Source organism: Limanda limanda, chromosome 7 (genome assembly GCF_963576545.1).
Source record: "Limanda limanda chromosome 7, fLimLim1.1, whole genome shotgun sequence".
NCBI lineage: Eukaryota > Metazoa > Chordata > Actinopteri > Pleuronectiformes > Pleuronectidae > Limanda > Limanda limanda.
The window spans coordinates 11,409,629-11,697,986 of record NC_083642.1 but is presented as its reverse complement, the minus strand read 5'-3'; the positions used below and the strand labels follow the sequence as shown (position 1 = coordinate 11,697,986).

General features: G+C 42.9%; 10 protein-coding genes, 1 non-coding gene and 1 pseudogene across 18 annotated transcripts in view; 9 read left to right on the top strand and 3 right to left on the bottom strand.

Annotated features, from left to right (window-relative positions):
* The window catches only part of LOC133005000 (deoxynucleoside triphosphate triphosphohydrolase SAMHD1-like), a 13,176-nt gene extending 11,852 nt beyond the window's left edge, over window positions 1-1,324 (top strand). The window contains exon 15 of the mRNA XM_061074592.1: window positions 1,214-1,324. Coding sequence (XP_060930575.1) covers window positions 1,214-1,324 — 111 coding nt within the window. The remainder of the gene's footprint in view (window positions 1-1,213) is intronic.
* Window positions 1,325-5,896: 4,572 nt separating this feature from the next.
* LOC133004999 (deoxynucleoside triphosphate triphosphohydrolase SAMHD1-like) lies at window positions 5,897-15,131 on the top strand (annotated as a pseudogene).
* A 16,667-nt stretch (window positions 15,132-31,798) lies between these two features.
* On the bottom strand, window positions 31,799-33,925 carry snai1b (snail family zinc finger 1b). The gene is made up of 3 exons (XM_061075355.1): window positions 33,734-33,925; window positions 32,849-33,397; window positions 31,799-32,505 (listed from the first exon to the last, which is right to left on the bottom strand). Exons 1-3 carry the CDS (start codon window positions 33,813-33,815, stop codon window positions 32,324-32,326), a joined length of 813 nt encoding a protein of 270 aa, XP_060931338.1. The 5' UTR covers window positions 33,816-33,925; the 3' UTR covers window positions 31,799-32,323.
* A 9,234-nt stretch (window positions 33,926-43,159) lies between these two features.
* On the bottom strand, window positions 43,160-43,231 carry trnaa-ugc (transfer RNA alanine (anticodon UGC)). Its single transcript has one exon. It is a non-coding gene; the product is annotated as a tRNA-Ala (tRNA).
* Window positions 43,232-48,712: 5,481 nt separating this feature from the next.
* LOC133004793 (tumor protein p53-inducible nuclear protein 2) lies at window positions 48,713-57,813 on the top strand. 3 transcript variants are annotated; one of them, XM_061074312.1, is made up of 4 exons: window positions 48,713-48,985; window positions 53,012-53,373; window positions 54,489-54,639; window positions 54,729-57,813. In XM_061074312.1, exons 2-4 carry the CDS (start codon window positions 53,250-53,252, stop codon window positions 54,994-54,996), a joined length of 543 nt encoding a protein of 180 aa, XP_060930295.1. In that variant the 5' UTR covers window positions 48,713-48,985; window positions 53,012-53,249; the 3' UTR covers window positions 54,997-57,813. The 3 variants fall into 3 exon arrangements, with proteins under 3 accessions (XP_060930295.1, XP_060930294.1, XP_060930293.1); XM_061074311.1 differs by having other exon boundaries at window positions 54,078-54,639; window positions 54,732-57,813; XM_061074310.1 differs by having other exon boundaries at window positions 54,078-54,639.
* A 2,354-nt stretch (window positions 57,814-60,167) lies between these two features.
* On the top strand, window positions 60,168-69,671 carry LOC133004943 (glutathione hydrolase 7). 2 transcript variants are annotated; one of them, XM_061074508.1, is made up of 17 exons: window positions 60,168-60,366; window positions 60,479-60,679; window positions 61,017-61,609; window positions 62,052-62,275; window positions 62,376-62,527; window positions 62,647-62,764; window positions 62,885-62,952; window positions 63,421-63,494; window positions 63,673-63,866; window positions 64,738-64,825; window positions 65,956-66,083; window positions 66,181-66,269; window positions 66,368-66,520; window positions 66,636-66,750; window positions 66,855-66,992; window positions 67,302-67,401; window positions 68,089-69,671. In XM_061074508.1, exons 3-17 carry the CDS (start codon window positions 61,390-61,392, stop codon window positions 68,259-68,261), a joined length of 2,034 nt encoding a protein of 677 aa, XP_060930491.1. In that variant the 5' UTR covers window positions 60,168-60,366; window positions 60,479-60,679; window positions 61,017-61,389; the 3' UTR covers window positions 68,262-69,671. The 2 variants fall into 2 exon arrangements, with proteins under 2 accessions (XP_060930491.1, XP_060930492.1); XM_061074509.1 differs by lacking the exon at window positions 60,479-60,679.
* A 1,300-nt stretch (window positions 69,672-70,971) lies between these two features.
* Window positions 70,972-83,405, top strand: ncoa6 (nuclear receptor coactivator 6). Of its 4 annotated transcripts, none has more exons than XM_061075610.1 (17): window positions 70,972-71,059; window positions 72,527-72,855; window positions 73,260-73,415; window positions 73,570-73,692; window positions 73,930-74,052; window positions 74,160-74,990; window positions 75,080-75,211; window positions 75,796-77,110; window positions 77,209-77,327; window positions 77,502-77,932; window positions 78,025-78,264; window positions 78,358-81,436; window positions 81,795-81,851; window positions 81,990-82,020; window positions 82,492-82,533; window positions 82,775-82,908; window positions 83,012-83,405. In XM_061075610.1, the coding sequence occupies exons 2-17, from the start codon at window positions 72,567-72,569 to the stop codon at window positions 83,056-83,058; spliced, it is 7,149 nt and encodes a 2,382-aa protein (XP_060931593.1). In that variant the 5' UTR covers window positions 70,972-71,059; window positions 72,527-72,566; the 3' UTR covers window positions 83,059-83,405. The 4 variants fall into 4 exon arrangements, with proteins under 4 accessions (XP_060931593.1, XP_060931592.1, XP_060931594.1 ...); XM_061075609.1 differs by having other exon boundaries at window positions 70,972-71,072; XM_061075611.1 differs by lacking the exon at window positions 82,492-82,533 and having other exon boundaries at window positions 70,972-71,072.
* Window positions 83,406-84,724: 1,319 nt separating this feature from the next.
* top1b (DNA topoisomerase Ib) lies at window positions 84,725-98,432 on the top strand. The gene is made up of 21 exons (XM_061075354.1): window positions 84,725-84,757; window positions 85,055-85,079; window positions 87,948-88,044; window positions 89,041-89,173; window positions 89,494-89,549; window positions 89,632-89,736; window positions 89,843-89,933; window positions 90,049-90,134; window positions 90,233-90,348; window positions 90,437-90,558; window positions 90,664-90,786; window positions 90,868-91,055; window positions 92,179-92,323; window positions 92,439-92,582; window positions 93,289-93,474; window positions 93,992-94,060; window positions 94,189-94,303; window positions 94,996-95,123; window positions 95,276-95,370; window positions 96,088-96,237; window positions 98,330-98,432. Exons 1-21 carry the CDS (start codon window positions 84,725-84,727, stop codon window positions 98,430-98,432), a joined length of 2,310 nt encoding a protein of 769 aa, XP_060931337.1.
* A 2,409-nt stretch (window positions 98,433-100,841) lies between these two features.
* plcg1 (phospholipase C, gamma 1) lies at window positions 100,842-124,280 on the top strand. The gene is made up of 33 exons (XM_061074216.1): window positions 100,842-100,997; window positions 102,258-102,535; window positions 108,872-109,024; window positions 109,405-109,498; window positions 109,609-109,656; window positions 110,176-110,260; window positions 110,411-110,494; window positions 110,892-110,914; window positions 111,005-111,074; window positions 111,164-111,265; window positions 112,442-112,560; window positions 113,091-113,176; window positions 113,570-113,690; window positions 113,898-114,066; window positions 114,220-114,342; window positions 114,957-115,058; window positions 115,292-115,479; window positions 116,115-116,315; window positions 116,433-116,552; window positions 116,691-116,871; window positions 117,008-117,085; window positions 117,186-117,289; window positions 117,854-117,947; window positions 118,154-118,223; window positions 119,208-119,371; window positions 120,577-120,673; window positions 120,768-120,992; window positions 121,093-121,241; window positions 121,651-121,765; window positions 122,590-122,751; window positions 122,841-122,929; window positions 123,577-123,845; window positions 123,944-124,280. The coding sequence occupies exons 2-33, from the start codon at window positions 102,319-102,321 to the stop codon at window positions 123,984-123,986; spliced, it is 3,945 nt and encodes a 1,314-aa protein (XP_060930199.1). The 5' UTR covers window positions 100,842-100,997; window positions 102,258-102,318; the 3' UTR covers window positions 123,987-124,280.
* Window positions 124,281-127,027: 2,747 nt separating this feature from the next.
* On the bottom strand, window positions 127,028-142,711 carry zhx3b (zinc fingers and homeoboxes 3b). 2 transcript variants are annotated; one of them, XR_009678340.1, is made up of 7 exons: window positions 135,242-136,066; window positions 135,025-135,120; window positions 133,347-134,918; window positions 132,020-132,751; window positions 129,891-130,194; window positions 128,793-128,966; window positions 127,028-127,094 (listed from the first exon to the last, which is right to left on the bottom strand). XR_009678340.1 is itself a non-coding variant. In XM_061074215.1 (7 exons), exons 2-7 carry the CDS (start codon window positions 135,983-135,985, stop codon window positions 128,956-128,958), a joined length of 3,459 nt encoding a protein of 1,152 aa, XP_060930198.1. In that variant the 5' UTR covers window positions 135,986-136,151; window positions 142,387-142,711; the 3' UTR covers window positions 127,738-128,955. The 2 variants fall into 2 exon arrangements, 1 of the variants encoding a protein (XP_060930198.1); XM_061074215.1 differs by lacking the exon at window positions 127,028-127,094 and adding an exon at window positions 142,387-142,711 and having other exon boundaries at window positions 127,738-128,966; window positions 135,242-136,151.
* A 5,939-nt stretch (window positions 142,712-148,650) lies between these two features.
* On the top strand, window positions 148,651-152,686 carry rab5if (RAB5 interacting factor). The gene is made up of 4 exons (XM_061074233.1): window positions 148,651-148,948; window positions 150,341-150,444; window positions 150,530-150,659; window positions 150,878-152,686. The coding sequence occupies exons 1-4, from the start codon at window positions 148,838-148,840 to the stop codon at window positions 150,917-150,919; spliced, it is 387 nt and encodes a 128-aa protein (XP_060930216.1). The 5' UTR covers window positions 148,651-148,837; the 3' UTR covers window positions 150,920-152,686.
* A 3,094-nt stretch (window positions 152,687-155,780) lies between these two features.
* On the top strand, window positions 155,781-164,504 carry dhx35 (DEAH-box helicase 35). Its single transcript, XM_061074552.1, has 21 exons — window positions 155,781-155,837; window positions 156,208-156,335; window positions 157,322-157,414; window positions 157,679-157,756; window positions 157,879-157,983; window positions 158,065-158,126; window positions 158,693-158,762; window positions 158,911-158,970; window positions 159,377-159,489; window positions 159,590-159,686; window positions 159,814-159,972; window positions 160,421-160,631; window positions 160,822-160,946; window positions 161,186-161,240; window positions 161,379-161,569; window positions 161,665-161,742; window positions 161,839-161,968; window positions 162,116-162,197; window positions 162,283-162,354; window positions 162,495-162,606; window positions 162,775-164,504. The coding sequence occupies exons 1-21, from the start codon at window positions 155,798-155,800 to the stop codon at window positions 162,811-162,813; spliced, it is 2,100 nt and encodes a 699-aa protein (XP_060930535.1). The 5' UTR covers window positions 155,781-155,797; the 3' UTR covers window positions 162,814-164,504.
* Window positions 164,505-288,358: the final 123,854 nt, after the last annotated feature.

The window sequence follows — 288,358 nt, the reverse complement described above, 5'->3', positions numbered from 1 at the left end:
AGCAGAAATGGCTCTGTGGAGGAGTGTAGTGAGCAGGACCCTGTATTGTTAGTGTAACATGTCACTCAAAAATTGAGGCCACCTTCCTCTATTGCTCGATGGTCCAGCTCATTGTCGGCAGTCAAAGCAGCAGGACAGAGGTCGAACACGGGAACTTTCACTGGTCTGCTGCCACACAGCCCCGGTGGGTTCTGACAGCTTTCTGTCATAGTCAGCATTAAATGTTTCCACATTTAATGGTGTTCAACCTCATGGGCCAGCCTTGAGAACCCATCACTGGTTCACCATCACGATCCTACCCTCGTCAAAGTAGCTCAGACTGTGACCTGGTCTCATTCCAGCACATTCACAAATCCAGCGCCCAAACCAACAATTAGGACAGAGAGGACATTATAAGTGGGGCTGGCAGTGTGTCGTTTTTGATTTGAAGTTTATTTTACGTAAGATATTAAAGCTATTTACATAAATTTACAACTTCTTTGAATGTTTGCTAACATTGGCCTTCAAATTAACGGCCTCCTCTTCATGAGGTAGCAGACAGTAGGTGCCCTGCGATTCTGTATCTCTCTTGTCGTGGCCTGAGGACGTCACCTCAGCAGTGGGCAGAATTGGGCTCAGACCTGAAGTAACAGAGTCGGGTTCATAGCTTGTTCCCACTGCCCCCTACTGGCCAAACAACTCAGGTATGGAAATCTGCTTTGTAGACAGGCAGGGCACCTTTTAAATTACAATTAGTGTTCAGTAATAAAGAGTTCTATGTAGATATTTTTCATCAAATTAACATCAGTATTGATTATCACCACAAGATTACCACTCCTCAGTTTACAGAGCGGAATTAGTTTTAACACAAAAGTATCTCACTAAAAAAAGAACGCTGCAGTTTTACAGCCTTTATACCAAAGGACAGCGGGGAGCCGAAATATGTCCTAATGAGGCAGTGTGGCTCTACACAACCAATAACAATACAGTCAGGGAAACTGAAATTAACGGAATGAGTAGTGGAGGAACTGAAAGAAAAAAAACTAAGGCAAGAAATGTTTTATTTAAAATTAGTGTGTATCCTACGTGGTCCAGAGATCACCTTCCTCTAGTCTAACTTCATTATCTGGCTGGTAAAGAAGAGTTCTGTCACAGACCCCTGTGTCAGTCAGGACAGTGTACACACTAAACTGTCAATATTAATATCAAGGTCTGATATTTTATTTACACACAGGACGCAGCCATCACAGCGCCGGAGCTGACCCCTGTGAAACCCGACGATGGAGGCTCCAGTGGCAACGCTGTTAGTGAGAGTGAGCTGGCAAAAGTCAAAAGAAAGCTTTAAAATAAGAGGAGGAGAGCGAATACCCCTCTTACACTTTCAGTAGATGAGAAGTGTTGAGTGAACATTATATTTCTCTACGAGGTGAGTGTGCTGATTGAAGCTGGAAACTAAGCAGTTTGTTACAAGCAAAAGAAATGTAGAAAAAAAAGCTCAGGGACTATCTTCAGGTTTGTTTTTTTAAATTGACCCTTCCTCGATATTATATGCACAGCTTAGTTTTTTTTTTCTCGTCGGATTCAGGGATTTATTGTGGAATAACCTCAGGCTACAAGTGTTGAGTTTTTAAGTTGATTTGTTTTTATATCTGACTATACCTAGAATAAAAATAACAACAATTTAGTAACACTTAAATGGTACTTACTTATAGCACTTTGTAGTTTTGCTTTATTTTTGAAAACATTGTGCTTTCTTGATTCTTGTTGTTCTGGGTTTGTACCCTCGGGGTTGAATGCACTTATTGTAAGTCGCTTTGGATAAAAGCCTCAGCTAAATGAAATGTAATGTAATACCCTGTGCTAAGCAGCAGCCTATCGTGTCTTTGAATCCTGGGCAATTAATCATGGGCTGCGGAAATGTTTTACTCTTAAACAGGAGATGAACAACACAGTGTGTTTCATGTCAATGTGTTTTTACAGCATATACAGCCAGTGTGTTATTCAACTTTCACATACGCTTGTTTTTTTAATGTCAAGCTTCAAAAGTCACAATATACCAAAAAAACCTGTTTCTGAGCTTTACAGAAAGGTTTGAAAATTAAACTCTGTTTTCACTTTCTTTCACTTGTGTAACGTTGTTTGTTTTGCCGGTGGTCAAAGGACCAAGATGAACTCCACTGTGGCATCATTAAGTTCTGCAAAAACACTTTTCTGCACATTAGTGACCATATACAACCACCAGGTGGCGGTTGTAGTTGTTTTCTAAGATATCAATATTGCGAATTAGGTTCAGGGCTTTATAACTATATGAAAACATGAATATTAAACTTCCAAAGTCTGAATGTACATGATGGATCCTCCCTCCATGTTTGTGAAATATTATAGCTTAAAAATCCAAACAAACATACTTTGGAATATAACAAATCATATTATAATAAATAGATTAAATCTACAAGTACAGAAGTCCATTTTTTTTTTTAAATGTATGAAAGATGAACAGAGTTTTCTTGCTGGAATCACAATGGCCTTTAAAAGATCTTTTCATGAAGCAGTGTCCCTCTCAGTGGCTATGGACAAAATTAACGCTTCTATCTTAAGAGTCAGTCACAGAAAGTAATTTATCCATCCATCCTCCCGTTCATTACAATTTTAACATTTAAGTTAAAGCCTGATAATGAGATGGAAGAACAGATGCGTGTTCATGTTACAAGAACGCTTGAGCGCTAGGGGGCGCTGTGCACTCATTTGTGCCAATATGCTACTTCATCTGTTTCATTATTGCGTGGGTCCAGGTCCTGAGGCACCTACTGAGCTGTCTTCACAATCAAGTCACATCATCAAGTCAGATTTTATTGGTAAAGCCTAATGATGAACTACTGCACAATATAACAAATTATGTCCCTTACAATGAGAATACAGGATGGAGGATGTGTGTGTGTCATGTTGTTCATTTGGTGGATGAAGTCCAGAGCGGAGGTCCAATGAAACAGTCAGGAACTTTGGAGTGATCTAGGAGTGATCTTCGATCTTGTCCTTTAATTCACACTTAAAACCAATTTCTAGGACCGCCTTTTTTCACTTTCCGCAATATCTCAAATATCAGAGGTGTCATCTTCGAAGTGGAAGCGCACAGACACACAGATAAACACATGCATACTTGCATACCTATCTTTGTTTAGCAATTACAGCGTTAGTAATTTGTGTTTTTATACGTTATTATTTAATAATAAATGTTTTTCTTTCACAAATGTTTTTTCATTAATGTTGCATAAGTGAATTTTGAGAACCTCTACACTGTCAAGAACTCCATATCCTTCAACTTAGCTAATTATCTAGATGGTAATTTTGGTGACAGTTGTTAATCAGAGTTCCAAATTTGTAGTTAGTACTTTTATGAGACATAAACAATAAATTGGCTATCTTTTCCCTTCCTTTGAAGGGTGGTGCCCCGACGTAACTTTAAAGTTATTATTTAATATTTATATTTTTTAATATTAATATTCAATATTTTATTTTGATAACCAAATGTATTGAATGCCGAAAGGCACTCCATTTATGGCATCACGTTTAATGCATTATTGCACAACACTTGCTTACTGGGGCTCAGGCCGTAAGAGAACAGTAGCATTAAAATGATAAAATCCTTAATTTCCCACATGCTGTGGCTGTGAATCACTGAATTTAAAGTTGTCAAATACAATAAGAGAAACAATGTAAAAACAAATATTTGCAAAACAGATTGTTAAAAAATATTTTTTTTTACTGCTTTAACCACTGAACCATTTCCATACTTGTCTAACAAATCCATTGACTCGCTAGTTTAGCTCTTGCAAATCAGTTTGGATTCTTTGGCGACAACACTAAAGTTAAAAGTAATAATAGTAATAATTATAAACCTTATATAGCAACTTTCAAAACAGAGTTATGAGGCGGTTTGCAAGTTAAAAATTGAAGGCAAACAATAGGAAACAGTTGCAAAACCATTTGAAGACCTCACAGCAATAGAGCACAGATACAGAAATAAAACTATTTACAATTGAGAAATATTAAAAAATAGATCATATAAAACATTGTCAAATGAGTATGACCCGGCACATATGGAGACAAAAGATCCAAAATGTATTTGGTGGTAGTCTAGAGTGAAAAAAAATATCTTAAAATGAATACAAAAAATAAATGGAAGCGAATGATGAGAAGTTAAAATCAGATATTCAATGTTCTCTTTTACCAGATTTGATTTGATGAGTCTGCCCGCCATGTTTTGGACGAGTTGCAATTTATGTGGACTCTGTCGGCTCAGGCAGGTGAAGAGAGAATTTAATATTGTACAGTTCTGTGTTTGTTGATCTTGGAATTTGGAATTTCAACTTTTAGCATGAAAAGATAAATCAGTACTTGTTTGAGGACATGGTGCAACACAGCACCTGCTTCAAAAAGTCACTTACTGCAGAGGCAACCAAACCATAAAGAATTGAGAAATAGTGTCCCCTTGTGGCCATTTTATATAGGTGGCCAGAAGTCCCGTAAGTAGCTGAAGTAGCTTTAAGAGTTAGTGTTTTTAAACCTTTAAGAATATATAAAAAAGAATAATGTTCGTAACTACACAGCCAATTACAAAATACCTTGTTTAGAAGAATGGGTGAATTTTTCTCTCAGCACATAAACACAGTGTGGTAATCAGTATTTGAAAATCAATGCTTTTGAAGGGAGAAGCCACATAAGCTTGGAAAGATGGCGCCCTGTCAGTCGCTCGACATTTCATCTTAATTCACCAAACACAAAAATATTATTTTTCTCTGATTTAGTTTGACTTCCCCATGTCCACATTGTGATTTTAATCACAATATTTCAAATGTATTCTTTGCATTTTGACTTAATTTATGATTTAGTTCTACTTAACTCTCAACATTCTGACTTCATTCTCAACATCTCATCTTCGTTTTTGACTTTTTTATTTTATCCTAAATTTTCCGCCTTTATTCTTAAGATTTCGACTATATTAACAACATACCAAAATATTTTCTTCTAATTTAGTTTGACTTTATTCTCAACATTAATATTTTATTCTCAATATCCACATTTTTTTCCTGACATTGTGATTAAATTCCCCCAAAGAAACCACAAAACACTCTTGCTCCAGTTTAGTTTGACTTTATTGTTGACATTTCCTTCACTTAATTCGTAAAAAAAATGGAATTTACTCATCCGCTCTCTTTTTTTTCCTTATGCCTGACAATGCTCTTATTTCATACAAAGTTCCATGCGTCACAGTACAGACAGTGTGTACAGAAGACACGATTGATAATTGGTGGTTATAGAGTTAGATATAAGAGCATGGTCATAGAGCTCATAAAGCAACAATTTAGACCTGCCCTTCAGGATTATAAAGCACAAAGCAAGGACGTGTGACAGACGTCATGGTCAGTGAATGATCCTAAGCACATCATCATTATGACTTTGTCCTCATTATAAATGTATGAAAACTTGACTAACCTGAAGTATTTTGAGTCATGGTGTCCAATTGTTGTTTTAGCAGGAGGGCGGGGCAGGAGCTGACCACAAGTCTGTGAGTATAAATGGAGGGTGCTTCATTGTATCTCAAACTTTCAGCTGATGGACAGACGCAGACTCTGGTTTCATTCAGTCGCAGGGTTTCGGGAACGAGGTTTCAGTGGACTTTCATTTTGAAATGCTGGACGGGAAGTGCTGGTGGTGTTTCGGTCACCTTGACGCAGCCTGTCAAATAACTAAACCAAAGTCTTCTGTGCGCGATCAGCTGTGTCAGGCGGCGTGAGGTTCAACATCACCGGCTGTAAAACTGCAGCTTCCCGTTCCCGTATCAACCCGAACGAGCTTCTTCTGCATGGCGAACCGGAAACGACTGTCGGAGGAGGAGGAGGACTACAAGGGATGGAGTATGGAGGAATCGTGTCGGTACCTGCGGGGAGAGGGTCTGCTGGAGTGGGAGAAAGTGTTCAGAGGTCGGTGCTGGTGTCGGTGATGTGTGTTTGCATGTTGTTGAGCCGCTTGTTTATCACATGTGACTTGAATCCGACAGCTCATCATGTGTCTGCTTCATCTTCCAGAGCAAAAACTAACTGGTGTGGGGCTGAAGTTACTCGATGATGCGGGGATTGGAGTAAAGTAAGTGTGTGTTGGATTCTCAAAATAGGTGGGATACGTGTTCCAGTTTTCGTGGGTCACTCGGGTGTTTCACTTACAACCTCCTCATCCTCTCCTCATCCTCTCCTCATCCTCTCCTCTTCTGTTCGACCCTGCCCCGTTTCCTCGGTGACCGTCTGCGGATCCTGTACAGTACTCTCTCTCTCTCTCTCTCTCCCCTCTTCTTTTTTAGTTTTCGTTTTGCCCACAGCTCAAAACTCTGTTTAAAGTCAGAAAAGAAAGGGACAGTTGATCACAGATATGATTGTGGTGTGATAAGACGTTAAGACAGCTTTTCCACAGTTGAGAGCATGAAGACAGCTCGGTGAGGCGCAGTCTAGAGTTCTGTGGATTCAGTTACATCACATGTTATTGCGGTATTAATGAGGTTGTGAAAACAACAACATTGCAGTGATCACTCCTTGTGCTCCTTGCCCTGCACATCCTGTATTTCACCTACCTCATTAAATTATGCATGTTACCGTGCAAGAGATTTGTTTGTCATGTTTATTATTGTTATTATCTTTATCACACATTTCCACTCTTGTATTGTGGTAGAACGATTTCAAAGAGAGCCTGACTGATTCGTTTTTCTATAATTGAGATTAGACATTTTACAGTTTAGCCCTTAACTTTATTACAGATAGTTTAAATTGGGCACACTATTGCTGCGAGTAGGAGTGATGGAGTAAATCTTTCTTTTGTTGTCTTGTCACCTGCCAGGTCTTTAATGATCCCATCCACGGGCATGTGGAGTTGCACCCATTTCTCATCAGAATCATTGACACACCTCAATTCCAGAGACTGCGAAACATCAAGCAGCTCGGAAGAACCTACTTTGTCTTCCCAGGAGCGTCCCACAACCGCTTTGAACACAGCATCGGGTGTGTGTCCTCAGTTAGAGACAGTGTCAAATGATCAATGTGTCTGTTTTTTTTCATTAAATTAAGATTCATTAATTATTCCCAAAAAATGTTAAACGTATAAAAAAAATCCGCCTCTTTGTCCCATGTATTGTCCTTCCTACGAGTTTCGTAGAAATCCAATCAATTGTTTTTACGAAATAATGCTGAAAATCTAACAAAACAAACAACAAACAAACAGAGTAAAGTCAACCTCTTCGGTGAAGATCCTTTAACATGTCTCATAAACACATGGCAATGTATTCCACAATGTTTGTGGTATTTTCCCAGTGTTGTCTTGTTTTGTATGAAATGTTTTGTTGTGTGTGGGAACAGGGTTGGTCACTTGGCAGGACAACTTGTAAAGGCTCTGCATGACAGGCAGCCAGAACTCGACATCTCTCCCAGAGACATCCTATGCGTGCAGATCGCTGGGCTCTGCCATGACCTGGGTGAGTAAGCGCATCATGGATGTGTGCACGAGTAAGAATGGAAGCAAAAGTATGTTTACTATCCTGTATTATCCAGATGGGAGTAGAACCCACGTATCTTAGTGCAAAGATCCCATGCAGCCTAATCATCTTTTTCATGTTTTTATTATTCCTGTCAGGACATGGGCCATTTTCCCATTTGTTTCAGACCTTCATCCAAAAAGCACGTCCAACTCTAACCTGGAAGGTAAGAACATTTTACTTATCCTGTTCTCATCCTTTCTCATTTTGCCTTTCACATATGAACCATCCAGTGGGAGAGTATTTGCTCAGACACGTTCACACCAACAACCAATCCTTAGGAGCCAGGCGCAGAAACTCTGGAAGCTTTCTCTCTGACATTTGCGTTTACACGCCTCCAGAGTTCAGTGAATGTCTGAAAGCCGCTAATGACAACAGACACATCTGTGTAGTTGGAACCGGCTCTAAACATCATCATTTGGTCTTTGTGAACACAAATGGTGTATGTGTTTATTTGCATATGGATCAGGAAATGAGATTTGCTCACAGGTGCTCACTGGAGAAGGAATTCCAGACGTATTTTAATACCAGATGTGAACAGATTAACTGAATCATGTCCACTTGTGATTGGATCGCTCAGAGCAGTTCTCATTGGAAGGTCTGGACAGGGCCTACCAGTTTGTGAGGTGTTTATCTGTCATTTTGCTGGAAAGATCAGAGACACATCCTCTCCTCATATAGGGGTAAACCCTGGAATAGGTGATGTCATGTTTAAAACAGCTGCATAGTAACCTGTACAAGTTATTGTTTTCTTTACCTGTGAATGAGCCCTTTTATATGTAAATACTTTATATTTACATCTGACGTGGGTCCTCTCTACGGAGGCCGCCATGTTTTTTACATTAGTCCAAACTAGACAAACTAAATATTTTTTAGGTTTTTATGAAAACTCAGGCCTGCTACAAGTTCTCTGTCACGTCTGGAAGGGGACGTTGAGGTGAGGGGTATTCAGCTGCAACATGCAACCTCACCACTAGATGTAACTAAATATACATACACACTTAACCTTTAACAGAAAGTTTGATATTTGTATAAAACCTGCTGTACCAGATGGGATCATGTTACAGCAATAAACAACATCGGGATGCAAGGGAGCTTTTCTATTAAAGGTTAAAATAACTCAAAACGAAGCTGCTACACAAAGCAATCAGTGTCACCTGGCCTCTCAGCAGGACAGCTGAGGTCTAAGGTAGTGGTTGCCTATTCGTAAAGATAAGCATCACTAATAAGAGACACTAAGAGCTTATAAACACACAGTCATTATTTAAGTTATGACCACAGACCTGCCGTCGGGCAAACGTGATCGATAAGCATTCGTGTTTGCAGGAGTCATATTTTAAGATAAGCTCTTTCTGTTTGCTTTCATTTTCGAGTTGTGACTGTGTAAGTTTCCATAAATTACTATTACTATATAATATTAATAAATTATTCGGTGTGTGTTTCAGCACGAGCAAGCCTCTTTGAAAATGTTTGATTACCTGGTTGAGAACAACAAGTTGAAGGAGGAGATGGTGGAGCAGCACGGCCTGGTGCTGCCTGAGGACCTGGTGTTTATCAAGGAGCTGATTGCTGGACCATTGGGCACTAATGGAGCTAAAGCTAAAGGGGTAACTTACAGTTCTGCCTATATGAGATCAGTTGATACTTGTATTAGTATTATAGTTGTATTGTTCTACTGCAGGAGCTTTACCAAAGGAACTTAATGCCGGCGCATGGTTCTTCAACTACGGCTGCAGCTTATCACGCAGTTGTGTCGATGGACTCGTTTTAATTTATGGTTCTCCAAGGGTTGCGCGTGTTGCAAAGCAATTCACCGCCAGAACACTAGGTGGTGTAACATTTTTTAGGTCGAAAACGACCTTAGAGACGCCTTGTTTGTGTGTAGCAGTCGTCATCGACTGTTTATTTACATCACCACTGCTGCTCTTCATAGCCTTTTTCGTCCCTGATCTTTCTCCACAGCTTCGTACACTTGTCAACCTGCAAACCGACGTTAGCCGAGATCTCCTTCCAGGATTTGCAGGCTATCTCTGCGTCCTTGTATTCCGCCAATGACGGCTTATACAAGTGGTCATACTTTCTGATCTCTTCTGCCAAACGCTCTTCTATTTTGTCCATATTCGTTCTTCTAAATCTTCCTTGATTTCTGCCGGTATTATGGGGCATAAAACCGGAAATGTGACTCCGGAAAGGATGTAGTCAGCAGACCAATCACAGCCTTGCGGGCTGTGTGAGGCTTGCGTAGCTCTGTCGTATAGTAACAAAAATTGGGCGACGCACACAAGCACGCAAGAAGGGGTACGCAAGCCGTAAGAGGCACGCAAGGGGCTCTTGCGTTTCCGTGCGTGTCTCTGAAAACGCAGAACCATGCGCCGGCCTTAAGAACCTTTTGAGGAACTCTGGCACTAAAACTTCATTTTGACTAGAGGAACTACGGATAAAATTTAGTTCCTGTAAAATGGGTCCAGGTAGCAGCTGAAGGGTAGAGCCCTGAATCTGTGCCTCTGCTGCTACTGAGCACTATTTCATTCAAAGCTTTTTCATTTTGAACATATCATACGTCCAAATTGCACCAAATTTGCAACTCGATGCGCTTAAACTGTTTTTGAGATCTGTAAATTACGTACATACGGACAGAAGCACAGACAGAGACTCCTCACATTATAATAAGATGAGGGTCAGACATTGCACTATCTCTGTTGTCAGCTTCCCAACTGCACATTTTTTAGTGTCTTCAATTCATTCTATGGGTCTGATTTGCCCTAAATTTCAGTTCCAATGTGGTGGAGGCGTGAGCAGAAATGTGCAGAATAAACCTTCCTCACACTCTTGCACTATTGTGTCCCTGCACATGCAGTTAACAGTAAGAATTGACCTGCATATGGACTAATCCATTGGCACATTCACAGTGCAAGCTACAGATAATTAGTGTGTATGCAGCAGATTCTATGAATACCATTAGTTCTCGGCACTGTGTAATGACTTTCCTCTGGAAACCAGGGTTAAAATTATTTGTAATCCTTAAAGATAATTGCCTAATATATCAGATCTCATGTCCCTGTTTTCTGACTTAGTGGCCTTACAAAGGCCGCCCAGACACCAAGTCCTTTCTCTATGATATTGTGGCCAACAAAAGAACTGGCATTGATGTGGATAAGTGGGACTACTTTGCGAGGTGAGTATTATTGACTTGTTAGTTTGTTTTAATAAGGGTTTCCAAAATCCTTGTGAGGATAATGGCCCATCTGTTCCTCTTAGGGATTGCTACCACCTGGGCATCAAGACCAACTTTGATTATCAGCGCTTCCTTATGTTCGCCAGGGTGTGTGAGGTGGATGGGCAGAAGCAAATCTGTACCAGAGACAAGGTAACAACTCTCTTACGTTTTCCTTCTGATCATCTTTTTAAAAAACGTCTAAGTTAAATGTTTGAACTGTTACTAAACACAAGTGATTCTTTAAACAGGAGGTGGGCAATCTGTATGACATGTTCCACACGAGGAACTGTCTCCACACAAGAGCCTACCAGCACAGTGTTTGCAACATCATAGAGATCATGTGAGTAGCTCATTGCTCGGACGTAGCTTGTTTGCTTTGCCCTGTAGTCGTTCTGAAAGGTGATAATGCGTCGGGTGTTTCTTTAGGATCACTGAGGCCTTTGTAAAAGCAGATCCACACATCAAGTTTAAAGGCTCAGAAGGGAAGGAGTTCACTCTCTCCAAGACCATAGACGACATGGAGGCCTACACCAAACTGACAGGTCCGTGGATACCTCTGTGGGCCATCTCTTTAACCTATTGTGTGTGTTATAACTGCATCTCATGGTAATTATTCTCCGTCCCACTGTTTGCTGGTTGGAAACCATGGTTTCTTTTGTGCAACTGATGTGGGCCCTCATCAGGCTGGAAGTTAAATAGCCAGAGCCCGACCGATTTATCAGTTTGACGATAATCTGCCGATATGAGCCTTTAACAGACATATGAGTATCCTTGTTTATGTTTGCCGATATGAAAACCTTTATTTTACAGAAGGAATTATACTGAAAACCATTGGTTCTTGAAAATGGTGGCGATATATAGTTTGTCATAGCAAATGGTTATTGTTATTATTATAATGCTTCTTATTATTATTATTGTTATTGATGTTTATAATGATCAATACATTTTGTTAATATATTTTTACAATGAAGGAAAGATGACAGATTGAAATAATAAAAAAATTTGAACGTTGATTTCATAGAATAACCAATGTTTACATTTTAAATTTACTTCAAGTTCTATGTATTTCATTGTACTTGTTTTCTTTTTTATTTAAAGTCATAAAGTTTATGTTTAATCTGTGAAATATCAAGTCACAATTACATTCATTTGTCATGAGGGTTTGATAACCTATATTTGGGAAATATTGCCACCTTTTCTTTCTAGTATATATATCGGCCGATACATCGGTATTGGAATGTTTTTTACTCCCAGTTTCACCATCAAACCTCAAAAATCCAAATCAGTCAGGCTGCACAAACAGCACAATGACGGATCATAGTGATGTTCACTATTAAAGAGACAAATGCTCACAGTCTGCACAAACCGCATTCAGTATAGCATAGAGTATAACAGCACCGGTTAACACATATTATTATTTGCATGTACTCCCCTGAGAGTGGTTTGTATCAGTCTTGAAATACTCATACTTCATATACTTCAAACCCTGTTTTAAACGCATTCAGATTAGTGTACATGAATGATTCAAATTCACGGATTTCCATTCTGTCCCTTAGATCATGTGTTTGGACAAATACTCTACTCGTCCTCCGAGGAGCTGGAGGAACCGCAGCAGATTCTCCAAGACATGGTCTATCAACGCCTCTACAAGTGTCTGGGCCAAACCAATCCACGAGAACATCTGGAAGTCACCCCGGTGTGTGTTTGTGTTCTTCTTGTGGAACTATTTTGGCTGTTGAATTTGAGTTTTTACAAATTAGAAGTAATATTGATAACTTTATCCATGTTGTTCAAGTAGTGTTCAACTGGCTGCTTCTGCAGTGATATGATATCCACCCACTTTGGCTTCACTTTTGGGGAACAGTCATGTCATCCATCTTTATATCCAGTTATGATTTGAATTGTTGATCAACAAAACTAAATGCAAAGACATTAAATTCCCAACAGAACAATTCAAAGAAAATATCAAAACCTTGTGTATGAGGAGCTTTATTAAGCAAATATTGGACGATTTAGCAATTGTCAAAAAAAGGTGCTGCTTTGATGTAGCCAATTAGCTTCCTTATAAATGAAATGAAACCAGTTTGTTCCTAAGATATTATTAATCAATTCATTTTTTATTGCATGTTGGAAAGTAGATTGTGATTTCAACTAAGAAATCTAACCATATGTGGTTTTACATGGATCCTCGTATATCATTCTGTGTTACAGTGTTATATGTCTTTCCATATTAATACTTGATCCACTTCACATCTGTCAGGCTGCGATTGAACGCATGGGAGAAGAATTGGCCAATTCCACCCCTCAGAGTGTCCAGGGTGTCCCGGATGTCCAGGATGTCCAGGATGTCCAGGATGTCAACCTGCAGCCAGACGACTTTGTAGTTGACGTGAGTTTCTAGTCCAACTACTTTTTATCTCATACATTTCATTTGCTCCAAAAGAAAGAATTACATTTTTTTTAAATGTGAATTTAAGTTTTGTTGATTCGTGGCCTACTGTACAAAACCTCTCCTTTAGGTCATTCTGGACTATGGGATGAGGGATGAGAACCCCATCGACAAAGTGCGATTCTATTGGAAAGATGACTCAACTAAAGCCTTCCAGATACGCGAGGACCAGGTCACACATCTTTATCTTTGTTTGCATGAGTTTCCTTCGCATTTACAGAGCTGAATATTTCTCATGTCACATATTTATAAACACAAAGACTGATTATATCACTTCCTCTATTTTGAATTTACAGCTCAACATAAACTTTTGTCATTCTTGTCAGGTGTCAAAAATGCTTCCAGCGGTGTTTGATGAGCAGGTGATCCGGGTCTACTGCAAGAAGAGGGATGGAAAGACTGTGGAGGCAGCAAAAAGGCATTTTGTTCAGTGGTGCAACCACAACAATTTCTCAATGCCTACGGTAAGATTTATCTTCTCCAGTGTAAAGAATTGTGTATTTATTAGCAATGTCAATGTTGGTTGATAAACATTGGATGGGTACACGTCTTGAAGGGCGTTTGCCTCAAACTGGAGAGACTTTTGAGAATGGAAAACAAAGGGAACTTGAATGGCACCAATAAAAGTGCACATACTTCTGTCCAGCACCAACAGTCCTCTAATGAAACCACATAAATAGACACATACATTCACGAGATCCAGATTTCTATTTGGTTCTGCACCAGATTACACACAATCATATATACAATCATAAATATCAGTCGCTTACATATGCCGGAATTTTTTTTCTGGAGCCGTTCTAATCTGAATCCACACTCAAATTCAGTAGACTCTTCCCTGGGTGATGCCCCACCCCTCCACAAAATATCCTGGAAAGCAGTTGTGCACTTTTTGCATTAACCCGCTGAATAATGTTAGTGTAACATGTCACTCAAAAATTTAGGCCACCTTCCTCTAATGCTCAATGGTCCAGCTCATAGTCGGCAGTCAAAGCAGCAGGACAGAGGTCGAACACAGGAACTCTCACTGGTCTGCTGCCACACGGCCCCGGTGGGTTCTGACAGCTTTCTGTCATAGTCGGCATGAATTGTTTGAGCATTTCATGGGGTTCGACCTCATGGGCCAGCCTTGAGTACCCATCAATGGTTCACCATCACGATCCTACCCTCATCAAAGTAGCTCAGACTGTGACCTGGTCTCATTCCGGCACATTCGCAACTGCAGCACCCAAACCAACAATTAGGACAGAGAGGACATTATAAGTGGGGCTGGCAGTGGGTCGTTTTGATTTGACGTTTATTTTACGCAAGATATTAAAGCTATTTACAGAAATTTACAACTTCTTTGAACGTTTGCCAACATTTTGCCTTCAAATTAACGGCCTCCTGCCCCATTGATGCTCCAAAGACTCAAAGTGGTACACAGTGATGCCCACTGCAGAGGAAAGGTTCTCATCTTCATGAGGTAGCAGACAGTAGGTGCCCTGCGATTCTGTCTCTCTATTTTCGGCCTGAGGACGTCACCTCAGCAGTGGGAAGAGTTGGGTTCAGACCTGAAGTAACAGAGTCGGGTTCACAGCTTGTCCCCACTGCCCCCTAGTGGCCAAACAACTCAGGTATGGAAATCTGCTTTGAAGACAGGCAGGGCACCTTTTAAATTCCAATTAGTGTTCGGTAATAACAAGTTCTATGTAGATAATTTACATCAAAATAACATCAATATGGATTATCACCACATGATTACCACTCCTTAGATCACAGAGCGGAATTGGTTCTGTCACAGACCCCTGTGTCAGTCAGGACAGTGTACACACTAAATTGTCAATGTTAATACCAATGTCTGATATTTTATTGACACACAGAATGCAGACATCACAGCGCCGGAACTGATCCCTGTGCATCCCCCATGATGGATGCTCCATTGACAACGCTGGTGAGGGCCTTTAGAAGACTCTAAAATAAGAGGAGGAGAGCAATACCCCTCTTATACTTTCAGTAGATGAGAAGTGTTGAGTCAACATTATATTTCTCTATGTGTTGTGTGTTGATTGTAGCTTGAAACAAAGCAGTTTGTTACAAGCAAAATAAATGGAGAAAAAAAAGCTCAGGGACTATCCTCAGGTTTGTTTTTTTAAATTGACCCTTCCTCGATATTAAATGCACAACTTAGCTTTTGTTTTCTCGTGGGATTCAGGGATTTATTTTGGACTAACCTCGGGCTACAAGTGTCGAGTTTTTAAGTTGATTTGTTTTTATATCCGACAATACCTAGAATAAAAAAAAAAAATGAGGAGCACTTAAATGCGACTTACTTATAGCACTTTGTAGTTTTGCTTTATTTAATGTAATGTAATGTAATACCCTGTGCTAAGTAGCAGCTTATCATGTCTTTGAATCATGGGCAATTAATCATGGGCAGCGGAAATATTTTACTCTTAAACAGGAGATGAACAACACAATGTATTTCATGTCAGTGTGTTTTTACAGCATATACAGCCAGTGTGTTATTCAACTTTCACATACGCTTGTTTTTTTAATGTCAAGCTTCAAAAGTCACAATATACAAAAAAAAAATGTTTCTGAGCTTTACACTGTGTGTTTGTTTTTACTTGAGGGATTATTTGCAGATTTGATTTGATCTTACTGCAAATATATTTATACTGGGGGGGGGGGCATGTTTTGCAATGCTTTTATTTATTGTTCTTACAGTAAGTTGCACAGGTTGTTGTCTCCATCTCACCTCAATGTGAAACATTTAAAATGGGATTTGTGCTAGATTGTTTGAAAACCTATATTTTGTGTGAGTGTGAGGGGAAATGTTTTAAAGGGTTTGTGGTGATTCTGTGAGAGGTAAAGAAAAGTTTGAAAATAAAACTCTGTTTTCACTTTCTTTCACTTGTGTAACGTTGTTTGTTTTGCCAGTAGTCAAAGGTCCAAGATGCACATTAGGTTCAGGGCTTTATTACTATATGAAAACATGAAGAGGAAACCTCCAAAGTCTGAATGTACATGATGGATCCTCCCTCCATGTTTGCAAAATCTTATATCTTAAAAATCCAAACAAACATACATTGGAATATAACAAATCATATTAAAATAAATAGATTAAATCTACAAGTACAGAAGTCCAAAAAGTGCTTAAATATATGAAAGATGAACACTGAAGCAGAGGTTTCCTGCTGGAATCACAATGGCCTTTAAGAGATCTCTTCATGAAGCAGTGTCACTCTCAGTGGTTATGGACAAAATAAACGCTTCTCTCTTAAAGGTCAGTCATGGAAAGTAATTTATTCATCCATCCTCCCGTTGATTACTATTTTAACATTTAAGTTAAAGCCTGATAATGGGACGGAGCGTTTGAGCGCTAGGGGGCGCTGTGCACTCATTTGTGCCAATATGCTACTTCATATGTTACATTATTGCTGTGGTCCAGGTCCTGAGGCAGCTGCTGAGCTGTCTCTACAATCAAGTCACATCATCAAGTCAGATTTGATTGGTAAAGCCTAATGATGAACTACTGCACCGGGGCTCTTAGGCCAACAGGGGCCCTGGGCATTATGATTTATTTTGAGGCTTTATCTTTAATGTGTTAAGAAGAATATTGGAGTAAATGGGATTTTCCAAAGTTTCATTGACGGAGTATGTGACGCTTCCTGTCCTGTTAACGTTGAATTCGAATTTGAAAGTAATATGTTACTGCACTAATGTGTCTATGATATAGCCCAATATAACAAATAAGAATTGATCGGTTTATGACAACATTTCCGTATGTCCCTTAAAATGAGGATACAGAATATGTTTGTTATAACATGAACTTTTACATGATAATAAACATTTCTGCATTAGTCTCATTATTGTACTGTCAAAACTCTAATTCATCACTAGTTATTATTTAAAATAAGGATTTATCTAAGATACTACATGGAAATAATCTGAACCCATGAGTTAAGTTTGATATTTAATAATGTGGGTCCCCGTTCTTATTCAACCAGGAAGGTTTGTCCAGCAGGATGTTCACAGAAACACACTGCCCTGATGCACTGTGGGCACACACCCACACACACACACACACACACACACACACACACACACACACACACACACACACACACACACTTCCACATCCTGTGGCAGTGAGGCAGGAGAGGAGTATCCACTACACACACTCACAAAGAGCCGAACCAAGGCCAACTGCCTGCTAGTATTTTTATAATCTTCATCCTCCCTGACCTGTTGCTCCCCTCCTGGCGCCAGTGGTCTCAGCACTCCCCCTGCGATGCCTCAACCTGACACAGGCACACACACACACACACACACACACACACACACACACACACACACACACACACACACACACACACATGCATGCAGGCTTCTGTACGCTCAGCAGCCCCTCCCCGGATAATTGAGACCAGCTGTTGCAAGGTGCCTCTCCCCTCGACCCTGCACCCCTCCCTCACCCCCCCCCCCCAGCCGCTGCTGCACTTGCCTTCCTGGCAGAAAGCTATTCCAAAGCTCCCTCCCTCCCTCCCTTCATTCTCTCTCTCCTGACTCACCCCCTCCCACATGCCTGTTGAGTGTTTGCTAATCTTCTCTGTAACGATTCCATTTTATCATATGCACTGCCTGTCCGGGCGGTGATGGTTGTTGCTGGGTCGAGACTGGATGGTTAGCATCCTAGCCTCAGTGGACAAAAAGATGTGATGGAAATAGGAGCAAAAGAGGAAATTGAAGGAATGACATTTGATTCTGGCCCCTCTTTGCTTCTGCTCGTGAACATTAACGTCGACCACGTAACGATATCAAGACTGACAGGTTTCACATTCAAATTTTAAGAACAATTTCAGGGAAAAATAACAGAGGCTTCCTCGTTCCAGATTCTCAGCTTTGAGGATTTGCAGTTTCTCTTAATGTTAAGTGACGGCAAATTTAGAATTCTTGCTTTGGTTGTTGGTCGGATGAGGAAACAAGCAAGTTGAAGACCAAGGCAGGAGGCCATTTTTTCATTAGTCTCTCATATTTCAGACCAGGCAGTTTCAGTTGATTGAGAAAAACAAATCATCACTCTCTCTCCCTCAGGTTCTCCCCGTTGCATTGAGGTAATTTTGCTGGGTGAGACATGAGCGAGTCGGTGGTGACTGCGAGCCGCTGCTTACAGGCCGGAATGTGTGGGGTTTTGGGAGAGGGAGGGGGGAAGAGGGGGGAGGAGAGTTGCTACAGGCATGTCAGACTCTCTTTGGGACCCTGAGGGGTCAAACTGTGTGTGGATGTGTGCATGTCGTGGCCTCTTATTAGGGGGTAAGACACTGCGGCTCCAGACCCCCATGGTAGGATTGCTGGGTGAGTCTGCAGTGATCCTGCCACTTTGATGCCCCTGACCCCCACCCCCACCACCAGGAGGTTAATGAGCCTCAGTGAGCTCTGTGGGCATGCTGTTACTGGTGTGTGTGTGTGTGTGTGTGTGTGTGTGTGTGTGTGTGTGTGTGTGTGTGTGTGTGTGTGTGTGTGTGTGTGTGTGTGTGTGTGTGTGTGTGTGTGTGTGTGTGTGTTCGTGTGTGTGGGTGTGTGTTTGTGAAGTGGGGGTGCTGGGGAAGAGGCAGAGGGATCCTCCAGACGTCTGATATTCTTCACCGTGGTTGTCAGATCAGATGACCAGGCTGTGTTTGTTGTGGGTGTGGAGAATAATGTTGGAATAACTCTGAAATAATGAAACCGGCATCTGTGGCTTCTCCCATTCCTGCACTTTAAATAAGAAAAATATTTCACCTTTAATGGCCCAGTGTGTACGATTCACATTGGCAGAAATTTAATAAAATATTCAGAATTATGTTTGCCATTCGCAGAACTGAAAATCATCGTGTTTGTACTTATCTTATCTGCAGCAGGTCCTCTTCAATGTGGTTTGTCATTTTGCACCGCCATGTTTCTACAGGAGTCCAGAACAGCCAAACCAAAACCAAGCTTTGAAAAAAAAGGTAATTTAATGTTATTATTACCTGACAGCCAACGTAGGTTCTTCTTCATGCTTAGAAAGGGAGCGATGAGGCATTGACTATTTAGCTTGTTGCAATATGCAACTCCACAGCCAGATACCACTAAATCCTACACACGCTTTAGAACTTAAAGAAGCCTGACTAATGTGATGGATTTTTTTAAACCTGCCTAATTTTCAAGGGTGATTTAAAAAATCATTTCTTTGTAAACTGCATGTCAGACCTGGTTCCTTAATCAACCTAGTTAGGTCAATATGATCAGATTTCTGCATAGCTGTATACATTTTTAGACCCGGACAAGTTTTCAAAATATTGGTTTAAAAAGTTCAAGTTCACTGTAAATACAATTCCCTTCATATCTATCACGATATTTAATTTGAATTTGTGTTTTAATATTCGAAAAATAAAAAAATTAATTGAGTTGACATTAAAAAAGTAAAGTTTGTTGTTTTTCTTATAAAATGCAGTATTTATTTTTTGAAAAGGCAAAAATGTTTCATATGGTAAAAATCCACAAACTTTGCACAACATCCAGTCACATAGAAAATTGGCTTTTAAGAGAAAAATAAAATGGTGACAATCAACATTAAAGTATGAACACAAAGGATTTGGCATCTCTCAGTCTTTACAGTCACTTTGAAATGTCAAACCGCTGATCGTCAAATATCTTCAGATCTGTCAAATCCTTATCTGAAGCCAGAGTAACATCTCTGTGGCAGTCGAGGTTTCCTGCTGCCTGTTTGCAGCATTCCCCCACGTACGCATTCGCTATTAAATCACCACCATATAACCATCAGTAATTACTGAAACATAATTACCGCTCCCTCTTGACCTTTTTCCCCCATTTCAGTTCATCTCCAGCCCTTGAAAATTGACCCCAGCGCCGCCTCACATAGCTGATCAGGCAGCGAGACATGAATGTGTTGTGCTGGGCAGCGCAGTGCAAGCCCTGGCCCGCCAGAGGAAGGCATTGGGAGTTCAAAACAGGTGCTCCGACTGCTTTATCTTTGCTTCTCCTCCTTCTCTTTTCATCATTCACTCCCTTTCCCTCTCTCTTCTCCCCACACCTGTTGAAGTGTGAGGACTCATGCTGGTTCAGACGGCCCAGCCTCAGCTACATGCCAAGACGGTGGGGGTCTGAGGTGAGGTGTGGGTAAATACTTAAAGCATATTTCATCTGCTTTGACTCCCCCCCCCCCCCACCACCACCACTTTCAATATCAGGTGTCACCTCTAGGATTATTAGTTTTGTCTTTTATCACTGCAGGTTGGGCCACAGGGGGAAGGAACGGAGAGACACGTTTATTTAGAGTGCAAATAACCTACTAATTCGTTTTTCGTAAGACAAATAGTGCAGATGATTAAAGGATAAATGGAGCCCAGCCTGGTACAACTGTGTCTTATATCACTGTGGAGAAATTCAACGTGGCAACAAAGACTGGGTGATTCAATTCTGGTTTGACCAATCACTCCGGGGGTGGCGGTTTGGTCTCTGCCCCCTGGTGGAGCGCCTCACCGGGCCCCTCAACCCCCTGTCTGTTGTCACCGGGACGGGGATCAAGATTTACCCAGCTGTCTGGAGTCTGTGTTTGTTTCCGGGGAAAGTTGATCCTTTAACTGGCCCAACAGAAGAGCTTCATCGCACATTTAAATCCACGTATCGCAGGAATTCTGAATCAGGCAACTGATGACATGTTCCTTTATTTATGTATCCCAATTGCATTTGAATTATCTGAAAAAACAATTGTGATAGAGCCAAAAATATTCCTTTTTTAGCACATTAAAACCAACTTTTGCTGAATGTCAGGTGAGCGACATCATGGCACAGAAACAGATTTAGGAACATCTGGAAAGACTTACTGGTAAGATTTTAGCTTCAAATACTGTGTTGTGTTTTGTGTGTGTGTGTGTGTGTGTGTGTGTGTGTGTGTGTGTGTGTGTGTGTGTGTGTAGTCATGTGGGAATCCTCTCAGTATTCTCCACAGGGGGGGGTGTTTTCTCTAGGTTTAAAAAAAAAAAACAAGCTCACAGGTAATGACTTCAGTGTGTTTCTGTGTTTTTGTTCCATTTGTGTGACACTACATTCAGCTTCAGTCGATGCAGACTCAGCAGGACAGACTGATGCCTTCCATTAATCCGCTGCAGCACACGGTGACAAAGTGTTTGAGTTTTCCGCGACATAGCGTGCATTTCTGCAAACCTGTTGTATGTCTGTGTGTGTGTGTGTGTCGTTTGTGCGTGTTTGGGCACATGTGCGTGCATGCATGCCACCCTGTCCTCCTCTCATCTGGTCAGGCCCTCTAGCTGGTAATCTGAGCATAGAGATTAGAAAGAAAAACAACAGACAAGAATGTCTTTGGTTGGGCCAGCGAGGAATTTACAATGGCCTTCAGGCTGCTTTGACCTCTCCCTCCCTTTCTCTCTGCCACTCTCTCTATCTCTTTCTCTCTCACACACACACACAGAAACACCTAAAGGAAAATGATTTTCTTCATAAGCAGGCTCTTATTTCATAGTTCTAGGTCCCCACTCTTATCTGTTATATTAACCTGTTAGTCACCCGCTTCAGTTCAGATCTGCGGACATGGTGACATCATTAGAACAGAGTCCATGAGGCCGAGCAACTCATTCCGTCGTATGATCACACAATTTGTAAACAAACTATTAGTTTACTTGGAAATTAATCAAACATTATAATAAGCGGGTATAATACTTTCAGGTGTTTTCTCTTGTGATACAGTAAGTGTGATTCCTCTCAGGATTATTCACAACAGGTGTGATTTGAACATATGTTTAATTATTTCATTTATTGTTATAGACAAAAGAAATACACAATTTTCAGTAATTTCAGCTTTAATGATTTCGCTTTCATGTCTCACATCTATGTTATTTTGATTTTCGCTGCTTTAAGTTCAAGTTTTAGTTTTATTCATGACTGTAGATTTTTCTAAAAGCTCCAATGTGTCCAACATGGCAACTTCATGGATACAAAAGTCCCTGAAAATCAAATTAATACGAGCACAAATACATCAAGAAGCAGACACAGACAAGAACATAACCTCTTTGTTTGAGATACAAAATTCATGACATTATTCAAACATAAACTCTTGAAACTTCTTTACTTGAGCACATAGCATTAGAGCCACGTTAAAACAAAGTTGTTCACAGTTGCAGGGTCATTTACTAATCGGGAGCAACAATATTATTGATATTTAACTGCGTATTTTGATATAGGCGCTGCAGCTGTTTTAAATCTCTCAGTCACATTGGATTAATTTTGTATAATCTGAACCTTGGTGTTGCTCGCTCTGCTGGACTGCTGTCATCTCACCGAACCCTCTCATCTTCATGATGAAACTGAGGTGTAAAATCCAGTTTAGAAAATAAGAAATGTTTTTGTTTTAGGTGGACATGCAAGGAGAAGATATATGTTGTGGTACGTTCCCATCTGTTGCCGCAGGGACGTGAAGGTCTGGAGCAGCAGCTCTCCAACAGCTTGCAGCGATGTCACCGTGCAGAGATGACACCGTGCCGCCAGACAGACAGGGAGCTTGAGCCAGACGCATCGATGGAGTTCCAGTTTCACAGGGACAGCTGTGTGGATACTCAAGACAAACTGGCCGCCGCACCGCCTGATTTGATCCTGCTCGCTCCGTCACAGTCCAGCAACCTGCCTTCCTGCAGGCCCCAGCCCCTGTGTGTGTGTGTGTGTGTGTGTGTGTGTGTGTGTGTGTGAGAGACAGAGTGGAGGGGTATACAGGTCTCTGCACAGACGATGGGGACAGGTGTTGAGGACAGGAGGTGCCGTGTGGCCTGGGGGTGGGGTCAGGTGGTGACACACCTGTCCCTACTTGCAAAAGAGGGTCTAGTTACACACACACACACACACAAGCATGCACATCAGCTTGAACATGTGCTCTGACTCGCAGCATTAGAACCAGCTATCCTCTCGTGCTATGTGAATCTGCCCACCGTGATAAAACCAGGGCCGATTCTCGCTTTGCCAAACCTAACATGGCGAACTGAACATTCGCACAGTGACGGGATCACGATGTGTGAGACGAGCAGGACACAGGGACCGAGCTGTGAACATGCAGCTCCAGGCTCCGGATGAGGGGATTTGCTTGTGACAGAGAGGGGAAGTCGAAGCGAGCAGAGAGTGTTTCTGGACGAGATAAACTATGTTTTTCCACACACAGTAGCTTAGAAAGTGCCTCCATGTTTTTCGGAGGATCTTTGTTCTATTGAGAAGTCAATTGAAAATACTGTATGACAAGTGTCTAGACGGAAATGTTCAAGGTTTAACTCTTGTTTAGGGAGACATGTCATAACATATGCTGCACAACATACATCAGCAAATATCTGTACTTTCAACTCCACTTTATTTTTCACAAAGCATTGAATTACACATTCGCCGTGTTTGTCTGATATATTCAAAGTAATCAATAACCAGAGCGGAATTGGTCCGTTGATCCAATCAGAGCGGGCAGGTTCCTTAAATCCCGCCTCCTGCAGCTTCAGCATCACTGAAGAAAAACGCTACTGTTACATTAGGTTATAGGCAAGACTTTGCAATTAATTCTGCTTCTAATACTTTAAGTATCTTTAAAAGCAAGTACTTACTTACTTTTACTCAAGTAGTAATGTTATAGTGGTACTTTTAGTCAGAGAAGCACATAGTTTTTCATATGAAAATTAAAGAAAGTTAAAGAGGGAGAAGTTCAATCCTTGTCTCACTTCTCACCTCCGCTCAGCAGCGTGAAGTCACACTTTTACAAACAGTTACAAAAAGAGTTGGACCCAGATCCACTTGTATCTGACGTCAGAACAGAGCTTTCCAAATCTTCCCATCAGACGAAGCAGTTCACCAGTGAAATTGGTCGATGTTCCTCTTTAAGCTCAATAAAAACCGTTTGGGGATTCAAGCTGCTCCACAGGGACACTGAGGATTCATGAACTCCTGCTGATTTTAAATTCAAATTTCCAATACGCAGAGTACGACATGACTGGCTGTTTGTCTGTACTCCCCTTTTAAAAAGTGTGCAAGTGGACACCAGTGTGTGTGTGGCACATGCAATGTTTCTATAAAACCGTGGAGATGGGGGAGATCGGCGTCTGGCCCTGGGGTGTGGATTTCAGGCAGGTGCTTTTGCCTGCCCCGCGGCTCCTCAAGGGACAGGACAGAACGGGACAAGGAGGGAGGAGGGAGGGAGGAGGAGAGGGGAGGCAATCTGTGCTTTCTTCAGTCACACCACACACACACACACACACACACAACCTCTAGCTCCCCAAATTCAAAGGTCCCCCCCTCCTCACCCACCTACTCAACACTCCTCCCTCGTCCCCCTCCGTATCCTTCATTGACTGGAATGCAACGGGACAATAGAACTGTCCCGGTCCCTCGGCTGGCGGCCCCCCGGGCCCACACAGGCCCTGACAGGAGGACAAAAGTGCACCTTGCACCTCTCAGCACCACCAGCAGCACCCTGGGGGCAAATACCTGAATACCTGTGTTAAATAAGAGGGAGAGACAGAATGACATAAACCTGAGGTGAGGGAGAAGACAGGGGATGAAAGAAAAGAGGAAAAATAAGTCAGCACAGGCGATTTTCAGCTTTCAGGTGCCAAGTGAAACACAGACGTGTCCAGTGGTCTAAGGAAAACACCACCGCGGTCTCCTTAGTTTATTCCCCTCTCCCCTGTTATTATTGTAATTCAGCATGTCACTCATTCTTTCACGTTTATTCTGACACCTTCTTTCTTGGTAACTTCCACCCCCCCCTGTATGTGCTCTCCACTGCTCCCTGTGAGCCCGCTCTCTTATTCGCTCATGTAATGACATGCTGGCCGAGCTCACTCTGCACATTTAATCCCAACACCACCACATTAAACCCTGGTTGGCTCGTTGCTCTAATGTATTGGCGGAATGAGAGTGAAGCATTAACCATGGAGTCTTGTGGTCTCTCTTTTTTTCTTGCACTGTTTTCACTTTTTTTTAATACCCTTACATCAGAATCAGAATCAGAAGGTATTTATTGCCAAGTTGGTTTACACCTACCTGGAATTTGCTGTGGTTATTGGTGCATACAATGGACAAAGAAACGTAAAAACTAGGGCTGGGCAAGTTAACTCGTTTAATCGAGTTAACTCAAGTGATGAGTTAACTCGATTAATTATTTTATCTCGCGTCAACTCAGGTTTGATTATTTATTGTTTTATTGTGAAAGTCAGGCTTTTATTTTGTGAAAGTCTGTTGCTGACTGCTGCAGAACAGGAAAAAATAAAATAATTGGCGGATAAACAATCGAGTTAACTCATCACTTGAGTTAACTCGATTAAAACGAGTTAACTTGCCCAGCCCTAATAAAAACACAATAAATACAACACACATAAGAAAAACAATAAAAAACAATATATAAAATAAAAAGATATAAAAGATAAAAGATATAAAAAGTAAAGTAAAAAGTGAAATGAAAAATGCAAAACAGTAGAACAGTGTCAAATCTGCTGTACCCTCATTTTACAGGCTTTGTTAGTGTGATGCACAACTTTCAATTTTTTCAGCTATTTGTCTTTAAATCTGTATTTATGTTTGGCCTCAAAAGTCAATTCTTCAATCCCTTTATACTTCAAATACTTGTATTGTCAATATCCTCATGAGCACATATTTCTTTACAGCTACAGCTTTGTAGTAGTTCTGGTGGCGACACTTTCATCTGAATTCAGTGAACTTCTACTTGACTCATTTTAAACTTTGAGGCCACGAAAGATGGTTCAACAAGTGAATTTGCAGGATAACGCTGATTAAGCTAATTTCTTATCAACCACCAGTCTCAGTAAATCAAAGCTCGACCTGTTTCTTTCCATGAATCCCCTGTATTCACATCCCTGCCTCTGAGTGAAGGTGTGGTAATCAGTCAAATGAAGTGTGTTAAGCCACGGTCACATTACCTCTGATGCAACCACAGTGACTTTGCCATGTGCAACACATGTGGGCGTAGTGAGGCTGTGAGGTCGTGCAACTGGAGCAAAAACACTGGAAAACTTCTGATAAAAGATGCTTCAACTTTGCACGTATTCCATCTGTGGCTATGTTCTCGAGTAAAGGTCGAAGATGGAGGATGTTTGTATTTTCTCGGCTGTCACACTACTGAAACAACACAGGAAACTAACAGCCGATACCTGTTAAAAACAATGTTTAACCCCTAACCCTAACAACTTTGTGGAGCATAAGGGAGCCGTCACCCTCGCTGCCCCACCACGCTGTCTCCCTTTTCATTTAGATTACCTCACATTACTCAGACAAAGTGTCATCGTACCAGATGGTGAGAGACTGCAAGAGTGGACTCGGACACGTGTGACACTCAACCCTGAGGTCACTGTGACATGTAGTCCCTCTATTGCCCAGCCTTGTGTATACTTAAGTTAATTCCCATTTTTATAGACTGGCCTTTCCCGGGTGTTGTGTATTTACTGTGTTTTTACCATTTTCTTTTTACCTATTATTTACCTTTTTTTCATATTCCTGCTTTTATGTGTTTTCATGGGACATAGCTCTATATTTATTCATTTAATTTGAACACTACCTTGTTTGCGACCCCTTCAAGGTGGTTGTCTGGCCTCCTTGTCACATTGCATCCTGCTGATTGTTATTTCTCTTATATTTACATTTCTCGCTTTGTAAACTCTGTGTGCATAAAGTGCTGTATAAATGTTTTATTATTTTTATCATTATTATTATTCAAACTTCAAAAATATGCATCGTAAGTTTTGTATGTTAATGGTTATAGAAATGTGACCTTAAAGGTTAAACTACAGTCAAGTAAACTGTGAGCACCTTAACTAAACTTGAATACAAAATGTACTTTGTTACTTTCCAGCGCTGGATAAGTGAATTCCCCTCCTAATTCATGAACCTAGATTTTCAAAATAAGAGAGATTATCAGTAGCATTGACGCATATGAAAAATAAAATAAAGACAAACAAATCCACCCTGAAGAGTAACCGATATAAAAGGGCCTGTGTTACTGTTACAGGCTGGATCTGCTTCTTTGTCTCACCGTCTGAAATAAGGATAAAGCTGGAGGCACTTTTGCTCTATGGGAAAAAAATAAGTTGCACAACTTTTGAATCAATGTGAATCAGTGCAAGTCAAAGTGTTTGTCAAACAGGATTAACCGAAAAAGAGACTTTCCCATCAGCTGATTTCATCACCATGAAGGTTATGTTTTCCCCTCTGTCTGTTTATTAGTTGGTTTGTTTGTTTATTTGCTTCTGTTTATAAGCTAGGTTACAATAAAGATACTGGACGGATAACCGCAAAGCTCTGTGAAAGGATCTGGTCTGGGTCAGGGAAAAAGTCATTACATTTCTGTGTTGATCCAGAATTTCTTATTACTTTCTTTAATAGGATAGAGCTTTGTTTTTGACATTTTTAGGGTTTGGCCACAAGTTTTCCTTCTAGTTGATAAAGTATATTTCAAACTCAATTTCTTTAAAATCATTAATTCATATCACGACACAATAGAAAATGTCATCAATATTGCCCTAGTTTCTCTTGGCCTCTGCATGTATATTACAGTGATAAGGCCAAACTGTACAGTTCAACTGACCCTCAACTCTTTAAGCTTGTCGAAAACCTGCATGCACTCTGCTCTGGATGGCACAAGGTTAGAAACCTCTGTTACACACAGTGTGTCTCATCTGTTTACTCTCCTGTCCCTTTATGGCTCATCCTCTACCCTCTGACCCTGTGGGACAGAGAGGCTCTGTGTTTAGGAGGAAACACGGTGCCAGCCACATAACAGACACACACACACACAGACACACACACACACACACACATACAGAAGGGGACAGCAGGAGTGCGGAGATGGGCAGGAAACGGTGTGTACCCCCTCCTACAGGCCATATCCTGTCCTTGGTGAAAACTTCTTTATTTGTGCAGAGACCTGAGCTCTTAGTGTGTTTGTGTGTGTGTGCGTGAGTGTGTGTGTGTGTGTGTGTGTGTGTGTGTGTGTGTGTGTGTGTGTGTGTGTGTGTGTGTGTGTGTGTGTGTGTGTGTGTGTGTGTGTGTGTGTGTGTGTGTGTGTGTGTGTGTGTGTGTGTGTTCGTGTGAACTGTAGACAATCCTCAGTGGAGAGTATCTCTCAGCCCTGACAGCACATGTCATTGATCAAGTCTACATTGCAACATATAGCATTCCTCTTCAAACTCTGTTCTTCAGTGATTAATTAACAAATAGAGACTCTTGTTCTCCACCAGACACTTACCACCCCCACCCTCAAAGTCCAATCTCTTCTCCTCAATCTCTTCTCCCTCGCTGCTTCTCTTCCCACTGTCATCTTCTCATCCCCAGTTCACATGTATTACAATCTCTGTCCACACCAGCGTTTTGGCTCAGTATTAGCTTTACCCCCCCTCGATACTAACACGCCTGAAAACACTTGCATACTGAACACTGGGCTTGTGGTGCAGGTGTACACAGGAAGCTTTTGGTTGTTGGTCGCAGAAAGAGCCAGGCTACAAACAAATCATTGCTCATCTCCTACGCAGTTGCATCCTTGCAAAATGCAGAATGTAACTGCACAACAGCTGTCAGTAAAGACAACAGGGTCAGCGACGCTTGGAAGTGATTATTCGTGCTGCGTTCTACACTGGGAAGCTAATGTCGGTTGTTGTCTTCCGGAAAAGGGTCATGTGATAGGAGCCTGACGAATCAGACGACATGGTGAGCAGTTGCGGGTTTCTGCCCATCCAGATTAAAACACAGCCCGGAGTTTTCAAGGTAAAACCGGAGCCACCAGTGTCCATAAAACTAAAACATGAGTTTCCTCCACACATCTTTTCTCTACAGGCAGGAGAGAAAAAATCTCCTCCTGTAAAAAGATTAAGTGAGGAGACCTTTTTAATGTCTTTTTAAGGACAAATGCAGATGAGAGAGAATTCTCTGTTGGGGCCGAGTGCCAACCTCCAGCAGAGTGGAGACTCTTTGGACAGTAACATTGTGCAAGAGCACTGTAGCTTGTAAGAGGGTTTGAAACTTTAACCCAGTGACTTAACCGTCTTGGCTCGAATCTGATCCTCCAGTGACTCAGCTCTGCAAACGCCGCCAGCTCTGATTTCAGAAATACATCCAACGCTCCCTCTTGCCCGATGTGGACGACTGTGAACCCCTGGCTTTCCACACACTTCACAGACGCCCACACTCGTGCATCCGTGTACACACAAACAGCTGTAGCCGCACCCAGATGCTTTATATCAGCACTTTTTTGAAGGGGGGGCTGTGTTTAAACAAGACTGACAGGCCACTTCCTGTGTCCCAAACATTACCACAAACACACAGCGCTGGATTTTAGCTTTCGAAAACATTCGTCCTACGTACTGGAAAAGGTTTGTTTCACTGTTGGCTTACACACTGCTGCCTCGCAATACTCAAATCAAGAGAGTTTATGCAGTCCTGTAATCTTTTCTGTTGCACTCACACAACAGCTCCACGTATCCCTCTACTCAGAACAGTTGTTTACATCAAGGCTTATACTCTCTGTTTCCAAGATGACGGCACAATGTGACAAAATCCTAAACGTCCAGCTGCACGTTGTCAAACATCAGCTTTTTTGTACGCAAAACGAAATTCTTGGTCCATGGAGCTTCATCCAGAGCAATACCAATTTTATTGTTTTTAATTTATTACAGTGAGGCAACAGTGATCAGACGATTGACAATCTTTCTTGGTATTAGGTCAGAATAACATTATTTCTTATTGCAGGACAATCAAATCCTTGGTTGACTCGAAAGCAGACTGCGAGGACGTCAGAGCGGCCCTCTCTCTTCTTCTCTCAGAAGACAGTATAGTGTGTCTGTCACTAATGGCTCAAGAATGTCACATTAGTCAGGGGGGGGGGGCGCATGCATGACACAGCGGACATTAAAACACTTTGAGGAGCCCAATATGATATTACACACACACAAACACACACACACTAGCATACATTGAAAAGAAAGGTGACAGCGCCAGTGATCTCATTGCCTCAAAGCTACAGGGTGATCGACTGCCTCCTACACACTGCAAACCAGAAAAATGTCCCCCCAGCCAGATGTGGGAGTTCAATTTCAATAAAAACGCCCGAAACACACAAGGAATGACAGCCTGTTTAGCGAATTGTTTTTGCACCAATTTGTGGGGGCAGAGTTTAGATATCCCATCATCCAAGGATTGTTTGACATGTTATGCGTCCTCTCCAGCTCGTAACCCATCCAACCCTGTCGCCCCCTTCTCCGGGGGGCCCGACACAGGGTCCAGGGGGAGCTGAGACCCCTGTGGCTGAGCTTCTTCCCTGTGACTCACTGCCTGCGTGGGCGTGCAGCAGCGAAGACGCTCACCTGTCGCTTCCAATCGTCCCAGAGAGAAATAGTAAGACAATTGAAAAATTCCCCCTTTGATCGAGTTGAGGATATTCAATGAATAGGTGCGTGTTTGCATGCGAGTGAGTGTGTGTGTGTGTGTGTGTGTGTGGAAGCTTTCAGGTGCTGTTTACATTGGGGCAACCCAAGTCATGCAATCTGATCCCAAGCTTTTTGAGAGCCTCTTTAACCCCCTCTCCCCACCCAGACACACACACACACATGCATCCACCTCTCAACACTGGGAGCTATTGGAGGAAATGCGTTGTTACCTCACTAAGACTCGCTGGCGTCGGTGTGTGTGGGTCAGGAGGGCAGTGGGGAGATTGTAGACACATTGCTGCCATATGTGCAGCCTGGATGTTCCCTCTCAGCTGGGCCCGTGAGCACAGACTTCCTCCAAAAGTTCCTACAAGGTAACCGGAGTCCCGGCAGCAAGGAGCAGATGGCCGCACAGACTGAGAGGACCCGTGACTCTCTGGTTTATTGTTTTTTGGTCTCGCCCGGCCGATTCTATGGTTTGGAGTGTGTCAGTTGGATTCCCACACTCAGCCAATATGACTCTGACCTTTCTTACCCTGCTTCATCCTCCTCTTTATGCTTTCAAATTAATTTACCTCCCTGTCTGCCACCTATAGTCACCGTGGAAAACCCCCATAAGTGTATATTCTCCTTGTGGGCCTGCATGTTGTGTGCCGACAGCCCGGCAGGTGTGTGCAGGTGTTCCCCTCATCACTCAGCATCCAACGCACACACACACTCAGCTCCATCATCCCATTCAGACACTGTCATGTCTGTCCTGATGAACTCATTAAGAGTTGTGAGTCAATACAATGACTGTTGAAATACTAATTCACATTCGAGCACAGAAGAAGTGGGTCAACAGCAGTTTAAAAAAAACAAAGCTTTTATTTACAGGCGGCTGAAAAATACACAACCTTAAAAAAGGCACAGAGTTCCCATATGAATTTCATGTTCACCAAATAGTTTATAAAAAAAAAAACGTAGGTCAACATCCTCCCCCCAAAAAAGTGTTAATAAAGGACAATATTGGTGAAGGCAGGTTGCAGGAGTTGTTTTTTTTTGGTCAAGCTTAAGTGGCCCTTTCATGTCCAATGACACGACGAGTCCATGTGGAAAGTGTTTGTGGCGGGCGGGGGGGGGGGGGGTCACCTGTCGTCGAGGTCACAGCTAACACGTCTCTCAGCGCCCTGCCTCCACAGTGCACCATACACAGACAGCTGTCCCAACACACACACTTGCTCATTTCCACACACATGCCATGTATGTATAGTATGGTGAGGAATGACATCCCCGCGTCCACCACAGACACACACACACAAACACGCCCAAGCAGCTGCACCATGGCCACAGTCCCGGACCGGCCGGCACCAATGGAGTTTCCTGGGAATTAACTGCATGTCCAGCTGCCCTCAAATCACACACACACACAAACAAAGTTGACAGGACGCGGCAGAAATGTGTTGCGGATCAACCAATATGAAAATCCTGGAAAAAGAGATATACCTACAGAGTCAAGACATTTTAAAAAGGCACTTAGTGGTATAAAAGCAACATTTTCTTGTCATGGCTTTGAAATGAGCTGGCATCAGCTTCCCGGCTGTGGGTGTATTGGCACTTATCGAGGCGGGGGGGGAGTCGAACAGCTTCGACTGGCTTAAGGGAGCAGTCCAGGGAATGTGAGTCTATGAGGCAGGGCAGCATCGAGAGAGATTGTGTTTGTGCAGCAGCGACATGCGGCTGAAGGTCCTGGAGCAGGAGCCGCACTGGTACTTCTTCACCTCAGAGTGGGTCTGCAGGTGGGCGCGCAGGTTGGAGCGATCTGCAAAAGCCCGGTTACAGTGCTGACAAGCGAAGGGACGTTCACCTGGTTGGAAGAAGAGGGTTGGGAAAAACAAACTGTGAGCTTCAGGAAGACACTTGATTAACAGACCAAAAGGATTGTCCCTCTGGTCATTGTCTTTCAAATGATCTACAGATAACCAACAAAAGAGCAGGATCACTGCCCTAATTTACTTAATGCAGATTGCCTCCTTTTTTCATGCAGAGCCACTGTGAGGCTGAGATTAGATTATGCTGTGCTGAGCAAAAACATTTGCTCACACATCAGGAGACATCAATAAATATCAATGAGCACAAGGTACATTACATTTCCAAGCCAATAGACCCTAAGAAATCAATGCTGTGGCCCAATATGAGAGGTTGCATACCTGTGTGTGTGCGGATGTGTCCTCTGAGGAGCCAGGGTCTGGAAAAGGCCTTGCCGCAGGTGGGGCACACGCACGGCAGAGTGTGTGAGCGGATGTGCATCTTCAGGGCTCCCAGGCTGTTGTACTCCTTGGGGCAGTGTTTGCAGTGGAAGGCCGGGCGTGTCGAATCCTCGGTGGGCAGAGCCGGCTTCTGGTGCAGTGGGGCGCAGTGGGACGGCTGTTTGTGGGACGTCTGATGGTGGGACAGTGCAGAGAGGCTGGAGTAGCTCTTGCTGCAGTGCAGGCAGTAGTAGATGGACTGGATGACATCCGGACTAGGGGGGTCTGAACTGCGCCCACCGTCCTCCTCTTCCTCACCACTGCTGCTGGAGGGCGAGCTGCTGAGGTCCAGAGGTCCCAGGGGTGACGAAGGCAGAGACACAAGGGTGACCGGGGAGACAGGTGCAGGCAGCAGGTCCATGTAGAACGGGTTGCTGGGATAGCAGGTCAGGGCTGAGCTGTTGTTCTGCGTTGGAAGTTCAGCCCGGGGAAAGCTCTCTGGGACAAAAGCTGCAGGCAACACACAGAGGAAAGGAAATCAGGTGGGGTTTTACTCAATTTGACAAGATAATCGAATTAAGCACAAACTTGTTTTCACTCTCAGTGTTTGGTTACAGCCTGCATTCAACACAGGCCTGAATGCCAACCTGGTTTTTCCCTCAGCAAATTCTCCAGGTGACTACAAACACTCTGCAGCTTTGCACCCAGGAAGCAGCATGCAAGTCAACAGTGTCTTATCAGCCACATGGTCTGTTTGGAGTCCTGACCTGAGCCCATGACTGATTTACTCTAAACTTCTAACCTAACAACAGATGCATCAAACTGAGTCCCTGAGGGAATTCTTACCGGTTTGACTCTCCAGCTGACTCTCCCTGTGGTAAGGCTTCTTGCTGGAAAAATACTTCTTCACAAGGAATGACCGAGGCATGTTGAGATATGGTTTCTCCGATTTATCTCTAAAACAAAAAGTGACAATTCCCACGCCGGAGTGCGCTCGGGTGCAGGGATGTGGATCTGTTCCTCTGGCTGCGGTCGGACGGGTTGGACGCTCGGAAGAGATCTGCGGGACCTCTGGCAAGCCTGGATGTGTCTCGATGAGGGAAAGGCGAAGTTGCCTCCTCATATAGTAGGAGAGAGGGGAGAAGCAGCGGGGTGGGTGGGCAGGTCTCCGCCCAAAGACACACCCCGTGCGTCATGGCGCCACCAGCACCATTCACCACAGGTGCCCGATGTGCCAAAAGCTGCAGCAAGGCGCAAATCTAATCGAGCGTTTCACGGTTCTATTGAACGTTTTTTCACCTGCAGGCAGACAAGTATCAGTATTAAATGTGAGCATTTCAATTTCAAACACCTGAACCTTGGGAAAATGGGAACGTTCGAGTTTTTCTTAGTGGAAAACAATCAGATCAACGAATATATAGTTTTCTTATTCCCCAGACTTTCTCCATTCATTAAAGTGAGCCATGGTCATAACTATCTGAGGCTACAGCGACCTCTGTCGGTTCATGCTGTAAATTTACTACGAGCTGCTAAATTGTTTCATCTGTACACGCGAATAAAACGAAAAGAAAATTATGGAATCTGTGGAATCTGTGAAAACCGAAGCTTTCATCAAAAATGCGCTTAAATTCAACCTCAGTTAAATTGCTCTATGTGGATTTTAAAGGACAGTGTCTGAACATGATCACACTTTTTCTCCACCTGTTTGCAGTTGTGACACTGAAACTCTTTCTCCTCCACACAGACACACAGACGTTTTATTGATGCCTGTGCCTCCTTGTGCGCCTGTTGCTCGGGGCTTTTACGCACCCCGGTGAGAGGGGGAGATGAGACATTTCTGAGAAGGTACAAGAGACAAACGCTCTGTTCTCGCTGCTCCTCTCAATTCCAACACAGTTCATCCAGACCCGCATCTCCCTCTGTCTCTCTGCGGGGAATGAGCCCGTTCGGATAAAAGAGGAGCTGTTGTCCTCCTGCTCGCTCACAGCACGATCCGGGGCCAAATTAACCGAGCTGTCAGGAGCCTTATGATGATGTAAAGCCAAACAGAGTTCCATTCAGTCCTGTGCCTTCTTTAACTGGCATGAAAACCACCGACAAGGGATAAATGCCCCTAGAGGAAACGTTTGTCACACCATCTATCATCCTTCTCTTGATAATTAAGTGCCTAATTCAATTTGCGTAATTTTACGCCGGCCAAAATGAAGCTCGTACCCCTGATATCTTCCAAAATAAGACGAGTAAGGGTTAATAGAATATAGGTCTAACGAGATTTAAAACTTTTCACATTCTTCAAGCTCTGTTCTGTAAATACAAAGAAAAGAAAATTCTTACTGTCGACACCATTCATCGCCATATTCTACTTATTTCACAGCGTATTTTATTGTAAATGTAACGATTGTTTGCATTTTAATCCCCAACTTTCATGTAAATAAAAAAAAAAGCATGGAATTCATGACTTGTGCACATATTTTACGCATGGCTTGTACACCCTGTGTTTATATTTTACGCACGGAATGCACGACCGACCTGTGGACATATTTTACGCACGGATTGCATGACTTGTGTATTTGATTTTATCACAACGCTATGATATGGATATGGGGTCTTCCTCCTTGATTTTTTTTTTGTTTTGTTTTTGCAGATGCACACAACCCGTGAGTGTGAACATCAGGTGGAGGCTATCTGACGGGAGTGTCACGGTCCTGTTTAGCATTGCAAAGAGTCTAGAATTGCATGGTGAGTGGTGGTGCTGGAGGTGCTGGGTGGGTGATGGGGGTGTATGCACCTGTCTAAAGGCGCCATTGTCGCGGCATGCCCAAAAGTTCACACGTCGTTAGGGCGATTGTTGACACCGACGCCACGTAGACTGGAGGTCAGGAGGGCAGCGCAGCAGTAAAAACAAGAAGCAGAGACACACGTGAAAGTCATCTGAGCTGCTGCTGCGGGCTCTGACTGTGCAAACGGGGTTTGGTGGTGGTTTGCACACCGAGGTATGATCTGGGTTTAAGTGTGTGTCTTTGTCACCTCCACCAATACTTAAAATGAAGACAAATTGAGCATCCACCATCCTTCAACATGTGCAGGAGGCCATGAGAGGGGAAACAGCTGATTTCAAACAGTTTCATCCTCTGTGGAGATCACCTCAGCTTGTCTGTGACTGCAGACAATTTGTGTTACAACAGGGAGTTGACCTTCTGACACACAGATGTTCTTTTCCTCTCCTGCCTCAGGGACCATGAACCAGCCGGTGTTCACACACTGCTGCTGAGACCTCTTCAAACTAAATTAAAAAGTATGAGAAACATTCAAGAAGGATTTACTGATCAAGTTCCAACAGTTGAAGTTGGATGCAAACTTTCCGGCCAAAAGGAATGTGTATATTGATAAATTACACCGTTTTTTGTATTGTAGTGTGTGTTTATAAATTGTGATATAGATATAGAGTTTATACAGTTTAATATGACAAATAGAGATATGAATTGGGATGCATTTATTCCATATTTTGTGTGGCATTTTAATGTACTGTATTCATTTATGTATATATATTTATTGAATACCATTCTTATTATCAGTTTGATTTACATAACTTAATGGCATCATATTGTAATTTTCCCCTCATAGATGCCAGGAGAACAGGAAAACAAACCAGACATATGTATTCTCACACTGTATATACTGTATTTTGATCTTGAATCTTGAATTTTGTTTAAACTGATTTAAAATTTCCTTGCATTTATAAGTATTACATCAAAAGGTGATTGAATCGTCCACAAAATACAACAATCCCAAAAGATCTTACATATGTCAATCACAATTAAGTGAAACTAACGAAAATATTTTATTTATTTCCAATTTACAATTGAAACCCAGCCTCAAGTGAATCCAACATTATGAACGAGCCGCTGGTGCATCGATCAAATCACCTTCTTTAAAACATATTATCTGTTTTCTTTTCTCCAGCAGCACGATTTGGATGCCACAAATGAAAATAAAGAGGAGAGTCAAGTCATTAATGTAACCCTCATGGAATTTATCATTTCCCTCATTACTTGAATATAAGAATGTATTTTTTCATATCTTATTCAGTCGATTGTATACATTTCATCACTTGGATTTATGTTGCATCCTGTCTGAGCTGATGGGTGGTGGCCGTGTTGCCCCCCAGTCACCGCGTGTTTGAAAAGAAGCCAACTCCCTGACTTACGCCTATTACCATTGTACAAGTGGTGGGTTTTTTGGCTCAAGCACAGAGCTGTGGTTTAAATTAACAATTTACATTTTAAAAGCCCATCACTGGTGCACTATGAACAATCAGGTGCATTGTTACCTTTTAGCTCATTCAGACGACAGGTAACGGCCACTTGAGCACATTTACATTAGAAGTGTATGCAGGTTGTTTTCCAGACTGATCCTAAGGCCCAAATCAGGTCAAGTTTTCTTTGTACTTGTGTTGATTCAGAGGATTCAGCAGATTTCCCAAGATGCTTTGAGTCGAATCTGAAAGGAAACGAACGAGTCTGTGATTCACAGCTTCTTTCACTGCCAGTGAGGCCAGTTCACTGTCCACTCAGGTTAGGGAGGTTCCTGTGCTCAGTGATCAACTCTCTGCCTTTGTTCATCTATCACACGTGTCTAGTGTTATGCCACATGATTTTGTCTTCACACACTAAACAAGCTTCTGAAGATATGAGTAACTATTGTTTATCATGTGCATACAATGCTGGATATTACTTATCCACTTCATGTTTGTGTGTGTGTGTGTGTGTGTGTGTGTGTGTGTGTGTGTGTGTGTGTGTGTGTGTGTGTGTGTGTGTGTGTGTGTGTGTGTGTGTGTGTGTGTGTGTGTGCGTGTGTGTGTGTGTTGCCCTGCAGTTCAGAGGTCCATAAGCCCAGCAGGAGGAAGATAAGATTACCCTTGAAGAATGCAGAGCATGGACACACACTCCCACACACACACACACACACACATATGGTCTGTACACACTCTCTGTTCAGTTTTCTCCATTAGACACAAAACAGTCACATGTTTAAGGGAAGATCCATCAAGGACACTCTGAGTCTCTCTCACTGATCCTGACGCTAACTTGTTGTGTCTCTGGAACGTACTCTTCGCCCTATGACGTCATCAACAGGGCAAATGGCAGATTGTTTACATTACACATGAAGCGGCCTGCAGCATCTCCTGCAGACTGGAGCTCTGTGTCTCACTGGCCCCAAAGCTGCTCAGCCCTTAGTTCTCCCATACTGGTGCTAATTTATAAACATTATAAAATCTATTTGACCCAGAGGTGAGTTTTAAGTACATCTAGTCAAGTACTGTGTTTGAGTACAATTTTGACTCTGGTAGGAGTAGTAGAGGAAATACACAGATCCTTTACTTCACATTTTAAAATGCACCACCAAACCTGTGGGACACTCAGGCCTTGGTAGCACAACCTTTGGTGATAAGTAAAATGAGCAACTTCACCCAGTTAAACTACTGAATGAAGTAAAATTTCTACAGGGAAAATATTATTTGAGGTAAAATACATAAGTATTATCAGCTATATAAGCAGGGAAAACTGACTGTGTTATATAATCCAGTAATGAATAAACAAACCTTGTATACTGGCCTACAGACATGGATATTAACCAAACATGGGTAATGTGTGTGTGTCTCTGCTCCAACCTTATCTGGACGGCAGACAGTCGCAGACCTTTCCTGTGATATGTGAGGCCATTAAAAGTCATCCAACAGTCAGCAGTTTACTTTCTGAGGGAAACTGATGATCTTGGAAGAACCAGATGAAGAGATTGAAACTTCCCAGAGTCAAGAGTTGCGAGTTCTCAGTTGCTTTCCAAAGGTTTGGAACAAACTCCCATCACACATCAGATGATCTACTTCTGTTCATAGTTTTAAGAAACAACTCAAGACATATTTCTATCATCTTTAATATATTTTATCTTTTTTTAAACACCAATTGTCTTTTTTTTATTATTACTAATTTGTATACATTATGCTAGATTTATGCTTTTGTCTTTGTTTTTTTTGCTAATACATTACATCAAAAAAGTTGACTCTTTCTTCTTTCTTATCTTTATTGAATGTCTGTATTTTTGGTTTGCACCGCTAAGTGTCAGTCTTGTCTTCACCGTCTCTGCATCTGATCTCTAGTGATGCGCTGGTGTCTGAAAGTTCTCTGGACATTACTAAATGCTCTGTTATACTGACCTCTAGTGGATACTTTCTGTAACTGCATGCTCAAATAATACAGGCAAATACAAGCCTCCTACTTTTCTATTAGCAAATCATACCACAATGATGTTAATGTAGTACATATATATATATAACACTAATAACTATTATTGTTGTTAATGATAAGTTCTCATGTGTTCTGATTGGATTCCTCAACAACACTTTTCAGGGATAAACAACAAACAAACAATTGGAAATTGAGATAGAGTAAGACCTCTTTTCTGACAAATCATACAGGATCTCTACTAATGTTTCTGTCCTTTTGAGTTCAGCCTATCCTCCATCAGTGAATCACCCTCCCAAACAAACCCACAGAAGATCACTGATGAGGAAGTCCAGTGAGATGCTGTGGCTGTGCTGGACTCACCTCCAGCACCAGGCCTCATGTCTTCATGTTCACAGCCTGAGATCCAGCGTTTGTCTGGAGACAGAGCTGCAGGTGCAGCTGCAGGAACAGATGCTCTGTGACACACTCCTCTGCAGAGGGAGTTCGCCATCATGAGCTTTACTCTCCATATTCAAAGGTAGAGAGGCAGGATCAGTTGTCTCACTGTGGCACAGAATTGCATTGTTTGTCTTAGTTTAAATGATCCTTTGACCTATCTGCAAAGGTCATTCCAGGTCAAGACATCCTCTGTTGATATACCGAAGGACTGTTCCAACACGGTCCACACGAGGGTGCTCAAAGAACAACAATGAGGTGTCTCCAGGTCAGCAGTTAATTCAGAGGTTAGATCCATTATTCACCAAACAACATGTTACTGCAGGTACAGAGTTCCGATTCAAGGAGAGGTTGTTAGCAACACTCCGCAGCTACATAGTTTTATAATGGATGATATGTGACTCAACCTGGTAATACAACACAAACAGGTGTTACCTCATAGAGACATCCTGAGCTCAATGATAGAGACTAGACACTGAGGAATGTGTGTGTGTGTGCGTGCGTGTATGTGTCTGCTATTAGTGTGTGTGTTTGTGTGTGTGTGTGTGGGTGTGTGTGTGTGTGTGTGTGTGTGTGTGTGTTTGTGAACCGACACAGGGTTGACACAGGCGTGTTTCCTGTTTTGTCTCATGACTAAGCAGCAAAACCCTCAGGTTGGACCAAACAGTATTTTCAGTAATGATGTGTGACAGCGAAGAATCTGAGTCAGCAACAGGCGAAACGTACCAGACCTGTTTTCATGATCTTTATTTGTTTTATGGACATTTTATTTCCTAACACGTGCCTCAACAAGCTGTTTTGACATATGTATCAGATTTGACATCTGATATTTACAATGTAGGACCTTTCAGTTCGGACTAAGATTGACCTCTCTCTCTCTCTGCTGTTGTTATTAATAACATCATCTCATCTATTAGTAGGCCTATTATTAACGTCCATTCAGAGTGCTTAAATACAACTCTAATTGTTCTCCCTTTCTCTTCTCCCCCTCTTCCTCTCTCTCTGCTCTTCTCTTTCCCTTTGCCACACTCACCTTCCCCCAGCTCACCCATTTCTCTTCTTGCACACCAACCTGTCACGGCAGGTGGCCGCCCACACTGGGTCGGGCTCTGTTGGAGGTTTTCTTTTCACAGTGCTTGCTCATTGTAGGAGCTGTTGGGTTTCTCTGTAATAATCAACCTTAATGTGGAAAGTCCCTTGAGATGTTATGTTTCGTGGTGATTTGGCGCCATACAAATCAAATTGAACCTTGGAACCTCGGCAGACATAAATGTGATTTTCTGAATATGCTCGTTTCTTGACTACTACTGTAAAAACAATAGTTGGGATAAGATAGGACTGGCTAATGTTTCTCATAATTTTCCACCTTCAGGAATGTTGACTACGGGATTGGATATGTGTCATGTCAGTAAAAGTGTTTCTTTCAGGTCACACTGTACAGTCGTGTATGTGGGTTAAGCAGTTATGGGCACCTGAATAGTCCATGTGAAGGTTAGACTCAGAGTGGTCTTGTTTCATGGCAGATAGTGTGTCCTCCCAGCTGGAGAGCTGTCCTAGACTAACTTGCTAAAAGAAGATGACATTAATACAGCCATATTTCTTTTTAGATTGGGGTCAACCTGAGTGTGTGTGGAGGCATAGGATCAGCACTTTGACTGTATACTGTGGCACTCGATGATGAACACAAAGCCACCACCAACCACTGATTTGTCATAATTTGTAAAGATATTTAGTTTAACTTAAATCCTCCAGTTTGTAGTACATGTCAAACATACACGCCACAATAAAACACATATCAAGTTGAAAATATACATACAATACATACATGTTTTACTATAAAATTAATAAATAGTGGCGATACAGTGTTGTTTCTTTGTCTCTGGAAATCTACACACACAAACACATACACTTTAAATCATACAAAGATATAAATAAATGCATGAAAATATTCCAGTAAGATTACATATTGTTTACCTATACATCATATACACACATACAGGAATTTGCTTATTTTTTCTCATTCCCATACCACTCACATATTTCTTTTAAAAAATCTACATATTTTATTATAATTGTATAGTACACAGGTAATGTATATTTCTCATAAATACATTTAGCTGCTGTCAGCAAAGCCAACTTCATTGGGCTAAATCAGGGTTCTCAAACTTTTGCAAGCTGGGCCCCCCCAAAGCTGGTTAGGGGTAGTTGGGGCCCCCCCGCTGCCGCCCGCCCGCCACCGCCGCCCTCAACTAAACCACCATATATAGATAGATAGCATATTGTTATTGATAGGCCCATACAGACAATTATTATTACAATTTTATCACTAGGCATTTCTGATATTCTGCTTGATACAGTGTCATTTGACATAGGTATTGCAAGTTTAGCAGCTGCACTCTCCTATCATTATTCTACACATGTCTTGCACGGCCAGCAAAATCAGTGTTTCAGCAATTGTATGGGGTTTGCCAAGCTTAGCAATTCTATGAGCAACTACATACAATGCCTCCAGACACAGCTTGGAGACAGTGCTATGCTTGGAGTTGGTGGCTTGTTGTTGCTGGAGGCCATCACGTTTACGTTTAAAGAAGTCCACAGGCTTCTCTTTCAAGTCCGGGTGTTTGGTGTCGAGGTGCCTTTTTAATTTGAACGGCTTCATGCTGTCATTGGCCAGCACCTTGGCACACAAAACACACTGAGGACGTTTCTCAGTTGTGCTAGTGACGGTGAAACCAAACTGCAAATGGCTCTCGTCATATTTGCGAAGCTTTGGCTTCTTCGCAACTGGTGCATCAGTTGCCTTACTTTTACGAATCTTGTCCATAGAACAGTGTGTGTGAAGTTAATAAAGTTTCAATTGCAACGTCGTGGTCTTCTGAGTGTGTTTGTATGTGCGGCTGTGAGCTACTTGCACATGAATAATGAATAAGGCTGTGCTAGGCAATGGTTCCTAACAAAACGAACAGTACACAATGTAGACAGGGACAGCACAGAATAGTATTCAAGAGCTGGTGTTTTATTTGTTGCAACACAGTGGATGATTGAAAATGTAAAGGTAGGTGTTAAGGAGAAAAGGGCTGGCTGCATTTGGAAGAAGTTAGCTAGCTAGAAGGCTAGCTCTTGGGGCAACGAGCTTTCTAAAAAGACTGTGGAGCAAATTACTCTTTAGATTAGGCTACGACTGGGCCTACTGCATGTGAAGAAAGGCATTACTAAGCAAGGAGTGAGTCTTTAAAAATACTGTTTATAAAGCAATGAATAAAAATATATATATATAATTTTTTTTTTCTCCGTCTGTGATATCGCGCCCCCCCCTGGAGAGTGTTCACGCCCCCCACTTGAGAACCTGGGCTTAATTAAACAAAGCAAAACACATTTAATCAGACTGTTACATAAAACAAATGTAGATGTAAAAACAAATGATGAATTGGTGAAACACTCGACAGATCACAAGCTGGTAGGACACTTATTCATTTGAAGATTTAACGTCACAGTTTATATTAATAAATATCTCCGTGAGACGCGTTTTTACGATAATGTCAGATTTCTCCCTGTAAAGAAAACAGCTCCCGGGAGCGGAAAAAGAAAGATTTGGAGATGCCGGGGATTGAACCCGGGGCCTCATACATGCAAAGCATGCGCTCTACCACTGAGCTACATCCCCTTCCGTGTCCAAAGAGCTGACGGGATCCTATTTAAAGACGCAGTGATCTTACGGGGACGTCACAACTGTAAAAGGAGACACGGTTGTTAGGCTGGATATGTTTGCTCTGCGGCCAAGTTCTGTACTTCGTGTCACAAACTTTAGACTGGTTTTCAACCTTGACCTGGCTCCACGCACCATGTTTCGATCAGTGCGAGTGTTTGGATTTTAAAAGCACGCTGAGCTGCTACAGATGTTTCTAAAGCCGGTTCCTCAACACAACAGCTGTGTGGAAACAGGTTGGAAAGACTGGAGAGGAAAGTTGCTGAGTTTCCTCTGGTGTGATCTTCGCTCTGTGTTATTTTTAGCCTCCAGGTCATGTTTGGGTTTCAGTCAGAGGAGACATCCGAGCAAGGGGCCTCCTCTTCCTGCCACGCTGGAGGGAAGGAGACAGCACATTATTGGGGATGAGGAGAAATGCATCACTGTGTTTCATCTGGGACCCTGAGAAGGAATAATACATGTCCTCACCAAAGACGCACATGCCTCAGAACACACACTGATCAACTCCGTCGGACACAAGCAGCTGCAACTCACTGCTTTCTCCATAATCCTTAGGGGAATTTAAAATAGCCCCCTTGTTAAGTTTCATAATATCCTCCAGGGGAGCGTGAACGAGGGCCTGTCGTGCCCCCTCTGGAGAGCACAGCCTGTCCCCACTCATATCTGTGTTTATCAGCACACGCTTGCCAAGGACACACTTACAGGCCCTGTTTGCTTTAGCCTTGTAGGGACAGAGCCATGGGATGGACATTTGACACAAAGCCTTCAGGAGGGCTGCAGGGGAGACAAGGAAAGGAAGGAAGGAAAGGAGTGACAGTGTCTGCTGGATGTAAACAAACGGGCCTGTAGAGTTATCTCACAGGACGATGGGGGGTGGGAGTGTTGTGTAAATTTGAATCAGTGACACCATGTTGCCTCTGTGTTGTGCTGAGTAATGACTAGTAACATGTGTGGTGGTGGATGGGTTATATAAGGACTGTATGGGGCTTTGGAAGGCAGCCAGTGTGGACTGTAAGCAACATGAGATGCAGAAGGTGATAAACGAAGGCCACAGGCCTCCAGACATTACAGTGGATAGGATCACAAGGGAATACCCACTGGGTAAATAAGATCTTAAATAACACCTTGCCCCAGATGGAGCCATAACTTTACAAGTAGTGGTTCAGGCTGCGTGCCATTCAATTCACCACAATAAGAACCAAAGGAAAGCAGCCAATCAATGAATTTGAAAATCTAAAGCAGATCAATTTGTGTCATTATTGCCCAAATATTGATTATCAAACCATTTAAGGAAATTATTTATTAGATTTATCAATGAATTAACTCCATTCTATTTATAAACTTAAATTGTCTTGTATGTAAAATCCATGAAATTCATTATTTGTAATTAAATGAGCTATACAAAATCAAATATTTATTCATTACAATGTAGTGAACTATAAAGTAACCGCAATTAGATACTCAAGTGAAATACAAATTGCTCACACTTGTACAGCACAAGTTCAGTTATGTACTTAGGTAATTGTAATTCATCAATCACTGTCACACACACACACAATGCACAGACACACACACAATGCACATAGACACTTTTGGCGCAGACATTAAAGGGTTGCAGCAGTTAAGAATTATATTTGGCAGCAGCAGCATAAGGCTTTCTACAAAGGCTTTTTCACCTACGATCTACATGAGTCTTTTTATTTCCTGTGTTCATGTCCTGCCGCTGTCTTGTACAACACAGCTGACATCAAAGGGTGGATTTCGACTTTGATGTGGATGCAGATGGAGATCCCTTCACCCGTGTTAGTTTGACATTTGGGGAAATACTATTATTCACATTATGGCTTGTAGATTAGATGAGAAGAGATTACCACAACTATTCAAGGGCTTACCACTACATTCTATCTTTGTCTAGTACTTTGGTTTAGGACCAAACACCTGCAAAAGCCCTTGACAGTATTTATCACGCTAGCAAGCAAGTGTTAGGATGGAACATGTTAGACTATGGACAACGTGGTAAACATTAGCTTCATTGGAAGTTAATGTTGTTTGAATTGCAAAAGTGGAATTAACACAAGGCCTGTAATTAAGTGACAATTGGACATTCTTGAACTGCAGAGTTTACATTTTTTAAAACTCAACACCTGTACCTCTTCATTTCTGAAATGTTTCACTTTCATATCAGGGCATTCATTTTTCTGCCAGTTATTTTACAACGCACACAAAATATATTTATAATATATTAAGCTTTTTTAGACGTAAACTCCCAACACTATATGCCAGCTAAAAGCACTGACAGAAAATGTATTGGTATCTATTTTGATAATAATTTCAATAATAATTCAAGGGGTTGTGATATCCTGCTTTGCTGTTTCCCCATTTTATTTCCCTGCTTAGTTTATCAGTACATGTATTTAATTTAGTGATATAAACGTGGTATCGATAGCACTCTGCAAAGTTATTCCTCTAAAATGTCAGTCGAATGCACAGAGATCTGCCACTTGAACAATTCCACTGCGTCATATTTCTGGCCTTCTGCACTGGTGCTGGCACTGTCATGTGATGCTGCTCTGTATCTTCTGTTGCTGCTGTCTTATCATTCGCCAGCACACTCAAGGAAGAGGATGAACTGTCAAGTGGCTATTTTTTCAATTTTTTTACAAGGAAGTTCATATACTGTTTCAAGTACCAACACATAAGAAGCCAGACCTCTGATTCAACCAGTCCATCGCCACACCTTGGTCTTCAACCGCAAAATAAATACCAGCATTTGAAGCCCAGGGATTGATTGGTTGGAGGCCGCACATGCCAGTGTTAGTGGTGTCAGCCGGAGCAAGGGCAGGCACGCTCTTAAACAAGAGCTTCATGACACATTCATGAACACAGGCAGGGAGGGGAGGGAAGGGGACCCACTGCCGTAACCTTTCACCCATTTCTCCCACCCGCTCTGCAAACTGTGGGAATCCAGGGAAGCCAGGCAACTTCAGCGAAATTTGCAGCTGGATAAAGCAGACGAAGAAGACTATGGAAAACCATAACCTCTTCTCTCTCTGTGTCCTTGAGCGGTGTATTCAAGCACCAATTATTTGTGCATGATGTGGTTTGTGATCAAATGCACAAAGGATAATGTCTTGAATTTCCTTTTCTGTGCATGATTAGTTGCTGACATGGCAAAACGAGCCCCAAAGACATGACATAACAAGTTCTGCCAGGTGTGTGACTTCTGCTGAATAGTTTGTAAGCACACACGCAAGATGCACAAACTGTTCTTGCTAAATGTCTGCAGTCACCGTGTTACCGGGGTTTGGATATCATCATCATCACTGCAGGGTAACTGCTTGTGTTTGTGTGTTTGTGTACAAGTGTCTGTACGAGTTGCCTAGCACCTGGTAACTGTATAGCCCGAAACCTTATCATCCTGCCTTTCAAACGCTCTCACTGTGCTGGATTCTTGCTGCAGTGTCTCGCTGGTGCAGCAATAACGTGACAAAGTCTGCCAGAAGAACAATGTGATTAAATATCTGGAGGCATAGCCCTGTTAGGTGTGGTCCATTTGTCTTCAACTCATGCAGTCTCTATGACAGGCATTCACGTGTGTTATGATACATAAGATAAACTGAACGAACAAAACATTTTAGGTTCACAGTCATGCGCTGTACATCAAAAGTCTCTGTCAATCCCCTTTAACTAAACTTTGGTAATTGTCCTAAGCAGTGTAAAGTAAACTTTAATAATGTAATCAGATTTAGATTTTCAATTATCTATATAACTACAGGATCTACTTGACCAGTGATAAGTAAAAAGGTGCAGAAAGTAAACAGGAACTTAAAAATATATTATTCTACACAGTGAAGTAAATGTGGAATTCCTTCTTACACATTGTATTTGGTTCTTTTCCAGTGGGTGCACTGTGTTTTTAATGGCAGTGACACACCGTAGGAATCCTGAACCCTTGCACGGTTCAGGGTTATATGCTCCAACGCTCTGGGTGACCTGTCCACTTTTGTGCAGATCAAAGATCTCGAAAAAGCAGTTTGCTCTGGTTGTCCTGGCCAGTGCACATTGTTCATGTCTAAAAAAAGTCATTTGAATTTTTCGTTTTTTTCTTATGATTATAGCCCACCATTTCTGAACCTGTCTAACTTTTACGAGTTCTCTTCTTTATTATTTGTTTTCCTTCCTTCCTTTTGCAAATCTTTTTTGGTTTCCTAAATTGTGAGGAGGTTCCAAGTGTAATAATCTGTTCATATTTGCTCAATTCTGTTCTTCAGTTTTGATGCTGTTGCATTATATGTTCGAATAAAATGAAAAATAAAAAACACACGCCACCTGTAATCATGAACTCCAGAGGTCTTGATGTTTATGTGTATTATCTTACAGACATCATAAAAGCACAGGACAGGTTGGATGATCTTTCACCTACAGAGACACACACATACACAAACAAACATATAGTCATCAGTTTGCACAATCTGCAATAATAAGAGGCGGTCGGTATTCTTCCTCAAGCTTTTACAGACTGCAGAGTGTAAGAGTGACCACCAGGGGGGCTTTTCAAACCTTCTCCAAAGCCCATTGGTTACTGAAATGCTGCATTCAGAAAGAAACGATCTGATTGGCTGGCCCTCGCCACCGAGGCGGACTGAGCAGAGGGATGTTGAGGGGGAGGGGAGAGAGGTCTATTTACAAATGAAACTTAAAGTAACATCACCAGCATCAATGGACAGGGACGCTTAATCTAATTTATAAACTGGGGCTATAAATACAATTTGAGGATGTAATGTTAGCGTCTTGTTCCTAGGGCAAGATTAATTATAGGGCTCTGTCACAAGAGAGGAATCTGCAAAAATAGCGTGTGCTGCTTCTTTCATGTCGGACAATAAAAATGAATATAAAACAAATGAATAAAATGATAGTTGTGCAGTGCAACATTACATAACGAAAACACAATCCACAAAAGATAATCTGGCGTCCAGAGGCTGTTCGGCGGGTGTTATAACAGTTTAACAGCAGAAGTTTCAGCTCTACCTCAATTTCTTTAATGAACCACCTAGTTGATAATTCTATGACTTCGCTGTCGACCGATCTTCATCCCTCCCTGCTGTAGAAGGCCTGCATGTGAAGCAGTTTGAGAGCAGACTCTGGATCAGTTTACCATCCCCCCCAGCCTGGTCTGCAAACAGCAGGGCCGGGGAAGGTGGAGGCCGATCAGGGATCAGTCTCCGGGTGAAGTCACCAGCAGTCCCATCTGGGCGCAGGTTGACAGCTCCTCTCTCGCCCTGCCCCCCATCCCCTGTTACCTAGAGGCCCTCCGCTTGTGGCTTGTGTAATATTCCCATTGGTGGATTTGTTTGGTGTGGGCGGGGCCTGTGGGCGGGGCCGGGAGTATTGTGATCTCACAATCAGCTGTTTTGTACGTTCTACATTCTGATCCGAGGATCAGCTGGAGGCAGCAATAAACAGAGGCCAAATCTGCAGCGGAAAAAAAGAGAGAAAACAAGAGCTGCAGATGTTATGATCTGAAACGTCAGTGTAAAAAAAAAGATTTTTACACGAAGCCCTTCTTCTGAGAAGAAAGCCTTTTATTTTTGTATAACGGTGTTTTTGATCTACCTCACTTTAAAGGCTATCTAAAGCTATGCTTTAAGAATTGTTGTCGTTTCTACTGTGTGTGAGATCTCGTTTACAACTTGAATAACATTGCACAGGCAGGTAAGCTCTTCTCAATTTCTTATTTCTTATTTACTCGTCATAATCGTTGTGTCTTTTGTGTGGAAGTGTGTGATCTCAGAGGCATCATATGTCTCTGCCACTGGAGCCGCTGCATTCCTCGCAGGCTTATCTACACCAGATATACCAGCTGTTATGAAATCGTATGTTATTCTTATGAAACGTTGTGTGTGACACAGGAGCTATCTCTGACTGCTGTGGCTTGTAGCCGCCGATGACCTATTATTAGGTCATGGGTAGATTTGAAAGCAGCAAACACCTACACGATTTATTGAGGTCGATTCGACGTCCAGCACTTGGGAACAGAACCCCAGGCTGCATACGTGGAGGTTACAGACTGCAGGACACACAGCAGCAGCTCGTTGTGTGTGCAAACTGCAGCAAATGAATGCTGATGTGGAGTCAGGTCTATATCAATGGTCAGGTCGATGGCGGATGTTGATGTTTTTTTTCTGGGAGGCGAACCCCTGCAGAGAGTCGATGTTTCATATTCCACACAGATGATAAAACAGTCGAACCACCGTCTTTACTGTGTCGTCCCGAGCTTTTTCCACTCGATGTGTTTCGTGCACAGTCGCAGAGACACAGCTGTCATTGCTCTGACCCTGCAGCCGGGAGCTTACACGGATAATTCATGTTTAACCTGGATCCGCTGCACTCGCACTCCCGGCTCTCTGTCGATGTCGGTTCATTGTTTTATTACACAGATACAGGGGTTTTCGTGTGTTTTCCCAAATGTAAACACTGTATTTTATTTTCATCATGTCACTGGATTCAGCTCGATGAGCGTCGACAGCAGCAGCCACTCGCTCATCGGTGGATTTGCTGATTTCAAACTGTAGATCGGACTCAAGGAGCCAAACTGATCGTTTATATGCTTTGATAAATATGATATTTTTTGATATGTTTGCTCCTTAGACTTTTTTCTCTCCTCCTTCCTCCCGTCGCCAAAAAAAGCCGGAGCCTCTTCGATTCGTGTCAGTGACGTAAGCGTGACGCCACATGCGTCTTGTTTTTATTTCGCGAGTCCCCTCCCAGCCCGCGCCTCGCCCCTCCCACCTTTCTTTTAAAGGACCATTGCCAAATAAGAGTTCATAAGTCAAGATCCTCTCCACATATCAGGATGTGCAGTTGTTCCAGTATAAATCTTTTTTTTATTCAGAGGCTTTTGACAGCAAGCATAAAATGAGCAGATGCACACATATGGATGTGGTAAAGCTGCTCTGACTGATCACTGGGAAACTACAATAACACCCACGAGATCCAGATATTTATGTAGATCTGCACCAAATTGCACACACTCGTAAATATCAGTCCTCGAGACATGTATACGTTTTTTCATCAAGGTCAACAAATTATTCTCAGAGAAATCAATGAAAATGCTAAAGAAAGCAAAAAAAAAAGTCTGGATCTGTCTCCTGATCCAGATCCGCAATGAAAGGTAAGGGCTGCTGCCTTGGCCAAACTCAGGAGAGGGATTATAGTGCTAAATTGAAACAGACAGGGGGGGGAAACAGAACCTCAATTGGCTGAGGTAAAAATTAGTCGGAGTTAGTCTCGGGTTAGACGCTAATGGGCATTCTAAGAATAGAATAAAACAGCATGTCTTATCAGATTAATATTGACATCATCATAAATATGCAGAGGGAGCAGTTCTAGTCTCACAAACCAATAATGAATGCAATACACACTAATAAAGGGGGAGAAAAACATGAGCATGATGGTCAGACTTTCTGGTATTATCAAGCTTAGAGGTTTTTTACTTCAAATGAGATTAATCAGCATTAACATGTGGTAGTTGTTAGATAAGGCCCCTTCACCCCCCATGCCATGTATGCAGGAACTCTCTCCTCCAGGGTAAAAGCCATTTCAGTGGCTGTTATTTGTCCTCTATTGACAGGATCACCAGCTTTATTTACACTACAGACAAATAGCCCTGAATTAGCCCGTGCAGACTACAGACCAAACTAATACAAAAATATTTATTGAGGTCCGTGTTGAGCGTGTGTGTTCTATGTACTGCACCCTATGCAAAGCAACCCCCAGGCCTTCTCACCAAAAATTTGTTTATCTGAATTTATTGGTCACAGTCTCATGACTCAAGTGCTTTTATTTCAGGAATGCATTAAAACCAGTGTTGAGGACAGACTGCAGTGCCTCAGTTCGCAGTAACTCTGCAAGATCCCCAAAAGTACGACAACCCTGGGCCCTTTTAATGAATTGGCTGGATAGGTTTTTGTAAACATGACCTGAGAGAAGAGGAAAAATGAAGTCAAACCACCCGGAGTATCACAAAATACGACCGTAAAAGCCCTTTTTTGATCCATTTTCTCCCCCCTTTCATTCCTCTCACTTTCTCTTCTTATTTCAAGCACAGACCAATTCAAACAGACTCATTGACCGTGACTTTGTTTGTAAAAATAATTGTATTTCCACTTGACATGTGAAATCTCAGGAGCACATACAGTACTGTCGCAATTAGGACGTCTCTTCAGAATTATCACCATGACGATTCTCCAAATAAGGACAGAAAGCGCCAGCTTCCCAACAAGCATCCATGCATGTCTCCTTCCATGTCTCTCTGCTCCATGCGTAATTAGTTTCTCATTTTAATCTGTGCTCCTTAAATTCCACTAACCTCTGTGACTGGTAGAATAGTTCAGTGTCAGCAGCACATCCTGTATTTACATGCAGGTATTTTCGGTGCAGATCAGGCTTTGGGGTCAAACAGTTTGAGGAATGAAAGAGGTTATAAACTGGAATTTAAACCTCTGCAACCTTGAATCAGCCACACAAATAAACTGATAATGGAGATAAAGCATATGAGTGGAAAGTCATTTAGCTTAAAGTTCATTACCTTAGTCAGCAGGTATTGACAGAGGTCGTGAACTCTCTGGTCGCTTCAGTCCTTGCCTCTTCTGGACTCACACAATTCAAGTAAATAGAACTCGGCCTTTGAACATATAGGGGCTTGCCTTGTCAGCTAGCTGTTCAAAACACCTGTTCAGCATTACATCATCGTGTTTACATGTAGGTCAGACACTTGTCCTTTGCCTCAATGACTTCTGTCCTCATTTATTTGCCCTTCTTTGTGTTTTAACATTGTGCAAAGAGCCAGACCTTACAAGAGTCTGGCTCTTTGTCTCACCTCCACCTCCTCCTCCTCTTCCTCTTCTTCAGCCTGTCCAGCTGTCCTGAGACTTAGTTATATAAATATCATGGGGGAAGGGACTGACGCCATTGTCCACCAGCTCCTTACTGGCTGGAAACCTTCCTTCACATTCTCAGTGATTACCACATACTCAGAGTTCCTCTGCCACTTTAACTCACTATTAAGCTGTAAGATGCAAGTTCAAATTGAGATTTTATGCTACTGCTATAACATATCTTCCATTGAGGAACCAGTACATACTCCTTTATGGGTTTGACCTGCAGTGCATGACCTTTTCAGTCTATTGAACAAACCCCAAATCTATAATCACTTAGCTTTAATCCCGCTGTGATCAATATTTGATACCAACAATGGATCAAATGACTTTGTGCGTGTGTGAAACTGTTCACTTGTCATCAAAAACCCACGGATAATGGAACCACACTCTTAAGTTTCCCTCAGCAACTCGAGTCTTGTGGGTTCTTAGGCCTCCAACATTACAGCTTTAGGTCATTCTCATCGCTCTCATCATTGTCACCAACTTCTCAGATGTACCAGGAATGTTTTCACTGAGAAGCTGTTTTTTTCTTGGATTAGAATTCATCATGTGTCCAGAAAAATTACTTAAAATGAATATACAATGTTGTCTATACTGTTGGTAATAATACTTCAAAATATGATTTGAGTTTTTCTCACTTGTTGTTCTGCACAACAAAACGACAATCAATCAAGTAGTAAAGAAGTACAAGTTCCCATTTTAAGTGGTTGCTTCATCTGTAAGATGTGTTGACACTGCTGCACCCACTGACCACTAACCACTCTCTCATCTGCCTCTTTCTCTCCCTCTCTCTCTCCAGGCCTTTGCTCCAAACCAAGTGAAACCTTACATTTGCACTACAGAAGCCTGTCCACTCCCGTTTGTCGAAACCGAGATCCAGCAAAGGGCTTCAAAAGAGAAAAAGACTCAAAAGATCAAACAAAGCAGTGCATAACAGCGCAACAAGCGATAGCGTAATCACAAATAAGAAATTCAAATAGGCAGCTAAAGCTTTTTTTTTTGTGGACAACAAATCGCACCTGGCAGCACCTGCAGCCATGTTTCAGCGTCTGAGCAGCCTGTTGTTCGGGGAGGTGGAGGAGGTCGCGGCTGAACTGAAGGGACCCAACCCCTGCGTGACGGAGGCTGACGAGGAGGGATGGATGCTCGTCAATCTGCCTGGTGAGTCTCAGTAGAGGGAGTGTGGGGTTGGATTTGAGGAATAATCAAATTATATTTTGTGTTCAAAGATTAAGTAAGTTAAGGAATACATGTTCTCTTTTGCATGTTTATATCCCAATTTAAGGGCATAATCTATAATCCTGAATTAAGTGTATTGTTTAGAGTGTAAGTGTAAAGTGAATATAAGGTTAGGGGAGGGGGTGAAGAATCCTTCGGGGCGTGGCGCAGAAGTTCCAAACACTTAATTCTCTGTGAACAATCATCTCCTTCCTCTTTGTTTATGATCTCAATCATGACAAGGCCAATTAGTGAGTTTGAAATTTTTGCTTTGCCTGTTCAGGAGCCAACCAGTCATCTAAAGCAACATAAAAGTAGCTCTCAGCCGAGTCGAGACAAACATTACGTCGCTGACACAAATCACCACCTTAGAGGGTCAGCACAACTAATGATGTGACTCTTTTATGTTCTGTGTTTCCTTACCCCCCTCTTCTTCCTCCCCTCCAATTATTTTAAACACCCTCACATTCTCCACACTGGTATGTGTGCGCGTGCGTATGTGATCCCTTTCAAAATTGCCCCCCCCCTTCAACACGCATGACTTTTGCGTCAACCACATTTGCATCCTTTTTTTGCAACTCGCCGCCCCTTCCACCTGTCCTTATTGGCTGTCCTATCACCTGATTTCATCGCTGCCATGTGCTCAGAAGGGTCTGACAGCATGCTGCAGGCAGAGGATGAGACGGGAGCTCCGCTGATTGCACAATCATCCCCAGACACTAACCTATCACATCATCAAGACACACATGCAAGGACTGAATTCCCCATTCCCCAGCCGCCTCACAAGCGCCGTAGGACACATAAAGGTCAGGCACGAATTGCAGTAGCAACATCAGACCCCCTGTCTTGCCCTAGCGCTAGCCCATCAGACTCTGGTGCCATTACACCCGTGACCCTGCCAAGGCGGGCCAGACTGTCCACGCCCTCCTCCACCCCGTCGATGTCCCCTGGCTCTGGGAGTGAGTGGGGGGGCAGTGGGGGTAGCAGTAGGGCAGGCTCAGAGAGAGGCTGCATGGATGAGAGCTGGTTTGTCACCCCTCCCCCCTGTTTCACTGCAGAGGGAGCAACAGCGGAGGCCAGCCCGATGGAGGACCTTCTCATCGAGCACCCCAGCATGTCTGTGTACGTCTCGCCAAACAACTTATCCATGGTCTCCAACGGCAACCTGTCTGTGGTGGGAGAGGAAAGCCTCCAGGCGAGCAGCATGAGGTGAGAAAAAAAGGCTTTTTTTATGCAAACTCTATTCCACCTTCACATCTGTCTGACTCACAACAATCGCACCCATTCTCTCCCTGAAGCAGAGTGACTGAACCAGCTGGTGCGCCCGCCACCCGCAGCACTATCCCCACCAGGGTGAGCCGCGGAGCAGCTGCCCAGGCCGGGGCCCTGGCCAAGGTCACCCAAGTGGCCAGGGTCCAGCGTGGCAAGGCTCGCATGGAGAGGCGCCATCTGGGACGCAACCGCATCCAACGCCAAAACCGCACCAGGGAGCAAGTCCCTCGCCACGCAGCGCACGCCAGAAACACCTTACTTCACCAGCCCAGCAAGCGTAACGTCTGCCACTAAACTCCTGAACAAGCAGGGGGCATCGTTCAACCTGAGGGCATTAGACACACATTATTAAATATATTGACCCCACATCATATTTGCTTTCATTTCCGCACATTATATCATGATAAATCAAATACAAACATTAGCTCCTGAGTTTTGGTTTGTACACAAAATGGCTCCACCTGGTAGTTGTATGCCCCGTTCTGCTGTTAGGAACCAAGCCCTCCGAGTTCATCTGTGTAGATCTTTATTGCATTATACATTTTGTCCGTTGCAGTATCTAAACAACTAAAAAAAGTCTTCAAAAAATATTTACACAGGTTGTACTTAGTAACAATAATGTCTGAAAAACAGCAAAAAAAATTTAGCTCTACTAATTTTTCTTTCCTGTCTTGGTAAAAATATTCTCCTTTCTTCCACTCTTCCTCAAGGCATTTTATTATTATTTTATCAAATCAGCCATTTCATTAACTCCAAAGTACTTGTGGAGACAATGATTTGTAATTGAAACAACCAAGTGTACTTTACTCTTCGATGGAGGAACAGACCTTTCTGCTGGAGTCATGTAGGATAGAGACAAGTTAAGTTTTAGCATATTTTCAGCGAAAAACGACACATCATGTCCCATATGCTTTAATTCTTACAAAATAAAACTTTAATTTTATTCGGAAAAAGTGGAGAGATATACCGTGTGTGGCGAGAGTGACGGGAAGATCACTCTGACATTTGTTTCCCTCAATTTTGCAAATTGACAGATGAAGGCGCGGCAATATGTGGCCACCCAATTTCATAACAGGAAACGAAATGCTGTGAGATTCCTCTCCTCTCGCTTTTGGGGGAAGGTGGAGAGCAAGTAGACGATGGTGAAAGAAGGAGCAAAACAGACTAAAGAGTCAAATAAATTACGGGAAGAATTAGAACTAGGTAGCATTAAAAAAGAAAAGTGATTGATACGAAATGGTCGTAGGAAAGTGTTATGTAACCCTCAGAGCAGCCAGTGAATTTCAACAAGTTGAATTCAACATCAAACTCTGCTGCAGAGCATTTAGGAAATGACTCTTGTTTTTATGTTTCTCTTGATAATGATCGTCGTTTTTGTACAGATGAAAATTTGTGCCACAGGCGGCCATAATGTCATTATTGAGAAGAATTAGACATGCAGTGAAAAGATGCAGGGGCTTGCCTTTGGGTTACAGGGTATGACAGGTTACAGTAAGTAGATAGCGGTATGTATTGATGGCAACTCTTTATTTTGTATTGTTTCTCTTTTTTCTGCTCATTTTATCTTTGTAAGGTTATATTATTTTATAGTCTCTATTTCTCAGTGTGGTTCCACCAAAGAAAGAATAGAAAGTCTGTTCCTGCCTGACAAAAACAAAATACAACGCTTGGCTTGTGAAGCCGACAAATTCTAAATAACTACAAAGCATGGTGATCATTAAATGTGTTGTCTGTGAACTAAAGCAAGGTGCCCGGCACACACGTTCACCCACAGTGTGTGCTGTGTTAGCCACAGAAAGAAAGTACCATCTATACACATAAATCCCTTTCATAAAAAATGAAGTCCCTGACTTTCAAGAATGCACTTGTTGGGAAAAAGAAAGGGAGTAACTATATCCTTAAAGCCCAACAACAGGCATCTATCGTCCCCTCCATCCTGCTTATGGGCGTGCATCACATTTCTTTAACCTCCCCTCCATTACTGTCCGTCCCTCTCTCGTTTGCACATCCAGCTCTAACTGTGTCCACAAACTGATATGTGTTCAACAACAATAGTAAACAATGGTGCTGAAGTGTATGCTAATGTTTGTAAATTATTTGAGACATGGATGTAAGTTTGCACTGTCATTCATTTATGTGAGTCAAAGTTATAGCGGTGTGCCGTGTGCTTGTTTTTTGTTTTTTATTTGTGGATTTTGTTTTTTTCTCTTCTTTTCATTTTGATTCAAACTGTGTGTGAGAAGGTGTACTGACACGTAAACTGCTAGAAACTCTACAAAAAAAGTACATGAATAATGATCGTTTTATTTCTCTTGTAAATATTAAAAACAGAAAAAAAAAGAATTTATAACGCTTCGTTAGATGTCAAAGCCTCTCAGGATCTGAGTCATTGTGTCCGATGGGACCGATGAGAATCCTCTCTCTGCTCATTAACAAACCAGGAGGGCGACTCAGTGGCCAAATGTGGTGGTTTCGCCCCAGTGTCAGTGTCAGCCAGTTGAGATGCACCATACACAAACAGCACGAGACTCAGAGCTGATGTGCCATAGAGAACACTACCCTCCACAGGGTTCACATAGCACTGCATCTGCTGTATGGCCGCTGGTGAGGACACAGAACAATGACATGATTTTATTACAATCAGAGAGTCTGGGGGATTTGTTTGTTTGGGGTGCTAGGAAAATGGAAACGTCTTTTCTCATTAAGATCATCTAGATATAAAAAGATCAATAATTTCCCCAAGAGTACATAAAACCCATTTTTTTCATTTCTGCCAATATTCCTTTTAAATGTCTCTGCTAATTTATAATATAATTATGAAATTATATATCCTGTTTATTCCACTGAACAGTGAAGGGAATGCATCTGAGGTGATGAGTCTGTGTACACACACACACACACAGACATACATTAACACACACAGTGATCTGTTTGCCAGGCTTCCTCACACCTTTGGAGCTCGCTATTCTAACTGTGCCTAAGAGGTTGATTTTTGTTCCTGTGTTGTCAAAATAAAAGTCGGTACAGAGTGAAAACAGGGTAATAATAATGAGAGAGCACATGTGTGTGAGTGTGTGTATGTAAGAAATATATCACCACAGATACCTCTGCCGCTGCAATCCTGTCATGTTTTCCTCAATTTGTATTTCTTCCCTCTCTCACCAGTGTCATGTAAAAATGGCAAAAGTGTTTTTGAAAAATGTGTGGTCATCCAATAATGGGGAGAGGGAGAGGAAGCGGTCACCCGGTGTGGGGGGAACCTACATTACATGGACGATGTGGTCAGGGAGAGGACGAGGCAGGAGACAAATAGTTTATATATTTAAGAAAAAGTGAAATTAAGTGTAACAGAAAAAATACAATAGAATATGCTTGTATTTTCCCATATAGGTATTAGAACAGTCGTTCACCAATAGGATGTTTTAAATGAAAGCTGTTGAATGTCTGGGGAGTTTCATATGTTTTATGTTGTGCCCTGAAATGATGGCAGCTTAAACACACTTGGGGTTTTGCCCATGTTACATCTCAATTAGTACACCCACTTCCCCCCATTAAACAATGAAATATATAAACATATAAAATTTGGTGTATCTGATATCTCTGGTGATTGTGCCTTTCACTATCTCTGCATGTTTTTTGTGATGTACTGAGTTTTCCATCCCCTATGTGGGCAGTCGTCCACTGACAGGCAAGACTATGCAAAAAGTCATCGGATGGCTTTTCCAACATCCATCCAGAAAACACAGGTACCCGCCAAAAAGAAAAAAAAAATACAAAAAGAACAATAAATACTCAGGTTGACACCTGAATCTTGTGTCATTATTTTCATCCGGGAGAACAGAAGGGAACGGGATTAGAGCAAACAGGGCGTGATCCATTGTCAACAATGGTGGAAGATAGGGCAGGACGAGGTGGCCAAAACTTATTTCAAGATTTAAAAAAAGTATATCAGTCAATATGGATAATTATCACGATAAATGTCACATTGTTATTATTGTATGTGCAAATCATTTTTTTTGTAGAGTTGAGTGAAGATGTTGTTTTAAACCTGATAAACAGCAAAAGATTATAGACATCTGATGTAGCTCACTTATGTGTTAAACCTCCTAACTCTGCTTACTCAATGCACAAATTATATATATAGAACCTTTGTTATATTGCTATTGATGATAATTGGATTGTGATAATTGTTGATATTGTTTCGTTGTCCAGCCATAGTAGACGTATTAAGTGAAAGAATAAAAAACACATTGTGACAAGTTAATGAGCAAATCAGCAATAAACTACTCAAATTTGAAAAAGCTAATTTTATTAGCAAATGTGATTACAGTAACAAACGTACACAAAATATCACAGAATGGTCCCTGTGAGTTTTACTGTATATGTTTTATATCAAGGTAATGGGGAATTCATTCGAACTGATTCCTAGAAATTAAGTTAAATCCTTAACAATACACTGTATTTCATAAATTGGACTATAACGTATAAACACATGTATACTCTAAAATGCAGTGCAAAAAAAGTACAATATTTCCTGACAAAATCGAGTGAAGTAGATGTATAACGTAGATTAAAATGTAAATAGGCACTAAAAGAAAAGATATCTGATTTGTGCCTCAGGGAACGTACTTTTTAACCTTTCCACCACCTCAGAGATGATAGTGTAAAAGCAGGTGTAAGTTTACAGGGGGAGGAAGTGAGCAGACGGGTGTGGTGATGTGTGTAGACACAGTATCTAAAGTGAAAAGGGGTGGAATTATCTCACGCGCAACTTAATGGTTATTGACGTAGATTAGAGACTTGACAAAGAGTAGGAAATAACAGTTAGCAAACAGTGAGAAGACATGCAAGATAACGTATGTATAGAAGGGCGATGAAGTACAATAGAGCCAGGAAGAAGAATAAAATCTGTTATTGCAGAATTGGATGTTATTTTCGTGTTTTGGTGGCCTCAGGTGCATTTTCCTCTTTTGTCCCGTTGGTAATTGAGCCCTTAAAAAATTATTTCTTGAACCCCAGTTTTTTATTATTGCATGGCAGTGGATCAGTGGGTTTAAGGTGGATAATACTCACTGAAGATTTTTCAGGAGGAGCTGAGGGAGAAGAGACAAGACTAGATAAAATTTCTGTTTATTCTTATGTAAACAATGGGTTCATGACACGGAAAAAGGTTTATGTTAAAAGTTAGATGGATCGGTTATAGGATCATTCAAATGAAGATCAATTTTAATCAGAGAATAGTTGTTTTTTAAACCCAGTCCTGTGTCCAACCAGCAATAAATAAATCAGGCAGATTACAGTGGAGTGACTGGGTGGGCAGAGTAGAAAACTTCTGGAACCAGGCCACCAGCAACAACTTGTTTGTTTGGCCCTTGGCCCCAGAGAAGCCTGATCCGGCAGTGTGTGTGGTGGGAGGGACAGAGGATAGGTGATATGGGCTGGGTTTCAGTAGACCTGCAGCAACTTGTTAATCTGGTTCACCGATTTTATAAACATGCAGGAAGCCAGGGGAGCATGGAGCGGTTTGCCCACTGAACCAGAAACAGCTTAAAACACCTGAGGGGGGGGGGTTTTCATCACCTGCTGCGAAGTCAGTCTGACACTGGAAGCAAGACGGAGCCGCAGCTACCGGGCGTATTCCGTTGAATTGTGGATATAAAGAGCGTACGTATATCTATTTATCTGAATTCTATAATTAGCACTCACTCTGAGTGACCGATCTTATCCAGGTCACAGTAAAGGGCGTATTTAAAATAACATGTAGCATCAAATCCAGCTTCGCCATCTCCCAGACGAGTCCTACCGGTTGTGTGAAACTGAGTCTCACTTCCCCGTGTTGCCGGGGCGTCGGGCCGTGATTCAGCGGTAGTCGTGGTGACGGAGAGCCGACCTCAGCTCACCTTCCCCCCGGACTCGAACCCGCCTTAGCACCGCAGAGGACACGGCTTCTCTGTGATAACACGTTTAAACCACTGCGGTGAGTAAAGCCGAGCTATCACCGGGCTGTTCGCAGCTGCGGAATTAGGAGTAAACCGGTGTTAGCTTGAGGAGGATACGCAGATAGCATCTTCTCCCTGGAGCTGGACACGGTGCACACGATGCTGTGGGTTTACAATTATTACATTTAACACATTGACCCCATTTAACACATCATCCGTTCAGCTGTCTGCGGCACAGACATCTGAACGTGTTGCCTCATGTCAATATTTGCTCCCGTGTTTGCTCAAGGTTATGGAGGCTCGTCTAACAGCGCTCAGACACATGCTTCTCATGTGTTGTTAGCATGCTTATTGTGTTATTCTCAATCTCTGCAGGTGACACGACTGGAGAAGAAACAGAAGATACACCATCATCATCATCATCATCAGCGTCGCAGCTACACGCCCATGCTCGGCCTGTCAGAGACCATCTGCGAGAGGAAGCAGTGCACAAGAGAACTACAAATCCCGGCAGGCCAGCTGTGATATAACGGGATGTTAAGGAGCCCGTCAAGGAGCTGAAGTGCCTCTGCATCATAGCAACACCAGAGCTCCATTACAGGGTCCGTGGAAGGGGTTGTGTTCATCTGGATGATACAGGCAGGCTGATCATCCATGACTGGGAATCAGATGTGAGTGTGAATATGAGCACCCCCCCCTCCATAACCTAGCACCCTCAAGATAAAGATACTAGGTTAGCTGTGTAGTCATGCACAGTCCTGCTCATGACATCATGTCAGGGTACCCGAGTGGATGTGTGGCCGACAACGATGCCAATCCGGAGACCACCTTGGGGAGCGCCTATTCCCCCGTGGACTACATGAGCATCACCAGCTTCCCCCGGCTGCCAGAGGACGATGTGACGTCCGGGGAAAACGCCCTCAAGTCTCGCAAAGAAGATGACAACATGCTGAGTGAGCAGGACACAGGTCAGCCACACGCCTCTCTACACAATACCCTTTCGCAAACACTTGTCCTGTGAACATCAGATTGTCTTTACAGTGAGAGAATTGGAATGTCCTGTAGATCTTGATGAAAAATACGGTTAAACATGTCTTTCACAGTTCTCTAGAGCCGAGGCGGTATCTTCAAATATCTAGAACCCAATGATATTTAATTAACTTTTGCAAAACTCTTAAATCTGATAATTGAAATTCGGGGAAACTACAATTCTTGAATTACATAGGAGCTACTTAGTGGATTTACATGGATGCAGAATTCAGAAATAGTTTTTGGTCCCTCTGTAAGCAGAGCCACTTTAAATCGACACATTTTTGAATGGAGTTTGGTGGGAGGAAACGGATCCCAGTCCACATACACCGGCTCTCTCCGGTTTACTCTAAGCCTTTTGGTTTGTATTGCATGTTGCAGACCCAGATCTGTTTCTGAAGTCAGCTCGCCTCCAGCGTCTCCCTTCCTCTGCCTCAGACCTGGCCTGCCATGACGTGTCCCTCCAGGAGACGAGCAGAGACCCCTTCACAGAAGACTGTGCTTGCCAGCGAGACGGAATGACTGTCATCATCACAGCCTGTCTCACCTTCGCCACAGGAGTCACAGTGGCTCTCATCATGCAGATCTACTTTGGAGACCCACAGGTAGGCCTTTGTGTGTTACACTACGCTTCCTCCCACACATGCCGAAGTCAGTTCAGAGACATATTAACCGTCTCTCCCTTCTGTGCTTGTTTGGGTAAAGATCTTTAACCAGGGAGCGGTGGTGACGGACGTGGCTCAGTGTACATCCCTTGGCTTCAGTGTTCTGGAGAAGCAGGGCTCCAGTGTTGATGCCGCCATCACTGCGGCCCTCTGCTTGGGAATTGTCCATCCTCACACCTCTGGTATAGGAGGGTGAGTGATAGAGAACACACTCATTTACACTTTTCTCCACAGGACTACCACTGAGGTTTTTAGACTTTGCTCATTATTAAAAGGGAAATAACTTAATGCTTTGTGGATCTTGTTTGCAGAGGTGGAGTTATGTTGGTGCATGACATCCGTAAGAATGAAACAAGGGTCATCGATTTCAGGGAGACAGCACCGTCTGCCATCAACGAGGAGATGATGAGGACTAACCTTGATCAAAATGTACAGTAACTCTCTGGATTACTCCTTCTCTTTTCTTTTTTTTTCTTAAGATCGCAGTGCATTTGTCATTGTTATGCACCAAGACACCATATGACCACTGTTCTTGTTTTTAAATTTCAGCCTGGCCTGCTGGTGGGCACACCAGGCATGCTAAGTGGGATGCACCAGGCACACCAGCTCTATGGCAGGTACAGTAAATATAATCTGCTCAATCTTTCTCCCACTCCTGTTTTTCAAACGACCTGTATAAATAAAACGTAGTATATTTTCTCCCCTTGAATTTGTCATATGCTTTTAGACAAGAATAGTAAAAAGCTGTTATTTATATAATCTCTGCAAAGCCTGTGCTTGTGTCAATGTTCAGAGCTGAAGGAGTGAGAGCGTCACCAGCTGTGTCAAAAGAAAGGACGTGTTTTTTTTTTTTTAGCTGGCTTGTTGGGCTGCAATTACTCTGATGCTATGTTATTATCACTGTCCTGATGCTTCATCTGCTGAGGAGGATGTTACCGCACTCTCCAACCCACTTGATCCATGCATACTATGTGCAATGTTGGTCTATTGTAGATTATTTATTTGGCAAAAGTAGGATTCCATAGTGTATGCATGAGTTTTAAACATCTGTAAAACAAGCAAGACATATTCTTTTAATTCCTCAGGATGTCATGGAAGGATGTGGTTACCATGGCAGCAGATGTGGCCAGAGATGGATTTAATGTCACCCATGACTTAGGTAAGTGTGCTGTTATGTAATATGAATCACTGAGTGAAGTCACAGTCACGAATGTCGCTGCTCCCTTGCTGATAAACACCAGCCTAGTCTCCCGGCCTCAGTGTAGTTCCCTCAGACAACGTGAAGTGAAGTAATGTAAAGATGAGATTATCTTAGCTTCCTCTCCCATCTCTCATAGCTGAAGCTCTGGCTAAAGTTAAGGACCAAAACACCTCAGATGCATTCCGGGCATTGTTCCTCCCCAACGGCCAGGCTCCCCTCTCTGGATTGTTCACCAGACGTCTGGATTTGGCAGCCATATTGGAGGCTGTTGCAGACAAGGGGATACCAGAGTTCTACAGTGGTAACCTGACGCAGGAGATGGAGGCTGCAGTAAGGAAGAATTCTACTCCCTGTCTCTAGCTATGGTTATATAAGAAGTCATGAATTCTGCATTATCTCCACAGGGAGTTATTTATACCCCCTTTAAACCCTGTTTTACACTAAGTTCATGGTTTTATTTTGTAACTTGTCTATGGTGGTAATTCAGACGTGTCATAGGATGACTAATTAATTATGCAAATTAATTTTCCCTCATAATTGTGTGGTCCAAATACATGAAATACATTGACATTATTAGTAATACTAATACATGTATTAGTTAAAGCAATCTGAAACCTTTATAATTACAATTGTAATATTATTTCAAATGTTATTGTTGGATTATCTTTCTGTCAGGTTCTTTATGATTCTAAAAATATGAACAAATATACAATTTCTATTGTATCTTGTACAGTCTCTCTGTATTTGATCTCTATAAGGTGACTCCAGTAGTGTTGCCCATGAGAGGTTAGAATTACTTCCCAATGCAGAGTATCAGCAATATTTGTCTATTTTTAGCGTAGAAAAATATTTTTTTGTGGTTGGGGTTTGTTGTTTTTTTAACAAGGACAAATTTAAAATGGAGAGAAAACTTGTGATACTCCCATATCACTTACCTTACACATGAGGTGGGTGTGGGATGTCACTTGGCATCACATTTCAGGTCGTCTTTTAAAAGAAGAGACCTTGTCCTTGTTTTTTAGTTTGAAGAGAAAATACAAACCTTTAGTCACACAACTAAACTAGTATCCACCTATAACCAACACCATCATTTAATTAGTGAGTCTACTCTGTAAAGTAATAGAGTTTTGGGGTGACTGAAATATTTTTGACTGTTCAATTTCCCTGTGATATATTTAAAGTCACTATGCATTTTTAATAGGTTCAAGCTAAAGGCGGCGTGCTCACAGACGATGATTTTGGAAACTACAGTACAGTCTTACAGCAGCCTGCAGAGATCACCTATCAGGGTAAGAACTTGTTCAGATTTATTTCATTCATTTCTTATTTTAAGGTTAGATAGACCGATGCACAAGAATAAATGATTCATGATCAGAAGATTCAAGAAGATACACACACACAAGCCGTTAAAACTGTTTTACTGTGTGTGAGTACCTGAGGATAGTTTTTTAAATCCTCAAGTATAATAAGAGATTTTCTGCAGCTCATTTAATGTGCATTGGGCATCAAAATCGAACCCACTTTTCCCAAGTTCAGTTAAAAAAATGTGGTATATTGATATTTTATCCTGAGATCTGACATTAAAGTGTGAATATAAGAGCAGAAGTAATGTGGCACTTTTTGCGAAAGAGCCTTATAGACAGAAACCTAAACATGGTTTTGACCTTTACTCCGCTTGTCAGGTGTTTCATGTGGAGCTTGAAAGTGAGTCTAGTGTTGAGTGATATTTCCAATTCTTAGTTTATTCACTCAGCAATCTCAATTTCAGAAGCTGAAGATAATATTTACATCAGAGCGAATAGAGGAAGGATTGGTGTATCAAAATAACATTAACTTAAGTTAACCTGAAATCATTTCTTCAAGTGTTCCTCTAAAAACAGTTTGTCCTTCTAACATGTACACAATCATGACTAAAGACATGAGTACATTGACATGGTGAAGTGTGTATAGTGCATATACCTGCACACCTAAATATTTGCTGTACACAAGCTTGGGCTGTTAATCATCCAAATGTGAAAATAATGGGCATGAAACGTATTGTATGTATTTCCTCACATGGTTCCATTTTTCTCATCCCTTATTTATTACACTATTAATAATTATTTGAGTAAATTGTTATTTATTTTATAACATAAAGATACAATGTTCAATGCTGTATCATAAACAATTTTTAATTTGTTTTATATCTGTATCGTACAACTGTACACTTTCTTTGGGATACCAGGCACAGATGATGCAAAACGTTTATTACAGTATGTGGAACTTTTATAATTTCCCTTTGCTTTATACCTTGAACTCCTATTATCCATTATTATTTATTTTCTTCTTTTTACGTTTACATATTTAATTTTGCCACTAAAATCTCTCAGTTTAAAAGTAGAAATTATTTAATTGTCCTTATTTGTTGGTATTTCTGAAGGACATCATGTGATGGTGGCCTCAGCGCCACATGCAGGAGTGGCACTGATCACTGCTCTCAACATCCTGGAAGGCTACAACATCACCAGCCAGGTTTTCAGAAACAGCACCTACCACTGGATTGCAGAGGTACTGTACTATCTGCCCCATCAGAATGCCGCATTAACTGCATAACAAGTGCAGTAACTGATGAGATATTGGTCTGAAATTTGTTGTACTTTCCCAGTCTGTGAAGATAGCCTTGGCCATGGCTAGTGGGCTGGGAGACCCCATGTTTGACACGTCTGTCTCTGAGATTGTTACCAAGATGCAGAGGTAGAGATTCATCATCATCTTTAATAATGAATATATCAATCCTGATTCACTGAGGCATTTTCATTAATCTTTTGCACATTATTGTTCCCATCTACAAGCAAATCACAGGCCTCCCTGCTCCGTCAGATGATCAATGACTCCCAGGCTCTACCCGCCAGCCATTACACTCCATCATTTACCTTGGAGGAGGGTGCAGCAGCTGCCCAGGTCATGGTCATGGGTCCAGATGACTACATTGTGTCATTCATGAGGTGTGACGAGCTTTAACTGCGCTGCTATTGCACCATGTCTGTTTCACAAGATCTCTGTGTTATTTAAGAGTGAATTTATATTGTTAGAAAACTTAAACTCTGACCTTTTTCGTAGCTCTCTAAACAAACCATTTGGCAGCGGGATAGTGACACCCTCCGGAATCCTTCTGAACAGCCAGATCCTGGACTTCACTTGGCCCAATAAAACGCAGAGTTCATCACCTAACCCAGTACATCACCCTTTTTTCTTGATGGAGTTATTATTCATTTATTTCTCTCAACAGCATTAATGATAGCTTCACGTTCTCCTTGTGTTTGGTCTAATTTGCTCTAGCACAACAACCTCCAGCCTGGGAAGAGGCCCATGTCCTTTCTGATGCCCACAGCAGTGAGGCCAGCCGTGGGGTTATGTGGCACTTACGTGGCCATTGGATCTTCCAATGGGGAGAAGGCTCTCAGTGGCATTACACAGGTAATTTACATGATGAAAGCATTAATTACATTCATGACTGATTCTTAGATTTGTATCATATCATATATCCCATGGTATTTGTACACCTCGGCCCTGCTGGAGACACAAACACCTGGTGGCTAGGCTTTGACCCCAGCTGAGCACCACAGTGTTCACCTCACTCTCCCCCAGGAGGAGCTGGGGAATGTTGCTTGGGAGAGGGATGTCCTGACCACCTAGCTTAAACCGCTGCTACTGTGACCTGGCAAGAATAGATGGCTTTATGTCTGTTGTATTATTCAATCTATTGTGTTCCCTGATTCTTCACAGGTGCTGATGAATGTTTTGTCTTCACGTAAAAACATGAGTGACAGTGTAGCATATGGACGGCTCCACCCACAGCTGCAGCCCAACACCCTCCTGGTGGACGGTGAGTTTTGGTTTGACTTTGTTTCTAATTGCGGTTCCAATTTCCTTTTCTAGAGTGCCCTTGGACCAGTATTTAACTTGTCATCAGATCACAGTTTTGTATACACTAAGCACAGAAGAGGAGTTGATGGCATAGCAGAGAGAACCTTTATCGTCATCATATACAAAGATTGAGTTTGATTCAGAGTAGAATGGTACAGTTAAATGTTCCAACTCCCTGTGCATTAATCTGCTTTGTTGTGGGGAGCAGCATAAACCAAAATTTTTTTTAAAAGGCTGCAAAACACAATTTTTCAAAATTCATGTTTCTTGTTAGCACCAGGAATGAATGAAATACTTCTGGAACAGACGGTGATTCGACACATATCAAAGATCAGTATGTTCTTGGATCTGAAGTTTTGGATCTGGCTGTGATCTAAATAAAATCTGATTGTAGCTTTATCGAACATGTGCTATTCTGTGACCTGCATGGCTAAAAGCCCTCATAAAAATACAATCTGAACACATTGATGGCTAAACCGACCATGTGAACTCATCACAAGGTGTAATTTTCCTTTATCAACATTACATTCGAACAACAGCTGTAAAAGGAAGTCTTTTTTACTCTGACATTTTATTTATCATTGCTCATTCTTCCCAGTAAACTCAGATTGTCCTCCTTCTCCCACTCTCTCCTTCTTTCCTGCAGCTGAGTTTCTAGATGAAGACGTGGCGCTGCTGCAGATCAAAGGACACAAAGTTGAGAGGAAAGACGTTCTCTCATTAGTAGAGGGCACCCGAAGAACCAATGACCTCATCATTGGGGTGAAGGACCCCCGAAGTGCTGACGCATCTGCCCTCACTATGTCCATCCTGCCCTAGTGTGAACCCCGCACTCACACATAAAAAAAAGAAGAGGTGGGAGTAACACTGTAAGATAAAGTTACTGAGTAAGAATGAAGAACCAGTTCACTAAACAGAATTTAAGACCAACATGCTGAGGAAAAATATACAACTTCAGACATGCATCTTTCTCTGAAATCACTTTGTAGGAAACAAATCCACTCATTTGAATCCACTAATAAATTTGTTTGCTAACAAAATAAAAATAAACACCATTTTACACATGTCAAAGTTGGTATGCCCACTCTAATGTGCACTCCAAGTGTGGATAGTGTTGAAAATATATGTCAAACCCCTTAGAAGCATCAGAGTTTGCAGCCTATATTATCCAGGGAAAGGCATAGAAATGCAAGCTGTGTTCATAATATCTGCGTTCCAGTTCTACTTAAAACAGCCAATTATCTCCAGAGGGTTTGGGTGGATTTTCTTCGGGGGTGTCAGAAAACGATAATAGAAAATCAGGATGGCTTTTGAAGCTTTTCTTTAACAGCTTGCTTTTAGAATTCGTGATCAGTAGTTCTGACGTATATGAATGGTGAACAAACAGATTATCTGTAAGAAGGAGCAGACAATGATGCCACACAAGGACACCACCATTAACAGCACTTGCATGGTCCTCTATTTAAAGTAACTGTTCAAAACTAGTGTTTAAGCCGAGTGTCATCACACAATAACTAGACGATCCTAAACTGAACCATTTAATCTCCTGCTTTTTATATGGCATGTGACTGTGATTAGATGTTGTTTGGTTCAGCTGCTTCCACTTTTGTGAACAATCAATAGCTCATCAGGAGCATCTTTAAATAAAAAAAACATCCGCTTCAGTTTAACTGGTGTCAAATATCACTCATCATAGAAGAAGTTATTTAAATACATAAGTTAACATTTTTTAGTTGATGCTTTACTTTGTTGTCAATCAAAGCTTGTGGAATGGAGCTTTTTGGTGGGAAGGGATACTTGTTTTTAGAAAGGAAATCTTTAGAGATGGATTGAATGTAATCTGTCTATTTTTATATGAACATTTGTTGGGCTGTATACATTATTTCTACTAGTGTAACACAATGCATTCCACCAGCTGCTGTGTACCTCTTTCATTTGTAATTATTTCCGGCATTATATTTAAAGTGAGCATTCTAAAAGTTGTTTAAATGATATCCAGCATGGCCAGTGCTGAATGAACAAACATTCCCTAAACCTTTTGTCTCTGTTGTTGGGTACCAGTGCAATACGACTTTTGATGCTTGTTTTCTTGTACTGTAGAGTACCACGCCTTAAGGCAAACATTTGCACAACACCCGATGTTTGATTCCATGTGTATTTGTATCTGATTTTATAAAAATCAGCACTGTACAAGCCTAATAAATAAAATGTTTTCACATCACATCCTCATGCTGGTTTATGTTTGCCACTTTGTTCCTCCATTCATGTGGTCTATCTCACCAACTGTAGAATAATTATGGGACCTTGTTCTTTTCAGATGAATTATCTTTAGGTAGCTGGAGTTTTATATATTGTTTATATATTGGGATGTATTTTCCCAGTTCTTCTTGTGGCCTATTTATTTATTTTCCTGTCATTACCAATGAACACAAGGTCGGATGAATAAGTACAACAGAGCAGATTATGGTACAACCTTAAATTTTGAATACTAATAATTAGACTCAATTGTGTCTTTTGCTTTGGTACAATAATAAAAGAACCAAAGAATTGCAGTAAACTGTCTTTAAGCTTAAAGGTCCAGTGTGTAGGATTTAGTGACATCTAGTGGTGAAGTTGCTTTTTGCAGCTGAAAGCCCCTCACCTCACCCTCCCCGTCCAAATACGAAAGAACCTGTGGAAGCCTTCAGTTGTCATAAGGAGTTTAGCTTGGCATTTAAATATAAAAGGCTCATTCTAGGGTGATGATGTGTACAATTTTTATGATTATAAACTTGTGAAAACATCACTAGGGTTATTTTATATAACATTTCTGCCAATAGATCTTTTTCACCTACTCATTGGACCTTTAGTGCTTATGACAATATGACAAGAGAAACAAATAGATTTTTATTTTATTTGAAGTACCAAACATTTTATAATTTCGCAAAAGAGACAAGTCTGTCCGACGAATAACTGGATTTCTTTCTTCTTTATGTTTCTGACATTGTTTACTTTTTTTTTTTTTTATTGCAGTTTTTTGTTTCTATTCAACAAACAAACAGTGTCTACAAAACTAGACACAAAACAAGCACAAAACATACATGACAGCTCTTACATAAAGGATAAACATATGGCATGATACAAGAGGTGATGAATCTCACAGTGCACGAATGTCATTCAAGTCCACAGCAGTCCTTTTAATAGGGTGGAAGAAAGGTCTAGACCGATATAATCCAAAAATGGGCGCCACACTCTGTAGAACTGATCTACACTGTGATGTATGATGTTGGTGAGATATTCTAAAGGGATCAATTCAAAAATTATTTTGCGCCAACCAAAGACAGAAGGGACCTTGTCACTAATCCACTGCACAAGAATATTTTTCCTAGCTGCAAATGTTAAAATATTATACAATCTTTTGTTGACTGCTGTTTTCAAACAGTCACTTGGGAGACCTAGAATCAGGGATATGGGGTCGACATTGCTTACTTAATTGGAGTTTTATTTTGGAAATCACCACCGGAAACAGTATTTCCCGTTTAGCCGGGTTGACGTCGTTTCGCCTCTGCCTTGTATGTGATTCCTGTTGTGTTAGCTAATCCTGCTAGCAGATGTCGACTGGTTTGACTCGTGTTCAGGTGACTACATGTGGTAAGGCTCTTGCTTTCCTCCTGCGTGTGTAGCTGCATGTGAAGCTAACAAGCTGCGGTCCCCGGTGCAGTCAGGATACATGATGTGCAGCGCTGCTCGGCTCGGCTAGCTAACCCAGCTAGCCGTGGCTAACGTTAGCTTGAGGAGAAAACCTACAGGAACCGTCTCCGGGTTTTAATCTGAGCCTCTTTGACAATGCGGCGTCTGGTTCAACGCGTTTGGAATCGAGTTGTCAGTGACGTGCATGTACTTTATGAAAGTTCACACTTGACGTGAAATGTGGGGGGTTCTTGTTCCGTCTGCAGATGTCTGATCGCTGTTAGCTTGAGACTGTGCTAAGGCCCCTGCCACTGCCGGGCCGGTCGCATCCACTAAGCTGCTCACTGGTTATCGCAACGTTTAAATGAAGTGTATCAGTCATTAACGTCTTATCACGCTATGGTTTGAACATGTCCAACATCAACAGACCTGTTTTGTTAAGATTTGACACGTCTGCTCGTCCAGGTTTAGCATCTCAGGTCGTAGTGATGTCACTGACGTGCAGGTGTGTTGTTGGCTTTAACGTCAGCTTATTTACTCGATGATAAATAAATAAAACGACTGTATTTACTTAAATCTGTTAAAAAACTATTTGCAAAGGGCTCCACAAACATGGAAACAGGAAAGTGACATACACAAAGACGATGAAATGAGCCTTTAAAAGAGGACAACGAGGTAGTTTGTCTGATTCCCAGTGGAAGGTTATTCCAGTTTCAGTCGACCTGAGATTACGAGCAGGTGTTCACAGGATTAGGAGGTCAGTGCTGTAAGAGGAGGCAGTGCAGTTTAGAGATTTAAACACCAGCAATAACATTTTGATGTAAATTCTCAGCGTGATGAGCAGCCAGTGCAACGGGGCTGATGTGTTCATACTGTCAAGGTTTTGTATTTTGTTGGAGACACTTGATAGATTTCTGGGGCAGTCCTTCTAATCTAGATGGCTGGAGACACAAGCATGGATAGCAGTTTCTGCATCACTAAATGTGTGAAATGATTTAATTTTGGCAGTACTCTGAAATATACCAATAGCTGATTTGATGAATGAATGTTTAGAGAAATTCGGATCTGAATCAGAGACCTTTCCCAGGTTTCTGGCCTCATGGGCGCAATGCAGACCCTGTGGGATTTTGGTCCAAGCAACAACACCCTGGGTTTATGGTTGGTCAGCATAAGGAAGTGCAGTCTTATCGTGGTCTTTCAAAAAGAAAGCTGTTTCACCTTGTCTCACGCGAAGCTTGCAACAGACAGCGACTTCTCTATCCAGCATTTTATATACTAATTATGTGGTTTCAAGTACAGGATGTTTTCTCTTCTCTCTGATTCCTCAGCTGCTTCTTGACTGTGAAACCAGTATGTTGCAGTGCTGTAGTGGTTTATTAGATAAAATTCATCATCTCTGCCATGTTTAATTTCAGCATAACACGGTTCAAACGCCACTCCTAGGAAGAGGGGAGGATGGCTCATCGACACACCCCACCTGAGCTGTCCCCGCGGACAGAGTGCCTGGAAGCGGATAATGATTCCGACAGGGACTCTGGTGTTGGGGATGATGCTGGAGAGGATGCATACAGTTGCCATGGAAGCCCAGTAACAGAAGACAACACGCAAGATGGCATGGAAGAAAACAGCGGGGTGGCAGACGAGTTTACAGTTTTCGTTGCCTTTCAAGGGAACATGGAGGATGAGGATTTTACACAAAAACTTGACACTGTCCTCAGCGGGATCCCTAACATGCTTGACATGGGTTAGTTCTAATATTTCTAAAGCACTTTTTAATGTTGAAAGTGAGATTACATACAAGAGTTTATTGAAAACACTAATAATGTTGTCAACTTACACCTTTGACCTTTTCCATGTTTTATTTTGTACAACATTGAATCTCAGTTGATGAAAATAGGTTTTCAACAGTCATCAATTAAAGAGGACACTGTTAAAGTATTATCATGTAGGCAATTCAAAGTGAATAGCATAAAAACTTCCATCCGTTATTTGAAATTTATAGCAAATTTTAATTAAATTTTAGAGATTTGTTTAAATTTTAACTCTGAATAATATGTATTCGTCGATCAGGCATGTGTTGTCCTGATTTTTTAAAATCTTGTTTACACTGTAAATTTAACTTGCCTCCATTTGTTGTCCACCATGAAGCCTCTGACAGGCTGAAACTCCAGCATGTGGAGCCGTGGAACAGTGTGCGGGTCACCTTCAACATTCCTCGGGATGCTGCTGAGCGTCTTAGACTTTTGGCCCAGAACAACCAGCTGCAGCTCAGAGAATTGGGGATTCTCTCTGTGCAGATAGAAGGTAACAGCACAGCCTTCAAACTCCTTGAGTCGTAAATCGGAATGCACTCGACAGTGTTTTTGTTTTCAGTTGCGGCACATCCAAAAGACAGGATACAAACTGGACCTCCTTTTAGCAAATGTGAGACATTGATTTTACTTCTTTTGATGTTTAGGGGAAGGGGCCATCAATGTGGCTATGGGACCAAATCGAGGACAAGAAGTGAGAGTGAATGGACCAATTGGAGCACCTGGCCAGATAAGAATGGATGTCGCCTTTCCGGGTCAGCCTGGACCAGGTATTAGTTTAATGAATTGATTACATTTGGGTCAGTAACCTAGACTGAAATGGCTCTAATTGTGGACAGTACAAGTGATTATTTGTTTCGATATTGGTACATTAGGTTTTATGTAGATGTTGTTATTGTTGCGTCCATAAAGACATGCAACAATAATTAAAAAAATATTAGTTATTGACTATTCGGTGTTAAGTCACTCGTTGCCTGTATTAAATAATATGCTTGTATTTCCTTAAGGAGTAGTCAGGATGGCTAACCCACAGATGGTTCCCCCTGGTCCTGGCATGGCAGGTCAGGCCATGCTACCTGGCAGCAGTGGACAGATGCACCCTCGTGGCCCAAGACCATCTTCACAGACAGGTTCAGGTCTTCTTTTCTTCTTCATCAAATATTTAAGATCATACCATGAGTTATGTTAAAGCTTTGGCAGTACAGTTATGGAAAAACTGCTGCTTCCCCTCTCACAGATGTAATGGACCCAATGATGCCTGGTATGCCAGTTCAGCAGCAACAGCAGCTCCAGCATCAGCAAGTTGGTCCTCATGGTCCAGGCCCCATGCCTCCTCAGGCTGCCCATCACATGCAGACTCTGCAAGGAGGAAGACCACTTAACCCTGCTGCACTGCAACAGCTACAACAACAGCATCACCAACAGCAACAGGCCCAGCAGCAAGCTCAGCTCTCCCAGCTTGGACCTAGACCTCCATTCAACCCATCAGGCCAGATGGCCGTACCTCCTGGCTGGAACCAGTTGCCTGCTGGGGTTCTCCAGCCTCAAGGCTCTCAAGGCCCAGGCCCGGCCTGGAGAAAGCCCCCACCCCAAGCACAAATGTTACAACGGCCACCTTCCCTTGCTACAGTTCAGACTCCCAGCCACCCTCCACCCCCTTATCCATTTGGCAGCCAACAGGCTGGGCAGGTATTCAATACCATGGGACAGGGTCAATTACAGCAACAACAGCAGCCAGGGATGGGTCAGTTTGCAGCCCCTCAGCCTAAAGGCCCACAGGTTGGCCCTGGTGGTGTTGTAGGACAGCCTAGACCCCCTCCACCCCTTCAACAAGCTTCTGGACCACAGGGCAACCTCACCGCCAAGTCCCCTGGTTCCTCCTCGTCTCCTTTTCAACAGGGTTCACCTGGGACTCCTCCCATGATGGCTCAGAGACCAACAACTCCACAGGGTTTTCCTCAGGGTATTGGTTCACCAGGAAGAGCAGCGCTTGGCCAACAGGGTAACATGCAACAAGGATTCATGGGAATGCCCCAGCATGGTCAGCCTGGGGCTCAAGTTCACCCAGGTTAGTGTACATTAAATGTGGTAACTTATGTTTAAGGATTTGGACATTTTGCCTCTCATTTAAAAAATAACAATCATTGCTGATCATAGGCATGCCAAAGCGTCCCATGGGCTTTCCAGCCCAAAACTTTGTCCAAGGTCAGGTGAGTGTCAGCGCTCCAGGAACGCCTGGTGGAGGAGCCCCTCAGCAGCTACAGAGCGGCCAAGCCATGACTCACCCAGGTAAAATGTCTACAACACAGCAGCTGTATATGGGTTTTCCTTAGGAGAAAGACACCTGTTTTGTCTGATTTAATAAGTTAGTCTGAGTTGGTAAATTAAAATGGTGTGGCATGAGATAAGGCCAGTAATGTATTTTTTTAAATCTCATATCAATATTTCAAAGGATTGCTGTTACGCAGTCACACAAATTTTGGCAAATATTATTTAATTGTGGTTATTCCATAACTTAAATTGGTTCTCTGGTTGCTCATTCACTATAATACTTGTCAAGATGGAGTACTTTGAGAAAAAACATCACTGTGGTTCTATGGCATATTTTGAATAATCGTTTTATTTCCCATACTGATGAGTAACGCGTATTGTTTTTGCCTTAAGAGGTAATGCATTTGTCCCACTTGGACATTGTCAGTTCAACATCCATAACACAAACACAGCAGGATAGCACAGTTCTTACATTACATTACTTTCAAGAATGAGAGCTAGAACTGACATGTTGTGGCTGAACATCAAGCTAATAAAAGTCATAATTGCTTATTACTGTTGTTGTGAAAACCCATTTACATCCTTTTTATTTTTTACATCAGGAGCTCAACCTTCGACCCCAAACTCAATGCAAGGTCCAGTCCACGTCCAACCCAATGTCATGGGTGCAGGTCCGCCCCCTTGTACCACTGCTGGGCCTAGTATGGGCCAGCAACAGCCTGGTCTCCAGACCCAGATGATGGGCCTCCAGCATCAGGCCCAGCCCGTGTCCTCCTCCCCCAGCCAGATGGTTCAAGGCCAGGTTGGAGGTCAGACTGTCCTCTCAAGGCCCATCAATCAAGGGCAGAGAGGAGGAATGACCCCACCCAAGCAGATGATGCCTCAACAAGGCCAGGGGGTGATGCATGGGCAAGGTCAGATGGTTGGAGGCCAAGGGCACCAGGCCATGCTCCTGCAGCAACAGCAGCAACAACAGCAGCAACAAAACTCAATGATGGAACAAATGGTTGCCAACCAGATGCAAGGCAACAAGCAGGCATTCGGAGGCAAGATGCCACCTGGGGTCATGGCCGGCCAGATGATGCGTGGCCCTTCCCCAAACGTTCCAGGTAACATGGTTCAGTTCCAGGGCCAGGTTGGCCCTCAGCAGATGACTCCACAACAGCAGCAGCAAATGGCCCAACTCCAACAACAGCAGTTACAACAGCAGCAACAGCATCAGTTGCAACAGCTTCAGCAGCAACAACAACACCAGCAAATGAACCAGCAACAGCCCCAACAGGTCCCTATTCCTGGAAATCCAAATCAAGCTATGGGCATGCATGGGCAACAGATGAGGCTTCCAGCTGGTCACCCTCTTATCCAACAACAGTTGCAACAGCAGCAGTTACAGCAGCAGCAGAAACAGCAGCAGCAGGTATTGTTGCAACAACAGCAACAACAACAACAGCAGCAGCAACAACAACAACAACAACAACAACAACAACAGGCAGTTCAACAGCATCCACATCCTATGGGAGATCCCAATAATGGTACAGGGGACTTAGGGGTCCAACAAATGGTTCCTGATATGCAGGCACAGCAGCAACAAGGCATGATGGGGGGTTCCCAGCACATGCAGATGGGAAATGGCCACTTTGCAGGTCATGGTATGAACTTTAACTCCCAGTTTCCAGGCCAGATGCCAATGGTAGCAGCCTGTGGACAGCAAGGTGGGTTTCCTGTGAGTAAAGATGTTACACTGACCAGTCCACTGCTGGTCAACCTACTGCAGAGTGATATCTCAGCCAGTCAGTTTGGACCAGGAGGCAAACAAGGAGCAGGAGGAGCTAATCAAGCCAAACCCAAGAAAAAGAAGCCTGCACGAAAGAAGAAGCCCAAAGAGGGAGAGGGACAACAGCAAGTAGAGGGACCTGGGTAATTATTTTATTATTGTATTTATTGCAGTTTAGCTAATTGTACCACTGTTACATTGATTATGTGACTCAGTTTCATCTATTTTCTCTCTTTCCTAGTGGTCTTGATGTGAATGCTGGCATTGAGGATTCAGAATTGCCAAATTTGGGTGGAGAACAGAATTTGGGCTTAGACAACTCTGGCCCAAAACTCCCTGATTTTGCTAACAGGCCTGCCGGTAAGTGACATTGAATTAATAAATGTCTGCAATAATCATAAATGATAATATAAAAAGTACTGTGGTGTTTTTAGAATGTTGGTATCAAAGTATTCTTGTGACACCCCTACAGTCCAGTATTCTTAACTTTTCAGTGTCTGTAATTGTATTTTTAAATGTATGCTGTATCTTTAGGCTTTCCTGGCCAACCTGGAGAACAGAGAGTATTGCAGCAGGTGCCCATGCAGTTTATGCAGCAGCAGCAGCAACAACAGCAGCAGCAGCAGCAACAACAACAACAAATACAGCACATGCAACAGCAGCAGATACAGCAGCAGCAAATGCAGCAGCAGCAACAAATGCAACAGCAGCAGCAACAACAACAGCAGCAACAACTACAGCAGCAACAACTACAGCAGCAGCAGATTCAGCAACAGCAGCAGATGCAACAGATGCAGATGCAGGGTCTCCAGAATGCTCAAGGGCAGCAGGGGATGACTGGGCCGCAGAATTCAGGTCAAGGCCAGCCCCAGATGCACCCTCATCAGCTGCAGCAGCAACAACAACAACAACAACAACAACAACAGCAGCAGCAGCAAACACAACAGCCACACCTTCAACAGCAGGTATTATTATTATTAGGTTAATTAATGACAATGGTATCAACACAATGGATAATGCTCTATCGTTGAACAATTATTCTTTCTCTTCGTTTTAGCAACAACAGCAGCAGATGATGATGATGCTGAAGATGCAGCAGGAGCAGGCAAAAAATCGCATGTCAATCCCACCAGGAGGACAGCTTCCTCCCCGGGGCATGGGCAATCCATCTGAGGTGCAAAGGCTTCCTCTCTCACAGCAAGGTAACATGCCTGTAATGATCAGTCTTCAAGGACATGGAGGGGTACCACAGTCACCCGACAAAGCAAGAGGGATGCCCCTAATGGTGAACCCACAGGTAAGGGCCACGTGTTGTGGTGTATAGAAATTATCATATTGGCATTTACACCTCATAATTTCAACTTGACTATTTATTTGTTCTCCTTTCTAGCTTGCAGGCACTGCACGAAGAATGTCTCATCCTGACTTAGGGCAGGGTACCCAAGGCACTGGATCTGAAGAGGTCTCTGCAGGGCCTCATCCTAAGCAGGACAGGCCTGGTGGCCCAGAGATGGGGGTGCAGCCTGGAAATGGGACACAACAGATGATGGTTAACCAAGGCCCCAACACTCACATGATGAAGCAAGGCCCCGGTCCATCACCAATGCCTCCACATACTGTAGCCAGTCCCCAACAGCAGCTACCCACTCAACCTCAACAAGGAGGGCCCATGCCTGGACTTCATTTCCCTAATGTCCCCACAACCTCACAAAGCTCCAGACCTAAAACCCCCAACAGAGCTAGCCCCAGGCCATACCACCATCCACTTACTCCAACTAATCGTCCACCCAGTACTGAGCCCTCTGAAATAAACCTTTCACCTGAGAGGCTAAACGCCTCAATTGCAGGGCTTTTCCCTCCCAAAATCAACATTCCTTTACCGCCCAGGCAGCCCAACCTAAACAGAGGTTTTGATCAGCAAGGTCTTAACCCAACCACCCTGAAAGCCATTGGTCAGGCCCCTCCTAGCTTAAGTCTATCAGGTAACAACAGTAATGGCAGTACGGGTGGAAATAACGGTAACAACAATCAACAGCCTTTCTCTACTGGCCCTGGAGCCGTGGGAGCAGGTACCAAACAGGAAAAGCAGTCTGGAGGGCAGGGTAAGAGGGCAAGTCCTAGCAATAGTCGGCGATCAAGTCCAGCCTCTAGCCGCAAGTCTGCTACCCCAAGTCCAGGAAGACAAAAGGCGAAAAATATGACAATCACATGCCCTCCCCAGCAGCAGCAGTTGGTCAGCCCTCAGGGGCAAACCATGATGCTGAGCCCTACCTCGGTACCCCCTAGTCCAGTATCTATGCCTTCACAAGTTAGTGGGGCTATGGAGGCACAACAGACTCAGAGCCCCTTCCATGGGATTCAAGGTAACCCTTCTGAGGGAGTTAGAGAAAGCCAGGGAATGATGACAGCAGAGCAGAGAAAGGTTCCTCAGCCTCAACCCCCGGCGCATCCTTTGAGAGAATTGTCAGCCCCCAGAATGGCAAGTCCTCGTTTCCCTCTGCCTCAGCAGCCGAAACCTGACATGGAACTGCAAGCTGGCACAGTTGAAAGGCAAACACACACGGCCCCTGTGCAGGATTCTGAGGGCGCACCTGCTCTCAGGGCAGCTCCAACCTCCCTCAACCAGTTACTAGATAACACGGGTATCCCAAACATGCCTCCTCGCCCTATACAGAATAACACTGTTAGGGATGTCACGGCGAAGGACAGTCCCAAGTCTGCTTTGGATCCAGACAGACCACTCCAGGGTAATTCCCAGAGTACAGATGCGTCAGCCTCTGTTCCTACTACTGCAACTATAAATGAATCGGAAGCCAAACCCAGACCTGCTGTTCCAATCCCTACCAGTAGTCCTAGCTTGCAGCCTGCTTCAATTCCCAGCTCGCACCCTAGCACTATTGTGAGCTCCAATACTACCCCCACCCTTCATCAAAACCCCATCCTCAGTCATGGGGTCAATCCCAGTCCGAATGTAAACCCAACAGCTACTCCTTGCAACACCCTCAGTACTAACACCCTCAGTACTAACACTAATACCACCCCAATTGTTAGCCCCAACCCGGTCACTTCAGGCCAGAGCAATTCTGCCTCAGCTATTAATACCAGTTCTATCTCCAGCTCTGCTCCTAACCCAGCCACTTCGGCTCCAAAAACAGTCCCAAATCCTAAACCTGTGACAAATGTTCACTCAGTCATTCAGATTCCTGCCTCTCCCAGCACCGTTTCCCCCAACCAGATCACAGTGTTTGTCACCTCTAACCCCATCACCTCTGCCCCCACTCCGCAGGCCCCCACGTCTATGGTGTCTACCATGGTTGCTGTACCTAACAAGAATATTAGACCTCAGGAGATCCGGCAGCAGACCCCTATCCCTCGACCTCCTCAGTTCATCACCACCACCCCTGTATTTATTAACCCAATTTTTCAAGTCCCGGGTGCATCTGCGGCTCCCAATACCACAGTGGTATCACAGGCAGTGACCATGGTGGGGCCTCTCCAAGTGTCCAATGCAAATATCCAACTTTCTCCTGCCCCAGCCTCCACCCAGTCTTCAGTAGCTAACATGACCAGCACTCAGCTTACCAGAAGTGCTGTGGGACAGGTCCAAATTGCCAGTTGTATGCCCTCGTCCGCTCAAGTTGGTCCTCTCACAGCACCTCAACAAGTTAACCCTGTGGCTCCAAAAATTGAAAATGTATGTGAGACAGGTTCTGCTCAGAAGTCTAGTTCCCCAGTCCAGCAGCCATCTCCACATCCAACCTCATCAGCATCATCTCCCTTTCAGCCCCCCCTGCCGTCTCCACCTCCCTGCTCGAGTCCTGGGGCTCTGAACACCATTCGAAAAAGCCCCATGCCCCCATCTCCCACTGCCCAAGTCAAAAATAAACCTGGACAGGCTGCTGCAGCTGTTTCCGGTGCAGCTGACTCGCATCAGAATCCTACGGAAATGCCAGCGCAGGGGCCCACAGTGGCTGTGCCACCACCGGTCTGTCCTCCAACTGCTACTCCTGCCATTCAGATTGAAGCACCAACTTCCCATCCCATTCCTGCTGCTTCAAACAACATTGCACCACCTGTACTATCTTCTCCAATCCCAGCTTCGGACCAAGTCGCTGTTCCTACTCAGATTGTTGCTCAGGCCCCAGTTCCTGCTCCAGTTCCTGCACCAGCTCCAGTGCCAGGCCCAGCACAGACTGTAACTTCTCAAGCTCCTGTTGTCGCTGTAGTTGGTTCTACCACAGACGTTGCTTCTACTACCTTGCTGTCTACTGTTGCTTCTGTGGAAAGTCCCATACCGTCCATTGTTCCAATTGTTACTGCACCTGGGCCTGTTCAGGAGGTTACTCCCACCACAACCTCTCCAGCTGCTAACCCCAGTGCAGTAACACCAGTTCAGTCTGACCCCCCAGCCATGGAGCCTCCCACACCACCAGTGGCAACACCTAATGAAACCACTCAGACCACTCCAGGTAAACACACAGTAATGAGCTAAAAAAAATCATGTATGTAATCACAGCCAGAATCATTTTCTGGCCGTGATCCTGGGTCAGGTCAAGCTGATGACTACATATGTTGTTTGTCACCACTGTGGTAAGGGTTTGTTTTTACATGTCATAGTAATATTTTTAGTTCAACTTGAAATTATCATGCAGCCTTATTTCTCAAGCTTTCTTGGGTATAAATAATTGTTTTAAATAAGACAACAGTCCCGTTGTGCAAAACATTGGCAACTGGTGGGCTTAGCGAAAAGACAGGGATACATGTTTATAACTCAAATATTTTTTTTTATTCATGTATCAGTTGAACTATCTCCACCTGTTTCCCCAGCACCTGTTCAACAAGAGGTCCCACAGTCCCAGGAACCTGTTGCCAGTGAGAAGACGAGTAAGTTCAGTCTTTTTGTTTTAGCTGTTTATGAAAATGCTTATCTTCTTAAATATAAAACATTATTTCCACATGATCTAATGGGTCAATTGGAGGAAAATGGCATAAAAATAAATTGTGTTTTTTTTTCCTGTTCAGGTGAAGAGGTCTCGACAGGTTCTGAGCAAGGGTAAGATTCCTTATAAAATATTTTTTCTTTAAATTACTGTGTTTTTAACTAATCAACTGAGTTGTTTAATGCTTAATGTGCCGGGGTTCATTAAGGTGTTCCTAACTGTTGATCTCTGAAAAGTCGGCCTAGTCTTAAAACCCTTGCTCTTGAAGGAGAAATGCTTAGACACATCGACTGAAACTCAGGCAGTTCATTTGGTTGTCCAAGGGGGTACATGGCGAAAACAATGAGCCACGTGGCCTCAGCACTTGGTATGTATGAATAGCATGCAACAATATGAATATACTTATGCATGTCTGGAGTTCGAAACTGAGAACAGCAAATCACAAAGGAAATCATACTACTCCTCCTGACCTTTTATGGCTCTATCTCTTTTCCTGGGGATTGTCATAATATGGTGGGGAAGTGAAGCCATGTTTTTTTCAGCACAGTCTACAGTTTACCGCTGTTTTTCCACTTCTATCACAGATGGGCAAAGAAAAGAAAGACGCCCATCAACTTAGTCCCAAGGTATGTATTTTTACATGTTTGTGCTGCAAAGACACAAGCAGCGATCATGCTGACGTAGTGGATGCTGTCGGGATGAAGACGGACAGTATCTGTGGTAGACGAGGAAAAACAGCAGTCCTGTGTGGTATTATATCTTTCTCTGATTAGAGCAGAGTTAATTCCCCGCCCACTGTGTTTAATAACACACCCTTGTGTTGTCCTTTCCTTTCTCCCTTTTCGTATTTCTGTCCTGTCCTCCCAGAGCTGCCGTGGAGAAACCCAAGGGACCGAGCAGACGCAGCTCCCGGGCAGAGAAGGAGGTGGAGGAGGAGCCGGTGGCAGACAGTGGCATTAGGAAGAGATCGGCCAGGCCGGGCACAAGCGCTGCGGTAAAAGGTAAACACAGGAGCACGTTTTAAAAAGTGTGTCACTGCACCTGAGCTGTACACATAACATCACTTCCTTTCTTCTAATTCACTTGTCTGTGACTTTTTAACAGAAACTGGAGCGAGCCCCACCCAAGCCAAACGAAGGAAGTCTAAATAGGCACAACTGCAGTTGTGTACTGTACTGTACTGTAAATTGTGTTTTTCGCTGTGAATCATTTGATATCGGTTTCTCTGTCCCAGATTATGAATTGTCAATGGAGAAAGAAACTATGTACAGAGTGTTTTAAAAAGAATTGTGCTATCGTTTTGTCAATGCTATTATTTGAGATTGTAGAATGTGTAGCTAGAATGTGTGCATACATTGTGTTTCGTGTGAATGTGCTTTTTATATTAAATGCTGGATTAATCCTGTGAAGACTGATCATGGAGCTTGTTATGATTGTATAATTATGCTGTAAAACTGAATTAAATTTTCTACTGCTTTTGTTCTGTGGAACCGTGTAACATGATTCTTGGATTTTCTTTAGGTTTTTGGTATCGGTCCAGGCATCTTAAAGACAAATTAAGTACTGACTACATGTGCTGCTTTGGTTCAGAAGCACCAGTAGTGAAAGGGAAGGAGGGTAATAGTGGGACTGACTTAGGGCCCCAACTACAAGGAGATGCCTGATGGTAAAAGGTTGAAGTAGATTGTGTTGTCCTGTATGTACAGATCTAAACAAAGAAGAAATAAGCTCCAACAATAATCTGCAATGAAACTGACAAAATCTACATAATGCCGCCTCACTGTGTGCTGCAGAGGCATGACATGTAATATAACTGGGCTTCCTGCTCCACCGTACCAGCTCTTCAGCATTTGATTAAAGCTTTCTCTTCACGGCCGAATAGGTGCTGCTCTTTAAGGGTGAACTGTTTGTTTGGTCTTTTAGATCTGAAAAAATGTGATTAGCCTATTTTATTTACTGTTGTCTAAAATGTAAACCAAATCAAGCATTAATAGATAAAGTAAAATAATTGTCTGAATAAGTGTACATTGACTTTAACATGAAGGAGGAGAAGGTTTATGGTGTATACTGCAAACAACCACCAGGGGGTGATCATGGGGATTTGGCTTCACTTGTGGGAAGATTGATGGTATTTACCAAATTTCTCACAAGTATAATAGACGTGTTACAAACATGTAACTTAAATTTATTTAATTTAAATTTAATTAAATGTAAATTTGATATAATAATAGTAAATAACTGACTAAAATATTTACCAACAGTATAAAATCACTGGAATTGACGAGGTAAACTAGGGGGACCACAATTTACAAGGTCATATCACCAACGTTATTTTCTTATTCCAAAACAATTCAATCTACTATATTTGTTTAAAAAAATATATCTTTCAACTCATTTAAATGTGTATACAGATGTTACTGTTTAATTCCTTTTACCTATTTCACTCTTTTCTTATATTTAATTTTGCTTGAAAATGTTGTTTTATTTGTCTTATGTGCTTTAGAAATAAAACTTGCCTCACAAAGGGCCCCACGTTTTTATCCCTAGTGCATCGCCCCTTGAGAAAACCAGCATAACAAAGGGATGAATCCGGAGAAGATGAATGTGTCCTCACTGGTTTGATGGCTGATCCTGGTGGATGCTGGTTCCTGATGGGACCGTGCGTGTTGCCCGTGAGCCTGCGGACATGCGCACTGGGTGAACATCGGGACTCCATTCCGTAGTGACAGTGAGGTTCGATACCCTGACATCCCCAGCAGCTGTCTGTCTGTGTGTCCGCTGTGGTTCGTCCACCTGCATCACCTGCAACAATCCACCATGAGCGGGGATCCCGGACACGGAGGCTCTCAGGTACGTCTGTAATATGTGTGTGTTTTCCTCTGCAGCTGTTTGCATGAATTCCTCAGCAGTTGTGTTATCAACTGTCAAGTATCAACCATCTTGATGAAATAATGGCTCAGATCGTCACTAGTTACATTTTAATCTTTGTTATTCCAGGGGAAACTTTGAGATCATGTGCTTTTTACAGCAGCAGAAACAAACGCATCCCTCTGTGCCATGCCCGTGCCTATTGAAACTTGAATAACCCCGAGCTACCGGCATTTGCCAAATTGAAATATTAAAAACCTCCTTTCTCTCACTTTGCAGGTGAATTCCGGAGCTAAAGGAAGCGGTAGGTGCCCTGATGAGGGTTTCTATTCTCACCGATTAGTATTTCCAGTCGCAATCGGGATGTGTCTGCTGATAGTTTTGCAGAAAAGGACAGAAATGGCGTCCCAGAGACTAAGTCCCTTCTCCTCCACTCTCTTGCGGCTATTGTTCAAAAAGGGGGTCTGGAACGTGCCCTTGCGACCCCGGCACGTGCCCCGCGGGGGGCCGATCCGGACAGACCCGGCGTCCTGTTCATTCTGCACGCTTCAGATCGGCGGCACCTGTGTGCATATGCGGTGAATTTTGGAGCCGAAAGTGGCAAAATTGGGGCTGAGGACTTAGTCTCTGCGCCATTTTCTTTTTCTGTGGTGAAGCAGCCAGGGCGCCGACCAGCGCGCCGACTGTCTGCCGCGATATGGAGGCGAGAGCCGGGCGAGCTCATCGCCTCGTCCCCTCCCTCCGCATCTCACCCATCATCCACATCTGCCTTCACATCTGTGCGGGAGACATTCAGGATCCGTCCAACAGGGAATCCTCACACTTTAAAACTCTCAAGTCACAGGAAAGAAAGTTGCACACGATTAAAAACCACAATGCCCTGAGCTGTATTATTGTCTGTATTATTGCAGACATTTAAAAATCTGTCCACGCAGACAAATGCATGAATAATAATGATAGTAATAATAAACTTTATTTAAATAGAACCTTTCAAATCACTGTTGCAAGGGGACTTATAAGTTAAACATGAAAAAGCTGAAAGCAAACATGGGGAAACAAACAATTAAATCCAATTCAAAAGCAATTTGAAGATAATAGAACAAAAGAGCACAGATACAGAAACGAAAAAGAGTGAAAACCAGATAAAATAAAACATCAAATGATTAAAATAGACGTTAAGATCAGAACTAGGAGAACACACATGTCTGTAAAATGTGTTTAGAAGAGATTTTTAAAAGAGGACAAGTGGATTACAACTAGATTGCTTGGATATACAATATAACTACTCACATAAACTACTATTATACGATCGTTACATCTGTCATTAGTGCTCCCTGTATCTCTGTCGGACATTTTCTTTTGCCTAACTACTTAAAACATTGATACATCCCTTGTATTTCTGTCTGTCCTGGCAGAGGATCCCTCACATGTGGCTCTCTCTGATTTTAACCCCTGTTAATAGGTCTTTTTGGTGGTTTTCCCTTAATCTTGCTTGAAGGTTAAGGGCAGAGGATTTTAAACATAAATGGATATTTATGAATATGGGCTATGCAGATCAAATTTAATTGATTGATAAGGAGTTTGCCGGACGGATCTCCTCAAGTTGTTCCAAAGAGTGGGAGCCCTGACAGAAAAGGTCCAGTCACCTGAGGGCGAGCAGGACCTTCACTGAGGAGCTCAGGTTACGACCGGGCACATATGCTGCTTTCTTTTAACATTACTCCTGCAACGTTGAGATTCACTTTAATTTTCTGTTTGAAATCGATGTGTGGGTTTCATTAGCAGGATGTGTGTTAGTGTTTTCACATGACAATAGCAGGTAACACCGTTATTAAACTGCCATGACAACAGGGTGCCACGAGGTGATGATCAAGCCAAACCAGGGTCTCCCTCAGGGGCGATTTCACTCAGCAGGAAATATTTTTAATATCAACACTCGAGTTAAACAGCAGCAGCAGCAGTGCAAGTATTTGAGAAGCTGCACGGAGAGCAAGAGAGCGATTAGGTCTCTCAAGTATTATATCATCATCTTTCTATTAAAAATACATCAAACATTGTATAACAGCTGAAAAAAAGGCTCTGTTATGATAAGTATTAGAGACGATGAATATTGTGACACTACAACTGGACTATTACAGTGAATAGTAAAGAGCAAAGCAGAAGTGGCAAATAGCAGCCCAGCAAAATCCTTTTATTGTTACCATCAAATATTTTACATAATTTTTCATTAAATCTACTGTGAGTAACAATATGTACACGGCTTGTGGGAATCTTAATATATATGACTTTGTAATGTCTGACAATAGTCAACGACTTGCTTTTCCAACACAAATACTTGGTAGTCAAATAAAAATTGCCAGCTGATAAGAATCAAATTCAAAAAGCGACAACAATATTAACAACAGCACTTGCAGTAAACCGTTCATAAAGACAGCCACTGTAATCTTTTTAATAAATATCTAAGATAATGCCCTGCTGAAGCCCAGACCCTCTCACTCAATTGAAAAATGACACCTGCATTCAAATTGTAATCCAAAAACAAAAATGAAATTGTATACTCCAAAAATACTTTAATTATATTTTAATTAACTTGCCTGCATGGCCACAGCACCTATAAAACTTATGTTGGCCCCTTATTGAACATTGGCCCATGGTTGATACTCATATTTGGTCCCTGTGCTTATGTATAACAATGTTACTATCAACTATCAACCATCAGCATCAAGTTCCTTTTTATTTAATGAGGCAAAACCATCAGAGACTCATGGACGAACAAGCTGTGGCACCTGAGAATATGGAATATAGACACAATATATGATGACAAAAGGACACATACTACGAAGAGATGAATACTACGATAACTACAAGGAGACACAAAATAATTAGAAATGACTACAAACTTTCAGTCTGGGTGTTTTCCTCGTGTAGGAGCGTGAAGGGGCAAATTGTCTTATAACCCGTGTGTGTTGCATGTGATGCTGGGCACTGATTGCAGTGTTAATTCAACAGTAGCATGGATAATACAGAAGAAATAGGGAGTGAGTTTAATTTCAGCTAAACCTTTGAGTGTAGGCAACTAAATGTAGAAAAGATTTAGAAAACTGTGCAAACATGTTCTTTCATTTGTTTTTGTTTTTATGCTGAACAAGCTGATCTCTCCTTTGTATCGTAGACTCTCACAAACACAAAGACAAGCACAAAGACAAGGAACACAGACACAAAGATCACAAGAAAGACAAGGAGCGAGAGAAGATCAAGCACAGCAACAGGTAGGACTTTAACATCAACATGACTCTACTCCGAGTTGATGACCTGACCAATGCAGGTTTCTTCAGCCTGAAATGATGTTCTGAAGTTGCCTAAATCCCCTGAAAGGATCTTATCTCACAACACGTTTCATGTTCAACAAGGCTTTGTTTTTTACCAGTGGGGAATTCTGTGGATTGTCCCTGTCTTTGCTGAATTTTTTATACAGTCAGGATGAAACATGGAAAGTCAAGCTTTCCAACAGACGTAAAAGAATCACAGCGAGTTCTACTGATTACATTGAAACTGAAACTGTTCTCAGACATGGACTTCGGGAGCGTCCGCACATTCCGGATGTTTTGGTTTATGTCACGACAATACTAGCATCGGCCCTTAGAGTCAAAAGCTCTATAATCTCTTTGTCTTTCCAAGTTGACATCTTCTTCAGTGTCTTCTACGTGTTTGGCACCTCTTTTGTAATCCTGAGATATTTGTATTATTTTTGCTTTTCAATCGTGGTGAATCCCCCGGACGATATCCTGCTGTGTTCTCACTTGGGTTCATTCTGACATTCTCCAGAGTTTTTACTTCTCACGTACAGCCCCTGTGGATAATTCCTGGGGACTATCCAGAGTTCATGTCTGAAAGCAGCTTCCAGAGCCCTGCCATGTTAAATCAGCAAACATACATCACACAGACTCCCTGAAATCAGCTTTTTATGAATGACATCTGTAGTGCATTTGCAATTTGAACCACTGTGGCCACTGCTTTGGTTTCTTCTTTTGTCTTGTTGAAATATTTGCGGGCTGCGGTATATCAGCGGAGTCACGATGTTGGCCCGTCCTGCTGGCAGCTGTCCACGGCTCCTTCAGTGTTTGTGTGAAAAATCGTTTCAGTTTGTATCGCTGGTGGTTGCCGCACCGTCAATAACGTCTTTTTTTTTTTTTCGTGTCCTTGCATCTTGACAACGTCTGACCTCTTGCACCTGATCTCCGACCTCTGCGGCTTCTGCCTCCCAGCGAACACAAGGAGCACGCCGAGAAGAAACACAGAGACAAAGAGAAGGTGAAGCACGGCGACGGCAGCGCAGACAAGCACAGGGAGAAGCATAAAGAGAAAGACAAGGACAAAGAGAGGAGGAGAGAAGAGAAGGTTTGTTCAGTCAGTCAGGCCCCTAGTGGAAATATCACCATTTCTAAAGGAATATTCTGTTACATCGACATTAAATATTTCTTTTGTTATAATCACAATTATTTAGTGGTTGAGATTCAATTCCTGTGTTTATTGATGTATTCCAAAGTCTTGCAGAAATCGATCTCATAAGAAAACCAACCATAAAACTAACAATCGATACTCAGACTTCCATCAACTCTGATTATGAGTAAAAGTTCAGACGGTTTAAACGTTGCTCAAGTGCATTGTGATTGTCAGCGGACGAGGAAATCCAATAAACCATTCTCCTTCTCCCACAGATCAAATCGTCCCACGCAGACAAGCCTAAAAAAGAGAAAGAGAACGGATATGTGAGGTAAACAGCATCACTTTGGTGGTTCCGATGTGAAACAAACGTCATTATGAAGCAGCTCAATATGTCGAATGTGTGACTTTAGAAACACGAGCCCGGCTGTCATTAAGAGCGAGCCAGAGGAAGACAACGGCTTCTGCCCTTCTCCCCAAAACAACAAGTCCTTCAAACGAGAGTACGACGATGAAGAGTGGGTATCGTTCAAATTCATCCTAAATCACCGCACTTATGTTTACGATAAAATGTATTACTCCGGGTTCTGAAACACAATTTGATTATCATCCGACTGTTTGCAGATTTGAATACAAGCCCAAAAAAGTCAAGACGGAACACGACAAAAAGGCAAAGAAGAGGAAACATGAGTACGAGGAAGATGAGGAGGATGAGGTTTGTTTAGTTTTTCCCCTCCGTTATATTTGATCAATACGTTGTTGTGTTCTCCTGCTGGAACGTCAGCTGCTGATGATCATATGGTTCACTCTCTTCTCTCCCATTGGTTCAGGACATCAAGCCCAAAAAGAGGACAAAAGACAGAAAGGGAACAGATGGAAAGAAAACCAAAAAAGAGGAAGAGGAGAAGTGGAAATGGTGAGATCAATTTTGAGGGGGAAACTATTCATTTTATGCTTCGGGAAATCACACCAAGATCAGTGTGAGAGGTTTGTATTTGTTGCTTCTTCGATTAGGTGGGAGGAGGAGAGATACACCGACGGCTCCAAATGGCGTTTCCTGGAACATCAAGGTCCAGTGTTCGCACCCCCGTACGAACCCTTGCCCGGCAAAGTCAGATTTTACTTTGATGGTGAGTCTGTGTGTGTAAAACTTAAGTTCTGATATATTTTAAACAATCTTTGCTCAGCACTAATGTATTGTTTTTTAAATATTTGTAGGTAAGCCTATGAAACTTAGTGCTCCTGCTGAGGAGGTGGCTACATTCTTCTCGAAGATGTTGGAGCACGAGTACACAACTAAGGACATCTTCAGGAAGAACTTCTTCAAGGACTGGAGGAAGGTGAGGACATGAGACGAGTCACATTCAAGCGTATCAGTTTGAACACAGATGCTGTGCGGGTCAAGCATTTAAATTGGGCTTCAGACATGTTCCCTTTCATTTTAGGAAATGACACCAGAGGAGAAGTCAAAGATCACTGACCTGAACAAGTGCAACTTCAGTGAGATGAGCGAGTACTTCAAAGCCCAATCAGAAGCCCGGAAACAGATGTCCAAAGAAGAGAAGCAGGTAGACGAGCGTTCACGCCGACTCGCCCTGCTCCTGAAGGCATCATGAAACCTCTCATTGTGCTTCCTTGTTTTCACGCAGAGAAACAAAGAAGAGAACGAGAGGCTGCTCCAGGAGTACGGTTTCTGCGTCATGGACAAACACAAGGAGAGGATCGGAAACTTCCGCATCGAGCCGCCGGGCCTCTTCCGGGGGCGAGGCGACCATCCGAAGATGGGCATGCTGAAACGCCGCATCCGGCCCCAAGACATCATCATTAACTGTAGCAAGTGGGTAATCTCATCACGGCCGTTATCACCTGCCTCACTCCCATGAATATTCATCCATCTATCTATAATGCATACCGCTGATCCTTCGAGGGTCTCAGGGGGAACTGGAGCCAAACTGCCATGAATATTTCCATTTTATAGACTTTTTACCCCTGTGCCCACCATTATGTTGTAGGTGGGGTAATAAGAGAAGAACGTCCTGGGACACCTTAAGGGCAAACACGATGTGGATGTTGTTCTTTCAAAAGGTCACATTCCGACTCACCCATCTTTCCTCGTTCAGCCTCTTTTTTCCTCTATCCCTTTATCTTTCCTTCCATCCTCTGTTATGTTGTAATTGTTGCATTTATTTACTCACAGAGGGAATCATTTTAGTCTTTATCTCGGCGCTCCCGTGCCTCCAGGGCAGTGTGTATGAGAATAGTTTGTGGAAAAGCTAATTTGATCCAAACACAAGGATGCCAGCAGTGGAATGTACGTGCTGCACGTGGCATGAGCAGCACAGTATGGTAGATGTATCGCAGACACACACTGGTGCATATGCCGGGACTGTGTCAGAGGTGGTCTTCCTGTCCTGCTGCGTGTGTGTGCAAACAATGACTCTGCTCAGGGAGGACATGGTGACCCCCACACACTGGTCACAATGGGGTTCGCCTTACAGTAAGATTTATCATTGTCTCGTAGCTGCAGTGTTAATAATATAAAATCAATCTTGATCTAATACACTTATATAGAATATATTTACATTTCAATTGTCAATTCATTTCAGGAGCTTCGGCTCATTAGATATAGAGGGTTGTTCGCTAACCAGAGGCTCGGCGGTTCGATCCCTGGGTCTTCCAGTTCGCTGTTTGAATGTAAGCTTGAATGGGCGTGGTACAGTAAAATACTTGTGAGTGGGTGAGAGGCTGATGAGACTGGAAAAATATGATATTAATCCAGTCCATTTACCTCTCATAGTTTTAATTTACTGCACCAATGAGTGCGTGATAAACTCAGAGGTGGAAACGCAGCCTCATGCACCTGAAGAAATGCTTCAAACTGTGGGAAACAGAGAGCTAAACATAGTGGGGGGGGGACTGACATGTTATTCATCCATTTACATCCACCTCCCTCTCTGCAGGGACTCCAAGCACCCCAAACCTCCCGCGGGGACAAAATGGAAGGAGGTTCGCCATGACAACAAGGTGACCTGGCTGGCATCTTGGACGGAGAACATCCAGGGCTCCATCAAGTACATCATGTTGAATCCCAGCTCCAGGATTAAGGTAGCCGTGGTCTCCAGCCTCAGTTTTTGTCTTAATCCTGATGTGAGGATCTATTTATTTTTGCCACTTTTCCCCTGGTAACAAACAATAATTAGCTGTGTGCGTGTGTGTGCAGGGGGAGAAGGACTGGCAGAAGTATGAGACCGCCCGGCGGTTGAAGAAGTGTGTGGATCGCATCCGGACCCAATACAGAGATGACTGGAAATCCAAAGAGATGAGGATCAGGCAGAGAGCTGTGGCGCTGTACTTCATAGACAAAGTGAGTTAAACAATGTAGAACTGTAATGATAAAAACTTCTAGTACTAATGTGGCACTGGGTGAGCACGGGCCTTGGTACAGGCATGTGTTCACCCAGTGACATTAGTATTAGTAGTTTTCATCATTACAGTCCCTGTGAATCCGACACCAAGTCTGTCACGTTCGTTTTAAATTTACTAAAAACCTTAAAAGATACATATAAACTGTTTATTCCCTATCGAATACACGTTGGCGGTAGTAACAGGTTTCTGGACTATTTGTTACCGTGCAGCGGCTGGAAAAACTCCTCTGTGAAACCATTTAAATTGCTAGCTCAGAACTTTTAATTATTATTCTCTGAGAAATTGGGGAAAATGTAAAAAGCAAAAAACATTCCGATCTCCAGTTTTAAAGGAAGAGAAGAAAAATTCCTGGATCTCCTCCTTTAATTAGTTATTTCTCGGCCTATGTCGCTCCACAAGTTTCACATGAATCTGCTCCGTAGGGTTTTCATAATCCTGCTCACAAACAAATGGGCAGGGGTGAAAACATCACCTCCTTGGTAGAGATAGTAGCAGAACAAGAAGTGGGGAGAGACTGAACTGTTGGAATTGACAGTTTAAATGTTTTCTTTCATCTCACTCTAATTTTTATAGAATAAATCTCGAGACGCTGTTTCACACCCAAATCTTAATAAAGATCACAATGTATGACATTTCCCTTGTAGCTGGCACTGAGGGCTGGAAACGAGAAGGAGGAAGGGGAGACTGCGGACACCGTTGGCTGCTGCTCGCTGCGGGTGGAGCACATCAAGCTCTACCCCAAACTGGACGAGCAGGAGTTCGTGGTGGAGTTTGACTTCTTGGGTAAAGACTCCATACGGTACTACAACAAGATCCCCGTGGAGAAGAGGGTAAGACACAAGACACGAGGGACTCGGGGGGTAAATGGAGAGAGAGTCTTTAAAGACAGTAGTGGAAGGAGAAAGAGGAGAAAACTGGTTTTATGAGGGTGGTGCATGTGACAGTGGTGTGAAGTTAGGGTTAACGAGATAAGAAGTCACTTTGCTGAAAGGGATGATTGCACACACAGGTGATCAGACTCTAAAAGCTTTCCTCCTGCTGGGCCTCACAGGGTGGTCTGTTTCCTGCTATTACTGAAGTGCACACACACACACACACACACACACACTAGACATGTGCTATTTTCACATCAAATTCTTCAACAAACCTTTGCACTATAGTTTGTGTACACTTCCACTCTGCATCCCTACTTGCATTTAGAAAAAATACCCACCACACAATTTACCACCTACTCCTTAGAATTGATGTAGCACCCTCGTCTGGCAGAAATGAGACACTGCATACATGAACACAGCTCATTTTGAAGTGTTTTTCATGCTTCGTAAATAATTGCTGATTTCCTCACAGGTTTTTAAAAACCTTCAGTTGTTTCTGGAGAACAAGCAGCAGGAAGACGACCTCTTCGACAGACTGAATGTAAGAACCCCATGTTAATATCTGCCTCCAGGGCCTTGCTCTAAAAGGTAATTGTAATCAGAATCTTTTGTGTCTGCTTATCCCAACTCTGCTGTCTTTTGACCCCCCCCCCCCCCCCCATTATACAGACTTCTATTCTGAATAAACACCTGCAGGAGCTGATGGATGGACTGACTGCAAAGGTGTTTCGTACCTACAACGCCTCCATCACCCTGCAACAGCAGCTCAAGGAACTTTCCTGCTGTGAGTGAAATCAGCTTCAGTCAGTTAAAAAAAAGGAATTCATGTTCAAGATGATTAATGAGATGGATTAGATTACATATTGTTTTTATGAGTAAAATGATTATAGGTTTAGACTGGACATAATGTCAGTTGTAGACTGAAAGACAATAATTGGTCTTTAAATGTTCCTGAAATGCATAAATGGAAACTAAACTTAGCATAACAGCCGCAATTATTTATCAACGTGAAAATAAAAATCATCAGACGACATCACACTTTGGATTAATGAGTGATCCGTCTCTTTAGTTTTACATGTTTACAATATAGGTGCAACATGTTGTGTTCGTTTGGACTGATGGATGATTGCAATCTGTTTATTCTGACGAGGACAGATAGTAAAGAAGAAGCTCCATGCAAATAAACCTGCTGGCTCCACGTGATGAAAAAACTCAACATAGAGCATTTAAACGCATGTACAACTAAAAATACCTGACGGGGTCAAAAATATATAAATGTAATTCATACTTTCTCCAACGCAAATTAAATAAATCATAGATTTTCCAGTTACAAATATACTTTACTTCTAATTGACTGTATATGAATACAATGTAATGTGTTTTTAAATGCATAAGCAGCAGTATTTGGGTCAGTGATTTCAAATTCCAGTCATTTTAAACCTCTCCCACCTTGCTGTGTTATTGTTGGGCCTCCAGCTGATGACAGCATCCCGGCCAAGATCCTGTCCTACAATCGAGCCAACCGGGCGGTGGCCATCCTCTGTAACCACCAGAGAGCTCCACCCAAAACATTTGAGAAGTCCATGCAAAACCTCCAGACCAAGGTAAACCCCCCCGGGCGCTGTTACCACTTTCGTCAGCTTTGTTGTCCCCTCACAGGAAATTATGTTTTGGTGTCATCTTGCCTGCCTGGAAAATTGTGAAAGATAAAGTTCCCTGTTGCCACGATGAAGACGCAGATTTGTTGTAATTGCAGATTGACGAGAAACAGAATCAACTGTCCACAGCCAGGAAGCAGCTGAAGGCCGCGAAGGCCGATCACAAGGCTTCACATGATGACAGGAGCAAAAAGTAAGAACACCTGAGCTGCTGAGACAGATACAGTTTGATCTGCTGACTCATCGCAGGTGGGAGAGGAGGCCACAGGCTGTATTATGTTTAGGATATCTAGTGCCCGGAGGCCGTATGTTCTCAGGATATCCTAAGAGTGCCGTGACGGAATTTCCTCAAATTTAGCAGAAACATTCACTTTGACTCTAAACAGTGACTGGCTACATTTTGATGGGCAAAGGTTAAAAGGGCAAGGTCACATTGCCTTGCTTTGACCTAAATAGATCAGGAATTCCCAAAGGGAATTTCACCACATCTGGCACAAATATTCAGACTCAAGGATAACCTGAATAGAATTTGGTGGCCAACGGTCAAAGGTCAAGTTCACTATGACCTCACATAGCACAATTTCTGCCTTGTGAATGCAATTCCTTTTCAATTTTTTGGCACAAACATTCACTTAATCTTAGATTTCTTTTTGGCAGCCCAATGTCACTGTGGCCTAGCAAAGTGTTTATTTTTTTCTTGAACATGATATCTTGAGATTAGCTTCTTCAAATTTAGTACAAACTTTCACTTGGACTCAAAGATGGACTGATTAGATATTGGTGCCGCAGTGCGGTAATTCTAGTTCAGTTCTTCCTCCATGTCTCTCTCTCGCCCATGTGCCTGTATCTCTCTCTCTCTTTTTGTATGTGTGTTAATTCCTCCCTGTGTGTGTCTTTGTGTCTCTCTCAGGACTGTGGAGGTGAAGCGTAAAGCTGTGCAGAGGATAGAGGAGCAGCTGATGAAGCTCCAGGTTCAGGCCACAGACAGAGAGGAGAACAAGCAAATTGCTCTGGGCACCTCCAAGCTCAACTATTTGGATCCACGCATCTCTGTCGCCTGGTATTTATGTTTTGATAGACATTGTTTACCTGTGTTTATTAACTACCAGATGTTATTTCATCACAAGTGTCATTACAGTAGAAAACAATCCCTGTGACATTTAATGAGTAAACCACCTACTGTTTAATGGGCCATATTTGTCTGGGCGAGTGGGTGGGTGGCTGTGTGGGGGCCGCATATCTACCTTGGTGACAGAAAGGCAGGAAATGCTCTTGCATTGTAGGAAAAGGAGCAGCACAAGCAAAAAAGCTAACGGCTGCAGAAGGAAAATGAGAGGAAGAAAAGCGTGTGAGTGCGAGGAACAATGAGGTTTGTTTCTAAAAAACCAGGGAGCGTCCCCAAACAGCGCTCCTTCCTCCATGTGGGAAGTCAATGAGGTGCAGTCTGTGGCTGAATGGAGGGCCAGGCCACAGAGAGCAGTGAACAGGGGTCTGCCCTCGCTAACCCATGCCCCACAGCTATTTCTGGAGAGCCTCCTCCTCAAGCACAATGGATACAGGAATGCTCCGTGTTTTGCCTGGTTGTAAAGCGTAAGGGACGGGGTCCCCCTCACAGGGTGGTGCATGGGAACCTGGTCTGTGGCAGTATGTGTGTGAGTATGTGTAACAGAGATGAAAACACTTGAGTTGAGTCGGGCTGATTGGTCGCTGGGCTGCCGTGTTTTTCTGTTGTGCAGCGAGAATAGAAGGTTTTAGGTTCAGCTGCCAAAAACAATGTGTTCTTGTGACTCGACAGTTTAATAAACCTCATCAAATGAATTAAGATTTATTTTTATTTAAATCATTCTTCAGCAGTCCAACGTGAGATCTCCCATCACCACCATTTTCAGTAGCTCTTCCAATCTTAGTAAAATGTTGTGGATTGGTATATTTTATTACCAATCCTCTGTCTGTTTGTTAGTTTGTCAAAAGGATTATAGAAAAACTACTGAGCAGATTTCCAGAAAAATGGTGGAAGGATGGGACATTGGCCAAGAACAAATACATTCATTTTTGCATGGATCCTGACAATGGGGCAGATCCAGGAATTTACCTTCACTTTCTTTAACAAAGGGAGACAGGGCGTTTTTTTCACTTCACATTTTTACCGATATCTCAGGGAATAACTCATTCATATCCAAAATCTATGACATGCTGCATAATACTAGAATCGAGCTAAGGTCATCCTGCACAGGAAATTTTGGAAAATTTAAGACCTTGAGCTTCTCAACCAACATTCAGAATTTGGCTTCTCATAGAAGACACAGCTCAGATTTGTACTTATAATATTAACGATAGCTCTTTTCTACGTGAGTGTCCCAGAAAGTCACAACAGTGTAACACATTAGACCTTCCTCCCAACAGATCTTTCTTCGTGTCATCATAACAGGTAAAGCTCAGTTGTAATCAATAACTAAAATATGGAGTGCATTCCATTCAGGTGAGGTAAGTGAGGTAAGGCTCTGTTATTATGCAAGCTGGCTCATTGTCACGGCTGAGTGGGACACACTAGACAGGTCTGAGACATCAATCAAGGAAGTTGTTTGATACATGCTGAATGTTGATGAAAAGATTAGGATAAGATCAGAAAATAAATTATACAATGAGATTATTATGAGTCATAACTTGAAATCATACGTCATACTGGGTCCTGATGGAAATAAACCCTGATCACCCTTTGTTACAAGTGTCGACTTAGAAATAGAAACAAGCGTTGATTAGATCTAGATTTCAACTTGGAGCATAGGGAGCTAGTAGCTGGGTAATAGCACTGGGGGCCAGACCGCTGAGTTTTCAGGTTTTTAAAAGAATCATAAAATTAATACTAAATTTAACTGACAGCCATTGGAGAGAGTTGGGTAATAAAAAAAGAGTAAACAAGGAGTGGTCAAGAATCAAGTTCATCAACTAAGTACACATGAGAGGAAGATTCTTTGTTGACTTCTGACTCACTGTCTAGAGCACTTCATGGAATTTTCCATTTATGAATAATAAGGAGTCATTTTTAGCCTCTAATCCAACTGTGTCTTCCTCTCCTCTCCTCTCCTCTCCTCTCCTCTCCTCTCCTCTCCTCTCCTTTCCTCTCCTCTCCTCTCCTCTCCTCTCCTCTCTAGGTGCAAGAAGTCGAACGTTTCCATCGAGAAGATCTACAACAAAACCCAGAGGGAGAAGTTTGCTTGGGCAATCGACATGGCTGAAAAGGACTTTGAGTTTTAGAGACACTTCACGTTTTACCTTTTTGTACCCTAGCCTTTGATTGTAAAGATGGTTCGTATTCTAGCGATCACAGTTACTGTGGTAACTGCAGGGCTGTGAAGGAGGACCACAGATTGATAATTGTGTGTATATATATGAATCGGTTGTGAATTTAGGAAAATAACTTCAACTGTGTGACCAAGCTGGTGAAAGGTGTTGCTATTAAACAAAACAAAAATCACAGTAGTGTGTATGTAGCTGCGGGTACCTGCCGAGGATCAAACGACGATGAACAAATGAGTATTACCGACTGAAATTTGAAAGCCATCAGATTTATTGAGACATTCTATATTCTCATAGAATAATAAATGAATTAAGAAATGTTTGTATTGGGGGGTTTGTGAGAGGCAACACGAGAGACATGATAACGTGATGAATTTCAGTTTGTGTGATGAATCCTAGCACTATGCTCATGTAATTATTAGCACACAGAATGTCATTGTTTTTGTTCCGTTTTATTTTGCTGTTTATTTCAGGGATGTACATATATTTTGCCATTTTTTTTCAGCTCCTAAGGTTTGCATTGTCAACAAAAAGCTCTTAATTGCTCATATGCAACGTGAGAATGCCTGTGTGTGTGTGTGTGTGTGTCCACAGTTTTACAGTGAGTGAGTGCAGCATCATGTTCTGTGTGTCCAAGCTAAAAGAGACAGATGTTTTCTAAGAGGGATGTGGATTTTGCCAAAACAACAACAAAAAAAGATGTTTATCATTGTAGTGTACTGTTGAAAGTGTCTTCAAATTGATTTCCAAATGTGAATCGACGGTATAACTTTTTGTCATTTATATTTCCTGCTATTTAAACACACAACTCTCTCTGATTGGTCGAATGCTTTTATTGTTTTGAGCTTTGTAGTCTTCAGAATAAAACATCAACCAAGTCTCTTTACTGTTTCTGTGAGTGAGAATGGAACTGAATCAGCCGACTCATGCTCTCTAGGAAACAAAGAGAAGCTAAATCCTGTCAAAGTTAATCAACAGTGAACAGTCGAGCCCTTTGCCTGATAATACACCTGAGCGATAATCAATGAATCAATACTAATCCCTTTTCCCCCTTGTATTCATCCCTACAAAGATAAATGATCGAGGTGAAAGCATTTTCCCAGGAAGGAAGAAGAAAATAAATTAAATTATATGAAAAGACAGAACATTAGGATTTTTCAGTTAAATACTTCAATGTAATTAAGTGTAATAACAAGTTGCATGTAACTTGATCAAGGTGAAAAAGGGGCACAGTAGTGACGATGAGCAGGAGGGGGGGCTGCAGATAACAGGCTCCAATTGGACGGATGAACTGTAAAGTAAACAGCAGATAAACGAGCTGATACCGGAGGTAGAGAACCTGTCTCCAAAATAAATGCAAGAAGGTGTTTTCCTGCCACGTTCAACTCCTCAAAAAACCTGAATGTGTGTGGAGTTTAAAGCCGACTACATGTAATGCCAGGTTTAAAGAGCTCAGTAAAAGTTGAAGATGACAAAAGGCCAAAGAAGTCAAACGTGCCAGTAACAGTTATGAATTGAAAGTCCTCTTTCTTCCAAGATACATCTAAACACAACTTAAATTGGGATCACAATGGCAAGGCACCCACTCAAAAACATTTTATAAAGGAACCAGATCCAGCCTTGATGCACTTTATGAGATGAAATTCTGATTCAGAAAAAAGGCGAAGCAAATAAATATTTTACAATTGTTTCGTTGTAAACTACATGACTTTAATATAATTAAGATTATAAAAGTCTAAAAAACAGCAAGAAAGGCACATACTGAAGTAGAAATGAAATTAGAAATAAATATACAAATAAATAAACCAAAAATCAATGATAAATTAATACATTTGGTAATTAATCGATAAATAATTAGATAGATAAGTAAATAAATGAATAAATAGCAACAGCATTGCAAAGCGTATTTATTCATTTGTGTTTTCCTAGATTTATTCATTATTTCATTCAAGTGTCTATTTATTTATTAATTAATTTGTTTGTTTATTAATGTACTGGTGTATTCCCACATTTACCTTTTTGTGTATTTATGTATCTATTTATGTATTCCCACATTTACATATTTGTCTATTTATGTATTTATTTACTTGAGTATTTCATGTTTATGTATTTAATTGTGCATTCCTACATGTATCTATTTGTCTATTGCATATATGATAATTTATGCCAGCTTTTTTGGGCAACACAGTGTATTCTGGCACTAAACGCAACAGGTTCTTTCCCGGGCCTTTATTGTGAAGCCTCGGAGCGGAAGCCTGGCTGCTGCCCCGCTCCCCTGCTGGTGGTCTCCTCTCTCTCTCCCTCTCTCTCTCTCACTATCCCTCTCTGTCTCCCTCCCTCTCTCTCTCTCTCTCTATGGACGGCCGGAGGCGAGAGGAGGACGCGGGGATTGTTGTCGTCGGGACTGCAGCGTCTTTCCGGGCCGAGGCGATGATTTAACCACCGGGGGAGAGCGACGAAGAGAACCGGGGAACCGGAGCCACACGACCGGGGAGGAGCGGGCTCAACAGCCGGGAGATGGCGGTAGGTACCGAGCTGCTCCGCGGCCCCTGCGACGGGTTGTTTTTTCCCGGTTGAGTTTTTCCTCCGCACGGTAAGACGAGGACAGAGAAGGGGGGGAGCGGGACGGAGGCTGCGGCTACCTGGGCTCGTTCCTGCCGGAGAGAACCCACCGGCCATGGTTCGTTCCTCCGGCCCGGCCATGCTAGCTCCCACCGGGCCCGTCCCCACGCCGGGGAGCAGCCGGGCGGCTCTCGCTAGCCTCGCTCCCCTGGTACTCCTCCTCCTCCTCTGCCGCCGCCGTCCAGCACCACTGCTCCTTATTTTCTCCATGAATAATGTGACGCCTCATGAATTCAAAGGAAACTTTGTTCTCCTCTGCAGCAGGTTACGGGCCTGTTGTTCACTCGGACCCGGATTAAAGATCCCCGCTGCTCCGTTGAGGCTCAGACCTCCGTGGAGAAAGTTTAAATGTTGGGATCGGATCCATAGACACGTTTCCCCCACGATCGAGGCTTTTATTCGGGCTGCAGCTGTCATTCGTTATGGATAAATCTCAGTCACTGTAGGGACTTGACAAGCTGCCATTAGCACAACACACTGTACAGACCTGACCCATGGAGAGAGATCTATGAAATCATGCATGAGATGAAAGATTTAAGTTGTTTGCTTTGTTTACAAACACAATTTCTCTGTCTTAACGTGATCATAGAAACTTTTCTATACATCAAATACAATAAAGCTGTGATTTATTTCATATTTAAGGTCTAATAATGTTACTTTATTCATGCACGTAAATAACGTGCATATTTATGGAACAATACACACATTTCACAGAAAGACTTATCGGTTTTGAAAATAAACATGAATAGATGTGTGTACATATATATTCATATTTGTGTTTATTTCAAAATGTACTTATCTATTAGTAGGTCGATTTGGTAGGTTCGTTCTCATCTGGCAGGGTTACCAGTAATAATAACAATATATTTCACAATTTAGAAATATCCAATTCATATTATGAATTGTAATATATAATGATGTAATATATAATTCATATTACATCATTAAAAATGATTTAGAAGCAAGAAACTGTTTTTTTCTGGTACACGTTTTCCAGTATTTTTGCAGGTATATGAATGCACAGTACATGTAGAGTAATGTTTCCAGCCTTATTGTAAACGTGTGGTCTCTTCACTGGGGTTATAATGTGCGTACAGTGCCGACACACTAGAAGTCTCCGGTGATTTGTTGTTTCATGAGTTTCCCCCTCTCCTGCTGTAGGTATCCCTGGACTGAGCAGATTGTTCTGAGAGGAAACGGATAACAAACAGGGGAAGTGAACATGGCAGGGACCTCGGGCTTCTTTTCCAACGGACCTGTTCCGTGGATGGACAACGACACGGAGATGAACAACCTCTACCGAGACCTGGAGCTGGGGACAGTGCTGACGCTCTTTTACTCCAAGAAGTCCCAGCGGCCAGAGAGAAGGACATTTCAAGTCAAGCTGGAGACCAGGACTATTATCTGGACTCGGGGCACGGATAAAATAGAGGGAGAGAGTGAGTAGCACGCAAACGCAAACACAAAACACACACACACATGAACTGGTATTTTGGTTGTACAATGCCGGCATTCATGCCAGAAATAGATTGTTTACATACATTCAGAAATATGACGGTTACAACATGCAGTGAGGTGCTAGAACGGCTCAGAGCAGACTTGGTGTGTACACACGATGACACGCTGGTATTGTGAGCATCTGGAGAATTGTGTCACGTCCTAAATCTTTTAGATCCTTAAAAATATCACAATGTTGTGGAGTAAATGCAGTAATATTGGTTATGTGACACCTTTTTAGGAACAAGGATTTGAAATGAAACTGAAACCAGTAGATGCTTTAGTGGATCATTTTACTCCGATAAAGCAGTCTAATCAAAATATATTGCTTATTACCTAACTGTGATGAAGCCACGGCCATAAAAAGACGACTTTCAAGATATTAAACAACATTTCTGAAAAGAAAATACCAGTTATGCCGACAAGAATATTACAAGATTGAATTGTGCTGTTATTGGCAGATGAAAGTTGCTTTTCGATCTTGCTAAACTTGATTTGCTTTGTTGATATGATGTTGTTTGTCATTTAGATACAATAAAAGTCCAATGACTAGTTCAAAGGAACAGCCAGGGGCTGAATCACACTTCAGGTACAAACTCAGGGTCAACAATCAGAAGAGATATTGCTTCCCGGAACACTTTTGTTGCATTAATAGGAATATGTTGCAATCCGGGAGGAAGCTGAGGCTCAGGTTAATCTTTAACAAAACAGTGCGTCTACCCGGGGATGTGCTGGGCTTCGGCGAGTCGTTAATTCATCCGTCTGGAGGGGAGCAGGATGCCTTGTGCACAGCTGTACTCTGCTCCGGATGCAACAACAAGAGCACACGCAGACACACAAACACAGAGAAGAGGACAGAAGTCTTTGGTTTTTTTCTTCTTCTTTAACACAACAGTATCATCTTCTCTGTGATGAAGGGTTTCATGCACGTATGAGCTCAGAGCTGCCATCCGATACTCCTGGAGATGTGAAATTGGCCTCAGCGGCTCATTAATGCACAGAAATAGAATATGAGGTTTTTTTTACTGGAAGCGTGTGATCATTTGGGAACGGTCTGGCCCGCTGTATTTACCCCCCTTATCAATGGCAGTGAGAGAACGGCGTCCATTCATTCAGTGGGAACGGCCCTCTTGCTTGTTGCTAAATATAAAAGCTGAGAGGTGTTGGCCTTTAGAGTTCTCTCCTCTCTCAAATTTGTTTCTCTTCTTGGTGCCGTCATCGTAACTCTAGAACGATGCTTTCTGCACATTGTATCTCTATATGCTGTCAATATCATAATGCTGGTCTGTATTTTGACGAAGCAGGATGTGGTCTGACTGAGCGATTTGGTGGTAAGTGACGAGATGGAAGTTGTGGCAGGGGACATCACAAATGGAAGGCCTTTAGTACCTGACGCATACAGTGTGTTTTTCAAATGAAATCCCTTTTAGAATTTCAGATGTCTAAATATGTTACTGAAGACACCGCAGCTAATTAAACATGAGTCATGAGCACGTGAGTCTGACCCAAAGACGAACTCATGTGAAAATGAGTTAACTGACTAATTAGCCTTATTATAAATGTATTTCATATTTAATGCCATACTGTATAGATAAAATATAGCATCACTAGAGCTAGAATGATACCAGCCTGATACAAGGACCAATATTAGCTTCTGACAGATATACACTCTATTGGCGGCTTGTAAGTTACAGGTAGATTAAACTGGTGCTGTCTAATAAAGTCTTGCATAAAGTCTACCTTCATGATGGTTCTAATGTATAATGAATTAGGTTTGACCCATCTCCTGATCCATCAGGGTGTGTTGGATGCTGTGGATCATCCTGTGTTACAAGGAAATTGGTTTCTATCACTTTGTCGACCCTGTTTATGACAGTGAGAGGCTGAATCTCCAAAAAAAAAGAAAAAGTTATGCATTACAGTTCAACCGCACCACAATCAACATCCTCCTTGACGATCACACAGTTGAATCAACACGTCTCTGACACAGTTTCTACGAGGATAGCACTCAGTAGAGCTTATATCTGCACCAAGGCCCAGCAGTCCCTTTAAATTCAATCACGCTGCAACAAATTTCACACACTCATAGATATCAGTTCACTCAATATGCCTGATCTTCTTCATTAAGGCCCATTAGTTATTCCCTGGGAAATTAGTGAATATTTCTGGATCTGCCACTTTTATCCTGATCCACGTATCAAGTTTTCGTGGAAATCCAAACTGTGGTTTTGCATAATCTTGCTGACAAACGACAAAAGCAAGAAAACCAACAGGGACGAAAACATAATCTCCTTGGCAGAGGTAATAAGAGCTGAACATTTTAACCTTCATCAAGGCAGAATTTACTGCAGGACGGTCATAATAAACTGGATGACTTTGTTAGTTATTGCAGAGCTACTAAACTGCCAACATAGTTTATATGTCTGCTGTCAAATACTTGATATACTAAGATAGTATTTATACCTACTTAGGAACCCATTCGTTGTACTGTGCACTTGTCTTGTGTTTGGTCTGAATGATAACAAAGTGAATCTTAAGTAACGATCAGCTGGAGGAATCCTTATCAAGAATCTATTGTTTTAGAAGATGCAATCGGCTGATGTACCCCGTATCTTAAAAAACAAAATCTCATCTATTTCAGAATCCACCTCTGAAAAAAGATATGGCTATAGATGTCATAATATATATTGTTACCAACATTGGAAATTACATGTACCCTGATAGATTTGATCCAGCATGATTTAAACCAGATACAGAAAACCACTCAGTGAAATAAGATTAGAGCTTGTGGACAAAATATTACAGAAATACAAGGTGGAGCATCGCTGCTTTTTATATTTTTCATGAAGTTACAGTATATAAAGTATTTACAAACCACTGGACATCATAGTAGGATTAAATATAACAGATACAAATGTGTGTTATTATCATGAGTCTGATTATCGGCCTGTGCTGAAACATCCATAATGCTTCTCTGATAACCAGTAAATTAGACACGGAAATACCTTTGACAGAGTCCAGATTGACTGATTTAAAACTAAAACAAATAGCCAGATAATTTATTTGGTTATCAGCAGAAAATTAATTGAAATCTAATTTTGTGATCGTTCAAGACAAATTAGGTAATTTTTTTAAGCAATAATGACAAAACGTCCTTGTTACTGCTTCTCAGTTGTGAGTATTTGCTTATCTTTTCAAAAAGGCTTTATATAACTACAAGCTGAATATGTTTTGGTTTTCGATTGGTTGGTTGATGTCACCTTGGGGAACTAGGATGGAAATTTTACGAACTAAATATTGAACTGAGACAACACTCAAACATATATAAATCTGTATTCAACCTCTATAAGTTTTTGTACTACCTTGAATGGTAAATTGAGCAGAGGGAAATGACGTGTCTTCAAGAGAGGATTTTGGGAAACGGTGTGATATCAGAGTCATAATGGGCCCATTATTGATCTGCATTAAGCACCAATTAACGTTCATGTGGACAGCTACATCCTGGAAATTACTTTGAAGATGAAACTCTAAACCACTAAATGTTGAAGAAATCCTCGAAATAGTTTTTGTTTACTTCTCAGTGATGTAAATGTGGATGGAATTACCTGTCACTGGAAAATGTCGTCACTCTGACCTACTTTTTCCATACCTCTTGTAAATCAGTCACACACAGGCTTTGTCGCCTCAGACGTCTGATGTCATTTCCAACTAATGCGCACTTGGCTGTCAGCCCAGTGCAACTCTGAAAAATGTATCGGCAAATTAGCGGGACATTAAACCGCAGGGAGCGACAGGGTGTTACATTGGCGTCTGCCTCTTTAGATTGTTTATGTCTGCATGACAACATTGTTTCAAAAATCAGGTTGTCACTGGAAATCAAGTTCAGCTCCAGCGATGACTCGCTCCTTTTACACTGGGCTGGAACAGAATCCATGTCGCTGCCTGACAGTTATTTGTCAGGCAACCTTATTCTATGTGGTATCGGGGGAACTGATACAATCAGCCGATGTGGAAGTGCACTCTGAAACAGGGTCACGCTGTGGGCTCCACAGTTACACGAAATATATATTAAATTAAATTTTCAGTTTTATCTTTACAATAAGCCTTTAAATACTAAACATAATTGCAATAAAGGCTGCAAAACCATTGTTCATTATTGATTTGGAATATTGATCATTTTCACAATGAATTCTTTATAGAATGGCAGAAAATAGTGATACAGTGCTTTCTGTAATTTTTCGTAGGCCAAATTATGTAGTTTAAAGATTCTTGTTTTGTCGAACGAGCTCAAAAGCAAAAAAGTATTAGTTTCCAATCAAATATGACAAAGACAAGAAGGAAATTAGTCGATTATAAACACTCAGAGATACATTATTCTGTCAGAAGCCTAATTGATCTTTGTACAATTCATATCACAGCTATAGATTTTTTGTCAATACTGTGCAGTTGTGTTTTTTTCTCCTCTGCAACGCACAATTGACGGCAGCTTTTGTAATGCGCTGAACTAACTGAAGATGCGATGTGTATTATTAATGTAATCTGAGTGAGGAGTGACACTGTACACCAATCAAACCTGTTTTCTGTCTGTAGTATCAACCCGTCAGTTTGCAAGAGTCGGCACCAACTCCACATCTGTAGATTCACTAGATAGTCAAGGATTGAAATCCCAGTGCTGCAGCCAACAACTACTTTCACTATTAGTTTATCATTATTTTTTGAAATGTCATAGAGAAATGGTGACAAGCCCCTTTATTTGATTCTGAGACTTGGTTTTATCATTGCAATGTCTTTGAACAATATCGTATAAATCCAGCCCTTGTGAGGGGGAATGGTAGAAAGGTTGTGGAAGGCAGAGGCGCTGGAGGAAGTGTTGGTGTGTGCTGCAGGATGCCTCCTCTCATCTCCTTCGGTAAGGTTACACCTCTGGCTATCTCTTTATTTCCTGCATCTGTCTGAGGCAGGCACCAAATATTTTTACTCCAGTGACTTAAAGTGTTTTGTAACAGATCAGCCTGTCAAAGCCACCTTGCTCTCAGCGGAAGTCTGCAGGCCTGTGTTGTCAGTAAAGTAAACTGAGATATGATGTACGATCACAGGGCTTGACTAGGTGAAATTTTGCATGAGAAGAAGACGCACGTTTTTTTATGCTTCAGAAGAGAACATGCTCACTCTCACCTATACGTGAGCACAGATGTGGTGTGTAGGCGACAAAAGCACAGGATGTGTGGTGCGGGTGCAGGAAGAGGAGCAGGAGCTGAAAAAAGTGTGTGTGTGTCGGTGTGGGTGGGTGTGTGTTTAGCAGGAGAGTCCTGGCTGCAGGTCTTAAACTACCAGTGGTGTGGCCCTGGTAGTCATCCATTGAGCAACTTTACAGCCCACATTCATAATGTAACTGCTCTTTAATGCAGTCAAGATCAAAATAGCCCAGTGTCATAAAACGTTGGATATATAAAGGATATGAGTTAGGGAGGCAGTGTTGTTAAATGGCATATCAGTGTTGTTACCTGTGCTTTATGCCCTTTGGACTCAGTTTATATGATTAAAACAATCTTTTAAAACTCTCTTTATACAACACACTTAAGTACAATGTGTGTGCAACATGTTTCAAAGCTCTGTCGTACACACCAGACCAGTCCCAGTATTAACTGGTTTGTGCGAGTGGCTCAGGCTGGCTCTTGTTTTCAGATGAGTGTGGCTCTGGTTGATCTCAGTGGTGAGAGAGAGACCAAGCTTAATTTGGGTTTGCTGACATGGTCATAACTTCATATGAAAATCAAATCTATCTGCATGTGTCTCTATGTTTCAGATGTGGTTTAAGTCTTAGTTTCAATGTTGTATGAGGTCAAGGGGCTTTAAACTCATACATCTTGGTCTGTGTTTTTGAACTGAGGCACTGTTCTCTGAAATCATATTATAAAAACATTGTGAAAGTGTTATTTAGGAGCATTTTCTTGATGATATTCTTCTGTAACAAAAATATATCATGCAAGTTATTATTTCCAAGCAAATTGTAACTTATAACAACACATTAACAAACAGGTAATGGACGAATTTCTCTTGCCCAACCTTTTTGTACATAAATCAATCATCAACAACTGGGCTGAAACCAAATGAATTGATTATGGACTTTGGGAAATGAAATCGTATTGAATCTGATGATCAGTGCTGATATCTGAACATTGTATATTACTATTGTGTTTTTCATATGATCGATGTTTCCCAGTCGTACTGAGGAATTTTCTGTTTTTGCTAACGCTTGCATGTGTCTCTCTTCCTAGTTGACATTCGGGAGATCAAGGAGATCCGTCCTGGACAGAAGTCGCGTGACTTTGAGCGCTACGTGGAGGACTCTGCTGCGCGGCTGGAACAGGCTCACTGCTTCGTCATCCTCTATGGCACCGAGTTTCGCCTCAAGTCGCTCAGCCTGGCAGGTACGCACAGAGACGTACACCCATTCAGATACAACCAGCACTTCAGTATTTCACCTTTGCATCATATTCTGAACAGGAATAGCTCTGTTAATAACCATAAAACACCAATCCGTCAGCCATTAGCCCCAAAGATGTTCAATGTGTTTATCAGTCACTAGTTTTTTGTGTTTGTTGCTCTTGTGTTTATGAATAAATATCTCAGAAGGTTGAATCAAAATTGCGAATATTAAGCCAAGTCCATTTTGTTCTAAGATCACCGATCACACAACGTCACCCTCTATTCTTAGACCCTTATCTCGTGCAAGGAAAAATATCCCGCAAACAAAACTTCAACTTTCATTCCCCCTTTTCAAAAGTAAACCGTGTTTCTGTTTCCTCAGCAACATCTGATGAGGAGATGACCATGTGGGTGAAGGGGTTGAACTGGCTTGTGGCCGACACGCTGAAGTCACCAACCCCACTTCAGATAGAGAGGTAAACAACACTAATGTGTACACACACCATATCCAGAGTTATTGATGTGAACAGACGTCATACTTTCTCTCCTGGTTGCTGCATGAATTCTCTGTATTGTGTTTTTTTAGGTGGTTACGTAAGCAGTTCTACTCGGTGGATCGCAACAGAGAGGACAGGTGAGTTGGCTCAGTCAAAAGAAGAAAACTACAGAGTTAATCAGATCAACCTCACAGGAAATGGCTGTAATTAGATATAACTTGATTGTATTGTGCACCAGTCACGCAGCCTTTCCCCGGTGCAACATCTAGGGCAAGTCGAAATCCGACTGGTATGTGTGTCTGCTGAGAGCTCAGCTGAGGTGTAGCGAAGGAACTGAGCTCTCAGTCACACACCAGCACCTCTTCCTGCAGCAGGAAACAGACTGCAGAGGATGGAGGAGATGCACAGAGATGTTTGGCTGCTACATCCCTGATGAAAGAGCGAGCCTTTGTTACGCTGCTAGGGTATTGTCTGCTCCGGCCAAAATTCCAGGCTGTGTAGTAAAAGTGAAGCCAAAGATACTTAGCAGAGCTAGTGGGGGACGTGCGTCTGCTGGTGTTCAGTGTGTCTACGTGTGCGAGTGAGCCCAAGTGCTCGTGCTTATTGTACGTGCATGTCCATGTTTGTGTTTCAACCAAAAGTGTGTATGTGTTTAGGATATCCTGTAAGGATCTGAAGAGCATGCTGAGCCAGGTCAACTACAGGGTGCCCAACATGAGGTTCCTCCGAGAGAAGCTTCCGGTAACCACCACCTAGTTATCACAAAGCTCCCCCACTCCCATCTCTCTGACAATAATATTGCATTAAAAGAGAAGTTGGCAGAGACCAAAGATTTATGATTTGTCGTTAACAGTCCTGCTTTCCCTCTCGCGTCGCTTCTTGTTTCCGTAGGACTCTGAGCTGAGGAACGGAGACGTGTCCTTCAGTCAGTTTGCTCAGCTCTATCGCAGCCTCATGTTCGACGCTCAGAAAAACGTAAGTGCAGTCATTTTGTGTATCCACAGATGGTTCTGTCCCGGCACTTTCATCCCCCTGCTCCCCCATTTGATGCCCTGCCAAGGCGTACCCACCCCCCTCCCCATCTGTCTGCTCTCAAATGGCTGTGAGATCAATATGGACCAGTTAAAAACCCAGCAAACCCCTTTGGTGGAGGCCATTAGGACAACCACACACACACACACACACAGACACATGCACTCAGCTGAGGAGACAGGCAAGCTGTGGTCAGATTAAATGAATGACCTCAGTGCCCCCCTCACCAAGTCTAACCACCCAGCCCCCATACAGGATGTCTATGTTCATCTTTTTTAAACATCAAAATAACAGCACTTTGGATTACTTACTGAATTTTCCTTTTCGATCAATCCTGCAGATGGAAATCCCGTTTCTACAAAGGTAGGTCAGAAGTAAACACACATTAAAAGACGTTGACTCTTTCCGCTGCATCACATGTGACTGAAGTGAACCATTACTTTTCTCTGCCAGGTTTATTGACAAACCAGAGCAGAGGATTTCCCTGGAGGAATTAAAGAGCTTCCTCCTGGAGTCTCAAAAGGTAATATCTGCGGGCCTTTGAACATTCATTTTTTTATTTTGAATGTGTTTCATTGGCCCCAATACATCTGTGTTTCTATGTGAATCCAGGAAACGTGGGCTACAGACAACAACAATGTTCAGGAGTTTATGTTCGGCTATCTGAAAGACCCCCTGAGAGAAGTGGAACAGCCATATTTCCACCAAGACGAGGTACAAGCACTCCAACCGCCTCTCACATTTTCTTTTACCCCCTTTTTTCTCATGTCTTTTCTTACCCTTTGCGCACTAATGGAACATTTGAATAAATATTCATCAGTTATGTTTTTCCGAAGACCCCTTCCTTGATCGTGTGGGCTTAAGACGATCTAAATTTACCACAACTAGCCACCATCTCGGCCTCAAGCACCTCCTCCCACACGTAGAAAAGGTTATTGACTGTAGCACTGTGTGAGGGTTCGACAGAAGGCGAGGGATTCTTTCTGTGGTCAGAATAAAGCTTTGATTGACAAAAACGAAAAGAGGCTTGCACCAGGAGCCAGCCTGTGGGAGTGGGTGCAGTCTTTCTGTGCCTCAGCTCATAATGTTTTAGATGGCGGGTTAAAAAAAATAAGACAAAGTGCTGATAGGACAACATATACCACCTTCACCTTTTTTGCACAGACTGAACCCAAATGTTCAACCTCTGGACTCTCAGACTACAACCCTCTAGACCTCTGTCATACAAACTGTGACTTATCTGAAGTGCTAAGTCTGCAGCTTATCACAACTAAATCCAAAATATTTAGCTGATGCATATTCTGTATCATGTTTAAAAAAGAAAATAAATCTCATTTCTGACTGCTGCCTGAGGCTGAAGGACAACACCACTAACTTGCACTACTTGTTTACATGCAAATTGTTTTCCCACAATGCCGCTGCTCTGTGGTTTCCAAGGCATTTACAATTGCTTTGTTCTCTTTAGCAAAACATGTGTGCCACTGTAGTATCTGCTTATAGTTTAAATGGATTATGCATTGAAATATTTGTTGTGAGTTTGGTTACAGATGTAAATACAACACAAAACCATTTGTGTCTTATGTTGCAGACACAATCTCAACAATCCTTTCGGTCGTATGTGTAATTCCGATGCTAATAGTGTGCCCTGCAGGAGGGCTTCCCATCCTCCCCAAGTTTACACATTTTTGTGTAACTACCTATTTCTCAGTTGCCTTGGAGCTGCGAGCCACCAGATTTAAGTTTCTTTGCGATGCTTGACTCTGTTATACTTCCTCGCCATTCTTGTTATATTGTTGTGTGTCTTTATATCTGGTGTAGATCACTGGCCGTTTGAAAGCCCACCTTTGCATTCTCCGCCTCATTTTCATCATTCTCCTCTGTTCTGTGCAGTTCCTGACGTATCTGTTCTCCAAAGAGAACACCATCTGGGATTCCAACCTGGATCTGGTGTGTCCCGAGAATATGAACAACCCTCTGTCCCACTACTGGATCTCCTCCTCGCACAACACGTAAGAATGAGGCAATGGAGGACGTGTGTGTTTACATTCAGTTCTACCAATTGTAATGACAGCCTGGGAACATTGATGGCTGGCATCCTATCTTGAAACCTCGACCCAAAGAGGTCTTTTGAACTGGCTTCATACATCAGATAAAAGTGTATTATTTGACAATTATGCCCCAGAATGAGATCCCAGCGTGTATTTATCAGGAAAGGGTATTTTTCCTCCCATTGAAAAGTGTGTGAAAGGCAGTACAAGTGATAATTTTCTGTATTTGTTGTGGAACAATACTTGGCTGGCAGGGACCGGAGCAGTGGAATAATAACTTCCACGTTGCTTTGATTGTGTTGGAATTGACCGGCTGAATGAGTAACAAAAGAGAAGGAGCCCTTGTGATTCGGTGCTATCAATGAGCTTAGGCCACCACCATGGAGAGCGTGTGTGTTCATGGTACAGTCTCTGACGTGTGAAACCTTTTGAGGGACAGGTTTGATGTGTGTTCTTGTGTGCGCACGTTGACATTGCTCGTTTATTTTTAGCTACCTGACGGGAGACCAGTTTTCCAGCGAGTCGTCCCTGGAGGCATACGCTCGCTGTCTGAGGATGGGCTGCCGCTGCATTGAGTGTGGGTATACACACAAACACACACACACTGGAGTTTTACTACACATACAGTTAATAACTACCCCTAGACTTTCAACCTAATAATTAACTCTCATACCACTCTGTCTGACATTTCCACTTTTCAAGCAGCTGCCGCACCCTTACCCACACACGCTTACTCTTGCATAACCGCAGCAAAGATCACTAACACCAAAGCCTTGTCGAGCAGGTTTCCATTTAAGCCAAAAAAGTTAACTTTGCCTCAGACAAAAGAAAGCAAATGTAACATAAGCGTGTGCATCTTCAAGTCTAAAGGCCTTAAAACTCTTCTGTAACTTCCTGTATATTTACATCTGTCTGTGCAGTACTGTAGAAAGAAATAACATTGCAACCACGTGTGTGTGTTTATTTTCAGTGGATTGCTGGGATGGTCCTGATGGAATGCCAGTCATCTACCACGGACACACCCTTACAACAAAGATCAAGTTTTGTGATGTCCTGACCACCATCAAAGAGCACGCCTTTGTCACTTCTGAGTAAGTCTTCGGGATTTCCTTTTACAGACGTCAGTTGTGATGAGATAAAAGAACGAGATAGCGTGCACACAGAAATATCAATCGTCAATCTTGACATGCTGCAGTGGCATCACTCATCGATGTAGTGTTTGTGAAAATAAGATAAGAAACTGACTCCTAAGCGCAGATAAAGAGGTTGATGTGTGTTTGACTCTGGTCCTCCCTCAGCTTTCCCATCATCCTCTCTATCGAGGACCACTGTAGTATAGTGCAGCAGAGGAATATGGCCACTCACTTTAAGAAAGTGTTTGGAGACCAGCTGCTGACCAAGGCGGTGGATATCTCTGCAGACGGCCTGCCCTCACCAAACCAGCTCAAGAGGAAAATCCTCATCAAGGTCCGGAGCCACTTTCTTTTGTTACCAACTTTTCCTACAGGAGAAAGTGTGGATGGATGTTTTGTACACTGTGATCCGGCAACATAATGGATCTGATTGTATGTCCTCTTCTTCCTCTGTCCACCTGTGCTCCTCTCTCTTCATCACCTGCAGCATAAGAAACTCGCAGAAGGCAGTGCCTATGAGGAGGTGTCCACCTCCACGCCCTACTCGGAGAATGATATCAGCAACTCCATAAAAAACGGCATCCTGTACCTGGAAGACCCAATTAACCATGTAAGCACATTCACTCGGTGTCAGTGGAAGAAGGGTGAATGATCTGTTGTCTGTTGATTAGATCTATATTTTGTTTGTTTTGTTTTATGTTTTTTGTGTCGCATTATTTCACTGGAAAACAAAAAACTATCTAGAATGACACTGAGTAGAGCACATACTTCAGTCTCACACTCATACTGTAGATATTGGTCCTTTAAATATGAGTTATTTTTGTTCATCAAGATGAATGATTGCCTGGGAAATTCGTGAAATGGCAAGTAACACTATCTTGCAATGTTAAATAATAAAAAAAAAAAGATTTGTTCTTTTTCTTGGCCATGCCCCATCCTTCTCGTAGAAATCAACTGATTTCTATGAGAAGGAAGGGGCATGGTTCTTGCATAATCCTGCTGACAAAACAAACGAATGGAAAGCGGGGTGAAAACATAACCTCCTTCATGGAGGTAGAAATGAACAAATCTAAAAAAATAAACGAATATGAGCTGCTTCTCTTGATCTGTTGAGTTCTGTTTCTTGCTTCTTGCTTACTTTGGCTCATTTTCAGTGCAACACATGGATCCTCTCAATATTTAATCAAAGTCTTTCTCCCTGTATCCTCCCTCATTCCCTCTCAGGAGTGGTATCCTCATTTCTTTGTCCTGACCATGAGTAAGATCTACTACTCGGAGGAGACCTCCAATAACCAGGGTAACGATGATGAGGAGGAGCACAGAGAGGTTAGTAGGCCTGATCCGCTGTTTGAGAAGAAAACTTGAACCAGACGTTACACTCAATTCACACATAGTATGAGCAATACTTGAATTCCTGCATGGGTTAGAGGTAACTTTCATTTTTGAGAACTTCCAAGGCTTTTACAGGATAACTTTCAGAATATAATGCATTTGTCGGTGTCATATTTTGTAATGGCAATGAGCTGAATAACATCTCCCTCTGTCTTCTAACCGCCCAGGTATCCAATGGTATGGACCAGCACGTGACAGAGAAGTGGTTCCACGGGAAGCTGGGCGCAGGGCGAGACGGGCGGCAGATAGCCGAGAGGCTGCTGTCAGAGTATTGCCTGGAGACTGGAGCTCCCGATGGCTCTTTCCTGGTCCGAGAGAGCGAGACCTTTGTGGGAGACTACACGTTATCATTCTGGTATAATGCACATACTTCTACATTAATAAATCCTGCAAACTTTACAGACTGTGTGTGCATTTGTTTGGCAGCGATAGTTTACTGCATTTACTTCCATGGTTACATAAACATTAAACCTCTTAAACTCAGTGGTAATGTTATTTTGAAATGTAATTGAATATTTTTTAAATCAAATCTTTAAGCTGTATTAAGTGGTAAGCTTTTCATGGCATCGTTTTATTAAATTGAAAGTGAATTGTAGTATGTATGGTGCCTTTGTAATATGACTTTATGTACATGTCAATGGGAAACTCTCCCATTCTCATTGTGTGTGATCTTTAGGGTTAAACTCGTGCAAACAGCTGATTGACACGTGCAGATCAATCAAAGTCAATCTCTGTCTCTAATTGAATGTAGTCGTTGTCACGGTCTAAATGTGACCATTCACCTTCTGTCTGCAAATGCATAGACTTTGCATGAGAGGAGGTATCTCACAGCTAATCAATCTGTTTGTATGTGATTCACACACAATGCATGGAAACTGTGTATATCCTCGGATGTGTTCAAGGTTAATAATGGGGGCAGGGCCTTTCAGAGAGCTGTCACTTGGTCATAATGATGCAACAATGACCTTCTCTTTTCCTCTTCTGCACCAGGCGGTCGGGGCGGGTGCAGCACTGTCGCATCCACTCGCGTCAGGAGGCCGGCAGCCCCAAGTTCTACCTGACTGACAACCTGGTGTTCGACACGCTCTTTGCCCTGATCACCCACTACCAGCAGGTGGCGCTGCGCTGCAATGAGTTTGAGATGAAGCTCACTGAGCCGGTGCCTCAGACCAATGCCCACGAAAGCAAAGAGTGAGTCCTAACACTGAACTGACCTTCAGTGATGACAGTGCAGACTGGTCGCTGACACTTTAATGTATTAGGATCTTGAAATTAATATTTATTGGTTTATTTTTTCTTCTTCCCAAGGTGGTACCATGCAAACCTGTCCAGGAGCCATGCTGAGAACATGTTAATGAGGGTTCCTCGTGACGGGGCTTTCCTTGTCAGGAAGAGGGCGGAACCCAACTCATTTGCCATTTCCTTCAGGTAACTCAGTCCTCCCTTAAGGTCATAATAGATTATATCTCAAGTTATCTGTTTACTTCCTTTTAATGTACCAGGAAGTGTAGAGAAATACATGTGGTTGAGTTTATAATTGATATCATGTCTGTGTTGTCTCCACAGGGCTGAGGGTAAGATAAAGCACTGTCGTGTGCAGCAGGAGGGTCAGACCGTGGTGCTGGGCACCTCCGAGTTTGACAGCCTTGTAGATCTCATCAGCTACTATGAGAAACAACCTCTGTACCGCAAAATGAAGCTGCGCTACCCCATCAACGAGGACACACTGGAGAAGATCGGCACTGCTGTAAGTATTGCTATGAAGTCTAAGGCACTTTTATTAGAGATTAATAAGAATAAATATATAGAATAGTTTGCATCCTGTGGTAAAATCCCCTGTAGCCAAATGAAAAGACCTGTCTACACCATCAATTTTCTATCAGGAGCCAGACTACGGGTCACTGTACGAGGGAAGGAATCCAGGTTTCTACGTGGAGGCCAACCAAATGCCGACATTCAAGGTTAGAGAACACATTTTGAATTCTGCACATTGTGTGTGTGACCAGTGTGTGTGGTGGAAACTTTGAACACGTGTCGAAGCCATGTGTCTTGTGTTTTCAGTGTACGGTGAGAGCCATGTACGAGTATAAAGCCCAGAGAGACGATGAGCTCTCCTTCATCAAAAACGCTGTCATCTCTAATGTGGACAAACAGGAAGGAGGATGGTGAGTGGCAGGAATTATGAATCATCCATTCAAACACAAGGTCACTGCCAAGGTCTGGACCCAGACACTGTCCTATCCTGACCCAGAGCTATAACCAATGAATAATTCAGACTCGATAAATGTTGACAGAGCATTTCCGTCTTAATTGCTGCAGCTTTTCTAGGCTCTGGCTTAGCGGCTCTGGTCACAGAGCAACTTCATGAGACAAAAACACTAAATGCGATATTGGAGCTGTTCCGTCTTTTTTGCCAAACAGTTTCTTTATTTATCTTTAGATCGAGTAATACACTCATGACGTTATGTTTAACTTTTATCAAACTAAGCTCTTTATTTGAACATCACATATCTTTATTATGGAGGACTTAGATTTGATATCTCTAAATTCTCTGAGAGAAATTTAATTTATATCCTTGATTTAGACACTAAAATATAGTTGTGTTAAATGGGAGCTAACTGATACAGACATGGGACCATGAGATGAGCTAAAAGCCCTTTTTCTAAGATCTATTATGATGTGTTAAGGTCCCATTGCATTTTATCTCATCTTTTATCTCTCTCTCTCAGGTGGAAGGGCGACTGTGGAGGGAAGAAGCAGCTGTGGTTTCCTGCTAACTACGTGGAGGAGATCAGTCCATCAGCAGTGGAGCCCGACAGAACTGTAAGCATCAAACCCCCGAACTGAGAGAAGCCGACAGCTACACATTTGTATATTTCAAGTGAAATTAGTGAGTTCCACAGGGATGTCAGGCCGTGTCGCTCATCTGTCAGTTATCCACGTGCCACACAGATACATGTGTGAAGTGGATTATTACTTCAAACAGGGCGATAACTTCTATCTTAATCCTCGTCTTTTCTGTCAAGCAGGAGATAACAGAGAACAGCCCTCTGGGAGATCTGCTGAGAGGAAGCGTGGACGTCTCTTCCTGTCAGATTGGTGAGTGGCCCCTCCACTTCCTGTCTGCCTGCAGGGTTGCAGAGCAGGCAGTCACCTTGCCAGAGGCCGACCTGCATTTTCTGGCCGTCATATTCTTGCACATGAACTCAGGACTCTGTTTCTTTAACTGCAAAAGAACACTGTCACCACTTTGTTTACTTTCTTTTTTTCTGTATCCATTATCAGCCTCTTCCATTATTAATTCTTCTCCTTTCTGTTTTGTTATTACTCTTTTCTCACAGCTCTGTATTCGATATTTTATTGACGCCCTCCAATCCAGTCAATACACAACCCATTAGTGTTGGCTCATGCTCTCCAGGATTGTTGTGCTCACTGCTAATGAGTTAATACTTGTGCCTGTTTCTATGTGTGTTTGGGGGGGTTAGCTCTCTGGCTCCATCTAGTGATGTGGGTAAGATATAATTATATCTTTCTGAACACTTTGTTCCATGGCTTCCTTCATAAGACCACTGGCAGAGCTGAAGCTGTTGTTTTCCTGTAGAGAAAGTGATGATGCTGAACCTTGAGGCAGTGCTGCTGCTGAGTTCAAAATATTTTAACTTGAACACTGTTCTCCTCTGACCTTTAGTTTGGAGAACATCTTTAAATCAAATTGAAGATGTACAGGTTGTTTTCAACATGAAGAATCTGTTGCAGTTCCAAGATCCCTTCTTAGTTGGATTTAGAAAAAATGACATCAGCATAAACGGAACTAGAGCTGCGATTGTTTGTTGATTCATTGATTAGTCGATCAAAAGAAGACAAAAACGCTGCTATTTTGATAGTATGTTAATTATTTAAGTTGTTTTAAAGCAGGATTTTCTCTCCATACCTCACCAGTTCATATGTATCATTTTTTTATATGAAATCATTTCACATTTGGGTGGCTGGAGGGAAATACTTCAAGTAAAAATAGGAAAGTGGAACCCATATTTGTTGTCCTCTTCTCTATTATCCTCACCATTTTCCCTTTCTTCTCTTCAGTTGTGCGTCCTGAGGGGAAAGGCAGCCGGGCCCATGTCTTCTCACTTGTGCCGAACACCTCCATGCGGACGGGCCCAGTGCTGGATGTTGCTGCCAGCAGCCAAGAAGAGCTCAAGGAATGGGTGTTCAAAATCCGTGAGGTCACCATGACCTCAGAGGCAAAGGTAACTATACTGCATGAAGTGGCAAACAGGAAGTGCAGGCCACGAATTGCTCATGCCGCAGTGTTGGTTTAAAGAGCCAGTCACGACTTGCAATTGCCCTGTAATACCCCTGACTTGTATTTAGGAAACACTGATTAAGAAGTAAGCTCATGTGGTATTTCTCAGCAGTTACACACTCCCTCACCTGGAGGCTGATTTGTTTTTCCTCTGTAGAATCGCCTGAGCAATAGTTGTTGGGAAAGAATGAATCCTCAGGCGAGCATCTGCTCAGGGCCCAGGGCTGGGGTGAGGAGAGAGCCTGGCTTAGGGACTTTAGACTTGCGTCACTGCTCTTTGCAGATGTGGTTCTGTTGACTTAATCAGAGGAGTACAAGTGTTCGGGATGATAACTGAAGTCCATATGCAAGTGGCATTATATGTCAATGGGAAATGCAAGTGGCGGTAGGCCTTTTCGTTCTCTGCCGTAACAGTGGATTGCTATCTCCCGTTTTGGTGTGAGTTGCTGCCCCGTGTGAAGGAGCCTTTCACAAGTGAGCGGAGGATGAAGCAGGAGACTGACAGGAAGATCAGTGTGGTCATTGTACCTCTGAGGTGAGGAGGGAGTGAAGCCTAAAGGCCAATTGTCAGTTTACCAGTTGAGCTACTTTCTGATCCTCACCTATTCTCATAAGCTCTCGGTAAATGACTGAAAGAATGTAGTCGTTGGTACAAACAGCTTAAATGAGCTTCTCCATAGAGACAACATCCCATCTAGTCTGGGACTGTCTCAGGATCCAGTCCAGAAGGAGCTGGAATCACCCTGGTTAGCCTGCTGCCTCCATGACTCGTCCTTTGATAAATAGAAGATAAACAGGGCTTCGCTTCTTCTGCAACAATTAAGTTAAAACACAGCTTTGCTTCATATCTGTGGGAAGAACTATTCTCCTATTTGCAGGTGTGTGTGGGGGTGTCTCCTTGTATCTGTCGCTCTTCACACAAACAGACAATCACTTGTGTTTAGTTATTAGTCATGATGTCTGATCATGAATCCAAATCCTTCCGGTCACTTTAACACTGACGTTCTGGCTCTGTGCATCTCGTGTAATGTTGGGCTTTTTTTTCAAATTTTATGAGCCAGATTAAGACAGTTTCAGGTTATAAATGTTGGTTTCAATACATTTTCGGTTAATTGCCCAGCCCTGATTTATAGTTGTCTCTGTGCACAGCTGGAAGAGGGGAAGATGATGGAGAGGAGGAAGAAGATCGCACTTGAATTATCCGAGCTGGTCATCTACTGTAGGCCTGTGCCGTTCGATGAAGACAGTAAGAATTACACTCTGCAACATGAATCAATAGTCACATGTCCAATACCAGTGCAGGTGGGTCAGTTCTGTCCTTCTCTCCCTGCCGCCTGTAGAAATCGGCACCGAGCGAGCCTGTTTCCGGGACATGTCATCATTCCCGGAGACCAAGGCAGAGAAATACGTCAACAAGATCAAGGGGAAGAAGTTCCTGCAGTACAATCGACTGCAGCTGTCCAGGATCTACCCCAGGGGCCAGAGACTAGACTCCTCCAACTATGACCCGCTTCCCATGTGGCTCTGCGGCTCCCAGCTGGTAGCGCTCAACTTCCAGACCGCAGGTACCGTATCTACCTTCTGTGTCAGAGCCGATAGGCGGTGTAGACAGAACCTTGTCTAACACTTTGATTAACTTCCCTTTGCTCTTTTCTCCACATGCAGACAAGCCCATGCAGATGAACCAGGCCCTGTTCATGTTGAACGGAAAGAGCGGCTACGTCCTTCAACCGCCCATCATGAGGGACGACAGCTTTGATCCGTTTGACAGACATACACTACGAGGCCTTGATCAGATCACTCTAGAGATAGAGGTACAATAATGCCAGGATCCAACTCTGTGTTTGCATGTGTGATACAATAATAGAAAGGTTTTCAAACTGTGAGGTGTAAATCATGGAGGGCACTGAGGTGCTTTACAACCTTTGGCACCTGATGGCTGCAATTTGCTTCAAAGCTAATCCTCCTTCTTGGCATCTTAACTCAGTCTTATGTGAACTGACTTGAGATATATTTATATATTTTTAGATTCAGTTTGACATTTTCTTTCCTCACACTTTCCAAGGATATAATTATCTCCGATGCCTAGAGCGATTAAACAACCGTACCCTTTCTAAGAGATCATAGAATCCTGGACAGAACCAGTTCACAGTTGCATTTATGTGCTGAAACAAGTGAGAAGCTCTGAAGCAGTAACTCGTGTTCCTCTTCTCCTCTCCAAAGGTTTTGGGCGCCCGGCACCTGCCCAAGCACGGGCGTGGCATCGTCTGTCCTCTGATCGAGATCGAGGTGTGCGGGGCAGATTATGACAGCACCAAGCAAAAGACCGACTCGGAAGGTAAGAGCTGCTCTGATTGTAGCCGAAGGGTCAATGAGTTGTTAGTGTTTACTGGATACGTTATCCTCATGTAGTTTCCTGTCTGGTCCTAGAAAAACAGGAAGTTGTACAAAACAACTGAGCCATGTGTGGGAACAAAAAGGGAAACGCGTTGTGGACATAGTTCTGATACAGCTCTTGTCAGGGTTTGTTGTTTGGCTTTGGAATTGTATCTGCGATTTTAAGAGAATACAATATTTATTGCTTTCTGGAGAAGTTACTTCATGTTCATGCTTTTCTGTATCTGATGATAGTTTATTGCACAGAATTACTTTTCTGCAGACTTTTTCCTTTGTGTTTGTGACTCGTCTGCATCAAACTGTGTTAAATCACTAAAACAGAGATTTATTTCAAACTTAGAGGCAAATATCCGTTTAGACAAGGCATTAATGTGACTTGGCAGCTGTAGAAACCCATTTATTTAGGACTTGGCAGTTCTGGACTGTAAATTCTGACCTGAGCACAACCAGCATTATGTTGTGATAGTTTTATGTGTTCACTTAAATGAGGATCTCCAGCATCCTCTGCTCTTCTTCTTTTTATGTTTGTTCCTCTGTGTCCTTAGGAAAATACTCTTTCCTTAGGAAGTGGAAAGAGTATTTTTTTATAGTCTTGGTACCGTTTTAAAATCTATATATAAAGCATAATACAAATTTTATCAGCACCTGTAGTATAATTTCAAACACTGCTGTTTCACTAGTTAAAGATTCTGTTACGACACCATTGGTGGATCCATATTTAACATGTCTCTTCTCTTTCCATCTTTGTTTGTTTGTGTCCTGCAGCTGATAACGGTCTGAACCCCACGTGGCCCCAGAAGCCCTTCCAGTTCGCTGTGTGCAACTCTGCATTCGCCTTCCTGCGCTTTGTGGTTTATGAGATTGACATGTTCAACGACCAAAACTTCTTGGCCCAGGCCACATTCCCCATTCACGGTCTGAAGACAGGTACACACAAAGATAGTTTCCTCTCTGAGACGACCACAAAGATCCCATTGCAGATCTGTGCTGTAATCAAAGTCTTGTTGTGTCACCAGGTTACAGATCCGTTCCTCTGAAGAACAGCTACAACGAGGACCTGGAGCTGGCCTCTCTGTTAGTCCACATGGACATCATCACAGGACGGGTGAGCTACTGTTTGTTACTGAGCTGATCCTCAAGCTGCTCCATGATGTCAGCAACATCAGAAAACACTCACATACAAACAGAGAGGAGACGCAGGGATTCATGAACACCAGTTATTTACTGGACTCACCAAAAAAACAATCAAACAAGTAACTAATTGTAAAACTGTTGGTTTATAGTTTGTTTAATTGAACAAAAATAGGTTCAACTAAGTTATTACATGTTAAATGCTTTACCGGTGCTTATAAGAGGACAGTAGTAATGGACAGAGACAGACGAGCTGGTCGCCCTGGTTACAGTCTTTAGACTTTGCTAACCAGCTCCTAGTTGGTTAGTTACACGGTACAATTTTTTTTAACCAGTAAATCTTACCTAATACTGAAGCCCTTAAATCCTTTTATAATGAGAATTGCTAAATAAATACAGCTTTGTCTTCAGTCTCATCTAATCCACCCAACACATAATAAGCAGACTCTCATCATTGTGTCATGTCACTCTCAGTTAGAACATCGAAATATTCTGAGCCTGCATTCTGATTCTAAAATAAATGGTCTTAATCTCACATTTAACTACGAAGCCATGAACACTTGAACTCTGGAAACTCTGGAGTTGACACGAGCATCATCTCTTTCCTCCTTGTTCTCTCAGGAGGAGAACGGAGAGGTTCTGAGCCCGTTTCTCGCGGTTGGGTCCACGTCGGTGTCGGCCTCCGCCCAGGCCGGCCGGGAACGTCTCGGGGAGTCGAGCTCGGTGTCTTCGACCTCCTCCAGCATGTCCGCTCTGCCCCAGTCGCCGGCCCAGGCCATGGCCTACGCTGGGAGAGAGGGCTCCTTTGAGTCCCGCTACCAGTCCCCTCTGGACGAGTTCAGGGTGCCCCAGGAGACCCTGCTGGACCACATGGACGCTCAGAACCGAGGGTAAGTGTGAGCCGCGCTGCTTTGTGGTGCGTGCGGGGACGTTGGGAAGCGCAGAGACGATTCTAGAAGTCCTCCTCCTGTCTTTGTCTCCACCTCAGGAATTTGCAGAGGACCCGTGTGGGTGGAGAGAACCGTGTCTAAGTCCAAGGCAATCAGGACCAATTTCTGTCGCACCCCCCCACCGCCACCATCACCTCAACCCCCCCTTACTCCTCCTCCTCCTCCTCACCCTGTCGCCCCCCCCCCACGTACCGATGATGTCACTGACTGCTGTGAACACTGTTTCCATGGAAACGCCCACCACCGCTTTGGCCTACATTTCAGGCAGCTCTCCCTCCCTCCATTTTCCAACACCCACCCCTCTGTCTCGCTCTCTCTCTCCCCTTTCTCCCTCTCTCTGGCGCTCTCTCCCCGGCCTGAGGAGGAGAAGGGACTCGGACACAAGAAGAGGGGAGGGGGTGTGCGTGGGGTGGAGGGGGGGGCGCTGCGAGGAAGCGGAGCACGGCGGACAGGAAGAAGAAACGGGACATTCACAGGAGAACAAACACGAGGCTGAAGGAGTTCCAGCTCTGGACGGGTCATTTGCGGTGCAAGTCGTCCTCTATTGTGTATCAAGTGTGCACAACAGCTGCTTAGTTGGGAGGCTATAGAGGAGGGACAGAGGCGGAGCTCAAAGAGGTATCAGTTTGAAACTGTCTCCCAGTTAACTTTCTTTGATCTACTCTATTTGGCGTATATGAACATATATATTTATTCCTGCTACGCTGTTGGCCAGAGAACAGCTGCAGCTGACCTGCTCTCAAAGAGCTCCTGTATCCATGTTTTTAATTATTATAATTATTTAAACCTTTAGACATTCATAATGTGACTTTTTTATGTATATGTGTAAAACATGAGGGCTCTCTATGGCTTTTTTTTTTTAACATCTCTCTCCTCTTTGCTTTGTGGAGGAATGAGTCTCCGGTCTGACACCGTAATCCTGGAGGGATTTTACGTTTTTTTATTTTTACCTTCTTTTTTTATTTAGTTTCGGAAAGGCATCAGGAAGAAGTCATAACCTGTTGTTGTTGTCGAAGCCGTGGGAGAGAAGGCAGCAGCTCATGTTGTCTCGGAACAAACTCAAACACACACACAGTCCTTTTTACTTCAGCTAGTTTACATTCCAAAACACACTGCACATCATTCCATGTTCCTGCACTGCAGACACCACACAACACATTCTCACATCTGTCTCACTCACTTCCAGTCTTACTCCTAAATGGTCACGTCGATGTGAATCCTCACTCTTTGTTAAAGCAGGGACACAGTTTGATCCTATGAGGGATTGTGTTTAATGAGGCTTGTGGTCAGAAAGTTATGATTTCTTGTTTGTATCGTCTCCCTGAGTGTTTTAATGGCAGCACGCTTGTCTCGTTAATTAAGACGGGAGTTAATACGGTTGCTGAAAAATGACAATACTGATTTCTTTATTTTCTGGAATAACAAATGTTGAGGAAAACATTAAACACATTTTAAAACATTTTCATACACGGGGGAACGTGGTGAATATTTCACATTCTGTACACCATGAGTGAATATTGGAGTTGTAGATTGTAGCTCAGTTACACACGTTTAACTGTGCAGCCACGTGTTCCCTGTATTTAGAATTGAATGTTTTTTTTATTATGTAGATATTTTTACTCACGTTTGTATATTTTAAAGCAAAAGCGACGGCCCCTTTATTCGATTACTGTGACACAAGTATGTTTTAGTACCAACAGATGTCTAAGCAAAGGTGACTCTCTGCAACCTGCTTGTTTTAGTTTGTGCAAAAGGAGTTTTCACATGTTTGGATGAGAAATATGTCGACAAACTCAAAGCATGTGAGAAGGTTTGCGTTGCCAAAGTAAGGTGTTAAAAAAACTAAAAGACTACCAGGCCATATTGTTGTGCAGCACCACACAGATGTAGGGAACTGTGTCTGTGCTGCTGTTATGTTCTGGTGAGTTTTGTCACTAAGCAGCCTCCCAGAAACCTGTGTGGGATTTTAAAGTTCCATTGCCACGAGATACAGTTAAATCTGCCACTGCCCATGAGTTTATTTGTGATGAAATGTACAAAAATTGGGACTTTATCTTGGTGAACTCCAAACGCTGCACCTCACAATTCATCAGCCACAACTTCAGACCCTCGTTGGGCCTCCGACTCACAAATGTTCCGACTTGTGTTGGGGTGAAGGTTGGTTTCCTCCTGAATGGGCAGGGAGCTCTTCATTTCCTGTGTGAGGGTGTTTGGGAGGAACAGGCCGAGCCGGAGCTTCAGACTCGGCTGTAGCTGTAGCTTTCTGTGGCCGGTGGCTGATAAAAGGTGCCTGAGGGAGGGGTGGGGGGGGGCCTTCATATAACTGATGGTGTCACCTTTCCAGGTTTGTATCAGAAACAGTGTTTTCTCTCTGTGTGTGATGATGATGATATATGATGTAAACTCAGTATTCCCGCTCAGTGCTGAAACACTGAGACACGCCTAAGCCATATGGTATGATTTAAGGTGAAAGCAGGGACAGGAGTGAATGCTGGAGGACTCACTGAAACCTTTGTGGCATCTTTTTTTTTAGTTTTTTTATGCGTGCCATTATTAAACCCAAAGTTCCTCCATATAACATTTACTTCTCCAGCGGTCCATGAATGGTATTTTTTTTTTTTTCGGAGAGCTCTCCCTCCAGTGCTGCATTTCTCGTACTGTCTGCTAACATCTCTACGTGCCTCCATCTTTGTACACATCACATTAAAGCCTCATCATTCACGTGCCCCCGCTGGGCGTAACTAGCACCTGCACAGCCATGGTACACCCACTCAGGTGTGGTCTCTTCATTTGGACTGGTGGGACTTCATGTCAGCAGCTGCGTCTGGTTGACATGTCCCCGACTCTCCTGTTGTACGTGTCGCAGCGGCATCAACAAACTGTAAAGAGGTCGAATCAGACGGAATGACTTGGAGCGCCTGTGTGTGGGTGTGTTCGTACAAGGCGAAGTGTCATTTGTTCTTTATGTTTTCAATCGTGTCTGTTCCGTCTCATTTACAGTCGCCTTTCTGTAACGTGCCTAAACTATGGAGAGGAAAAGTATTCATTTTAATTTTGCCTTTCATATGAAACATATTCAAGCCTGAAAAGTAAATAAAATACTTACTACTTTATACTACTTTGTCTTCTTTTCTTTTCCTTGACACGTCATTCAAGTGGTGACGGAGCTGGTTTCATTTGCACGAGATGCTGCAGCACAGGAAGAGAGGGGCTTCAGTCTCACGTGTTCTCTGCAGCCCGAGAGAAGGTTCACTGAACTGCTGTGGTTATAAAATGATGAGCTACTAGAAAGTGTTCAGGCAAAGTGTTAAATGTTGCCTAGTGTCACCTTCTCTGGGTTTCTCTGTCTAGTGTGATAACAACCTTTAACTTGTGTGTGACGGCCATTTTTTGTTATAGATTCGTTTTTTCCTAAAACTACAGGAAGCTCATTTACATTTTTCTCTTTCTATTGGCTGATATTTGTATCTGAAAATATTTACGACCCAACATCCGTATTAGCATCTCTCTATAAATATCCAAATCGGTGAAGCTCTACACAAGTATACGTGACAGACTTTACAGCAGCAGGACGATGTAAATAAAGAACATTGGGCTCATTGTAATAGATCTTCAGATTTGAGACAGTGGGACAGTGTGGCTCATTGATATTCTTCTTCTACAGGAACAGAGGATTAAGATCATAACTAGTTAGTGGAATTCATTTATTAGTTTGGATTTTTTTTCTGTGGGACCTGTCGACAACTGTTGAATATAGCCAGTGATAAAACCCTCTAATTAACCAACATGTTTACAACTTGACTTGAAGGCCAATGACACTTGGAGGCACAGATTTATTACATTCTTTTTATTCTGCAAATATCTGTAAAAATTATACATCAAGCCTAAGTATGGAACTCTGGTTAAAAGTTCACAGTTGTTTTACAGTCAATTTTGTTTCATTATAAAGTTCCATAAAAACAAATGAACGTACAGGTCAGTGACGTAGAGAAGAAGCACTTGATGCTACAACACAAACCAGATTCCATAAAGTCTAATATATCGAGTCGTCATTTTTTTCGTTTTATACACAAACAGGGAGGCTGGCCCCCTTCGGATGAAACTAACTCTAGACGTTTTCCCCAAACAGAACAACTTCATGTTCTGTGTTAGCTGAGAAATGAAGAGTGAGTATAAAGAGATGTCCCCCCCCCCCCCCGAAAAAATACAAAATTCAAGGCAGGATCGAATGAACACCAGTGCTGTGTTTCACATAAGATGCCAACAGCCCAGCGAGCACGTTCAGCTGCAAGCATGAAGTCAAAGTGTGAGAGTGCATGATGGGAAAAGAAACGGAGCACGATATTGACACAATGGAAGAAAAAAAAAGTAGGTTCATTATTCTTTAACTTTAAGGCCCCGGGGAGCTCCCTGTCAGAGAGCTGTGTGGTTTCTCGTACCCCGAAAAACAAACGATGACCAGTGTCTCAGACGATCCGGGTCCGAGGGAGGACTCGGCCGTGATCTGTCCGAACCCGACCCACCATCCCCCAGTCGACATCTGCTGTGAGGTCTCCCTGACCACACCTCTTCCTTTTTCAGATCCTCCTCCTCTTCTTCCGCCACATTTTGTTTTTCTTGTGTTCTTCCGCTCCAGCAGGCAGGTGGAAAACAACACCTCGCCCCTCCCTCCACCACAGCTGGATTGCAATTTCTACTGGAACCTCAGTCTGGAGGTAAAATGGTGGACGGACCGATATTGGAGAAGGTGGGTGTGACGCAGAGGGGCAGACAAAGCAGGAGATGGAGGGAGAGTGGGCGTGAAGGTGGATGGATTGATAGAAAGGGGGGGCGGGGGGTTAGTAGCTTAAGCGTCCATCTCACATAGCAGGGGGAGGTCATGCCTACCTCTAGGGGGGAGAGAGAGAGAGAGAGGGATGGGTGTGGGGATGGTTTCATGGTCCATTTCCATCCAGTGATCCTGTTACAACCACATCTGCCATCTTTTACTCAGACTCCCGTCACAAACACCACCTGCGTCGTGAACTCCGTCCTCCGACACACAGACTCTTCAGTCGGTCCCTGTGGTAATTCAAAGAAAAATGTGTCATTAAAAATCCCTCAGCCAGAAAACATGAATTTACTTTAAAGATTATACCGAACACACAACTCTGGTCGTTTTGTCCGTGTAACACTTGTGTGTTACCTAAGAGACAATTACACACGTTACTACGGAGATTGGTCCCCGTATGATGATAACGATTACCTGCTCACTCAATTGATTGTTCGATCAAAAGAAAATTAATAATCCAAACAACTTTATTTAGATAAATCATTTTGATACTGGATCCAGTTTCTGATGATGTTTTTAAAGCACATTTAACTTAAGATGGTTTCAAACATGTGATTAAGTCCCCACATAATCCTGAAATTTAAGCAGTGGAATTTATATGTCATGTCCGGCCTCCTCCCCTGCATGTTTCAGAAATGTTCCCGTTGTTGTGAACTCATCAGACCGGGACAATCTCCTGCTGCATTCTTCATACGTGAAAGGCAGAGTCCAGAAAATGTTTGCACCCAATTTTTTTAGTGACACGTTACAGTGAAAGGATTCTTTTTTCCAGTCATGCGTGTGAGGGATTATCATTTTTGAAATTCAGAAGTTACATCACAGTAATTAATTCCCAGCAATGGCTTGTTCACCTTATGCTTAGGAGTTTAGATAAGGGTTCATGCTAGTGGACAAACTGGTCCATGGTGTGGTTGAGGTGTGGTGCAGGTGTTAGCCTCTACCAGAAAGAAAGAAATGCGACTCAAGGAAATTCCTTTTGTGTTCCTTTCTGTTTGATGTGGCAAATGTTAGTCAAAGCTTCCACAAACACATTAAGGAGTCGCCTCTTTTTGTTCCGACCCTCGTCTGGTAACAATCTGTTATAACCAGTTCAGTCAAACATCAAGGGAGGTAATTTCTGCACGTATCACGTTAAAGATGACACTGAAAACTACCTTTAGTAGGATTCACAGCCTCGTCAGTGTTGGCCTCCTCTGGCTCTGTTACGACACCACACACCGACTGCTCCATTTTCTCCTCGGTTCCTCCTCCTGGCTCCGACTCCAGAGGGGAGGAGCCTGTCGTCTGAGGCTCGGCAGCCACGCCCAGGGCAACTGGTCCTGGTCCTGGTCCTGGTCCTGGTCCTGGTCCTGGTCCCGTCACAACAGTTTGTTCCGTCTGTGGTAAAGACGCCTTGGTAGCAAACCAGTGTCGCACCAGGTCTGTTGTTATGCCGCTCTCGTCAGCCAGTCCCTGCAGCTGTGTGGGAAGGAGAATCTGTTAGATCAAAGCCGCATATTAAAAACTTGGATCACAGATTATAAAAGACCTCATTCAATAACAGAATACGGGTGAAGGAAAAAACACAGTGTAAGAAAAGCACAATTAGTAAAGGGTAATAAAATAAAAACTAAACCCACTCAGTAAAGTCAGCTAAACAGCCTCATCTATCTAAAGTTAATTAGCCATTTTATTATCTAATACAACAGCGCTGCCATATGTTCTTCCTTTAAAAGCCAGTTTTTGCTCAGAGAATTTTGACTATATTTTTAATACTCAGGTGAGAGTAAGAGCTGTCAATTCAATTATCAAAATTTTTTATTTACTCCTGGTTTTTGGGAAACCATTAGAAACACCTCTCATAAAACAGTCCAGTTCGTTCGGTGCTAAGTACAAACCTCAGTAAACACACTTTGAATATCTCTCAAAGTATAATTTATATCCGAGCTGTTGTACTGGGTTACATTAGATTGTATAGCTAATAAAGTGATAAATCCTCAACAACAGTGTATTAACTTTCTACCCCTGACATCTGAAATAGTACAAATAGAACAGAATTTTTTTTTTTACACTTCCATCTGTGATGAGATGTTATCTACTTGGTATAGTTTATAAAATCTCCCCTGATTAAGTCACCTTTTTAAATGTCTTTGTTTCTATTTAATCTGAACCATTAACTTCACATGTGTATGTGCATATTTACTCAGCAACATCTGGATGTTTTCAGATGAGGGAAACTTTGACGCATTAGACAAAAATCAATGACGGATGTTAATGTTAAACCAAGAAGATAAACACTGTTCAACACAAGGACGTGATGTCACCATATCCTCATCTGTTCTCACCTGGAAGTAAAATAGACATGAAACTGTTTTTTACCAAACATCCTGACACAATCATATAAACAAATGATTTACCTACAAAGATTAATCAGACCTTTTTCTACTTTTAAATACCCATATTATGTGTTTGTGTTCTTGTTTCTTTATGGCACACTTTTGCTGAAGCAGCTGGTGCTAAAATGAGTAAATAATTTAAAATGTATTTATTGTTGGAGTCACAACATATAATTCATAGTACCTTAGCATAGTAGCAGAGCATGAAAACTAATTTGGTGATATACAATTCACTTGTTTTGTGCTCAATATCTCTCCTCCAGCTGAAGTATTTTATTAATATTGTCAATCAAAAACTGCTTTAAAAACCAGATGTAGAGTGCAAGAGCAGGGGCATTTATAAATTGCAGGGAATTCCAAGGCACTTAAAAATCTTAAATATTACGTAATTAAGTCTAGCACCAAGTAGATCAAATATATATAGAGAGAGTAAATTCAAAAGATTAAAGTTCAAGTCAGACACCAGTGAATCATTGGGCCACAACTGAATGAAGAAGTCATTCATCAAAAGCAATCAAGCTGAATTATGAAAAATGCTGCCGGCTCCGATACCAAATAACAGTCTAGAAGAAAATCCAGTTATACATTTTTTTTAATTACTTGTGTGGCTCCCAAGTCATTTGCAAGCCCCCAAAAATAAGCTCTGCCGAACACAGAGAAAAACAACTGTGGCTTTGCAGCAGTTAAGAATGAGCATCTTAAAAAAGTAAAGCTTCAACATCAACATGACCTTCTAGAGCAATGTGTTTTATCTATAATACGAGCACATTTTCACCTGCAGACCAGTGAACATCAAACTTTTATCCCCACGGCACAGATTCACCACCTGCCTCTCAGATTTCAGTAGTTCAGAGACACTGAGCTGCTCAAAAGAAAGTGTGGAAATGCTACATCTAGTTGTCAGTTACCTGCGTCTCCTCCGCTCTGCCGTGTACGTCCAGATGTGCCTGGAGGATCTGCGTCTTCTCTGTCTGGAGTTCCTCCTCCAGAGCCATGGTCTGGTAGGACTCCAGCCACTTCAGCTGGCCGTTCTTCTGCACATACCGGGAGTCCCCAAACCAGCGCACCACCTCAGGTCTGGGCAGTCCCGTCCCTGAGATGAGCTCATCGTACTGAGCAGCACTGGGCCACTGGGTGCGGGCGTAGACTTGTTTGAGCAGGTGAAGCTGCTCGGCTGTCTTCTTGCCTCGGAGGGCTGTGGGTTTGGGAGAGTTGGATGGTTTGGGGGTCAGGGTGGAGGACTGGGATGGTTTGGGGGTGGAGGATGGGGCGGAGCCTGGGGAGGATGCAGGTGTGCTGCTAGACAGAAGCGGTAAAGCAGAGCTCTCCAACCCTTCGCCCTCCGCTTTGCCACTGGCCTCTGTCACCTTCAGCATCTTCAGATTAATCTTAATGGGGTTGACTTTCAGTTCTCCTGAGCTGTCCTCTTTCTGTCGTTCCTCCCCATCAACCCCCACCTCCTCCTCTCTCAGTGCCCGATCTGCCTCCTCCTTCTTCTTCTCAGCTGCGGCTTTCTTCCTCCTCTCAGCAAACCAGCCATGGATCTCCCTCCTGGTCATCTTGGTCTCAGATCGCAGCCTGTCCACCTCTTCTCCAGATGGGTCGGGGTCCTCGGCAAAACTGGCCTCGAGTGCCTTCAACTAAACATGATACAGATGAGGACAAGGTCAATCCTTTGAACAAGGAGAACTAAATACATTGACAGGCTTGATTAATTGATTTGCTGCTCAATTAGAAAGTTAATATGCAATACTTAAAGCTAGTTGTAAGACTAAAATACAAAACTTTCTCTCATAGCAGCTTTTCCATTGTAAGTACGTGTTGCTTTTCTTTGATACGTCACTATAAACTGAAAAACTTTGGTTATGAGTCAGTGATACAGGGGTGTTATACTTTGTGGCTAATGTAGGATTACTTTTTCTCCGTATGTAGTAGAACTCCCGAAGACCTGTAAACGGACTCTGCATTTACTCACGCATAAACTGTCCAGCATAAAATGGCATACACGTAGAAGAGAAATATGTAAATAAGAGTTTGTGGTGATAAGAGCCGCGGTGCTGAAAACATGATAACGTGATCTACGCAGCAGAGTTAATATGTCACTTCCTGCCTATAGATTTGTTGCTGTTGTGAATGCGTCTGTGCAGAGAATCTGTGTGGTGCATGTGTTCAGGGGCAAACTCACACATAAAATTCTCCGGATTTTACCCAGAGGTCATGTCTTAAGGGTCTCACCTGATGGGGTTCTCTCTCCTTGTAGCGGATAGCTGTGAAATCTTCAGATGGTTGTCTGGGGAGTCGGCGGGATGGCGTGTTGGGTGAGGTGGGAGTCAGTGTTGCCGTCGGACTCAGGGGTGCCGAGCTGTGCTGTGGCGTTTTGGCACCAGAGCTGCTGCCACTTTCTGATAAGTCAACAGGGTTGGCACTGCCAGCGGCGCCACTTCCTGGTAAACCTGAACCGCTCCCTGTTACAGCTCCAGTGCCAGACTTGCTGTTCTGTGCACCTGTGCTCGTGCGCACCCCTTTGAGATTCCGAAAGTGGTAGCGCCGGTCACTGAACCACTTGCGCACTTCTCGCACTGTGAGCCCAGTCCGAGCAATGAGGCGGTCGACCTCCTCCTGGTCGGGAAACTGGCTGCTCTGAAAGCTGTCCTTCAGAGCGCTGAGCTGCACCTGAGACTTCTTGCTCTTGTAGAAGCTGGGGTCCAGGAACGCGTTGCCTGGCGTCCCGGAGCCAGGCGTGCTGCCTGGAGGAGCTGAAGGAGAGGGGGAGGAACATTTGGAGGCAGGGGAAGAAGCGTCGTCCATTTTCATATTTAGAGGGTCCATGGGGTCGACGTCATCTGTGCTTGTGTTCCTCGTTTTATTTTTGCTGCTGGTAACATTAGCATCTTTACTCCTCTGTCCATCACTGCCCGTTCTGCCGTTGCTGTGTTTAGGTTTAATGTCCGTGGTTACTTTGCTGTCACTGTGCACAACCCTGGTGTTATTAGCTTTCCTGATATCAGTTTTCTTATCAGTTGCACGGCTGGTAACATAAATTTTGTTCTTGTCACTGCAGACTGCATTAGCATTGCTGTGTTTACCATTGACACCGCTCACCCTGCCATTACTCTGATTACTGCTTCCTAGACTAAGGTTGATGACACCAGCTTGACTGCTAACGACAAGGCTGTTTTTCGGGCCCCCTCCCCCACTCCTACTACTATTACTGCTGCTAATGATGTTGCTCACAGTGCTGCTGCTGCTGCCCACCGTCCCCACCACCATGCTGATGCCTTTGTCTGCCACCAGGGCTGCAGCAGGTCGGGCCTGCATCATGGGGCGGGCTGCTGCCTGGGGCTTGGGCGTGACGGCCAGGGCCAAAGGGGTGCTGCTGAGCTGGATACCATTGGCCATCATAGGCTGTGTGACGATTACTCCCGCTTGGGTAACAAGAGATCCCTGCAGGATATGAGGGATCCCAGTGGCTCCGAGTGACGCAGGCAGGACTGTGAATGTGTGCTGGGCTGGGCTGTGGTGACTGTGGATGTGGTTATGTGCACTGGAAGGTGCTGTCTGGATGATGGTGTTAAACATCTTCCGCCTGGCCTCCTCAATCTCCTCGGGAGACCAGCTGATGCCTTGTTTAAGTCTCTGGGCCGTGAACCAGATCTTAATCTGCTCTTCTGGAAACTTTGTGACCACAGTCAGGTAGCAGAGCTCAGCCTTCGTGGGGTACGGGAACTTACTGAAGGAGGTCTTCAAGAAGGAAGAGGAGTCCATGGAGGCACTGTACGTAGGGATGCTGCTCAGGGGAATCATCACCTGGGAGGGACAAAGAGGAAAATTAAAGCAGGCGATAATTATGTTATTTTACATCTGATTCATTTCAAAATAGTGTGTAATAAAATATGAATAACAAAACAATTACCTTGGGGAGGTTTTTTGAGGAAGAGGAGGACATATTTGAGGAGACTGTGATCGGTGCAGATTGATGAAAGTTTCTGGTCTGAACCATTGAAACCACCTGTAGCAAACAGATTTAAAATCATCCAAATGAAGGAATAGGAATTAACTTGTCTAAGAAAAAATTAAAACAGAATTCTACCAACAGCCAAACTGAAAAAACAGAGAGGACGACCATGTACCTGTGTGATGGGGGTCTTGAGCATCGGTAATGCTCCAGAGCCATTGACGATCTGAATTGCTGAGGGCAGCGTGACCTTGGTGGTTCCATTGTGGACTATTGTGGGAACATGTGTGACCGTCACTCCGGTGGTCTCTTTTCTCTTGGCCTCTTTGGAGGAGGAGACTGAGAGAGGATCCGATGAAGAATCGTTGGAGACTGGATGAGGCACCACTATCCGTTTGGGCTCCGACTTGCCCTTCAGCATCCTCATTATTGGAGTCTTGCTTATGGAAATTTCACTGTCCTTCCCAGACTCTGTCCCACTTATCAGTTTCTGCTCCACCACAACCCTCCTGTCCCTCTTCCTCAGCTGTAAAGTAGTGTTCCAAGTGCTGGGGTGAACCCTGGCATTGTGCAGGGCCAGACCCTCAAACTTGGGGGCCGAAACCCCGCAGCTCAGGCAACAGAAGCTGGGGTCTGAGCGAAAGTCTGGGTGCCCGCTGTACACATGATCCAAGAACAAATTAAGGTCCTGGGTTTCAAAGTTACAAGGCTTACAGGTGTAAGTGCCAGTACACTCTTTGACGGCGTCCTCTGCCTCTGGTTTGGAACACTCTGAAGGGTCTAGGGGGCTTTGTCTGCCCCCTCCAAAAATCCTGGACTGACAGAGAAGAGCAGGGAAGTCCTGTTCAGCCTCCTCCAAAGGACGTATGATCTTACTGGGTATCATACAAGGAGTCGTTGACTTCCTTTTGCTGGCCATGGTGTGACCGCAGGGGTGGAAAGGGTTGTTCAAACGTCAGTGAGCAGGGTGTGAGTGAGAATGTGAGTCGTTTCCGGTTGACTATAGACCAGGCGTGGGGGAGGGAGGACGGCGGGACTCGTCCATAGATCCACTCGCAGGCCTCACCGCAGTTTTGAGTAAAAACCTGAGAACGAGGGAAAAGAACATATTTTAGTTGAATTCGTCAGTCATGATCAAATATGATACACTCGTAATTTGTTGAATAGGTTTATATAAAATGTTTAATTTCAATAACAGCTCAGGGCAGATACTGGACTAGTGGAGAGACGACCCTGAGAAGAAGGAGTAAGATTGGAGTTCTCACATTAAAAGCCGGTTTCCTCACAGCTGGACCAAAATCATGCACAGCTGGATGTTTCCAAGTAAAATATCAACAGCATTGATAATATAAAGGCCCTGTGAATGGATTCGGCTGAAGCCATTCAAATCTTGAGTTGCTTAAAATGTTGAAGTTTTTCCCTAAACTCTCCAGGCTACATCTTTTATTAGGGCATTCAAACGCGCCCTGTCTGCTTCTACACTGAAGGCTTTTTGGGAGAGCTCCTGTCCTACCCCGATCTTTCCCCTCCCCCACGCAACTCTGTCTCACTTCCCCTCGTTCAGACACACCCCCACAGAGAGAGCACATTCTGGTTTTTTTTAATCCTCAGTAGCTTCACTGAACACCTTTAAATAAAAAAATCGGAAATACACACTTATGAATGTGTTGCTAAGTATAGGGCCTGCTCGACAATTGTGCACGTGGGTGGTTCAACAGATGTTCCTTGGAAAGCGGTCATTCTTGCCCCCAACATTGGTACAGAGGGAAACGCACAAACCTGACCATGAATACGAATCTTAGATTTTTCTCAAATCACCTCTTGATTCTTCGTCTCCATAAAATGGCTTGGAATAGTTCTCCTCTCTCTCTCCCTTGCTCCCTCCCTCCCTCTCTCCGACAGAGAGGTAGTGATGCAGTATCAGAGGACAGCTCTAGGGCAATTACTCCACCAATCACCCTGCACTGACATGACGCCTCACGCAAAAAGCTCACAAAAAGTTTAAAGGCTTGCAAAAGTTCAACAGGAAGCCGCTGAAAACCTCTCTATATCCAGCCGCTCCTTATGCAAAAACATTTCACGAACAAATCTTATGCAGCTTTTCTGATAAATATCCCATATCTAAAATAATCTTACCCAGTCCTATGTGCAAACAATTCCATGTACACAGTGTTGCTGCTTCGCCACCGTCTCTCTCAGGTGTCCTCCCGCCCTTCTTCATTTCAATATGAATTGGTCAGTGGATAAGAATTTCTTTCTTCTGGTAACCCCCAAAAAACTCTCACAGCTTTGCTCTGGCCACAGAGAAGTCACAGTACACAAGCTCGGAGCCCTGTTAACCCTTTCAGGGCTGGGGTGTGACAGACACCCTTTCATGCAATAACCGAGCAAAGGTGCACAGAGTTCACGTAGCTGTATTCTGATTCCTGCACTTCCAGTTTGAGTCAATACAACTGCCCTAATCTTCATCAGTCTACATATGGCATATCGTATCTACATAAGTCACCTGGATAAACTATCCGATAATTAGATACTTTATTACGCCTGTGATGAAGACCCTGTCGCAGTGGGCATCTTTTCTTTCTTGACCGACCCCACTCTTTGGATCAGAGCTTGATGGGTTAACGGGCAAATGAAGTTTACTGAGGAGGGAACGAGATGCCCCTTGTTCCCCTCTGCAAGCCCCCCAGAGAGATTAGCTGCCCATGGCTGGGGCAGTTGTGCACCCCCCCGACTCCCCCTGCCATTCATCTCTGCATCAGGGGGCACTGCTCTGCCAAGGCAGGCCCGGTCACATGACACAACACAAAGGCTTATGGGTGGGCAGTCTGAGCCATCCATCACGTGGTTCCGTTGGGTGTGGGTGGGCAAGCGAGAGGCGAGGAGAGGGAGAGCGAACGGGAGCGGATGGTGGGGGATGGGCAGCCGGTTCGGGGTGAGGAGGCATGGGAAGGAGGGGTGTTAACAGTCGTGGCGGAAGCGCTGAGGTGTTTCAGTGAGGAATTTTTCCCTCATGATACCCTCCTCCAACCAGCCATCCCATCTCACCCTGCCAACCCCCACTCTTCCAACGACCCCCTCTTGCTCCAAACTACAATCACAGAGTATTTCCCTCCTCTCTCCTTCCCTCCTTCCCTCCCTCCCTCCCTCCCTCCCTCGCTCCTCGCTGCACTGCAAAGCCTGGAATGTTCCAACCCCGAGCTCTTCGGCCAGTGGTCACAACCTGGAGTTCAGCCCCAGTGTCTATGTGCATTCCCTCATGCAAAATAACTATCCCTGCTAAAAAACACACAAACAAGTAAACACAGAGTGCATAAAGTCTTTAACTTCCCTCAGTCATGCATATCGACAGCTGTGAAGACTGCAAAGCCATTTCACACTGATGGCATGTGAGAAATAAAAAAAAATCTGCCGACAAAGGTAGAGCCTCAGGAGCAGCAACACCCACGGGCCTCATACAGGTGAGGACTGAAAACAATGTGCAGAGCAAGCCAAATGCTATTATTGGTGACTCGGAACGGGTAGCTCATGTCTCAGCAATGCCAGGCAAAGACGCGTTGACTCACTGGTACGAGCGCATCGGCCTTTAACTTTTGATTTGAATGCAGCACATAGGTTGACCATGTGGTGCGGGTGGGCTTGTGTCTGCTATTTGTTTTCGGCATTTGCATGTGTGGGTTTCCTGTACGACAGAGTGTGGGAGGGAGGCGACGTGGGACGGGGTGGGGACGACGGGGGTGCGTTCATGCGTTTGTGTGTGTGTGGTGTGTGGGGGTGGCTGCCTGCATGCCTGTGTGTGAGACTTGTTTACTGAGGTAGTGAGGCTGCCATTTTTTTTTTCCCCGTGTAAGAGATCTCCCAGTGACACACAAAGATGGCGTTTCAGTCCTCCCAGTTCATAACCTGTATTATCTCCGCCGCGTCAGTGGCTCAGCACAGAGTGACCTCCTTTCATCCACTGACCTGACTCTTGTCTAGGCCTGGGCTATATCCTCTGAGTACAGGCCAATAATAGCATTGACACCTTCTGCAGCTTGGCCACACAGTGTAGCTGCGTGCTAACCAAACCACTGATCTCCTCCCCCAGCCGAGGGTACAGGTGCAAGGCTCAGATCTGTGTGTAACAAATGCTCTCTCTACTCAGACAGAGTGAAGGTGTACAACACAGGAAGTCCTTTCCACGTTTGCTCCATTTCTTGTTTCTACTCTCGTCTCTTTTCCTCCCTCTTCCCTCGCCCCCCCCCCACCACACTCCTCCTCCCTCTGCCAATCCTCTCTTCACCCTCTCTGCTTCCCCTCCCTCTCCCTCACCGTTCGTTCTTCTCCTCCCTCTCCAAGCAAGTTTGGCCCAAAGAGACAGGTCGGCAGCGCCACTGGTGTGTTACTGTCCCCATGGCAACCACCTCCCACCCCCTCTTTCTCTCCAACCAGCTCATTTCTCCAAAGCACATGCGTGTGGATAAACACACACATACGCACATAGTTACTTAGACACACACACACACACAACTCCAATGGACATCTAGTCTCTGGATCTAGCGGCGCTTGTTTGTTCCACACACCCCTGTGAGTGGTATTTGGAGAGTCCCTACCCTGCTCCTATTTCAGTGCCTCCCTCACGCAGTGTTGATGTCTCCCTGCTAGGTGTGGTAGCCGTCGTCAAGGCACGCTATTGGCCGGAGCTGATGCAGTCCCTTCCTGTTCACTCGGTGCCCCAGTCCCTGTCCAGACATCTGCTTGGGCCATTGTCCCCTGCTCTCCGTGGCTCTTGTGCTCGGCCTGTAGAGGCCTGAGGCCGGGCTCCTGTGTTCACTGGAGGCCACAGCATGTGGACACATAAACAGGCCTGAAATCCTGGCAGGAGCCATCTTCTCTGTCAGAGAGACCCAAGGAACCAACCCTGTCCCCCTGTGTTTTCAAGATGATTAGTAAGTCTGCACCAAAGCAAACCCTTCGCCACATTCAATGTACGTTTTTTGTTAGCTAATCCTTCGCCGTGTTGTTTTCTGCCCCAACACCTCAACACCTTGCTGGTTAATTTATTCCCGGCTCTGGCTCCAGCTAACCACCTCCTGTCAGTCAAGTCAAGGATTTCACTCGCTCTCTCCTCCGCTGACAGCCACGGCTCACCTCTCGGAATGCTTACACATATTGCTCTACTGAACTTCTTTCGACTTCAGTTTTTTGCTCAACGCTGGCAGCTTTAAGAAACTCTCTGTGACAGCGCTGCAACGGTGTCCTTCCATCTTCGCCCCGGTCCCGTTTCTGGGCTGCTCTCAGGTCAGGGAGAGGAGCGCTGCGTGGGTTGCAAACGGCTGCATTGCTGTGGCCACTGCCAGTGCATGTGTTAAAGCTGGGTTGCTGAGAGGGGAGGGAGAGAGAAATGGCGGAACACCATGCTCTGTGCTGTCCAACCTAAAATGGCTGACATCACAAGCTGTTAACCAGCCAAGCAGAGCAAGAGGCTGCTGCTACTGCTGCTGCTGCTGCTACTGACCCAAACCTATACTCACTCTGGTCGTGCGAGAAGAACACGCTGCTGTCTCCCTCCAAAGAGGAAAACGGTCATTACATGGGTCAAGACAGACAAGACACCAAAGTGCCACTGATGAAAAGTGAGGATCACTCACTTCTAGAACCACATCAGCTCGTCATCTGATGCTTATTAGGGAAAAATTAGAAGGGGAAAAACAAAGAAATGAAACAAACCACCAAAGTTAGTTCATAGTAAATATAAAATGTGATTTGTTTTTACACAGTGTTGTACTGATGAATCCTTTCATACAAGGCTAAAACTGAGGGAGAGACAGGGAGGAAAGGAGAAAGAGGGGTGGGAGGTGTTGATGGGGAAGGGGGGGTGGGGGGGGTGAGTGAGCGAGTGTGTGAGTGGGACTGTTCAATGAGATGTGCAGCCACTGAGCTCATTTCATCACCACAGAGACACACTTAAATACAGCAAGAGGAGGAGACGTAGTAATAATAATAATAACAATGCAGCTGTACAGATGTTAGGAACCTCCATGACTGACTATTCCTAATTAGAAGTGTTGTTATTCCAGTTGTGTAGTTTCATCTATACAAGTCATTACACAAAGTGCTCCTCTGAGAGGGATAGGTGCAGTTTGGCTGATAGAGATTGATGCAAAGATGAATAAGTGGCCGGATTAGGCTGGATGTCTTTACCTGGGACCCCACGTGAGCATCAGACACAAATAAGCAGTCTGGGAAAGCTCTGATCTAATCCCTGGAGTCACATACACACAAACAGATACACACACACACACACGCACGATAAATAACCAAGACAACAACCTGCAACTCATAAGTGACTGTTTGGCCACACAGTTTGGCAGCCTTGATTCTAAACCCGAGTCTGTGTCAACAAACATTATATAAACAAACAGGTTATCAAATCCTGACCAAAAAAATAAATAAATATGCACATTAATAAAAGCACATGGGCAGACCAAAGTGAATGATATGAATATGACACTGTTAACTGTTTTGCATTTAGCATTTCACTTTTCTACTTCACTTTTTATATCTTTTATATATTTTTATTCAGAAATGTTTTTCTCAAAAATAATGTTACTTTGTATAAATATTGGTAAAAAGTGAGTAAATAAGAAGTAAACAGTGAGTTTCCCATTTTTTTATTGCTCTCCTATGCATGTTGTATTTATTCCGTTTTAATGTTTCTATGTTCATTGTTTGCACCAATAACCAAAGCAAATTCCTTGTATGTGTGAACGTACTTGGCAATAAAATACTTCTGATTCTGATGATCTGTTCAATTTTATTTAAGTGGGGAACTATAATATGCGAGTCTGAGGTGACAGGAGGTCAAAGTCATTTCTAACTTCTTCATACAAAGCTCGTAAATATGGAGATCCAGCCGGTTGGCACAGGGACAACCTCCCGGCTCTGGATCTAAACACACACAGCTACTGGGTTTAAAAACGATTTCTCTACAGGAGAACCAGCAGCTGGATCCCAGTCTGCTCTGGTCCCTCAGCGCAGCGGCAGCGGCGAACATTACCGAAGACGATGCGTGTTCATCTTCCGCTGAACTTCGCGAGTCCCCAACTTAAAGAGGCTCGCGTTTGGAAACAGTGAACCCGATTCAAACAGGCGAGGACCCCCACCACAACCACCAGCCCCTAAATAAACTATATACTCTCTCTCTCTCTCTCTCTCTCCCCTCGTTGACTGTCGCCATTTTAAGCAGGCGACATGCAGCTGGACCGAACCGCCGCAAAGGTAAAGAGGCTCCGGCGCTAGAGGCACAAGTTTGGAGCGGAAACCCAGGAACACACTCACCTCGCCGGGTCGCAGCTCGCAGTCCGCCGCGGGAAGGAAGGGGGCTTCACATGTAAAGTTCACAATGGCAGGAGCCAGAGGAGTGTGGCTGACGGGAGGTTCGGGCTTCACTGATGGCAGCTCGGAGGTGGAACACCCCTCCGTCCATCGGCGGGTTCGAACCGTGACACCGGACAGGTCCCTACAATGCAGCCCCCCCCAGCCCCGTCCTCTCCTCTCGGCCGTGCTGCGCTGGTTCGTCCTCGGCGAGCTCCGGCAGCCAGTGGAGGGAGGACAGAAGAGCCAGTGGAGGGAGGACAGGAGACACGACGGACGTACCGAGGGAAGAGGCGGACACGTGACGCACACGTCACTGACGGTGGAGTTGGCGTGAGAGCTGGAGCTGCTCCGCGGCGCAGAGAGCAGGAGTGAGTCACACATCCCGGTGTGGGTCCGACCACCGGGGGGCCGGGGGGGCTGCTGAGGGGTCCAGGTGTCCACAGCGACAGACCCGGTCCCGGTGGAAGGTGATGTTGGACCCACCCAGGGCCGGTCCTCACCCAGGGCCGGTCCTGGCCATGTTGGCACCCGAGGCGAGATTTCAAATTGGCGCCCCCCAACATACACACGCAAACTGTCATGCATCCACAATAACTTTTGGACTGTATACAGATGAACATACAGGCAGACAAAATTGTCAGCTATAAAAATCAATAAAAATATATAACAAAAATATAAAGAGTCTGAAATCAGCTGTACTGATAGCATATCATGTCATGTCGACAAAAATAACATTAATGATGTCCACGATCGAGGTGATTCTTACCTCTATATTGTTCTTTCTTCTCCTCCTCTACTTTGCAGTGCTGTCTGAATTGTGCACCTGATAATTTAATCTTTTTTTAATTCATCTTTGACTCTAACCGCAGTCTGTCACCGCAGCGTGTCTGTTCACACAGGGAGCCCATCCAGGAGGATGCTTAGATGCTGGCTTGTCTGTCCACGGAGCCACGGATAGTGACATCAGTAAATGTCCCTTCTATGCTGCCAAAATGAGTAGGTTTTTATACTTCTCTTTGTATGCATCATGCTGCTATGAGGAACTGTTGTGAGGTTGTTGTTGTCAAGGTTTGTTTTTCTCTTTTTGTGCACTCGAGAGGAACGGCATATGCCAGTCAACTCGCCATGGCCGACCTCCGACACCCAACGGGACAGGTTCTGTTTGCGACTTGGATTGCTGCTCTGGCTGGATTCGCTGCATGGTATCTGATGTGATCCCGCCTCCAGCCTGTCATTTTGCTGCTGAGAGAGGGAGAGAGGGAGAGGGAGAGGGAGGAGAAACATTGAAGGAAGGTTAATAAGGAGCTTGAGACCATTTCATAGTTTAATACAAACATGCTTTGCTTTGGGTTTTTAAGCTATATTATGATTAAGGTGTAAACAGAGAAGTTTGAGAAGGAAATTTTCTTCTTCTAATATTAATGGTTTATCTAAATTCTTCTAATAGACCTGTAGTTTATCTACTTGACGGTTACTTATGTTCAAGGTAGGTCTTTTAACATCTCATTTGTTTTGAATACACAAGTATCCACCATCGCTACAACTGGGTACCCATCATCCATATGACTTTGACGTAAGTTTTCTCCTGTTAGTACAAAATTATAATAATACAAAATTAATTACACTGCATGTGTAATTCATTTTAATTTTCACCCTGACACAGTATGCTTGTTGCACACAGAGTACCAAAGAAGATGTGTTGATAGTAACATTTAAACCAGGATGCTGTGCTCTCAACGCACACGGCATGTGACTTTGCAGTATTATTTCATTAGCAAAGCTCATTCAGGACAACAGCTGGAGTGCAGCTGTTTGGTCACAGCCATGGAAACCTAAGTAATGATACTGATGTGTTATGCATTCTTGTTTTTTCAGGTACCTGTTGCAGAAAGATGGCAATATAGTATGTTGGGCATGGACTGCCTGATATACCCCTGTAGTGTCCGTGTTTAATTCATTTTCATGCCAGTGTTTTTTTTAAAAATGCTAAAAGTGTTTTTGGAAATACAGAGGGGACACATACTTGAATTTCAGGGACGCAGGTTGAGTAAAACTTAGTGTTACGTGGGGAGGACTAATTTGAGTTGGTTTTGAATTCTCTTGCATTTTCATTAACCCCAGTTATTATATCCCTTTGTGTGGCTAACTGAACAGAGCTTTATTAGTAACTGAAGAGATAGAGTAACCTCATGGTATGAGAGGGAAAATCCAGTAGTATGTCCTGCTGCTAACGGTGAAATGTAACTCCCTTCTTTTTGTTCTGTTCATGAAATAAAGTGGATTCACTTGGTCTGACGTTTTCGATCACATCTTTATAAAACACCTCATTAGCTTCACACTACAAACCCTGTGGGGTGGAGATGTTTTTTGAGAGAGGATTCCAGATTCATTCACTAGACTGGCACTCAGTAGAGCTCAACAGAGCCGTACAGGTTCATCTCTGATCCATGCAGCTTCCTTCTACCAAGTTTTGTAGTTATTGGTCCAGTAGTTTATTACATGTTGACTGACAAATCAGAGGTGAAAACATAACCTCCTTAGCAGAGGTAATAAAACCTCCACACATTTATCAAGGAAATGTCCCCAACAATATTAATAATTAGAAACACAACAGGAAATTAAAAGTAGAATGAGATGAATTAATGAGTTTCTAGAATATCTAAATAGTTGACAGGTAATTTTCTGTTGGTCGACTCAATTAATTTATTAAAAGCTAATTTTCCCCTGCTACTTAGTCTATAGGATTTTCATATTGTGTTTTATTTACATTGTATATATTGGTTTATTTTTGTCGTGCACTGGTTGCTGGTTGTACATCAAATTGCCCTTGAAGGATAATAAAGATTTTCTTTTATGGACAGCTTTAGTTAATCACAAGCTGCACAAACCAAGCAAGAGCAGCAGAGGAGCAGCAGCCAGCAGGGGGCAGCCTCAGGACATCACATGGAAACCAGCAGCAGCAGACTGTGATTCTTGTAAGGTGTCAGAAGACAAGTTTGGAAACTACTATGTTATTCTCTAACAATAGGTTTTTAAAGCATGTTAAATCCTCCAGTATCTAAAATCCAAAAATATAAAAGTAACTTTAAAGTAGGGTAGTAAAGTAGAAAATCATTTTTCTGAAGTGTGTATAAAAAGCAGCATAGATGACAAGGATACATACACACGATAATTTGTCCATCTTCTTATAATGGGTAGAGTTGTCGGTCATCAACATGAAAGTCGTGGGTTTGATCCCCAGTCATTCTTCTTTTCAATCACCTATTAATTGCAAAATATATTACACTATGTCAATTTAAATTGATTAAATATAAAAAAGAAAAATTAAATTAAATGAATAAACCTGTGCGCGCAATTCCTGCGCAATGGGCTTCTGCGCAGGATGTACGCGCGCAGTTTTTAAATTTTTTTTTTTTAATTTAATTTAATTTAATTTTTTTTTTTTTTTATATTTAATTTGAAATGGTTATGGTTCAGTTTTGTTTTTAAATGTACATATTATTAGATATTGTGCAATGAATGGGTGGTTGAAGTCCTTCCAACACGACAGCCTGCCAAACTTACCCATGAGTTCGGACCCAGCTCCTGTGTCCACTGGTGTCCTGGTTCCACCCATGGCAGCGTAGTGGCGTGGGGCTGGCTCATCCCTGCGGCCCAGGGAGCGCATTTCTCCGTGCTGGTTCAGGGGTAAATGATGCTGGTCTTCACAGGTGACTGACCTACGCAAGCCTGTAGCCGCCCCCCACCCCCCACAGGAGATTATGTGCTTGTGTGTGTGTGTGTGTGTGTGTGCTTCCCGGTTCTTCCCGGCATTGCTGCCGGTGCGAACATGGGCGAGGAAAGACACTGACACTAAATCTGAAGTTTCCCCTCCATGTGAAACAACACAGCTACAGTGTACTAATATACAGTTATATATTAACACTATGTCAAAAGTTTCCTTGCATTCTCATAGACAGTAGAAAGTAATATTTATTAAAGTTACTTGTCTTGGCGTACAGGTAAATGCTGAATTAAATGGAAAAAACAAACAGATCACGTCCTGACCATACCCATGTCAATAAGCACTCAGGAGAATGATCAGCCAAATCACTCAATTGACACCACTTATCAGGCCTAAGTTATATATCCCTCAGTTAAAGTCCAGTTAAGGTCCAGTGATGAGCAATAGAGGATGAAGCTGTAAAAATACCATTATCATAAATGAGGCCCTCTGCTGGGCAGCAGAAAGAACGACCGAAATATCTCCATGACATGATAATCCAAATTATCTCTTTGGGTTTTTAACCAATTAAAAAAATCAGACAAAAAAGGAATGCATAATTAATGCCAACAGAAATGACACATTTTAAAAACAGTTGTTAAAACTAGAATTAAAATCCCACCCAAAATTAACACTGATTGAATAGTAGGAAATGAGTCCTTAGCCCAAGTGAAGGAGTTCAGGTACCTCGGGGTCTTGTTCGCGAGTGAGGGTACTATGGAGCGTGAGATTGGCCGGAGAATCGGAGCAGCGGGGGCGGTATTGCGTTCGCTTTACCGCACCGTTGTAACGAAAAGAGAGCTGAGCCGCAAGGCAAAGCTCTCGATCTTCGTTCCTATCCTCACCTATGGTCATGAGGGCTGGGTGATGACCGAAAGGACGAGATCGCGGGTACAAGTGGCCGAAATGAGTTTTCTCAGAAGGGTGGCTGGCGTCTCCCTTAGAGATAGGGTGAGAAGCTCAGTCATCCGTGAGGGACTCGGATTAGAGCCGCTGCTCCTTTACTTAGAAAGGAGTCAGCTGAGGTGGTTCGGGCATCTGGTAAGGATGCCCACTGGGCGCCTCTCTTGGGAGGTGTTTCAGGCACGTCCAGTGGGGAGGAGACCTCGGGGAAGACCCAGGACTAGGTGGAGAGATTATATCTCAACACTGGCCTGGGAACGCCTCGGGATCCCCCCGTCAGAGCTGGTCAATGTGGCCCGGGAAAGGGAAGTCTGGGGCCCCCTGCTTGAGCTGCTCCCCCCGCGACCCGACCCCGGATAAGCGGATGACGATGAGACGATGAGAGACAAACAAGCTGAAGAGGCAGTAAAGTCATGTCCAGTTACAAGATGTAGGTGAGCATCCACCAGGGCCGGGTCTAGACAGGCATGTATGAGGGGGCAGCCACAAATCTTGAGGGGGCATTGTGCTTTATAATATTATTATTATTATAAGTTGGGATTTAGTTTGAGGGGGCACAACATTTATTTGAGGGGGCCAGGCCCCCTCTTGCCCCTGCCTAGACCCGGCCCTGGCATCCACTCAAAGACACAACCGCCAACATTGTCTAGTCTCTGTTGCTTGAATATATATATACTTTCTGGTTTTGTTAATACCTGTGGTTTTTGGACTGTTGTTTGGAAAAAACAAGATATTTTACCAAATTCAAAGCAGACAACAGCTATTTCTGCTCATTTGGGGCTGAGTTTTGTTTTATACAACTGCCTCAGCTTTTGTCTGTTCCAAGTTATCACCACACAGAATCCCTCAGGCAAGGTAGAATCAATCCATCATATATGTGAGGCTGCAAGCATGTATTTTCATTATCAATACAGCTGATGGTTAATTTATTAACCAATATAAAAGAAAATGGATGTTATTCCCTCATGCCCAAATCAACATATGGCAATTTAATTTTTTGTCTGACAACTGGCATAGTTGTTTTAATCAATGCTGAAGACTTTCCTGTTTACCACATCCTTTTGTTAAATCAAAGTATATAATACTGTAACGTTCATGCTTTTATTTCTTATTTGATGTATTTCTTTCCGTTCCTCTGTAATATAAATTTTAGCAAATTAACATAAAACATATATTAACTTAAAGGCATACTTCACAGAAAAAATAATATTCCCTCATTATCTACTTAACCACTATGCCAATGGAGGGGTGGGTTAAGTGTTTGCGTCCACAAAGCACTTTTGGAGTTTCAGGGGTAAACAGTATTGCAGCCAATAAAATTGAATTAACTTGTGGCCCCTTCGTCAAATGTAAAAAATCTACAATAAAAAAACACTACATGCCTGCAGTGTACACCAGTGTGTGGTGGGAGGTGAATCCTGCCTCCAGTACTGGCAGTAGCAGGACTCCACCGCTGGGGGTCGCTGTAGGTTTTAACAGCAGCTGTCAGTAGCGGTGCAGAGACGTCGCACTCTCTGATTGGCTGCTGGCGGCTCCGGGTCAAACAGCGTCGCGCATGCGTAGAAGCTCTCACACGGTGAACGACAGAAATCTGTCAGATCAGCGGAGCCTTCGTTCCTCCTAATACCTCCACATCTTCCCCCTCTGCTCCTCTGCTCCTCCGCTCCTCTTCCTCAGAACTCAGCCCCGGCTCCCTTCACACTCCTCCTCGGACCTTTCGGCCTGTGCAGCGTCAGAAAACAGCGAATGATGACGAGCAGCTCGAAGCGGAAAGAAGACAGTCATCTGCAGAATGGGGGAGTAAAGCAGTCCGCATGGAGCAAAGCCCTGAACAGTAACGCTGTTTGGGAAGAGAAGGTCAGACTCTCTCTGGAGTTTTTACTCTGGCCGTTGTGTTGTTGTGTTTGCCTGGAAGTGCCCTACAATTAGCCATGTGGCTAATCTGCTGTTAGCTCCTCACACAGGCTGCTACGTGGAGCTAGCCGCCATGCTAAGGGTTAATCTGGCTCAGTTGTGGCTGTCTGTCAAATCGGGAAGAATTACTTTTAGTAGTTCGGGCACAGGAAGTGTTGGGTTACATCTCCTTCCTTATTAAAGTCATATTATTGAAAGGCTTTTTTTTATATGTTGTCTCACCCTAAATGACTTGGTCGTAGTCAAGGCCCAGGCTTCAACTAATGATTTTTACAACTTTAAATCAGCTTATGGACATTTTATTAGCTGTTAGGGACTGGTTGGTCTAAAGTTTAAAACGCATATAAATGTTTAAAAATGTGTGATAATCACGATAAGTGTCCCATTATTTATTTTTAAATTTTCCTCCTCAGTAAAAGTTCTTTACTTTGAGAATGATAAACTCGATATTTACAGCAAAACTTTTAACACATCAAAGGTGGATCAATCATGCATTATACCTCCTCACTGTACTTTCACTATTCAAAGCCTCATATTAATACATATTGAAGCTTTGTTATGTCGCTATTGATGAAAATTATATAGAGTCTTTTGCCCAGTGCTACTAAAACTAAAAATATATCATTAGATTACTTGAGCCCAAGGTAGCTTCTTCAAACTGCTGTTATTCTCTGACCAACAGCACAAAATAAACGCTATTTAATCATCCAACACCACAGCATAGCCTGATTCAAACTTTAACCCCAAACCACAGGGGTCATAGCTACAGGGCACACTTTGTGAAGGAGAAACTGAAAAACAACTGGTGACACATTCTCACCATTCAGTCAAAACAGTAGCTTATCCATTCTGGTGGTTCACAGTTTAGGAACAAGAGATAGATGAGCACAGAGTACCTGAATCAAGGCTGTCGCACATACACATGCTGAAAGAAACATTTTGCTCAGAAAAACTAGAAACCACATTCAAATCTGCTACAACCAACCATTTCATTTGGATCTGCAACCAAACAGTCATTGATATCAGTCCCCTAAATATGCCAGTTTTTTCCATCCCGATTCATGCGTGATGTCCTGGGAAATTGGTGAAAATGTCAAAAATATTCCATCTCACAATTCTAAAGAAATTGATTTAAAAATAATTCCTGGATCCGCGCCCACATTGAATGTTTTCTTTCTTGGCCGAAATTCATTCAGTCGTTTTTCCCTTGCTCTGCTGCCAAACCAACCTATAAAAAAACAAATGGACGAGCCTTCTTGGCAGATGAAAAGTACATGACATCAGGAAATACAATGCATCACTATGTTAAAGCTGTTTGTATTCTTTATTTTACAGGACGAGTTTTTAGATGTGATTTACTGGCTCCGACAAATAATTGCAATAATCCTTGGTGTGATATGGGGAGTTGCACCCTTGAAAGGATTTCTGGGAATAGCCATGTAAGTATTCTCTCAGTTTTTCACTGAGCCTGAATGTTCCTAATAAAACAGTCAATCTAACATCTTCACTTGTTTGTCCTGCTAGATTCTGCGTCATCAACGCCGGCGTCCTGTATGTATACTTCAGCAGCTTTCAGCAGATCGATGAGGAGGAGTACGGCGGCACGTGGGAACTCACCAAAGAAGGCTTCATGACTTCTTTTGCTCTGTTTCTGGTGAGGATGCTAATAGTGACGCATAGCATTTCTCTCTGAAGACGTACACTGGATATGCACAGCAACAAAGACATTTTTTTAGTATTTCATAATCTTGTCATAATTCTGGGTCTTATCAACAAATCAATGCTTATTGTAGGTTTATGACAAATTCAGCTGTTTGTGACTCATTTAATTTAATGATTAACATCTAATCTTTGTTTGTTTGTCTTTACCAGGTGGTGTGGATAATCTTTTACACAGCTCTACATTTTGACTGAGAGGAATCCATAGGACACTAAAAACGAACATTTCTGTTGAAGCAAATTATGAACACACAGGAACTCCATGAACTGAGGGGTTGTCACCGCTCCTACATACAGTATGACTTCTCAGTGCTCAGTGCATCATGGGAATCCTTGTGTGACTAACAAGATCCTGCAAGACCATCATGATGAACATGCCCACATATTGTACATCTCTCTTAATTTGAGTGTTCCTTTTTTTAAGGCATTCTCCAGTACACTTGCCATTTGTTAAATTTCCTCCCTCACTTCATTGACATCATCTGTGACAGACCAGTAACGATACAGAAAGCACCTCAGCAGTACCATAAATGCTGGAAAATAGGAGGAGGGTGATTCATCTTGGGTCACTTTACTACAGGGACCTTCCTCTGCTGTCGAAGAGTGACATGAACACAATTTGTTTTTTTAAGTGTGTGTATTCAACCTGGTTGACTGCCCATGAGCTGGTCCCTTAAATCACAGAAACTGGACAGTAAACACAGTCTTGTCACATAATAATCATGATCCAATGAGTGTGACCGTTAATGTAGGGACAAAATGCACCATATCAGATGTACTTAACTACCAGTAATGGATTAACTTTGTGGATTCACTGCTGAATTAAACTTTTTCTTTATGGAAATCTGGGCTAAACAAAACAATTGAATTACAATTGGTATGACAGTGAAGTATCTTTTATAGGTTACTGTTACCAGCTACGGTATGTGACTGGTTACAATGGTGGAGTCATCTTTGGTTATGAAAATTTACAGGTGACTCTGTGCTACATTTCTTTTGCTACATTTCTTTTCGCTAATTATATATAAACAAAGAATTTTAAAGTTAAATCTGTCATTTCTTCTCGAGGGTTTAGACTGTGAAATATTGTGACTGAAATCACACTAATTTTAACATCAAGAGAAATGGTTGTAAGATGTTTATATCAGCTCTTCTCCGATCCCTAAGTCAGTATCTGCTACCAGTATCAAAAAGCTCTAATGTCTGTCAGGAACTAATAAAGATCTAATTTATCTTCACATCCAAATTACTTCTTAAAACAAAGAGGGGGGGATCCTGCATGTTGTGTTCAGATGCAAATGATTCACAGTCTCAAGCTAAAACCTGGTCCGTGCACTGCCATGATTTACTGTTCAGAAACGTAGATGTCATTGATTAATGGCTTAGACCTAAGTTAGGAGGGTACAAATAATTTAAATTGTTTTCTCACATGTAGCTTCCAGATCAAAGTCTTACCTGGAATTAATTTAAACTTGTCTGTAAATCTTGTATCCTGTCCCTTTCTGTCCAATCCACCTTGTAATGCATTGATTTATTTGTACTTATGTTATATCTCGTTTGATGTAACATATTTCTCAGTATTTTATAGTGAAGGCCTATTAAAACCAGTTCTGACAAAGTTATTGTAATGATACTGTTATATTAGATACACAACTGGTGTTTGAAAGGATTGTATTTTCTGATCAAATTTTTGGGAATCATTAAACATGGGCTTTATTTGGCCTTCATTTTCAAAGAAATGCTGTTCCTTTTTTTTTTACTAAAACGAAGAAATTAATTTGTTTTAAATGTTTTGTAACATTCATTCAGGGATTTGTTTTGTACCTCTGCATTGAACTGTATGCTGGCATCGCTAAGGTACAGATTTCCCTTTACTTAAATGTATTGTACTGCAGTTTCTTGTATATATGGCTGCACTTAACGCCTATTGTCTTTATTAATCTGATTATTTTCCCACATTAATCAATTGTGTGTGGAGTGTCATTAATGCGCCCCTTGTGTTCTCTTTATCTGACAGTTCAAAATGCAAATGTATTCTGTTTACACTGATATAGAGAAAATCCGAAAACCTTGATATTGGAGAGGCAGAATGACCTAAACAATTTATTTTTAAAATAATGACCAATAAGTGTCCTTACAACAACTGCATGATCAACTGACTACTTCTTGCAACTCTAATTTATACATAGGCCAGCTTTTTGATATCACTACATAATGGAAATCCATTGCAACACAAGTGGGTAAAATGGTAATGTCAAATATAGATACAATGTCACAAAGGTGGTGATGAGAGAACCCAGCCTGGCCATCGAACTGGAAGCCCCCATTGCTATGGCTCGAATTTCTGTAGGAAACACCTTAGAGATTAGAGGCAACACAATTTGAGTTAAGCATTTTATTGGCTATTTTTAGTTTGAAAGTTGCATAAAAGGGGTATACAACCTACTTCTGGTGTGTATACAAAAACAATTTGGTATCCTCCAGAGATGAAGGCTCTGGCGAGGAAGATGAAGATTGTCAGAGCCGTCCTACACGAAAAGCATTGGTACCATGCTGTGAACGGATCAGGTCCTGTCTACATCCAGGACATGGTCAAACGTTACACCCCAGCCCGTTCACTCCGCTCTGCTTCGGCCAATCGGCTCGTTGCTCCTTCACTGCGAGCTAAACACTCATCAAAATCACGACTGTTTGCTGTCCTGGCTCCTAAATGGTGGAATGAGCTCCCCATCGACATCCGGACATCAGAAAGTTTACACATCTTCCGCCGCAAACTAAAAACATACCTCTTCCGACTATACCTTGAATAAACAATAAATTAATAAAAAAAAAAAAATACCAATAATTTTTGAAACTAACAATTTAGTAGCACTTAAATGGCACTAACTTATAGCACTTTGTAGTTTTGCTTTACTTTTGAAGAAATTGTACTTTCTTGATTCTTCTTGTTCTTGGTTTGTAGCCTCGGGGTTGAATGCACTTATTGTAAGCTGCTTTGGATAAAAGCGTCAGCTAAATGTAATGTAATGCACTTCTGTGCACTTCTGCACAGGAGTTGCGCAGTGCACTTCTGCGCAGGATTAATTTGTAGGGCCCGAGCACTGACAGGCACAGACAGGTGAGGCCCTATTGAAATTGTAAGGATTATAATTATTATTCAGGTAAATGAATTGGCTTTTTGAGGGCTTAAACATGCTCAAATTCTTACCAAAATGTGCAGAAAATAAGAAAATGGTGAAAATTTCAATGGGCGTCGCAAAATGGCTCAACGGTGCCCCGAGACCCCCAGAACGTGTTCACATTGACCAATCTTCATAAAAAATCGATACCCAGGTGTATCATGACCAGACAAACAAAAAAGTCTTAGGTGCAATGGGAAAAACGCAATAGGAAGCCTGCTATTTTGCATTTAGTGGCCATTTTGGCCATATTCCACATTTTTACTTTGAGGTACTTGTACCAGGGCTTTCATCAGATCAACTTCAAATTGAGATGAGTGTCATCACAACAAGATGGAGATACAAAGTAATCAAAAGATAAATTTTTCGACACATGGTATGACCGTGGCGTCAAAGTTTGATTACACGCCATTACAACACGATGTTCTGTGACGCGGACATACATGGACCATGATCCTTTGATGCTGAGCCGTGAACAAACATCTCCACTCCTGCAGTGTCAGTGGTCAAATATCAAAGGAATCTTTATGTTTTGCAATGGTGACGTTCTCATAATTGGGACATTTCCTCAAACCGTGTAAACATTGAGGTACGGCGAAGGTTCATCCTTCGCCAAAGGAGACGATATTGTCATAACTCCACTGTGTATTGTTCTATCACTACCAAACTTCTGTCTCATGATCAGAGTCCAAGCCTGAAAAGCTCTATGTGTCAATATTTCCTCAGTCATTATTTATTTTTTTCAGGCAAAACGCTTGCAATGATTCAAAATGCATGTGCTCGGGCTAGCTCAGTGCTGCTTTGCAGTCCCAGAAATTTTAGAAATTGCATTTAAGTATAGTAATCTATTATTTGCTTTACTGGTGCAATGGCCGTTGTAGATGGGTTGTTTGCTTGGACTGTGGAAATGCTGGTTATAATCGAAATCTATATGACAGATACTTTTGCTTTGATCTATCATTTATTTAGATTCTTATCATCTTTCAGACATTGAATATTATCTCTTTGTCTTATTTAATATATTTTTGAAAACCCAATAAATACACTGGGGGGAAAAGGCTCTGACTTAATATTGCACTGAATTAATAAAATCCTTGGGGCAATTCAATTTGTATCTGCAGGTGCTGTGGTGATGATGTGATATTTACTGTATAGATTTGGAGATTTTTCAGAGAGAGTCTGATATGCCTTTGTTCAGGACCTCTCTGACTACCTACATACTGAATATCAAACATTTTTACTGTATAGATTTAGAGATTTTTCAAATTAAAGTCCAACATTTTCACTGTGGAATAGATCATTTCAGGATTTTCACTGTAGAAAATAGATATTTTCAGGATACTTCAAAGTACTGTAAAAAAAATTTGCTCAATAAGTTCAGCGAGAGACTGATATGCCTTTGTTCAGGACCTCTCTGACTACCTACATACTTAATATCAAACATTTTTACTGTATAGATTTTGAGATTTTTCATTTAATTTAATTTTTTTATCTTATTTTTTTAATGTAATTTTTTAAATATTTTTTTTTGCAATTTGTTATCTTTGCACACAGAAAATTGTAATCATATGATATAACGATACAGTTTAAGGTGACAAATAACAATAAATTAAATAAATGTAAAATGATTAAATAAAAGACATTACACATCCATAATTGTTGAACGTTTATATTGATCAAGTAAAAATATGAGTAAAATAATACAATATGATATTTATGGTTATGATAACAGTGATTTATTTTCGGGTCAAATTAAAATTAAAATATCGCTTGAAGATTATTTGAAGCGCGTTGACGTCACTCTTGATATCTCCGTGGAAACCATAGGCCGCGACGTCATGCGCAAAAGAGAAAAAAAGGAAAAGGAAATAAAACATGTGACGTAGAAGGCAAGATGGCGGCTCCCCCTTCCACGATGAAATTTTGGAAGCCGGGTAAGTTGGACATAAGAGAAGGATTCACACGTTTGCTGGAAGTTGTTCGGGTGTGTAGTTTACCAGTGTACAGCTGCTAACATGCTAGCAGAGAATTAGCCTCGCTCCGGCCGCAGAGCTCACGTTCCCGGGCTGCGCGGTGTCCTGCAGCCCGGTCGGGTTAGCTCTGCGGAACCGAGGCGAAAAGCTGTCAAAAGGAAACAACCACAAAGTGCTAATGCGGATTAAACATCACCGGTGAGGGGCTTGCGTGTCTTTTAAATGTCCCGGCGCCGACACTGCGCTGAAGCCCGGCCACCGTAACCTCTGTAGCTCCTCGGCTCTTTAGTAGAAGATAAATAAACCATCTTCTCCATCTGCTGTGCCCCAGGCGCCGAGGCTCCGGGGATCAGCGAGGAGCGGGAGCTCAGCGGGGAGAGCAGCGGCTCGCCCGTCGTCTTCAACCCGCACACAGCGCTCTCCATCGAGAAGCAGCGGCAGAAGCTCCCGGTCTTCAAGGTGCCAAACCGTCTCTCTGTACAACTGTGAAACTGTAAAGGAGATCCACTGTTGCAATGCTGCTGTTGTAATCATCATTATAGTACTAATAATTATGAGCTTTATTTCTATAGCACCTTTCATACAAGCATGAGATCATCCGAAAAGAAAGAAAGTGATAAAAATAAACATAAAAGCGCAGGAGTGCAGACAAGTGCAAGATCTAGTTAAAGGCTGAAGTAAAGAGAAATGTTTTTTCTTTTGAAGACATTCTCTGAAGCAGCTTCTCTGATATCTAGCGACAGACTGTTATGGTAGATTCAAAGCTGGCGATTGAAAAGATTGTATTTTCTGATCTATTGGATGTATCAATAGTAGAATGGCACTGGATTTGCACACACTCATGGATATAGTTTCCGATAGAAGTTAAATACATTTCTGGATCCACACCAAAATATACTGTGTTCTTCCTTGACCCCTGTCACTTCCCTTCACCGAGTTTTCCAGCAGTCGGTCCTGTAGGTTTTGCGTGATCCTGCTAACTAACAGACAAACCGAGACAAAAACAATTTGTGACAATTCCTATGCATTGTGCAAACACAGTGAGGAGATATGACAGATAATTGATCCTCCTCCGATTTGTAAAATGCTTTTTGTCTGTTTATCAGGTGTTTGTCATTCTCTGCTCATAAAGAATAGATTAAAACCACAACCTCCACTCAGAAGCAAAGATCAGTCTCTAAACTTGAAAGAAACAGCAATGTGACATTTATTGTGATAATTATCAACGTCAACCGATTTTGGGCCATATTGCCCAGGCCTAACATGCTCTCTGTTTTTTCTAACTCTACTTACTGTTTATTCAAGGTTTCACATTTTCCTGTTAACTGTCGGGTCACAAATGCATTCAATGTGGTCCAGTGGGTTTCGGCCTCTTTAAGCGATTTTTGTTGTTGTTGTTATAATGGCGGTTGATGAGCTTTTTTGTCAATTGCTTCCTAATCCAGCACAGAAACAACATCTTGTACTTGGTGGAAAGCTTTCAGACGGTCATCATAGTCGGAGAGACGGGATGTGGGAAGACAACACAGATACCTCAGGTTAGTATAATTCTGAAGGGGGCAACCTAATCACATATGCAACCAATTTATTGGCACTAAAGCAGAGCACTGTTTGATACCTGGTGTTGGTTTTTACGTCACCTTGCTTTGATGCTTAGTTGCCATTTTTTGTCACATCAGCGAGAGTTACATTTTTGCTCAGGTTGCAGTTTTGCAACATCAATGTCTCTATCTCATGCTTTGAACTCCTCTTCTTCTTTTTTTGCATCTCCCTACCTCCTCTTTTTATCTGACTCCTTTCAGTACCTGCTGGAAGCTGGCTGGGCGGCGGAGGGGAAGGTGATCGGAGTGACACAGCCCCGACGCGTGGCTGCTATCTCTGTAAGAGCTCTGCTGATGTCCTCTGACCGTTCTGCTCTTTCGCTGTTTTAATGTCATTTCGCTGCAAAGACACAATCCTGCTTCATACACTTTATCTTTTCCCTCCTCTTCCCTGCTGATAGGTTTCCAACCGTGTTGCGGAGGAGAGGGGGGCCCTGCTGGGACACGAGGTGGGCTACACCATCCGATTTGACGACTGCTCTGATCCTCAAGCCACAAGGATCAAGGTATTCTCCACCAGATGAGAGTGGTTTTGTTTTGCTGTAGGTGGTTCTTCTCAGTGCTGAATATGTCCCTGTGTCCTTCAGTTCCTTACAGATGGAATGCTGGTGCGGGAGATGATGGCTGATCCTCTCTTGAAAAAATACAGGTACAATGAACTGAATGAAGCCATTCCATAGGCAGTTTTCACAGCAAATATGTTTACGTGCTACAATGTGACAGTCTGCCTCACAACAAGAAGGTTTATGGTTTGAATCCTGGTTTGCCTCTGGTCTTGATGCCGTTTGCATGTTCTTTCAGTGTTTTTGTGAGTTCTGTCCGGGTCCTCCTGCTTCCTCCCACAGTCCAAGGACACGCACATCAGGTTTAGGTTAATGGGAGACTCTAAATTGTCTGTAGGCTGGCGACCTGTCCAGGGTGCACCGCGCCTCTCGCCCAATGTCAGCCAGGATTGGCTGTAGCTCTGCCTGCGACTGCCAAAGGATAGGCTGGATAGATAAATAATGGATGAATGGATGATTTGACAGTGAGTCGATGTGCAGGATACCAGGACCCTGAAACTGAAGCAGCTAAATGCACTTCACTTATCATTAGTTGAGCCTTTTCTGCGTCAATATGCCAAATATGTCTTGTTATTGGTCATGTGAACTTGCTCTTGTTATAAAAAATTCAGATTCAATCCAACTCTGTTCTTTGTTGTGCTTTGGTCCTCAGTGTGATGATTCTAGATGAAGCTCACGAACGCACCCTGTACACGGACATAGCGATTGGTCTGCTGAAGAAGGTAACACCAGCTGATGCTGTCAGTCGATGGAATTTAGGTTTTCCTGGTCATACGTTTCCAGCCATTAAAATAATGTCAGAAGCTTGTAACTTCTTTCCCGTTTTTACCTTGACTCTCCTTACCTTTTGCCATTGATTTCTCTCGATAGATTCAGAGGAAGCGGCGAGACCTGCGGCTGATTGTGGCCTCTGCCACTCTGGATGCCAAGGTGACTGCATGATTAAGATGAACAGATATGCTTTGTTGGCGGGAAAAGAAAAACAAAGACAGACACGGGGGAAAGTTGATTTCAGGTCAGATCACGTTGTACTGACATCTGCAATACACTGATGAAAGAGACTCAATCAGGCCAGTGCCGCGCTCAGCGTCAAACAAGTCAGCTGAAATGCTGTATCAGACATCTGCTGTACGTTTTGGTTTAAGATGCTTTAATCTGCACATTCAGATTACTATGATGCACCACAATGTTTAGTTACACGCTCTCAAAAAAGTCAAATTGAGGACAGCAAGAGAATTTCTTAGGATTGCTGCTACAATTGGCTAAAAATAAAAAGGGAAGGAATCCCTCCTCAATGCTTTTTTTTTACTAACTGTACATCACGTTTCTTCTGAAGAAATTCCATGACTTCTTCAACCTCAATGAGTCTGGAGATCCCAACAAGGACACGTGTGGCATTCTGACAGTAGAAGGACGCACGTTTCCAGTGGACGTCTTCTACACTGTCAGGTGCTCAACCCACATCTTTCAGTTATCAGGAAATAAGTTTGTGTAATTAGTTTATTATTAATCAGTCTTTAATTTTGAAACGTCTTGTGTGTGTTCTCAGTCCCGTGCCAGACTATGTGAAGGCCACAGTGGAGACGGTGCTGAAGATCCATGAGACGGAGGATGACGGAGATGTCCTGGCTTTTCTTACCGGTCAGGTGAGTGTGGCCATATCCTTATAACACCACTCAACCTTTCTTTAATAACTTCCATTGGACAAAAGGGTATAGATAGTACGCCAGCCTTCCATGTGTTATTTCATTACTCTTTTGTTATCATTTATAGGAAGAGGTGGAGAAAGTGGTGTCGCTCCTGCAGGAGCAGGCGCGGTCTCTGTCACGATATGGACTGAAGAAACACCTGAGAATTTTGCCCATGTACTCTGGTCTGCCATATGCTGATCAGATGAAGGTCTTTGAGAGGACATCTTCCTCTGTTCGCAAGGTAAATGCCTCCTGTGTTTTTGTGCAGCGAGGAAAAAATCATTTTAAAAGATGGCAATTCTGTCATCTTGCCCATATGGCCCATAAATCCCTAAAATAAAAAGAATCAAGGAAGAGGAACACACTGTCAGTACAGTATAGAGAACTAGAATGCCTCTCAGCAGGGTGCATATCTCCACAAAGGCCCAACAAAAATCAGTTTCCTAAATATGCCAGATTTTTTTTTTTAAGGCCCATGTCCCATCCTTACATAAGTTTTGTGGAAATCCATGTAATAGTTTTTGCTTATCCGGCTGACAAGCTAATAAACCAATGCACTGGGGCCAAAACATGATGTGAAATGATGTTCTTAAACACACTGCAGTCAGCTGTTCACGTAGGAGACAACAGCAGCCACTAAAACGGATCTTTACAAAGCATCTGACTGACTCCCCTGTGGTTTCCTCCAGGTTGTGGTGGCTACCAACATAGCTGAGACCTCCATCACTATAAATGGAGTTGTGTTCGTCATCGACTGTGCGTTTGTGAAGCTTCGAGCCTACAGTCCCTCCACTGGCATCGAGTCGCTGGTGGTCACCCCCATCTCCAAAGCCTCAGCGAGTCAGAGGGCCGGGAGAGCCGGACGAAACCGACCTGGGAAATGCTTTCGACTTTACACGGGTAAGTGTGAGTTTGCCGGAACAGAAGAATGAGTAGTGTAGAATATCATTTGGTTAGAGAAAACGTACGTTGTTAACCTTTGTGGAAAATTGATATAGTCCGTTATTCTTCTCCCTCCATCATCCCGCTGGCTTTTATTCTCAACGTCTTTCCCTCCCCCTTTTCTTATTGCCTCTGTTCGTCTCTACAGAGGAGGACTTTGAGAAACTGCCTGCCTCGACTGTGCCAGAGATGCAGCGCACCAATTTGGCCCCTGTCATCCTGCAGCTCAAAGCATTAGGCATCGACAATGTGCTGCGCTTCAGCTTCCTCTCTGTGAGTAGCTCTCGCTCTGCATCCACAGGGTGGCTGTGTCATACTCACCCACTGTGAAAGGAGTTGTACTTTACATGTTAATTAAACAACGGCCCCTTGTCTCTGGGGCGGGGGGTACACAGAAACCCTAAAACTAATCCAGCCGTGGTCTGTTTGGGCTTTTAAAGATTCTCACATCATTTTGAGTCTTTCAAAGTAAATATTGTAATCTTGCGTTTTCTTTTATTCCACTTCAACAGCCTCCTCCGGCTCAGACCATGGTTCAGGCTCTGGAGCTGCTCTACGCTCTGGCAGGTGAGAAACAGGGTCGTCAGCAACGTTTTAAAGTAAAAAGGTCCCTTAACTGCAAGATTGTGTGCTGGCAAGCATTTACAAGCTGAGGCGTCCTTGCACAAGATGCAGAATCTCAACTATATGCATAACTGTTGGCAGGTCTGGACAATTACGGCCGTTTGACTGATCCCACGGGTTTGCGGATGGCGGAGTTTCCCCTCAGCCCCATGTTCGCGAAGATGCTCCTCGAGTCGGGAAACTTCGGCTGCTCCAAAGAGATTGTTACCATAGCTGCGATGATGCAGATCCAGAATATATTTGTGACTGCGCCCAATCAGAAGAAAGCTGCCGTAAGTGGAAAAACAGGCTTTTCAAAAGGAGCTTATTTGACAGAAACGCTGTGTCAGCATAACAATGATCACATTTTTGCTATCTCACCCTGCAGGCCCGAGAGCACAGGAAATTTGCAGTTGCTGAGGGCGACCACCTCACCATGCTGAATGTGTATGAAGCGTTCATTAAGGTAAAGCGTTAGTGTATGTACATGTAGCCCAGTGGCAGAGAAACACAAGATAAGGATGACTTGAATCCACGCTACACAATTTCCTTTTTCCTGCAGCACCAGAAGAGCTCCCAGTGGTGTCAGGAACATTTTCTCAACTACAAGGGTCTGCTGCGGGCTGTGACTGTACGAGAGCAACTCCGGCGTCTCATGAACAAGTTTAAGGTGCCGCGGACTTCCAGTGAAGGTAAGTGTGCGTCACGTCAATCCCTGTGTAATGAGACGAATCCGCTGTCTACAGTGAATGACACATAAGGAAGCATCAGTTGCTGGTGACCTTTCTTTTTTTTTCAGCTCTCTGTTTTTAATCTCATAAAACGTTTGTCTTGCGCAGGAGATCCTGACGTGATCCTGAAGTGCATTGTGTCTGGGTTTTTTGCTAATGCAGCCCGCATTCACCATTCTGGCTCGTACAGGTGAGAGTCTCCTTCACCCGTTATCACTCCTATTAGATATTTGCCTTATATCATTATTTCATTATTCATTTATCTGCTTTGCTAGGACTTTACGAGACGACCGTGAGCTTCAAATTCACCCCAGCTCTGTGCTTTTCGGGGAGAAACCTCCAAAATGGTCAGTTCCTTGCACTCTGCTGCTGCAGGATTTGCTATTGTGTGCAAATCTAGTCCAATAAACATGATTTTGTTTAGCTCTTTTATTCTCATACATTAATTTATCAACTATACGTAAAACATTCACATTGTCTCCTCCAGGGTTGTCTTCAATGAAGTAGTGCAGACAGCAAAATACTACATGCGCGATGTGACTGCTGTGGAGTCCACCTGGTTGGTTGAGTTGGCCCCTCACTTTTACAAGCAGGCCAAGGTAGGGCACAATCACTTATTACACCCAGGAGATTATGTTTTTGTCTGTATATTCGTCTTTTAACAGGATTACGCAAAAACGACTGGACAGATTACCACGAAAATTGGTGGAAAATTTGTCAGTTAACGGAGCTGGTTTGATTGAACTGTTTCTCTTGTTCTCTTTCAGCATGGTTCTCTGGCCAGCAAGAGATCCCGGATCCTGTAAATCTCGTCACCATTTCACCACGATTAGACAAAAGTCACCGACCTAATGGAGAAAAGCCGTCTCAAGTTGCCACTGTGCCCCCTTTCCTTTTCATTGTATATAAATATGTAAAATATTAATTTTACATGTCCACCTGCACATCCCCCCACACTCTGTGGCCATGTTAGAATAGCAGTAAGTAGATATATTTTTTAGTACCGACGTGAACACATGTGATTTATTCCATTTGAACTTGTCTTGTCTTGCTTTTCGGCAGGATGTAGTTTATATGTAAGAGTAAGTGATGATGAATGTGAGATGAGTCCAGGCTGTGCCTGTGTGTGCGTTTGTTCAGGCATCGTCATGCAGTTCATTCATACATGTACTGTACATAGTCCGAGCATCCTGAGGTCCAGGGATCGACTCCTGTGTCAGAGGCCTGTCCATACCTGGTTCTAGGCGTCATTATTTTTTTAATTGCCGTATTTCTTTTGTCCTGGTTGCATGATAAATAATGAAAGATGATAGAGTGTGAGGATGTTTTCCTGTGAGAGACTTGAGCTTTAGTTTTTTCAGTTAGTTTGCTCTCCTCTTAGCCAGGGTGCTTTGGGGTTTAATTGGCACTTTAAATCCAATTCAGTTTTGATCTCTTCAACATCCGGGCAGAATGTAGTGGTATATATTTTCAGACCGAAAGAGGATATACATTTATTTTTTTCAGTCAACTTTCAGATAATACTGTGAAAGGTCTGCTGTATTTTGGGCTCCTGGTTTTTCTGCTCTGTAACTACTGTCTAGCTCAGGCGTCGTGGCCTTGTCACCGCTCTGTGCCCGGTTTCTTTATCAGTCTATTTCACATTTCATTTTCTGGAATGGAATGTGCAAATACACTCGAGCATTGTAAATGAAAAGCTGTGAAATCAAACCTAAAGCTGAAGTGCCATTTCTAGCTGTGATGACAAAGTGCTTTCACACATGTATCCAAAGCCTCAAGGAAACAGTAGCATTTATCTCTGTGGTCATCGTGATTGCGTTTCCTCTTATGGATCGTCTCACCTCTGAGCAAGGCCATAATGTACTTTTCTTTCCTTGTTACCCACCACATCTTCAACCTGGTGTTCAGTAAAATGTCCACTTACAGTATTTATGACCTCCATTTCATATAGACAGCATGAATGTGCCCGACATTTCTGCTTTCGTCTTTGGTTCTATTTTACTTTTTGGTTTGTCTTCAGAGGTGTTTGGCTCTGAAAGCGTCAGAAAACTTCATGTATTACAACTTTTGTCATTTCACTCTGCTGGGATCCAAACCAGCGAGGTCACAGTCACCCATTTTCACTCCTGCTGCATTGTCTTGTTCTTGAGGTCAAGAGTGTAGATTCACTGAACCTGTAATCAAACCACAGAACAATACACCATAGCATAGATAACAGCTCAAATTAGATGAACACACAAATGTACACAAAAGTACCTTTGCATGCTTAACGGTACTCTGATGTTGACCTATAAACACTCGATCAACACCTAGACCTCACCGCAAATGAAAACATTTTTTGCGTGTAGACTCGTTTATTCTCGTTTGTGCTGATACTTGTGCAGCAGAAGCAGTAATCTGTAGACCTGTGTCACTGCTCACCTCTGAAATAAGAAACTATCACTTGCCATTTCTTCCTCCCACCCTCTAATAAAGCCTTATTGTCATGCACTGAGAATCGGCTTCTGATTTCTTAACTCACTGAAGTTCTTTTTATACGTCTTCATGCAGTTCATATCTTTGCCAGGTGATGTCATCGTTGTACCACAAACAAAGATTTGAGCAAAATTATGAAGAAAATCAACTGTAAGCGTGAAGAATCTTTGAAGTGTCTCCATCCATGTATTATATATACTGTATGTATAACACTGTTGTGGTAAGTGGGTGAATTTAAAATGATTGTACTTGATGAAAAGTTACTTGGGTTTGAGCCACTGGCCCAATTCGGCGATACAGTATGAGGAAGATACAAGGGATCTGTTAATGTACAGTGAGTGAGTCAAATAATCATTTCATGAATAGCACACTAATAAGTTCAGAATACTAACCACAGGAAGCCACTAAAAGATAAACTACTCAATTCTCAGCGCTGCACTGTCCCTTGAAAGACAGAAGCTTTAAAAAAAGAATAAAATCAAATGCATCTAATGACATATTTACTAGATGACCCCTTACCCTGATGTAGCACCATGATAACCATGCACCCACCTCATGCCATAGTCCAGGGTGGACGTGGCAGTGAAGAAGGCTTTTACAGGTATTCATCTGGTGCTTAAAAGAATAGGCCAAAGATGGCGGTCACTTTGAGGCTCCATCATTCTCCAGAACAAAACTTTGTTATATATCAGCAAATACGTTTTCTCTTATTTCTTGCTATAGCCTACAAAACATTCTTCAGTCGTGTGCATTTTTTGTTGCATTTTCCTCAAATTAATGTATTAAACATCTAAAAAATAACCAAGATCAAATCTGGGAGCAGGGCTGTAGTATTAAAAATGCCCACTAGGAGGCAGGTGAAGCTCTCCACATTACTACGCAGTAAAGAAAATAATGAGAAATGAAAAGCGCGGGAAGTGTCCTCACCTGAGGGGAAGTTCAGCTGCTGGTGACTCCATGTTTCATTTGAAAACACAGGCCCCAATGCAGGAAAATGGGTTTAAAAACGTTTTCTTGTTCAGTTTATGGAATATTTTTTCAACCGTGAGATTCTTCAGCCTCCTATGGAACAATGGTGAGTGTTTTTAAACCCCCTCAAACCAGGCTGAGCGATTAACCTCAGAGAAACCTGCTGTTGGCTTAAACTAGCTTAGATAAGACAACTGCTTTTAAACGCCATGAAGGTTGTCCTGTTCGGCTTTTGTTGAAACTGTGTCACAAAGGTGTTCATTCAATTCTTCAAAATGGAGGCTGCAGTTTGTGTTTCTGTTGAAAAGCATTTGTCTTGGGGCTGGGTGATATTTTATTTTTGAATAATAGGACAAGATGGAGAATATCCCTTATATGCTCTACCGCACTATTTAATGCCTACCACCAGCTGATATTATTGTATTTGTTTGTTATTGTCATTATTGTAATGTAATTTCCATTCAGTAGCAATATAGTACAAGCACAGTTAGTGGGTATAACACATAGTAAATAGACGATGTGTAACGTCTGTAATTTGGAAGTTTGAAACCACAACCTTCACCCAGGAGCAAAAATCTGTCTTTAAACTTAAAAAAGAATAATAGTGTGACATTTATCATGAAAATTAGTAATCCTGACTGATACAAATGTTATCTTTTGACTTTTATAACAAGCCAGTTTAAAAAGGTCATCATGTGCAGACTCCTCATTACAATAGAGTTTACATTTGATTCCCAACAAGCTTTATGTTCTGGGTCAGTTCTCACAGGAACCGAGGCCAAAATAATAGAAAATGGACACTTCCTGAGGAGTTGGAGTTTGCGTGGTTAAATGATAGAGCAAATCGAGGTTTAATCCATATCTACATGTTGCAGCTGTTTAGATTGATCACAGCTCTCAGCCTTAGGAGCAGGGTTATGCAGATACATCCCCTCACATGCATCCTGAAATTCATTTTGATAAAAGATATTATTCACAGTGGTAGAGTTTCAAGTTCTTCAGCAGCTATCCACTGGAGGGCAGTAGAGAGACTGTCCCCCCTCCAGCTTTACCTCCATTAGCCAGCAGGTATGGGTCCACAGTCTATGGTGTGGGTCAAGGGAAGTGGAGATGGCCGGCTGGAAGCATTTTGAAAAAGAACAATGTTTTATTCATTTAGCTTTTTTTGTAACTGGCCACAGCGGATATACTTTCAACAGGATCGAAACCATGAATGTTCAATATCTATAAAACTGCAGAGAATATGGTGATTGATCAATTTCATTACCAAAGCCTATCGTGGCATCCTCAGAATACTTATTTTGACCAAACAACAGTCAAAAACTCAGATATTTCCTAGAACATATAGAAAAAGACTAAAGCAGGGAAAGTAGACAATACTGGTGCGTAGTGGAAGACGAGCAGTTCTCATTTTCCCTGTACAGTGAAAATGTTGGCTTCTCTATTGGCAGAACAAGGTGAGTGTAGACTATTGTTTTTTTCCCTGGGCCGGTTACCTGGGAGCTGCAGAATGAAGGAGTAACGTCTCGGTTGAAATGAAGTGCAGACAAAAGGCCTACATCTGAAAACAAAGAGCCAGAGCTGATTCCTCAATGATTTGTGGCTGTTTCAGTTCAAATCTGACAAAACTCAAACATCAATACATCCCAGCAACATCTACCCTTACCCTGTAAGAACGTTTTTCTCTTGTGTCAATTAATCAGTAATGATTATTTGTTACAACACAATTAAGTGAAGTAATTGGACATTAATTGTATCAATTAAGAAGCAACGTAAAATGTAGCCAACACATTAGTCAATCATGACTGAATATCCCACTTATCTAAATATACATTTATATGCAAAATACTCTCTGTCTCTCAGTACTTGTATTTCTCCAGAGCTTCAGATTTGCTTTGTTACCTGAGGTGCCTCATCAGACACTTTTACTGTGTTTGCTTCAGTTTATACATTTTTCTCTCTGATCCTGTGAGTGAATCAAAATCCTGTGATACTGCTTTGTTTCTGACCATAATGACAGATGAATTGTAATTATTGTATTTTGTGTAGGATAACATACTTGTCGGTGGTACTCATTCTTAGGAAGGTGACCTCAGTTGCATGAACAATAGAAATTCTAGTAACTTGACTGCAAACCCTGTGTAACACAAATCAGAATGAACAGCATCAAACTGACAGATCTGAATATTACTAAATAAATCTTGTCATCACACTTATTCTATTAATATTATTATTATTATTATTAAATTATTATAATACTATTTTGCTTTATTTTCCTAAGGTAGGCCACATTCTCTGTGACATTGGTCTGTGTCTGTAACAGTACTAAAATACGTGAAATTATAGCTAACTACTGTTCATATCACTTTTCAACACTTAAAAATGTATCATTGTTGCATATAATATAATATATATAATAACATATATAAAGCTTTAAGCTGTGACAACAAAATGCTTGGTGTTGCACTGTTGGATCTGTTGAGCAAAGGAGCAAGGGAACAAATATGAGCCAAACTGAGATACAGGATCTGTTATCAGATGTCAAATCTTAGATCCTTAAGTCACGGTTATGTTTTTAATCTTTAAGATGTTTTATTATTTCACAGAATCTAATAAAGTGGGTTAGTCTTGTGAATCTTGTTTGTTCTGTGTTTCAAGGATCCTCTGAAGTACGCTGCTTTTTGCTGCAAGGAACAACAAAACAAGTAAGAGAGGCTAAATTTCCACATGTGTTTTTCAGTTCCACTCAGTTGCCCATTAGTGTTGTGTAATGACATACATGCGACGTGACAGGAGGTATTAGTGATTAATCGCGTGCATGTGACTCGGGACGAGGCAGCAGCAGGAACAGGCTGTGTGTGCGTGGTTGAGTGTCCCTCGCCATATTTCAGTGCTGTCAAAAAATCATTGACATGTTCTACCCAATTCAAAGAATGTTTAACTGTTTCTAAACGGTTTGATGGGAAAACGAGTCATGTGTGAATTGTAATTACCCCCTGTTCAAAGTTTGTACATGTTTTGAAAGAAAACAGTGTGGTTAATATTTCTCCCCTCAGTGAACAACCAGTAATAAGTGCCAGCTCCCAGTTGTTTGAGGATCTTGGTTTTTTAAGGGGTCCACAGTGCATTTCTGAATGGTATTTGTTCGTGTAGGATTGTGCGATCAGACGATATGTGACTCCTTTACATTGTTAGGCCACCGTGGACTTCTTCTTTAAGGCAGTGTATTATTCATACCTGATGTTTGCATCAATTTGATAGAAATATTTTTTAATTAGCACACATTTCACTTTCAGATTCAGCCAAAAACAAATATTCCAGTCGCCTTTTGTTATCCATATTTTTTTTTCTCATTTGGTTTAGTACAAAATTAACACTATCACGATGCAAATACTGTGATGAAGGATTTTAACATTTGTGTAAGCTTGATGTGAGTGTATGCACATGAGATTCAAGGTTAATCACATAACATTAGAGAATTACTGCTCAAACCCAGTGATGGTGAAGTTTCCTTGTAAACTGGCGAATTAACAGTGATGAGCACATTTTCTAAAATTAACATGTATAAACACTATTCTATTTTTAAACATATAGATTTACGCTTTCATTTAGAATCTGCTAATAAGTGAAGTGGTAGCTACTTCCACGACCCAACGATTTTTTTTATTATAAATTAATTTTCTCAATTAACTTGATTACATTTTTTCAATTAACTGATTAATCCTCACATGTTCGGGATAGGAGTCTTCATCTTCATATATTACTTGTTTTATAACCTATAGCTCAAAGCCCAAAGCTTTTCAGGAAATGTAAGTCGAATAAAGAAATAATTGTTTGTTGATTGATTAACTGAATAACTGACTAAATGATTGCGCTCCAGTTTATTTAACAGGATGGGTCGAGAAAGCTATTTTTGCATTCATGTACAAGATAATAATTAATTACTCATTATTTTCCAAATACCAGTTTTCTCTCACTGTATCCATTAACAGGAGATAACATCCAGCTCTGGACATGGTGGTCGGATGTGATAATTTTTCAGGACATTTTCTATAACATGAACAAAAACCTGTATTTCCAAGTAGCTGTATGCATGAAAAAAAGAGATTTCAAGCATGGGAGGAATTTTTACATTTGGGAGGGAGGATGCAATCAGTAACATGGGACTCGCAGAGGCCTCCTCGGGTGACAAATTGAAAGTGTCTTGGTCTAGTTTATAGCCCTGATCAGGTCAAACGAAAAATATTGGAGGTCTGGGTGAGGAGACAGGCCCGCCTGGTGCAGATAAATGGACTGATCATTTCTTATTGAGAAACAATTCCTAAAAGGTAGTTTACTGTGTGACTGGGGAAGCGGCGAGCGGAGAGCAGAACACGCACCCACTGCTCCCTCCCTGACCCTTCCTCCACTGCCGGAATTAAATGGATAGAGAGAACGCGTGTTTCTGATGGCACTCCTCCGCCAGAGAGACACACCATTTGTTATGAAGTAGGGGTTCTGATGAAGTGTAGGGAGCTCCTCTTTCTTTTTTCTCCCCTTTTTTTCATCCTTCCTTTCTCAGGCACTACAAGGCCGGCCTTCAGTCTGCTTCACATGAAATGGATGGAAGGAGCCGATTGAATTTTACACTCCCCTGGTCATGATTAATGTGTTTGGTGCCAGGCGTCTTGGCAGTGAAACTCCACTACCGCTAGCTGGTGCTCAAGCTCCTCCATGCCTGCAGCCGGATAACTTTGCAGGGGGGTTACTGTAGCGGGGTAGCTGTTAAAGCCGGCCAGTTTTGTTCAGGAAGCTGCTCCTCTCACAGCCCACAACCCTTTTAACTCCCCTTCCCTGCGTGTTCATAGAAAATCTCTGCTCTTGACCGCTCGCTCGTTATTACTTCACGGTCAGTTTCTCAGTATGCTCTGTACCCACTGTTACTTGGCAGGCGGTGCTGCAAATGTCAATTTATCACTTAACCCATTGTTAAAGGGTGGGAGAACTTATAAAAGATGCCAGGTCATGTTAGCCGCTTCCTTAACAGATGCTCATGGTGTCATTTTACTTATTCAGACCTGAAATTACACCAGATTTTCAAGAGATGACAGTTTTCTTTATAAGAAATGTAGTTTGTAGTCATTTTCTAATCTTTTACAGCAAGTCCAAAATGTTACAGCCAAAGTTGTATGTAGGCTCACGTGTAAAGTTCAGGCACTTAATGACGCAGTGGCTTATTTTTCTAGGACATAAACTTAAAATAAACACAGGAGTTTCACAGTGATAAGATAATTGTATCATCCTGTGAATTAGATAATAAAGCCAGTATCATGAGGTGTACAGGTCCGGCCAGACACGCTCAAAGTATCTGGTGATAAGGGACCCATATTTAATGGCATTAATGGCGGCAAGGCGGGAAGGAACAGACTGGATTTACAGAAGTGCCTTAGATGAGAGATCAATAAAGAGGTAACTGAGTGGATGAGCCAGACTAAGCAGGAATCGGAGCAGGTTTAATTTTGCATAAATAATGTACAGTGTGAGAAAAGAGGGAGATAGATGTAGTGCAGTCAGATACAAGGTCCATTTTTTTTCTCATTTGCTGTCTTTGTTGTTTGTCTTTTTTTCCACCATATTTTACCTTTTATTAATTTTTTTTGAAATGTTTTTGTTTGGTTCTACTTTCATTAATTTTGCCATCTATGCTACACATGTGTTTAAACACGTGTTTAAACAGTTATAGTCTTAGAACCCCTGTAAGTGGATTGTCTGTTGCCCGGCTGGAGCTCCCAGTGCATCCTCCTCCGCAGTCCAAACCCTGCTTCAATCACCAGGACGTCAGCTGATGATGGATGGAGCTGTCTCCCTCCAGGTTGTCATAGCATCTGTTGCGTGGTGGTCACTGTATCCTGCTCCACTGACGCTCGTTCTCTCACTGATAGAACTCCATCGCTGTTTGTGTGCGGGCCGTTTGGTGGGTAATGGCGGCAAATGAGAAACACAAACCTCCCTCTCTGTACTTAAAATTGTGTTTTGTCTTGCGTATTATTGGCCACAAGGTGAGTTTGAAGTGACTCTCATTAAAAGAGCCACTTTAGCTTGACTCCTATCAGAATGGGTGTTTGTGGTTGAAATGGATTAAAGGTGGCTAGAATGTCCATCCTCGACTTAAGGTGGGGGAAGGGGGGGAAGTATAGCCGGAGCAGATAACTGGAGATAAAAACAATGGGAGAGTGACGAAGGGAGGAATGGCTGAATGAGGGAGAAATCAATAGGAAATCAGTGTTTGGGGAGGGCCTGTCGTTTATCAGGTGACACGGTTAAACAGCGTTAAGGCAGTAAAAGTGAGAAAAATATGGGCCATCCCCATGATGGTATTGATCACCGCAGAATGGGGCAGCAGAAGGCCGAAGCCACTAATAAAATAAGACGTATCTGAGTGGGAATCAGCCTAGGATCGATGGGCACGGTGATCAAGGCCAAAAACATCTTCACTGGGATTTAAACTTGTTCTGCCGCCCCGTGCCCCCCTCACGCTCCTCACTGAGAGAAAGGGTTGGTGTGATTGAAGTGGTCGGGTCACTTGAGGCCTTTCAGGCTGGACTCGCTCGGTGGAAAAGTATGAATTGATGGAGAGTGTTCTTTATCCTAAACAAGCTTTAGTTTATATTAAATACAGGCACTTTTCCCCTTTTCTATATTGTAATGTTTATTTGTTGGGTACAGTGACCAAATGTCTCATTACCTCCCAGAAGGATGTTTTCAGCTTTCCTCCGTTTGTTTCTTTTCAGCAAGGTTAACGATCAAATTCTGAGTAGATTTCCACAAAACCTGGTGAAAGGATGCCCTACGTGTCAGGGAAGAACCGATTAAACTTATTTATCAGGGGCTGGATCCAATAATAAATTGATATTCATTTTAAAAAATCTGGCATGTTTAGGGGACTGATATTTATGAGTGTGTTGAGTTCCCTGTGGCTTGATGGAATCTAAGGGGACTGTTGGGCCCTGGTGAATGTATGACCTCTACAGAGGGCCATTCTCACTGATATTCAGGTCCTTTAATTACTACTTTTTAGATGAGATCTTCACTGGATATGTCTCGGCCACCATTACACACTTGGATTTAATTATTGTAGTGTCTCTCAATCAGTTTGGGTAGTTTTGTTGAGCTGCAACCTTTAGAGTCTCATTTTCCGTAATAATAATTTTTGGACTTGATGGACATTGTCGTGTTGGCTGAAAGTTTGGTTTCCTGTCTCTGTTGCTGATATGTGAGAAACAGCGCCAGTTTTAAGTTGTGTGTGTGTGTGAACTAAAGGAAAGACACAGACACAGGAAAGAACAACTTGTCCTCGTCCCTGCTGCTGAGACCATGTCCACAGCTTGGTGGTGTTGTCCTCTCTACTCTATTTCAGCCTTCAACTCAAATCAAACAAAAGGCTTCACACAGATCTCTGGAGTAGATAAACTGACAACACTGGTTGTTTGGTTGAAAGCTTGTTCAACATAATACCATTCCTTGACGCAGGTTACTGATAAGCAATGTTTCACAACTTTGTTTGTCCAGCTTTTACTCTGTAAATATTTGTATTATTGTGAAACATGTTCAAAATGTAGAGCTTGTGACATGTTGAGTCATAATTATTGGTACATTATTCACAAAGTATTAGACACAAACAAACTAGATAAAAGGATACACTTTGTTTATGGACATGTCAATTTTTCAAGCAAATTGTGGTGGGCTTTTTTCCAAAGTCTGAGATTTTGTGTTTAAACTGTGATTATCCCAATGCTGATGAGGACCTTTTAACTTACGTTGCTTGTGAATTAATTGCATGTCTAAATGCAGCAGGAATTTGATAACAAGGACATCAGAAGAGTTTGTAGGCCTGTAAGAATGGCCTGTGAGCCTTCTTAAATCTTTCTCTCATAAAGTTTTTACCAGTTTTATCCTCCAGATCGGACTTAATTGCTTAGTTTTTACTCCAATGTGTAAAGTTGTGACTTTATACAAACACATGTGGGCCTTTCTTAATTGTATTTGCTATGACATATTTGAATTAGCTCAATCCTGTTTATGAACTCGAATGTACAAAAATGTATTTAATGAACTTATGGATATTTTATTCAGTTTAATTCATCGACTGTTGCAGATGCTCCGTCAATGACGATGAGAAAATTGCTGCATCTCTCACTTCCTCCCCTTTTATCTTCATCCGCCTTCATCTAAAAGCTTTCATGTTGATTGATCTCATTATGCCAGAGGTTTTGTCAGAAAATGGGCCATAACAAAGAGGAAAAAACATTGAAATCAGTTCTTGTGGCTGTTTAACATCTGGCTGTAGGCGTTTAATGGGTTTAGAAAGGCGTACAGAAGGAGGGTCTTGGTGTTTGTTCGTTCTGTTTTAGCATTGGAGCAGTGCTGTAAACAAATAGAATATGTCTATACAGGCCACTTCTCTAATTCCTCCCCAGTTCCTCTCCGGTTCTCTCCTCCATTTATTACTCACCAGATGGTGCAAGAAGGATTCTCTGAAACAGATATGATGGCAGAGGTGCTAACAGAGGAGTCGAGGCCTGTGGTCCAGGGGGACACTTATTCCAGTAATGTGAAAACCTCCCCCTTTGTTTTTGTGTATATTTAGTTCATTATAAACAGATGTCAGCGAGCTAACTGTCCCCAAGTGTAACTGAGGACATTGGATGTTCTTTGTCTTTCAACCCTCTCTCAACCGTTTCTGCTTTCTGTACTCTGTATATCTTTCAACATCACGCACATAGCACTACAAAAACATTCAAAAGAATGTATTTACCACTGGCAAGCTGCTGTAGTTCTTGGAAAGTGCTCGTTGCTGTCTGACGCTCAATCTTTCAGCAGGCTGAACAGTGAGCAACTCTTTTATTCACAGGATTTTGAAGGAAGTTTCCTGTGTTGAGAAACAATGCCAACTGGATGGTGGAGTTCGGAGGCAGTGTCACCGGACAGCAGAGAGCTCGATGAGCTTTTGTTGAGGGCAGTGAGGTCACTTGGGCCACAGAGGACTGACGAAAAGAAACAGGAAGCACTAAATGCCCAATTCGTAGAATCAGATCCATTAAAAGTCAGTGTTTTTTCATTTATCTGCACATTTTCTTCAAGCGCCGTACTGCGCAGTATGTTTAACAAGAGCTACAAGTGAGAGGCGACCGAAGAGAGCAGAAGTGTGACAAATAGCAGCAGATGATGCAGAAAATGTGCAATGCTAAACATCAGTTACTGCACATGGGAGAAATGGTGTTTTTGTGCAGTGTTTGCTGTCCAAGGAGTTTTGGTAGTTAAGAAAAATAAAAAAAAAGGTTGCTCTCACAGCTGTGGACTTGGAATTGAATACATGGCTTCATTTTCACAGTTTAAAAAAATTATGTTGAGGAGGGCAAAAAATCTTGCTGGGGTTTTGAGTTTCTTTTGATGTGTCCTGATGACGATTATGAAATCCAATAAAAACTAATTAGGAAATTAGGAGGCAGATCAATACGGTTTGCTCTGGTGGAGCATGCTGTTTGTGTGTGTGTGTGTTTGTGTGTGTGTGGCGGTCAGTTTCTCGTCGACCCCCACCTGCCCAGGGACTGTGTTGCAGCTCTGACCCGGCCAAAGCAATTGTTACTGATACTCCTCTGTGGATTCAGCCTGCTCTACCCTCATATGGCTGTAATTTATATTTTGTTGACTGCCGATTTCTTCGTCGATGTGTAATCTGATTCTGTGCGTTTCTCAATTTTGCTAATTCCATCCTTCTTACGTTACACCTAATGTACCCTGAAACCTCTTTATTGCTCTTTATTGCTCCGGGGTTGCCTTACTTACTCAATTTATTTATTTAGAGTTGGTTTGACCACCACAAAAACAAGTGACGTAGTGGGGTTGCATTGACAGGACAGTGATGGAGAGTTGTATGAGGTTTCTGTCTCGCCCTTGTCTTGAAAGACGAATGGCCGTGTTCAGATTATGTGGAGAAACCTGCCATCTTGAATTTTACACTTTCAGCACTTTGACGAAAGTGTGCAGAAAAGTTTAATATTCATGAAATTAATATCCATGTTAATAATTCCAGTTTCTCCCAAACTCTGCTGCACTTAAGGCAAATCACGGGCTTTTCACTTTACACCATAGTGTGTAGGAAATGAGACCAGTGTGGACAAGAATCCAAAAAGATTCCAGCTGGGACTGGGGTTGAGGGCTGAGGTTGGACTGAAGCAGGGGTTTAGTTTGGGTGAGAGGTGGGTTCAAGTCAAGGACCTGTAGGATAATGTATCAGTTGCTCAAGGATAGCAGGCTGTATGGACAGAACCGACCCTTCTTCGCTTCTCTCTCCCACACCCCAGTCCTCTCCTTGGCCCTACTTGCCGCCCACCGGTCGGTATGGAAACGGGGCCTTATTTAGCGGCCGGACTCGTCCGTGTCCATGCCTGGCGATTTGTCCTTGTCTAATTACGGCTGCTGGCTGCTGCCCGTGTGCACATGACTAATGGAGGGGCTGGGGATGGGGAGGGGCGAGGTTGGGTGCAGGGGGGGGAGGCGGCGGAGCAGGAGGAAACAGTGGACGAGCAGACCGGCCGCTGGTGATTTGTGGACCAGGCACTCTGTCATTGCCCTGGACCCATTTGTCTTCAAGAGGAGTCGGGAAGAAGAGGGGTGGAGATGGAGGGGATGGCGGTGGGGGCTCCGGGGCAGAAAATGGTTTACAATGACTCCCATTTTCCAGCACTTTCATCCTTGGCCACAGCAGTGTGCGGGGTTTGCCAGCGATGGGCTGGAATGGGCGGCTGACGTGATGTAGGATATGACAGAAACCTTGACAGCTTGCCGGTGTTATTTCTTTTTAGAGGGCTGGCTTGATGGCCACCCTCCCTCTCCCCTGAGAGCAAGCCTTATCTGTTTTCTCCCTGTCATGTGGCGAGAGCAGAGGCTCTGCAGATTCAATGCTCCGCTGTCTGGACTCTAAGTTGGAGACCAATTTTATCTCGCATGTCTCAGACTATGCACATACATCACCCACAGCTTAGACTTTGGCTGTTGTGTTTCCTTTTTTATGTCATCCTTCAAAGCTCAGCATGTGTAACTCATCCAGAGACACAAGTGATTATTGATGGTCAATAAAATTAAATAGTGCTAGGAAAGTCTTTAATTGGTTGTCATGGGTTTATGTATTGTGAATTTCTTTTTTATGTGCATTTTGTACCGGCTGCTCATCTTCTTTCCTCATTTCCCTTCAGTTATGTTCAGCTTGCCAAAGCCACCTGCGTCCCTTATCCACCTGGGGTCCTTATTAGACCCGAATTTGGGTTTCTTCTGCCGCACAGACAGGAAAGAGCAGCAGAAGGGCAGGAACTACTAACTCTGTATTGATTTTTACAGTTTTTTATTTGCCCCCCTTTGCTCTTTCTCCAGGTCTTTTTAAGTAAATAAACACCAGATTTGTCATGTTTGTCCAGAGAGAGGAGGGGTTCGATAGAGGGGATGGGGGGTAGGTGGAGAGGGGCCAGGCCCAGGCCCCGCACTGGGTCAGCCATGATTCATTCTGCCATCTCATGGATGGAGGGATTTGGGTAGAATTGTTGAAGGGTGCCTGTGGAGCCTCTCTCTGACCTCCCTCGCTTCTGTCCCTCCCCTAGTGCTCCTGGGCAGCCCCGGTCCTAAATCACGGGCTGTCAGTGTTTTGGCAGAACAATGGTGCGGGGTCTTCTGCTCCGTCTCAGACTCCAGCCGACTGGACACGGTTTCCTCCATCGTTAGTGTGAGCTCGTACCCTCTCTGGTCTTTCCTGGCCCCTGAGCCCCACGGGGCCCAAAGGAGGTTCGGGGTTAGGCTCAGCCGGATGGTCTGATGAGTTGCTGGACCGAAGGACTGTTGGTGCAGGGGCAGGGAAGAAGAGATGTTTCCTCCAGGAAGATTATATCTTATTTCTTTGCTTATTCTTTGTGGAAATCATCTTGTTTCTGTAACTGAAGTTATCACAGATTCTGTAGTTATTTTTACTGTGTTGTACTAGAATGTTGTTCATAACCTGACGGATGAGGAAGAAAAAAAGAGCCTCTTTTACTTAATGAAGCTGGAGCTGGAACGGTTAATTTATTACTTGATTGATTTAGTTGAAAGACGGAAAACTGTCAACAATCATGAAAAACGATTATCGATAAGATAATTTATTGAGAATGATCTATCATGTATTTAGCTTTCCCTCAAAACATCAGAATTCACTCTGTTTTATCTAACTTGAATAATTACTACAGTATCTCAGTCATTGGTGTCTCTTAACCCTCTCTTTACCCTTTGTCTCCATTGTTTTCTCTCACTTCTCGATTTGCCCTCCTCCTCTTACTGTTTAAAGTCAAGAGTCCGAGGTCAATCTATCTAATCTTCTAACTGATGTTCGATCAATATGTCAGCAGCCCAACACTCCCTCAGCAGTTATGATGATGTTCGTGGTGCTGCACCTGCCTTGGCTGCTTTTACTGCCGCTATAGAGCGTTGAGCAGGGCATCGAACCCAGCCTGTCAGGGGGCCTGACGGAAAGCATGAATCACTATTACTGGAGCTGCTGTTTGCTCCCTGGTGCTCGGCAGACATGTGCAAACTCTGATGCACCCTAAGCAGCACACACACACACACTAACACACACACACACACACAAAGGTAGTTTATAACTATTTACCGAAAACTTCTCTATATACAGGAATGTAAAGGTGAATTATCCACAGACACACACACGCAAACATCCACACACAAATGTGCACACTTTATTTCAATTAAGTGTCAGTTGGTATTTGACCCATTAGCTCCTGGAACCCGATCCAGCCGACCCACCACCTCTGGACTTGTTAGCCCGGCGTGAGCTCAGTTCAGTGGGCCTGGAAGGGCTCGGGTTTCCCCTCTAATCTCATTGGAACGCTTTAGCCACGGCTAGCGGATGCCTGCATGTCCGAAAAGCAGCCCACACACTAATAGCACCATGCTTTGTGTTTATGGTTTGTGTGCGTGTGTGTTCATGCACATTCACAGAACAATACTTGTATGGATCTGTTACTGAATAGTGAGCACGGGGCAAGGGAATATGATGTTGAAAAATGGTTTGTGTGTGTGTGTGCGAGCAGTGTGTTTGTGTGTAGAAATAATATTCTAGTTTACAGGATGCAATTTCCCCTTAATATGCCCATCCTAATGTAATTTGGCGTCTATGGAGTGTCTGTGTGCTGGGCTGGGCTGGTGTGTGTTTCTGCTGACTGCTCCTGTTTTGTGTTCATATGGATGAGTGGCTCTCTGGGAGAGCATTATGCATCCTTTTCAGCATTTAAAGATCATGTGCATGGTGGCGGCAGAAGCATTAGAGAAACAAGGAAATATGTCTTTGATTAAAATATCTTTTATCTCTTTATTGATTAAAAGGCTTTGTTTGGTAATAGAATGTCTCGGCCCCTCCCCTCTGGGCTTTCTGTGTTTTCAGGTCCCCGTCTATAACTGTAAGGTGAAAGACATAGAGGCTTTTAAAAATATTTCTAGCTAATGACTGAATCTACCCAATGTATGTAAGCAGGTGCAGTTATGTGAAATAACAAGTAATTATCACATCATTTACTTTTTGGCTTTTGACATTTGAAAATGTATTAGTGAATGTGACAATAACTCGATGTTGGAGGCTGGAGGCTGTGCATAACGTACAAAAGTCTTTTGACATTGATATGTATTTAACTGCCAGATTCATAAACTCGTTAATTAGAGGAATGCCAATTTAATCCATTGATATTTGTCTGTTGAAGGAAGATTCTCAGGAAATGGCCCGATGTCGACATCTGTCATGTCCCACAAAGTGTATCACTACAGACCTAAGTCCTAAGAGTTATTTTGGTGTTTGAGTTTATTTAAGTTGCTTATAAAAAGGTTAGATTAATAACAAATTAGCATAAATTGCTGTAAAAAAGGATCATTTCAAATGCATTTTGGAGCATCATTTTTATATACATTTATAAAACTTTGATGTGTGATTTTTTATTATCAGAAGACAATGAACACCCCAAAACTTTGTAGTTTGATAATTCAGTCAAAGTATCTTTGTGTAACTTCAATTTTCTTTCTTTATTATAATTCAGTACATGAATATCTAACTAAGATAGCTCGGTGAGGAATTTCTCTCAGGTCATTCCTGTCATTTGACCTTTCCACCTGAGAGAAATTCATCGTTTTTCAACCCGTGTGAAACTTTTTTCTTTTCCTTCTATGTCGCCAAATGCCTTTTTATGTCCATCTGGATTAGGGTGTTTTGCAAAAACACCAAGGCACTGCATTTCAATGGTAAGGAAACTCCTCCCCTATCTTTGTAGGTTGCAGCTTCAAAACTACAATTTGTATTTTACATAACCATGAAAAAAGACATTGTAAGTCACAAAACCTCTTCCACTTCTTACAGGTCTAAGAGCAATAATACATGAATTATTTACTAATGAACTGAGTCGCTGGAATTTCCTTTTCCACCCACATGTGCACCTTGTAAGTGGAAAAAGTTGACTCAGAGTACTTTTTGAACCTTGACTTCCGTGACGGTTGACAGTGTGTGACAGTGGGCTGACAGACGCGCTTGCACAAACACACCGAATGTCTTTTCTGCCATGGCCTGATATTCTCTGGTGGCTTCTAGACAAGTCAGGGTCAAGCCCTGTCTGTACCTCATTAGTCAGGTCACAAGACAAGCAGGGTGAGAGGCCAGATCATGTCTTTAAGTCCGAGCATGTTTATCTGTGTCGCTGTGAACACCTTACTGTCAAGGTTTTTTTTTGGTCTCCTCTGATGACAAAGAGCATTGGAGGAGGAAAAGTGTGTGTGTGTGTGTGTGTGTGTGTGTGTGTGTGTGTGTGTGTGTGTGTGTGTGTGTGTGTGTGTGTGTGTGTGTGTGTGTGTGTGTGTGTGTGTGTGTGTGTGTGTGTGTGTGTGTGTGTGTGTGTGTGTGTGTGTGTGTGTGTGTGTGTGTGTGTGTGTGTGTGTGTGTGTCTTGTGCGCTTGATGAGGAGAGACTGAGCTGAGGCTGAATGAGAACAGATGGAGATGTGCTCTTTAATTAACCCTGCAGAATCACAGGGCTGAAAACAGGCCTCGGTCCGTGAATAACACCCAGCACATCCAGGGTGTGTGTGTAAGGTGCAATGTTAGTGTACATGACTTGTGGGTGTGTGTGCGTGCGTGTGTGTGTGTGTGTGTATGGAGTCGGCTGTGGAGTAGCCGGAGCATCGACCCATTCCCCCCATCCCCCTTCCCCAGAGCGGGGCGTTTTATTTCTCATTAGCGGGCAGCAAACTGCTGGGGGATGAAATTTGCTAACAGGAATTAAAAGTGCATTAACACATCTGAGAGATTCATTTCTGCTAATAGTTTTATTAGTGCTGTGACCTTTCAGTTCATTAGAGGACTGCGGAGGGAGGGAGGGCTGGAGAGAGGGAGGAAAGGGTAGATAAGAGGGTCTTAGGGCTCGCTGTACTCGGGTAGACCTTTTGAAAGTAGACAAACCCAGATATAATCCTGTCAAATGACTGCACTTGTTAAGCTGTTTTGATTTGCTGGCTGTCATTGTCCAAAGTCTTTTCTACAGTTGCATGCATCCTCCTTGAAGAGGCGTGTCCTCACCTCTTTATAAGATAATGATGCAAACGTGCCAACCATCCGATCTCTGAGCAACGACTTTACAATGGTGTCGACTCAGTCTCTGTGGCCCGATGCTCACCTCCCTCCACTCAATTAACAGAATTTATAACGCAATGTTTTTCAGGTCTGTTAGCGCTTGAGTGTATCACTTATCCAACCAGTTAATTGTTTATGAACTGTGCCGTCCCCCTCTCTCAAATGAAGTGAGAGAACCAAGAACAGGGCAGCGAGTGTGACAAGAATGGCATTTGGTGGAGCGGGGAATGGGTCAGAGTCAACACCTTTCTATTAATGCAAAGTCCATGAATAAAGTCCAGCAGTTGTTGACTGTTTCCTGCCTACATGCCACAGATAGACAGTGAGATAGCGTTTGAATTTACTTCACCAGGGAGAGCAGCTAAAAGGGAATTAATGTTGTTTTCTTTCTGTTTTATTGGAAAGCAAGTGAGGCAAGTTACAGTGCAATTTGCTTTCCCCTGTTCCCTATAATTAGCACCTTACAGAAATGAAATAACATTGACGAGAAGGTCAATAATCCTGATCTATAGTGAAATTAATCCTGCTATCGACACAACAAGCAAACAATACAATTAAGAGCGGGGGGGAGAGTGGGCGGGGGGGATAGAAGGAAAGGAGTCTGTGTGAGGAATAGGATGTGTTTTATCTCCTGGGTTCACTGTGCAGAAATCCTTTGAAGGTTTCTAATTAATTCATCCATTGTTAATGAAGGCAAAGTGAGGAACTAGGGATTATACATGAGAAGAGGAAGGAACACAATTAGAGATACCAGCCTAATGATTGCTTTTTTAACTTGCTGTTGTTTCTCCCTTGTACTTGGTTGACTTGCTGGAGTACATTTATTGGCCATTTTAAAATGAGCTAAACCTCTTCTCTGTGCCACCACCACAAAGGAAGATGAGAGCTAAACTTTAGTAAACTAACTTTTTTGGGGGGGATTTGGGCTCATTGCACAGCAAAGTTGTGAAGAATTGAAAACTCATCGAGATGTGTGTTCTAACAGTGGATACACGGTAGCCAAAAATCCTTAATTTCTTTGAAAAACTGCAAAGTCATGGTGGCAGAGATGCAGCAAGATTTGAGTAAAGTATTACAGTACTTTGTATTAAATATTAATGACCCAGGTGTGACACACCGACTTCTTGGAGTGTCTCCTAATACTTGATGAGTTGAGAACACATATAAAGCAATATTCATAGTGATTCTTCACACATAGGTGAGTGCTATATCACTTACTTACTGCTGCTGGTAAAATTAACTTCACAAGATATACACCTCTGCTTCAGAAACTCCTTAATTTACAAGTCCGATCTAAGAGCTAAGATACTGTGTGATTATACTTTGATTCTTTACAAGGATTTATTCTTAACTGTGACAGGAAATCCTAAGAAAATATGGTTATTCTAAGCCAATTCACAAAATTTCACATCCCAGATGATGAAGAAACATGAGTTTTGTAGATGAAACAGAAGTCATGTACAGGATTATATTGTAGTATAGGACCATAATGCATATCACGGTAACAGGAGATATGACTCCACACAGACAGGATCGTGAACGATATATTTCCCCTATTTGTTAATTTGTTTTAAAGAAAGGACCTTTGTAATGTTGAAGGTATACGAGCGGGAGAAATACATGTGAATAAGAAAAAGCATGAAACAAAGACAAACAACACTGAAGGTGACAAAGAGCCTCATCATGTTGTTTTACTAAGTTGATTTCTACATATCTACATATGCATATCCAACTCACATCTTCCTGTTGGCTCTGATCCTTGAACAGACCCAAGAGCAAATCTGAAAAAAATGATATTGTATTACTTTTTTCCTTTTTTTTTTTTTTTTTTTTACAGAAAGCTCTGTCCTGTCAGCTCACCTCAGATAATCCAATGCCGGTGACAGAGGGGGTGCACTGCTGTTTCCAGCAGAGTAGTTTTAACTGGCGTTTAGACCAGCCTGGGGATCTAGAGGGGAGCTGAGGCCGAGCGTGGTGGGCTGCCGGAAGGATGGTGCATCTGAGCGTCAGAGGGTGAAGAGGGATTGCCTTTCACGAATTACGAGCCATTAAATCAGAGCCTGGAAATCTCAAGGTTCCCCAAGACTGCTGCACAAGGAATCTGGGCTGGAGAAATATTGTTTATGGTTTAAAAGGCCTGGCGATGGATTTATAAAAGAAACATTCATCATTGCAGGAAAACGGAACAAAACATTCCGGAAATAAATACTCACTCTATAGGTATACTTGTCACCCAGACAGCACAATAACAAGTGAATTGGGAGGGAGATCCTTCATTTGATGGCAGCTGGCCCCCAAACATGCTCTGTGTGAGTCTGTGTGTGTGGGTGTGCAGGCACACAGTGGTTTGTAAAAATTGTCTTACTCCATAATGGAGCAGATCGGGGTTGTTGATCTAAATGTCCCAAGGTGCTTTATTTGCATATGAAAGAATATAAATGGATGATTTATAGCACAAGGTTTTATCCTTTACTCAACATATTAACATTTATGTTTCCATTATTTCCCACTTGACGTGCCCAGATAAGTGAGTGTTCCAGTAAACATAATTAACAGTATCGATTATCTCCCACCGGCCCTTCCCCGTGATAGATAAATAGGCCTTTAGTGAAGTTGCATTTTACAGGAACAGGAACGTGGTGGTCTTTGGTCAGTGATTTGACCTTGAGACGGTGTAATCAAAAAATCCATGCAGTGTTTTAAGAAATGCACTGAACAGGTGGATATTGAGCACATTATGCTGTTTGACAGTTTATCTTGAATTTAGTTAATTCAAAAAAGACCTTAAAAGGTACTGAAAGATCTTAAATAACAAAATTCTTTAATATTTATACTTCTTTACTTGACTTAGTTTATTAATCAATTGTTTGATTCACCCATTATCTGCTGTTTTCTCAGTGATTTTAATTGATTCATTATATCACAAGGAATGATTGTGATAGCTGGGAAGCACTTACACGAATGCAGTCGACTGTAAATGTCAATAAATTTACTTAATTGTAGGACTTGTATTCCCCAACTGGTTTTCCATCATGCTTTGACTGGTCTGGCCCTGAAAAAGGATTTTAAATTCCATCCTGTGTTATCTAAACATATTTGTAGTAGAAGCTCCTTAAACATTTTCTGAGCGATTTTATTGTTTGGCCATTTAAAGTATCTGTCGACACGAGCCTTTCACAGACATTTATGTATCGGCGTTTATGTTTGCAGAAAAATGCTTATTTTACATAATTTTGCATATATATTTATGTACATTTATAGTTACATACTATATATTTGTCTGTAGGTTTGCTATTTAACAGTTTAACCATAAACCATATTATGAATAATACAACACAATTATGTGTCAGAAGGGTTCAATAAAGATATTTTAGGAATACATTTCAAATAATATATGTATTGGCTGATATTGTTGTCACCTTCAAACTTTTATGATCTTTCACTGCGCTACACCTCTGCTTGTCATAATATTTGAACTGTGTGTTGTCTCTTTGATTGGCTTGTTTTACATACTTTTCTTCTGTACCAATTCCAGCGTGATCACAAACCCCCCCGTGGGAGAACAGAGGCTGTGATCAGGCATTCGTGAAAGCATTTATTGATTAATCTATGAGATTATGCGTATTGACGGATATTGATGCGTGAGGATATGATCAATGCCACGCTTTTACACACACTTGTCCTCTTGGGGATTTTGTGACGGTTTGGGTGTGTGGGGAGTATCGAGTACGAAAACGAGCGCACGGGAAGAAATGGCGCCGAAGAACGGATGACAATGACGGAGTGCTGTAACACAAAAAGAAGCACAGGCGAATTCACCATTTGAACTGAGCTGGTTAAGTGCGTGTTGTTAGGGCAGCGATCGTGGGCGTACAGATAAGTGAAGCAGCTCGTAAGTACGTGTGCGTCTCAGTGTCCAGGGAGGCGAGGTGGTGACAGTCAGCGGGCAGACGTGTGTGTTTACGTGAGCCTGCACTGTGTCTGTGTACAGTTGATGGATGGGCTGGCAGGGCAAGGCCGTGGATAAGAGTGCAAACAAACTGGGTAATAAATGACGGCGACAGAGGAGCAGTGATGGGGCCCACTCGCACGCTCCTGATGCATGCCGCCCAGCACCGGCAGCCATTTGTATTAGAGAAATGAGGAAGCTGTCACTGGAATGAAGAGACCATGTTCATTCTAGAGAGGAAAAGGGGTTCTCTCTTTTTCAATCCCTACGTATCTCTTCCTCTCGTTTTCTCTCTCTCTCTCTCTCTCTCTCTCTCTCTCTCTCTCTCTCTCTCTCTCTCTCTCTCTCTCACACACACACACACACACACTCCCACACTCTCCCACACACTTGCACTGTGGGTTTTGAGCTCAGCAGGGGACTAATCAGGGCGAGGTGGGGTGCTAATGTAGGCCATAATGAGTGGAGCTCCCAGTGACACATCACACACCACTAGCTCTGTTATTGGAAGCACAGTGGTGGAGCTGCTGCTTGTACCACACAGACAGACACACACACACACACACATACACACACACACACACACGGACAGAGACACACACAGACAGAGACACAAATGCAGGTGTACCTACCAACCTGGTGTCACCTGGAGACAGTAACTACGCTCAAGAAAACATAAACATACATTTTTTCCCCCAGTATTTAATATACTTCTTTACAGGATGGTTTTAATCTGAATAAGTTATTTACTTGTGGTCTTTAAAGCCCAGTTTAAGGCTCTTCCCCCTGTTTATATATTTAATAATCAAAGTAGAATTCTTGGTGGTACTGCAGCTCAAGTTAAACATCTGCTTGTGGGTTTTGAAGAAGAGAAGATGGTGAAGTGGAGGCAAAAAAACTTCCACTATGAGAGAGAAAGCTACGGGACAAACTCGGCTTTGCTTTCATGTGTTTTGCGTTTGTTATTTGCGTCGCTGCTAAATCTGGGTGTGCCATCCTTCTCCACCGTGACGCCCGATGTTCTCTGTGCCACCCAGACAATATAAGTACGGCACAGCAACGCAACGGGGGCAGGCTGCATGTGCTCGCTTTATTTATTTATTTGTGTCTGCATCTGTGTGTGTGTGTGTGTGTGTGTGTGAACGTATAACAGCATCGGGCTACAGCTGGGGGGAAGAGGAATTTGGGCCTGCACCTGCGCGGCGATAATTAATGTGGACGGAGCGGAGCCCAAATAAATCAGTGCCTCTCGCAGCCTCAACAGGACTTTTCTGTTTAGGGTCAAAATCTTCCCATTCTGCGCTGGATTAATCATGCCTGCAAGCAGAGACGTGGTTTACAGGCGGCAGGGACACAAGCTATATTTGTGTGTTTGTGAGTTTGTTTTGTGTGAGTATGTGTGTGTGTGCGCCCAGGTCTTGATGTGCCCCCTCGAAGACATGCTGCAAGACTTATCCCCCCCCTCCCCTCCACCCCTTCATTGACAGCATTGTAATCTCGTAGAGGACAAAACAAAAACAACAGAACGTCACGGTTTTCACAGTTGTATAATTAGCCCCACGCGCCTCTCTACAGTGATGAATAGGTGAACCTTTTGTTTGCATTTGTCATGCTGCGGTGGCATTGTCACAGATGTGAGCGCGTGTGGTGCAGAGGTGCGGGGGGTCAGTGCATTCAGCGACGGGTGCGGGTGCAGGCTTATGATGAGACGTTTCTCCGCGTGTTCGTGGGCCTCTCGCAGTTCCCATCCTTCTTCTTCTCCGTAGATATATTTGCGCTGCTGTCCCAAGGCAGGTAGAGCAGTTGTTATCTCCCCCCCTTTCTTCGCGGCTACGTCCTACTCTGTCCACTCCTATCTCCCAGACTGATAGCCTCTGATTGATCTCATCACCTCCCTCATCTATTATTCATGTTACCCTTCATGTACTGATGGAGGAAGGGCAAAAAAGTGGATAGGAGACACTACCTGTTTGTTGGGACCTCTGTTTGGCTGGTAGGCAGACAAACAAGCTTACACACAATTAGGAAGTCGTCGTTTCTCGCCTTCTGACTCACGCGGCCCCGGACATGTGCTCATAGATCTCCCCAACCTGATTGATCTGTATAATGGCATGAAATAGCTTTGGAATTGCAGCCCCATGGGGGTACACATAGATGGGCACGGGGACAGAGAGGCATGTACTTACGGCTGTTAGGGGAGGAAATTAATGGTGCATTGTTTTTTTTTTGTAATGTGATTTAATGATGCAATTCGTCTAATAAAAAGAACATTTTTTAACATTTACACGTTCATTTACACATTCCCTCGTTCGCAGAGGGGAAACCCAGTGGGCCAATACAAACGTCTCACTCGTCTCACCCACTCAGAGCGCTGCAGGCCCTTTTATTGCATTGTGATGGATGATTTCAGTTTGGCATTTTTCACCACGCGCAACATCCAAACACTCCCTCCTCCCCATTTGAGTGCATAAGGAGGCCATCCTACATTCACAAAGCCGACATCTAATGCATATAGAGTGTGTTTTGTAAAGGATCATTTGATTGTCTTGTAAATGAAGCTTTGCCTCTCAGCTGCTAATTTAGCCGCATTCCATCTCATTAGCGAAGGAGAAAGGGAACAAACGACGCAGGCACCGTCTGAGAAATGAACCCGTCTGTGATTTCATGTGGCCATCGCTGCTGCTGGGGCCTGTGGAAATGATCTTGAACTATAGGGAGGTGCAGGAATGTTGCAGTAGTGGAGCAAAGTTGAAGAAAACGCAGACTTCCCTGCTCTTTCTTCACCTTTATCTTACCCTTTTTCCTTTCACCCCCTCTGGTCCCCCCCGCCCTCCCACCCTGTCCTATCTCTTTAGAGGATGTGCAAGTGTATCTGGTTTCCTAAAGCGTTTAGCACCTTAGCCACAAAACCCGGACAGGAAGCCCACTCTATTTGCAATGTATCAATTGCTCCGAACAACACTCCCCTCACCTCCACCTCTCTTCAATCTGCAGCTGGCTCAGCACACGCTGCTCACATGCCTCCAGCTCCACACGCAAGCACTCGCGATCAAGTTCGCAAATGCACAGACGGATTTTTTCCTGTAGCGTTTAGTACCGCAAGTATACTGTGACCGCGTATGCAGACTTCATCAGCACTAACACCTTGAACTAAATAGACAAATGCATGCGGGTGTGCACCAGACACACTCACTTACACACTCACACACACTGAGAGAATCTGACCTTGGCTCCAGTGAGTCCCGGGGTTCATCCTCCGGCCAAGCTGGCAAGTCAAATGTGTCCGGCAGCCAAGACAGTGAACCCAGCCGCTGCAAGGCTGCTGTCATCTGTTACACACAAAGTCACACAGAGGCACAAAAACAGACGCAACGCAGAGAAGGAGAGAAATACATCTTTAAAACATTATTTGTCTCCATTTGTTGTGTGTTAGCACAAATGTTTGCATCTGTGTGTGTGTGCGAGTGTGTGTGTGTGTGTGTGGCTTCACGCACGTGCAGATGTATGTGTGTGAGAGAGCAGGAATAACCGCCTGAGGTGATGCCTTTTGAAAGGCACTTTAGAAATTAAAGCAGTGCCACTGTTCTGTAATGGGGCTTAAATGATCCAGAAAACACAAGATATATTGAGCATTTAATGAAACACACAGCACACTCCTTAATTCTGCTCTCAGCCTCACCAGTGTCTGCCAAACTTGCTTCCTGCCTATCTCTCTCCCTCCCTCCCACACACACACGCCCACATTATTTAAGAAGTGGTTTAAATGTATAATTCACAATTCATTTGTTTTATTTAATGCCAACCTCGTTTTTAACAGATCATCATTGGCTGTTTGTGTTGTCTGTCACAAAATGGATGGAATGAGATCTAGCGAATTTGTTTTGACCATCGTCTTATATTTCTAATCGAGGAAAAGTTATTTCACGATAACTATCTTTATCTTTTTATCTCCCAGTCCTAGTTTCTGTACAATAAACCATTAATTTAATAATGTCTTCATTCAATGTTGTGTTCAGGTTAATTAAGGTTCACGCCACATAGTTTAATATAGTGCCGGGCAATTTACCGAAAATGTATCAAAACTGACACGTATAACCGCGAACCGACTTCATTTTGTTCACGTCGGTTAATTCGGTTGCGGTACTTTCCCCAACGTGCGTGCATTCACGAAGTGTCGGCTTTCTGCTACGTTCATTTTGCAGTGGCGGCACGTTTCTGATTTGCGTTCACTATGCACATTTACAATAAACACGTACATTCTTCAGAAGTTATTAGGATATGTACAGTTAAACACATTGAAAAAAAGTTCAACATTTTGTGCTCACGCTTCTCAACAACCACAAAGAGACGCCCTGTTTATCAGGGAACATAAATATGAATTCAGCAGGTTTTATGAAGCTCAGTTTAACATGTGAGTGATTAGAAAAGAGCAGAGGAGCAGAGTCTCTTGTTGACCGGAGCTGAGTAAAGCACCTCATGTCCACGGGAGGTGGCATAAAATAATCCTTCATTAATCATAATTAAGGTAAAAGTTTGAATTAATTGTGATATTGATTTGAAGTCATATCGCCCAGTCCAAGTTTAATTCAGAAATGTACCTTCCCTTTTTGTTTCACTGTAGAAAAACAGAGATGCAGTCACTCGCTTCCTCATTGTCTGTGAATGTCCTTTGTGGTTTGGCCATACATTAATAATGTAAAGGTAATGATCTCTAGACTAAAGGCCCTGTCCTGTCTTGTCTCCCCCTCTCCCCCTCTCCCCCTCTCCCTCTCTCCCTTCCTCCCTCCCTCCCTCCCTCCTCCTATCTTGTCTGTAGACTGGCCAGAGCAAGAATAGAAAAGATGGTTAAGCAGAAAAGATGATTGTTGGCCAAAGAGGGGTGAGTGGAAGAAACGGAGGAATTCCTGGCTGCACTGTGGAAACAATGCAGGCCTCGTTTTGCTTCATTGATTACTCGGGGAAAAGGGGAAGGAAGCAAAGAATCATTCTGAGAAAACATCTCTTCTCTGCCTCTCCCCTCTCCCTTTCCTTTACTTCTGAAGTTGGGTCTTACAGAATGATGGATGAGGAACTTGCACTGTGGCCTCCGATGTCCTCTCCTCTTCCTCTCTCCTTATCCTCCTCTTCCTCCTACACACACGCGCACAGACACACACTCAGATGCACAGTGTTAGCAAGTGATGGATGGGGAGCTGGCAGCGTGGCAGTAATAGCAGACACCCAGAACTACGCTGCCACTTATTCATTTGTCTCCGTATTCACATCTTTATTTATATGTCTGTCCCCATACCAACATCTAAATATAGATGTTCATAATGAAAAATTTAGCTTTCTTACAAAAAAGTGTAAAACTTCATGTTTTGTCTGAGCGAAAAGGGTGTGTATGGGGCTTATTATGCACAAAATACAAATGTATCTATGCCTTCAAGGTTCACAGAGACTGCGTGATTATATGATTTATATATAACCTGATTTAATTTAGATCCTGTTTCTCTCCCGAGTTTGACACGTTACCTGAAACTCAGCATTTGAAGCGTCCGTGTGCGCACAAGTTCGGGTTTTGGAGACTGTCACACAAGGCAGGAATAATGGACAGCAGGCTGCTTACACAACATCACACATTATTAATCATTTTCACATTGTCTGGGGGGGGGGGGGGGGGGCACAAAGATGAGACGGAGCAGAGGAGGAGGAGGAAGACGAAGAAAGAGGAGGAAGAAGGGGGAGAAAGGGGAGTGGAGGCAAAGAAGGAGGGTTAGAAAGCCACAAATAACTACCATCAATCATCAAGCAGTCAACATTTTCACATGTTAGGATTGCCTGTTATTGGCAGCAGCCAGGGATCCATGTGTGTGGGTATTGTGTATTTTGTGTACATGTTTGCAAGCGTGTGCGTTTGCTCCGTCTTGCCCAGCCGGACTTTCTCTCGCTTTCTCACCGTCTTTGCCTCTCCGTAAACTGACGGCACAAACAACAACAGTTGAGAAATCACCCCCGTCAGCAGGAAGCTGGCAGGTGTGTTAACTCCCCCAGTACCAAATTAGGATCTGCAAGATTGCAAAAAAACGCCTCGGCGCTCATATCTCCCTTTTAATCACAAACATTTATATGAGCCTGGTTGGAAACAGACGTCGGGCCTTAGCCAGAGGTTTCGGGCAAAACCTTTCGGATCTGGTCTCGCCTGAGAGAAAGACTCAGGTCAGCCTTCGTCTGGGGCGCTGCTACCAGCTGATGTATAGAAATGTGATTGCTAAAAAATGAATGTGTCGAAGTGCATGTAAGCATCCAAATCAGCTCTCCGGTTAACCCTTACCCTAAGGACAACATTGAAGTGATTGTCTATGAGAAGTTGCATAAAAAGCATGATCTCCTCTAAAAGTTTGTAATATTTTGCAATCCTTTTTGATGTTCAGTTGGAGAGAAGTATTGAAGTTGTTTGGATAATTCATGCCTCGGTGCTATATAGAGGAACCATGAAGTCACCCAGTTCTTCCTTTTGAGCAAGGTTGTGTTTATTACATGAGATAACATGTCCCTCATGTTGTTGCACTCTCCACCTGCAGCAATTTGAATTGTGAGTGTCTACCCTCGTCAAGAAAACACATTTTTCTGTGTTTTCCTTTGGATTATCGAAAAACAACACTAGGGGGTGCTCAAGGTTTGTCCAGCCAACTGTTGAGGTTCCATGCAGCTCGCAGCTGCAGCTATCTGTGAGTTTCGTGTGCCTGCAGATGTGAAAGTCTTTCGCACTCGATGTCCAGAAAGTCAGTCTTACCCTTTTTCTCCCCATTAGTCGCAGCACATTCTGCCACAAGACCTCTTTATCATTAACTCTGTGTCCCCGGTCAGGGTCAGAGGTCAGGTGTCTTGGTTAAAAAGTATTGCAAGATGAAAGAGTTAATAGATGAGGGTTTTCGAGGAGTTGGGTCCATCATTTCATATTTAGTTACCTAATGCTATTGAATATGAACAAACTTGCTGAGTGGACCTAAATGAGTGCACTAATTAGAGGGTTGGAAGATATCAACTTAGACGGGTTGAGGCAGTTTCAGAATTAGCAAGATACACTAATTCTGTCTTTATTGATTCCATTTTTATACACACACGCACACATGGACACACATGGCGGCTTGAGATGAATTTTCTCAGTTAAACTTCGGAAAGCATTGTGTTTAAAAAATAGATTTAAATATCCTTGTCTCAGGCCTTTTAACTTTCATGTTTGATAAAAAATAAATGTTTATAATTTAGATTAGATTATAGACTATTGTTCAGTCTGTAGCAGAAATGTGCTGTGATGCAAATGTCCTCATAATAAGTTCATGTGCTCATTTCTGCTTAGACGCTCTCTTTCTTGTTGTGGAATTTTCCATCCTTGTGCTGTCCGATGCGTTCCCTCCTATTTACACAGACACTGTTCAAACTCTTGTTCCAGCTCTATTGTTGTGGGACTCACTTGCCTGCAGCTGAAAAAAAAATATTAGGACGACACTAAATTAGAGACACATATTTTTTTTTTGTAAAAGAGAGAACTGAAAAGTGGCAGCATGTTGAAATTGGTGCCGGCTGTGTTTGTGAGGTCTTGGTGAACTGTACTTGCATGTTTGTGTGTCTGTGGCCAGACAGTGTGGCTGGAACAAACAGCTCCCAGGGCAGCATGGGGGGGGGGGGGGAGGACACGGTGGCATGTTATGGTTGTAGAGGCACTTCCACTGCTCCAAATGTTTTTGCAACACTGTCAAGTTTGAGGCAGTTTTAAGAGAAAAAAAACAAACCCTGCCACTTATTTAGCTTGCTTTTTTTATGGAACATTTATCCCTTATTATTAAAGACAAATTTCTTCCATAAATTTTTATTCTGCCGTCAATCATTTGTCTTCTTTTCCCACATTTTTGGTTCCGTGAGGAAACGCTGGAAATAATCCCAGAACCAGAAGTCAGAACTATGGAAACTGCCTTGTGTGTTTTTTATTTAGATTATTTTATATAAATGTAAAAAAAAAAAAAAAAAAAATGCTTTCTCTGCAAATCCCTAAGAATCAAAAAACATAGAAATCAGAAAATACACTCAATTGGTTTTGCAGTATCATACACACGTGTTAACAAAACCTTTGAATGTTCCCATTTCCCTCTGACTTGATAAAGCTCCACCTCTCAGTGTCCACAAACAAATTGTTCAATCATGGAACAAGTCATGAGGGAGAGACGAAGCTGAGGCTCCGGCTCCAGACGAGAGAGAAAAATAATCCAAAGCATGGACGTGTAGTGGAAATACATGCATCTGTTCATTGTCAACCTGTAGGGATGTTGAGTGATGATGCACCTGACCCCTCCTCCTCCTCCTCCTCCACCACCACCACCACCACCACCACAGTCACTTTCAGAATCCAGCATCCAACAGACCCCACGCACCCCCTCCACCGAACAGGGGGGTGGGTGGGTGGAGGGGAGGAGGAGAAACACGGAAACACAGCCAGATTATTCACCGTGCACCGTTATTGAATATGTGACTAACACACTGAGAATCGCTCTGGGAAATCAGATTAAAAAATGAATTATTTATAAGGACATGGAATAGCGGTCCGATAGGGCAGAGCGATTGGAGGAATACACCTACAATCTGCCCCAAACAACATTACAAGTTCGATCATGACACTTCCCACTGTAGTTATTCATTTTTATAATGCTCACAAATGTTCTCCTTTTTATACCCTGATATTGAAATATGACTCATGGTAAAATTACATGGTAAAGCTGTTTTATTATTTTTGTTTAAATGTTATTACCTATATTTTCTCTGCCCCCCCCCCTCCCCCCTCCCCCCCTAAAAGACGGTTTGATATATTTTCATAGGGGCTATAAAGCCTGATATCAAATCAGTTAAATCACTTTTGTGCCGTTTCTGTACAAACTCTCACTGGCACATGCGTCACACTTGAATGGAAATGAAATATACAATATGTTAAATATAGATTAAAAAGATACATTGATTTAAAAAAGAAAGAAAATTCCTTATTGATAAAGAACTAAAGCTTATATATTTACTGTAATTTAAGATTTTATTTCAAGGAATAAAATGTATTAACTAAAACTAAACTAAAATAAATGTATGAGCAACAGGAATTTAATTATTTTTGAAAAAACACATAATTGAAAATATATTTGAAAAGACAGAAGTGCTACTTCTACTGTCATTAAAAACAATTATACTAAATATTGATTAACTCTTAACATCAACACTATACTGGTTTTATCTTGCGTTGTCAAACCCAGGCCAGGATGTGCCGTCTCTACATCCTTCAAAAGCACTTCTTGCCATCTTTCTCTAAAATATTTTACCTGAATCTTTCTCGTCTTTAAAGGGTAGAAAAAAAACAATTTGTGGTTTGACCAAAACTTACATATTTAGTTTAATGTCACTCACCTCTGTTTGAGATGCAGTGTATACCAGTTGCCCTGTCCTCTTCACCTGCAGAGTGGCGTCAACCTCTTCCTCTGCGTCCTGCTCTGTCGATTTCCGTTTTCCTGCCCAGATGTAGTTTCCCTCTCTTCCAGTTCTTCCTTCTGTCTCATCCTCTGCGTTGCTCTCTCTGCCTGTTCTTCGACAGCTACTCTCGCACATCTCTGCACACCCAAACACTTCCCTGTGTCAGCACATTGGCGGCTTGTCAAAGTGATCACTTTTATCTGATCCTTTCGCTATAAAGCCACGATCAAACACTTTCCCATCCTCTCTCTTCCTTTCTCTCGCTCTTTCCCTGTCATTTTTACATCTTCCGAGTCCTTTTCATTTTGTCGCACAAATTTCTGTCCACCTCCGAAGTCATTCATATCCACGCACACTCCCGGCTCCGGTGACAGGTGTGGTGCTGGAGTCGAGCAGGCCTTTGCAGGTGAATGTGGTGGGAGGAGGTTAAATCAATACCTCTCGCCCCTTTGACACCCCTCACCACTCTCTCTTCTGTGGGCCAAACCACACATTTGGCAATCTCCTAAGGGAATGCTGGGGAGTTTCCACTATGACCACTCAGAGGTGGGATATAGAAATATTTCACATCTGGAAAGACCCCTCTCAAGTGTTTTCTCCTCATCAGCTTCTCTGTTGTGTTTTACTTTTTCTCAAAAGGCTATTTGAGGTGCAATCATGTTCGTTTCACATTTCCCTGAAACATAAACATCAGGTTGCCTGGACGTTGTGGGAACTTAAGACGCCATTCTTCTTAATATGAATCAAGCTACCTTTCTTTTCTTTATCATTTAAACAATTTTGTCTTATCTTCGCTGAAAACTTTCTTGAGTCTTTTTCACTCCTGTTTTTAACTTTGAACCAGGATGCTGTTGTTTTTTAAATGAAACCGACCTGCGGGAGCATGTTTGCCTGGTGGACTTTTTCCCCACAGGGGGCACAAGGAGCACGTTGCAGCCCACTCAGATGCATAACGTCTGCATCAGGGCTCAGGGCTCATGTTCAGCTGAGCTCTCTCCATAACCATAGGTGTGTGTGATGGGAGTGGGAGGAAGAGGGGAAAGATGGGGAAGGATGAAGGAGTAGTCGCATCAGCACAAAGTTGTTTTTCTGTGGCCTGGAGATTCTATTTAAAGTGGGGTGGTGGGGGGGTAAAGAGGGGAAATGGGGGGGGGGGGGGGGTAGACTTGGAGTGGTCCGCAGCCTGGAGAAACAGAGCCAGGATGAAGGAGGGAGGGTGGAGGGAGGGTAGGATGCGCAGAGTCCCTCTGTTTTTAGTTTTGATTGAGGTTGGACTGTGTGCCTGTGTTTGTGTGCATTTGAAAGGGATCCATGAGGGTAGCTTGCTGCGTGGGCGCAAATGTGTGCGAGTGTGCCCAGGTTTGTGGGCGAGTGTGTGTGTGTGTGTGTGTGTGTGTGTGTAGCTGAGGTATTAATCTTCTTTGTCAGTGAAGCCCAGATGCAGGGCCCTTCCAGCAGCACAAGCCCGGACTCAGCAGTCTGCACTGGGCTCTGGGAAGAGGAGAAGGGGTGTAAGTGTGTTTTTTTTTTCTGGTGGGGGGTTGGATGCTGCTGGTTGTGTTACTGGAGCGGGGCGCTGATGGAGAGGGCAAGGGGGACAACACACAGCAGATTAGCTAATGATATTAGCCAGAGAAGACCCCTCAGGTAAAACCCAGTAGTTGCAATTAGTGGAGTTTCTCTGAGGTTGCCCTGTGGCCCCTGCACACACACACACACACACCCACACACACACAGACACACTGCTGCTTGTGTATTACGCACACAAACACCAGCATCCACCTGCATTAAGTACTGATGCAGGGATCCACATTGGATTCTCACCCCTATCCCTATCCCTCCACGAGCCACCCTCAACCCGCTCCTTCCTCTGCCCATTAGCACCGCTCACGAGCCCCCTTCGCTGTTTGCCCACTGCGAGAACAGACGAACTAACATGTTTGCTCTGCGGGAAACACACACTCACACACACACACAGTCACTCAGTGGGGGTGAAAGTGGGGCTGAAAGTGAGCCGGCACTCTCTATTTAAGAGTATGTTGAAATGCACACACGCACACACACACACACACACACAAACTCTCACACTTCAAAGCAGGGGGTAGAGAGATTGACATAACAAGCTGATAAACCTCTTTCTCCGGAGTTGCCAGGACAGCACTGAGAGGAAAGGTGCTGGTATCTGCTGGTGATGAAAATTATTGATGTGCTCACAAAACAGAGTTGATTTCAAGCATATTTTGTACCGATGGTGCCAAGCAGAGCACATACTGATGGTAAGAATTGCAATCAATCACAAATCCATCTGAGTTTCAACTGGCTCGTCTGTTAAATATGTTGCCATAGCATACAGAACATTTCACTTAAATGCATGTAGTACACTGTTAATACACAAACCTTTGCAGTTTTATGTTTTTTAATTGAACTTATTTTGAGTAAAGCTGTTTGAAGACATCACATTGGATTCTGTAAAGTTATGATGACGAAAATGTCTCACTTTTGTTTGTTATTAAAATTTCGTGAAATATAAATAGTTGTAGTAAATAGCCCTGAATGTACAATATGTGTTTAAAGGAATTGAAAGTAGATGCGTCTCTATGGTTGGAGTGAAATGTGGAACCATTCAAATATAAACTCGCTTTTTAAATGAAAGATATATTTATGCAAGTGTGAATGTCTTTGTTTTCCTTAATTTTTGAATATATGCAAGACTATCAGCAGGTATATAAGCATTTGCTTCTGACAGTGTAAATATCTGCTCATACATCAGTGGCAGTTTTGATTTGAACCTTTTGCTTCACAGCCTGTTTGTCGATGTTTCTTTTCATCCGAGCTGATCCTCTCTGGCAGTTTATGGTATCTGAAATAAATCTCCCACAAAGTTGACAAACACACACTGCTCCCGAGCCGCGGCAATTGTTACTTTATCTCCTTCTGCACGTCCTCCGTGAAGTTGTGAACACCACTTAGAATTACGTACACAACCTGGCTACCCTGTGACAAAATGATGAATTACAAGAATTTTCACAACATCTCTTTTTTTTCCTCTGACTCTTTTCTGTCCCTCTCTGGCTTCTTGAAGTATCCCTTAATTTTCCTCTGCCTGTAATTCCTATATGTGTCTCCTTTCTTTTTTATTCCTTTTGGTTTTTCACCTGCACAAACTGTTGTATGACGAGGTAAAAGTATTTCACTGGAGTAGTATAAAAGGTTAAATGACAAATTTTAACAGTTTATGTGTATGAGAGAGAAAGTGTTTGAATAGCTTCCTTTGGCTCGTCTCCATCTGGTCTTTTATATGGCCTTCCTTATTATAATGCTACTTATCTTATCCAAAAGGCCATCGGGCCGCACGATTAATTTAGGTACAGTATCCCTGGAAACGATGGCTTCCCTCCTCTCGCCGCGGTCCCTCCCTCACTCCCTCCCTCTGCAGGAGATTAAACCGAGACCCGCTCTACTTTTCTCTCTCCTTCTGTCCATCATAGTGAAAAATTACCTTTTAGTCTTCTTCCTTAATCGCACTGGCCTCAGAGCAATCAGACAGGAAATAATGGCTTGGCGTCAGACTGTGTGGGCTCTACACTGCCTCTGGATTGAGGTGAGACTGGGGAAACCTCATATTAATGATTCCTTGTAAGTGTCATCTTTCTAGAAATACAGATAGTGTAAAACTATCACAGTGTCAAATCTCTGCGGAAATACATTTATAAATGTTCGGCTGCTTCACAGGGAGCCCTCTCTCTCTCTAACGTCAATTCTCTCCTGCTTTTGTGCCCTGGTCCCGCGTCCTGCCTTCCTCATTCGTCATGTCCTTTAACAGAAAGTTGATCCCAGTTAGAAACAAGACCGAATCCTACGAGTGACTCTGAAAAAAGCAAAACTACAAGCGGCATTTATTTTTCTGTGAGTTTTGATCCCAGTGCAAATATGTCTAGCAACACAAACTTCTCTCTCATTCACTCCAGCTCCTCTCTCCTCCTTTACTCTTCTTCTTCTCCATCGCTCGATCCCCTTCGTCTTTCTCCAGCACTCACTCAGTTCTCTTGCAGTTTGATTCAGTGTGAATTAATTGCTCCTCATATGGGAGACGGCACACGATTAGTCTCAATCCTGATAATGGTGTGTGGCTTGGCCGCGGGGAATACACTGCCAATTTGCTCACAGCGCATCTGCCAAATGATTGGTGTTTACATGCCACATCCCCCGAGGAGTCTTTGTCACAACGCCACTTCTTACATCTCAATAACGCACAGGATCCCGAGGCAGACGTCACTAAAGACGTCCACGCAGAAAGGCAGCGTCGATCAGAGCATCAACTGAGTGGACACATACATTTTTAAAAAAGGTTAAAAATGGTTTTACTTGGCCACATATTTCCCCCTTTTCCCCAACTGTTTACCCCCCTCCTTCTCTGCACCCCCACCTGCCTTCTCTTCTTGAACACCTCCCACCTTCCTTCCATCTCTCCTCCCAAATACAGCGCTCCTTCTTTTTCTGCTGTCCCATTAATCACCTCTCTCTAATTAACAGGCCCACTGTTCCCAGACTTCCCAGTGCTCCCACTCCACACCTGGCCCAGCTCTGCTGCCCAGCAGGCATGCAGCACACGCCAACACACACACACACACACGCATAAATGCACACAGCACAAACTGGAGAGCAGCTGGCAACTGACCACCACTGACTCGCAGGAGCATCATTGTGGAAGAATGGAAGAATATTGCGTTAAATTGTTTGGGAGGAAGAGATGGAGAGGTGGTGGTTTTTGGGAAGGCTGCTTCCTCCCTGTCCTCTACTCATCTTCCTCGTTCATTCATCACCTCATCAGCTATATCGTCTTCGGCATAACTTTCCCCCACTGCTCAGGCCTACTCCCCCCTTAAAGTTTTCTTTTTCTTTTGCAAGCGTCCTCACCCTTCCCTCTCTTTGACTCACATCCCATCTCCGTCTCCTTTCCCACCTTCTCCCTGTCCTCCCCCTGTTAGCCAGGGTGGCCCGGCAATGCAGTAATGCCATCTGCCAGCGCAGCATGCCCACAGCCTCATGACCACACACACTTGCCCACACACAAATACACGCACAGCTTGGCAAGGACACCTTCCAGTGCAGGATATTCCAATATCCACGCTTCCGCCACCGAATCACCATAAACCCACGTGTTGTGTAACACACACAGTTACACACATATGCACGCTCTCACGCACACAAAGACCTGATGAGTCACACGCTTCATCTGTCTCCCAACAGGGGGAGCAGGGGAGCATCTGCCGGAGAGGCTGCTCTTTACAGTAACAGAGCAAATCATTACAGCAGTCACATAGTGTCTAATCATAGGCAAACAGAGGAAATGTGACCGCATGGGTGTGTGTGTTCCTCACTGATTACAAATGAAGTAAAACAAGGGAAAGCGAACCGGCAATTACATGCAAATGCACATTTTTGAGGTGACGATCTTTGTTTTTTTTGTGCGGCCTCTTGAAACAAAGCATTGTTGTAAAATTGTCTCAGATGTTTGCTCTGCAATAACTCTGGTGGCGAGAAGTTAGACATGTTGACACAGGCATACAAGAGCACAAACAATTCAGTCGGAGTAACAATGTCATTTGTAGTGTGCAATACAGGAAGTGTGGATAGATGCAGAAAGTGCAAAAAACAAGCAGAGCAGCTGGGACACAGTGCATTAAACATCAGTCCATTAAGTTTCTGCCGGGAAAAAGAAGCGTACGTTTTTTTTTGTGTGTTTGTTGGCAATTAAAAAAAAACTGGGAGAAGATGCCTCATGTTGTAGCACGAGAGTAAAAAGTCCAGGTCAAAAGACTTCAGTTGTGTATCATGTTTCCATATTGGTAATTTAGATAATTCACTAAAGTATTTAAATCCTCTCGCTCACGTTGACATCGAACAAGACAGAAACAGAATCGATGGGAAATGCTGCAATTAGCAAATGAGCTCTAGGATGTGTTGCTGTTGGAGCTGTGTTTGGTGCTGCAGAGGGGTGCTGGAACGAGTGTGTGTGTGAGGGGGGTACGGTGTGTGTGTGTGTGTGTGTGTGTGTGTGTGTGTGTGTGTGTGTGTGTGAACGTGGTGCGCTGCCAGGTGTGAGTGGGGGTCTGTGGCAGTATATTTATTAGCAGCTGTCAGGGAGGTGACACTTTGATGAATGGTGCAGAGTAATCAGGGCTGGGCTGTGACAGGCTGCACTCACAGCCTTCTATCTGCCAACCAGCGCAGTCACACACATGCATACACACGCATGCACACGTACACGTCTCACACACCCGCATGAAGGAGTGTGTGCATATCCACATGCAAACGCTACTGCATGAACACGTCCTAACACAACACACTGTAAATATACCGCGCTAACACATGAACAATGTCATCAAAGTCCCCTCATCCTCTCTTAAACTCTCCTCTTCCTCTCAAAGTCCTTTTTATACGAGTCTCTCTCACATCTTCCTCCTTCTTCCCTCCTCACGGCGCTGTGATTTTCATAACCTTTAATGACATAAAGATGATGGAGCACATCTTTCCGGAGATGAATGAAAAGGATAAATTGGGTCAAGACAGTTTGAGAGGAAGAGACAAAGAGACGTCGAGATTTGGGGTGAAAATATGCAGAGCTTTGTTGTTTTTTAATTGCCGATGAGAGACAAGGTAGCCTTAATTAGTCCTCGACTCTCTCCTGTTGTTCTGCAGGGTCATATTTCTGTGACTTTTGACTAATTAATCAAAACCACTGCAGTACTTTCCCCCCTGTAATACGAATTATCCTCGGTTTTGGTGAGCGGTTGAATTTAGGCAGTTTGGGAAATAATTACACAAGTTTTCCATTTTTCGTTTAACGGCCCCTCGTCTCCGTATTGTTATTTTTGTCCTCCCTTTCCCTTCTATCTGTATTTCCATGTAGATAGTGTCAATTAAATAATGTATAAACAGCCAGAAAATCAAGCAACTGTTCTACGCTGCCCTTGGAACGAAACCACAGCAAATATTGTATTACGACTCAAACACAAAATGGAAATCATTACTTCTCCATGGATGTTCTAATGCCTCCAAACCAGCAAGTAATGGGAGGTTGTAATCAAATAATTTCACTGAGGTTTGGGTTTCCAAACAGTTTTCCACTGATTCTATCGACGGGAACCACAGTCTGGCCCTCAAGACAGGAGACAGGAGAGGGGGGAGGGCAGAGAGAGAGAGACGGAGGGAAACTGGGTGGGGGGGAGAAGAAAAAGACTAAATGAGAAACTTGGACAACAGGGAAGAGAGGAGTAGAGGAGGAGAGAAGGAGAACTGAGGGGCCAACAGGAGAGGAGTGTGTGCGGGACTACTTGCGCTCACTCACTTTATGAGCCTGTGCCTTCTGTAAAACCTCAGGGAAAGCATGAGCCCAGCCTGTGAGACCCCCCCCCCCCTCCAAGATTTTCTCTTTTCCAAAATATATAATAAAAAATTAAATAAAAAAAACCCTCCTTACTGACCAATTTTGAAATCTATAAAATCACATTTCACCACTTACCAGTGAATTGAGATATCGTATTCTCCCATTCTCAATACAAGCACAATTTTCTCCAGTCAAGTGTAGTTTTCTTACTTGTGCAGTGATCGGGTTTATCGAGTTTATTCTGTGTGGTTTCATGAGGTCAATTCCACAAATAGTCCTTAAACATGGCAAATTGCACAGGGCACGAGCGTAATTATCTCGACCCATTAATGGATTTAAGAAAATTCTTAAATGAGACTAAATGATACGTTTGGAAAGATAATTGTGTGCAGTGGTTTTGGGCTGAGGGAACGTCCAACTGAAGTCAGAGGTGCATCCAAATACTGCCAAGACAAGATATATGACCAAATATTTTTTGGAGTTTAAACTTGTTCCTGTCCTGATTTGTACTGAATAAGCATTTGAAAGAAATTATTAAATATATCCTTATTAATGACTGAATTAATAAAGAGACTGGACCGCGTCTCCTTTTCTCCCCCTCTCTTTCTCAGAGGAGGACTCCTTGCCAGTTTGAGTGAACATTGACGGAGTAATGCTTACTCTCTCCACCACACCAGTGGAAATCAATTGGGCGGTAATTGCACTATTTGACCCCTCTCCGATTCTCCACCACATCCCATCTCCTCCCTGCCCGTGCAGTCTCCACAATAAAGATGAGCCAGAGACAGTCAATTAATTTTATACAGCGGGCATTTTCCCCTAAACTTAACAAGGCTGCAGTGATACATTTCACCGGGCTTGATAAAAAATAAAGGGGCCGGAGGCAGATGAAAGGTATAGAGGAAAAAAAGGAGGAGAGTAGAGTTTGGAATGAAGTTAATAAAAGGAGGAGAAGGGAATGGTGGATTAAGATGGGGGAGAGTTTACAGAAATTAGAAATGCCATCTGTGTGTGTGTGTGTGTGTGTGTGTGTGTGTGTGTGTGTGTGTGTGTGTGTGTGTGTGTGTGTGTGTGTGTGTGTGTGTGTGTGTGTTTGAGCTGGAGATTGCTGGTCAGATGGGTAATGAGTGACCCTTCCTCCCTGGCATGGTTCTGCTATCACACCAATATTAATCTTCCTACATCAACCCCTTTCCAACGCGACAGTCAGCCTCATGGGGACACACACACACACACACATCCTCTCTCACACACTCACACACACACACACACGCAGGCATTGATGCATGAGTGAGGTGGCAGTGATGAATGGAGATGTTCTTAAGATCTGTTTAATAAGTGTTAGGCAGGCCCCCTGTGAGAGCAAGAAGAAGGCACATATCTGCAAATGTAGCTCAGCTCACTGGGGCCTGTATTACAGCCCATTTGACCACGTTCACACAGCACACAAAGACACTAGAAGAAGAAAGGTGAGGAGAACCAGTGAGCAAAACCAGTGAGAAAAAAAACCTTATGCTTTGCATGTTGCCAGGTGGCAGTTTTTAGTGTGGGCCAACCTGTTGAGTCTCTCTGTGAATGCGGTGGCGGCGCGATGGGTTGAAGGTGTGAGAAGTGTGAACATGATGACTCAACCTGACAGTCTGTCAAGATTACCCAGACAGAGGTGACATCTCCAACAACCTGCTAATATCCACAATCTGTGCAAGTGGCTGTAACACATCCACGTCAGTTAGTCATTTATATCCACCCTAATAATGAGTCTATGATATGCTCTCTAATAGATTAATGTGTTAATGCTCGACTATAACTTTACCAAGTCAAATGGGTGAAGTTTGATGATTGACAGGACAGGAACAGCAGATTTGATGTTGGGTGATAAGGGGGCTCTTGAAAGAAAATAACATTCTTACTTATTAACATTTCTAAATTTACATTCTCATTCTTTTATTTGTCATATTTATATATTCTTTACTTTAACCAGTTAAATCTAAACTTATAACGTATTTGGGAACTACCACTTTATCTTGATTGATTTTGAAGTCTGGCTGCTGCATGCATGTTCCAGTTTAGACAACTGTTGGGCCCTGTCTCTGTCATGTATCCTGTGTAATCATCTGTCGAGCAGTTTGTATTTGCATGTCTTTATCTCCTCGGCCACGTGAGTCCTCTCCTACTTCGTACCTGTCAGCTTCAGGCCTCAACTCTCAGAAGTCCCTCTCTTTATTTTCTCTCTCTCTCTCTCTCTATTAGAGGCCTGGTCATGGAAGCTTGGGTTCTGTGTTGTCTGACAGCTGCTGCTGCTGCGTGCCTTTTTTCTCTCCTCCTCCTCCCTCTCATCCCCCTCTCCTCTCCTCTCTTTTAAACACGCGTCCTCATTTCTAAACTATCTATCATGCTGGCAGGGCCAGTGGGGCCCTTAAACTGTGGGATTGGCACTTTCTCAGCTGCTGAGCTGGAAAAGGGGGCTGCTTACAGACAGATACACAAGTGGTGGGCCAGCCTGCTGGAGGAACAGGAGGCAGCCTGTCTTAAGTGCAGGTGGACTGACGATTCTCCTCCAGCCCGTGTGTGTCTGTGTGCGTTTCCTTTAATGCGCGTGCTTTGAAGACGTGGATAATATGGCTGCTTGCGAACCCTCACTCTATAACAAGAAAAGTTTAACTTAGCAAAGGAATTAATTGGAAAGAAAGTCGATGATTTTGAAATGGGACTGTGAAAGAAAGTGTGTGGATTCCAGGGGGGGCTGTCTGCAAGGAGTTGACAAACTGTCTCACTTGGGAGTGAGAGGTGTCTGAAAAGATGGGAACTGCTGACAACATGTGTGTGTGTGTGTGTATGCTACTTTTGACAAACATGAAGAAAAAACAATGAGGTGCTGTCAGCGGGTCTTGTCCCAGGCAGGGGGTTGGAAGTGAGCATGAAGTGTGATTTTCTCAGACGAGCAGAGAACCTGCGATAACGCCTCCTATCGATGTGCGCACGCAAACATGCTGTAGCAGGACACGTGCATTCCTGCACACACACACACACACACACACACACACACACACACACACACACACACACACACACACACACACACACACACACACACACACACACACACACACACACACACACACACACACACACACACACACACTCTCGCGCACATACAAATTGAAGGCCTGATATTGATGATGTGTATTTACCAGTGATGGCACTATCCCCTTTTGGGCAGAGAGAGTAAACACAAAACGAACAGTCAAAAGTTCTCTCACGTACACTCACATATGTTTGTATACTTAGGCCCCATGTGTGGGTTTTATCTTGTTTCACAGCAACACATCATGTCCTTTCGCTTCTCTCTGTGTGCTTTTCCTCTCAAGACCCCACCCCATCCTAAAGCTGCTGCTCTGCCACCACAAAAAAACTCTGTCTCTGTGCCACTTGGCCGACCCTGCCATGTCCAGCAATGAGGTTTCTTGACAGTAAAAATACGAACTGCAGCCACTCAGTCTTCGGTAAATAGGAACTTGATAACAACAAGTGATTATTAAACACTGTGTGGTGTACACACTGTGGAAAAAAAATGTAGATATGACAAATTAAGTGTTTTATCACTGATTGTTTGCATGGACTTTATTCAGTGAGCACAAACCTCCCCTTTCAGGTTTAGTTACAATAATTGGCAGAATATTCTGATCAAACTTTCAACCAAACTTTTCTCCTCTGTAGCTTGAACCTAGAGTTCAATTTTGAACACACATTCCATTCATGTGCTGTTCAGAGCAGAGAAATACACCGAAATCAAGGAGGTGATTTCTCACATTATTATCATTTTTGCCAGTGTGGGTGCAATTCACTGCAAATCTTTAAAATAATGGTTTTATCTATTAGTTGTAAGCTTAGTGTTTCGAGGTTTTAGAAGAGAGATAGTTTGGCAGACGTGCTGCTGACCTTGTCTGGCCTGTCAGTAGAGGGCAGTCTATCCTCAGTAGTATCCCCACTGTGTGTGTATGTGTGTTTAGTTAATTTCCTAGCACAGTGTTTTTTTTCCCTGTGCGCTAATTACACCAAGGTACACGAGTTACCTCTTTATTTCTCTGTAGTTCACTCCTTATTTTCAATCATGCTGTACATTTAAAAGAAACAGTGATCAAACAGTGTGAGGGTAATGGTGAAAGGTGATTGATAAAGTTTGTGTAGAGCTCTTTCCTTTAACTTCCCCTTGAATCACTGGAAATTACTGTAGATTCTAGAAATATTAGAAATATAATTACATTTGAATAACTATTGTAAAAAGGAAGTAGATAGTTGAATAAGAGTCTTTGTTGGGTAACGCAGCTCTGATGTTTTTTTGAGTTGTGTACTTTTTTATTATCTACAATCAGTAGCTGGCTATGAATAAAATGTATTCCTTTTAAATAAAGAAGACTAAGTTGTCCTCTGTGTTGCTTTTTGATATAACTGAGTAATTAGCACTGCTAGATTAATTTAGTCTGCCAAACTAAAATAAATGTGCCTTTTTTCAAAATACAGGATATGAACCAGACCTGTTTCAGCCTGTCTCATCTGGAGGGCATTTGTGATGCACTTAATTGTGTGCTGCAAATAGTTTTGTGAAAACTGAAAAAAGAAAAGTAGAAGTTCAAACCCATGGCAACGCTTTTGCCGCTTTTGCTGAGCAATCATTGTGTGAAGTAGGTGTGACAACAAGATTGTCGTTTTTGGAAAGTTACACAACTGTACACAGCCCATCCCCCCCTTAATTCAACATATCCAAAGTGTGTATGATAAGTTATTCGCCTGTCCAACACACAGTTCTGATAGATTACACCGACAAGCATGTTGGCAATGACCTGATACACTTTTCTTTACTCAAAAAATACTCAAGTTCTGATGTAAAATTCATAAACATTTAGCAACTAGGATCAGGAATGCTGGACACTTCCTTTGGCAAAAGTGCAATGCATAGAATCATGCAGATGCAGGAGTTTCACTCAAACATATCAAACATTCGTATGAGAAAAAAAATTATATAATTTAACTCTGGCGCCTTGGAAGTGTCAAAACAAAAAAACACCCAGTGAGTGTCCCTATGGATGAGAAAGGTTAGAGGAGAACAGCCCCACTGGTTTGAGCTTGACACAAAGGCAATGATATCTCAGATAACCACACTATACAACTGTGGTGAGAAGAGAAGCAGCAACAACCTTGAGACGATTGGGCCACACCAGCTGAAGACCACCTCAGACACAGACTCATCAGCACTGGACAGCACTGAAAATGTAGCCTGGTCTGAATAATGCAGATTTCAGCGGATATGGTCAAGTCAGAAATTGGACTCAACTACATGAAACCATGGACCCGACCGGCCTTGTGTCAACAGTCCAGGCTGGTTGTGGTGGGATGTTGTACACTTTGAACTTCTTAATAATAATCACTAATGGTTTGAATGTCACAACCTATAAGTCTAGCTGCTGATCTTTTTATGGTTTAAATCTAAAATGTTCTACTATACTTCCAGTCTGATGACGCCCCATGTCACAAGGGAAATGTCTCCAACTGGTTTAATGAACATGACGCTCAGTGCAGTGAACTTCAGTGGCTTCCTGAGTCACCAGATCTCAATCTTATACAACACCTTTAGGAGGTGGTACAATGAGAGATGTGCAGAATCTGACAAATCTGCAGGAATTATGTGACTTGGACGAGAACCTCAAATAAACGATTTGAACATATTGTGGATTCCAGGCCTTGAATAACTGAGGCTGTTTTGAGAGCAATGGGAGGAACTACCCAGTATTGCTATTGGTTACCAGCGTGTTAAGTTGGCCTATTTTAAGGGAAATTGGTATTCAGCTACCTAGTTACACCTCTTACTACTTTATTGCCATGCACTCATTGCCCTCGGTGTGATGATGAAAGAAAAGGTTGTGTTTGTGGGTACGTTTGGCACACAGTGTGTGTATGTTTATACATAGCAAGTTGCCAGAACAGTAGGTATTACATCTTGTCGTCTGTCGGATTATGTGCTTTCCATGAAGAAGAGTGAGCTTCAGGGAAACTGTGTGTGACCCGTTCCCAGAGTTCACACGTATCCCAGCTTAGTGTTCATGAAGTGAGTTTTTAATGCAGACTCTACCAGTCATTGTTCTCATCCTTAAATTATATTGCCCTTATTGTGATCCCATCAAACCTCTATTGTGCCTTTATGACAATGTATTAACCAACCCTGATGAAACCCCAGACTGTTGTGTTTATATTAAATATAGTAAACTGATATATCCTCACAAGATGCAGGTCTTCAGCTGCAGATAGGGTGAACGCCCTCGTAACATATTCGACGTAATGGAATAGTTTTTTTTTTCTCTTTCTTTTGATGTGGTATGGGTCAAGGAGGAACACATTCATTTTTTGATGCAGAGCCAGGATTCTTTCCCCCCACTTTCTTAAACAGTGTAAGATTTTTTTTTAACGTCGTCATCGCTTTCCCATGGAATGATTCGTGGATCTTGTTCCGAAAAATCAGGCACACATAAGGAGCAGATCTCCAAGTGTGTGTAGTTTTGCGCGGCTTCATTAAATATAAGGGGACTGTGGTGGAGGTATGTGCTCATTCTAGTTTAGTTTATAATTTGAATGTTCTTTAATATACAAAGCATATTCATAAAGCTTCAACAAAAACCTACGTGAGGAACTGATACAGGGAGAAAACATGCACAAAAACAAGCGAAAGCAAACCAGAGAAGCAGATCAACAAGAGGAAATATTTAAAATAGAATAAATATATCATAAATAAATTTCCAAGCATTCAAACATATGTAGAATAATGATAAATGATTATAAATGAGTTCATTTTCTATTTTTTTTCATTGATCGTTCTCTATTATACAGAGGCATCAGTCATGTGCGAGTTTATCAAGTGTGAATAATTAAATTATTTCCTGGAGCCACATTTTAAAAGGATGGTGATTTTAAGTTGAATGGTTGGTGCCATATTTGAAATACACTGTATTCTGGACTCTTTGCTTTAAAGCAGACTATGGCTGTGTGTGTGTGTATATACTTTCACAGAGCGCTCTGGTGTGTCTGTGTAGGTACATGCTCACAGGGAGAGTTGAGATAAGAGATAATGTTAGAAGCATGTTCGCCTCGCCTTTAATTACCGTGGTTCAGGAGAGACAAGGGGAACAATGGGATGTAGACGGGCACTCCACTGGACTAGAGAGACGGCACACTGGGACGGAGAGTGAGGTTAATGACAATCTACTCACAGGCAGGAAATCTCTCTCTCTCCTTTCTCCTCTCTGTGGGTATAATCAGTTCCCTCTCTCTTCTCCCTGTAGTCATGATGATTATTATAACAATTAACTGAATGAACTGTCCCGCCGCTGCTTGGGCTATACACTCCTTCTACACTGTTCAGTGCTCATCCATCCTCTCCTCAGCCAGGCGTTTCTCCTCATCACCTTATCCTCTCGCACTCAGTCTATATCAGTCAATACGCTCAGTAGGTGTTCTGTGTAGAGCCTGACCGATTTATTGGTCGGCCAATAAAAAAATTGGCTGATATGAGCCTCTCACAGAAGTATCGGTATCAGCGTTTAATGTTTGCTGCTGTGCGGCTGTACGAAAACTTTATTTTTACAAATCAAACAATGTAGAGAAGATCTGCATTCATGTTTTTTAGGTATTTTCTCTTTCAGTTTATGTATTTATAATAAAGTTTATAGTTGAAACTGTAAAATATCAATCCTCGATCTAATTTCTTTTTTATGATAAGATTGATATAGCTATTTTCAAAGCCTTCAAAGACGAGATCATGGGGGTTTAATAATGTCATCTTCGGAATCATTGTTTTTTAATACATATATCAACTCTTATACCTGTATTGAAAATATTTTCCCCGCTAATATCAGTATCGGCATTGCCCTCCAAAATCCATATCGGTCAGAGTCTAGCTCAATGTGAAAGCTGCCTGGTGTAGCATTGGTGGTGGCTTTTCTCTAAAGCCGTCAGTGCGACAGCGTCTCATCGATCTATTATCGAACTCGAACCTCTCCAAATTGTATATTATGTTTAGGTTTGAACTTTGAACCTTCACCGGTGGGGCCCAGTTTCTTGCATATGAAAATAAATTTGGCGGCCAGTTGTCGTGGAGGTGTGTACTCCTTCCCAGGTTAAAACAATAGGTCAACATTACGGGAAATACGCTTATTGCTTTTAGGTGGAGAGTTAGATGAGAAGATCGATACTGATTTAATGTCTGCACTGTAAATATTTTGTGTCTCAGAAGTTGGGTCAGGGCTGCTTTTCTTGGCAAAGACACACTTGGGCACACAACCCCCCCAAAACATTTTTGTTTTTACACTTAGTACAAGTTGAATTTGGGCCAAGCTAAACTAGCTGCTGCTGTGATAGCTTAATATTTACAGTGTAGATATGAGAGTGAAATAGATCCGATCAAACTCTGCCAGTAAGTGAATAAACATATTTCCCAGAATGTTGAACTAGTCCTTTAACGCTGCAGAAAACATGGCATTTACATACACACAAGAAACGCCTGTCTTTTTTAAACTCTATTGCTTATGGTTTCATTTGGATGTGTGAAGGGCAGAGGACAGACATCATGTTGGAAATTTTTTTTCCTCACAGTGCAGAAGTGTCTGAATTTGACAAACTGTCAGATATTCCGTGGTTTAAGTTACATAGGCAATGTTGTATGAGTTTTGGACTGTTTGATTTCATTTCATCCTGACTCACTGCAGTTTGGCGATATGACCATGTATCCTAACAGAGGTAATTTCATAAAGACACAGGCCTGTTATTCTGACCTTTTCTCAACCTCTTTCTTGCTGTTTGGTAAAAGCCTCTTGTAACGACTGACTGTGGGTTTTTGTTTGAGGCATTTGACAGTAGTTGTGATTCTCATTCATAGTCTATCTCCTCGTTTGATTTTCTGGGTCATGTCTTTGAAGCTTTGAACCATTTCTTGATGGCAGAAGCAGCCCTCAATTCATTCTCCTCCATGTTTTATTTCCTGTGTCTTAAATGCAATTTTCCTGCCTGCATTCACATTGTGTCCGAATGCCACAAAATATATAAGGAACTTTGTTGGAAGTGTTTTAAGTGCGGTCATGTTGGTCAGTTTCAACCACACAGTTTGAAAATCTTACGCGAAAAAGGGTGTGATAACAAAATGGGAATAATTAGTCAATCTAGCATTTTGGCTCCGGGGATGGAAACGCCTGTCAATTAGTTGGTTTTGCCACAACTGGGTCCCGGACTCTAACTCAACAACAAACATTGGAGAAATACATTTTTTAATTCATGGAAGCCGGAGAATGAAAGCTGCTACTTAAGTAATCCATGTTTCGACCACTGTTTGATTTGATTACCATGTAATTTGGTGGAGAAATGCATGGTCTGTGTAAATTGTGTTTATCCCTTGACCTGTTCTGTTAACAGTTGTTTTCCACCATATACAGATAACTAAAATGATTATAGTCCACTGCCAATCTGAATTAGGGTTTGATTCGATTTTGTCTGCTGCTATAATGACAACACGTTTTTTAAAATACCTTCTTCTTCATCCTCCAGCTTAAGGCAGTTAAATGCCATAACTGTAGTAGCCTGCGTGACTCGTTCTGAAAAGAGTTAAAAGAATGACCACAACTGTGTCTGTGGTCACAGCATGTTGGAAAATAAGTAGAAATCTCAGATTCTGTGTGTTTGTGCACACGTGTACTTGTGCACGTGTGCGTGTGTGTCCAGCACTGAAGTGTGTAACCGTAAGGCCCCGTTAGATTGAAGCCCAGTGCCGTCAATCACACAGGGTGGTGGGGGAAGCGGGAGAGTGGTATGCAGATACTACTAGCTGTCAACAGACCACAGGAAAATGGATGCCTGAGAAAGCCATAACTATGATAAATTTACTCCTTCAATTCTCAGAGAAGCCCCCTCCTCTCTCTGTCTCTCTCTCTCTCTCTCTCGCTAACCCATTCTGATAGACACGCATGCATTTCACACACAATGCCCCCCCTCCACTCGCTCTAAACCCCCATACACTATCTCTCCCAGGCCCCCTCTCTTCCACCAAAAGTCTGCGAGCGTGTGACTAATGTATGCGGTAAAGCTGCTCGCTCCCATGCCGCACACCAGCCCACAGCCACCCCCGATCGGCCCATCCATCTCTGCGTCCGCACCGGAGACCGCATTCAAATAAATTTGTCACTGTACGTTTATGAAATATTGATGGTGCCACAGAGGGAGATGGGGAGTGGAAGGGTTGGTTGGGGACAGATCAAAGGGTTTGGCCAGTGAAGGAGGGAAGAGCCAAGTGTGGACACGAGAGGTGTAATTTTTGTTTTAGTGGAGACCAGGTGAGGCTTGAATAAAGACACGAGACTGAGGCTGCTCAGGGATGTCAGAGGGGTTCAGTTATATCAGCGGGGGGGTTACATACTTCAAAACTTCAGACTACAATGGAGATGCAAGCCAAACCATTGCTGATCAAGAAAGGCAAATAGCTCAAAATGGAGCAAATTAAATAGTTGATTGATGCTCAAAGTTCAAAATTATTGATTTATACATTTTAATTATAACTTAAAATTATTTTTCATTTAAACAACCAACATTTTCCCAGACACTTGACTGGTATTCAGACATACAGATGTTTCGTTCCGTTTGAGAACCGAGTCTGAGATTTCTGCTTCCATCCCCATTAAATAGGAGGTGAAAGGAATTTCCATTTGTGATACACAATTATAGCTGCAACTGAATCATTCTTTCATTCATTCAATAACCTATTGATGTTTTACATAGTCAGTGAATAATTATCTAGTCTTAGAAATGTCCTAACATTTTTTATTGAACAATCTTTACTGAGCCTAGATTGACATTTTCAAACTGCTTGTTTTCTCCGAGTGCATTTTTGACTGTCTTAAGACATTTTATGGATCAAACAGTGACTGTATAAATCAAGAAAATAAATAATCATTATTGTTAATTGCAACCATGAGTCAATCTAAAAGTCTGAACTATTACATTTACACTAATGTGATAAAGAGGGTAAATGGGTGAACTGGGTGAAGTGTAATTCGCAGTAAGATAGATTTGTTTATGTAACACAAAGAGAATAAACTGTTCTGTCCGAGCAACACAAACCTTGACTTTGTCCTATGGTTAAAATTGTAATAACTGGAGTAGTCGGGCCCAAGACATTTTATTCAACAGAGCTGACTCATCCGAGTACAGAACAGCCAGGGTCATGTTCACTGTGTGTGTGTATGTGTTGGTAAGTTTTGGGGTATTTGTGCTACATACCAGAACACAAAGGTCACAAACATCTCATAAGGGCAGAGGAACGATAGGAATTTAAAGTGAACTAATACACTTTCGTAATGCCACACTCTTTACGCAACTCGGTTATGAACAAGCATAACAGAGCAGCAAAGTACAATATGTATCATCCTGAAACCCACAACATTTTCTCCAATAATCTCCTGTCAAGAAAAGAAACTGTTTAGCATGTGCAGAGTTATTGACCTCTGGGATTATGTGTGATTATTGTGTAGTGCCAATATGATAAGGTGTTCATTGTCTGGTGTTTCCTCATGATTGGAGGAAGAGAACACGGAGGCTGTCAACAGTATATTGACTCAGATGCATTCCTTCTTTCTCTGGCCTCCGGTAAACATATGATCCTTGTTTTCTCTTCCTCCTTCCCACCAAAACCTACAGTATCTATCGCACCCCTGCTCCTCCCTCCGCCTGCCTTGCTGTTTTCCATCCATCTGTCTTTCCCTCTGTCCCTGGGCCTATCACCAAGATGAGTCACAGGCCTGCCCGTGTCAGGGGCTAAATGTTTAGTCCTCTGCTTTTAGCCCTCCAAGCACAAATGCACAACAAAAAGGAATCCAAACCGGCCAAACATGATGATGCTGGAACTTTCCACCCTCATCGCGAGCAGTCCCATGCTGTAAATGGTCAGAGATAAAAACACAGTGTCAACAACACGCTGGAGACGTTTTGTGCTTATTGTGTATGTGATGATCGTCAAGGCCACACGAGGAGATAAGAGCGAAGAAGTGACGTTATCTGTCGACCACGTGCTCGACGATTTCACGTTTTGGTTTGGCCCCTCGTGTTGCCTTGTACTTTAAACAAGCTCTTATATAAAGACACATCAACACAACGGAGCGCACATCAACATCTTCAGCAAAACATCATCATCCCGTGAGGAAATTTCAGCCAATCAAAACACTGGTCTGGTTTTATTTCATTATTATCAGTTTCTTCACAGGGTTGGGTGTTGAGGCTTTGTGTCTCTGATCCATCTCCACCACACACACGCACGTACGCACGCACGCACGCACGCACGCACACACACACACACACACACACACACACACACACACACACACACACACACGCACGCGCACACACACACACACACACACACACACACACACACGCACACACACACGCACACACACACGTTGGAGAATCAAATTAGTCTACAAGATCAAATTTGAACAGGGGTTATCTAGTCAATTGTATATTTTCTTTCTAGCGTTTAAAGTGTCGTATTCTAACATTTAAATGCTCCATTTAGTTACACTCGTGTCTGTCTGCTGTGTCTTGCTGTTTGTGCTCTGCTCTTTTCAAGTGATGTCATTCTGGGCCTGCAGACTGTTGAATTGATCGATGTCAAAGGGTGACAGATCGAGGTGTCTGGTTGGATAATGTATTCTCTGTGCATATTTCATCTGAATGTGAGCCTGTGTGTGTGTGTGTGTGTGTTTTCTGAATGCGCAGTGCACTTATATCCATCACCTCTTTCTTACAGAACGGCTCGACCCATCAGGCCCAGGTGCGTTTCTGGTCCACCTGAGGTACAGGTGTAGCGATACTGTAGACGCTCGTAGGTCACGGCTCTCTATTATCCAGACAAGGACGCTCTGTCACAACCTGGTTCTTCTTCTCGCCACTTCTTTATTTATCCCTTCTTCCCTTCTTATTTATCCATTTCTCCCTCCTCCCACAGCTGACGCGCACGTCCCTGAGTCCTCCCTAAATCACTCTTTGACAGAAAGAGGGAAAGAAAGGGGAGATAGAGAGAGAGATAAAGGGGGTAGAGAGATAGAGAGGGGAAAAAGAGAGGGATGAGGGTTTGAGCGTACATGGAATGAACCTATCAATCCAGGGTGCCTATTATCCCGTGTGAAATGCCTCACGCTTGCAGACGCCTAGTTAGTGTGCCTGTTCAAAATTAATAAAACGCCAGCCGAGTCTGGGCTGTGACTGCGACAGGCCTGGTTATTGATTAAGTCATGTCACAGGAATGGAAGGCTCTGCCATTAAAAGTACAAATTATGCAGCACGTTTAGCCATGCCTCTTATTCATGCAGGGGACCGGCAAGAGTCACTGGAAGAATGGAAGCCTGCTCCATTTTCTTACACTGTCCAATGCTCCTTTTCTCTATTGTACGCACCTTTTGTTGTATTTAGTATCCTAATAATGTGAGCTGGTGTGAAAGGAGAGGGTTAGACTGCCGGTGTCTGAAAATGGCGCGAGACAAGACAGTCAGTGCGAGACAAAGACGAGGAAGACAAAGAACGATCGCTTTTTTAATGTACGACAGGACAAAGAAAACTCATAGTGTGGTGTAGAAAACACAGCGAGAGAAAGGGAGACAGTTAAACAAGGAGACGATACACGGCGCCCGGAAGTACTTTTTAGGAGTCAGAGCTTCCCACTGAAAAGAAGCCATTTAATCTCATAGCAAATTAAATTATATTATTTTGACACACAGCCAGGTGGCAAGGCACCTCTCATCTTCTGTGTGAAAAGTGATGGAGAGAGGGGGTGAAACCGAGTAGACGGCACCTCTGAGAGAGGTGAAATTAATTTGTATGTCGTGAGCTTTCAATGTTCGGTGCTCCGAGTCGACGCTGTGATGTGCAGGGAGAGTAACAAGACGGGAGCAATAAGTAAGGCTTCAATCAGCAGGCCCCTTGTCTGCCGCTTCCCTGCCACACACGCGGCCCTGAAGAGGGAATGGTAGGTTGATTCCTCCTTTCAAGTGTTTGTGTTTAGGGTGATGAAGGGGGCGAGCATGCGGGGCAGAAAGAGACGGATAGGAAGGAAATGAGGAGATAGTTGGAGAGTGTCAATAATTTATAGCAAGTGCCTTGTGTCAGAAAGGGCAGAAAGAAGTGGGATCCCCAGGCCACTGTGATGCTCGGAGCACAGGCTCTTGTTAACAAAAAGATGCACACACACGCACGCACACACACACACACACACACACACACACACACACACACACACACACACACACACACACACACACACACACACACACACACACACACACACACACACACACACACACACACACACACAAGCAGCAAGACATAAACATCCAAAGGCATATGTAAATGAGCATTTGCACATGCACACACACATTCACAGGTACTCACCGGAGTGCAGAGACACACAGTCACAAACATGCACACCTCAAAAAAACTGCCTCACTTCAGTCAACTGGCAGGTCATTAATTTCATGATGCAAAACCCGAACACTGGAGATGGAGATAGAGAGAAAAAAAAAGAAGAATAGCGTGGTGTGTTACTGTGTGCGTCCTGATCCATCCAAGGAGCAGCCGCCGAGCCCCTTAAGAAACCCATATTTATGCATTCTAAAGTCCTTTTGTTCTTGTGGTGGTGGTGGTTGTTGTTGTTGTTGTTTCCAAAGTGCTGAAAACCTCTCAGCTGTCAGAAGAGGAAGACGGCTTCCTGACTGGAAGTTTCTTTGTTGTGTGATTTATCAGCGATCACGAGTCAGGGCTGAGGCCTCGGTCTTCTGGACAAACGCCGTCATTTCTCTGTCCTCTGAACTGTGACCCACCTGTGTGCACCGGTCCAGAGGATTCAAATCACTTCTGGGCCAGAGGACTCTGTCCACAGCAGCGTGATACACCCACTTTTTTTTTTTTGGTGAGTTTAGGTACAATGACGGAGGGAAAGGAGGCAGGGAGGAGGGAAAGCAGAGGAATGTGAGTCCAATTAATCTGTTAATTGGGGCTATTATGGAACAGATGCTGGGGAATAAAAGGAAAATCTCCTTCGCCTGTCTGTCTCTTTGTTTATTCCTACTCTCCCCTCTCCCTCCTCTAAAGTACCTTTTGGCAATCGGCGCCTCTGTTCCCTTTTCCTCTTGGCTAAAGAGCCAGCCGTGGCTAATGGCACAGTGTACGGCGGCAGGCAGACTGCCCCCTTGGCACTGCCCGCTGGAGAAGCATTGGGCTTTAAGATGGCACCGAGCAGTAAAAATTGTTAGCTGAATAAAGAGGCACTGCAGGGAGGGATAGACCAACTTTATGACCCTCTGTTCGGACCGGGGTGGTTAAATTATCGTGGCTTAAGTGGAAAACTATGAAATGTCTCCTGATTGAAAACCTAGAAAGTGTCCGATTATTTGTACATAATGTTTTCTTAACATGGTTTGTATGTACATGCATGTGAAGCACTTTTCTCCTCGTGACTTTGGGCTTGAATGGTCTTGCAGCCCCCCCCCTCAGACGTGAGGTGGAGGAGGAGTGTTGGAACGGGGTAGCGACAGAGGGGCAGAGAGGGAGAGTGGGCGGAGGGTGGGGGGGGGGGTGTGAGAGCTGAATCAGCGGGAAGCTTCGCTAATCGCCGCGGCTCATCTGTTAATGGAGTTAATGAAGAATGGGACCAAACCAAATGCGCTGAGATGAGAGAAGTTCCACCACACTGCATAGGGCGCTGCTCTCTCTCTCTCTCTCTCTCTCTCTCTCTCTCTCTCTCTCTCTCTCTCTCTCTCTCTCTCTCTCTCTCTCTCTCTCTCTCTCTCTCTCTCTGTCTCTCCCTCTCTTTCTCCCTTCCTCACAGTCTCATAGACACAAACATAATCACACACAGGCACACACCACCTTTCTTTCTTTTCACATGTAGTTTTGCAATCTTTCTCTGTTTACCATATTTTCAGCACCTATTGACACAAAACACTTTCTTTTTGCGCCCCCTCACACCTATACGCACGTTCTGCTACTTTCGCTCTCGCCCTTCCACACTTCTCACTGTCACATACGCACACATATACATGCTTTCCTCGCCTGTCCTCCCTCCATATGTTTCTTCTTTTTCGCCTCATAAAGTGTGCAGCCCCCTCTTAAGCCCCTCTGCCTCTCCCTGGGGAGAGGATACGCTGTGACACCACTGTGTTTGCGCAGGAGGTGAAGAGATATTCAGCGACGCCATGCAGACCTCTCACCCAGCTGATAAGGCTGATGGGCTGACAGGTCCCCATGGAGACACACACACACAGACACACACACACACAACCGCTGCTCACTTGTTAGAGGCTCAGTAGCACTTATTAGCAATCTATCAAACACTTGTTATTGACACAGCAATTATCGCTCAATCAAGATACAATTTTTGGAGAAAACTCTATTAGGCTGCCAACATTATTAAAATTATATTATATTATATATAATGTAACTTTTGTTTCTCCTTCATTTGGGAAAACAACAAAAGTGCTGTTCACTGTTGTGCCACCAGTGTATTTATTTGTCTATAATGCTGAATTAAATTTTCAGCCTAAATGATGTTTAGTTTCCTTCTCTTAATGGCTTCGTAACACACACTGCTTAGGTTTAAATTGGTGGCCAACTTGTAGTTATGGCATCATTTGTACATTACTGCCAACACATGTTTGGTATATCTGGTATTTTGTACTAATTGGCGGATGATCATATTGGTTTAGCAGTGATTTGATTTAATTCCAGAAACAACCATGCGGAAGCAGCACAGGCAACAGTGTCAAAACCACCAATATGTCAGTTAACACAAGCTGATAATACATGTAGAAGTGTTTGTTAGCACAAATATATTCAGTTATTATTCTGTTTTGTACTTGACGAACATGGTTTTCTTAATGAGCTTGTAGTAAAAGAGTCTTACAATCTCATCACAGACACACACACACAGACACACACACACACACACGCACACACACACACGCACACACACAGTCTGCTGGTTAATCAGCTGTGTAAAGTACCATATCTATCTTTCAATTTCCCCCCATTAGGGCAGACGCTGGCTTGATTAGGCCCTTAATCTCCTGAGATTGAGACATTAAAGCCTGAGAGTGATGTATTCACACATGCTCACACAGTGTCGCGCCTCACCACAGAAAACATCACCCGACCAAAACATCCAAAACATACTCACTGTGACCAGATGCGTTTTTTCAATTTTTTTTATTGCTCAATACTCTTTCTATTCAGGAACACCTCTACAGTAAACAAGTTCTTACAGAAGGGTAATTAAATAGAAGCAGGTTTGAGAACTCAAATAGTCCAGAAAAGGAAGCTGGGAATGGGCATCATCGTTATCTCAGGCACTCATGGGTGAGTGTGGCCTGAATTTAAAGAAATTCATCCCTGTTACCACTGAAACATATGTAGTCCCTCTTCCTCACTTATTTTTTTGCATGAAATTGAATATGAGAAATAGGGTTTTTGTTATTATAATTTATTTTGGCCTCATCTTTGTGGAGCAGCGAAGTTTGGATCGGCGGAGCAAGGAGCAGGAGGGGCAGGTGTATCGAACAGAAGAGCAAAGATGTCTTGAGTTCTGGGCCATTTCCTCCAAGGACAATAACCCCCATCTTGTTTAACAACTCACCCGGTAGGGACTATTAGACTCATTTTAATTGGCTTCCAGTTTAATTGCCCAGGTGGAAGGAGGGGGTTTCTTTCCTTTCTCCTTCTGCTCTTGAAGTTGGCCCTGCCAAAAAGGACTTGAAGACAAATATGCGAGGGGCGAGTATAAAAACAAAAACTATTAAAATAATCTTGGCAAGGACACAGACACGAATCAATTTGTCGGCTGCTTTATTTGCCTTCTTTCTTCATTTACCAGCACATAATCGTAACAGTATGTGCAGACCTGAAATCGCTGTCTCAGGTGGAGTCGGGACACAGCAGGAGAAGCTGAGTGGTCCTGTTTGATGTTAAACCACCACACATTATGGTCGGAGACAATTACCCTCCTGCTATTAGTACGAAGCAGCCACATACCGACACACTGTCCCGAACAGCTGGTGGAGACGGAGGAATTGAGATGGAGATGGGACTGCGATCTGGTTAATGACAGGGAAAGTGAGAGCTTTGGGTTGAGGGGAGGGTGGAAACGGGAGGAATAGAGGAAAAACAGCAACTCTTGACAGCAGGTATGTCCTCTGTACTGAGGAGAGAGTGAGGGCCGTTGCCGGGGAGAGGGTGGAGGAAAAAAGGATGAAGTGGAGGGGGAGTAAAGTGCAGCAATGTGTTCACTTAAACGTGACTGTGATGCTCAGCCCCACTCTCATGCAGCCCTTCTAGTGATTTCACTAAATGAACAGTGATTGTACCAATTAATAGTATTGAGTGTTATTCATTGCAGCTGTCAAGGAGCAGCCTCCCGCATTCATTAGACCGTATCTACTCACATTTCTTTCTTTCTCTCTATAACCTCTTTCACACCAAAATTTGCAGGTATTTAAAAAATGTTTTAACGTGGGTAAATCCGTTAACCTTTTGGGTTTTTATCCAAGTGCTAAAAATAGGTCAACTGGACTTGGTTGAGTTTCTTGAAGCAGCTCGCCTCTCTTCTAAGAGGTTTTTTAATCTAGGAGTGAATGCATTTTTTACACATGATTCCTATAACAGCCAAAGTCCAGATGTTAGATGAGTTGTTTTAAGTGGAAAAGGGGCTTATGTCTCTCTCTCTTCAGGCTTTTGTTCCTCCTAAACAGAGCTCTTTTTGGGATAGAAGCCATTTTTTTTAATCTTTGCCATCCTCACCTCTTTCCTCTTTTCCTCCCAGTTTCACGTCAATTCAATGTCTGTGTGATTTCTGTGCCCAACTCGGGCAGGAAAGCGTGTCCTGTCCTTCACCTGCAGGCTCCTCAGCCGTACGGACATTGGGCAGCGCGAGGAGGAGGGAGGACGTCAGAGATCACAGGGATTCAGGGGGCTTCATGTCCTTATGCAGGGATTCCCCCAGCCTTTCTCTCACAATAGGACAGGAAGGAAAGAGTGTGCAGGCTGCGGGAGCCAGCCAGAGAGACAGGATAGAGGTGCATGGGAGACATGTGTGGGACGGGTGTTGGGCGTAGGGAGTGTAGAGGAACACAAGCATCTCGGCTAATAAAGCTTCCACAGAGCACAGTGTGGATATTGAAGATAATGTAATAAACACAACCCAGGATCATGTTCCCTGTAACCAAGCATGCACACAAACAGTTAAAGTACATGTTGTGTTCTCCTTAGATTGGCTGTGGCTTCGCCTCAGGTTTAAATGTCTTCAGATGCAAAATAAGGGCTTTGCACCGAAAGGATTTCACACCTTGAAATAATTGTGCAGAGGCATAACCAGAAAATGAGGCGTGTAGTAGTTAAATGTTGAAATAGCTCTGTGGAAAATAGTTACCTGGAAGTGGGGAAATGGATGGAAGTATTTGACTTCAACTCCTACAACCTTGGGTCGGGTCCGACTTCATACAAGTTCTGTTTTTTCCTGTATTGAATCACTGCTGAAGCTTAAACAAGTTGCTTTTATTGCTTCAATCTCAGAAGATCCTCAACCGCAAAATGAATCTTTTTCCATGACAAACAAATCTCTGTTCGTGCCATTGCAAAAGAGGAGTTTTATTGGGAAAGCATAATCTGACGTTTTTAGTAACCAGGATAGATGATCTGTCAGAGTGCTTGTGAATAGACACTAAAGAGGCTGTTGTGTTTGGTGACATGTTCCTCTCTTCATCTGGATTTAAACGAGAGAACAGAGACAAAGTTTCCGAGAGCTCTGTGTTGTTTTTCCAGAATTGAAGTCTCAGTTGTCAGTTCCTGGTTCGACCTTGAGCTTTTCTCAAAGATCACGGATGGGACATTTTAGTTTGATTTCATTATGCACGACAAAGCTTTCACTTTCCCTTTGGTGGCAGTTGGATGCAATTAAGTACCTGATATCCGTCACGTCTGATGGTAAAGTGAGTCATGATGCAGGGTAAGAGAGTCAGCAGCACAGTCCGGCCTTGAGGACGATAATCTGCTTGTTTCCAGAGACAACACGGACAGTTTTTTGCTATTAAAATAGAAACGTCTAATGTTTTTTTTTATAAATTCATTCCAAATGAAAAGAAAGCTACAATATAAAATGATGTGTAATAGATGTTTTTTTTTTATTCAAAAGCTCTTGGCAGGCATTTCTCTACAAGCCAGAGGGTTCAGAACAGGAAGTTTAAGAGGCGGCTTTTGCTTTCTAACCCCTGGCCTTACCTTCCGTGCTTGAAAAGAGAAAGAGTGGAGGAAAGAAAAGAAGGAAAGGGATATAGATAAAGAGTTCTTATCTAAATTGTCTTGGCCCTGACCCTTATATTTCATGACTGTAAATACTAAATCACTACTGTGTCCTGACCTCTGACCCCTGTTATATGACCTTCAGCCCGGCCTGGCAGCCTGTTATCAGGCTGGTAAACAGTCCTGTACGTTGTGCAGAATGTGTTGACTTAGATTAGAAAGCAGGGACTTTGACATGATTCTCACTACACGCAACAATGCAAATAAAATTCATCTAACGGTCTACAGTTGTGTATAACGGCTTGAGGTGAAAGCTGTGTAACAAAGGGTTTACAAAACAATGTATGAACTCTGTGTGTGTGTGTGTGTGTGTGTTCATTGTGAAAGACCTTCAGAGGGTGAGTGCATCAGAAGCTTCCCTGCAGCTGGATCCTGTCAATCGTGCTTTGGAGAAGTATCCTCCTCTCATGACCTTTGGTACACTTTCTTGTGCTAATGGGTTGTTTCATAATGGATTTATTCTAGATTTCAGTGCAGAACCAATCTGAATCAGAAATAAGAATAAGAAATTTCATTCCACTTACATAACTCTCATAACTCTCTCTGCTCATATCTATCGTGGTGGTACTAACTTAGATTTTTTATTTGTTAAATGTGTAATTTCAGTTATATAAGATATGTAATTTAGGTATCATTATATTCTGATATTTCAACACATGCTTTCTTATTTTGTCTTGAGAGTTGAATGAGAAGATCAATGCACAACTCTACTCTTTAAACGTATAGTTTCGGCAGTCGGATTATCTAAGTTCAAAGTAAAGACTTGAAATCGGTCTGACATTGTACGGATGACATTTCACAGACCAAATGATTAATCAATGAATTTACAAAATAATTGGCTGATAATTAATATATAATTAATGTACTACAAAATCCTCAAACCAGCTTCTTTAAAGCTAAGTTGTATGCAATGCATGAAAACTATGAAAACGTTCTGATCCTTGGAATCATGCGCTTGGGTATTTTGTGCACTAAAGGTGTTTGTGTGTATAAAAAAGTTGTTTTAAGACACGAGAGTGACTGAATTGACACCTTCTTTTTTATTGACTCTCATTTCTAATAGTATCTTATGATGAATGTCTTCCAGCTGGGGTCCGGCCCATAGACGGACAGTGACCATGCATTGTAGTGGCATACAGACATCTGGCATCAGCCTCCAAGCCAGCACATAAACCACTGACCAACCTGGACTTGTCTGCCGTGCAAGACAGAGATTTACACCACGTTAGTATAACCCTGCCATACCTCACCCTCTGAGGCCTTGACGAGAGAGACGGGGGAGGCAGAGCGATACAGAGGCAAAGATGTGCGCCGACACACACTGACATGGCGGCGGACACCATGACTTACAGCCCAGTTCCTTTCCTTCTCTCCACCGTCGGAAGGCTTTTATTATGAAGACCTTCAATCCTCTTCTTCTTTGTCCCCTCTTTCACGGACTCACTGCAGCCCTGTAACTCACACTGATGTCAAAACAAACACAGATAAACAGCCAAACACACACACATACGCACACACGCACACACGCACACACACACACACACGCACGCACACACATACACACACATACACACACACACACACACACACACACACACACACACACACACACACACACACACACACACACACACACACACACACACACACACACACACACACACACACACACACACACACACACACACACACAATCAACAGAGACACGAGCAACCCCCCCCTCCACAACCCAAGTTTGGCTTCCCCCTCATTGCCGCCAATATTTCTCACGAGCTCTCGGCCACCAGCCCTTCATGAATTTTTATTAAACAAAACTCTAAGCAGATTGATTTCACACTGGCTGCTTTATTGCATTTTTATTTAATTCTTTCTCTCTCTCAGATGCTCCTCCTTGCCCTCACCTCAGTTTCACCACTCCATCCTTTCACCTCTTCTTTCCTTCCTGATGCTTATCCTACTTCCTCTCTGTATTTCCTGCATGTTTTGTTTCTCCGCTATCTCTCGCTCTCTCTCTTTTTTTTTTACACCGTCTCTCCCTCTTTCCTATTCTCTCTCCTCTGCCTTTCTTCTCTCCATTTCCTCAAGCCTCGTTTTCCTGCCAGTCCTGATTTATGCTCCTGGATTTGTGGCCCTGAGGAGCGCTGCTGTTGGTGGGCTGATGAGCTTTGTTTTGATGTTGTGTGTGCGCGTGCCTCTGTGTGAGTCTGCTTGTCATGCGTGTGGTCATGTGTGAGTTTGTTAACAAGCCTTTATATATTTCATTCATCACCTGAGCTATTAGTCAATGGCTCACACCTTTATTAAATTATCTCCCAGCCTCTTGTTCTTTTACAAGCTTCTGCTTGATCCTTTGTGTTGATGTGTTGTACGACATCAGTTTTATTCAAGGGCTTCATTACTATTACAAAGATATCTTCCATTATTAGAGTTGATAGACTTTAAAACCACCTTAACACGTCTTAATAAGGTGTTTGGCCCCCGACTGAGATGGCCCCTGTGCTTACACTATCTCGTTAGGTGGTTTGTGTGTGTATAGTGGTAAGCATTGGTTGTTCCTGATATGGCCAGAAGTGATGAGGCAGAGTGCGGCTCCTGCTGGGTGTAATGAGGCTCCCTGCAGCTCCACACTGGTTCACCATGCCTCCCTCCGTCTCTCTGCCCAGCAGGCTAGTGTTTGCACAGCACCACACATCGCCACTAAACCACACATCCACACATCCACAAACATACAAACACACGTACAATCTCCTCACACCTCCCTCGTAAGCAATTATTATATTTTTTGCGCAATTCTTTTAAAATCTGGCACCATCCTTCTTTCGCTTGCTCCCTCTCTTCGCCACGCATCACTCGCGCTCTCTGAGCTCCCCCACCCTTCCACCTCCTCCTTCTCTCTTAGCAGGAGTCCCGTGTAATTGGGCTGTTGTCAACAGCACATTAACCTGGATTAGCAGTGTAGCGGCTTCTGGCTGACGCTGTTGACCCTTCCGAATACAACCGGAAAAGGTCACAGCTAAAAATGCAAACAGCAGTGAGTCAGCCAAAACCTGCCGTTGTGTTGTTTGTAGTGTGTTGGATTAGGAAGGGGGGGGGAAATACAGTACATTTATTTTTACCTGTCAATAGTCTGAAAACTGCTTGTGTGTGTTTGGTGAGTGACATCGGACGCGATGGTTAAAAACTCAGACATTCACACATCACACACATCAGGCTGGCTACGGTGCAGAGGTTGATGTATGTACATGTGTCGACCATGTGTTACGTGTAAAGACCCTGTGGAGTGACAGGTTATCTCTCTGCACCCCCCTCCCCCCTCCCACCCACATGTCTGTTTGGCCTGTCCCATCACAGCTTTGAGGGGGGGAGGTAGGGAGCGTTGCGCATTCTGTAACTGAAATGTTGAATGTCTAATGGATCCGACGAGACAGCCCTGAGGTGACTGTCTGTCAAACAGTCGTTCTCTCAATCGCTCTCGCTGCGAGGCCTTATCTCTGTTGTGTCTGTCTGCTGGTTGTAGCTATCTGTGTCTCCTGCTCAGAAGAGCTGTATCTCCTTAAACTGACAGCCTTGAACTACAGAGCTGGTAGGGACTGACTGGCCGTGACGTACGTGCAGGGAACTCCATGTTTTGGTAACGAACTCCGAGTTCAGGTCTGTGCGCTGTGTGACTGAAAAAAAACTATTTTTCTCCTTTCCTATTGGCGTAAGGAAATTTTCGTGGTCAAGGGCATTACTTCAGATTTCTTTCCTCTTTCCATCTTCCTTTCTTTCTGTCTTGCTCTCCGTGTCCCTGTAGGCCTCGCATAGCTCCAGATGCCCCATCCCGTCCACCCACCTTTGTTTCTAAAACAGAGCTACTTTTATTGCTGCCCCGAGGCAGATAGAGCTAAGCTAAGGAAACAGACAATCCGAGTGTAAGGCTAGGTATGGAAATGAGCCCTCTGTCACAATACTCAACAATATCTCCCTCTTATTCTTCTAAAAATAGAGAGAGAGGGGAGAGGCGACGCTGGACGGCATTGTTCTTCCTGCCCAGTTTTGTGAGAAATTAATTAATTATGAATGAGTAAGTGAGTTAAGAAAAGGGGTTTTGGATTCTATTGGTGTTAACATAATTACAATTCTCCCTTTTTTAAATGAAGGGGCCGGGGCCATTTCTCCCGCATCTCAAATGGGTTTTTATCGTCTTCAATTTGGAAAAGAAAAGCTGATAAAAGCCTTTATAATGCTTTAATTTGGCATCGATTTGCATGAATCTCCCTCAGTAATTATCAACTTACCCCTCCCCTCATGGATGACAGAAACAGTAGATCCAGATAAGAGAGGGAGAGAGAGAGTGTGTGTGTGTGTGTGTCTGTATGTGTAAGGATGGGGGGTATCTTATACTCTCCATCTCCCATTTTTCTATTTCCATATCTCATCCCTCTGTCTTTCATTGGGAGAGGCGTGGAGCGAGTGATGGCAGTGGCAGAGGATAGGGAACAGAAAAATCCTAAATCAAAGCACTCAATTATAGGGCTGCAGTAATTATGGGAGCCCTTGAATTGAAGTGCTCTCGGAGGAGAGATGGATAGATATATGGATGATGCATGAGGGGCGGGACGGATAGGTAAATAAATGAATATGCCACGCAGAAATACAATGTAGCCTCTGGGCCCGGGACGACATAAATACACGTATTAATCGATAGGTTGCAACCATCCCAATGCAATTAAAAGGGTATCGAGTGGCGCGGGCCACCTTGGGCTTGGGAGTGGGCTTGGGCAAGCTGCACTGGGTCAGGGGCCTGACCTGTGGAAGGGTTAATGCCCCCCCGGCTCCCTTGTCCTCACTAGCCCCTGGCCTGTGCATGGTGAAATGCGGAGGGTCAGTCCATAAAGGGACTCCAGTCTCTGTGGGGCCCTTTACTGGTCAATAAGACTGAATGAGTTCTTCTCTAAACTACTCCACTGCTGATAATGCTAACACTGCCTGGAGAGCAATGCGCTGAACATACAATACTTTTCCCTTTGTGTGTTTATCCTTGTCACTGTGGATAGTTTTATTGAAAAGAAAAATGCTGCCTCCCATTTCCATCACTCTTCTTTTTTTAAATAATCCCATGTTTATTTGATGTTTCCTCTTTTTTCATTTGAGACATGCCCATCACAAGAGTTATACGTCTCTCTACATAATGGTAAGTGCATGCGCTTCAGTGTTCGGCCATGCGCGTTCACACATGCGTGTTTAGGTGTCTCTATGTGTATGTGTGTGCCAGCTCGCGTCTGACTGGCTCCAAATCCATCCTCATATTAGCACATGCAGGAAGTTTGTCATGGGCCCTCTGCTGTGCCAGAGCTCATTTGGTTGGATGTGAAATTTATCACAGATGTTCCTCTTCCCTAACCACGCCTGGCTGCCAGAGACGACAAACAAAAGACTCATCTATGCACAAAGATAAAAACCAAAAAAGCAGTTTGTTAAAATAACACACAGTTAGCAAGATATTTAGATTTAAACTATATGTACATGCATCAAAAATCAGATAAGACCCTGTCCCTGAGAAATTTTAAGACTAAGTATAAGAATAAGTGTTATTGTTAATGAAGATTCAAGTGTAAGATTGTCAGTTTGTGCTTTCGAGCACTAGTGACTCCCTGTCCTTTCACGTTACGTCTCATTATTTTGTATACATTGTGTGTGTTAAAGTCGGTGCTAAATGGTTAAATGGATGGGACATCACTGTACCTACAGCACAGCATTGGGGCCTATGTTTGTGATTAATGTGCTTCTGTCTCGGCCGACAGTGTCAGAGGGAGTGATGCGTTAGGATGAGCGCCACAGCAGCCCGCTGATTTACTGGCTTCCATTTCTACTGGTGTAAAGTCAATCTCCGTGGAAGGTCAGTGGCCCCCGTGTGCACATTAGCGTCTTTTAATCCCCATCCGTCAGGGCAGGCCAGCACCACACAGGAGGTTACTGGAGTACATAGAGGAGACAGGGTGGAGGGATGTGAACACACACAGAGCTTTGTGGTGTGATTCTTCTACTCTGCTCACATCCTCAGTTCCAATTATTATAAGAGTCATTGGTCTTGAAACACACAGTTCACATGTAATGCATTCATTATTCTATCTGTTTCACAAATTTTGGGGACATTTGTATGCCTTCATTGCAGCCATGTGGATGGAGACAGGAAATGAAGACTTAGGAGTGATTCAACAAAAGTTGCTAGCCAGACTGGAAGTGGGGATTTTGCGACTCACGGTCAGTGTCTTAATCCCTGGGGTGAACCCAGATAAGGATCAGGAGTTTTAGCTGTTATCCACATTTAACATCAGAATGGTGCGACCTGGCATGACTGTTCGTGCCCGACAGGTCATGTTTCTGAAACTGGGATGTACAAACACAACAACCTCAGGTTTTTATCAAAACACGAAAAAACGCTGAGATGGTCCGACTCAAAGGCTATGGTAACTCTGATAATCAATTTACAGTTCCATCCATCCATCCATCCATCCATCCATCCATCCGTCCATCCATCCATCCATCCATCCATTAATCCATCAATTCATCCACCCATCCATCCATCCATCCATTCATCCATCCATCCATACATAGTTGAGGTGGGCTGGAGCCAATCCTATGACCTTGGTCAAAACATGATATAAATAAGTCACCAGCATATCAAAGGGCCAACATACAAAAACAAACATGCTCACTTCTCACTGGTTGGGCTGAGAATAGCAGTATCCCAGAATCCACAGCTGCAAGTTCCACTCCTGACTGCCATAAACAGGTATCTAATATTTCAGTGGGTACTACCTCATCAAACCCGGACCGTGCTTCTCAGTAATTATCCGTCAAAGTCCACTTTGTCCTACCACAGTTTCATAATGAGCTAAACATTTTTTACACATAGTGTTATTTCCAAACATTGATCTATTTGTGGCAGCCTGCACCACAACATTAACGCTGACCACCACGTAACGATTTTCTTGTGATAACGTTTAAAACTAGAAAACACGCAGCACGTTGACATGCTCAGCATTTTCTCGCCCCGTTATTGTTTAGCTGTTTATTGGTCACTGCCACAAATAGAATCTAACTCTGTGGGAAACACTGACTGGACGCTTGAAGACAGTAAATGGAAAATGAGCCCTGGTCTGATGAATCTGGATTTCTGCTGAGGCGCGCAGATGGTAGGGTCAGAATTTGGCATCTGCAGCATCATGAATGTGAAGAAGTCTGACTTTTATTTGATTGAGCCTCCATAAAATTTGTAAAATCTAAAGTGAGATGGTGCTGGACTCCATTTGAATGTGTAAAAGTATAAAGGCTTCATTCCACTTGCACTGTTTGGAATGAACATAACGCAGGACTGTCTACCAGGATTGGTTTGACCTGGACCTGATCAATGTGCCAAAATCTGATATATGCCAGATAGTGTTCTATAAAAAAAAACACTAGATCTACCAGTTCATGATCTTTTATATCATAGCTTGTGAAATTATAAACTCCCCAAATATACCATGTAACAGACTTTATTCATACATTAATTTTCCTGCTGAATATTTCAGAAGCATATTATGCTGATGAATGGAACCCTAAGAGCTTTATAAAATATCCAGGAAAATGATTCACTACTTACCACACTATGTTTTTCAAATTTCCACTTGAAGAGTCACCCTGAACTCTTACAGGCCATGCTTACTCTTCATATGATATAATCCTCATAGGTTTGATAATGCTCTTTACCGTGCATGAACAGAATATACTTATGATTGCATATATTCTCTGAGTGGAGGCATGTTGTTACGATAGAATTCTCTGTGATGTAGCATTTTTTGAAAAATACCAGTGTACAGGTACACGTATACTGTCTGGAAACAGCTACCTGTTGCAGCTGGAAACCAGGTTAATGATTTGAGTGTTGCTGAAGCAAAGCAGTCAAACCAAAAATGAGCAGCGAGATGCTAAACAGTGGGTAGAATCAGGTGTCAGGTGATATGACATGCTTTCAGTGACTGGTGATTGTTGTCACTTTCTTGACGGAAGCAGGCTGGACAATAGTTTCTGAATAAATCCAGTCAAAACTGGTGTGCACGTGTTGTGAGGGTCACTTGGTGCCAGTCTCGAATGACTTCCTATACCAGCAGATATTCTGAGCAGCAGTCTGTGCGTCTGTGACCCAGGAAACAGGACCTGGGTGTCTGTCTTTCACTTCTGCATACGTCTCCTCCCTCTCATTGCCAGCCTGTCTGCTAAATACAGACTGATTGATCGCCTGACCAGCTGATTGATTGGTGCCTGAGAAGCCTCTTTTTCATTGCAAACTGTAATGATTAGCTTCTCTCACTCTCTCTCGTTCCATCTTAATACCACCTGCTTTAATAGAATCATTTGTATCTCTCTCGTCTGGACTTTTCTCCATCTTTACCTCATCCACACTAACACGCATCCCCCCCTCCACACACACACACACACACACGCACGCACGCACACACACACACACACACACACACACACACACACACACACACACACACACACACACACACACACACACACACACACACACACACACACACACACACACACACACACACACACACACACACACACACACACACACACACACACACACACACACACACACACGCACCTCCTCCCGCCTCTTGGTCTGCTCCTGATTGTCTTCTGTAGGCAGGGGGCTCTCAGTCTGCCACACAGTCACTTGGCTGCTGAAGGACGACAGCAGCAGACAGGTAATCTTTTAATCTCCCCTCCATCTCTCTTCCTTTTTACTCCATTCTTTGCTAAAACATTTCATATTCTAATCGGCTCCAATGTGCGTCACATCCCCCGCAGCACCTCTTAATACCTTTCTGTAGATCCATCAAACTCACCAACAATCTGCTAAGTTTATTTAATTTTTTTCCCCCCATTTCTCTCCTTTTTTCCCTTAAACTTCTGGAATTCAAATGCAGCTTTCACATCCTCTTGCCTCAATTGCCTCTCGCCTTCCCCCATTCTTACCTTCTTTCCCACCACTCTTTTCTTTTTCCTCCCTCCCTCCCCCTCCTCACCTCCCTCTCCTTCCTTCATTCTTTGCCTGGAGGTTAGCGCTAAACGTGCATCATTCAGCGAAAAACAAAAGGAGTGAATTGATTGGGTTATCAGCTGCTGCTCTGGTGGACCCTTTGATCAGAACTGAAAAGCAGCGCTACATGTCAGAATTCTGCTTCAGCAGCTCTTTCCGAGTTTTACAATTACTACACGCCACGGTCACATCCAAAGTTTCCCCTCCCTCTTTCCCCACAGTCTTAGGGTTAGGCCCTGAAGCGATGAGCGTTATTATGGCTTTCTCTGCTTTTCCCCCTGCTGAGTATACAAGTGGGGAGATTGTGTTAGGGAGATGTGCTGCTGCTTCACGGCTGGCTACTGTAACGTGCTTCTGTATCCATCGTTGCTCTTTCGTTGCTCTTTTGACAAGTGAGTGTCACATCGACCGTCGCCCACACAGGCCTCACTCGGTGACCCGCAGAAGTCTAAATGCGGAGATATGGACAACAGTAAAAAAACAATGGATCTCCAGATGAGTTAACCTCGAACTGAGAGGAAGCGGTGAAACTTTACAGTTCATTAATAACCACGCAGTGCAACGCAGGGGTCAGCAGGTCAGTGCAGAGCAGCGCTGTCGGCACCGTTCTGCTTTTCTCAGGGTCTGACACAACCTGCAAGGTCAACGACAACAATAGAGCGGGAGATTTTACTCCACTGTGACCTGATGAGAGGCAGGAGTTCACACATCAGATTAATGTGCCGTGTGTTACGGTAAATGTACATTTGAGGAAAAGCACTTAGGTAGAACAATGAAACAGCGCCAAACCAAAAAAATAGAGGAAGTTCGCTGAAAAAATAAATGCTCAAGATTTCACATGGAACACACACACACACACACACTCACACGCATTCATGCACACACTCAGCGGCACGCGCGCACTGAAACAATAGAGGAGTTCATTTCTTTTCTCTGCTGAGAGCCTAAGGGTCCAGGCTCCCAAACAGTCACCTCGCTTCCTCAGTAATTGGCTAGCTGGTACTTAAGGCCAACAGCTTTTAATAAGCAATAGAGGCAGGAGCCAAACTGACAATAACTGCTGCCCTACATCAATTATTGGATACATATCCATCACTCGCTGACTTATATGTGACCCCAGGCACCTGCCAGCTGAGGTATTGACTGGCCAGCTCTCCCCAGTGCAAGTGACAAGTTCCATTTGCAATCACATTTATTAAACGGCTGTTAGAATGAGTGAAGGTCTGGGCCGGCCCACGTTGCTTCACCGACTTCAGCTCTTAATAATCTGAAAGCCGCCAAAGAACGGATAAATGTCCGAAGTGGGTGGATATGAACGACCGGACACAAGTTCTCTGTCCCACCGAGATCCTGCGTCGTAACCAATTGTTCTTCCACTAGTTTCCACAGAGGGTGAACTATAACTGCTTCTGCTGCTCTCTCTGTGAGTTCACTTTATACCACCGCAGTAACTCAGGTGTCTAACATGAATGATATTGGCACATTTGTATTAGTCATCATTTAACCTTTTATTTTATCTATTGCTGCCTTCACTTTAGCAATATATAAAGTGTTGCATTGTAATTTTTGGGCTGTAACAGAAGTTCAGGATATGAGTTTGTGTGTGAATGTTTAAATGATGCCTCGTTAACTTGAGCAATACAATTATATTAGATGGCATTTGTACATGCTGCTGTTTGTGCAAGTCCAGCAGGTTTTCTCAGGGAAGTGCCTTGACAGAAAAAAAAGCAAGACTGGGTTCCCTGGCCAAGCATCCATCCCAAAATTAAAAAGAAAGAGGGAGACCATTGTGCAGGGCAAAGATAATAGTAAAGTGTAGAAACTGAGGTTAATGTAGGTACATTTCTTTTATGAAACTAATTACGAGGCCATAGTGATTTTTCAGATGGTCAAACATCAAGTTCATGTTAATATTAAATTATATTTCATAAACACTTGACCACAACTTCTTTTCTTCTCTCCACACAAAAATCTGTTTTCAGTTAATTCTGCATCTCCTCAGGTCAATGTTTGTTTGTTAAGCTCAGTCTTTCTCAGGCTGTCATTGAGTTTCCTGCAGAGCAAAATAAAATGCAAGTCCCTATTCATCTTTTTTATTATCCTTTCAATACATGCATTGGTAATAACAAAAGTAACATTCGCTTTAGTGGAATGTACATTAGTCCAAGTATTCAATGGCTCTGTGCATGTTTGTCCCTTTAATAATGTACACACTGTATATTATACACACTAAGTCCACTTCAGATGCAGGGCAATAACATCTGTTTAATAAAGAAGATGTATGGCCACTGCTGCAGAATAATCAGAATCAAGGTGTAAAAGGCTTAGTAAATATGGCTCCTCTGAGTGAAGGAGCAGCAGAGAGGAGGAGGGCAGGAAAATGATGAAGGGCCTGCTGAAAAGCTGCGTCCTCTCTCCTTTCTGCTCCTCTCCTCTTTCCCCCAGTCCTCCTATTTCCCTCATTCCCTGCCCCATTGAATTATGCCTCCCATAATTGGCTTCAGTGGCGCTTAAAGCAAACAGTTTAAATAAGTAAAAGGCACTTGGATGAGGAAGTAGGGCCTTGCAATTATTGGAACTACATCAGTCAGGGCTGCTCTGCACTGGCGTTGTTCTTGCTCCTTCTCGCTTTCTTCTCACTCTTACATATTGTCTTGAGCGTGTAGATTTTTTTACCGTGGAAGTAGCCGGATAAGAGAGGATATAGTCATGTCTTGTGTGTGTGTGTGTGTTTGTGTGTGTGTGTGTGTTTTTGCATGTGATATACTGAGGCAAGCCGGCGCTGATCTGATCTGACGGCCGAGTAATGGGCAGCCCACAGGTACAGGATCCTTTATCTAATGGCCGTGCCTGTTTAATCACGTGTCTCACTGACATGTTTATAAGGCTGAACTTTGCGTTGCTATTAGAGACGGAGCAGAGTGGGCCGCACCTCAGCCTCGGGACCCTCAGGGCAGGCCTGGCCCTTTACCTCCTCGTTTGCACCTATTATATGCAAATTACAGCCATTCCTAAACCACGCTTACAAGAAGTTAATTTAGTGGGCCATTATACCAGTCTATATTTCAGGGTACTGCGTGTAGGGTCCTCGTGGGGTTGAGGCGTGCAAGTGGAGGAAGAGATGGTGCTGGAAATGGGTGAAGGATGCTTTATGTCTCTTAAGGGAGAAAGGAACAGAGGAGGTAAGAGGGAGCGAGACGACTGGACGTATTCCTTTTCTGATGGAATGAAAAGGCACTTTGAGTCAAATACTTGGCGCAAAGGTTTAGCTGACAATTCCAGTAAGAAGTTATTGAAATGGTTGCTTCAATTACAGCTTCAATTGATGAAAATGTTTTTGTTAATAAAGTGAGTTACTGTGCATTCCCATTCAGAACTTTGTCAAGCTCAACAGATGGTGGCGCTAATTCTAGACCAATGGGTCACAACAAGATGAATTTGGCAGATGAAGGATATACATAGCAGTTGTCAGACTTGATGATCCCAAGAAAACAGAAGTTTAAAATATATAATTAACTAAATAGTTGATGGTTGAAATAGTTTTTGTTTTATCTGTGAAATTGATTGTGCTACACAAAGTTCTGCACAATTCGATTTCTCTGTGCATGAACTGTTACCCACAATCATCTCCAAGTCAAATCCGGACCCAACCGGACCCGTATGTCCTGCGACCCGACCTGTCACATGTAATAAAACACACATGATACATACACATTCAATGGGTTATCGCCTCCTGGTCCGGTTTTGTTGGCTAAATTGTGTTCTTGGAAAAGTTTCTGATTTTCGCAGCACCTGTGGTCCTGCAGCTGTCGGTGTCGTTCCTGCACGAAGCCATGCCTATAGCTTGTGGCTATCGAGCAAATCGTTTTTGGCACTTATTACAATCAGCAAAGCCACTTAGAACATATTACCACTGGCTATATTATTCTTTGTCATCTGGTTTGATTTAGTTCAGTGTCTGTAGTTATTTGGGTGGCAGTGAAGGGGTCAACGGTGAATTCATGGGCTTTAAATATCAAACTAAAAACATCTCTGCAGCTGACTCAGATATTAGATGTTAAAAAAATTGCACAATCATATATGTATCACGTATTGGTGCAGGACTATGGTCTGACAGAATATAAAATGATGGATTACAGTTCATCACATAGAATATAATTTGTTTTATATGTGATTGTACCTCATATTTGCAATTTTGTAATCAAAGTGTATTGATATTAGGAAAGAGCGTGTAGCTCAACACTGGCATATTCCAAGAGACCACTCAGTTTTTTTTTATCTGAATACTGTCAGTTACTCTTAGTATTTTCTTCAACACATCTAAGGCAAAATGATTTGAGAATTCGCTGCGAGCTGATTCTCTTAGATAGGGGGAGGGTTAAAAACAGGGATGGGGGGATAGGAGGGAATATATGAGAGCTGGGGAGGTTCGGAGCAACGGGGACATGAAATCAAAAGGGGAAAGCGGCAGTTAAGAAATCTAAGGGGACAGTGGGCCCTGTGGAGCGGCAAAGAGGAGCAAAGGGAATGAAGGAAGAAAATAAAAGATGTGGAGGCAGCTAGGGAAAGAGGGAGTCGGATAAATGCAATAGCAGAGACGGAGCGCTGATAGAAAAGCAGGTCCCTGCTCTGGGGGGTAATTAAAAGGGTTTCCTCTTATCTCTGTCAGTGACACTCTGGCACAGCGTCCGGTGCACAACAGATACACGCACATGTGTAGAGAGCATCCGACGCACTGAAAGCTTGTGTTGCTCTCTGACCATATGTCTGTGGGCATGTGAAGATGGCAGCCTGTGTGTGTTGTCTGTTTATTTGAGGCTGTGGCTCTACCTCCAGGAGGCAGGACGCTATAACTCCATCACCTCCCTGCTATCGACTCCCTCTAAGGGGGGGTCGATACTGGAATGATGGCCCTCCTATGTCTTCCCCATCCATCCGCTGAGCCATTGAGTGTATGTTAATGTTATGAATTATCGAGAGAACAGTTACTATTGATTGGCCGAGGATTATTGGTGGGCTGCAGAGCGGGATGGGGAGGGCAAGGCGAGGCATGGGGGAACGCTGGGCCAGGAGGGAGGGACAGGTCAAAATCCGGCAGAGAGGTTTAAGTATCTACTAAGACTCCTGACCCCTGAAGGGCCCAGGTCAGAGGTGGCCTGGAGGGCAAGACTGACTTGATGTGTTCAACCCCCTCCTCCTCCTCCCCATCCTCCCGCAGCCACTCCACTCAGACGCAGGTTTTCTCAGTATGGCTCCACCTCTGCCCGGCACTTGCAGTTTCCCGGGCGTTTCGTGGTTTACTCTCTGATTGTTTACAAAAGCGAGCATTAGTCAGATATGAGCCACAGATACCTGAGACGGATTATTTATATTAAGGGCAGGGTCCCTTAGCTTTTGGGAACAGACAGTTTGCCCTGTATTATTCAGAAATAGTTTTCTCTCTCTTTGTCTGTCTGCACTATTTTCATATGAACGATGCATGACTTGGACAGAGAGCTGAAGAAAGAGGGAAGATTAAACCCTGTACACCTGATACTGTTAAAACACAGACCTCCGCCCCTCTGGGAGGCATATCAACACGCTGACATACATTCAAACTACACACACACACCGACGCACACACAGACGCACACACACACACACAGACACACACACACACACACACACACACACACACACACACACACACACACACACACACACACACACACACACACACACACACACACACACACACACACACACACACAGAGTCGTGCTTGCATACACTCACAGATCGTATGGTTTGGATTGGCCCGGAGTTCTCACGGAGCCCAGGAGAGAAGAGAAAAAAAAAGACTTTCCCAGGAAAATACTTAGCTTATTGGGCTCAGGGAAATTCTGCAGACGGAGAGGTGCAGATACACTGTGGTCTGGGAAGTGGGAAACACTGTGACCATCACATGAATCCACCCGATAAGTGACGTGAGTTGCATAACTTGACAAATGCCCTAAGAGAGCAGGTGGCTTTGAGACTCGTGTGGCTCTTGTTCACCGATACATTTTGCGTATAGTGCTGCAATGATACGTGTCTTTTTCTATGTGTGCCGCCAACACAATAACTGCCACAATGTGATATACTGTAGTATACTGTATTTAGCCCATTCAACTGAGCACAAGTACAAGAGGAAACATTGCGCTTGCCAACAGCTCTTTATTGTCCCACAAAATCCTTCAAGTCTTCAAACGAGCTGCTGAGCAGTCAGATCACAAAAGCCAGAGTCAATGCAGCTGAACCTGAACAGAGAACTTAACCATTGAGAGGCTGTTATAAATTCCCTCTATGCACAGAATCGACATTTTCTTATGTATTTCTTTAAAACTATCAGGGTTAGCTGTGATTACATGTGTGTAGTTTGTGTTATATAGTACACTGTATAGCCTATTGCATGTTCCCACATCTGTATATTAGTCATCTGGAGACAGTGGACAAATCGCTGTGACCACTGTGGAAAATGACTGGCGCTGAAGGAACGCCATTAGTCACTGCTGTGACAAATTAGGGTGGTATAAGGTTAAGTGCTAATCAGCTGCATTTGTCAGCAACAAAAGAGCATGTCGTGTTAAAAGCAATATTAAGGAGTTTAAAGTCACTCGTGCTCAAAGTACATGTGTGTGAAGAGAAATCAATTATGTCCTCCAGAAATATGTAATTTAAGGACAACTTCACATAAAACTTTATTCAGTTGCTTCAAAGTATCTAACATCAACATGAACAAAGATGCTGCTGTGCCCACAGTGTTTCACAGTGATTTTCATGGCCCTGTTCATAACGTTAACATCTGATCCGAGAGGTTGGATCACAAGTCTACAGAATTAGGTTTGTTTATTCACACCTGGTGTTGAAACGTGTCCTAAATGTGTCTCCTGATATCCGATCTCACTTCTTTGCTCTTTATTCAAACAAATATAAACGTCATTGCTGTTTTCGTGATGACCAATTTATGTTGTTTTTACCCAGTCTGAGTTTACAGATGTGTCAAATGTGTTGTTTTGTATTCATCATTCAGCAGTTGACTTAACGTACTTAACTGCCCGTTTGTATTTTCTTGTATGAGACCGCGCTGAGTGTCCCAGGCATGAATTAAATTGATGATGAAGCTAATGGAGGCTGATGGAAAGCCTTGATGAGGTGCTCATCGTCTGCTCCCGTTCTGGATAATGTTACCAACCCGGATTCCCAAAGGTTTCACTGAGAAGTCAACAGACTGCACACCGAGGCCTGTTTAATCACAGACGACCTATAGTGAGGTTATAAAACTGCCACTCACCTTCATGTGTTTTGACGTAGACGATTAAAGGACTAAGACACATTTTTATACATGTTAACTTGCTTTCTATCAAAGCTAGTTACTTGTAACAGACTAAGAAACTAACACCAAGTAATTATAAACTGTAAATCAAAGATAAAGGTGAATTGTGCACGGTGACAGAGGATGGGGTTATTCAAGTATCTCTAAGGTGTCTTAGGTGTCTAAAGCATTTTCTACTCTAAAGTGTTCTCCACTCTGAGCCTATAGACATTTACTGGCAATTGATCCTGTGTCTAAGTGTTGGTCATAAATTAACACACCGCTGCTCCCCACCTACGCCTGACTGTATTCTCATCTCGCTCTTCCAATCACAAGGCTACACACACACACACACACACACACACACACACACACACACACACACACACACACACACACACACACACACACACACACACACACACACACACACACACACACACACAGCATTACTGACTGACTGACCTAATGACAAATTCAGCTTCAGATAGACTATGATCTATTTGACTCAGAAGGGGAAGTGTGTGTGTGTGTGTGTGTGTGTGTGTGTGTGTGTGTGTGTGTGTGTGTGTGTGTGTGTGTGTGTGTGTGTGTACCTTCAGGTTGCAGGACGACCACTCTTCCCCTCAACCAAATCCACCCCCTTTTATGGGATCTCTCCTAACCCATACCTCATCCTTCCACCCAGTTCTGAAATAGTTTCTGCATAACAAACGAACGTGGATAAAAACACAGCCTCCTTGGCAGAGGTAACAAATAGGTTGCTGATAGAGTTGTTAAGAAACACATGGCTAAAAACAATACATTCAGAGATAACCAGAGGCTAAACCGTGCTGAGATTAGTAAATAAAAACAGCATCGATCTCAGCTGCTTGGAAAGGCCCGGTCCTGGGGACTTGGTGGACCACGAGCAGTGTGGAAAGCTCGTCTCGTGGGTCAGAGGACGGGAGAAGTGTGGTCCTTCTACTCCAACTGTTCATGGAAAGCGATCTCTGCACAGCACCACCAGTATTTACCATAAATATTTAAAGAGGCCTCCAGACCACTGTGTAATAGCAATAACAGGAAAGGCACAAGTAAATTTGCTTAATATCAGGTTGTATTTGAAAGGTTATGTTTGTGCTTACAAGTAGGATTCAGCCGAATGTTTGAAATCAGAATCATCACATTCTCCATTATGTTACAAAGGGTTTCTTCAAATCAGTGTTGTAAATATTGTAATTTTGTTGATGTGTTCAGTTACACGCAGCATCTACTGCACTTCTGTCCGTCCTGGGAGAGGGATCCTAGTATGTAACTCTCTCTGAGGTTTCTACGTTTTCTTTCCCTTGTGACACTTTTTTTTTGTAGTTTTTCCTCACTCTTGTTGAGGGTTAAGAACAGAGGATATCGAACCTTGTTAAGCCCTTTAGTACAAATTGTGATTTGTGAATAGGGGCTTTACAAATAAAAGTTGATTGATTGATTGTTATTGCAGTGCACATAAAAATCTACTCAATGCAAAATCACAAGTGAATGATGTTCAATGCCATGAACTTTGCTCCAATTTTATGAGACAAAACATTGGCTTAAATAATGCATTTTGCTCATGTATAATTAAATGAAGACCATTTTAATTTATAATAAAATAATCATTAATGTAAATTATATATTTTGTATATTGTTTTCTAATCACAATTCATCAGAATAAAGATTCCGAGCAGCATATTTTGTTTATTGGCATGTACTTTCTCCCCCCCATCTTATGAATCATTTTAGATTTTGCACAATTGGACAAGAAAAACACATTGATTCAAATGAGGAGTAAATAATTAATTGAGTAAATAATAGTCAGCTTAATCAGTTATGAAAACAATTATTAGCTGGGTCCCATAAACAATAATACTGCATGTGATTTTTGATGAGCACAAATATTGTACCCATTGTCATGTACCTAATTAAAAAAACCAAGCAGATGGACAGAGAATACAACTCAACAGAGATTCATACACCTCCATTGTTCCCCCACCTCTTCTTTAGCATCTAATCTCATTTCATTTAAAAACCAGTCACCACGAAAGAAGAACAACAGAGCTCACAGTCTGAGAAAAAAGGCAACAAAACAAGAGAGATGTGAGAACAGGTCAAATTTAGTTAGTTCATTACATTTCCAATAAAATGTAACTAACCAGTGAATAACGCCAAACCAGTCTTTTAATAAGTTCATAAATACTGAGCCAGGGGAGACGGGGGGTTCAACAGGGGGGGTTCAACAGGGGGGTCCTAAATAAAAGTTGCTGCGTGCGAGGGCATATATCAGGATCCTGCTATAAAGCCTGCCCTTTAGGGTGGGGAGTAGTGGGAGTAGTTGACTCCTGTCTGCTGATGGGGAGCCTTATATCACTCAGCCCCCGACCCTGCCAGTCTCACACACACATGCTCACACACTCGCACCCTCGTAAATGTCACCTGTTAATCTGGCCTCAAGTGCTGCTCAGTGCACTCACCCATCAACAACCTGAGCTTTCAACAGCCACGCTCGGAGGTTCAGCTGAACGAGAGAAAACGTGTTAGAGAAAGTCACAATGACAATATCATCACAAAGCAGAGTCCAAACAGACGGCTGAGGGTCCAGTTTCCTAAATTTTTGAAATTTCCAAAATGCATGATGCATGCTCTTTCTCATGAGCTTTGATGATGCTGAAGAAAATAATGGTAAACCCTTAATTTGTTATGTGTGCATGTTTATGAGTAGTTATAAATTAACCATGGCCAAGAGCCTTGGACAGCAGGTTGGTTGGTGATGCAATATGCACCAAAAAAAATATTGTAGAAAAATAAAAGACACAAACCGAACCTGAACCTTTATTGTCGTGTGCAGTTGTGAACTTTAGCCTGAAAACTTGCAAAGCTAATTGAAAGATAATGTCGGCCACAGACATGTCGACCTTGCAGATTCAACATGTGGGAGTTTCTGAACAGAAGTGCACTGGACTGCCAGATTTATATCTTGTTGAAACTAGGAATGGTTTATTATCACAGTTGATATTGAACTTCTTAATAACATTTGGTGACAAATTATTTTTTCAACCTGCAGATGTAATCCAGCAAAATGAATCCTGACTATTTCAAATTCATTAATGTCTTTTGGATTTGAATCATTCTGATGGCCTCCTACACACTTGGTAATAACATGTGTTTTTTGTTATCAGCTCTGAGAACATGCGTTCACACCTGGTATTGAAATGTGGCCTGACATGTGTCTCATGATCGGATCTCACTTCCCCTCCCTGAATGCAAATAAACTCATTCATCATTTCTCCTCACAAAAATGCAATGCATGGCGGTAAGCATCGAGAAGAAGAAGAAATCAAAATAACTCTGACGACGCGTTCAAGGCTTCTGTTGTTTGTTGCTTGTCGGAACAGTTGACATGTTCAGTTCACACCTGTACTTAGAGCTGTTCACTTGTGATCTGTTCACAAAAAAAACACATGTCAATACCAGGTGTGTCCAGGGTCGGTGTTGCAGTTGCATATTTCTACAGGGCAGATTTTGGCCATAATTAATGTCAAAGTTCAAATTCAGCTGCGATAAAAAAGGTATCATTCCGCGTGCTCCTTTATTGATTATTGATTTATTGGTCTCTGCATTACACTGAAGTCCCATGTCTAAGGGCACCACCAAAACACTCTACCTTCATAATTTATTGAGAAGTCTTTTGTGTCGTATGCAAACATACAATGTCCGTGCTTGTATGAGTGGGTAAGTGGATGGGTGCTTGAGTGTGTGCGTGTTAGGGACCTGCTCCAGTCTGCGCATCTATGCCCAGTGACTGTACCTACACGTCTCAGTGTGTGTAGTGAGTGGTGAGGTTGGGCTGATGTGGCTTCAGGACTGCTCCGAAGGAGCCCGTGTCTCATTAGCATGTCAATTGAGTCCATCTGCTTTGCACATGAAAGGGCCAGGATGTGTAGGAGGACAGGGGAAAGAAAGAAGGAGGGATGTGGAGCAGGACCGGCGATGGCTGTGTATTTATCTCCACCTTGTAGGAATTTGTATCGTACACTGAGTGCATTTATTAAGGATCACAGCGTGATGTGCTCGCCTCTCTCACACACAAAATCCAACTCGGGTACTCACACAGCTGGACTGACTGACACACAAGCAGGACACTTGAATTAACTCCCATGCACGCGTTCATTCGCATCATGTACACTTTGGTTATTATATCACAGATATCCAGATGTGTACCACTGATAGTGGCAAAGCAAAACAACAACAGTCTCATGTTAAATATATCATCAACATATGTGAGTTCACGCTCTGCCTTGTGTTTTTCTATGTCTCATAACTGCAAAGTACAACAGTGCCAACACTTCTGTCTTCTGTACATGTGTGTTTACAGTGATGAGTCGCGTCCCACAGCCCGTTTAAAAGAGCACAAACCAGATCCAGCTGTTGTGAAGTAAACACAGACAAATAAACAAACACATAGATATGTACAGAGGGCTGTTGCCATTGTTGTTGAGTAGAGGCAGTGAGGGTGAGGAAATGAAAGAGGGAGAGGGTGAGAGACACAAGAGAGAGAGAGAGAGAGAGAGAGAGAGAGAGAGAGAGAGAGAGAGAGAGAGAGAGAGGCCTTAGGGGAGGGCAAACAACTGTTTTTGCCTGACGAGTAGAACACACACACACACACACATACACACTGTAACTGCACCTGTTCAATGCTCTCACTCTCCTTTATTTAATCAGACTTATCCACAGTTAGAGTGTTTACAAGCACTTAAGTAGCAGGTTTATTTTCCTCTGCAGTATAATGTGATTTCTCAGAGCTCTTACACACCAGCACTGACAGGTGGCCATGCACAGTGTCTGTGACTGACCACCGCTTTGTTTTTTTGCTGCGTGACAAGTACTTGTTGGCAAGAGTCAACACCCTTGTGTCTGAATGTAAAAAATTACAATCATCTGACTGGGCTGTAAATCCAAGGGCTCTGCTGCAGCTTAATATAGATCACAAACACTTTCATAATAAGCTCTCCTGGTTTACAAATATTTATGCCTTCAACTAACTAGATGTAAACAAAGTTGCTTATGATAACCAGCTTATTGCAGTGCACATAAAAACATTCTTTGATTTGTTTCTACCCTGGTTTCCTTTATGCGTGTAAACAGTAGAGTCCATGGTCACTTCCTTTTCCCGAAAGTTCCAGGGCCACATTTCAGATAAAAAACAATAAATGGAAGATTTGTTTTTTTTTATTTGGCATTTATATATGATGAGATGCAAATTTTTAGAATAAACTGAAAATTTTAGACTGAAGCTAAACTAAGAATATATCAAACTACTTTGCCTGCATATCACTGCCTCCACAAACGTCCTCGTGGAGATGGATTGGTGAAATTGTACCAATTGCTGGTAATCTGAATCAAGACTTTGAAGAGATTGTGCTGACACCGTGTCTGTTCAGACAGAGAAACTACAAAAGCTCGGATAAACAACTGTAAGGACATCAATGGTAACATCTTAAGGCTCCAGTATGCTTCTACGTATCCGTTTCTCGGAGAGGGTTGCACGGAGAGCGGCAAGTCTTTTAGATTTTTACTTCCCCTACGACTGTACGTTAAAAACATTTCTCGCCAAACCCATAGGTGGCGCAACGGAAGACGAGCTCAGAGAAGCCTACCCCATTTCTGGGAAGAAGAAGTCCACGTGTTTGTTTACCTCTGTCGGCTGGCCTCCCACTCACTGAACCATGGTAACTAACAGAACTAAATAAAGTGACACCCAGCGGGTCACAATGCTGATGTTATCGTTTCTTAGCGCAGTGGTTCTCCGGTTTTGTTTCCGAACTGTGTTGCTGATTCCACAGCTTGAATCTGCTTGAGGCTACACGGAGCTAGCTAGCTTCCCCCCAGCTAGCTCCCCCCCAGCTTCCACACACAGTCAGCAGGGACTCCCGACACTAACTACTACTATCCAGTGTTTGCTTCTAACCTGGCGGTGTTATAGAAACAGTGTCATGATAGAAGTGGAATTAAAGTCGTGACGGCGGGTTTTTGCTCTGTTACCACCGCAGTTAGCATGGTGGCTAGCCCGCTAGCCTAGCACGCTAGCGCCGTTATCAAAGCTCGTTATAACCGTATGTGACCGTGCACACATGCAGTCAGTGCTCTAACGAGCCACCGTCAGCCGGACAACTCCGCTGGCTTAACACACACGTCACATTAATCGTAGAATCATAGTTGTGTTTGGGTTTTTGTGACACAGGGAAGGAAGCAGGAAGTTTGAGGTCCGGAAATGTGAAATACGGAAATGACGTCATACGGAAATTATGTCGTTCGCGGACCAATCGCAGCCAAGGTCTGTCCGTTGGGTCTCCGAAATAAAGACGGACAGTTAGAAAAATCAGAGGTGCACGAAAAGCTCTCCAAGGCGCTCGGAGAGGGCGTTCCATGATGGATAGGGCGGTCTTATCTATCCGTTTTAGAAAAGACGTAGAAGCATAAATTGGCCTTTACACTCCCATGATGCAACGGGCTGTATTCTGTCCCTTCACTAACTAGATTTGATGGGGGAGTTCGAATTTGTTCTCAAAATGCACAAGAAGACTGATTTCTTTAACTTCATTCTCTGCATTTTGATCATCATTGCCATTTCAACTCTATCGTAATGCAAAATGGAAAATAAATCCTCTTCCTCTTTTTCTTATGCCTGACCCTAATACGCTACATGAAATGATCTGCCTGAAACATGCTGCACTGTAAAAGACACTGATCACATCTCTAATGCTCCCTAAAATTCCTCAGTGACTATCTCTGCTCAGCCTCCCAGTCCCTCCAGGATTTATCTCTTCCGTCAAGTCCACCAGGATGTGTCTCTTGTTCCAGGGAGATTCTGTCATCGAGGAACCAGCAGTGCACTGGTCCCAATGCATCGGGGACCCTCGGCAGATACGGGACGAGCTTCCTTATCCTGTCCACATGGATTCCCAGCAGTCTACAGAGAACTGCTGTATCCAGTGTTCTGTGGGACGGGGGCAGGCTTGAGGGTAAAAGAGGCAATTAGAGAGAGTTAGGGGCAGAGGGGTGGGGGGAGGACAGGGGAAGGAGGATGGGACAACAGGGATGAGAGATGCAGGGATTTACTCCCTAAACACGGAGGAGGCGATGGGTGAGGAGGGGAGAGCATGTGACAGGTTGCACTGGAGGAAGACGTGGACAGAGACGCACCGACATCAAAGTCTTTCATCTTTCCCCCCCCTCCCCTACTCCTGTGTTTGTGTGTCTCACGCTGTGTAGCAGCAAGTGTTTGAGAGGAAACCGCCTCATTTGCACAAAAGGCTTTGTATCATCTCCCTATTTCCCTCTCTGCCACTTTCCCCCCTTTTTGTCTCTGAACCAGGCTCTCAACCTCTTTGTCTCTCATCTCAACAACTTACAAACAATTGTATTAGTTTCACTGGACGATGTTGTATTTCACTTGAAATCAGAGACAAACTCAAGTATTAACAATCATATAAAAGAAGCTAATCATCACATTCAAACTCATGGAAATATTTAATGTTGGCTCTTTTTATTGATATTTTCACTGGTGTACCAGTTTTCCACTTAAACTGTTTATAAAGATGAAATGCATCTCCATATCATCCCACTATCCAGACTTGAAGCAAAAGTATCCCTGATGCCAATGGTGCCATTGTAATGGCGAGTGGGGATGGAGCCACGGTAGTGAGGTCCCATCGATACATGCACTCAACCAATCACAAGTCAGTTTAAGCTGTCAATGTTGGAGTTTTATCAACTAAATAAAACTTAATGGAAAAATTAGCATTTTAACAAACTCTTTAGGTCCTTTTCCAATCCATTCACATGGAGGAGGCAGGATGTATAACCTGTTCTGCAGCCAGCCACCAGGTGGCAATCAAGGCTACTGCGGAACTATCATGTCATCCATCTTTATACAGTCTATTGGTTTTGCAATGTAGTCATTTTAATTTTCTTAGTCGTTAAATTAGCTGATCAATTGGGTACACAAGGGCTGCAATAATGATTATTGTAACTATGATCAATCTTTTATTGATGATTTGAAATAAACATAAATTATTTGGTAGACCAACTAATCAGTTAATTGATTCAGCATCAACATCATCTGTTTTTGGTTTTGGAGCAGCACATCATACTCTACAAAACAGTCTGGTGCTCGGTGTTCCTGTGTTTGTCACTGTTATGATAATGCTAGACTGCGTAAATATATTTTGACGAAAGATTGCTTGTATATCCTTAATGAAATATGTTTATATCCCCACTTGCAGAGAGAGAAACTGGAAACGAGTGGGAACAAGTGCTCGGTTCCTTTCATCCCTTTCGCACTCTGCTGCTGTGTTGCTCTTGGGGCTGCCGGGGAAAACCTGGCAGGTGGAGGAGTAAATCTCATGTTGAGTTGGGGCTTTTTTGACCAGGGGCAAAATTATGCCAACTCAAAAGAGGTTGCAGCTGTCTGCAGAGTCTTGAGGAGTGGGAGTATGTGCTGAAGCACACACGAGCCAGACAAACAGCTGATTCCTCAAACTGGTTAAAGATAAGACGCATAAATGTAAACATAACGTATGGTACGTTAGATCAAGCAGATAATCTTTTAGCTTATGTGTACACGTTTGAGTGTGTGTGTGTGTATCAGTGCGAGGGTTAAATATTTGAACAAGATGAGCATGTGTGGGTGTAGTTTCAAGCGAGCGGCAGGGTGAGACTCATGGACTCTAAATTAGAAACATATGAATTCATCTTTGCTTCTGAGTGCTAATGTGGAGGCTCACTCCTCATCTGCAAATTAATCTGGGCTGTGGGCCTCATTGAAAGGACTTAATACCAGAGGGTGATTCACTGGGAACAGTCACCGTGTACTGCAGGGACCACTCACCTTTTACTCATGGTGTGTTTACATGGTCAGCCTCACACTCATTCATTGTTACGCAAAGACAAATTTGAAACAGAGAATCAGATTTGACAGGAGGGGAGTTTGTGGATTCCGTGGAGTCTCTGCGTTGACACACTCTCAGCCTGTGTGTCTAGTCTCAGTCATAAGTAGAACCACATGCCTGTTAACCCCAGTGTCTTCATCCAGGTGCAGGGAGCTGCTTCCTGGACTGAGCCCTGACTCTGCCTGGAAAGCTGCTGTCTTTGATTGGACAGACGGGCACACATGCATGCTGGTCTGAGTTGGCGGGAGGCAGCTGGCGAGCGGTGCGTTGTTTTTCCTGGTGTGCTTTGGTATGGTCGGGCTCGGTTTGGTCTCTACCAGCCTGTTGTGTGACCACATCAGTGGTGCTGACAGGCCTTCGCTGAGGAAATGAACAAATATGACTGACTCAGCACGACATCGTTCTGGTTGTGATCTTCACCAAACACACACACACATGCACACAAACTCTTCTGCCGTGATTACATAGCGTACTGTACAGGTTTATTCACACGCAGCTGGAGACTCACACCGGCTCAGTGTGTGTGTGTACTGCTGCAGAACACACACTTCAGACGAACACACTCAGCAATAAACTCCTCTTTTCTCTCTTTCCCTTTTTCTCTCCTCTTTGATGTTGCTCACTCTCCATTAAGGACCCGGTTCTCCATGGAAGTCGAGTTAACTCTCAGGCACCACGATGGAGTCAGCAGTCGTCCTATTCATCAGTTGGTCTAACTCACGCAGGTGCGGGATCTGCTGACCCGGCTGCCCGCCCCGTCCCGGTGGACCTGCTGGCTATGACCTCATGATCATATGATCCCTCTGCCGCCGCCACCGCCACCATCGCTCCCCTCCTCTCTCTCTTTTTGGCTCTGTTTGTCCCACCCTCTCGCTGACTTGCTCTCTTGACCAGAACAGTCATGATGATGTCATAACCATGAGTCAACAGGTAGGTGCTGCACAGCGAGCTGAGTTGGCGTTCTCCCTTCATGTCAGGCTGGGAAACTGTACCATGTGACCGCGGCTGAGTCCATCACATCTGTGTTCCACTGACGAGCGGAGCGGCCTGCGCCAGCACATCTTGATTTTACTTCCACCGAGTAAACCGGAGATCTCTGTGATTTTTAAATGCTTTTTATTAAACTTGTGTCCTGTTGGAGCACAGCTTATTTTAAGTCAGTGATGGGGTTGGCAGTTTGCAGGGGATGTTGCCGTGTGTTTTTTATTCTGGGGTCTTTCCAAGTCTTTTTAAGTAAGAGCTGTGGTGTTTTTGTTGTAATTCTTGGTGTCATAAACAGTGCATAGTGTTTGTGTGTGTGTGTGTGAGAGAGACAGAGAGTTGAGAAAGGTGGGACCAGAGGGGAGGGGTGCAGTTCGTGTATGTGTGTATTGATGGGGGTCTTTTGTCTTACCACTGAATGTGGACGAAAACATGTTACACCACTCCAAATTCCCCCTCTGCTGTGGCACTTTCCATAAACAAACCTTATTTTTCAGTGCAGAGACAAAACATCCACCACAGTTCAGAGAACATTCCATCTGCTGCTGTGTCTAAGACAAGATGACAATATTTAAACATTATTGTGCACTCTCTTGCTGTTGTCCTTGAAATTATAACATTAAAAAGATATTCGAACAGGCAAACTTTTAGGATTGGTCATCACGTTGGATGAGCACAGGTAAAAATCAGGTGTGATTGAAGCAAGTCAGTCGTTTTAGATGTATTCTGTGTAATATAAAGCGATAATGAAAGACGTGCTGTTGTGACCGTTCTGCTCCTCAAATGACCCAGTGACACGAAACGATGATTCAGAGGAAAGATGATTCAACAGTAACATCTGGTGCAGTCTGGTAAACCTGATATTAACAATGTGAATTCAGCAGAAACGAGTCCCTTTATTTGTAAATCTTTCTCTCTTCTCGGTAAAAATATTTTCTCTTGTGTGGAACCTGACTCTGACATCAAGCGATTGAGATAAATCCCCGGCTGACAACAAGTGCAGTGTAATGTTTTTCACATGCGAGGCTGAGCCAGATGAGTATGACAAATCCGATCCTCTCTGGGGTCACGGCTTATTTGTACAGTTTGCACTTGTTTGTTGTCAGAATAACAACTTCTGTCGCTCCTTCACTCGTGCGTCTTTGTTTTCCAGTCGTATTGAGTGGTTTCTTTCTTGCTCGCCCTCCCTTTCTCTCTCTTTCATTCATGGCATCTCTCCTCCCACTCCCCCCCTCCACCCCTCTACACTATTAGTATCTCCAGAAGAGTTTCTCATTATGTTCATGATCTGAACATATGGCCGTGCATGGTGTCTGTGGGTCTGTTTGTTTGTGTGCGCTGTGTAAAAAGATCCTCAAGAGTGCATTAAGGACACACACACACACACACACATACACTCACACAAACACATTCCCATACACATTCCCACACACACTTCAATCACTGAATCACACACTCTCCATACTTGAGCCATTGGAGATCACAGACCTTGTGCTGGGTTTGTTGTGGTCTTTTTTATGAGCCTGCTGGTGTTTGCCCATAATACACACGAGCACACATACGATGTGAATGTGTTTGTGTGTGTCTGTGTGTGTGTGTGTGTGTGTGTGTGTGTGTGTGTGTGTTTGTGTGTGTGTGTGTGTGTGTGTGTGTGTGTGTGTGTGTGTGTGTGTGTGTGTTTACAGCTGTGCTACGTGGGCTTCACCTCACTGCGCTTTTGTCAGATGCTGACAATTGTCTCTGGTCAGAAATCTGATCATACATGTGCACATAAACACACATAGGGATAGGGATAGGGAAATATACTGTATATTTAAGGATTAAAAAGCCGTTCATAATGGTTTTGAATAAATTTTGCATATGTGCAGAGTGCATCTAATCAGATGGAAAAAAAAAAGGGCCCTGTGTTAAGACAATGAAAGGGACTGCGTTGGTGGAAATAAAATACGATCCAGGAAGTCTTGTTTGATTAACAGCCCAAACCCTGTCTAGCAGTTCATTATACTGTGACATAAATGTATAACTCTCGCACTGGAACCTTAAACGTGCATGAGGCAGAATCTTAGGCTCGGGGTTTGGATTTTTGTTGTTGTTGTGAATGTCAATGTGCCACAGTTACTCTCTCAGGTCCGACTTTTAACTTGATAGGATCACCCTGGAAAACCAGATGATACATTTCAAGGAGTTAATCCCATGACAGCAAATTTCTTTTTTTAAAGAACGAAATACTAGTTACTCAGACTTTGTAATAGTGATTCTAATGCTAGAATTAAATAGACAATGTCTTGAAGGTTCTCTAACTAAATGGAAACAAACACCGGATAATCTAAATCACAAAAGAACATCTTGTAGAGATACACAGTATTTACAGGATTAATAAATTCTCAATAATTTGTTCATCAAGCAATAAAAGCGACAAAATGCCAGATGGTCACTGGACAGTCACATGGATTCGAATATACTTTTGTTTTCTTCATTTTCTTTAAAATTGAATTCACCATTTTTGAAATTGTGTGCCATGGGTCAAACAAAATTTGCTATTTAACCAATTATTCCACCTTATATTTATAATTATGCTAAATACTTGATGACAACGTAGCTATACCTCTTTGTATTCTGACACTCATTCACTCTTCTCTCTCCATCATCTCAATCCAGACGAAAGCATCTCCTCTCTCCGTCTCTCTTTTCTGGCTTCTTCTCACAATATCTCTTTGCCATTACCTGGGACTGTATTCTCTCTGTCCAGACGACACACGGAGGCATATACACACATAAAGCACATATAAGCACATACACACAGCACAGCAACACAATAACCTCAGGCCGCTGGTTATTAGAAAATCACCCAAACCTGTCGTCCCCTCAGTCTTTGGAGGAAGGGGGACGGGGGGGGGGACGCTTTCCCAGCTTATATTAAAGGAGAGGTAGTAGCCTCCGTCTCAGCTTCCCTTCATCTCTACCCCGTTTATTCTAATCACACTGTAGCTGTCTCCTCTCCTGCCTTTATTTTGCTCTATTTTTCCATCTCTTTGTTTTGTTTTTCCGCCTGACAGTGACTGGGTCTCTTCTGCCCCAGGGGAACAGAGTTATGAGCCCGATGTCCTTTCATAGTCAATTGTATAATGTGGCTTGTGTGTGTGTGTGTGTGTGTGTGTGTGTGTGAGACGGTGTGAAGAGAGGGAGCGAGTCGGAGGGTGTGGGGGGTGTTGGGGTGTATCTTTGGGAGAAAGTGTGTGCATGGGTTTGTGTTCACATGACTGACAGTTAGTAGCCCACTGAAAGCGTATATGCCAGTGTGGGAGCGTATTGTTTACAGATCGTGTCCTTGGTTGTGGTATTTTGGTTGGGCCCTTCCAGGACGCTGCTATCATGCTGACCTCCTCTCTGTTCTGTCACACACTACTGGAAGTGCTGTGATGATACATGCAGCTCGGTCCTCCTCTCCCCATGGGGCCCTCCTGACACGACGTACTGTTGGGTACTAAATGTTATATCAAAGTGGTCAAAGCACTCATACGTCCTTGTTCCTGTTGTGCTTTAATTGCGGTTGTGTATGTATGCACTGGTGTGTTTGTCAGGTGTTCGTCAGTCGGTGTTGTGGACTGTCATAGATAAGAGGGATGTGTCAGTGCTGCTCACGCGGGCTGGATGTTCTCGGACGTTTCTCAAAAACAAAGCCTCCCTGTGTCCTTGTTCGGTCAGGGAAGTTCAGGGGAGGGTGAGCTCGTATCTTCCTCCAGTTTCAGGCCCACTCTGCTGGACTGGGAAACGCCAGCCGCCCACTTCACCTGCTTGCAAGCGGGAAGTCAATGGTCTGTGGGTTTTGTTTGGGCTCTGGGTGCTATAATCAGAAGCGTTAATCTCACATACTGCGAGTACAGTGAGGACAAGAATTAGCACTATACCAGAATGAGTGGACAGAGAGTTATAATGGGAAATGGTCAGTCATCGTTCTGACATGTGTTTACATTGTGGGTAACTTCAGTTTAGTCACAGCTCTCTTTAAGAAATAGGTACTTTCCCATGTAGCTGTTTCTGGCATCAGGTAATATATCACAGGGTGGTGTGTGGTGTATGTTCAAAAAACCTTTGAATAATCTTTGACTTTGAGTCATCCATCATTGCTGGGGGGTCTTAAAACTTTAAAATTGTCTCTTGTATATAATGTTTGTTAAATTTAAAGATTTACCTTGTCAGACTTGAAGCTGATTTCAAATATGCCGTGATGCATATAATCCAGATTCTATGAAAGTTAACTTAATCCATGCATAATTTCAGATTAAAAGTCAATTTATTTATGATCAGGGATGATAAATGTGACTTGTTTACAACGGCTTTGCAGCTTTGTTGCAGTTTAATTAAGATAGCTTGACTTGCCGGCTCTTCTCAGGTACATTCGGTTATTACTCATAATGTTAACTCGACCTGCGACCCATGCTAATTGAACAGAACCTGACCTGTATCTGACTGACTGTATAGGTATCACTGTGGGTCCTGGGTCAGGACCGGGATCGTACGGTTCTGGTCACCCCATAAAGACCTTGAACTTACATGATGACCTCCTGATTGAAGCTCATGTTGAAGCTGTACTTGTGCTACTTTACCGTAACTCTAAGGTGGTTTGATTTTCCACTGTGTGAGTGGATGAGCTGTAATGAAGGGAAGCTGGGAGAAGGTCAGATGTGCAGTCTGAATTTTACAGTATTGTTTATGACAGAGGTTTATCATGACGGCTCCATGTGTTTGATATACAGAGGTTTAGATCTGCTATCACACCTGCGCTGCTGAATCACACCAGCCTCTGAGGGAGTTTTTATTAGAGGACCGGTTCAGAAAGCAACCCAATACTTTTGATCCACTAAATAGCTTCATGTGATTAACTTCTTGACTCATATGTTATTAACTATACTTTCTCACTTCTTCTATTCTCCCCTAGTGGGTTTTTTATTTCAACTTCTTTGATAGTCACGATTAAAGACTAAAAATGCTTGATTTTCTCGCACGCAGGACTTCACATAAAGCTTGCTCTTCCACATTACGGTGCTTTGAGAACCACACAGGGAGCAGAAGCCTGACTGTGGCTGACTAGTGCTCTCCTTAGCTGGGCAGGGCGATTCTGGAAAGTCCCTGGCTGAAGACAGGGGAGTTATGCTGAGAGGAGGGGGGGGCGTTCCGTCTGCTGGAGTCCTGGAATCGTGTATGTTTTCCTGGATCAGGAAGGAGGATGTGGTACACAGAAGACACCCCTCAGCCCCCTTAAGAAAACTGAAAAAAAGTCCATCACCCCCTACCACTCAGACCCACACTACCTCACCCCACAGCTAGACTTAAGAGGTAAAAGAGAGCAGGGAAATTACCCTTCCAGTAAAAGACGGTCAGTGAGGACAACAGATGAGGGGGAGCTGCATGAAAATGAAGGGAGGGAAGTGGTGGGGGGAGGGGGAGGTGCATAAAAAAAGCCAAAAATGATGGGAATAGTAGCGGTAATGACAGAGGGTTCATTTCCACATGTTAGTTTCTGTTTACTGAAGACATGTCATAGTGCTGACCCTCATTGGCTGCAGTTTGAGTGAGAGAGGGACTGAAGTATGGGTGTGTTTGTGTGTGTGTGTGTGTGTGTGTGTGTGCGTGTGTGTGTGTGTGTTTGTGTGTGTGTGTGTGTGTGTGTGTCTGTCTGTGTGTGTCTGTGTGTGTCTGTGTGTGTGTTGCTTGCATATGTTATAGGGGATATGTGTTATGTTGGCAAAAAAAGGGCATAAACAGTAGTCCATCTGGGCTGCCCTGCCTGTTAACCCAATGTCTGGCTGCCATTTATCATACAGGCACGGAAACGTACACACACATGCACACAAAACACACACACGCGCCAGAGAATGCATCTGCCATATAACCACATCACACACTCACGCACACAAGTATGGTCCGCATTAGGCCGCTCTGAACGCAGATTGAAGGATATTTATAGACTAATAGATTTCTTGTCCTCACGAGATGGACCGACTGGTAAAAGTGTGTCAGGCCATGCAGGTTTTTATTGTAGTTTTAATGATATTGTGAATGACTCTGATTGTTTGTGCGTGCCATGAACTTACAGTGTTTGTATCTCATTCATATTTTCTACCTTTTGCCACAATACTGTGCGTGTGGGTGTCTGTGCGTGTGTGTGTCTGTGCATGTGTGCACATGTGCTCTTTGAGTCATTCTGCTGTGTGTTGAGCTGAAGAGCCACTCAGGTTTCACCTTGGCACCAGCGCTCACACCCTGGCAGCAGTCTTCACGCACTCTCCGCTTCCAACTCTCTACTGCTTTCCACACCACCTGTAACATATGCTCATTTCTAACCAGGCAAGCTACAGTTTCCAAGAATGCATGCGCCACAAAATATCATATATCCCTCTATTGCAGAGAAATCTCCAGAAAATTCCATGCCCATATTGTTACAAGCATTTCTATAAGGCTTGGAGAAAACCTACATTTTGTGTTGCAGTAAAGTCCGGCTCCACCAGCTGTGATTGTGCCTCCAAGATGAATTGTTTTAGCTTTAGTTGGGCCGATGCTAAATAATAATTTTATTCACAAATGTATCTGTTAGTCATTTTTTCAGTTACCTCATGCCCTCTGACTTTTGAATTTTTTTGAAAAATGGCAATTCCTTGACATTTTATTCATGTTACCTCTTTGTCTTTGACCAATAGGCATCCAAAGACCATATTTAAAGCTATTAATACAAATATATTGTTATAAAGTTAAAAAATTGTTTTCAGAATCATATTAAAATGCTTTTGCCTTGGCAGCCATCAGAAGGGACAGACTGCAGAATAGATGCGTCATTAGATGTTTCCTTGACAGCCAATTGATCGTTTGATAAGTAGAGATTATTCATACTATAATACCACATTTACACTGTAAGAAAAGTGTTTTTACAGTAAAAAGTTGGCAGCTGGGTTGCCAGAAAAATTCTGTAAAATTTACAGTAAAAATGTATACAACTTTACAAGAACAACTATAGTTTCTAATGATAAATGTGGAGGGTTAATGCTTCCCAGAATGAAAGAAAGGTTAAGGAGAAGGATGGAGGAGGACAGACAGATGGAGGCCCAGTGGTGAAGGCGACACTGCCTCCTCGAGAGTCTCCTGATGTGGACACAACCTTGGCCCCCTCTCTGCCTCTCTCCTACCCGCTCCACCACGCCCAGAGGGGCTCCGCGGCATCCTACAGGCTGGCAGCTGTTTTTGGGAGTCGTCACCTCCTTCACCCTGCCTCTCCTCACCTCGCGCCCGAGGGAGGGCCAATGGGATCAGACTCCCATGTTGAACTGCTCCTTACTGCCATCACTAATGTGCCTACCTTACTCACCTCCCAGTTACATTAAACAGTGGAGCAGTGAAGGACAAGCTCCTGCCGCACAGGAGCGCCAAGAAGAGGTCACGGGGGACAGAAGATCCCCTGCCTGTGACAGAGTGTGTACGTTGAGTGTGTGTGTGTGCATGAAAACACAGTATCTGCAAGCATGTGAGCTTTAAACAGTGGAAATAACTACAGGCCCGTTTCTGCCATGGTCGATACCGTAGCTCTGCTCAGTTCTCCTGCACTCACTGCTCCGACCTCCCACCGTGCACCTCTCACCGCGCAGCACTCACAGAATAAATAGCATTTACAGCCAAGTGTAAGAAACTCTGGGCTTCACCCAAACTGCGGCCTGGTTCAACCAGCTGTGGGAGGCCAAGGCATCAGGGTGTGGGGTGGCAAGTGTTTGCATGTGTGGTTGCTAGTGTGTTTGCTTGTATGTGTGGGGCGGTGTGAAAGCAATGGAGATGATTATTTCTTCACACACATGTTTGTGTGTGTGTGTGTCTGTTTGCGTGGTTGGATTTAGGACTGGAAACCGAAGAGGCTGAATGATCCCAGTGATTCTTCTGTGGTTTGTTATGGTGAAGGTGGTGGTCTGAAATCCCCTGACCCCGAGTGCTGTGTTGGTCACCGTCGGTTACACCCTGACCCGGTGCATGTGGTCCGGATGCAAATATCTCCACCATTACCGGATGATGAATTGTCATTTTATTTTTGCCAAACGTTCATGATCCTCAGAGCATGATGCTGACATTGGAGTTTTCCTCTTGCACCACCATCAGGGCAAATTAAAAATCTAGTTTGCTAATTTTTTTCATAGGTAAAGAGTTGAAATACTAAAAGTTACTTTACCATCAGCCTCAAATGTGATGCTGTTTAAGCTGGAGAAAGTGATAATAATGATATATATTTTAAGGTTATAAACACTTTATAACAATATTGCAACTATAAGTAATGGTTTTTAACATGAACACATACCAGATAATACAAGTATCTTCTTTATTTGTTTTCTTGCTAGTTGTCAATACGTCTACAATAATCTCATATTGGCAGTTTATCACAAATAAACGACATCTCTTAACATTATGTTATCAACTTTATTTAGTGTACAGTCGGTATTGTACAAGCTTTCCTTGGCTACGCTATTTTGCCGAACTTGAGTCAAACAGATGGTTTTCTCAGGACTTTATGGCTCTATATGCATCGCCGTTCCTGGGCAACCTGCCCACATCATCCCCAGGCCTGACGTGGCCTCCCTGGGGAATGTCACAATGCCATCAGGCCTTCTTAATACCTCCGATTATATGTCCTCAGGTCCGCCTTTCGATTCTGTTAATATGATGACCAACACTGTATATGACTAGTAAATGATGTTTGCACTGCATTACAATAACGCTTATTCCGTGCATAGGTGCACGACAAAGTTTATTATGTCTCCTGCAGGTCGATAGGAACTTAGATTTATAAATACAGATTAGCATAGTGAGTAACAATTAAGAGGAAGAATGGATCGATATCACTCACCAAAATAAGATAGCCTCAGACAAAGCCTCCCGGGGGATTTCCAGCCAGCTTAGCCTCTGACTCACGGCTGGAAGCAACAACAGCTACCCGGGGGAAAGCACGCTGAGAGCTGTAGGGGAAGGGATTGTGAGGAGTGTGAATTAAGAGTTTGAGATCTTTGACGGAGTAGTTCATGGAAGAGTTGGGCGGAAAAAGAAGGGACTATGAAGGCATTTGGAGGGGAGCTGATGACATGAATAAGGGAATGGATGATGGCGAAAAGCAAGGATGTAAAGGATTAGCAAGGAGGATAAAAAAAAGCACTGATCGGAAGTGAGGAGATAGAATTAGAAAGGATAAGAAAGACAAGATTTGAAAGGAAGGACATTTTTGAGCCTGAGATGATGGGAAAGGATTGGACAAGAGAAAGACGAGCAAGCGCAGAGAGGGGGTGCTCGGTAGGGATGTGGGGTGCTAACTCAAAGAATGGATGTGAATAGCAGCCAAGGGTTTTTTGTATTAACATAATTAACAGATGGCGTCAGTGATTAGGTTACATGCGATTCAGGAAGCTAGGGTTGTTAGCTGAGTGTTAAGGCTGCACATTCTGTCAGCCGGGGAGAAAAAAAATCTGAAAAGAACAATGTCAGTGGAGGGAATTAAATCAACAACACCTACACACACATCTAAACACACAACTGTAGGGGGGGGGGGAGTGGGGTACACCCGCACACGCTCACATGCACAGATCACATAGGCACCTGCACACACAGACATATGGTAAATGAACACACACACACTCTTTACGCACACATAATAAGCTCAGTAACACACGCACTACTCCAATCGCAGTATTAAAATGCATTGTTTCTGGCTTGTTTTAGTGTACCGGCGAGGGACATAAAGGCATTTTATGAGCCATGGCCCACTTTCAAAGCTTTGTCTGCTATAAACGCAGCTTTGATATGAGAATAGTGACATGCTGCTGGGAGAAGACTCTTTGTGACTCAGTAAAATGTAAAAATAGTCCTGTTGGCTCACTAATGTGAACATGGTGATGCCTTTTGTTCTGCGTGCCATTGTCTGTAACTATAGGCAGAAGTGTGTCTGTGTGTGTGTGTGTGTGTGTGTGTGTGTGTGTGTGTGTGTGTGTGTGTGTGTGTGTGTGTGTGTGTGTGTGTGTGTGTGAGAGAGAGAGAGAGATTACACCTGGTTTAGTCTCAGAGGTACCACTGTGTTTACTCGTTTGTATGTGTTTATGGTTTGTGTTACTGCCTCAGTCTGGCCCATTGGGTTGCTCAACACAGCAGAGTTCTCACCAGTTGTGATTGTGTCTTTCATGTGTTTGAAATTATATTGCGTTACTCACTTCATGTCCGCTGCCATGTGAATGTGTCTGTCTGTATTTGTGTTTGTCTCCATCTCTGTCTGTCTGTCTGTCTGTCTGTCTGTCACGTCTGCCAGTCGGTTCATTCTTCTTGTAACATCATCGAATTAACTTGCCCGATTTCACGTCTGTGCACCATACGTGAAAACAAACTGTTTGTTTTGAAGCAAAAGGTGTGTGTGTGTGTGTGAGCGAGAGAGATCGAGATCATGTGTGTGTTTGCGTGGTGTCTGTGGCTTCAAAGCAATCTGGTTTTAATGACCGTGGGATATTGTCCAGCATGTAATTCAGACAGTCGGGAATGTGTTTGGACTGTTTGCTGCATGTGTGTGTGTGTAGGTGTAGTTGGTCTGTATCCAGCCCGTCTTAAGAGCGTCCTGCTCCGGTGGGGACTGGCGTGATTGAGACTGGCCCTCTGGTGGTTTGCAAATCAATCACAGGTCCTCAAACTCCGACCAAGCCTCTGACAGTGACTACCAGTTTCCTGGAACAGTCTTCTCCCCTTAAATAACCTCACATGGTTTCAATGACTCTTGCTCTGTCATCAGGCAGGCTGGCGAGTGATGATATTGGGTGAATCCGTCCGCCCGAGGCTGTTTGGACAACGTAAAAATGGGTCATTCAGTCTCTTCGTCTTTCCATTTGGCTCCACGTTGATGTATTTGGTATAATCTGGCAGTTTAGGAGCCTCATTAGTGGTTGATGGATAGATTCTCGCTGAAGATCTCATTCGAACCCGGCTCGTACATCGGGCACCACCACCAACCCCCAGTCTCAACCTCAGCCTTACTATGTTACTGCTGTATCTTGTCCTTTAGCACAGGCTCATAATTATCACTGCCTAGCTTTCCCCCCCTAAGAAACCTGATACATATGTCATTCACTTACTCCAAAGCCAAAATTATTAAATTTTGCATTATTACATTATTACATAACTCATTCTTTCACTAGTTGGCACCACTTTATAAATTTCCTATGTAGTGAGTCACCGAGCTTTATTATTGGGTTTAAATTGAGTGAGAATTTCCCAGACACAATAACACTTGTTCCAACTTTGGGCTCTCGTTGGCTGATTTGCCTTTTCAATAGTCAACGGTTTTGATTATGATATGAGTTTTAAATGTAGTGCCCATGTTTTCAACTGTTCTGTCATTTCAATAAAAAAAAACAAAGATAACACAAGGGGGCTTGTGTAATGAACTGAAAGTCTCGATGGGGTTGAGATTTTCATTATTTTTCTTATTTAACTTTGATTATTTTTTGAAGATGGTGAATTACACTGAAGTGGTAATTAGTCTCTTGTCAATAAATAAGTAAGGATCTACCACTTTATAAGCTGTCACTGTTGGTCTCTAATGTTTTTAATAATGACACATATCCAGAGTTATTATGGCTGATCTAGGCATATTTAATTGGTTGAAATAAAGCCAATTAACATCCGATCATTTCTTTACTGCATTCTGCTGTGTGTTGTCACCTCAGCTTCCTGTTGCTCTGTTTTGTGACAGCTGGGTTCTACAGTGCAGCACACAGCATGTGAGGGTGAAAATTAGACACCTGGGTTGATAAAATACAGATTTGTTAAGCTCTAATGTGAATTATCATCATGCAGCAAGGAGCAGTGTACAAAATATTCAGGGAGCAGCTGCTGTTTTTAATCCACGGCTGACTGACGTATTCTCTGTTCACGTGACAAATGTCAGCAGTGTTGCTAATTAATGTTAATTCTGTGAGTAACAAGAGGGCAAAGTGATACCTCCTCTCTTTAGCTGATCACTTCATGCCAATTTCAGGGTTTGCGTCTGCCAATTAAACTTTTAATTTGTATCTCACCAGTAATTTAATCTCATAGATTCCAGTTTTCAAATCAAATTGTCAAAATATGGTGTGTCAGAATAGGGATGGCTGTTACATTCATTTCAGTTATAAAAGTGTGTCTGATTGGTACATGTATAATAAAAATGTTTTTTAAAATAACAATAGATTGATTATTATTGGTATTGAAATTCCGTTGAGGTCAGAGTCTATAGGTTTCCTGATTTTTTCTTGTTGCGCCACCAGAACATTTTAATATTACAGTAAAACCCCAACTTATTTTACTATCCTGCATCTGGCAGTCAGGCTTCCCCAGTCCCATGCCCACGTCCAGCATCTGTAGCCTTAAACTTAAATCCCCGGCAGTCCAGAGTGGAATCAATGCAGCATTAGAGTGATGGTGTGCTGTGGCTGTGCTTCGGTCATTTTATGGTGTGGACATGGAAATAGAGGATCAATCAGAGCCATGATATCTTATTACTAACGTTAATTCACCCAGAGCAGTATGGATCCATGCATTAGCATGGCTGAGCCTTGATTTAGAGCAGAGTGGAATTGAGTGTGGATGGGAGTGAGTGTGTAGATGGGAGTGTGTGTTTCTGTGAGTGCCTGTTTTTTGTGTATTTGTGTCTTTTGTGTGACTTTTTAAGGTTTATATCTAAAGGTCTACTGCATTAGATATAAACCATGCATGAGGTTGAAATAAAACTGACTCCAGGAGTAGTTCTCACTAGAGGAGACCAAGAGAGAGTTTCCCCTGTTCTTCAACCCTGAGCAGTCGAGACAGATCTCTACCAGACAGCTTCACTTATCAAACAAAGCTCAAATCAACTGGAACTGGTCATCATTCACGTGGGCCCTGTTCCTGGCGCCTCCTGGGAATATTTCCCGGTGCACAATATTTCTGAGGAGTAGTGCTCGCCAGAGAGGGGTCGCCCTGAAAGCATGTTTTATTCATCCAGCCTGTCACTCAGGGTGGCTTGTTTTTGTTTTTGTTTAATGTTTCTTCTGAGGACCGGTTTGTGTATGTGTGTGCGTTTAGTTGCTATTTTGGTGTGTCTGTCTGCATTTCCTCTCCTCCCTTGCTCTCTCTTTCCCTCTCTCTGGTTTTCTCTCTCTCTCTCTCTCTCTCTCTCTCTCTCTCTCTCTCTCTCTCTCTCTGAGGCTGTGCATGTGTTTGTGTGGGTGTTTCATCCCTTGAGAGATGAAAAGCCCAGGACCATATGCTATGCAGCAGTAGGCCACAACAAACAGCCCTGTTATGGAGTTCAACAATGAGGATTGACCAGTGGCCAAGGACCGGTTGGAGGTTCACCAGTTGCCTGGCTTGTTAATCACTAAATTGGGCCATTGGCAAAACAACTTTTTCCTACCTGCTTCTCCCCTGGCTTTAACCCTGCGTCTGTCTGTACATCTACAGTAAGACGTTTTCTTAGACCTCTACATTATGCTTGGTAAGCGTCAAGCTTTACACTTAAATTCTTATTTCTGGTTTTTATAAAGATTTTTTTGAAAAGAAAGTGGCTGACACAATTATTTTATAAACGAACAGTTCATCCCCAGTTCAGTTAAAAAAATAAATAAAATGACTTGGTGTGTGATGTGTGTTGGCCTTGGAGTTGGATGAAGGTTATCATTGGTGCTCTGTTGGCCTTGTACAGGTAGATATACTATAGATACTATAGTATCCATGTGTGGGGCGATGACTTGTTGGTTATTTCTGGTGCTTAGACACTTTGGTGTTGTTTCCTATGCCTCTTGTTTTTTTGTTTATGCATTGACTCATGTTCCTATTCTCACTTTACCAGCTAAGATGCCTGATCCTCCTGAGTATCACAGCTTCAATGTCAAGAGGAGGCAGGTTATCTTCCGGTATGTCTGACGTTGTTGTTCCTCCTGTGGGTTCATGAGGAAGAGGCGATCGTGGAGCGCAGCCGGTACAGTAGTTGTCATCAGCATGTCCTTGGTTATATTCTTGCTCATATTCCAGAAAGCTTGTATCTGAGCCAGGGAAGTCTTACTGGAGCCAGAGCTTGAACCCTTATTGGACCCCAGTCTCTTCTCTATGCTGCGTCCATTCGAGCCTCGTAAACTCCATCCTGGAGCTGCGTTCCTGGTAAATGCGGATGTTGGTTGTTGGATCCATCATAGCTGCCCTATCATTTCATATTCCTCTTAATGTCCATGCGTGTCTTGTTCGAGTAATCCAATATAACCGTTCCAAGTAGCAGTTGCTGTCTTCCAGAAAGGAAATGTGCTGTATTATATCCTCTGATCTAATGGAAGGCATTTAATCTGGACCAGTTTAACAGAAGTGTTCAGTTCGTATTAACTGTACAGGAAAGATCTGCAACAGGGAATTAACACAAGAAACAGGAGCAGATCAGAAAATATGAACGTTTTTTTATATGGTTCAAAAGGCAAAATAGAAAATGACACTTTGATTGCCAGCCTGCGCACAGACCCAGCCAAACAAACAAAAAAAAAATCTTACACAATGGATCTTTCTGGTGCACTGAAGCCTGTCTGCCCACACACCCCATTATCATGAAATGGGTTTGGATATCAAGCAAACAATTTAAAGTCTGTATCTGGGATTTATTTTGAATGGTGCGGTTACAGCATGTCCTCATAGATTCTTGAGCCACTAATCCTGAAATTTCCTCTCACATTCCATCATAAATTTACAACCCAGTTTTCCTGCAAACATAAAAACACAAACGTACCATTTAATTTTCACAAATACCTTTAAAACATAAATTTGAATTCATTCGCTGCTATGTAACAAAAACATTGACTTCAGTTCAATTGAATTTACATAATGAAAGACAGCACTGAGGCATCTGGACTCTGAAGTGGTACTTAAAAAAACTCAAGTGTGCACAGAGAAGACAAAAGCAAATACCAACAGTGTACAAACATTTTCTGGCTAATTTGCCTGCGGCTTAATGCAGCATGCTCATACACACAGACAGATACAATAAAACAAACTTGACGCCACAGTGGTATTTGTGGGTCTCTGGTAATAATCTGTGGTGAAAGACTCATCTCTCAAATCATGGCTGAAAATCCGATTTTAGAGAGAATGTTAGAAAAAGAAAGATCCTACAAGATTGAATTCCCCCTGGTGTTTGTGTGTTCAAAATAAAACTGTTCTAAAGACTATTACTTAGATATATCTTTCAACATTTTTCAACATTTTCCACAACTCAAATATTTATATATTTGTCCGTTAATGTCCGAGTGAGATGCTCCACGGTTCCTGCGGACTTTCTCCACCTTGACTTCTAGTATAATCCAGGAAAAGTGGCTTGGTGCAGGATAGGACGTTAATCCTGCCTCCTCCATGTTAATTGATTGGACAGAGCCCAAAATGAAAAGTCAACGTACACGTCTAACACATTTTTCTCAAAGATTGCTTCTGTAATTTTAGTTATAGTGATTTATCTGATGTTCAAAGGGGGAAAACGTCATGATGACACCTGAGACTGACTCGCGATTGGTCGAGTTCAAGTATTTATGTGACCTCTGACTCCAAATACACTATATGGCGGAGTTCGTATCCAGCATATTTTAGCTTCTACTTGGGAGGAAGTGGAAATGCGTTGTCCATTTTTCTATAAAGTCTTTTCTATATGCTCTGATATGCTAACTCAATCCCCAAAGCAACAACACGTACTGCCTCTTTATGCTATAAATACAAATTATCAAACTCAGTTCAAATGACACATTGAGTTCATGTCTCAGTCGGTTTGTTTTTAATGGCAGCAGACAGGGATATGTCTGAAGTTCACCCAAGCACCTGTACACCAGCCACTGCTCACACAGACATCTCTGTATCCTCTCGTGTAATAAGAGAGGGCAATCAATACTGTCACACTGGAAAAATCCGAACAAAGAAAGGGACCAAAGTAAAATTGACAGACAGGTGGGGGAGTAACAGGTTTAAAGTTGATTTGCGCTCCCTCTCTCCTCCTTTCTCATATTGTCTCCATAAGACTCCCCCCCCCCTCCACCACACACACCTCTCCCTTCATCTCACCCCCTCTCCTTCCATTTTTTTTTATATCTCTGTATCTGCACATACACCTTCACTGTAGAGGTCATTTTAAAGACAAGGTTTGGGCCAATCAAGCTGAAGTTGTATAGCCCTAGTTGTGGCTGCTTGATTGAGAGTGACATTGACACGATTACGACAGACAAACTAGATTAAGAACGACGTGGCACTCCCTCCCTTTCTCCGTCTACCCTCTGTTCCTCTTCGTCTACGCCGTTCTCCCTCCTCCATTCATCTTTGCTCTTGTCGTCTTTGAGTACACTGTTGTATTTCTCTCACACTTTGTCCTCCAACAGCACTCTGCCGCACGTCTTTGCTCAGTTTTGTGTGTGTTCCAAACAAAAACTTGCATGCAGGTCCAAACTATCAGGATGAGCCCACCTCATGTGGGTAGGTTGCGGTTCCACAATTTGCTCAAGGCCAAAAATTGCTTTGTCAGAAGATGCCGAAAGTTTCTGCTCTTCCTGTCTTGATTGTCACAATTAAGCCCAACTTGAGTCTGTCCCAGTAAAGATAGAGAATGTGTCCTGCTGAAACTCATGGTGGGATCCATACCTCACAAACTCAGCCAGCCTTATATATGAGAGCAGAGTTGCAAATACAGATTCAGGCCGGTATTAAGATTTACTGAAGACCCTATTTTAATATACATTTAACTGACAACATCATAGGTGGTTCCACCTGGTTTTCAGACATGTTGGTTTCAGTTAATGTCCAGATCCAATTATCATTCAGTTCATGTCTGAAAACGTCTGTGGTCGAGTTGAGCCATTACAATGCTCTTGACCTGCGGTGGAGTGTAGACACCTCAGAGGTCACTGGTGGAACATCCCTTGCTTCACACTCCAAGCCTGTCAGCGATGACTCCCTCTTGGAAAGTCTGACACAGGATGTGACTTCTCTCCTTCTGCCAGTGGTACCTCTCCTTCACACCCTGTCCCTAAATATGATAAGAGTATGAAAATATTTCAGAATCAAACATGTTATCTCTCTCACTCCTTTCCCTTGAACCCTTATCGTCAGATCGAGGAAGAGAGAAACTTCCACTTGCTGGTGTTTCACAGGAGGGTGAGGTCTAAGGTTGAGACGGACACAAAACTGTTGCTGTGACATGCTTTGCCACTGCTGACCTATAGGCACCGGTGTGTCATATATAATGTGACATCCTGGGTCACTGTCCTCTTGAGAGGTGAGAGCAGGAACTGACTCGCAGGTGAGTGTGCGGATGCAATAATTTGTTTTTGTCCTCTGTCTGATGTTGGAGATAATGAAACTGCCCCAAACAAGGGGCATTGAGCCCAGGGGCTGTGTTGTTGCTCATCCTGCTCTTCGTCTTTAGAACTGAAACAATTAACCGAGTAATTGATCAATCTATTTGTCCACAAAAGGTCACTGGTTCCAGTTTACATATTTCAGCACTTGCTCCTTTGAATATGTCTCCACTGTCATCAAAATGATCATTCAATGAGAGAAAATAAGCAGCGGATCATTCGATAATAACAATAGCAGCCTTGCTTCTGTCTTCTTAATATTAAAGTTTGGCAAACAGATATGTTCATAGACAATCTGTCTGCCACAGTTAAATTTGTCCACTCAGGAACATTTGGTATTTATTCATCTTCTCCAAGTCGGTCTTGCTTTCCATCCTGTTCTGATTTGTTCATTCATTTCTTAAATATGTCACTATTTGTGTTAAATCTGGATGTGATCATGTACAAGATGTATATTTTGCATATGATTGTGTTTGTCAGCCCATTACTGTTTGTCTGTCTTTGTCTGAGCCTGTTCGACTGTGTGTGTGTGTGTGTCTGTGTGTGTGTGTGTAAAAGAGAGAGAGAGAGAGTGAGTTCTGTTATGAGCGGTGAGAGACAATTGCTGGGTCTGATCTAATAAGCGTTCATCTCATTGCTGAGCTCTCTCCCCACCTATTCTCCTAAACTCTGTTAGTATTGGTGGCCAGATTATCTTAATGAAGTCCCAGGGAAGTCACTTTCCCTTTTAGACGTCTCTCCACCTCACACCTCCTCTCCCTCTCAGCCGGGATTCTCCTGCACAAACGAACAGGGTGCTGCTCTGTAGCTGTGAGAGGTTGAGAGGCAGTCCGTACTCTCTTTCAGGTGTCTTAAAACGCCAACCTATACAACTTCTTACATACACAAAATCAGCTCAATGTAAACCATATTGCGTGTCTTTGAACGTAACACAGCTCTTTTCAGTGACATTGATCCTGTGGTGATTGACCTCTGATCTCTGGCTCTTCTAGCTGGCCCTCAGGGACCAAACCAATATGTGCCATCAGCCTCTCCCAATCTAATCACTGTTGCACATAATAACACTGAGTGCTATTAACTTACCATCAGTTTATGGACTAGCTCATGACAACACACACAAACGTGCACGCACTCTGTGTATTGTACTGACATCAGTCTGAGATGAATATACACAAGCTGCAGTTAAGTAGATTTCTCTTCACTAGAGACAAGAAACAAAGGCAACAAAGCAAGACGGATAAATAATGACACCTTAGTAATTATACAGGTACACTTTGCTTGGGGGGGGGACCCCCTTGGTCATACATCAGGATCTCTCAGCTGAACATATCTCCAAAAGAGCTTTCATTGATTTGTCATAAGATAGGAGCAAGAGAGAGTAAGTGTTGGCGTCGCATATATAGTTTCCTTCATTCCTGTGTTCATCCAAAACTCCTAATGTGTGTTTTTATGGCCTAATTCTGAGATGGTAATCTCTCTCAATGTTCTGAAGTGTCTCCATTAGTGATTGTGTCAATGGAGTAGTTTTAGTTCCCCTTGAGGGACGGGGTGGAAGGACCTCATTCTGTATCTTCTCAGAGATCCATCTGCGACTGGTCAATGCAGAATGATTGACCATGCATGTACATGCTGCTGCTGCGCTGTGCAGGGCGGTTTCTTGATGTATTATAAGGTACAATGAGACTCTGTCTTGCAAGTGGTGGGGGTTCATATTTGTGCTTCAGAGAGTAATGCATGTGTGTGCAGTGTTGAGGTCGCTTTCATCCTGGCCTGCCCCTGGGGACAAGAGTCATGGTGGGCATGCACCCTACTCCAGACCTTCTTTGATAATCTTCTCTAATTGGTCTGAGGAGCGGTCTCATGAGAGCACTAATTAAAACAAAGTGTAAGAAAATAACTGTGGTTGTGTGCGTGTGTAGATATGTGTGCGTGTTAGTGCATGTGTGTGTGTGCATTCATGTCAATATCCATGTATTTGTGTGTGGCCATATTTCAGTGAGGTCGTATTTGTTTACAAAAACATGACTTGCGGTTCGCGTGCATGTGAGTTATGTGTTTATAGGCACCGGTATTTTTTTGAGCACTATACATGTTAAAAATCTTTCATTTGTACCGTGTTGTATTTGATCAACTAATTTGCATATACTGTGGATAATACATGTGTGTGAATGAAGGTACGTGTGTGAACGAGTTGGACAGGAGCAGATTTACTGCTGCTCTGTGCCACATTGATTGAAATCTGCCTTTTATGGAGATGCATTTTCTGCACGTAACAGAGGAGTGTATGATGAGAGGTGCATCCTTGGTGTTTCACCTCTGTCCCAATCCTTCCATTCTCTTTTTAACCATATTTCTGTCTGTTCTTCTTTTACTCTTTCTCTCCTTTGCTGTGTTTTTTTGTCACAAAGCAAGAAATGGTTTATTCCTGCCCTATTTTTTTCTCCCTAATATTTGTTACTCTGCTGATTCAGTTTTACATGAACACATTCGTTTTGACAGAAAAGGAGATGTAAAGTGTCTCCTGGTATGTTAGGATTATTGCAAGGAGTTATATATTCAAAGAAAAGAAAAGGGGAGAAAGAGTCGGAGCGTTTGAGTGAGGCTCGTTGGCACTGCACCTTTTTTTGTCATGACAGCCTGTTCAATTTGTTCTGTTCTTCTTCCAATTCTTCCCCTTCTCTCATTTCCTTTTTCCATCACTGGCCATCTCCATTTACTTATTGAGCTGTTCTGTCATTGATCTGTCCATCGACTGGCCCTCTGATCCATCCTCCATCTGTCTACCACTGACAGACTTTTAATTGATGAGGGAGCAGGTCAAATTAAGCAATTAGTCCAAGTGGCGGAAAAAGAGACAGAGCGGCATGTCTTCTTCAGGTAGACAGGGGGCAAGGAGGGGTGGTGGAGAAGGAGGAGGGGTGGGTTGCGTGGGGGGGTAAGAGTGGGGAGAAGACGACGGAGAGTGAGAGGGAGGGAGTGAAGACGTTGTGAAGGATAATGAATGCGGGAGGCATAGGCAGATGCGGAATGTTTACGCTTTTTCATTTTGGAATTTGAATGAATTTTTCATAGCTATTCATAAAAAATCCATCAATATTTCACCTGGGGAGAGTGAAGGAGAAAGAGAGGGAGAGAAAAAAGGACCCGTACGGAATGAGTTGTCATGAAAGTCCATTGAAGCAAACAGAGTCGCTGGAGAAGAAGAGAAAAGAGGGAAGGAGGAGGGATGGAAGGATGTTTATGCCGAGGACACAAACACCTAGATATGGGGAGGGAGGGTGGGGGGGGTGAGAGAGGAAGGGAGGTGGGGGGCGTACAACGTAAATGTCTGGGTGAGAATGAGAACGACGGCTGGTGTGGTATCTGTCGGAAGGTGTGTGTGTGTGTGTGTGTGTGCGCGTGTGTTTGTGTCTGAGACAAAGCCACATCAACCACCCCCTCTAACAGTAACAGCAGGAGTGGGGTTGTGTTAATTTTCACTTTGTCAAACCCCATTATGTGAGAAGAGCGTCTGATCCCTCCCATTAGCATATACCGTGGGCCACTGTATGGGATTTCTGGTGCTTTATTGCTTTCTTCCTTGGGAGCAAAACTGGGAATCATGAGATTCGAGGCGTACGATCAACCAGTGGCTTTCCTGTTCCTACTAGCATTCTGCTTTTATTCCGTAAAATACTGTACAATACACAAACATAAGGGATAATTCAAAATATATCCTTAATTTGGCTCTAACTGCATTATACAGAAGGGTGTCTGTTATATAGCCTTAAAATAGGAGGGATCAAACCCCTGTCAATACAACACGATACAAGTCAGCAGCACCACAAACCGCGTTCCTGCAAAATGAGCATCAACAAGACTGTAAAACAGTTAAAACTAATTGAGGTGTTCCTAATAAACTGACGACTGGGTGTCCAATAAATCACCTCCTCGATATAACTAGCGAAGTGTTCAAAGCTGATCCACCGATCAGGTCATACACCAGTGATCAGTGACTAGGCTTGACCCTCGCAGCCTCTTGTTGAACCCTGTCACTGTCAGACTGTACCATTAGATGCACCTGCAGGGGGGGGGGATCTGTGGGATGTCACTTGCATGAATTTATGTCAGCTGGCAGGTCAGTCATTTGTCTGCAGGTTGTCAATTAAACATCTAATTAAGTGGGGAGGAGTTTGAATAACGTAGAGGTATCGACTGGTCTGGTTGGTGGGATGGGAGGGAGCCGTAATGGCTGCATCTAAATCAGTGCTCAACCAAATGAGAAGCTGAATGTTTGTCGTACGGTAGAAGCAGAGAGTACAAGGAAAGGAAAACCTTTTTTTCCGACATTAAACTCACGATTGCAAACCTTGGGATTCAAAATATTTGAAGAAAAATAGTCTAAACTTGTTTGGGTTGCTGCCAGAAACCTGCGAGAATCAGGGCCAGCCTGCAAATGGAAAGTATAAAGTTTGTAGTAGCTAGAAGTAGTTACCAGAATGAGTAAGCTGTTTTTACCTGGGTGATTCCCATTGTTCCCATTGTCCAGACCTCAGACAATATAATGTTAGGGCATCATCAGCATTACACAGCGAAGACTCGCAGGGAAAGTACTGGTACTTAAGTGCGCTGGGTAAAGTAGGTGTTTGGCATCTACTAACAATAAAAAGTGTCAATTAACTTGACAGCAGTGTTTTCAACCTACAAGGCCGTCGGCAAATCCCACAGTTTGTGAATAACTCAGTATATTGCAGTATATTCATAACATTAGTGTCACTTCACTGCTGTCAAACAAGTGGTTTGTTTTTATCGCTGCTTCTTGTGAATGCCTTTTTTCTGCCATGATGGTTTCTTCCTTGACCAAAATCATTGTGAGCCATATCTCAAGGGAACATGTGTTTGCCTGTGTATAAGAATCACTGGCCGACTCATACAATAATTACACAAAACTTGTACAAATAGAGGTTGATTAGAGCTATTATTAGCCATAATTAAATCTACATAATATCTCACAACATGAAATTGTTTGTAGATTGCTGTTTTATTTTTTTGCACAATGTCACAGCTGTTGCTATCAACCTCTTCACCTAACCCTGCCATTTGTAACATTAATTTAGTGTAAAACAACAACAGTCACAGCCAACACAATACAAACATATTGCACAAACTGAGCAGGTGCTACAAAGCAAGCATATGCTTTTGTGTAATTCGGTTGGGCTAAATTTAAACGTACATGTCTGGCTCAGGGCCAGTGTGACTGCTTGATTCTGCTCTAAAGTGACCGTGACCGCAGAAATGCCTCAGTTTGTGTTGCATCACAGTGGTTTTAAACACAACTATGCTGTTTTGATGGCAGTAAAAACCACAGATGGATAAAGATACAGGCAAAGATACTAAGATAACCCTCCAGCAGTCACACAGAGCAGCAGAATTCCATGTGGGTCCCCCGGTTCATGGAGGTCTCTCTGCGTAACGACACTGTTGTCAAAGAATTTTGGTAATGGAAATGAAAAGATATGAATCAGCATGGAGCAGCACATAACCCAGCCCTAGAGACAGAGACAACGCCCTCCGTCAATCAGTCTCTCAGCAGAGACTAAGAGGTCAAGTGCGGATAATAAGTCTGTACCTTTACTTATTTAAAGTGTACTACAACCTGAAAGGATCTCATGAACTCAGTTTGTGCTTATCAACTTTTTTGCATATCTTTTTTTGTACTGTACAAGTAGATAGAAAATATAAACACAACCCTTTTGTAAAAATATCTGATAAAGGTGTATGTACAACTATCTATTAAAATGTCTAAAAACGACAACACCCAATGTTATATATTATGTTACTTGGGTACAAACATTATCCAAAATGTTTCCAACAATGTTCAAACCCAGAGATTAAAGTGCAAACACACAGGGGAACCAAGCGACCCAGGAAGGTCAGGGGATGAGAAATGCTGTTTCAACTCCCATGATTCAACGCTGCTTTACAGTGTCATCAAATTTGGACTTTTCCTAATTCGGAGGGGTTGAAAGACTCCAAGTTACATATTGTACTTTCAATACAATAAAAAGTTGGTGTAATTTCCCTCTCATCTGTCACAAAGCAGCTGTTTTTGTATGTCCAACTGTCAATATCTCATTTTAATACAAAACCATAATTAAAAATGGCTGTAAATTTGCATTAATAATTTGGATAATTTATCCAGATAATCATCCACTTATGTTGTGTTTGTGTGAGATGGATTTGGCCTTATATCCGTCATCTGCTGCACGGGACCTGGCAATAAGCGTGTGTTTGAATTGTTTTGTTCATGTGCGCTTTGTGACAGCCTGACTGATGGGCATATGGTGAGCATGAGCCACAGCACAGCTGACTGCCTCTGACATGACACATCGGACGGGGCCTGGGGGACGTGAGTGGAGAGTCCCTCATTCCTCACAGTGTGTTGTTATAGACCAAAGGTTTGTTGTTGTCTTGTTCGGTCCCTTTTTTCTACTCGTGTTGATCTGGCCACGTGAATCAGGAGTTACTCCCACTTCCGTCCTCTCCTGCGTCTCCTGATCCTTCGTATTTTATCTGCCCCCCCCCTTCCCTGTTTCACCCACCTCCCCTCCTTTGCCCCTCACCCCCCCCACCGTCTCCCTCCAGATGTGTTAATCAGTACTCCCTGTTAACACATGATTCACCCCATATGTCTTCTACAGCACAAGGCCTCCACTTGGGAGCTGAGATTGTCTGTATGTGTGCGCGTGCACATGAGTGAGTGCAACTTTGATGTGTCTTCTCTCTCGTTCTCTCTGTCTCTCTCTCTACCTTTGTGTGTGTGAAGGTGTGTGTGTGTGTGAGTGTGTGTGTGTGTGTGTGTGTGTGTGTGTGTGTGTGTGTGTGTGTGTGTGTGTGTGTGTGTGTGTGTGTGTGTGCTTGAAAATCCACCAGGCTTGCCCAGGCTTTCTCCAAAGGGCTTCTGCTGTCGGCTCAAATCAACCTCCTCTCCCCATGAGTGAACACACTAATCCATTTGTGTATCTGAGTACATGTTGTGTGTGTGTGTGTGTCGTGTGTATGTGTGAGTGCGTGTTTGTGCGCGTGTGTACGTAGCATGCTAATCCAGGGGAGGGCCCTGCCTAACACCCCATGAAAACACTCCATTCACCAGCAATTAGAGGCAGGGGCCCTGGGCCCTGCACTACACTTCCACTGGGAGAGAGGGAGACAAAGCAGGGGAGGTGAGAAGGGAGGAGAGGAGGCTACCGTAGGGACGAGAGGGGGGGTACAACTCTGAATGTGTGTCTTTACCATAAGGGACTGGATGGAATATGGAAAAAAAGTGTCCTCAAGTCAGGTGTCAAAGTCCACCTCTGTCAACAAGAGGCACGAAACACAAAATCATCTGCTTTCTTTTTTATAGAAACCGTCTTTAATGGATAATTGATGTCTATCATGAATCTAGACTGATCGTTATCCAGGGGCAGAGATGACACAGAAACAGAGTTGGATGGAGTCACAGTTATGAGTTCACAGTCTGGAGATGATCTCTGTGGAACACAACATCTTTCTTCCATTAGACTCCACTGAGAGGATTCATCTCTGCCTCACTGTCTCTGTTTGTTTGTTTTTAACAAGTGTGTGTAAGTGTGCGTGTGTGTGTGTGTGTATTGTTGAACTTGTTGTTGTCCATGTTACCCACAGTGAACGTTCATGTAACAGTAAATGTATCACAAAGAAACACCAGCACATGGGCACCAACACCCAGAGAAACAAAAGCACACCTGATGCTTCTACAGAGGTTTAACATACCCTGCTATAAATCAAGACTTTCATTTAAATGAGGGGAACAGGTATTTATGTTTTGTTTGCACTTCTTCAATAATGAATCCCTGAAAATGACACCAGGGTAAAACACTGCACAGAAGAGCTGAATCATTAGGACCCTATAGTCTCCAGTAAAGGGTCATAATCAGGTAAACAATCAAACAAAGCTTAGGGAGAATCAATAAATCAATCAGGCATAAACACCAAATACATAATTGACCTTTTTTTCGAGTCCATTTGTGCTTAAATTATATTTGGTTGGTTGTGGACATTTTGGTTGACCTTTTTGTTGGGTTCCTTTTCTGGATTACGTCTTCAGCTTAATTTGAGACTGAGAAAAGTGATTCCTCAGGTCTTCAGCTGAAACATGAACGGTCATTTATGCACCAAAATTAAATACAGCCAATATTTGGCGACGGCAACAAATTGTATCACAGATTTCGGTTTAAGAGAGAATTCTTACCGTGAGCAGAAAAATAACGATGAAGCCCTTTTCTGTAAGAGCGCCTTCATGAGGAGAGACTTCAAGTTTGAAGGATGTTGCAGAGCCTGTGTAGAACTTACAAGGTCATGTCAAACTTTTGACTGTATATTTGAATTCACAGAGCCAGACATGAATTTTGTTATAGGGACACATTATAAGGCAGTGTAGCTGATGCCACGTCTTCTGCCGTTGCCTCATATGACCATAGTGCAAATATCAGAAATAATGATTCCCCCAATATGGTTTCCCATACGATTACACATCCACCACTTATGTATAACAGTTGGCTTCAGATATTTTGCGCTGAAAGCGTTTTTCGCGGATTTGCCCAAACAGAACCCATATGGGTGTTTGAAGATGGGTTAGAGTTGCACATCAGGATATTTTACTTTCATCCACGGGGTTTTTGGATTGTCTGCTTCTTATTTCTTACACTGTTATTCATTTCCCCAAAATGACAAGATGTTTGATTGAGCTGTACATAAAGAAGATAAAGGGGTAGAAATTTAATAACCTGTTTTTACAGTGAAACAGATGTGAATTATTGTTCAAAAAGCAGGAGTTGAAAGCAGTGAGGACAGGTTTAAGGCCTGTGTGTAAAGTGGTGTTAAAGAGGTTCAGAATAAATGATATGAAACAGGAAAGTGCTGAATATATTAGCCGGCAGTAACATACAGTATACATCATGTGTTCTATCTTGGTCTGAGCGTGCCGGTAAAATTCACCTTAAGTGCTAATGCATGAAACAAAGCTTTCTGCAAAACGTACAGTCCTGCTGCATGAATACGCACACGCCACTGTTTTCATTAACATGTTGTGGACAGACGCGCAACTGTCCGTGCATAACCAGCAACGCAGCAAAGCAAATGGTGCCTTCAAATCATCGCCATGGGCCATAACCTTGAAAACTCCAGTTGAAAACATTTCCCCTCTCTTCTTTATCGCTATTTATGTTGACAGCGCGTATGCTGCTCAGAACGCTCAATCTATCAAAGCCTTTCTGCCCGTTTCAAAACTGCTTCAGTGGCTCTTAGAGAAACAAAAAAGTGCCTTTAAACATGAATGAAACGGCATTGCTTTTGAACTCGCAGGTCCCTCGGAGTTCCCTCCTCCCTCCTCCCTCCTCCCTCCTCCCTCCTCCCTCCTCCCTTCTCCCTCTTTACCAGTCGTTTCTCCTCCCTCCTGTCTTTTCTGCCAGTTTAAATTTTTAATGCCTGTTCCTGAATAGGTTTGTAATAAAGAATAGGTACAGTAAGTAGCATAAAATATTGATTTTGTACATTTCCTTATGAATTTTTATTCTGTGGAATGATTAAATTTTTCATATTTTCTGCACTTGGGAGATTTCTGATGAATTCATCTCTGTTTATTGTGTGTGAGCGCACAACTGGTGTTCCCAATTTGGTGGAATGAATAATGCAGCCGGTGTCCTGTGCGTGTGGCTGCGTGTGCGCGCTTCTGTGTGTGTGTGTGTGTGTGTGTGTGTGTTTTCATGATGCTGCGTTCAGGTGTACTCAGCTTAGGTAAGATATCACTGAAGGTTTAAAGGTTAGTAAAAGGATCCTGTTCCCCTGGACAAAATAAATCTGAGGAGGCTACAGTGAGCATGTACACATGTGTGCATCTAAGAGAGAGAGAGAGTGTGAGTCTGTGTTTGTGTGTGTGGTCTTGTGTATGTCTTTGCTTGGGGCTGGCTGTGAAGCGATAATTAACACAATGGTATGATTAGCCATGCAGACGAGTGGCCGCAGGCTCCCTAAAGAGACAGAGGGGGAATGAAGAGATTAAAAAATAAGAAGAAAAGACATTTCTCTCCTCTGTTTCTACCGTCTGCTAACGTACTCGGGCTGGATCTCTCTGCAGTCTTCAGCTCATTTTAGAGCACTGCTTTAAATCAGTTTACTTCTGCTTGAAACCCTCTCGGTGTGTCATAATCTCAGATGCAGACATGCCGCTGTCGTCTCACTTATGCACACACACACACACACACACACACACACACACACACGTAACTCCACCATGCACAACAGAAACATGGTGTAATGGAGATCAGCCACGTGAATATGATAAGGCAAACACAACATCTTCCTCCTGACCAACGTCATCTCTGACTTCTGATGGTAAAACTAATATCCCAGAGTGACACATCTCATATAAGGCCCGGACTCCATAGAAGACATCAACTTTTATTGGTTTCAGTGAGAACAGTAATTGCACAATGGTAAAAAGATCAAAAACAATCTCGGTCATAAAAGGCCAGAGAGGAGGGGTCGGGGGGCGGGGGGGTGGGGGTGGGCCTTCATTTGTAAGTGCATTGTGAGGCGAGTGTGTTTTAAGGGGACCTTGAGCGTGAGTTTGAACGGAATCGATGTGCGTTTGGGAAATCCAATGGTGATCAATGAGAATGGATTTAGTGAGAGGGCGTGAACGTTGCAGCGCGACGGCGTCTGAAGCTGCTGAAATAGACTTTATGAATATTAAACAGCAGGGGTCGATACCGGGACAGGGCTGCTACAGTCAACACAGGGACACACGGTTGTGGGTTTGTGCATTTGTGCATTTGTGGATGCATGGACAGACCTTTATTTTATTTTAATATTTTGCACAATATCTGGATATCTGAAATTCAAACTGGTACTCAAACAAAGTAATTGACTCTCAAAATGATTATTTATGAGAAATGAAGTAGTTCACGAGTTATCCATCACCCAAAGTGTTTTCAAACTGCAGACACACAAACACTGCCCGAGCCCAGACCACCCCACCTCCGGCCCCCGACTGCTGACAAGCTGAGTGGTAGTAAATAAATGAATAAGCAGACAAAGCGTGTTTACAGTACAATGTGACCTCCCTCCTAATATCAACCAGGCTCTCTCTGCACCCCCAGCGGATGAACTTGAGACCTGCTCAAGGGTATACGTGTATAATGATAAGCTAGCATATGTGTGTGGTTGTGTGTGGGTGAATGGGTGACTGAGTGAATAATATACCAGCTATTAGGGAAACAAATTGGGCTGGTGTTACCTTGCTTGAGTTGAGTGTGGGGTGCTGTCACTAATATGTTCTGACATGGTCCCCCAGGACCTGAGGAGGAGTGTGTGTGTGTGTGTGTGTGTGTGTGTGTGTGTGTGTGTGTGTTTGTGTGTGTTTGTGTGTGTGTGTGTGTGTGTGTGACCACATATACAAATGCCTGCATCGAGTGAACACCTCTTGCAAGAGCTATAGGTATGGTTTGAAAACGTGTATACCAGTACAGATAATATGATAAAATAATATAACAATAGGTCTTGACAGCAGTAAGGATCTGGACACAAGGTTTATATTTAAAATAATTGGATTTTTCCAAAATATCTTTGGATTGTACAAATCAAATATAACAAGTAACTTTGGTAAAAGGAACTGCAACAGACCCGAGTAGGTCAGTAAACCGCAGAACTGATCTAAATGAATGAAACTGAAGGTGAGCATATCTTGACAATCCAGTAAAACATACAAGTGGTCTCCTAAACACAATAATACTGGCAAATTATCAAAAGTCAGACATTCACAACTTCATATTAACTTCAGTATGTTCTATGTTCCGTTAGAATTATCCTAGAAAACATGCACACACTCTGTCTCTCTCTCTCTCTCTCTAGCTTGCTCTCTAACCCGTGCCACTCAGTGGTGAGTTAATGATGTCAGTGTTTGCCCTGGCCTGTGCCCCATTGGGCTGTAGTCCCAGAGCTGGGAGTCCAGGAGGCTGAGACTCCTCCATCTCTCCCTGTCATACCTCCCGAAGCTGTAGCAGAACTGGCTACAGGGCATCCAGCCAGCTCATAATCTATGACACTGCAATCCATTAGCTTTAAAAAGCACAGAGTGTGTGTGTGTGTGTGTGTGTGCATGGACCCCAGAGATGGTTCCATCCCCATTTCCCTTATCCCTCTGCTGCAGTTCCCAGTTCCCTATCAGGAGCAGTGGTCAGAGTTCATGTTTTTTGGCTCGTCACAACCGAGGACTGTGAACCACCACAGTAAACACGCTTCTCCTGCAGCTGCTTCACTTTAACTGTCACTCTTTCTTGTGTGTTTTTGCTATACACTATATATAAAGATGGTATAAATGACAGCTCCCCAAAACTGAGGTTTCGCTGGCTCTAGTAAAGGTCATAAACCCTGCCTCCTCCATGTTAGTGGACTTGCTAAAGTCAAAATAGAGGTCAAACACATTTGTCAAAGATGGTTTCCGTTATTTTAAGTAGTTTTAATTATTTATTTGATGTTATAAAATAGTGTTGAAACATCATCCATCCATCCATCGCTACTGTGCATATACTCTTGCTCCAAATTCCGTCATCGCTGCAAGATGGTAATGTTCATGTCTGGAATATTTTGACTTAATTTCTTAGTAGTTGGAGGTTGTTTCATGTACTTGTGCATCAATTTGTTGTGTATTCTTTCCCTCTTGTCAGTCACTTCACACACAAGCTTCCTTATTGACCACTTATAAGCACAACAGATGTCAATACAAACACACAGACATTACATTGATTACTTGTAGCATCTCTTCCAAATGGTCTACCCAGCAGAGGAGCCTTGAAGACTCTCCGGGGAGCAGGAGGACGGATTGAAAGGGTTAAGAAGGAAAACAGCAGAGTGGAGGGAAATTAAGCCTTTGATGCAAATAGTCTGAAATGCAAAAAACGAGTAATTTTTGCCGCTTGCGCCATAGATACACCTCCACACTTCTCTTTGTACTAAGAATACTGGCCGGATGTGTGCATCTGTGCTGCTGTCTGAATCTGCTCGGGTGTGTGTGTGTCTGTGTGTGTGTGTGAGTGTGTGTGTGTGTGTGTGTCTGTGTGTGAAGATGGGAGAAGTCCAAGGCCGCCTATGCGTAGTGTAGAGATCAATGTAAGCGGTCTGGCTTTGAGATGGAGGGAGCTGTCAGACCTGAATTAGATGTTAAATCTTTTGGACAAAATGTATTGTGTTCAGAATTTATCATGTGCTGTTTCCAGCCCACTGATGTATGTTGTAGTAACTGTGTGTGTGTGTGTGAGTGTGTGTGTGTGTGTGTGTGTGTGTGTGTGTGTGTGTGTGTGTGTGTGTGTGTGTGTGTGTGTGTGTGTGTGTGTGTGTGTGTGTGTGTGTGTGTGTGTGTGTGTGTGTGTGTGTGTGTGTGTGTGTGTGTGTGTGTGTGTGTGTGTGTGTGTGGGTGTGTGTGTGAGTGTGTGTGTGAGCACTCACAAGTGTGTGATGCGCCGAAGGTGCAGGCAGAATGTACTGTCTCAGGGCTAAAGTGGCTGTCTGGGAGAACATAATAGATTCCCGTCATGGTTCCTTCATTGTGGGTAAGTTTCTTCATTTTTTTTTTCTTGTTTTGTTTTTTATCCTCCTCTTTTATGTCGATGTCTTTCCGTCATTTTCAAAGTATCCACATTTTTGGATGCGTTTTGACCGTCCTTACTTCTTCTGTGTTTGATTCTTTGCACGTGTCCCTCCCAGACAGTCCTCCAAGGCAGTCATGTTTCATATATCTGTCTTCCCTCAAACTGTATATCTTAGACCAAAGGTAGAACACATCCATCCCTGCTCTCGTGGCCAAGGCTCCCCACCTTTTCTCCCTCTTTATCCATCACTCTTCACCCCATCACTCCCGCTCCTGCTGTGTGTGCTGGAGCGCCAGCATGTCTGTCTGCTGATTATGGAGCTCAGCGTCTGCCTAACTGCAACTTATCTGTTAACTACTATACCAGCCACGCTCTTCTTCTCTCCAAGTTCACTCTTCTTTTACTCCCTTTTCTGCTTATTTGTGGGATATTTGTCATCTGATATGACAAATGTTAACTGTGACTCAAAGTAAAAAAATCCTCAAGTTGTCCTTTCATACATTTTTTTAAAATCTCATAAAAAACAAAACAAAGCATGTCTAGCAAACAAACAAATAAGGCATGGAGCAAAAACAGTTGTGGCCCCTGTTATGGATTTTATCATCAAATAAACTCAAAGTAAAAAACAGATTTTTTTTGGTGATTTACATTCTGAAACATTAGATAGTTGCAAAGTTCTGTAACCATACAGACCCTCATCAATCAATCAATCAAGTTTTATTTGTATAGCCCACATTCACAAATGACAATTCGTCTCATGGGGCTTTAACATTGTGTGACATCCTCTGTCCTTAACCCTCAACAAGAGTAAGGAAAAACTACTAAAAACCCTTTTCACAGGTAAAAATATGTAGAAACCTCAGAGAGAGCCACATGTGAGGGATCCCTCTCTCAGGACGGACAGAAGTGCAATAGATGTCAGGTGTAAGAAAACATCATCAGGATTTTTAGCAGCATCCATTAGGCTAAACATTTTTCAATACTATGTGTCAGGCAGTCCCGCTGCAATCACAGTCTCTGGCCAGCAGCAAGACCACGATCCAGCATCAGGATGGGATCCACTATAATCCACAGTCATTGTCCACCGCCGCCAGTTAGAATCCATTATCAGCTGCCGCCTCGGTCGTGGTCCCTCATCATCCGATGCCAACGCGACAAAGGATCCTCCATTACAACGACGATCAGCTGGCACGATACAGAATCCACCGAACTGGATCCACCATTGCGACCTCCGACACGCGATCCACAATCATAATCCATGGTGCGGCCACAGCTGTGGCCCTGCATCCGCGGGCGCTAAGGCACAGAAACTCCGGGAAAAGGGGTCAAGTTAGTAACATGTACTGATCAGATAAGAATTATCTTGATGTGATAAATATGGAGAAAAGGAAGGAGAAGCAGGAAAGAGAAGCTCCGTGTGTCTTGTGTCATAAATTCCCTGTGCGTCTTAGCATCATCAGGGGTTTTTGCCATTTAATCAAATTTGGAACATCGCACAAATTAGCTCTAACTATAAGCTTTATAAAAAAGGAAGGTTTTGAGTCTACTTTTAAACGAACAGAGCGTGTCTGCCTCCCTAACTGAAAGTGAGAGATTATTCCACAGCAGTGGGGCTTGATGGCTAAAAGCTCTGGCTCCTACTCTACTTTTAGAGACTTTAGGGACAACAAGTAAACCTGAGTTCTGGGATCGGAGTGCTCTAGTAGGTTGATATGGAACTAACATCTCTTTAAGGTAAAGAGGTGCCATATCATTAAGGGCCTTGAAGGTGAGGAGGAGAATTTTAAATTCTATTCTAGATTTAACAGGAAGCCAGTGTAGCGATGCTAATACTGGAGAAATGTGCTCTCTTTTCTTAGTTCTCGTCAGGACACGTGCTGCGGCATTTTGGACCAGCTGCAGAGTCTTTAACGACTTGCTGCTGGAGCCTGATAATAATGAATTACAATAGTCCAGTCTCGATGTAACAAAGGCGTGGACTAGTTTTTCTGCATCTTTTTGCGAAAGGACATGTCTGATTTTTGAGATATTACGCAAGTGGAAAAACGCGGTCCTAGAAATTACTTTTAAGTGACTATTAAAGGACAAATCAGGATCGAAGATCACTCCCAAGTTCCTGACTGTGTCATTGGAAGCAAGGGCAATGTCATCTAGCGCAGCTATATCATTAGATAATGTATCTCTAAGGTGTTTAGGGCCGAGTATTATAACCTCTGTTTTATCTGAGTTTAATAAGAGAAAATTGCGGGTCATCCAGGTTTTTATGTCCTTGAGACATGCTCGAAGTTTAGTTAATTGATTACTTTGATCAGGTTTTATTGACAAATATAACTGGGTGTCATCCGCATAACAGTGAAAATTTACCGAGTGTGTCCTGATAATGTTTCCTAGTGGAAGCATATATAATGAGAATAAAATTGGGCCGAGCACAGACCCCTGTGGGACACCATGGTTAACTTTGGTGCGCACCGATGACTCATCATTGATTTGAACGAATTGGGAGCGATCAGCAAAATAAGATTTAAACCAGTTTAAGGCCGTTCCTTTAATGTTAATTAACTGTTTTAGTCTCTCTAATAAAATTTGATGGTCAATTGTGTCGAATGCTGCACTGAGATCTAACAGAACGAGGACAGACACAAGTCCCTGATCTGAAGCTATTAGAAGGTCATTAGTGACTTTTGCCAGGGCTGTCTCTGTGCTATGATTGGTTCTAAACCCAGACTGAAAGTCTTCATATATATTATTTTCCTGGAGAAACTCACACAGCTGATTGGCTACAACTTTTTCTAAGATTTTAGATAGGAAGGGGAGATTAGATATTGGCCTGTAATTTGCTAAAACCTCTGGGTCTAGGGTGGGTTTTTTGAGTAGGGGTTTGATTACAGCTATTTTAAAAGACTGTGGTACATAACCTGATGATAATGACAGATTGATTGTGTTAAGTAACGAATTATCTATTAGGGGCAGAATTTCTTTAAGTAATTTAGTTGGAATCGGATCTAAAATACAGGTTGTTGGTTTAGAACCTGAGACTATTTTGGTAAACTGATCACGGGTGATCAGAGAGAAGCTGTCTAAATAATGGGAAGGATTCTCAGCCGTTTCTGAGATCTCTATTGTTGGGAGGGTATTAGTGCCAATTGAGGGCAGGAGATGATTGATTTTATTTCTAATAGTTAGAATTTTATCATTAAAAAAGGTCATAAAGATATTGCAATTTAGGGATCGAGGAATACTGGGTTCGGTGGAGGTGTGACTCTCTGTCAGCCTGGCTACAGTGCTGAAGAGAAACCTGGGGTTGTTTTTATTCTCTTCTATTAGTTTTGAGTAATAGGCAGCTCTTGCTTTGTGGAGAGCCTTTTTATATTCTGTAACACTACTCTTCCAGTCTAGGAGATTTTCAACACTGTTGCTGGAGCGCCACTTCCTTTCTAATTTTCTTGATATTTGTTTCAACTCATGTGTCTTGGAATTATACCACGGAGCTAATTTACTATGTTTTACACATTTCTTTTTTAGAGGCGCTATTGAGTCTAATGTTAATCGTAATGAGTCTGCAGAGCTTTCTACGAGGTGGTCAATCTCAATAGAGCTCGGGTTTTTAAAGAATTTGTTGTTTATGTCGACGGATAATACGGGTTTAAATGTAATCGGAATTATTTCCTTAAATTTAGCTACAGCACTATCAGGTAGACATCTAGAAAATGAGTTTTTTTATTAGTGGCATATATTCAGATAGTGAAAAATCGAAGGTTATTAAATTATGGTCTGTGTGTGGTCTCAAGATAAGATAATAATGCACGACCCAACCAAAGAACCTTTTCATCTCATCTCGGGGGATATGTTTTTTTTTGTTGCACCTGACTGTCTCAGCCCTGCATCAGTTATCTAATCTCCCCCAAGCCCCTTCTTCTTACCTCCTGGGCATGTGAAGTTCAGATGCAACAAACACAATGATCAGTGCAAATATACTGCAATCTCTTTCAAGTCCAGACAAATTTAACTAAGGGCTTTTCAATCTGTTCACCATCTCATTTGACTGTTAGCAATAACAAGGAACTTGCCGAATCCGTCCAGGATCCAGGATTTCTTTCACTTTCTTACACAGTGCGAGATTTGCGTCTTTCTATATTTTCATGGATTTCTCTGAGAATAATTAATGGTTCTTGATTAAAAACAAATAGGCCTGATAAGTGACTGATATTTAGGAGGGTTTGCAATTTGGTGCTGATCCAAATAAAGAACAGGATCTAGTGGATTCATCTGTGATTTCATAAGAAGACTGTGGGGCCTTGGAGGAGCAATGAGCTCTATTCTGCCATTCTAGGTGTTTCGTAATGTTGGAACTGGGGATTTTCTTTCGGTTCATCTGTTATTGAAACTTGAACTTAGTTTGAACTCTAAAGAACACTTCTGTTTATTATGCCGGGAATAGTGAATGGAAATGAAGAACTCGTTTTGGACACAGCCTTTATTTTCATCACCACTTGTAGCACACAAAAACCCAGGTCTGCCTGCAGCTGTATGATTGACTGTTTAACTAGACAGTATCCCCAGTTTCAAATCTATCTGGGTAATAAGCAGTGATGTCTCATGCAAACTTTGAATTTCCCTCCCTACACCTCAATCCCTCCTGTTCAAACTCTCTCACACACACACAAATCATACTCTCCACACTTAAACACACACATAACTGCTCCTCATGCCTCCTCCGGTGGTACGATGCAGCACCAGCGGAGGCTTTCATTGGGCACAGTGGTCCCAGTGAGAAGTCGAGCGCAGCAATTAACGGAGAGATGAAAGACGCGAGGCTGCTTGCTGAATAATTAAGACTGGTTTGATGAGTGGGGAGGGGCTCGGTGGCGGCGGCTGCTCGGACATGAGTAAATCCATTTTTTGTGTGTGTGTATGGATTGATCTCCTTTTAAAACAAGGTGAAGGTATGCATGTGGAGAATTTTACAACACAAAAGCGACTTTTGATGTTATTATGTTGTCCTCAGGTTATAACCCTGTGATGGTGGGGCGGGCGAGAGAAGGCCCCACACGCGGTGGCCTTCTCAGCGGTCTGTCATTATCCGAAATGCACAGCAGGGGTCAATAGGCCCATTGATTTGCCAATTTCTGGTGAGGGAGAACACAAAGGAGAGAACAAAAAACAGCAGTACATGAAGGGAAGAGTTTGATTGGTACAATTTGAAAGAGTACTGGAGGCAGCGTGCGCTACGAGCAGGGGAGAATAAAGGGAGCGAGAGATTGAGGCAGACACGGCAAACAGGAAGTCTCCCAGGAGTGTTTCAGCCAAATGTATTTAAATGTATTCTGCTAATTACAAAACTCTAAACACATACACGCTGATGCAAACACTGTCTGGCATTTTGTAGCACCGTTGTACCGAGGTAATTACATGCGCTTTCTTTACCCACCGTGTGTGTGTGTGTGTGTGTGTGTGTGTCTTTGTGTATGCATGTGTATGTATGTATGCGTGTGAGTGTTTTCAAGAGTGCATTTCAGTGTGTGTGCGGGTGTCTTTGGGAAAGAAGCGAGGAGATAAAAACAGACTTACATGCGGGAGACACGATAAGAGGAGCCTTTTCCACAAAGATTAAGTAGTATGGATTAAAGCGGAACATGCGGGTGGCGAGGCTGTGCTTTCTGGTAAGAGAGGATAACTTAAGGTGCTATTATATCTCAAACAAAAACATTTACTGTAGCGATTTACTTCAAAACAGCTCAAATGTCTGGGGGAATCCAATCTCCATTCACACCCAGCTACTGTAAAACACATCTTATATGTAAGTGGAGCGTTTCATTCTACATTAATTTCCCTCGATTTCACTGATGTCTTTGTGCGGCAGTGGAACTGGTTCGGTGGCAGCAGCGGTGTTCTGTCACTCTGCTGCTAATCTCGCCAGTCAGATGAAGAGCAGCTCTCGATAGCTACTCTCTCACCACACCTGCTTGTGTGACCTCTTCATTGATTTATTGACCAGCATCCGTCTGGACATTGGCTGGACACACACCTCTAACTGCCCCCCTCTCCCTGTTTCCTTCCATCCATTCCTCTCTTGCGTCCATCACTCTGCCCAATTTCGTGGCGGTCTGGCTTGCAGTCATCTTTTGGCCGCCACCGCCTCACAACAACCGGCTGCGGTGCCGTTTTTGCTCGCTGACTTATTCATGGCCTCTTGTCTTGTCTTGTCTTGTTCTCTTGTGAGAACGCTGTGGAGAGAAGCTGCAGGTCCATCTCACTGTTTCATTAATGCCTCCTGTTTCCATTCACTGAGCTGAATACTAAAATCTCAAGTTATTTGATTGTAATAAAAAGAGATTGTAATTGATGTGTCATGTATTGTTGTAGTTTATGTGCAAGACAGTTCAGAAACATACTACATTCAGTGAGTCCAAGTGAATTCTAACAGATGTAATGAAATTCCCTAGGGGCAGTCCTAATATATCAAATTCACAGTAACCTAGGGTCACTGTGACCTTGACCTTAGACCCCCAAGCACCCTAAATCTAATCAGTTAATCTTGGAGTCCAAGTGAAACTTTGTACCAAATTTAAAGAAATTATTTTAAGCTAATCTTAAGAAAACATACTTTGTAAGGCCATCTTGACCTTTGGCCACCAAAATCCAGTGAGTCCACTCCACTCTAAGTTAATGTTTGCGCCAAATCTCCAAGGGTTTTTTGACGCCATTCCAGAAATGTGCTGTGTGAGCTCACAGTGACCTTGACCTTTGACCTTTGTCCAACACATTCTTATCAGTTCTTCCTTGAGTTCAAATGAATATATAAATTCTGTCAAGGAATTCATGAGATATCAGAAAGACGGACAACCCAAAAACATAATGCCTTCAAGCCACTGGCTGTCTCTGGCGCGGAAGCATTAAAAAAAGCTCTGCTCCTCCAGAAGGGCTGACATGCTAAAGTGTCACAAATATTTTACATATAAGACGTTGTTTTACAAATGCACAAACTAAAATTCAGATAAAGCATATTAATATTTCCCCCATTCACATATCCTTCTAAATATCACTATCTGCTGTATGGAATGTCACCCGATGCTTCACAATGTCGATAATGTCTCTACAGTGTATTCATGAAAATATTTTACTGTCACCCACAACAGTTTTAATTGATTCTATGCATATTCATTCAGACACACCAACGTAGCAATTTTGCCTGTTCAATTATTATAAAAATTACTGATTCGTTTTCAAAATGTAATTAGTTGATTAGTCGACAAATTGATAAATCGATTGCAGCTCTAATGTATGTGCATAAAAAGGAAGCTAACGCTGAATCGTTAACATGAACTTGAAAGCTCTTCTCCTCTCCTCTTCATCTCTCCTCCTTTCCTTTCCTCTCCTCTTCATCTCTCCTCCTTTCCTCTCCTCTTCTCTTCATCTCTCCTCCTTTCCTCTCCTTTTAGCATAGTGACTAAAAACATTTAAACCTCAGTGTTTTGCACTTCACATCCTAAACACTCACAGATGCTTATCCATGTTACTACGACTTGGACCAGCACTCGGCCAGAACAAGGCAGTCTAATTTCAATTAAATTGGAATTCCGAAAGAGAGGTATATTTCTACAGTGGGGGAAATAAGGGTAAGAGAGCAAGGAGAAGAGAAAGAAAGAAAGAAAGAAAGGCATGTCTCGGGGGATGCATTTTGATTCACTCAATTGCCCTATATTCCCCTGCAGTTTTTGTTTTGATGATAGTGACGCTTTGCATATCTTCACCCTCCAAGCATAGAGGATGTGCAGGAGGGGGACCACTGCGTGTGTGTTTTCTACCTTCCAGCATCAGGGTATTGTGTTCCACTGCACTGGATGGGCACGGGGAGGTTGGGATTGTGACGACATTAATTAGAGACACAGGAGGAGGAGGAGGGGGGAGAGAGGGCATGCCAGTGTTACAGCAGGTAGACAGGGGAATACCATGGTTCAGCTGAGAGCCGTGGCTGAAGTGTTTGTTGCTGCTTGTTTGTCTCTGATGTGTTTGAATGAAGAGGAAACAGCCTGTAAACAGAAGCACATCTCTCACTCAGGCTTCAAAAAGGAATCTATTCAACATGAAATGTATGTGAAAGTAGTAGAATTAATCGAAGCAATAATGCTGTACACAGTTCAAATGCTGGATGATTTATTCTTTTATTATGTGGTTTGCTTGTTGCCTGATATCTGTCTGGCTTGTGAAATTATAAATCAAGTGATAACCTCTTTGCACTCTTAGAACACCGAAGAAGCTTTTTTAATAACGTATTATGTTGAATATTGTGACATTACCAGTGAAGTCTTCCTCTGCTTTTATAACCATACTAATAGTGACTTTAAAACTTTTGTAATTTGCAATGTACAGTAAATACTTTGAGGAATCCATGTACCTGTACTTCAGGAGAACCGCCCTTGTGCCGCATTACTGTCGGATCCAAGTCTTCCCTCCAGTGTTTCTCATATATAACTAACCACGATGACCCGAGCACAGAAGCTCGTGTGGCGACAGTTTTGTATCAGTGCAAGTTGAGTACAATTTAATTTGTGTAACCACTGGCTTTGGCATGTGTAATGAT

What these genes read in the sequence shown, in the direction of transcription:
- dhx35 (XM_061074552.1), top strand. Translation starts at nt 155,798, where the DNA reads ATGGCGGCTCCCCCTTCCACGATGAAATTTTGGAAGCCGG. An exon ending in AGAAGCTCCCGGTCTTCAAG is followed by an intron (nt 156,336 to 157,321) that starts GTGCCAAACCGT and finishes TTCCTAATCCAG; the next exon opens with CACAGAAACAACATCTTGTA. An exon ending in GACGCGTGGCTGCTATCTCT is followed by an intron (nt 157,757 to 157,878) that starts GTAAGAGCTCTG and finishes CCCTGCTGATAG; the next exon opens with GTTTCCAACCGTGTTGCGGA.
- LOC133004793 (XM_061074310.1), top strand. Translation starts at nt 53,250, where the DNA reads ATGTTTCAGCGTCTGAGCAGCCTGTTGTTCGGGGAGGTGGAGGAGGTC. An exon ending in GATGCTCGTCAATCTGCCTG is followed by an intron (nt 53,374 to 54,077) that starts GTGAGTCTCAGT and finishes CCATGTGCTCAG; the next exon opens with AAGGGTCTGACAGCATGCTG. An exon ending in CTCCAGGCGAGCAGCATGAG is followed by an intron (nt 54,640 to 54,728) that starts GTGAGAAAAAAA and finishes CTCTCCCTGAAG; the next exon opens with CAGAGTGACTGAACCAGCTG.
- zhx3b (XM_061074215.1), bottom strand. Translation starts at nt 135,985, where the DNA reads ATGGCCAGCAAAAGGAAGTCAACGACTCCTTGTATGATACCCAGTAAG. An exon ending in CCTCAAAAAACCTCCCCAAG is followed by an intron (nt 134,919 to 135,024) that starts GTAATTGTTTTG and finishes TGTCCCTCCCAG; the next exon opens with GTGATGATTCCCCTGAGCAG. An exon ending in GCAGAGCGGAGGAGACGCAG is followed by an intron (nt 130,195 to 132,019) that starts GTAACTGACAAC and finishes CTTCCCACACAG; the next exon opens with CTGCAGGGACTGGCTGACGA.
- snai1b (XM_061075355.1), bottom strand. Translation starts at nt 33,815, where the DNA reads ATGCCTCGGTCATTCCTTGTGAAGAAGTATTTTTCCAGCAAGAAGCCT. An exon ending in TCAGCTGGAGAGTCAAACCG is followed by an intron (nt 33,398 to 33,733) that starts GTAAGAATTCCC and finishes TGTTGCCTGCAG; the next exon opens with CTTTTGTCCCAGAGAGCTTT. An exon ending in ACACATCCGCACACACACAG is followed by an intron (nt 32,506 to 32,848) that starts GTATGCAACCTC and finishes TCTTCCAACCAG; the next exon opens with GTGAACGTCCCTTCGCTTGT.
- rab5if (XM_061074233.1), top strand. Translation starts at nt 148,838, where the DNA reads ATGATGACGAGCAGCTCGAAGCGGAAAGAAGACAGTCATCTGCAGAAT. An exon ending in ACGCTGTTTGGGAAGAGAAG is followed by an intron (nt 148,949 to 150,340) that starts GTCAGACTCTCT and finishes TTTATTTTACAG; the next exon opens with GACGAGTTTTTAGATGTGAT. An exon ending in CTTCTTTTGCTCTGTTTCTG is followed by an intron (nt 150,660 to 150,877) that starts GTGAGGATGCTA and finishes TGTCTTTACCAG; the next exon opens with GTGGTGTGGATAATCTTTTA.
- ncoa6 (XM_061075610.1), top strand. Translation starts at nt 72,567, where the DNA reads ATGGCTCATCGACACACCCCACCTGAGCTGTCCCCGCGGACAGAGTGC. An exon ending in AGCCACACCTTCAACAGCAG is followed by an intron (nt 77,933 to 78,024) that starts GTATTATTATTA and finishes TCTTCGTTTTAG; the next exon opens with CAACAACAGCAGCAGATGAT. An exon ending in TCGACAGGTTCTGAGCAAGG is followed by an intron (nt 82,021 to 82,491) that starts GTAAGATTCCTT and finishes CTTCTATCACAG; the next exon opens with ATGGGCAAAGAAAAGAAAGA.
- plcg1 (XM_061074216.1), top strand. Translation starts at nt 102,319, where the DNA reads ATGGCAGGGACCTCGGGCTTCTTTTCCAACGGACCTGTTCCGTGGATG. An exon ending in GCTCAACTTCCAGACCGCAG is followed by an intron (nt 120,993 to 121,092) that starts GTACCGTATCTA and finishes CTCCACATGCAG; the next exon opens with ACAAGCCCATGCAGATGAAC. An exon ending in TGGACATCATCACAGGACGG is followed by an intron (nt 122,930 to 123,576) that starts GTGAGCTACTGT and finishes TTGTTCTCTCAG; the next exon opens with GAGGAGAACGGAGAGGTTCT.
- top1b (XM_061075354.1), top strand. Translation starts at nt 84,725, where the DNA reads ATGAGCGGGGATCCCGGACACGGAGGCTCTCAG. An exon ending in TTCCGGAGCTAAAGGAAGCG is followed by an intron (nt 85,080 to 87,947) that starts GTAGGTGCCCTG and finishes TTTGTATCGTAG; the next exon opens with ACTCTCACAAACACAAAGAC. An exon ending in AAGATCAAGCACAGCAACAG is followed by an intron (nt 88,045 to 89,040) that starts GTAGGACTTTAA and finishes TCTGCCTCCCAG; the next exon opens with CGAACACAAGGAGCACGCCG.
- LOC133004943 (XM_061074509.1), top strand. Translation starts at nt 61,390, where the DNA reads ATGCACAGTCCTGCTCATGACATCATGTCAGGGTACCCGAGTGGATGT. An exon ending in CGCAGGAGATGGAGGCTGCA is followed by an intron (nt 63,867 to 64,737) that starts GTAAGGAAGAAT and finishes CATTTTTAATAG; the next exon opens with GTTCAAGCTAAAGGCGGCGT. An exon ending in CCTACCACTGGATTGCAGAG is followed by an intron (nt 66,084 to 66,180) that starts GTACTGTACTAT and finishes GTACTTTCCCAG; the next exon opens with TCTGTGAAGATAGCCTTGGC.